The sequence below is a fragment of the Pristiophorus japonicus genome, chromosome 7 (genome assembly GCF_044704955.1).
Source record: "Pristiophorus japonicus isolate sPriJap1 chromosome 7, sPriJap1.hap1, whole genome shotgun sequence".
In the NCBI taxonomy this organism is placed as follows: Eukaryota; Metazoa; Chordata; class Chondrichthyes; family Pristiophoridae; genus Pristiophorus; species Pristiophorus japonicus.
In genome coordinates, this window is record NC_091983.1 from 73,105,230 (window position 1) to 73,393,587 (window position 288,358).

Consider the following 288,358-nt stretch of genomic DNA (forward strand, 5'->3'; position numbering starts at 1 on the left):
CGGGCCCCTTCCTGCGGTCTGGAGGGGGGGCGTGGCCATGGTTGCATAGTCAGCCTGATTGTCTGACCCGAGGTCAGCATCCAGCCCCTCGTCCTCCTCTTCCTCTCTCTCCTGAGGTGGACTATCAGTCCCTTCTTGCAATTCTTGTCCCCTCCTGATAGCCGAGTTGTGCAGTATGGAGCACACGACCATGAATTGAGCTACTTGATCAGGGTTGTATTGTAGCTCCCCTCCTGAGTGCTCCAGGCATCTAAAGCACTGCTTACGCACACTAATTGTTTTCTGGACCGCATTGCGTGTGGCTCTGTGGCTCTCATTGTATCGCTTCTCGGCCTCGGTGTGGGTGTCATGCAGGGAGTCATCAGCCAGGTGGCTAGGCCATATCATTTGTCACCAAGCATCCAGCATTGTCCTTGTGGCTGACTGGTAAACATGTCAGAGACAGCGCTCTCACGCAGAATGTGAGCCTTATCGCAGCTGCCTGGATATTTGGCATTCACTGCCATAATTATCTGGTTGTGGTCGACAACTAGTTGGACCTTCAGGGAGTGAAATCCTTTTCTGTTGCGAAAAACCTCTGGGTCCTGAGAAGGTGCTTGCATGGCAATGTGAGTACACTGTATTGCTTCCTGCACCTTGGGGAACTTAGCAATGCGGTAGAATGCTCCATCCCTGTCAGTCTGAGCCTCCGTGGTCATAGGGAAGCTGGTAAAGTGCATCCAATGCGTGCAGAGGGCCTCTGTGACCAGTCTAATGCAGCAATGTGTGGCATGCTGAGACAGAGGGGAAATGTTGACCGCGGAGTCCTAAAAGGAACCAGATGCGTAGAACAACAGTGCCGCGGTGACCTTGACCTCGACGGACAGTGATGTCCTGAAGGTGCTGGCAGGCTGCACATCTGTTCTGATGAGCTGGCATATCTCAGTGATCTCCACTTAGTGAAAGCTCAGTATCCGAAGGCAGGTGTTCTCGGTTAAGTCGACATAAGACCGCTTCTCCCTGTAAGTGCGGGGGGGGGGGTATATGGTCTGGATCTCCTCCTCAGACTGGCACGTCTTAGATTGGGCACATAATGCTGTGGATTAGACTTGTGCCATTTGCACTCTGCAGCATCTGCGTTGTAATCGATGCAGGTTGCGAAATGGCTGGCCCCATTCCAATAAAAGTATAATGTCAATTGTTCACAAGCAATAAATTTCCACAGTAAGAGACACCTACAGGAAAACCCAATCGTCCACAGTATGAAAAGATGTCTGTTCAGATAGTCACTTCACCTGAGAAGAACTCCAGAGTCAATCCAAACTCCCTCGAAATTGAAGCAGCCTTTTCAATGAAGCGACATGCGATTTGAAAAATGGCATCCACACCGCTGTGATTAGTTCAACTTTTTCAGAGTGGTGTTTTCGACAAGTGATATTGTGGGTGAGATGTGTACGAGGTGCTGAAAGTGACGCTGGCCGATATACTGGGCGCTAGTTTCGGCAAATGTTTACGACAAAAAAAAGTGGGCGGTCGGTATTATTGAATCTTGGCATTAATTACGCGCCGAAAGTAACGCTGGCCGATATTATGGGCGTTGGTTTCACCTATTCTGATTGATGATTCTGCCCAAAAATGTGGGCAGGCGGTATTTATTTTTTCCCGGTGTTAAATACATGCCGAAAGTAACGCTCGCCGATAAGTATCCAAAAAATGGGCATCAGTTTCCATTTTGTGGCTAAATGGGCGATATCTGGCCGTTACATCTCATTTCAACGTTAAAATGGACGTTAAGTGGGCGTTATGCATGCAAAAATAATGGAAAATCTAGCCCATAAAGTTTCCATTAATTTTCATATCTCTCAAGGTGCTAACACTTGGTGTTCTGGTCTGGGATTTATCCATCAATGGGAAGAGCACTGTGATCAGCCCATTTCGAACCACCACTACACAACGATGCAGCAGAATAAACCAGTGAATAAGAAATAAGTACAAATAGAACTGTTTCACGAGCCAGGTTGTCAAAGCACAGGGATGCCAAGTGAACAACCCAATAGTAAGGACTGCTCTTCTGAGAATGGGGAAGAATAAGCAGCTTTACCCTGCATGTCCTTGTGCTACTTCTCAGTTGGTAGAGGAGGATGCCTGAAATGTAAAATGTTCCACTTTCTAACATTGATTCTCTCATTTTGAATAGTACAAAATACTGCACATTCATTAAATACTAATTATTAAGAGATGTATGTGATTATAATCTAAGGCAGATTAATGTTTTTGGAGTTTTCAAAGGCATAAAAATTTCACTATTATTTTATTTCAAATATTGCATAATCTATCTGTTAAAAATTATTCTGCTATGAGTCACGTAACTATGATACTTCATTATCCCTCCAGCTGGCCCACCGAGTCTGCCCCACACAGTTGTGATGACTTAAGCATTATGATTCACAACACCCCCACCCACCAGCTGCCATGTCATCTCCTTACCCATTATAATTAATATTTTTAAACACGAGGAGATGTTCTCCTCTTCAGGGCAGAGTCCCAGTGAGCTCTCCCGATCCCACTGTATCCCTCCCTACCCATTTTCCTTGGTTGGGGCTCATTACATATGCACGCTGAGCTACCGACAGGATTCTCACCATCAAGATGGAGACCAATGCCACCAAGGAAACTCTAGTGGTGCTGCAGCAGGGATGCCACTACAGCACTGGAAGAGGCGGCAAGGGACCTTAATGTAGCAGAAACACCCTGAAGATTGGAAAGATGGCTTCCATTGAAGGTCTCGGGCATATTTGAGACTGAGCCTTTCAGCAGATAAGTATTTGGGGCCAACTAGATGGAAAAAAGACCATCTCCTTCCATTAGGGGTCCTTTACCACAATTTTCGAGGATCTACTATCACCTTCCACGTGGCAGTCCCAGGAAGTGATGGTAAGTTGAGCATATGGGAGATTGGGGATCAAGGATTTGGGTGGCATTGCAGAGGAGAATTCCCCCTGGATATCTCCTGTGCCATACTTAAGGATAGTCTGGGTTTTGGAGTGTACTTTTTCATGTTTAGGTGGTCCAGCTATAGTCCAAGCGTGATAGCATTTCATCCATTGGTGTAATTTCCAAATTTACTAAAGGAACATATTAAATGATTAACATGAGGTAAAAATGTAATAATGAGACATAAACCTCACAGATCCATTTGTAATACCTACTACATTACCAAAATCCTGCTTAAAATGCAAGTAAATTTCTTTGTTTTTACCTTTTCCAAGCTTCTTTTTCTCCATTATTTATATTATAAATTATTTTTTCATTTGCCTCCCTATTTGTCAGAGATACAAATGCATTATTTATTTCTTCCCTTCTCCTTCTCCCAAACCTTTTTTTTACTTGATCATTTGAATGATTTTAAAATATATTTTTTCCTCTTTCCTACTTCCTATAATGGGTTTGTAATTCTAACTGAAGCTGTTATTGGCGTGGCACTGCACAGGGAGTTTTTTTCCACAGCTCAGAGAATAATTTCTACCTGTTGCACTGTAGATGATAGTGCATCACTTCCAACGGCTTCTTTTCTCATGATTTCCCAGTAATTCTCCTATGTATCCCAGTGTTCCATCCTTGTTCTCTCTTCTGCATCATTTACAATCTACTCCTCAGTAATATCCTTCATGCTTAAAGCTCTTCATGGCCTTGCCCCTGCCTATCTCTGCAACATTCTCAGCGCTACAACACCTTTCCAAACTTTCTGTTCATCTGACTTCAGCTTCTGTGCATCTCCCTCCTCCCGCTTCCCCATTATTGACAGCTATACCTTCCGCCATGCTCTGAAATTCCCTCCCTAAATCACTCCAGCTCTCTATCTACCTTGAAGCGCCTCTTTAAAATACACTTCTGACCAAGCTTTTGGTCACCTCTCCTAATATCTCCTCCTTTGGCTCAGTATAAATTTGTTCCTTATACTTCTGCAAAGTACCTTGAAATGCTTTTTAATATTAAAGGTGTTATACAACTTCAAGTTATTAATGTTAACAGACAGTGATCGATTTATTTTCCCTATGAACACTTTTGAGGTGTGATGCCATAATGTGTGATGAACACCTTTGAAATGTGACGCCCTACACTATATTCAAGACATTTTTTATATATATATTATACCTGTGGGTCTCTCATTGTGTTACATAAGAACATAAAAAATAGGAGCAGGAGCAAGCCATAAGACCCCTCGAGCCTGCTTCGATCGTGTTGATGGCGATAGCTGTTTTATGAAGGCAGAAATGCTATACCATGTAACACATAGGGACTGAAATTGGCCTGTTGTGCACTTCCCGTTAGCACCTCTGCGGGGTGTGAAACTGTTTTCACCCAGTGGGCAGTACTGCAAAATTGTGATTACGCACTCCGCTCGCGGGGCAAAGTTAAAGGGGAGGTGCGCTGCGCCGCGCACTGCCATTTTTTTTCCCGACCCACCAGTCGGGCCGTTGTCATGGGGTCCAGGCTGTGATTGTGCAGCCCGGCACTCCGTTTCGGTGCCAGGCTGCGGCCACAGCACCCCGCATTTGTGGTGGTCCAGTGAAGGCTCATCAAAAAGCCTGCAGAGCTCCGAGCATCTCTCCCCTTTAGCGGAAGGGGAAGGGCATTGAGACACCTTAGTGCTGCGCAGAGAGGCCGCGTTGTGCCCCTGAGCCCACCCCGCATTGTGCTCCACTTCCTCTCAGGGGTGGTGACCCCAATTTAGGTCGCAGGGTGAGACTTCCTCGCTAGGCACGGGAAGTCCCGCTTCACGAAGGTTACTGCCCTCCAAAGGGGCGCTCCGCAATTTCCCGGCCATAATGTATTATTTTGCTGCCACGGTGGAGATGTGTTAAAATGGTCAGTCCCTTTAAAACCACAAAATCTAATTGCTGGGAATATACACAGCCTGAGGTGCATCAGTTTAATTATTATTTGATATGGGAAGATTGCAGATGGAAAGATGCTCATAAATTTCTACCTCCAGGTTAAACAGCATTAAAAATAACTGCCTTTTTTAGCCTTTTCCAATACTTCTGACATTTGACGCATGATATCTGAAGTGTGACAGGCGCTATTAAAACTTTTATAAGAGATTGATTTGATTCAAAAGGGCATTCACAATTTTAGCAATTTGAAATTTCATTTTGAACACTATTTTTAAATAAATTATGTTTGTTGCAATATAATTCATCTTCTGGAGACAAATACTTAGAAAATAAGAGCCCAGATTACAAAAGTGAACCGGTAATTAGTTACTGGGTTTGAAGAAAAAAAGATTTGGTGCAAACAGAATGAAAAGCAATGTTTTATTTAACATGTTGTCACTAATGTAGATTACATAAATTATGCTTCATTTTTTGCACCTTAAAACTACATTAGTAACCAACTAAAATAGCAACTTGCAGTACTCTACACAGTACTATCCATACAATTGGTGATTTAAATTCACTAAAACGTGTTTCCATTGGGTTGATTTCTGCCTGAACTGACACATTAACCACATTGCCATTCAGAGTTGTTCGATCAACCCCACTCGATCAACCATCACAGAATGCAAAGGAACTCTGGGTGGCAACATCCCCGAGCTACATGGAAGAGGGTGACGGGTTCCTAACAAGTGCAGTTGGAATGAATTTATTACCAACTTGCCTTGCTAACTCTGGCCAGCCTTCTTTCACCTAGTCATACAAAGCTGCTATGTTGTGCAGGTAACGTAGAGAGGTTCCCACGGTATCCTCAAAGAGCGAACTGCACCATCAAGGTATCTCTTAAAGATGAATGAGTTATAATTAGCATTAATATTCTTTTGTTTTGTTCTGCTTATGCCAATTTTTAAACTATTTTTATTTTAGCAGTGAATGTTAACAACACTATCAATGGTATTAGCTTGGAACGTTTACTGAGCCCAACAGAATGAGGGTACAATTGATGTTGAACTACTTCTGGCTTTATAAACAATGAGATACATTTTTGTCCTCACTGTCTGGGTGGTAATCTGGCAGAATGGACTGCCGTGAAACCTGTCCGAATGGAATGATAACCGGCCGGGTTCTACACAGCTGGGCAATCCACTCCTCCTGATAACGGCCCAGGTGGTGAAGACATTTATCCTAATAGCTCTCTGAATCATTATTCAGCTCTTGGTGCTCTGCTAATCTCCTGCTACCTCTGGGCGTGGGGTTCTGATGTGATGAGCCTGGGAGTAGGTTTATTTTGTGTAGAATACCGGCACAAGTAACATCGTCAATAGTTCTGCTTCAATGAGACCATGAAATGGAGTTGTGGTCTGTAGGCAGATGCATTCATACCTGTTATCACTGGAGTGAAACTTCATAGTATATCATGAGGGGGAAATGTACAGACAATGCCTGCTCATAAATTGCCTCTACACAGCAACTCTAAAGTATAAGAAATGAGCAACAGGGACACCAGCAGTCTACCTAGGAATGCCAAAATTATGGACTGAAATTTGGCCATTCAGGTGATCAAGCACCTTTCCTCCACCGACACCATGCAATTCACCCGACGATTGGGACTCATTTGCTCAATCATGTCAAGAAGATGACCAAATACAGATAGAAGCTGCCTGGAAGATATTGCTTTGCAAAGTATTGTCCCACCCCCAAATGTGAGCAAGGAAAACTCCAGAATATTAGCAGCCCTCCAAGTTCACCCATGTCCCCTTGACTCTGGACTGCGGAATCGGAAACGGAAGGCGGTGCATTTGATTTGTGGTGCTCCTGATTTTCTGGCCATTAAAATCATGGCCAGAAAATCAGGACAACCATAAATCAGGCACACTGATCTCTATGTCCGATTCTTTAATCTGCACTCCCATAAGCAGAGTCTTGTAGTTTTAGTGCTAATAATCACACATCATTCAGCTCTGACCAATTACATTTCACAAATGATATTTCCATATCTATTTCCTTGCTCACCAGCAGCACAGGAACCATTGTGTTCCATACAGTATTTGACCTTCTATATCTGCACCTATCCTTTTAACCTTCAATCCATTGAGGAGAGTTTGAAAGCACTTTTACTTTGCACTTGACCATTGACTCCTCTTTTCGAGAGCACACCCTCTCCGATGCTCTCCCACCTTTGCATTTGGAGTCGGGAGTCAGTCTGTAGGCACACGGGACTCTGCTGTTAATAGGGAGGCCAGGACATCAAATCCAATTTTCATGGATCTACAATGTGTCGCTGCCTGGAACCTGGATTTGTTTACACTATGGAGTGAAACCAATAGAGAGAAACCCAAATGTACAGTAGTGTAAAGACATTTTTAGCTGCAGTAACTCCCTTACCACTTAGTCACTTATGAGCTTATGGTCAGCATCTTGCGTGGAATATAGATTATATCCAATGGCTTCTCATGAGATATATAAGGACTGATTTTAACTTTAGGGGGGGCCGGAAACAGGCAGCAGTGAATCGGCCGCCTGTTATCCTCCTCGACCGATTATTCTTTTTATTGACTTGCGTCCTCTGCTGCCCATGTTCCAAATGCTAATATCAGTCCTATTCGAACAGTCATTCAAATTCGAATAAAAAAGTTAAAAATTCTAAAATGTACCATAGTATCAGTGATGTCATTGTGACGCATTTAATCCAGAAACACTATCTGTTCTCAATCACCACACATCTCCATGAAACATGAGAAATAATTGAATCCAATAACCATTTTCTTTATTAAATGCATGGTTGATTCTGGTCATTCCTTGAAAAAAATGTTTTGGTGAATTTTATCTATGTTAGTGTTGGAAAATGGAATGCTTCGTAATTTTTGATACCAAGTACCAGTATCAACCACTGCAGGTCAACTTTAGAATGGTCAAAGCTCCCTCCACTCAGCAGGAATAATGTGTCTTAACACTGATCTCAGATAAGCACCCCCGACTACCCCAGTGTCTCACCTTCCTTTTCTCATATCAGCCAGCCTGTGGCCTCTCTAATTGCAAATTTTGTGCCAATTACTGCTTCGAGTGCATGCCCATCAGGTACTGGGCTGAGACTTTCTAAGCTCATCATTTCACAATGGACCCATTAAAATGATCAAACAGACTAGGTGGACTTTCATCCTAGGAGCCAAAGGTGATAGGCTTGTGTGCTAATTCATGGCACCATCCAATCACTGATGGCCACATTTTCATTATAACCCCACATCTACTCAAATGCTAAAGATCTTCAACGTTCACTGCCTTATGGAAACATCATATAATAATTAACTTGACTCAGGCCAATATTTTCTTTGTTTACTTCAGTTTGGAAGATGATAGTTATTACCTGCAGTGTGTGTGTATGTATGTATATAAATGATCAAATTATCAAATCACTTCTACATCTCTCAGATTTTTGGAGACTAAAGATAACACTTTATACCAATTCACAGGAATATTGTAGTACCCAACCTTTTAACATTTCAATTTGTCATAATATGTTTTTTGTATTTTATTACTTAACAGAATGAAAGATCTATCTTTACATATTTATAGTTCTTTTAAAAGCCTGGATCATTTCATAAAAAGTATTCATTATGTTAAATATTGGAAAACATGCTGATATTCAATTGTCAAACAGAAAGAAAAATCGCAGAAGAATCATGTTAGCAGCTATGATGCAATAAATTAAATTTCAGAAAAGCTAGTAAATAAAAGGGAATGTATGAATACTATACATTCCTTTACAAAATACTAAATTAATTTTTCACACAGCAGATTACCTGTTCCCTCCATATGAGATAAATTCATTATTTCAGGTTTCCAAAACATCTGCAGAAATTGTATTAAAATATAAATAGTTGCAATATCCATTGCATCCTTTGTGATTAGTGTAATATACACAAGTGTTGCAGCAGTAATGATCCCTACATACTCTGGAATCTGTGGTTGTAATGATTGTCACACTTTGTCCTGCTTTTTGTCACAAAATGTTCCCCATGTCTTTCAGTTGACGATCACAGTTCTGGCTATTATCCCTGTAAAACAGAAAAACACAAGTACTAACTAGATAGAAATTGCAGTTCAAGTTAAATAAAACCAAACAAAATTGCACATTTTTTTAAACAGATTTGAATTTTTCAAATGTTTGAACAATATTCCTTTTTATAATTTTTTTCAGATGTGCCATAAGAACGCTCAGCACTGTGAGTTTATATGAACTGAAAATCCTCCAGCCCACTCCACTGACATCACACTGGTAAGTATGGCACAGCAGGCGTGGCTAACTTCTGCTCAATCTACATCTGGAAAGGCAAGGATTAATTAGGGACAGTTAGCACGGATTTGTTAAGGAAAGATCGTGTTTGACTAAGAAGAGTGGACAAGGGAGAACCAGTGGATGTGGTGTATTTCGACTTTCAAAAGGCTTTTGACAAGGTCCCACACAAGAGATTGTTGTGCAAAGTCAAAGCACATGGTATTGGGGGTAATATACTGACATGGATAGGGAACTAGTTGGCAGACAGGAAGCAGAGAGTCGGGATAAACGGGTCCTTTTCAGAATGGCAGGCAGTGACTAGTGGAGTGCCGCAGGGCTCAGTGCTGGGACCCCAGCTCTTTACAATATATATTAACGATTTGGATGAAGGAATAGAGTGTAATATCTCCAAGTTTGCAGATGACACTAAACTGGGTGGCGGTGTGAGCTGTGAGGAGGACGCTAAGCGGCTGCAGGGTGACTTGGACAGGTTAGGTAAGTGGGAAAATGCATGGCAGGTGCAGTATAATGTGGATAAATGTGAGGTTATCCATTTTGGGGGCAAAAACACAAAGGCAGAATATTATCTGAATGGCGGCAGACTAGGAAAAGGAGAGGTGCAACGAGACCTGGGGGTCATGGTTCATTAGTCACTGAAAGTGGGCATGCAGGTACAGCAGGCGGTGAAGAAGGCAAATGGCATGTTGACCTTCATTGCTGGGGGATTTGAATATAGAAGCAGGGAGGTCTTACTGCAGTTGTACAGGGCCTTAGTGAGGCCTCACCTGGAATATTGTGTTCAGTTTTGGTCTCCTAGTCTGAGGAAGGACGTTCTTGCTATTTAGGGAGTGCAGCGAAGGTTCACCAGACTGATTCCAGGGATGGCTGGGCTGTCATATGAGGAGAGACTGGATCAACTGGGCCTTTATTCACTAGAGTTTAGAAGGATGAGAGGGGATCTGAGAGAAACATATAAGATTCTGACGGGACTGGACAGGTTAGATGCGGGAAGAATGTTCCCGATGTTGGGGAAGTCCAGAACCATGGGACACAGTCTTAGGATAAGGGGCAGGCCATTTAGGACTGAGATGAGAAGAAACTTCTTCACTCAGAGAGTTGTTAACCTGTGGAATTCCCTGCCGCAGAGAGTTGTTGATGCCAGTTCACTGGATATATTCAAGAGGGAGTTAGATATGGCTCTTACGGTTAAGGGGATTAAGGGGTATGGAGAGAAAGCAGGAAAGGGGTACTGAAGGAATGATCAGCCATGATTAGCGCTCTCTGAGTGGTCGTGAATTCGGGGCCATGATCGTGCATTGACCAAATATGCCTATGTAGTGCATGATGCTGCCTTAAGGTGTGACAAGTCCATGTTTCTTTCACATGATGCTCAGCACAGAAGCCAGCTGACTTCCTGCCCTCCCTGACTGGCGAGCTGCAGTGGGCTGCCAATTTGATGCCCGCAGCTTACTGTCTACATTTAAATGAGACCTGAAGCCAAAGTAGACTCGGGCCTCAGGCCGCCACAGGGAGTCATCGCTCTGTTAACTTTGCAAGTCGAATTTCTGCAGCCTTAGGTTACACTCTGCACCTCATGTCATTATCAGGAATTGAAACAGCAGGTAAAGTATTGGCAAATGTTAAACCAGCGGCAACTCACAAAGCTCTGGCCTAAGAGTTTTTAAGTTCTGTTTACATTTCTACTTGTCAGTGACGAATGCTTCTGCTTCTGTCTGGTGGTGCTTAATGATAAGTACTGAGGTTGCCCCACTTACATTAGTTCTCATGGTGGGGTAGCTCCTATTACATAGAAAATATAGAAACATAGAAAATAGGTGCAGGAGTAGACCATTCGGCCCTTCGAGCCTGAACCACCATTATTTATGATCATGGCTGATTATGCAACTTCAGTACCCCATTCCTGCTTTCTCTCCATACCCCTTGATCCCCTTAGCCGTAAGGGCCACATCTAACTCCCTTTTGAATATATGTAATGAACTGGCCTGGACAACTTTCTGTGGTAGAGAATTCCACAGGTTCACAATTACATGAACGAGCCATGCATACCCATCATTTTAACAGCCGGTGGGGCACCATTCAGAGGGACTGCTATTGCCACCTCCGTTACCATCTCTGTTGCCAGGCAACTGCACGCCCTAGCGGTCTAGATATTCCAGAGTTACCTGAGACAGCCATTTTCTCTGTATTTGATTCATGACATTGTACTGTGGTAGCACTTCCATTGGTGAATGTAGGTCAAATTTATTACAGAATAAAAGCATTGTAATTACATTATTATTGAAAAAAAGGCCCATCTTTTAGAACAACAAACCTTTTGTATGTATAGCTAAAATTGAACTCGTCCCACTTCCAGGACCACACAGTGCATAATATTATAATTATCGTCTGCCACGTAACCATGACTGTGTATGTCTAACAACAATAGAGCATTGGGGTAGAAATTTGACTTGAGCGGTACCTCATTGGCTGCCCATTATACTCTCTTCCCCCCCCACCCCACCCCCCCATGCTCCCGCCCACTCAACCCCCCGATATTCAGTTTAATTGACTTCAATGGAACTGACTATTGGGCGGGGAGTATAATGGGCGGCCGATCGGATACCACCCGCTTAATGCTGCTACTCAAGCTGAATTTCTACCTCTAGAAGTTCACCGCACAGAAGCGGCCCATTCGGCCCATTGTGCTGCACTGGCTCTTTGCTCTGAAAAAACAATACAGCAGACCATTATGTAAATAAATATGTACCGTAGCTCTTGGAGCGCCAATTTGTTTCTCATTCGGACTTCTTCTGTGATTGGGTAAAACCGGAATATTAATAACCCAATGACTATCAGGCCTGTAGGTGCTGCTCCCACCAACAGTTTTAGGGTGAAAGCCACAGGAGGAGGCTGGGAGCATGCTCCGGTTTCATAGCCTGCAAAACTAGTACACAAACAGGTCTCATCATCAAGCTTTTCTGACACCTTTTCTTCAGCATACATTTCTCATGTTATGTTACCCCAGTATTGTTATGACTCCAAATGTTCTAATTGCAGACAATTTGAACTGGAAATGACATGTCAAAGTTCTTATACAAGATAGATGGATGAAGTTACAGTCAAAACAACCATTAAATCTCAAGGCTGAATATTCTGCAGGATTTAGTGTCAGCCAATGTAATGAAACCATCAGAATCCTAGGTAATGTAATACCCTATGAACTTCCCCAAATTACTCAGTTTTATGGAAAACCAGAAGGAGAACATCCAGTGTCTCTCCTGTGCCTCCGAGCAGTTAGTTTCAGAGTGGCATTTTAACAGATCATCCACTAGCCAGTCCTCTCAATCATGTTGCATGGTGCATCAATAGATAGAGAATGAGAAGAAACTATTATCAAAAGAGGGAATCAACGTTGGCTGATACGGCACTGATGTAGGGGAGGGATGTTTCTCCAAGGGTGTGGTTGAGGTACTTTGATGAGTCAGAGTATAGAGCGCTTACTCTGCGTCCAGCCATGCTAAATCTGATTCTGGACTGTTTAATCAATTCTTCAATTGCCTATCACTGACATTCTTCACCAAAATTGAGAAAGAAAAGTTTTTAAAAGAACTTGCATCCTTTAAACAGGTGACAACATTCACATGCTATACAGCGTGTTAGTGAATTAGTGCAAATGTTTGTTTTAAGGAGGGAAATTATATGAGCTTAAAAAACATGTTTGAAACACTTACTCAAGGCTAAGAGTAGAGAATCCCAGAGAAACTCCAGCTGCAAACTTGGTGAAGAAAACATAGAATGAGCAGAATATAGGTTCCAGTCCTTTTATGTATGGGTTTTGAAGTCTAAAATCATCAACAACATCGGGCAGCATAGACCTGCATTGAGAAACAAGTAGGTCTTAGCACAGGGTAATACTCCTGAGGTCAGTAATGTCAATCTTAATGTATATCACGTCAGAAATACAAACAGAATCTTCGTTCTAAACATTCTAGTGCAGATGTCAACTGAGGTGTATGAATGTTCAAATACTTTGACCTCATGACCAATAAAGTCCACAAGTTGTTTATGTTGCTTAGGATCTCAGGTGGTGGAATTGTGCTGTGTGTGAGGATCTGCCCAGTTTCAGATCAGAACAATCTCTAACTGTGCCTGGTAAAATAACAACTTAAAAATGGTGACCACTTTCTGGGAGAGATTTCTGTTGTCTTTATGAAGGAGAGAACACACAAATCATCAGGGCTTAAGAATGAAGTGGGTCGAGGGGCTGTTTATCTGCCTCTTTTTTTTTTACATAATTTTCTGTAAGCAATCCATCATGACTCCAGATTGGTTAGCCAGACACATCAATATGTTAATATATGCACAATATATATATTGTGAGGAACAATACTGTTGATATCCCTAATGGAAAAAAAAACAAAATCAAAAAATAGCACTGCACAAAGGTGCACGGCGGCACCATACTCACCCATGACCCCCTTCATATGCTAATAAAGGGAGTCACAGCAAGTAAGGAGGTTCTCTTCCCTTCCAATGGGCGGAAGAGACCTCCCCAGGAGACCAATGCAGCCTGGATGTACATTGCACAGAAGGGCACAAGCAGTGATGTTATCAAGAGGACCAGGCTGCAATGGCGCAAACCTTTCAAAGATCTCAGTGGATCACGAAACGTTACTGCAAAGTCGCACTCAACCTCATCCTGCTGTGCCACTCATCACATTCCCATTACTCTGCCTTCCCAACCCTGCTCCCGCACATCTTTTCTCACATCAACTTACCTTGCACCTCCACCTATCCCTCTCTCTCTATCTACATTATAGAAACATAGAAACATAGAAAATAGGTGCAGGAGTAGGCCATTCGGCCCTTCTAGCCTGCACTGCCATTCAATGAGTTCATGGCTGAACATTCAACTTCAGTACCCCATTCCTGCTTTCTCGCCATACCCCTTGATCCCCCTAGTAGTAAGGACCTCATCTAACTCCTTTTTGAATATATTTAGTGAATTGGCCTCAACAACTTTCTGTGGTAGAGAATTCCACAGGTTCACCACTCTCTGGGTGAAGAAGTTCCTCCGCATCTCGGTCCTAAATGGCTTACCCCTTATCCTTAGACTGTGACCTCTGGTTCTGGACTTCCCCAACATTGGGAACATTCTTCCTGCATCTAACCTGTCTAACCCCGTCAGAATTTTAAATGTTTCTATGAGGTCTCCTCTCATTCTTCTGAACTCCAGTGAATACAAGCCCAGTTGATCCAGTCTTTCTTGATAGGTCAGTCCCGCCATCCCGGGAATCAGTCTGGTGAACCTTCGCTGCACTCCCTCAATAGCAAGAATGTCCTTCCTCAGGTTAGGAGACCAAAACTGTACACAATACTCCAGGTGTGGCCTCACCAATGCCCTGTACAACTGTAGCAACACCTCCCTGCCCCTGTACTCAAATCCCCTTGCTATGAAGGCCAACATGCCATTTGCTTTCTTAACCGCCTGCTGCACCTGCATGCCAACCTTCAATGACTGATGTACCATGACACCCAGGTCTCTTTGCACCTCCCCTTTTCCTAATCTGTCACCATTCAGATAATAGTCTGTCTCTCTGTTCTTACCACCAAAGTGGATAACCTCACATTTATCCACATTATACTTCATCTGCCATGCATTTGCCCACTCACCTAACCTATCCAAGTCGCTCTGCAGCCTCACAGCATTCTCCTCGCAGCTCACACTGCCACCCAACTTAGTGTCATCCGCAAATTTGGAGATACTACATTTAATCCCCTCATCTAAATCATTAATGTACAGTGTAAACAGCTGGGGCCCCAGCACAGAACCTTGCGGTACCCCACTAGTCACTGCCTGCCATTCTGAAAAGTACCCATTTACTCCTACTCTTTGCTTCCTGTCTGACAACCAGTTCTCAATCCATGTCAGTACACTACCCCCAATCCCATGTGCTCTAACTTTGCACATCAATCTCTTGTGTGGGACCTTGTCGAACGCCTTCTGAAAGTCCAAATATACCACATCAACTGGTTCTCCCTTATCCACTCTACTGGAAACATCCTCAAAAAATTCCAGAAGATTTGTCAAGCATGATTTCCCTTTCACAAATCCATGCTGAATTGGACCTATCATGTCACCTCTTTCCAAATGCACTGCTATGACATCCTTAATAATTGATTCCATCATTTTACCCACTACCGATGTCAGGCTGACCGGTCTATAATTCCCTGTTTTCTCTCTCCCTCCTTTTTTAAAAAGTGGGGTTACATTGGCTACCCTCCACTCCATAGGAACTGATCCAGAGTCAATGGAATGTTGGAAAATGACTGTCAACGCATCCACTATTTCCAAGGCCACCTCCTTAAGTACTCTGGGATGCAGTCCATCAGGCCCTGGGGATTTATCGGCCTTCAATCCCATCAATTTCCCCAACACAATTTCCCGGCTAATAAGGATTTCCCTCAGTTCCTCCTCCTTACTAGACCCCCCGACCCCTTTTAGAACCGGAAGGTTGTTCGTGTCCTCCTTCGTGAATACTGAACCAAAGTACTTGTTCAATTGGTCCGCCATTTCTTTGTTCCCCGTTATGACTTCCCCTGATTCTGACTGCAGGGGACCTACGTTTGTCTTTACTAACCTTTTTCTCTTTACATATCTATTGAAACTTTTGCAATCCGTCTTAATGTTCCCTGCAAGCTTCTTCTCATACTCCATTTTCCCTGCCCTAATCAAACCCTTTGTCCTCCTCTGCTGAGTTCTAAATTTCTCCCAGTCCCCAGGTTCGCTGCTATTTCTGGCCAATTTGTATGCCACTTCCTTGGCTTTAATACTATCCCTGATTTCCCTTGATAGCCACGGTTGAGCCATCTTCCCTTTTTTATTTCTATGCCAGACAGGAATGTACAATTGTTGTAGTTCATCCATGCGGTCTCTAAATGTCTGCCATTGCCCATCCACAGTCAACCCCTTAAGTATCATTCGCCAATCCATCGCAGCCAATTCACGCCTCATACCTTCAAAGTTAGCCTTCTTTAAGTTCTGGACCATGGTCTCTGAATTAACTGTTTCATTCTCCATCCCAATGCAGAATTCCACCATATTATGGTCACTCTTCCCCAAGGGGCCTCGCACAACGAGATTGCTAATTAATCCTCTCTCATTACATAACACCCAGTCTAAGATGGCCTCCCCCCTAGTTGGTTCCTCGACATATTGGTCTAAAAAACCATCCCTTATGCACTCCAGAAAATCCTCCTCCACCGTATTGCTTCCAGTTTGGTTAGCCCAATCTATGTGCATATTAAAGTCACCCATTATAACTGCTGCACCTTTATTGCACGCACCCCTAATTTCCTGTTTGATGCCCTCCCCAACATCACTACTACTGTTTGGAGGTCTGTACACAACTCCCACTAACGTTTTTTGCCCTTTGGTGTTCTGCAGCTCTACCCATATAGATTCCACATCATCCAAGCTAATGTCCTTCCTAACTATTGCCTTAATCTCCTCCTTAACCAGCAATGCTACCCCACCTCCTTTTCCTTTTATTCTATCCTTCCTGAATGTTGAATACCCCTGGATGTTGAGTTCCCAGCCCTGCTCATCCTGGAGCCACGTCTCCGTAATCCCAATCACATCATATTTGTTAACATCTATTTGCACAGTTAATTCATCCATCTTATTGCGGATACTCCTTGCATTAAGACACAAAGCCTTTAGGCTTGTTTTTTTAACACCCTCTGTCCTTTTAGAATTTTGCTGTACAATGGCCCTTTTTGTTCTTTGCCTTGGGTTTCTCTGCCCTCCACTTTTCCTCATCTCCTTTCTGTCTTTTGTTTTTGCCTCCTTTTTGTTTCCCTCTATCTCCCTGCATTGGTTCCCATCCCCCTGCCATATTAGTTTAACTCCTCCCCAACAGCACTAGCAAACACTCCCCCGAGGACATTGGTTCCGATTCTGCCCAGGTGCAGACCGTCCGGATTGTACTGGTCCCACCTCCCCCAGAACCAGTTCCAATGCCCCAGGAATTTGAATCCCTCCCTGCTGCACCATTGCTCAAGCCACGTATTCATCTGAGCTATCCTGCGATTCCTACTCTGACTAGCACGTGGCACTGGTAGCAATCCCGAGATTACTACTTTTGAGGTCCTACTTTTTAATTTAGCTCCTAGCTCCTTAAATTCATTTCGTAGGAACTCATCCCTTTTTTTACCTATGTCATTGGTACCAACGTGCACCACGACAACTGGCTGTTCTCCCTCCCTTTTTAGAATGTCCTGCACCCGCTCCGAGACATCCTTGACCCTTGCACCAGGGAGGCAACATACCATCCTGAAGTCTCGGTTGCGGCCGCAGAAACGCCTATCTATTCCCCTTACAATTGAATCCCCTATCACTATCGCTCGCCCACTCTTTTTCCTGCCCTCCTGTGCAACAGAGCCAGCCACGGTGCCATGAACTTGGCTGCTGCTGCCCACTCCTGATGAGTCATCCCCCTCAACAGCACTCAAAGCAGTGTATCTGTTTTGCAGTGGGATGACCACAGGGGACCCCTGCACTACCTTCCTTGCACTACTCTTCCTGCTGGTCTTCCATTCCCTCGCTGGCTGTGGACCCTTCTCCTGCGGTAAGACCAACTCGCTACACGTGATACTCACGTCATTCTCAGCATCGTGGATGCTCCAGAGTGAATCCACCTTCAGCTCCAACTCCGCAACGCGGACCGTCAGTAGCCGGAGGTGGACACACTTCCCGCACATGTAGTCGTCAGGGACACTGGTGTTGTCCCCGTGTTCCCACATGGTACAGGAGGAGCATATCACATGACCGAGCTGTCCTGCCATGACTTAACCCTTAGATACACTTAAATTGCCGACAACAATGTTAAAAGTTACTGACTAATAAAGAAAAAGAAAAACTACTCACCAATCAGCAGCCAATCACTTACCACGTTGGCTGTGACGTCACCTTTTGATTTCTTTCTACTTCTTTTTTGACTTCTCTCACACCCGATCTCACTAGCCACCCCTCAGTCTCATCCTCATCCTAGTCCAATCATACCAACTAACAACACACAAGGGTAGGGACTTGGGGGCCAAAATTGCCCCTTCCCTTAAGGTCTGTTACCGCCGGAAATCAGTGGCCACGCAGCGGAGTGCAATGGTCGCTGATTTTTCGTGTAATAGCCACCTTTTTAAAAATTCTGCTCCTGCAGTATCCCACTCCCCCCTGTCTCCCACCACTCCGCTGCTGCAGATTCATCCTAAGTGCATCCTAAGAGCGCGCACCACTGATGTTCCCCTTGATGATGAAATTCCGCTGAAAAAATCTTGCTCTGGCTGAGCAGTGCCAAAAGCTGCTTTTTTCTGGTGTCCAGTGAGGCTGTAGTCCTTGTAAAATGGTGGTGCGGCTCCCATTAAAGGGGGGGACCTCCTGCCGCTGCTGCCATGTTTTTCTTTGTCGGCCGGCTGCCATATTGGGCCATCAATTATACCCCCGGGTTCAGCCGGGTCGCCAACAGGCAGCCTGGTACCCCCTCTTGGGTGCCAGGCTGCTGGCTCGGCCGAAACCCTCCCTGGTGGCCCAGTGGACCGAACGTAAACAATCGTGCAGGCTCTCGCCTTTAAGTGAAGGGGAGATCCATGTTGACGCGGTATTGTGACGACGTCATCAGCGCTACGCTGATGACTGATAGCGGCGGCCACTCCGCCCACCCCCAACTTCCACCCCTCTAGAGTGCAAACTTCCGCTCACCACCGCATATCCGCCCTCCATTATGACCGACTTGCGGTCTGCCGGGAAAAAAAAACAGCCAAAGAGCGGCAAAAACACGAGAAACAAAGTAGGTGCGCCCCGTTTCCAGCGGTGGTCAATTTTGGCCCTTTGGTCTTTTAGCCAATGCTCATGTAAAGTTTCTGTTAATGTGTTGTCAAACATTGAAATCTTTATTTTAAAGACTTTGGCGGCGAAATTCCCCGATGTCAATCTTTATATTTTGACAGTGGACCCACCTCCGAACCCGCCCTTTGAGTGGCGGCAAAATTCCGACCTTGCTTAAAATGGGGTTCCTCTAAAGTTATGGCAGCGGAACGGGAGGAGCCCAAAGGAAGTTCACCCCCATTATTTCTGGTGCATACCACACTGGTAGATTGGTGCGTTGGGCTGGATTTCTGACTTTTACGATTTTGGGGTGGTAATGGCAGCGGGGCGGTCCTGATGGTGCCTGGAAAAAGTTTGTGCCCTCAACTGTAAAATTTGGCAAAAAATGAGGTTCCATGATCGAGGACACAAAATCAGGCGATACACAAGGACATTTTTGTGTCCCAGCTGAAAATCACTGCGTTGAAAAAGTTTGGTTGATTTAAGGGACTTCATTGTTGCTCAGTGGTCTGCAATATAACATTGTATATTGTATGATTTTCTTTTGGTGGGTTGAGCTTTTGTTGCTTTGGCATTGGTGTCTTGTGTATCATTCATCAGAGATGTGCCTTTATGGGGGCACCTAGCGTGTCCAGTATTAGTTCCATCCCTCAGTTTCCTCCATTTAGGAGAACCAGTCCATTATGAGCTGGCGACGTGCGACTCTTGGTCCGGCAGCATCTCCATGCTGTCTCCCCCGTGGATGGTGTGGCTATCCAATGGGGACCTTGCCAGGCTCCTCCTGAGGTGGGTATTCAATCCCCACTGGCAATGCTCGGCCCTTCATGATAGCCAAGTTGTGCAACATGCAGCACACCACAATGAATTTGGATACCTGTTGAGGGGAGTATTGAAGGCTGCCTCCGGAGCGGTCTAGGCATTGGTCTTCCTGTAGGAGATGGCATATCTCTGTCAGCACTTCCCTTCTCACACATTGCTCATCAGAGAGTTGGAGATATAAATGTTGGTGCCTGTTAACCCGTGAGGGTTAAGCCCTCTTCCCCAGACGTCTTCGGCCTCTCTTCATCCGTGGGCTGACATGGCCAAGAGCCTTTATTCTAGCTTGACGTCGCCTGGCAATAGCATGGAGCATGATACGCTGGCAAACTAGTACTGCCCCCATTACATTTTCTCACTTACCTTGTAAGGGCACTATAATGGCAGATAAAAGTGCCGTTTGCAAGTCGGAGCTTCACGCAGCGTGATGTGCGCAACCGTTACAGTCAATGTGACTTGCAATGTAGGAGCCTCATCCCTCCATTTAAATACATTGCCAATTCTGCCTGCTGCACCTTGGGATCACCTGGTTTTTCTGACGTTTCCTGGGACAGGCATTAAATGAGGTGTTAGGGCCGAATTTTGCATCCGGGATGGTAAAGGAGCATTGCACGACAATTGATCTCAGTGAAACTAGAGGGCACGGCAGTAAGGTTTTGTGCCACCACAAACCATGAGCCAAATTTGCCGGCTGGGCGGTAAAAGCTGGACGCCCGCCGTAATGCCTAGAATCACTGTTTACCGCCCCTCCCGGGTGTTAAATGAAGTGCAGGCAAGCCAAAAATCCAGTCCCAAATCTTCCCTGCAACAACACTATCCCAGCTATTTTGCACATATGGTCAAGTGCAGGGTGCAAGAGCAGAAGGACCTGGGGGTGCATATTCACAAATCTTTGAAAGTGGTGGGGCAAGTTGATAAGGTGGTTAAGAAAGTGTATGGGATACTTGGCTTTGTAAATTGGGGCATTGAATACAAAAGCAAGGACGTCATGCTAAACATTTATAAATCACTAGTTAGGCCTCAGCTGGAGTATTGTGTACAATTCCGGGCACCACAATTTAGGAAGGATGTCAAAGTCTTAGAGAGGGTACAGAGGAGGTTTACCAGCATTTACCGGGGATGAAAGACTTCAGTTATGTAGAGCGATTGGAGAAGCTGGGATTGTTCTCCTTAGAGCAGAGGTTAAGGGGAGACCAAGGTAATCAATATTATGAAGGGCTTTGATAGAGCAAGTAGGGAGAAACCGTTTCCTCTAGCAAGTGGGTTGGAAACCAGAGGTCATAGAATTAAAATAATTGGAAAAAGAACTAAAGGGGAAATGAGGAGAAATATTTCACAGAGTGTTGTTAAGATCTGGAATGCACTATCTGAAAGGGTGGTGGAATTAGATTCCATAGGAACTATCAGAAAGCAATTGAATATGTACTTGAAGAGTATTCATTTGAATGGTTTGGGGGAGGGACTAAATTGGATAGCTTTTTAAAAAGCTGGCACAGGCAGAATAGGCCAAATATCGATGTTGGTGGTGGGAATGGGCTCTTTGTAGCGGTGTGGGGACGGACTGAAACTCTTTTAGAGTCTACCTGCAAAACATAAACATTAAACCGTGCCACCCGACCTGGGTGACACACCAGACATTTACAAGGCCCTTTTTTCCTTTTTTTGGTTTTTTTTTTGTGTTTTTCTTTTTTTTTTGGGCACTAAAATCACAATTTTCCCCCAGTGCCCCCTATAAAAGGGAAAGGGGACACTAAAAGCACCGGCAATTAAAACAAATTAAACTTAAAAAACGTAAAATCAAATTAAAATTTGGTTGCCGGGCGTGATGATGCACTCCAGTCCCTCCGGTGCCCACCTCTCGCGGAAGGCCACGAGCGTACCGGTGGACACCGCGTGCTCCATCTCCAAGGACACCCTGGACCGGATGTAAGAGCGGAAGAGAGGCAGGCAGTCAGGTTGAACGACTCCCTCGACCGCCCGCTGCCTGGACCGGCTGATGGCACCCTTGGCCGTGCCCAGGAGCAGTCCTACGAGGAGGCCTTCGGACCTACCTGCTCCCCTCCGCACAGGGTGCCCAAAGATCAGGAGAGTGGGACTGGAGTGCAGCCAGAATTTCAGGAGCAGCCCCTTCAAATAATGGAACAGGGGCTGCAACCTCGTGCACTCAATAAAAACATGGAACACGGACTCCTCCAGACCGCAGAAATTGCAGGCGGCCTGGGAGTCCGTGAACCGGCTTAAAAATTTATTGCACGGCACTGCTCCGTGCACCACCCTCCAGGCCAAGTCCCCGATGAATAGTGGGAGGACCCCTGCGTAGAGTGCCCTCCATCGGGGACCCCCGCCTCCTCCGGACGGCAAGATGGTACGCCATGGCGTGTCCGGACGGCCGGCGAGGATGGCAAAGTTGAGACTGTGCAGGAGCAGCCCGTACAGGAAACCCCTCCGCGCGGAACTGAAAGGCACGGAGGGGATTTCCCCGAGGCGGCTCAAGTTGTGAGGCGCCGGCGACGGACTGAACAATTAGCTAGAGAAATTCAGCTGATTCCCATTGAGTGATAATGAATCAGCTGCTCCCTGGCCTCCTTAAAGGGCAGATTTTGCAGCTAGGCCCTGAGTATTGGGAGTTTGTCTTTGGTGTTTCTGATGGTACAGAATGGCTAATGCAAAAGCTTCATGGAGGGCCAGCCACTTCTCTGATGCAAAAATTGAAACCCTCACCCAAGCTTTAGAGTGAAGGAGGCGCTTACCCTTTCCAGACTCAGGAAGACCCAGTCACGTGGTGTTTGTGAATGCCTGGAGAGAGGTAACTGTCGAGGTGTCGGGGACCTCAGTTCATGACCGCACCGCCAACCAATGCCGCAAAAGGTTTAACGACATCACTCGAATGGTGAAAGTGAGTACATGTTCCCCCAATTCCTGACCTTCCATCTCTGAGCCTCTCCTTCACCTTCTCTTATTTCCCAACTTCACTTTCTAGTTAGTGAAGCACCAATTGAGTGCTGAGGTATCCATGTCTATGTGCATACTAGCAATGGAGGGTCCCTTTCATTTGAGAGTTACACCTGCATGTAATGGACCCACACTTGCATTAATTGCCAATGCCTCATGACACTGCTACTCACCAACCCTTCTTTGCTTTGCGCATAACCATTTGGAGCAAGAGAGGAATGGTGTGGGCGAGGCTGATATCCAGCAGCTCACTGGCATCGAGGAGCATTGGCTAATGGGCCCACATGTTGCCTGCCCAATGGCCACAGGCAATGTGGATCCCGCTGGGGGCAGCACCGGTAAGTGAAGGCCTTCTTTTAAAGCCATCTGTACATGAATGTCCAAATGCCCATCAGTCAATTGATGATGAATGTGTGCAAGTTGCTTGTTGGATGGTGCAATGCGCTACCTCACCCTCACGGAGCCCTTGTGCCATTTATGCCAAGTGGAGAGATTGGTGGCATGTCCGATGAAGACAATGAAGAGGGGGACAGTGTTGGCAGCACCATATCACTGCTTCCTACACCCCAAGGCTCCAGCTCAGTTACTGGGAGTACGCGGCTGTTGCAGTTAGACTTAAGAGATGGGTCTAGAAACAAAGAAACATAGAAAATAGGTGCAGGAGTAGGCCATTCGGCCCTTCGAGCCTGCACTGCCATTCAATAAGATCATGGCTGATCATTCCCTCAGTACCCCCTTCCTGCTTTCTCTCCATACCCCTTGATCCCCCTCAGCCATATCTAACTCCCTCTTGAATATATCCAATGAACTGGCATCAACAAATCTCTGCGGCAGGAAATTCCATAGGTTAACAACTCTCTGAGTGAAGAAGTTTCTCTGCATCTCAGTCCTAAATGGCCTACCCCTTATCCTAAGACTAAGTTCCCTGGTTCTGGATTTCCCCAACATCGGGAACCTTTTACCCGCATCTAACCCATCCAGTCCCGTCAGAATCTTATACGTTTCTATGAGATCCCCTCTCATCCTTCTAAACTCCAGTGAATAAAGGCATGTTGATCCAGTCTCTCCTCATCTGACAGTCCAGCCATCCCTGGAATCAGTCTGGTGAACCTTCGCTGCACTCGCTCAATAGCAAGAACGTCCTTCCTCAGATTAGGAGACCAAAACTGAACACAATATTCCAGGTGAGGCCTCACTAAGGCCCTGTACAACTGCAGTAAGACCTCCCTGCTCCTATACTCAAATCCCCTAGCTATGAAAGCCAACATACCATTTGCCTTCTTCACCGCCTGCTGTACCTGCATGCCCACTTTTAGTGACTGATGAACCATAACACCCAGGTCTCATTGCACCTCCCCTTTTTCTAATGTGCCGCCATTCAGATAATATTCTGCCTTTGTGTTTTTGCCCCCAAAATGGATAACCTCACATTTATCCACATTATACTGCATCTGCCATGCATTTGCCCACTCACCTAACCTGTCCAAGTCACCCTGCAGCCTCTCAGCATCCTCCTCACAGCTCACACCGCCGCCTAGTTTAGTGTCATTCGCAAACTTGGAGATATTACACTCAATTCCTTCATCTAAATCGTTAATATATATTGTAAAGAGCTGGGGTCCCAGCACTGAGCCCTGTGGCACTCCACTAGTCACTGCCTGCCATTCTGAAAACGACCCGCTTATCCTGACTCTCTGCTTCCTGTCTACCAACCAGTTCTTTATCCACATCAGTACATTACCCCAACACCATGCATTTTGATTTTGCACACCAATCTCTTGTGCGGGACCTTGTCAAAAGCCTTTTGAAAGTCCAAATACATCACATCCACTGGTTCTCCCTTGTCCACTCTACTAGTTACATCCACAAAAAATTCCAGAAGATTCGTCAAGCATGATTTCCCTTTCATAAATCCATGCTGATGTGGACCGATCCTGTCACTGCTTTCAAATGCGCTGCTATTTCATCCTTAATGATTGATACGTGTGCGGGAAGTGTATCCGCTCCAGCTCCTGACGGATCGCATTGCGGCACTGGAGCTGCGGGTGGATTCACTCTGGAGCATGCACGATGCTGAGAATTATGTGAATATCACGTTTAGCGAGTTGGTCTCACCGCAGGTAAAGGGTACACAGCCAGATAGTTGTAAATGGGCGACCAGCAGGAAGAGCAGTGCAAGGAAGGTAATGCAGGGGTCCCCTGCGGTCTCCTACTGCAAAACAGATACACCACTTTGGGTACTGTTGAGGGGGATGACTCATCAGGGGAGGGCAGCAGCATCCAAGTTCATGGCACCGTGGCTGGCTCTGCTGCACAGGAGGGCAAGAAAAAGAGTGGGAGAGCTATAGTGATAGGGGATTCGATTGTAAGGGGAATAGATAGACATTTCTGCGGTCGCAATCGAGACTCCAGGATGGTATGTTGCCTCCCTGGTGCAAGGGTCAAGGATGTCTCGGAGCGGTTGCAGGACATTCTGAAAAGGGAGGGTGAACAGCCAGTTGTCGTGGGGCATATAGGTACCAACGATATAGGTAAAAAAACGGGATGAGGTCCTACGAGACGCATTTAGGGAGCTAGGAGCTAAATTTTAAAAGTAGGACCTCAAAAGTAGTAATCTCAGGATTGCTATCAGTGCCACATGCTAGTCAGAGTAGGAATCGCAGGATAGCTCGAATGAATACGTGGCTTGAGGAGTGGTGCAGAAGGGAGGGATTCAAATTCCTGGGACATTGGAACCGGTTCTGGGGGAGGTGGGATCAGTACAAACCGGACGGTCTGCACCTGGGCAGGACCGGAACCAATGTCCCAGGGGGAATGTTTGCTAGTGCTGTTGGGGAGGAGTTAAACTAACATGGCAGGGGAATGGGAACCTATGCAGGGAAACAGAGGGAAATAAAATGGAGGCAGAAGCAAAAGATAGAAAGGAGAATAGTAAAAATGGAGGGCAGAGAAACCCAAGGCAAAAAACAAAAAGGGCCACATTACAGCAAAATTCTAAAGGGGCAAAGTGTGTTAAAAAGACAAGCCTGAAGGCTCTGTGTCTCAATGCGAGGAGTATTCGGAATAAAGTGGACGAATTAACTGCGCAGACAGCAGTTAACGGATATGATGTAATTGGCATCACAGAGACATGGCTCCAGGGTGACCAAGGCTGGGAACTCAACATCCAGGGTTATTCAACATTTAGGAAGGATAGGCAGAGAGGAAAAGGAGGCGGGATGGCGTTGCTGGTTAAAGAGGAAATTAATGCAATAATAAGGAGGGACATTAGCCTGGATGATGTAGAATCGGTATGGGTGGAGCTGCGGAATTCCAAAGGGCAGAAAACGCTAGTGGGAGTTGTGTACAGACCACCAAACAGTAGTAGTGAGGTTGGGGACAGCATCAAACAAGAAATAAGGGATGTGTCCAAGAAAGGTACAGCAGTTATCATGGGAGACTTTAATCTACATATAGAATGGGCAAACCAAACTGGTAGCAATGCGGTGGAAGAGGATTTCCTGGAGTGTATTAGGGATGGTTTTCTAGACCAATATGTCGAGGAACCAACTAGAGAGCAGGCCATCCTAGACTGGGTGATGTGTAATGAGAAGGGACTAATTAGCAATCTTGTTGTGCGAGGCCCCTTGGGGAAGAGTGACCATAATATGGTAGAATTCTTTCTTAAGATGGAGAGTGACACAGTTAATTTGGAAACTAGGGTCCTGAACTTAAGGAAAGGTAACTTCGACGGTATGAGGCATGAATTGGCTAGAATAGACTGGCAAAGGATACTTAAATGGTTGACGGTGGATAAGCAATGGCAAACATTTAAAGATCACATGGATGAACTTCAGCAATTGTACATCCCTGTCTGGAGTAAAAATAAAACGGGGAAGGTGGCTCAACCATGGCTAACAAGTGAAATTAAGGATAGTGTTAAAGCCAAGGAAGAGGCATATAAATTGGCTAGAAAAAGCAACAAACCTGAGGACTGGGAGAAATTTAGAATTCAACAGAGGAGGATTAAGGGTTGAATTAAGAGGGGGAAAATAGAGTACGAGAGGAAGTTTGCAGGGAACATAAAAAGCTTCTATAAATATGTGAAGAGAAAAAGATTAGTGAAGGCAAACATAGGTCTCTTCTAGTCGGATTCAGGTGAATTTATAATGGAGAACAAAGAAATGGCAGACCAATTGAATCAATTCTTCAGTTCTGTCTTCACGAAGGAAGGCACAAATAATCTTCCGAATGTACTAGGGAACAGTGGGTCTAGTGAGAAGGAGGAACTGAAAGATATCCTTATTAGGCGGGAAATTGTGTTTGGGGAATTGATGGGATTGAAGGCCGATAAATCCCCGGGGCCTGATAGTCTGCATCCCAGAGTACTTAAGGAAGTGGCCCTAGAAATAGTGGATGCATTGCTGATCATTTTCCAATGGTCTATTGACTCTGGATCAATTCCTATGGACTGGAGGGTAGCTAATGTAACACCACTCTTTAAAAAAGGAGGGAGAGAAAACGGGTAATTATAGCCCGGTTAGCCTGACATCAGTAGTGGGGAAAATTTTGGCACTGGGTGATGTACCAGGGCCTAGCGGGCTGCAGCATGGTGAAGGGCAAAGGGAACCTCAGGTGCCAGCTCACCGGGGGATGAGTTCACACGTGACTTCTGCTGCAGAGGACTCAAACAAGCCCCTCGATGTGGCGGCCTTTGAGAAACGGGTGCAGGCCATGCATACGCAGATGTTGGGGACAATGGCAAGGATGCCCGAGAGCCTCTCGTAAGTGGTCAGGAGCATGGAGGAGTCCGCCTCCCACATTGCAGACAGCTCTGCACACACCATGGAGCCCATCATTGTCAGTGTGCAGGCAATGGTGGACACCCAGAGTGACCTTGCGGATCCAGATATGATGAGACATGTCGTAGGCGATGTGGCAGCTGCCACTACAGCACAGGCGTAAGGAACCCAACGTCTCGGTGCTGTATTGGAGAGGTTAGCCGCTGATCTGAAAGCTCAGAATGCCCTCATGTACTCTCAGCAACTGGCCACGGAGCATCCTACTGCTGTCGTGTCAGATGGCATCGAGACTGTGTCTGCTCTTGTGCAGTCTCAGCTGAATGCCACGTGAGCTCTGACTGCTGTCATCGCAGCTGGGTCCATCGGGGATCTTCCGGCATCACCCCACCGCACCCAACTGTGCTCCAGCAGATTGGTGGGATGATGATGTGCTGCCCCGGGGGAGTGGCACCGGGTCATTGGAGCAGGATCCTGATGTGCTCTCTCACGATCACACCAATCCTGAGCCGAGCCTTCCCACTCAGCCATTGCTGACAACCATGGCTTCGCCCCAGCCAATCCAGACTGATGTAATGGATGATGATGCGGCCCAGTCTGCAGCTGGCCCTTCCCGGGCCAGAGCTGCTCGAGGGCATCGTTGAAGGACATCTGTAGCCTCTACAGTTCAAACAGAGCAGCCTTCCCAGCTATGATGCAGCCACAGCGAAGATGCTGCGGCATAGTTCCAGAATAGGCAGGCATAAGAGGAGTTATAAGGAACTGCACAAGAGTGAGAATTGATAATGTTCATGTTTTTTTGCACCATTATTGTATAATAAATCTTTATTTTGGTTTTGAATACCTGTGTATGTCTCTCATTTCAGTGTGGGCAATGATGTGTGAAAGGACTCATTGGTTTGGCCATGGAGTTGCACAGATGAAGGTCAAAGTGTGGATGAACTCAGCAGAGCGAGCAGCAATGAGACGGTCTTGGACTTCCCTTGCAGGGTCCCGGTGGCGACACCGCCTCCTACGTGGATGCCAAGCCGCCTCCTGGTCCTCCTCCTGTGCCTCTTCCTCTTCCTCCTGCGCATCGTGCTCCTGCGCCTCCCCCTCCTGATCATCCTCCTCAGGTGGCACTGCTTCCTCGTCCTCCAATGGTTCTACCCTCATGATTGCCAGATTGTGAAGTATGCAGCAGACAATGACGAATAGGGACACCCACTCAGGTGAGTACAGCAGCACCCCTCCTGAGTGATCCAGGCATCGGAACCTCTGTTTAAGGATTCCGATGGTCTGTTGAGTGATGCACCTGGTGGCTGAATGAGTGTCATTGTACGATTACTGCACAGCAGTCCTGGGATGGCGAAGGGGAGTCAGCAGCCAAATGCAGAGTGGGTAGCCCTTGTCTCCAAGGAGCCAGCCGCAATCTTGGTTTGGAGCAGCAAACACGCCTGGCACATCAGTCTGTCACAGGGTGAATGCATCGTGGCCGCTGCCAGGATACCGGGCATCAACGGCCATGATTTGTTGATTGTGGTCGCACACCAGCTGGACATTGAGGGAGTGGTATCCCTTGCGGTTACGGAACACCTCGGGATTGTTCTGTGGTGCCTTCAATGCGACGTGGGTGCAGTCTATGGTGCCCTGAACCCTGGGGAAGTCCACTATCCTTACCAATCGGTGTGCCGCTCCAACTGGGCATTGGGAAGGATATGTAGTCCCTCCTCCTCTTATAAAGAGCATCTGTGACCTGACGGATGGAACAATGCACGGTAAATTGTGAGATGTTAGAAATGCCTGCTGTTGCAGCGTGAAAAGATCCAGTGGCATAGAAATTGAGGGCGATGGTGACCTTTGAGACTGCAGGTCTGGCTGTGGGAGATTGCACAGCTCCATTACCATGTCTTTGTGGAATCACAGTCTCCGGAAACACTGGTCATCAGTGAGGTCCATATAGGAGAACTGCTGTCTGTACACCCTTTGACGATAGGGCCTTCTGCCAGCACATCTGTAATGGTGCCTTCTGCTGGCAGTTGCCTCATTGCCTTCTCCCTCCTGCTGTTGTTGATCCTCACCCTCTGCAGCCTAGTGCCGCCAAACATGTGGCTCCTGCTGATCTTGCCTCCTCGCCATCGGCCTCACTCTGTAATGCTGGGGGTCTGCATTCCTGACCCTCCTCCTGGTGGCATGCCCTTCTACATTTGCTTACCCATGTCAGCTGTGCCCCTTGGCCGCTGCCTCGCCATCCGCTGGAGCTGGCACCGCCTTCTCCTGCGGCCTCCCTGCCACCAACAATGTGCAGGAGATGTTCCACTGCCAGCACTGAGCCTATTTTTTAAACCTCTTCAAGCACAACCTCCTCAAACAGCGTTCTCTCTTGCTGACTATGAAAAGGCAGATGCACTAATTTACAAATCCGTTCTCAATGACGTTCACTGTTTGTAACTGTCAAAACAAATTTGGCCGACAACAATGGTGGGAGTTGCGGCTCGCCTTTAAATGCCATTGGCTGTCTGCATCCCACAGTGTGCTCCGTTCCAAAAACCCGTCGTTGGCTCCGACAAGTGACCAGAAACCGATTTCAGGGCAATTTTGCTGCCGGGGCGGGTCCGAGGCAGTGTGTGCTTTGATTACGTCGTTACCGACAGATACGCAGGAGCAGGGCAGAAGTGGGGGGAGCGGGGCAGTGACGTACACCGCCGGAAATATCACTGAGGGCAATGTCACGAGTGTCGGTCAATCCCGCCGACTGGACGGTCAGTCCACACCGACCCGTGGCCATCACTTTCAGGCGGCCACCGCTCTTATTAAAAGGGGCAATTTCGGCCCCTCTAATTCTACAATTCCAAGTAGTAATCCATAAAAAGCTTAGGGTTGCCTACGGAAGCTGACATTTATGGTAAGTACAAATAAAGAGTACTGGAAAGTAGTCAGAACACTATTGGTCTGATTATTGGTTTTATTTTATGGGCAAGGAAGATTAAAATCTTTGATCTGTCTGATGTTCTCAGAGTAGCACAGTGTGATCAGCCAGCACCAATGATGCTGGAAAACTGTGCAAGACTCGTTAAGGAATAAGAAAAATTAAAATTAGGGGGCTTCCCCAAAATGCAACTGAAGCATTTGCGCAGCACTCCAGTCATGTGGCGCCATTTTGGAATAGGCACTGAAGGAGCGACTCTGTAAAAAGAAAATTAAGACTTGTCTAGCTGATCCTTTTCCCCCATTTCTCGCTTCTCCTCTTCCCCACTAACAGCTCTCTCTGCCCGGAAAACCTGCTCGTGGTCCATGGGCAGCCAGCAGTCTTTCATTGGCTGGCATCCAAAACTCTACCCAGGATTTACAGTGTGTCATGAGCAAAACACCAGCAGTGCCAGAAAAATATTCAATTCAGCTGACATTGATTTACTGGGCAAGGCCAGCATACTTGTGCACAAATGCACATAGCATCTGTTTCATAGGGACCACGTTACTGGCCCACATGAAAGTAATAAAGAGATTGATAAACAAATTTTAAAAAACAAAATCAACATTCGGAAAAAATAAAGGGCCTCAAATTTCCACAGATTTGCTCCATAAAAATGGGAGTGCTCCAACCCGTCTACCTTGGCCCAGGGCGAAGAGAACCTCCCAAATCCAATAGCTGCGGTGGTCGTATCAGTAACATCTACCTCGAACCACTGAGAGACCAGCAACATGCCACTTCGATGGTGGAGAGAAGGTCCTCTTCTGTTTCTCTGCTTTCAGTGGGTCAAGTGAGCTTCTTTTTGAGAAGGTAATCGATCCCCTCTGGGCTATATTACCTGTCTCTAATAAAGATTCAGGGTCTTTTTGCTGACATTAATGGTACTCACACCAGCTCTCAGCTGGCATGAGTTCCACTGAGGCCCATGGAGGGTCAACCATGAGTAATTCCTGCAGCAGCCCAGGAACTCCCCCAGACACACCCTTTTGATGTGGGAGAAGGAGTAAGCTCTATCCCTGTACCCCTGGAAAATGATAGGAAGGAAAACATGGAGCAGAATCCACTGGGATTCCACGTCTGCTGCGATTGGAAAATCAGAAATTTGTGGCCGAGGTATTTATATGTGTCTTTGCAAAAAAATGAAAATAAATGATTATATGTTGGATATGAGCTGCTAAACTTATTACAGTAAACTTTCTTGACATAACTTATTTTTTCTATGTCTCTCAAGCACAGCTATCAGAGGCCGTCCTATGAAAAAGTAAGTTCTGCAGATAAATTTATTACCAAGATAGCCATAAAATGTGTGTGTTACAGGAAGAAGTCCTGTATTAGTGACTCTGTTATATGTGAGGGAATAGGTACTACGTCAACCATTGGATGTATAAATCCCAAAACAAGTAAATAAATCCAAGCCACTTACCATAGCAACAAGAAATATGAAGCCACACTCAGACCAGAGGAGACCGCCACCACGTAGGATACAATTAGATTGTTTGGAATCGAAACCATCATGATTAAAAATGGAATAATCCACTATAAACAGAAAAGAGTACAAGAAGATAAAAAAAAAAGCTGCACTAGTATTCCATATGCACCATCTGCACCTAGGGCCCAATTTCCATTGTTTAATATAAAGGTCCACATTACAGTTTCTCTGCATCATTTAGTGCAAAAGTACTACCCAGTATTTTCTGTGTATCCGTGACGTAACAACAGATGAAAACGGCAAAAAGAGACGCAATCATAGTGCATTGTCATCTAGCTTCAAGAAACTTTACATAAATGAATGGTGGACACTTCCACTTGTGAACCCTAAGGTTCCAAATTTTCAGGAGCCCTGATTCGCCAGTGGAAGACTCATCCGCCCTCCCCAACCAGATTTTGTGCCCGATCTTACATGGAACAGAAACACAATAGATCCAGGTTCTGCACCAAATTCCAGCACCAAGGGCAGTGCCCTCCACAGCCACCGGTATTTTAGCCCCTAAAGGTTTAACTGAACAAAACTACAAAACAGAATATGAAAGTCGCAGATTCAATCCTTGGTCTACACTGAAATATTTAATCTCAGCTGGGCTGAGCTGAACTGGGCGTTACAATTTTCCTGAGCTGCTGGGTCATAGAGGTAAAAGTATCAACTGGGGATACTGCTGCTGATGACCTCTGCTGGAATGTTGGAGGAGCACAAGGTCATGCTTACTGGGACACGACTGTCCCTTCCCCTACGTATACACACATTGCCTGTTGATGCTCACTGCAGAGGATCACTTTGGTGAGTAACGGGAGGGCTAACAGTACCCATACATCAGCATGAGAACTACCATCAGTTAAGGATGAGACTGAGCTAAAAAATAAAGTACCACTCCCCTGCAAATAACACATCTAACTTACATAGAAACATAGAAAATAGGTGCAGGAGTTGGCCATTCGTCCCTTCGAGCCTGCATCACCATTCAATATCATGGCTGATCATTCCCTCAGTACCCCTTTCCTGCTTTCTCTCCATACCCCTTGATCCCTTTAGACATAAGGGCTATATCTAACTCCCTCTTGAATATGTCCAATGAAGTGACATCAACAACTCTCTGCGGTAGGGAATTACACAGATTAACAACTCTCTGAGTGAAGAAGTTTCTCCTCATCTCAGTCCTAAATGGCCTACTCCTTATCCTAAGACTGTGTCCCTTGGTTCTGGACTTCCCCAACATCGGGAACATTCTTCCCGCATCTAACCTGTCCCGTCCCATCAGAATCTTATATGTTTCTATGAGGTCCCCTCTCATCCTTCTAAACTCCAGTGTATAAAGACCCAGTTGATCCAGTCTCTCCTCATAGGTCAGTCCAGCCATCCCGGGGATCAGTCTGGTGAACCTTCGCTGCACTCCCTCAATAGCAAGAACGTCCTTCCTCAGATTAGGAGACCAAAACTGAACACAATAGTCCAGGTGAGGCCTCACTAAGGTCCTGTACAACTGCAGTAAGACCTCCCTGCTCCTATACTCAAATCCCCTAGCTATGAAGGCCAACATACCATTTGCCTTCTTCACCGCCTGCTGTACCTGCATGCCAACTTTCAATGACTGATGAACCATGACACCCAGGTCTCATTGCACCTCCCCTTTTCTTAATCTGCCGCCATTCAGATAATATTCTGCCTTCATGTTTTTGCCCCCAAAGTGGATAACCTTACATATATCCACATTATACTGCATCTGCCATGCATTTTCCCACTCACCTAACCTGTCCAAGTCACCCTGCAGGCTCTTAGCATCCTCCTCACAGTTCACACAGCCACCCAGTTTAGTGTCATCTGCAAACTTGGAGATATTACACTCAATTCCTTTATCTAAATCATTGATGTATATTGTAAATAGCTGCGGTCCCAGCACTGAGCCCTGCGGCACCCCACTAGTCACTGCCTGCCATTCTGAAAAGGACCCATTTATCCTGACTCTCTGCTTCCTGTCTGCTAACCAGTTCTCTATCCATGTCAGTACATTATCCCCAATACCATGTGCTTTGATTTTGCACACCAATCTCTTGTATGGGACCTTGTCAAAAGCCTTTTGAATATCCAAATACACCACATTCACTGGTTCTCCCTTGTCCACTCTACTAGTTACATCCTCAAAAAATTCCAAAAGATTTGTCAAGCATGATTTCCCTTTCATAAATCCATGCTGACTTGGACCGATCCTGTCACTGCTTTCCAAATGCGCCGCTATTTCATCTTTAATAACTGATACCAACATTTTCCCCACTACTGATGTCAGGCTAAGTGGTCTATAATTACCTGTTTTCTCTCTCCCTCCTTTTTTAAAAAGTGGTGTTACATTAGCTACCCTCCAGTCCATAGGAACTGACCCAGAGTTGATAGACTGTTGGAAAATGATCACCAATGCATCCACTATTTCTATGGCCACTTCCTTAAGTACTCTGAGATGCAGATTATCAGGCCCCAGCGATTTATCGGCCTTCAATCCCATCAATTTCCCCAACACCATTTCCCGCCTAATAAGGATATCCTTCAGTTCCTCCTTCTCACTAGACCCTCGGTCCCCGAGTACTTCTGGAAGTTTATTTGTGTCTTCCTTCGTGAAGACAGAACCAAAGTATTTGTTCAACTGGTCTGCCATTTCTTCGTTTCCCATTATGAATTCTCCTGAATAGACTGCAAGGGACCTACGTTTGTCTTCACAAATCTTTTTCTCGTCACGTATCTATAGAAGCTTTTGCAGTCAGTTTTTATGTTCCCGGCAAGCTTCCTCTCATACTCTATTTTCCCCCTCTTAATTAAACCCTTTGTCCTTGTGATTTCATTATTTGAAACCATATCAGTTTGAGTGTTGCTAATTTTCTTTATGACAGAAAATATGAAGGAGTACAAACTGTAATAGTTTTTTTGCTGCTGCTACAAATATAAATGGGGGCAATTTTGACTTGGGGTGATAATGTAAAATGGGCGACATCGATTGCGCTGCTCATTATGTATCTCACCCAATTTTCATTTCCATTGAAGTCACCACTGCAGCACCTGGAGAGGAAGAGGCCATTTAAAGGGGGCTGCGCAGCCTGTAAATTTGAGGAGGAAATTTTGTTTGTGACCTCATTGAGGCCTGAGGGGAGAGAGACTTGCTCCGCTTCTCCAATGGCATTTACATGTGGCAGGAAAGGAAGAAATGGCCAGTGACCTTGCTGGTTCGGCCTTCCCATCCAATTTTCCCACCATTCTTCTTGCTATCCTGCCCAATTTAGGGCAGGTAGTGGAAGGAAATACAGTCCAATGTCTTTTCGCTGACTTTCATTGAGAAGTAACAATACGTACCAATAAAGGAAATCTATAACATATTCCAAAGTACAATATTGAATCATAGAGGTTTTGATACATACAGTAATACCACAGTAAACAGCAGCTTTCTTGCCAAATCTCTGAAGAAACCACTGCCAGAATGGAATAGTCACCACCGCAGATACCTTCAATGGAAAACAAAATGGTAACTTGACCCATCTTGAATCATTCAGTAATTGACTGTTATTTGATACTTATAGACACTCCAGTAAAATTTACAATTTAAAAATAAAATAGGTGTTAGCATAAACTATCAATTTGGTTAGTAATTAACAACTCAATCCAGAATCTTCAGAATTCAGTAAAATTGGAATCATAAATATTCAAAGGGGCTGAAATTGCCCCTCCTGATAAAGCCTCTGGCCGCTTGAAAGCAGCGGCCATGGGGCGGCACAGAACGGCTGCCAATTCTCTGTGGAGGGGCTGCCATTTTTCAAATTATCCTTCATCAGATTTGGAGTGTTGTAGGGGACCGCTCCGCCTGTTTTTCTGCTGAGGCATGCAGGCGCGACCCCTTACTGACCGGCAGCGACCCCTTCCCGAAATTGCCCCACGGGAAATATCCCTTTTGCGGAATTGCCCCATGGGAGCGGCTCCACTGCCGGCCGGTGCCCCCAACAGCTTTTTGTGTTGGTGAACTTCTTGTTAGTCCTTGTTGGTCGGTGGCATGGCCGCCCTTAAAGGGGAGGTGGCGCTGCCATTTTATTTTTTATTGTTGGCCGACTGCCAGGTCGGCCCGACAATTATGCCCCCTGGTTCGGCCGGGCTGCCAACAGACAGCCTGGCACCCCCTCTTGGGTGCCTGACCGCTGGCCCGGCGAAAACCCGCCCTGGTGGCCCAGTGGACCTAACTTAAAAATATGCAGATCTCACAGTGGCTCTCCCTTTTAACTGAAAGGGGGAGACATTGTGATGCATCAATGTGACGCGGCACATCCGCTTCTTGCTGATGTCATCAGCGATGCGCTGACATCATTAGCGCGACGCTGATGAGTGATCAGGGCGGCCGACCCACTGCAAAGGCACTTCCGCCCCTCAGCCGCAACTACAACCGCCCCAACCAAAAAAGAACTTCCAAGCCCTGAACGTCAATGGTTGCGGCGGAGAAAAACTTCAAAAAACAGAAGGTGTGCCCTGTTTTGGGCGGAGCTGAATTTTTACCCTGAAGTATTTTAAAAACTGGGAACTGAATTTGCTCAGTTTAGATCCAACAATTGTCCCTATACAAACAAACATGTTCCTTATTACACCTCCAGGATCCCCATTACAGTACTGTCAAACTCCGGGATCCCCGTTCTGCCAATTCCTGCCATCCTCCCCCAGTGCAAACAAAGCCAAGGACTCACCAAAACTGCAGACAAACCCTAATACTGCTAAGTTTCAGTTATCTACCTCCAATTGTTGCAGCGTGGAAACCATCCTGCTGTGGATTCTCCACTTTAAAAAGATATGGGATAAAAATTAACCACGGGAATATATAAGCCTACTCGACTACAGTTTGCACAGAATAATGGATAGAGTTATGAAATTCAATCTCCAAATCACTCGGCAAAATCTAAGTGAATATTCTGTCATGATAAATCAATAGCTCTATTTCCTATATCGTATAAACACCTGCGTTGTTGTACAGAATGCTTTAACGTGGCATAAATATCACAGTTATCAAGATCTACTAGTTATCAAGAACAATGATCATTTTCACCAGGCTACTGAAGAGACAATCAGAGTTGCCAAGCTTTTTGTGACAGCAGCCATTTAAAGATTGCTAAAATATTTCAGGATCTGAGTTCATTTTTTATTGTATTGCTAATTCAAGAAACACCATCTTCTTCAAATATTTGAAAACTCTAAGTGTATGTGTGCGCATTAAGAAAAAAATTCAAGATGTTAAAAATAAACGTACCAGAATCGTAAGCACGATGTTTTGAAAATGGTGTCGAAGGTCTACAGCATAGGTGCAAAAGAGAGCAAAATTCCCCTCTACAAGCTGGGTGTGAGAAAATAAATCTGTTATAATAAACACTGTAAAGGCTCATACACAGAGATTCATACTCTTCGAGTTATTACTTTTACAATGAGGCTTCAAAACACTAACTTTTGTGTATTTAAAGTGAAAACTTTAGAATGAGGAATTAAAATATTGGCTCGGATTTTGCAGTCAGCGGTGAACAAATGGTGGCAGCCGTTTATTACACTTACGCTTGTCCACAGATTTTCTGTGGGCTTTTGCATTAGAACTTGCAGTGATAAGAAATTCATTTTGACACAGCGCCCTCTATAGGGAATCTGGGACCTGTGTGAACAAGGCAAATAACTTTGCAGAATGATTATTTGCAATAACATTTTTGTGTCCTTCTGCGTCCTCTTTTGCACATGCGTGCTCGATCCGGTCGAGCATGCGCAGTACGATATATGAGGAAGCCGGAAGTGCGGCTGAACCATGATTCACGTGGAGCTCATCGCCACTGGAGCTGCTTCTAGGGCGTTTGGATTATCTCCAGGACTTTTGCCTAGAATATCGCTGTGATTATTTACACGAACATTTTCACGGCCTTCTGAAAGAGAGAAAAAGTCAGAGGTGGGAGAGAGAAAAACTGGGGCAGAGAGAGAGAGACTGGGGGGAGAGGGGATTGGAGGGGAGAGAGAGAAAGAGAGAGGGAATTCAGGGAAGATGGATCACGTTCTTCCAATCCCACCCCCTTTACACCTGCACCATGTTCTCCCTCTCCTCCCCCTACACCTGGTTGATTTCTCGGAAAGCTCAATGCGTGTGTGATAAGTGACATCATTGGAGTGGATGAAATTCAGAAGTCACGACACTGTCACTATTCACTTCATACCCAATAAACCTGTTATAAATCTGTGATCCACACACAATGCCCCATCTATGGCACGGGGCGGGAGGGAGGGTAAGGTCAGGAACTTGTTAGGAGAGAAGATCATGAATCCATGGGGGAGGAACTTGGGTAGGGGGAGCAGATCATGAACTTGAGGGGGTGGGGGGGAAGAGTGAAGGTCAGGCACTTGGACGGGGGGAGAATGCCAAAAACTTGGGGGGGGGGGAGGTCAGAAACTTTGACTGGGGGTGGGGGGAGGTCAGGCACTTGGGCGGTGGTGGCAGGAACTTGTTTGGGGGGTGGGAGAAGGTCTTAACCCTTGAGAGTAAGCCCTGACTGTTCCAAGTGAGCTCTCTTCTGTCTGGAGTCGACAGTCAGAATGGCTTGAATTATACTTTGCAAAGCTACTGATTACGTAGGCAGGGTGGTTCTAACTACACATTCCAAAGAAACTGCTGCGTGTGTCTTATCCTCCAAGGGGACCAATCAGCAATCAGGTCATGTGATCAAGGGGACTCAATCAGAGCTTTTTGGTGTTACAAATAAGTGCGTCCAGAACTTTGTATCTCCTTAACCAATCAGATTGAAGAATGGTTAATGAGACTTGCAGAGTTTGAACCAGGAAGTGCAAGTTAGAATAGATAATTCAATGACAAATCATGTACAGAAAATGAAATAAAGAGAGGGAAAGAAAGATAGGATTAAGCAGAGAGAGATAAAAGAGACAGAAGGAAAGTTTTTTTAAAAAGTTAATTAAAAAAAAATCTCCAAAATCTGAAAATCTAAAATCTGAAAAATGAGCCTCCACACTTGTAAAATTTCATTTTCAGTGCCATAGATGTTGTTTTGCAGTAATTATGACTTAACATGCCGTTAAAAATCCACTTACACTTGACTGGACAAGCCCTAATCTTTTCTGGCAAGTTTAGTAGGTATCTATCATGTAAGTGCAGCAACTTTGTGCACTCCATGAATTTCAATGCCGGTCTCTCAGCGAGATACTGTTATAACACAGCTTCTGGAGGAGCAGGGCAACTCGGACAGCACTTTCCTGATTTACGCGTTTAACTGCGCACGTGTGGTTGCCGACTTACCACTTAATAATGGTGAGCACTGTTAGCTTCAACGTTATTTTTACTGCAAAATCCGGCCCAATATTATCTTTTCATTATGTCACTTAAGAGCAACATTGGATTTTTTTGTATTGTCTTGGCAAACTCAGTATAGGCCGAATGACAAACAGACTCTCTACACTCACAACTTTCAGTTATCCAATCTACCCTCAGTCTGTCATCAATACACAATGTTTGAGCATATTCTTCAGATATTATAGTATGGACAAAAATTTAAAAATACGTAACATAGAAATCTCTTTCAAATCCAAATTACATGGAATCCCCAGACAAATCATCTGTGGTAATAATTGAATCTTGTGTAAATGAAGAAAGCAAACTATAATGTTTGTGCAAAAATGTAATATTTAGATTTTTTTCCAGGCTAATATGTTATGACCCCACAATAATGTTTACAGATCTTTAATGGCAATATTGACACTACTGCTCTGAAGCAATTTCCAAAACTGGCGAAAAAATAATATGGGCTAGAATTTCCATTGCATTGCCGCCCAGTTTCTCAGTGGTATTGGTTGTTTTGGGTGAGAACTGGGTCAGCGAAAATTTCCACAGCTGAGTTCCACTAACGGTTTCGAAGTATCGCTGGGGAGCGGACCACTGGCGTGCACCGTCCATAGACCACCATTGCCCGATTTTTGATTCAGCGGTGACCCGTAGGTAAGTATAAAGAAAAATGCCACGAGAAGCAGCGGAGCTGGGCAGTAGGTAAGTAGCCCTGCAAAAAAAGGTAAGTAAATGGGTTTTTACTAATTATTTTAAAATTCTCTTACAATGATTTAAGTGAAAAGGATCCTGAGAATGTTTTTCTGATATTTTATTTCACATTTTTTGTGTTTTTCTCCTCCTAGGCCAAACCCGCAGCCTCGGTGTAAATTTTAGTAATTACCGCCCTTTCTTTTAAGAACCACCCAATCGGCCCAAGATTCCATTTTCCACCGAGAACCGGGGTGTAAGGTCCATTTTTTTTTGCTGGGTGGATTTAAAAATTTTTTAATAGAATTTTTCACCGGTGATAATTTGAGAATCTTAGCGGTATTTTGGGCGGCAATCCGGCGATGGCAGATTTTTGGAAATTCTAGCCCTATGTCTTTAATGCTTTCTGTCAACAATTTCCAATGGATACTAAGGTAATTTTTTTCCTCCCAAGCCATCTATTGTAAGATGTAAAATTCAGGCTCTCCTTACATTTTCAATGCAGTGGAATGGTATGGCCCCTTGTGTGATGCAGATTTAAAGGTTCAGGATTACCTGAAGGGCCAAGGATGTGAAGAGAAAAGTTGTAGTCAGCTTCACGTAGGGGCCATGTCTCATCACAAGTTTCATTCCTTTTAGGAAAGGAATTGGTTTGTCTGACTTCACAGTGTAGGGGTCTAACCAAGAAAAGGGAACATCAAACTACTTACCCTTTACATTTCATTAAACAAGTCATGTAATAGTAATAAATTAAAAAAATCCCCATCAAAAGACAGCATTGAGTTAGTTGGTCAGATTTCAAATTGGGCTGGAAGGCTTTCAGAATCACTTTCAACGAAAGAGGCTATACAACGTTGAGGTTATTAAAGTAAATAAATATACATTTTTAAAAAGAAGGAAATGCATTTTTTTCATGTCCTCTCTCTCCCTGTATCTCTGTATTTGTACCTGTTAAGGTTTCTTTAGGTCTTCAAAGTCGTCCATTTAAGAAATGTATTTTGAGATATTTTGGGAAACATGAGGAACTGAGGGAACTGAGGGAAATCCTTATTCGTCAGGAAATGGTGTTAGGGAAATTGATGGGATTGAAGGCCGATAAATCCCCAGGACCTGATAGTCTACATCCCAGAGTACTTAAGGAAGTGGCCCTAGAAATAATAGATGCATTGGTGATTATTTTCCAACATTCTATGGAATCTGGATCAGTTCCTATGGATTGGAGGGTAGTTAACGTAACCCCACTTTTTAAAAAAGGAGGGAGAGAGAAAATAGGGAATTATAGACCGGTTAGCCTGACATCAGTAGTGAGGAAAATGCTGGAATCAATTATTAAAGATGTAATAGCAGCGCATTTGGAAAGCAGTGACAAGATCGGTCCAAGTCAGCATGGATTTATGAAAGGGAAATCATGCTTGACAAATCTTCTAGAATTTTTTGAGGATGTAACTAGTAGAGTGGATAAGGGAGAACCAGTGGATGTGGTGTATTTGGACTTTCAAAAGGCTTTTAACAAGGTCCCACACAAGAGATTAGTGTGCAAAATTAAGGCACATGCTATTGGGGATAATGTATTGACGTGGTTGGCAGATAGGAAGCAAAGGATGGGAATAAATGGCCTTTTCAGAATGGCAGGCAGTGACTAGTGGGGTATTGCAAGGTTCAGTGCTGGGATCTCAGCTATTTACAATATACATTAATGATTTAGATGAAGGAATTGAATGTAATATCCCCAAGTTTTGCAGATGACACTAAGCTGGGTGGCAGTGTGAGCTGTGAGGAGGATGCTAAGAGGCTGCAGAGTGACTTGGACAGGTTTGGTGATGCAGTATAATGTGGATAAATGTGAGGTTATCCACTTTGGTGGCAAAAACAGGAAGGCAGATTATTATCTGAATGGTGACAGATTAGTAAAAGGGGAGGTGCAATGAGACCTGGGTGTCATGGTACATCAGTCACTGAAAGTTAGCATGCAGGTACAGCAGGCAGTAAAGAAAGCAAATGGCATGTTGGCCTTCATAGCGAGAGGATTTGAGTATAGGAGCAGGGAGGTCTTACTGCAGTTGTACAGGGCCTTGGTGAGACCACACCTTGAGTATTATGTGCAGTTTTGGTCTCCTAATCTGAGGAAGGACATTCTTGCTATTGAGGGAGTGCAGCGAAGGTTCACCAGACTGATTCCCGGGATGGCAGGACTGACACATGAAGAAAGATTGGATCGACTAGGCTTATATTCACTGGAATTTAGAAGAATGAGAGGGGATTTCATAGAAGCATATAAAATTCCGACAGGATTGGACAGGTTAGATGCAGGAAGAATGTTCCCAATGTTGGGGAAGTCCAGAACCAGGAGTCACAGTCTAAGGATAAGGGGTAAGCCATATAGGACTGAGATGAGGAGAAACTTCTTCACTCAGAGAGTTATGAGCATGTGGAATTCTCTACCACAGAAAGTTGTTGAGGCCAGTTCGTTAGATATATTCAAGAGGCAGTTAGATGTGGCCCTTACGGCTAAATGGATCAAGGGATATGGAGAGAAAGCAGGAATGGGGTACTGAAGTTGCATGATCAGCCATGATCATATTGAATGATGGTGCAGGCTTGAAGGGCCGAATGGCCTGCTCCTGAATCTATTTTCTATGTTTCTATGTTTCTATGAAGAAATGCTGTATAAATGGCAGCCCTTGGGGATCATTTTAACTGAACTCACCCAGCAGGAAACTGACGGGATCAGACTGGCAGCCTGTTTCACACGTGAGCTCCATTTTACCCTTTGGGTGAGGTGAGTTAAAATGACCTCCTTTATTTTTTAAACTTCTCTCTTACTGAAATTTTAATCATATTCCTATTTTTATTTTGTCTTCTTGAAAAATAACCTGCACCATTCAATTCTTCCTTCACTTACACATTTGAGTTTTATCCCAAGCCCTTTTTTATTTTAAGTTTTTAGTGTAGCTCTCTGTAGTGATATTTAAATTCATCCCTTCAAGTTCTGCTTCTGAACAATGTCTCTCATCACCTTTCTCTCTTTTATTGGGATAATAAGAGAGAACCAGAGCTGCATCAGTTCAAAATGGAGATATCGGTTACATATGTTCTACAAAATGGTGCATTGGATATGCAGCTTTAAATAATCAAGGGTTATCTGAAGTGATCAGAGGGTGAGATAATAATATCTGTCTCATCTGGATTTAAACTAGGACACTGGAATAATTGATGTGTATTACAGCTAGGACACATGTTAATTGTTCATTAAGGGTAGTAATTTTCTGACCTGCCATTAATTAAATGGGCATTAACTTTTGTCCAGTGTCTTAAACTTGATCCTGGAGTAAATGGGTGATAACATATCGGCAGTCTGTTATACACCCTATCTGATTTTTCCTTTCCACTATTCAATACATTTATTGTAATGCACTGCGGTGCTTTCCCCTTGTAACCGTCGTGTGATGCTATCTACATTTGTCTTGGTCAACTGGGTGTCTGACACAGAAGAAAGCCCATGTTTAAAAGTTTCCAAGCTACTGAAAAATCCACACCAATGTGTTTGCCCAATATGGAGCGCACACATCCTCTTCCTGTAGGGACATATCCTATTTACCTAAATCTGGAGACCTTTGGTGCAGCTTGGCAAAGCAGAGGCTCAGGGAATCTACAGGGTACTGCTGAAGTTAAAGCAGCTAAAAGTGTTCAGCATTCCAGTGTAAATCATAGGGTAAGCTTCCCATTACATGTCCAAGTACTTTACCTATTAGAGCTCTGTTATTGTAGCTAGAACATACTCAAAGAGTTCTGGTAACACTATCAACCACAAGAGTAAAGCTCGAGCAGGTTATTCTCCTAAACTGACCCAGTGATAGGTCTACCCCTTCCAGGTTCCATTAGTGAGCCATATACACTTTCTATGTTCCTCGTGGTATTGTTGACCCTATTTTTATCTTATGCCTTCCTTTTAAAAAAAATAACTTGCATTTATATAGCATCCCAAGGTACTTTACAATCAGAAAATGCTGGAAATCTCAGCAGGTCAGGCAGCATCTGTGGAGAGGAAACAGAGTTAACGTTTTGGGTCGATGACCCTTCAATGACTTGAAAAGTTAACTCTGCTTCCTCTCCACAAATACTGCCTGACCTGCTGAGATTTCCAGCATTTTCTGTTTTTATTCCAGATTCCAGCATCCGCAGTATTTTGCTTTTGTACTTTACAATCAATGAATTATTTGTGATGTGTAGACACCATTGTTTTGTAGGCAAGCTCAGCAGCAAATATGCAGAGTAGGGTCCCAGAAACAGCAGTGAGATGAATAATCAATTAATCTTTTTATTAGTGGTGTTGTTGGAGGGAAGAATGTTGGCCAGATCACCAGGAAGAATCGCTAATCTTCAAATAGTGCCCTGGGACATTTTATATCCATATTAACAGGCCTCAGTTTAATACCTCGTCTGAAAGATTCACTTGTGATAAAACAGCACTCCCTCAGTTCTGTACTGAAGCCTCAGCCTAGATTAAGTGCTCAAAACCTGAAGTGGAGTTTGAACCCAAAACCTTCTGAGCCAAGGGCCAGAGTACTACAACTGAGGCAAAACAACAAATTTAAACTTCAATTAAATCTATGAATCCATTGAGCCTTAGCCTTTGATGCACATCATTTTCACCTTACAGGATTATCTATTCTGTGCTCTATCCAATTCATATTTGAAGATATCCTACTGCTGATCTATTGTCCAGTTTGTTACTTTTACTGCCCAGTTAATTTGGGCCAAATCCCCTCCCAGCTCACTGAACTTTGCCTTCTTCCTGTTAAGCAGTCTTAGGTTTGATTCTTCCTTATCCCTTTCTATTTTTACATTGAATCTTGTGGTGGCTATTTCCCAATTGTTCTTCTAAACTTATATTAGTTACTTGCCTCATTTCATTCCTCACAATTAAATCATGGGATTATTTACTTGGTGGAATAGAAAACTATTGAACTAAGAGCAGTCTTGGGGTAATTTAGGGGTAATTTTATGAATTTGCACTCCCAGTGCAGAGTGTTGTCTGTTAGGACATGCTCCACCCCCACACCCCTGTCCACTGTTTTGAATGAACTGTTATTGTGGCTATAATGTACCCAAAGAGTTCCGATAACACTATAAACCACAAGAGGAAAGCTTGAGCAGCTTAATAGTTCTTCAGAATCCTGAGGCTGTGTTCAAAACATCAATATTTGACACTCAGTATCTTTCAATTACTGTTATTCCCACATGTACACGATTGCTGTGACAAATAAAAAGAAAAAAAAACCTGCTGGAACTGTGAAATAAAACAGAGAATGAAATAAAAACATCTGTAAAGAGAAACAACAAATTAGCATTTCAGGTGTCGGTCCTTTGTCAGCACACTGTGGTGCTGGCATTTTCTATTTGTATCCATTGCAAAGTCACTCTTTATTTCCGCTATCCAATCACAGTTATTGAAATAAATGGGAAGTAATAGCTTCAACATAACTCCTATATATAGTTTAGCAAATGATGCGCATCATTGAAGCTCTGAATTTCAGGTTTTTCATGCTGCCACACGTACTTTGTCATGCAAGACTATTCTGTGAATTTCAAATGCTACATTGTGGCATGCATATAATCACTGATCATGCTTTGTCCACGACCAAAATAATGGGACAGCAACAGCAGTTTCAGAGCAGTTTGTTCCGGGCTGCTAAAGGAACTGAGCCTGCCAGATAAACTCCCTTTTGAGGCAACAATGCACATTTTTAAAAAATCCTAGTTTGAAAATAACTAAATTACTTGTGTACTTTAAAGACTCTTTGTCATGTAGTCCATAGGTCTCACTTACCACCAGTGGTGGAGTTACTTACCGTCTCTCTCCTTCACACCAAAGAACAGAACAATTGTACAAAAAATGTAAATGCCTCCTACAACACCAGCAGCAATCATGTACGAGTCTTTCTGTAAAAGGGCAGAGACAATAAAGTTAAGAAATCAGAAATATGGGTCATAAACTGTTTCCATTTTGTAACATCTGTCTAAAAGTCATTGGGGTAATTTTGACTTTGGGTGATAGTGTAACACAAGTAATATTGGATCAGCCACCCACTTTACATCTTTCACAATTTTCATTTCAATTGACTATCACCCAGAGTCAAAATTACCCCCATTGTTTTAAATAAATGGGCAAAGCAGAATAAAACTGATCCAATCATACTTTTGATATAAAAATGTCCAGGGATTAAATGCCCAGGTTACTAAAGGGTTAAATTGAATGCAAGTTGCCAATCATCCCCAGTTACATTTGGGTAGAAACTTGCAAGGGATATCAAGAATAACTAAACATTTTTACAATGATATTGGAAGAAAAAGGGTAGCCAAGGATAATGTGGGCCCTTTAAAAACAGATGTGGGTAATATTGCAAATGAAATGGCAGACTTGTTGAATCATTATTTTGTGTTAGTCTTCACAGTAGAGGAAGAGGATAATGGCCCGGATTTTGCTGACCTCAAAGAAAGCTGCCCACAGAGATCTAGCGATCTATCTCTGTGGCGTGGATTTCACCTTTCCCAGCGTTAATTTCATTCTGGTGCCATGCATAGGTGATCTCCGGCATCCAGCAACAGTGATGTCATCACGCAGGCTAAGCAATCATTGAAGAATTCTCAAGGACAGCAAAACAGGTAATAAACAGCACTGATTATCCTTCACTTTTTAATCATTTCACAGAGAGCGAAACAAAGGTTGGGACATACACATAAGATTATGGTAGAAGCTGAAATATTATAAACAAACTTAAATTTTTTAAAATTATTTTAAAATCTAAGAATTTTTATCATAATGAAGAAATTTGACATCCCACAAATATAAAATTAGTTTTGCCGGGCCAGAGAGGTTGTTCAGCAGTAATTATGACTTAGTTCACCATGAAAAACCCAGTTATACCTCATTCAACGAGGCTTAACTTTTTCGGGGGTTTTGGCAGCTAGATTAGAGCATAAAAAGTGGAAGTTTAAGTGAATTCAAGTGATTTGTAAGATTTCCATCTCCGAGGACTTTACATCCTGTGGAGGAGCAGGGAATCACTGACAGAAACATTTGGATTTCCATGTTTAACTGCGCATGTGCGAGCGGCAGAGGTTGCTGTCAGTTTCACAGATTAATGATGGCGAACGCTGACAGTATCGCTGTCATTATAACTGCAAATTCTGGGCCAATATATCTGACGTAAGCAAGAAAACAGTATTAGAAAATGTAATGGCACTAAAGTCTGACAAATCCCAGTGACCTGATTGTTTCCACCCCAGGGTTTTAAAGGAAGTAGGTAAGGAAATTACAAATGCTTTACCCATAATCTTCCAAAGCTTTCTTGTTACAGGAATTGTTTATTTAGATTGGAAACTTGCAAATGTAACTCCATTACTTGAAAAAGGTGAGAGAGAAATTATAGACCCGTTAGTCTAATATATGTTGTGGGGAAGTTATTAGAGATTGACTTTACAACCTCCCATCCGAACCAAATCCACCCGTTTTGGGGGGTTAAAATTAACCCCTGATTGTCTGAAATGACAAAGCGTTCCATTTCCTTGAACTAACATTCCACACCTCAATGAGCACAAAAGGCACCAAAATAAGTGTTTTTGAAAAGGCACTAATGTCTGTAGTGAAATTTCTGGCATACAGCAATTTGCAATTAATTTTAAGCCTTAATTTAATAGAAGTGACTTGTATAATGATTTGTAAATCAAGTGGAATTATCAGCACAAAACTTGTTCCTTTGAAACAATAATTTTTGGGTGTCGCGAATTACCCTATAACTGCCATGAATTTCGCTAAAGCCACTTGCTTTCAAGTGCAGTAACCTGTAAAATCCAGCACATCAAAGGCCAAAACAAAATCTATATACCAGACAGCTTCACTCTTTTTGAGAAAATCATAGAGCTGGTCTGTATTAGTGAAGTATAAAAACACACTAGCTTCTTTTCAACTTTAAAAATAAGATCATGAATGCACTCTGAGGCTTTTAAAAGTGATTTGGGGTAATTAATGGGTGATTATTGGAGTTAACCAAAGAACAAAAGCAAGTGAGGTCACAGACTAGAGTATATTGACACTGAGGGAAAACTGAATTTTAAGCAAAACACCTTCAACTTCACAGCAATTTAGTGTTAGAATTTAATAGGCAAGAATTTACAATAACCTTGATTGTAACAGAATACATTTTTAGTGCATTACTAGACCTACCAGAGAGAAATAAAACATGTATAGGAGATGGATATGAAATTGTGTGAGTTCCCTATCTCATCCTCACCACTGTGAGGAGGTGCAGAACATAAGCTGGGTACTTTCCCAGAGAGATAGGAAAATGATAGGCATTATTCCAAGTTAGTGAGAGGCCTGAAAGTGGGTTGCAAATCTGCACTCTGAGATAACAATAAATGTAAAATAGTGTAAAATAGATTCACACCAGAGAGAGAGAGAGAGTAAGATAAGATAGCAGGAAGAGTTGCAAAACAATGATTCACTGAGAGAGGAAATATTAAAGGGTTTAGCATCTTTGAAAGTAGATAAATCACCAGGCCCGGATGAAATGTAGCACAGGTTGTTAAGAGAAACAAGGGAGGAAATAGCGGAGGCTCTGACCATCATTTTCCAATCCTCTCTGGCTGCAGGCATAGTGCCAGAGGACAGGAGAACTGTTAACATTGTACCATTTAAAAAGGGAGAAAGAGATAGACTGAGTAATTACAGGCCAGTCAGCCTAAACTTGATGATGAGAAAATTATTGGAAAAATTCTGGAGATAGTATTAATCATCATTTGAAAGGCATGAATTAAATAAGGACAGTCAGCATGGATTTGTTAAGGGGAGGTCGTGTCTGACTAGCTTGATTAAACCTTTTGAGGAGGTAACAAGGAGGGCCGATAAGGGTAATGCATTTGATGTAGTCTACATGGATTTTAGTAAGGCTTTTGACAAGCTCCCACATGGCAGATTGGTCAGAAAAGTAAAAGCCCATGGGATCCAAGGGAAAGTGGCATGTTGGATTCAAAACTGGCTAAGTGGCAGAAAGCAAAGGGTAATGGCCGACAGGAGTTTTTGTGAATGGAAGGCTGTTTCCATTAGGGTTCTGCAGGACTCAGTACTAGGTTCCTTGCTTTTTGTGATACCTATCAATGATTTTGACTTCAATATAGGGGGCATGATTAAGAAGTTTGCAGATGATACAAAAATTTACCGTGTAGTTGAAAGTGAGTAAGAAAGCTGTAGACTATAGGAAATTATCAATGGATTGGTATGGTGGGCAGAAAAGTGGTAAATGGAATTTAATCCAGAGAAATGTGAGTTAATGCATTTGGGGAGGGCTAACAAGGCAAAGGAATACACAATAAATGGTAGGATACTGAGAAGTGTAGTGGAACAGAGGGACCTTGGACTGTATGTCCACAGTACCCTGAAGGTAGCAGGACAGGTAGATAAGGTGGTTATTAATAGCTGAGACATTGAATATAAGAACAGGGAGGTTATGCCAGAACTGCATAAAACATTAGTTAGGCCACAGCTAGAGTACTGCGTACAGTTTTGGTCACCATATTACAGGAAATATGTGATTGCACAAGAGGGAGTACAGAAGAGCTTTACAAGGATTTTACCAGGGCTAGAGAATTTTAGCTATGAGGAAAGATTGGATAGGTGTGAACAAAAGCGGCTGAGGGGAGATTTAATTGAGGTGTATAAAATTATGAGGGGCCTAGCTAGAGTGGATAGGAAGGACCTATTTCCCTTAACAGAGATCAATAATCAGGGGGCATAGATTCAAAGTAATTGGTAGAAGGATTAGAGGGGAGTTGTGGAGAAATGTTTTCACCCAGAGGGTAGTGGGAGTCTGGAACTCACTGCCTGAAAGAGGCAGAAACCCTCATCACACTTAAAAAGCATTTGGATATGCACTTGAAGTGCCATAACCTACAGGGCTATGGACCAAGAGCTGGAAAGTGGGATTAGGCTAGATAGCTCTGTTTTTAGCTGATGCAGACATGATGGCTGAATGGCCTCCTTCTGTGCGTAAATTTCTATGATTCTATGAGGTTCAACTGGGAAGATACAGGGCTGTAAGATACAAAGAGCTCACAAATTTTGGAGATGGGCTCATTAGCAAATAAGAGCAGGAGCTGATATCATTTGTGGTACTGCTGGGACACACACTCCACAGGGCAGCAAAATTCTGCAGCAGCATGTTACCGCTAACGTCTCCCATAAGCTGCACCGCCTCTTGTGCGGCCCGCCTCCCCCACTGTGCAGCCCATTCAAATCTTTGTGCGATGTCTACAATGTAAAATCCGGTGAGTGGCCTGTGTGGGATCTTGCAGATGACTGCGAGGCTGCGCAGCTTAGCAGGACCATTGGTTACTGCTCTATTTGGAAATTTCTGGTCAGTCAAGTCAATGTGTCTGAAGAGAGAACTTCTTGTTGCTGGCTGCTCCTGTAATGATATGGTACTTTCTTAACAGTGATTGATCTCTCTGACACCAATTGCCATTGGGATGTAGCATTGTGTGCCCCACTTACAGCCATTGTAAGGCAAATACACCTGCTTCTTGCAATGGTATTTACTTTTGGCTGTACACTGGTTGGAACTGGCAGGATTTCCAGGAAAGTTGGGCATCCAACCAGTCTCACCTCCAAATGTGATGTCATGAGGAAGGGCAGTGGGAACAGACAGAAGAAGGATCAGATCCCCTCAATAGGAATTTCTGAGGAGGTCAGAAAGGGGCAGAAATCCAGTCCAAAAGATTCTGTCCCAAATTCCCACTCCACCTGTCCAGTGCCACTTCTGCACCCAAAGCGGACTGGAATTTCTAGCCTAAAGTACTTACGGTATGAGAGAGTAAATCTTGTGGCTGCCAAGTGCTGGTGTTGCTATTAGGCGAACTGATTACATCTGTGGAGTTAATATTGGAATCTGTTGATATGTTCTGTAGAAGGCAGTGATTTGAGGCATGGCCCTGTGCTACAATCTGCCCCTGGACAGCAGCTCCAATCATTGTTCCAAATACTTCCATTGTCATACCTGTTGAGGAAAGATATAAAATGCCAGGTTCCATTTCATCATCACATCGAATGAAATGTAATACTGCCTGGTTGTACATGAAAAAGCCAACAGTGTGATATAATAAGTCTATTTTTAATCAATCCTTTCTCCAATAGTTTTGTATTTGTACTGGCAACTACACACTTTACTTTCCCCAACAAATAAACACAGTAACATATAACCTTTTATCATTTTTGTTGTACATTTTGTGCTTTATGAAGGCAAGGGATGTTAGTGCTGGGAAATGGAGCACTAATAGGGTCATGGTAGCAAGGCTACCATGAGTAAAGCTTCATGTTTTCCGTGCTCTTGCTTTTGGTCAATGTCTAAAATCCAAATATGTCATATGCAAAGATAATCTAAATCATTTTATTTCTGTTTTGGTTTTAAATGGAAATATGAAAAAAATAGTAATGAAGCTGTTCCAAACTTATTTACTTTGAATGATGACATCATACTCTCAGAAATCAGCACACTTGAAAACCTAAAACTAAAAATTGAGAGATGCAAAGGGAAACTGTTGTAATAATAGTGGTCCAACAGATTGTGCCAGGGATTGATGGGACAAAACCTCACAACCATGCTTACCAACGTGCTGAGTTCCCATTAGCTGCAATAAGCCTGTCCATTTTGTAACAATCACATACCAACCTTCTCACCACATTCTTTAATCATTTGTCTCTTCAACAATATCTCTTGAACCCAAATGTCTGCTTCAGTGTCCTTCCTAGTGACTTATTACACAACTCTAGTACCATATGAGTATAAAGCTCTGTCAAATTTCCCATCTTGTTCCAAACTTTTAATTTTAACTTGTGTCCCCTGATATTTTAACTCTTCACTATAATAAACAATTTGCCTGGATCAACTTTGTTTATTTTTTTCCTTGAAAACATTGAGTAGGTCATCTCAACGTCTTCCCTTTTCAAGGAGAACAAGCCCAGCTTTCTTAACGTTCCTTCGTAACTGAAATTTCTTGCAATAAAAAGTGTAGTCTTATTATTGATATTGGTGCACACATACAACTGTAGACCTAAAGTCTAACCTGCAGATCAGAATTAATTAAAAAAAATGTTATTATTGGTTTTCTAGAATTTTAGTGCATTTATCAAAAGTCCTAGCCTTAAAGGAACTGTATCTGTCAACATCATGATTGCATTACAATAAAATTGGATCAGAAGCTATACTTTCAGTTCAAATGTGAATCAAATTTAAAATGTTAATTATTTCATTAAAATATTATATGGTAACATGTTTTTGTGACGAATAATTTAGGTACCAATTTTAATCCTGCTGAACAGCCAGTATATTAAAACAAGGGGGCGGCGTGGGTGGGGGGGTTGTCTGTGAGACCTGTAACAGGGATTCTTAAGTATACTCATACAAAAGCAAATTACTGTGAATGCTGAGAATCTGAAATAAAAACAGAAAATGCTGGAAAACACTCAACAGGTCAGGCAGCATATGTGGAGAGAGAAACAGAATTAATGGGGGGACGTTTCCAAAAATGGGTGGGTTTGGTTTGGGTGGGAGATTAAAAAGCCAAAAATCTGAAACAGGAACCTAACCTGCCTCGAACCTGCCCACTTCTGGTTTTAATGGAGATGGAAAAACGAGCGGGTGACCAATCCGCTCACAGAAGGTGGGTTGATCATTTGAGTATTTTAATGAGGCTGTGTGCCTTCATTTTAACAATGGTTGTAACAATTTCTCTCTTCATCTGTTCATTTTTTCTTGTGTAATTATCTCCTTTGAAACAAGACCCCAAGGGCAAGATGCTGGGATCATCAGCACAGTGTGATTGTAATACAATGAGATCAAAATGGAATTTGATAGGCTTATCTTCTGTTAAATACAATGTAAAGCCTCCAGTGTTAGCTTACAGTATCTGTCAAACACAACATTGCTAAATCTTTGTTACAGGATTCATTTTCTGTATTTGAAAAATAAACTTTTAGTCTGAAATTATTTCTGAGGCATCACTAATAGGGTCATAAACAAAGTGCTGATGCTTTATACGAAAATATAACAAACAAGTACAAACCATATTATAGTTTAGTTTGTTAAGCATCTACTGATTGACTGAATACCTCTACTTACCATTGCCAGCAGACGGCCTCAAATGGGCTCAGTGCCAAGTAAATGTTTGTAAAATATATGTCAGTGATTTTACTGGAAATTCTGTCAGAGGAAATTAAACTTACGGTAGGCAGTTGCAGTGTCTCTTTCCTTCTGGTCGCTGCTCAGAAACATAGTGAGAGCTGAGTATGGCACATGGAAACACTGGAAGAAGAGATACAGCTGATCAGGTATAGCAGGGCTCTCCGCGAATATGCCAGTAAATGTTTACTTCAAAGTGATTCACAACAGAAATTCCACTAAAATAGACAAAGCTGTCCTAGATCATGGATTAATCAATAGGTAGTTTTGATCTCCCAATGTTTCCACAGAATATTATTATTATTTGAACGTTTTCACAAAAGCAGACAGACTTTCACCATATATGATCATCCAGACCAGTGTTGTCTTTAATCATTCTGACTGTACATTTTTACTTGTGTAATTGGTCGTTTTGGCTATTCAAAGCACTTTCAGAAGGGAACAGGATATATTTGTTATAAAAACAGAAAATGCTGGAAATGCTCAGCTGGTGAGGCAACATCTGTGGAGAGAGAAATAGAGTTAATGTTTCAGGTGACCTTTCGTCAGAATTGGAAAATGTTAGAGATATAACAGGTTTGAAGCAAATGCAGGGGCAGAGAAAGTGGGGAGGGGAGGAAAGAACAAAAGGGAAGGTCTGTGTTCGGTTTGTACAATCATACCTCTCGTCTTATAATCTCTCCCGCCTTCCGCCCTATCACAGACCTTCCCTTTTGTTCTTTCTCCCTCTCCCCCTTTTCCCTGCCTGCACTTGCTTAAAGCCTGTTATATCTCTAACTTTTTCCAATTCTGATGAAGATTTATGGTGAATGAGACTCTAGTTGGATATAATAGTCTCATATCAATGTAATATCAAACAATTTAGTAGCCAGATTACAATCCTCTGAGGCACATGGGGCTAGAACCTTTGTGCTTATCGCCCAAAAATGGACATTATTTCTGGCGTGGGCAGTAAAAAAGGGTTTTCAGATCGCTGGCTTCTCGCCCATTCTCAAAACACCTAGTTTACATTTTTGAAAATGGGCATTACTGTGAGCGATATCAAATGGGCGGCAGCATTAAATTTTGCTGACCTTCTGCCGTAAAGTGTTGCAGTCCTTAGCAACGGCATGGCAACGCTGGATTCCCACGATTCAGGAGGTCAAGGGTCATCATGACATGCGCAGAAGAGGAGACAGAGAGAGAGGGGGAGCTCAGAGGCACTGAAAGCGTGCGTGGCTGTGGTGTGTGCTTGTCTGGCTGTTGTGGGAGGAACGACGGAGATTCACCAGCAGCAAAAAGTCCACTAAGCACCAAGAACATAGTTGGCACCGAGTTTTTGTCCAACAAATAACATAAAATGGAAGGGATGGAGGAGATCCTGGAGCTGGTAGCCAGGAGCACTGGTGGAAGAGGGCTCCCAGTGGTCTCAGATTGCCGCAATGCACCCCAAGGTGACGCACCCCCATTGCCAACCACACATGAGAGCCAGCAGCAACATCTTGCTTATGGCTCGGAGCACATTCCCACCTCAGGACCGTCCTCTCTCATACGCATCCAAACAGCACTTTGGCCGTCACCGCCCCCCCCACCCCACCAATGAAGCATCGACCTGAGGAGCACCTCGACCAGGCAGCTTGGAGTCAGGAGGGGAAGAGGAGGGGGTAGAGGTGGGGAGGAGAAAGGTGGGGTGGGGGGTGGGTGGAAGGGCTGGTTTGTACAGAAATATTGATGATTTCAGACTAATGTTCGATTTAAATGTTTTTTATTTTACAAAACCTTGCAGCTCGTTGGCTCAGATAGCTGCACCATTAAATACTGATGATTCCTTAATATCAAAGGGTATAATCACACTTAACTTCAATCAAGGTAAACTTTCACTGTCACCAAAGTGATGCCCACCATTGAGGTATGACCTGCACACCCAGCAGTGTGTCAGCCTTGGAAATAACACCAACGTTCTTTCAGGCAAAACGATAATTGATGAGCTCCTGATGTAAGCCTCTTGCAGCTATCATGCCACCATGGGCCCTTTCATGCGGTCTACAGGGGGGGCGGGGGCATGGCTTCAGTGTCAGCCTGATTGTCTGGGCCAATGTCAGCGTCCGCCTCCTCATCCTCCTCTTCCTCTCTCTCGTGAGGTGGACTGTCAGACTCATCAGGCAATTCTTGTACCCTCCTGATAGCCAAGTTGTGTAGCATGGAGCACACCACCACGAATTGAGCTACCTGCTCAGGGTGGTATTGGAGCTCGCCTCCTGAGTGGTCCAGGCATCTGAAGCGTTGCTTCAGCACTTCAATGGTTTTCTCCACGATATTGCGAGTTGCTCTGTGGCTCTCGTTGTATCGCCTCTTGGCCTCGGTGTGGGTGTCGCGCAGAGGGGTCATCAGCCAGGTGGCGAGGCCATATCCTTTATCCCCAAGCATCCAGCATTGACCTCGTGGCTCATTGTTAAACAAGTCAGATACAGTGCTCTCACGCAGGATGTGTGCATCATGGATGCTGCCTGGAAATTGAGCATTCACTGCCAGTATAATTTGCTGGTGATCGACAACCAGCTAGACGTTCAGGGAGTGGAATCCCTTGTGGTTCCTGAAAACCTCAGCATCCTGAAAAGGTGCCCGCATCGCGATGTGAGTACAGTCTATTGCTCCCTGCACCTTGGGGAAGTTTGCAATTCTGGAGAAACCTAGAGCCCCCTCTCTCTGTGCCTTCCTGGTCATAGGGAAGTTCATGAAGTCCCTCCTGCGTGCATACAGGGCTTCAGTGACCTGTCTAATGCAGCGAAGTGTGGCATGTTGAGAAAGTCTGCAAATGTCACCAGCTGTGGCCTGAAAAGAACCCGAGGCATAGAACGACAGTGCCGCGGTGACTTTGACCTCGACAGGCAGTGCAGTTCTGATGGTGCTGGCAGGCTGCATGTCTGCCCTTATCAGCTGGTATACCTCAGTGAGAACCTCTTTGTGGAAGTGCTGTCTCCGAAGGCAGGTGGTATCGAGCAAGTCGAGGTAAGAATGCTTCTCCTTGTACTTGCAGCGGGCTGTAATGTCTGGTCCTTCTCATCTGTCTGTCACTTCGTACATGGGGCACATAATGCAGTGCAGCATTCCTTCGGCGATGTCGACTCTCCTGCATGTATTTGGTCACCAAGAGAGGATGAGAAAGGACAGGCCCCATTGCAGTAGCTCTCTGTCTGCCACTGATTGCACACAAACAAGGGATGTCCCGACAAGCACACCTCTTCAATTCCAATCGGTCACAGTGTGGTCAAGATGTTTTTACAGATGTTCATATCAACTGCAACGACCTGCAGAGTATATCCGAACTCCGCCGAGGTTGAAGCACAGCAGCCTTTTAAAGGACGCGACATGTGATCTACAACATGGCGTCATAACGCTGTGATTTGTCCCGGTTAGTTCCACTTTTTGTGGGTGGTTTTTTGAGCGAGCGATATTGTGGCCGATATGTGTGTGAGGTGGTGAAATTGACGATGGGCGAACTCCATGGCCGCTAGTTTGGGTAAAAATGCTCTTTACGACAAAAAACAGTCGCCAGTCGGTATTACTGAATCTCGCGTTATTTCTGTGTGGAAAGTAACACTGGGCGATATTATGGGTGTAGAATTCGCCCATCCTGCTGATTCCACCCATAAAAAGTGGGCGGGCAGGAATATTTTTTCTCGGTGATAGGACTCCAAAAAAAGCCCGTCAGTTTCCATTTTGTGCCAGATTGGGCGATATATGGTCGTTAGACATCATTTCAGCAGTAAAATGGGCGTTAAGTGGGCATTAAGCAGGCAAAAAAAGTGGAGGTTCTAGCCCATGGATTCAGCAATATGGGATTAGTATTACAAAAGCTTTTGGTGACTATATCTCTAACCTAGCATCGGGGATCTGAGCAGTTCTGCAAGTACAGCTAGAAGGTCATGTAGAGCAGTGACAAGACAGTGTTTGTTTGAAGCCAGTTAGGCTTCTTTCAGTCAGATAAATGGAAAACTTCAGCATCTGTAAATCACAGCAGTAAAACTTGGGAAATTATAGGCAACATGGTGGGCCCCAGGTCTTTGTTTGTCTGTGGTGATCGTTAGCCTAGGCAACGTTTCACTGCAAGCGCTGATAGAGTCATCTAAGGAGATAGGTGAGACATTTCTTGTCCTGATGCATTGGCATCAAGGAGAGCTATTGGTCTCTCCTCTATCCTCACAACCTCAAAAGTCAAGGTACGAGTTTAAGGCTCACAGGAGCAGGAGCGGGAGGATCAAGAGGCCCATAAAAGGGGCCCGAGAGTCGGAGGAGTCACAGGAGCAGGAGTGGGAGGAACGAGAGGCCCATAAAAGGGGCCCGACAGTAAGAGGAGCCAGTTGGTGTTGGGACAAAAAGATTTAAAAAAATCAAAATCGAGTGTGACATCACAGCCAAGTGGGTAAGTGATTGGCTGGTGGATTGGTGAGTATTTTATCTTTTTCTTTTTCTTTTCTTATATGTAGGAAACCTTTGGCATTGTTGCCAAATTAAGTTAATTTAAGGGTTAAGTCATGGCAGGAGAGCCCAGATCTGTGTTATGCTCCTCCTGTGCTATGTGGGAAATCAGGGACGCTTCCAGTGTCCCTGACTACTATATGTGTAGGAACTGTATCCAGCTGCGGCTCCTGATAGACCGCATTGCGGCATGGGAACTGCGCATGAATTCACTCTAGAGCATCCGCGATGCTGAGGACGTCGTGAACAGCATGTTTAGTGAGTTGGTCACACCGCAGGTAAAGGTTATAAAGGCAGATAGGGAATGGGTGACCATCAGGCAGAACAGTGGAAGGAAGGTTGTGCAAGGGTCTCCTGCGGTCATCTCCCTCCAAAACAGATATACCACTTTGGATACTGTTGGCTCATCAAGGGAGGGCAGCAGTAGCCAAGTTCATGGCAACATGGCTGGCTCTGCTGAGCAGGAGGACAGGAAAAAGAGTGGGAGAGCTATAGTCATAGGCAGTCCCTCGGAATCGAGGAAGACTTGCTTCCACTCCCAAAGTGAGTTCTTTGATGGCTGAACAGTCTGATACAAGAGCCATGGACCCTGTTACAGGTGGGACAGACATTCGTCGAGGGAAGGGGTGGGTGGGGCTGGTTTGCCGCACGCTCCTTCCGCTGCCTGTGCTTGACCTCTTCACGCTCTTTGCGTTGAGACTTGAAGAGCTCAATGCCCATCGGATGCACTTTCTCCACCTCGGGCGGTCTTCGGCCAGGGTCTCCCAGGTGTCAATGGTGATGTCGCACTTTACCAGGGAGGCTTTGAGGGCGTCCTTATAACGTTTCCGCTGCCCACCTTTGGCTCGTTTACCATGAAGAAGCTCCGCATAAAGCATTTGCTTAGGAAGTCTCGTATCTGGCATGCGAACTATGTGGCCTACCCAGCGGAGCTGATCGAGTGTGGTCAGTGCTTCAATACTCGGGATGTTAGCCTGGACAAGGACACTGATGTCTATCCTCCCAGGGGATTTGTAGGATCTTGCGGAGACATCGTTGGTGATATATCTCCAGCAACTTGAGGTGCCTTCTATACTTCGTCCATGCCTCAGATCCATACAGGAGGGCGGATATTACTACAGCCCTGTAGATCATGAGCTTGGTGGTAGATTTGAGGGCCTGGTCTTCAAACACTCTTTTCCTCAGACGGCCGAAGGCTGCACTGGTGCACTGGAGGCGATGTTGAATCTCCACATCAATGTCTTCCTTTGTTGATAAGAGGCTCCCGAGATATGGGAAATGGTCCACGTTGTCGAAGGCTGCGCTGTGAATCTTGATGATTGGAGGGTAGTGCTGTGCGGCGGGGACAGGCTGGTGGAGGACCTTTGTCTTACGGATGTTAAGCGTAAGGCCCATGCTTTCATATGCCTCAGTGAATACATTGACTATATCCTGAGTTCAACTCAGAATGTGCGCAGACGCAGGTGTCGTCCGCATACTGCAGTTCAACGACAGAGGTTGGGGTGATCTTGGACCTGGCCTGGAGGCGGTGTAGGTTAAACAGCTTCCCACTGGTTCTGTAGTTTAATTCCACTCCAGTGGGGAGCTTGTTGATTGTGAGGTGGAGCATGGTGGCGAGGAAGATTGAGAAGAGGGTTGGAGAGATGACGCAGCCCTGTTTGACCCCGGTCTGGACATGAATTGGGTCTGTAATGGATCCGTTGGTAAGGATCAAGGCCTGCATGTCATCATGAAGCAGGCGAAGGATGTTGACAAACCTTTGGGGGTGTGATATATTCACAGAGCACAACACACACATTTTCCTAACATGGAAGTCTCCGGAAATCTGCCTAGTTCTGCTTATTATTAACCCTGCACTTGCAGTACACAATACGTCCATATCCACAGTGTGGAGCTACACACATTACAAGCTTACAGACATTACACTTCTCCCTCCTTAATGAAGAAGCATCATAACAACATCATACATAAAATTCATGTTTATACATAACACAGGATATAAACTTATTATTTTTCCATATTTACAAATTTAACTTTACCACTTGTTTTCTGTTTCGAAGAGGATACCTTCACTCTCGAACAGAACCTTCCAAATGTGGTGTTGAATCTAAACTCATTCGAGGCTCATCCTGAGGAATGTTTTCCTCCATGGAATTTCCTTGATTTTCATTTGAACTCACTCTAACTTCAGGCTCTTTGTTTTCCTGACTCGGACTCAGACTTTCATTCTAATTCTCTCCTGGATTTGTTTCCAGTACATTGGATTTAGGATTTGCTACTGGTGTATCAAAACTATCTGATGAGTTAGAAATAATTGAATCATTCCCACCTTCAACTCCTTCCATGTCTGTAGGTAAAATATGATCAATATGAACAAACCTAACCTGTCCATTATCAAACATCTTTACCAAATATGTGCGAGGATCACATATCTTCACCGCTCTTCCTGGTAACCACTTTAACCATTTATGGTGATGGTTCTTTACTCTCGCCTTCTGGTTTAATTTCACACTTCTCTCTTTTACTCTACCTCTATCCTGAATCTCTTTCTGTCTTAATTGTGTCTCTTCTATGTACTGTGCCAAATTTGGCTTTAACAACGAGAATCTGGTTCGTGGCTGCCGTTTGAGAAACAACTCTGCTGGCGTTCTACCAGTAGTTGTATGAGGAGTATTTCGATATGTAAAATTAGCCTATTTGTGATCCAATGACAACTGTCGTTTCCTTGGATTTGGATCTAACATTTGTTTTATGAGGGCACGTTTTACAATTTGTACAGTGCGATCTGCTGCACCATTCGAAGCAAGATGGTATGGTGGAATCTTGGTATGTTTCACACCATTTTTACTCGGGAATTGTGCAAATTCTTCTGAATGAAATTGTCCGAAACAATCTCTTCAGGGAGGCCAAATGAAGAAAATAATTTTCGTAAAATGTCCAATGTTTTACTTGTTGTTATTTTCCACATTGGAAACACCTCAACCCACTTCGAATGGCTATCAATCACAATTAATAATTGTTGTCCTTCTAACTCAGCAAAATCAATATGTAGCCTTTGCCACACCCTGGGAGGCCATTTCCATGGCTGTAATGGTACTGGTGGTGGTTGCCTGCTTACCGATTGACATGTCGTACACTGACTCACGATGTACTCTATATCTTTATCAAGACCTGGCCACCATAAATAACTGCGTGCAAAACTCTTGGTCAAGCACATTCCCAGGTGCTGGTCATGGAGGCCTCCTAATAATTTGGACCTGAATTTATTTGGTATAACCACTCTTGCACCCGACATGATACAATCTTTATCGACTGATAATTCATTCCTACGAATGAAGAATGGATGTGTATCTTTGTCTGTTACCTGGTTTGGCCATCCATTTGCTATATACTCATACACCTTTCACATCACTGGGTCACGTTTGGTTGCTCTACCAATCTCTTCAGCTGTGACTGGCAGTTCATCAATGTATGAAAAATAAAACACTTCTTCCCTATCGGGTGTAACATGTGATAGGGAAGGCAATCTAGACATTGCATCAGCATTACTGTGATCAGCTGATCGTCTGTATTCAATATCATATGCATATGCTGACAAAATCAAAGCCCAACTCTGCATTCGGGCTGCAGCTAAGGTTGGAACTGGGGACTTTGGATGGAGGATTGCTGTTAGGGGCTTATGGTCCATAATGATGGTAAACTTACGGCCATACAAGTATTTGTGAAACTTCTTGACCCCAAAAATTAATGCCAAAGCTTCCCTTTCAATTTGCGCATAGTTACTCTCACTGGCACTGAGAGTGCGTGAAGCAAAAGCAATTGGTCTCTCCTCCCCACTACTTCATACATGAGAGATTACTGTCCCAACTCCATATGGAGAGGCATCACATGCTAGCTTAATCTCCTTAGATATGTCATAGTGAACTAACATGATGCTCTCTACCAATTTGCTTTTATACTCCTTGAATGCAGTATCGCATTCTTTTGTCCACTTCCAATGGACCTGTTTTTTAAAAAATTCATTCAGTGGATGTAATACTGTAGCCAAATTTGGTAGGAACTTCCCATAATAGTTCAAAAGACCCAAGAATGAACGAAGTTCAGTGACATTCCTGGGAGTGGGTGCATTTCCAATTTTTCCATGGTTAGATGTAAACCATCTTTGTCTACTCTGTACCCTAAGTACTCCACTGAGCTTTTAAATAACTCACACTTACGAGCAGACACTCATACTCTGTGCTTCTCTAGCCGTTTGAGGACTTCATTCGATATGTTATTATGAATTTGCCTATTTGGTGCTGAAATTACTATGTCATCCAAATAACATACTACCCCTTCAATGCCTTGCAAAATCTGGTTCATCACCCCTTGGAATATGGCAGGGGCGGAAGACACTCCATACGGTAGCCTATTAAATTGATATAGGCCTAGATGAGTATTTATAGTCAAACATGACGTGGACTCCTCATCTAGTTCAAGCTGTAAGTAGGCATTCGTAAGATCCAGTTTTGAGAAGATCTGACCACATGTCAGTGTTGTGAACAAATCTTCTATATTCGGTAATGTATTGGGGATATTACCCTCTAGAACCTGGTTTACGATTACTTTATAATCACCACACAATCTTACCTTACCATCGGACTTAGGTACAACAACAATGGGTGTAGCCCAATTACATCGATCTATCTTACAAATAATGTTCTCAGTCTCTAGTCTTTTGAGTTCTTGCTCAACTTTTTCCTTGAGTGCATATGGTACGGAATGTGGCTTGTAGTAAACCGATCTAGCATCCTTCTGTAGCCTGACACTCGCCTTGAAGCCTTGGATCGGACTGCTCGTTTCACAGAACACCTTCGGATACTTCTTGATAACCTCATCCGTTGATGAAAATCTCACTTCCACACAGAAAATCTTACTCCAATCCAGCTTCAGTGAGCTCAACCAATTTCTTCCTAGTAAGGCAGACTTGTCTCCTTTCACTACTATTAGAGGCAAGTTCTGAAATTGATCTTTATATTTCACTGGTACGGTGATATGACCTACCACAGGAATTTTCTCTCCCGAGTAGCCTCGCAGCTCTATCTTGGATTTCTCCAGTTGAAAATCACGCAATTTGTCGCGGTATAGTGACTCCGGTACTACACTCACGGATGCACCCATGCCGATTTCCATTGGTATCTTGAATCCCGCAACATCTATGTGGATTTTGATGCTATCCGAATCACTGTCTGTTAACCTCGTGCTCCTGATGACATGTAATTCTAACATCTCCTCGTCCTGTTGTTGTTCTTCCATGCTATGTAGTCTCTTGGGATTTCTACTCATAGCTTTGAACGCTGGCCTCCTAGCTTTGAAAGCTGATTTACCCTTCAGTCAGCATGCCTTCGCAAGATGCCCAGTCTTTCTGCAGAAGAAACACTCTGCCTTCACGTATGGACAACTTTGAGCAATGTGTTGTCCCAGGCATCTATAACACGACTTCGACGCTCTGGTAGAATTTCCAGTTGCTGAGGCTTTCAGCCATGCCTGTCTTTTACTTTGAACCTGCACGTGATTTACCTCGGTTGACTGATGACCGTAATCATTATTTAATTCTCGGGAATATTGTTTGGCCATGCTCATCGACCTCGCTGCCTGACAAGCAATCTGAAAAGTCAAGTCATCCGTCGTCAATAACTTCCTTCTGATCGCATCATTTTTCACCCCACAAACAAAATGATTCCGTAATGCTCGGTTTTGAAAGTTTCCGAAATTACAGTGCATCGATAGCTTTTTTAATGCTACAATGTAATCACTGATACTATCATCAGCCACTTGATTCCGAATCCCGAAACGATAGCTTTCAGCAATTTCTAACGGTTTGGGGTTTTAGTGCTGCTCCAGCTTTGTTAAAATCTTTTTAAGTGTTGTGTCCTTTGGCTCGTCAGGCACAAGCAGATTTACAAGAGTGTCGTATAATGCCGGACCTGCCTCCGATAAGAAGATCGCTTTCTTAAGTTCCAACACAGCCTGGTTCTGGACTGCATTGTCTGGAACTTCGATTATGTTATTTTCAGTGAAATACATTTCTAGCCGATCCACATATGCTTTAAAACGTTCCTGGTCATGTCTATATTCACCCAAATATCCCAATACACCTGCCATTTTAACCTCTAGCTATTCACACCGTGTGCTGTATTTTACCTTGGATTTTTGTAGCTTTTTTCAAAGACAGAAACTTCCAAAGTCTTCTGTTGGCTGGCTGAATCCTTCACCAACAAAATTTCAGCTTTAAATCATTCAAAAAATCCCATCTTCCGTCGCCAAATGTGATATATTCACAGAGCACAGCACACACAGCTTCCTAACATGGCAGGCAGCTCTCTCGGAAATCTCTGGAAATCTGCCTTGTTCTGTTTATTATTAACCTGCACTTGCAGTACACAATACGTCCACATCCACAGTGTGGAGCTACAAACATTACAAGCTTACAGACATTACAGGGGGCATCCGAAACGGAGGAGGATGCTCCATATACCCTTATGGTTGACAGTGTCAAAGGCCTTTGTAAGATCGAAAAAGGCCATGTATAAAGGCTGGCGCTGCTCCCTGCATTTTTCCTGCACCTGTCACGCTGCAAAGATCATGTCCGTTGTGCCCCGTAGGGGACGAAATCCGCATTGTGATTCTGGGAAGAACTCCTCGGCCACAGGGAGAAAACGATCGAGGAGAACTCTAGCGACAACTTTCCCAGTGGCTGATAGCAGGGAGATTCCCCTGTAGTTGTCGCAGTCGGACTTGTTCCCTTTTTAAAAAATGGTCACAATCACTGCATCTCTGAGATCTCCCGGCATGCTCTCCTCCCTCCAGATGAGAGAGATGAGGTCATGTATCTGTGCCAACAGTGCCTCTACGCCATGCTTTAGCACCTCAGCAGGGATTCCATCCACACCCGTGGCCTTGTTATCCTTGATCTGTTTTATGGCTTTGCCTACCTCGTGCGATGTTGGGGTTTCACTGAGGTGGCGGCGGGTCACATGCTGCGGGATGAAGTCGCGAACGTTCGAGTCAAAGGCAGAGCCTCGATTGAAGAGATCTTCAAAGTGCTCCTTCCATTGGGCCCTGACAACTTCGGTGTCCTTGATGAGTGTTTCCCCGTTCTTGGCCAGGAGTGGGGTGGGGCTTTTGGAGTTTGGACCGTAGGTGGCCTTGACTGCCGTGAAGAGTCCTCGCATATCGTAGCTGTCGGCTAGTTGTTGTATCTCCTGTGCTTTCTCCACCTGTTCTTTAGGTTCCAGGATTTTTGTTGAACCTGAGCCTTGAGTCGTCTGTAATGTTGTTTTGCAGCTCCCGAGTTGGGTTGTTGCTTGAGGCTCAGAAATGTTTTGCGCTTGCGATCTATTAGTTCTTCGATCTCCTGATCATTTTCATCAAACCAGTCCTGATGTTTTCTGGTTGAGTGACCAAGTGTCTCTTCATAGGCATTGGTTATAGAGGCCTGGAGGGAAGACCAAGCGCTGTGGGCATTCAGCACCTCAGGGTCATCAAGGCACGCCAGATTGGCTGTGAAGCGCTGGTTGTATAGGGCTCTCTTAGCTGGGTCTCTAAGTGCCCCGGCATTAACTTTTTTGCAGAACTGCTTCTGCTGTCCCCTTTGCTTTGGGGCAATGTTAATGTTTATGATGAATCGGATTAGGCGGTGGTCCGTCCAGCAGTCGTCAGCTCCTATCATGGCGCGGGTGATGGGTACATCCTTGCAATCCCTGGCTCGGACGATGACATAGTCAAGCAGGTGCCAGTGTTTGGAGCGAGGGTGTTGCCACGATGCCTTGTATTTGTCCTTCTGGCGGAATAGGGTGTTGGTGATGAGGAGTTCATGTTCTAGACATTTTGTCAGAAGTAGGGTACCACTGGAATTGGCTTTCCCTACCTCCTCTCTGCCAATCATGCCTCCCCAGAGGCCTGTGTCTTTGCTAACCGTGGCATTAAAGTCACCCAGGAGGATCAATTTGTCGCCCGTGGGGATGCGGGACAAGGATGTCTCAAGGTTGGAATAAAAACCCTCTTTATCCTCATCCGTTGTATCGAGTGTACGGGCGTATGCACTGATGACTGTGGCACATTGGTTCCGTGAGTCACGAGGCATTCGTTAACCACACAGAGAGAGTCTTTGAGGCAATCGACCAGCTCATTCTTGACGGCAAAGCCGACTCCATGAAGGCAGCATTCTGCCTCTGGTTTCCCTTTCCAGAAGAAGATGTAGCCTCCACCATGTTCCTTCAACTGGCCTTCCCCTGCCCGACGGGTCTCGCTTAGGGCGGCAATGTCAATGTCAAAACGTCTGAGTTCCCGGACAACTATGGTGGTGCGGCGCTCCGGCCTGTTGCTGTTGGGATTGTCCATGAGGGTCCTGACATTCCAGGTCCCGAACTTCATACTGACGAAGTGGAAGATGCCTGTGCGTGAGTTCTTTTAACATGGGGTGGCCGCTGCACACCGGCAACCACATGGGCTTAGCTCAACAAGGTCTTGGTCCAGTGGCAAGGGGGTCCAAGACAACTGGAGACCAGGCACTGCTCTATAAGCCTAATTGCCTACGGTGAAGTGTCTAAGATGTAGATCAATAATATGTTATAAAAGTTTCCCCAATTGTTTAACAGTTTAAGGTGCAGGGGTCCCTCCGGGCCGAGGTAGAAATGGACCGGTGCAGGGGTCCTACATCTTAGACTTTTTAACAACTCTCAGAAACATTTTCAACAAATTGGGAATTTTCATCAAATTTAACTTTTAAAATAACTTTGGAAGTGACCTTCCAAATGCCTGCCCCCCAACCAAACCTCGCGTCATCTACCATTAATAAAAATTCACAATTTATTTTAAAAGTTTCTAAAGGTTGTTAAAAAGTCAAAGATGTAGATCAATAATAGGTGTTTATAAAAGTATTTCGATTAAAAGTCTAAAATGTAAGTTTTAAAAGTTCTCCCAAATTGTTTAAAAAGTTTAAAAGTTGATTAAAAGTTTAAAAATGATTAAAAGTTGATAAGAAGTTTAAGATGTTGGGTTCAGCACTGGCCTCCAAGTCCCTTCGGCCGGTTCAGCTATAGAGGTAGGGGATTCTATTGAATGGGGCCGCAATCGAGACTCCAGGATGGTATGTTGCCTCCCTGGTGCAAGGGTCAAGGATGTTGGAGCAGCTGCAGGGCATTCTGGAGGAGAGGGTGAACAGCGAGTTGTCGTGGTGCATATAGGTACCAACGATATAGGTACAAAACGGGATGAGGTCCTACAAGCTGAATTTAGGGAGCTAGGAGTTAAATTAAAAAGTAGGATCTCAAAGGTAGTAATCTCAGGATTGCTACCAGTGCCACATGCTAGTCAGAGTAGAAATAGCAGGATAGTAAAGATGAATACGTGGATTGAGGAATGGTGCAAGAGGGAGGGATTCAAATTCCTGGGACATTGGAACCAGTTCTGGGGGAGGTGGGACCAGTACAAACCGGACGGTCTGCACCTGGGCAGGACTGGAACCGATGTCCTAGGGGGAGTGTTTGCTAGTGCTGTTTGGGAGGGTTTAAACTAATATGGCAGGGGGATGGGAATCTATGCAGGGAGACAGGGGGAAGTAAAATGGGGGCAGAAGCAAAAAGTAGAAAGGAGATAAGGAAAAATGGTGGGCAGAGAAACCAAGGGCAAAAAACAAAAATGGCCACATTACAACATAATTCTAAAAGGACAAAGAGTGTTAAAAAAACAAGCCTGAAGGCTCTGTGTCTCAATACGAGGAGCATTCATAATTAGATGGATGAATTAACTGCGCAGATAGCTGTTAACGGATATGATGTAATTGGGATTACGGAGACATGGCTCCAGGGTGACCAAGGCTGGGAACTCAACATCCATGGGTATTTAATATTAAGGAAGGATAGGCAGAAAAGAAAAGGAGGTGGGGTAGCGTTGCTGGTTAAAGAGGAGATTAATGCAATAGTAAGGAAGGACATTAGCTTAGATGATGTGGAATTTGTATGGGTAGAGCTGCGGAACACCAAAGGGCAGAAAATGCTCGTGGGAGTTGTGTACAGACCACCAAACAGTTGTAGTGAGTTGGGGATGGCATCAAACAGGAAATTAGGGATGCGTGCAATAAAGGTACAGCTGTTATCATGGGTGACTTTAATCTACATATAGATTGGACTAACCAAACTGGTAGCAATACAGTGGAGGAGGATTTCTTGGAGTGTATAAGGAATGGTTTTCTAGACCAATATGTCGAGGAATCAACCAGAGAGCTGGCCATCTTAGACTGGGTGTGTAATGAGAGAGGATTAATTAGCAATCTTGTTGTGCGAGGCCCCCGGGAAAGAGTGACCATAATATGGTAGAATTCTTTATTAAGATGGAGAGTGACACAGTTAATTCAGAGACTAGGGTCCTGAACTTAAAGACAGGTAACTTCGATGGTATGAGGCATGAATTGGCAAGAATAGACTGGTGAATGATACTTAAAGGGTTGATGGTGGATAGGCAATGGCAAAGATTTAAAGATCACATGGATGAACTTCAACAATTGTACATTCCTGTCTGGAGTAAAAAGAAAACGGGGAAGGTGGCTCAACCGTGGCTAACAAGTGAAATTAAGGACAGTGTTAAATCCAAGGAAGAGGCATAATAAATTGGCCAGAAAAAGCAGCAAACCTGAGGACTGGGAGAAATTTAGAATTCAGCAGAGGCGGACAAAGGGTTTATCTAGGAGGGGGAAAATAGAGTATGAGAGGAAGTTTGCCGGGAATATAAAAACTGACTGCAAAAGCTTCTATAGATATGTGAAGAGAAAAAGATTAGTGAAGACAAATGTAGGTCCCTTGCAGTCAGAATCAGGTGAATTTATAATGGGGAACAAAGAAATGGCAGACCAATTGAACAAATACTTTGGTTCTGTCTTCACTAAGGAAGAGGCAAAAAATAAACCTTCTGTAAATACTAGGGGACCGATGGTCCAACGAGAAGGAGGAACTGAAGGAAATCCTTAATAGTCAGGAAATTGTGTTAGGGAAATTGATGTGATTGAAGGCCGATAAATTCCCAGGGCCTGTTAGTCTGCATCCCAGAGTACTTAAGGGAGTGGCCCTAGAAATGAGTGCATTGGTGGGTCATTTTCCAACATTCTATAGACTCTGGATCAGTTCCTATGGATTGGAAGGTAGCTAATGTAACCCCACTTTTTAAAAAACGAGGGAGAGAGAAAACAGTGAATTATAAACCGGTTAGCTTGACATCGGCAGTGGCGAAAATGTTGGAATCAATTATTAAAGATGTAATTTCAGCGCATTTGGAAATCTGTGACAGGATCGGTCCAAGTCAGCATGGATTTATGAAAGGGAAATCATGCTTGATAAATCTTTTAGAATGTTTTGAGGATGTAACTGGTAGAGTGGACAAGGGAGAACCAGTGGGATATGGTGTATTTGGACTTTCAAAAGGCTTTTGACAAGGTCCCACACAAAAAATTGGCGCGCAAAATTAAAGCACATGGTATTGGGGGTAATGTACTGATGTGGATAGAGAACTGGTTGGCAGACAGGAAGCAAAGAGTAGGAATAAACAGGTCCTTTTCAGAATGGCAGGAAGTGACAAGTGGAGTGCCGCAGGGCTCAGTGCTGGGACCCCAGCTATTTACAATATACATTAATGATTTAGACGAAGAAATTGAATGTAATATCTCCAAGTTTGCAGATGACACTAAGCTGGGTGGCAGTGTGAGCTGTGAGGAGGATGCTAAGAGGCTGCAGGGTGACTTGGACAGGTTAGGTGGGCAAATGCATGGCAGATGCAGTATAATGTAGATAAATGTGAGATTATCCACTTTAGTGGCAAAAACAGGAAGGCAGAATATTATCTGAATGGTGACAGATTAGGAAAAGGGGAGGTGCAACGAGACCTGGGTGTCATGGTACATCAGTCATTGAAAGTTGGCATGCAGGTACAGCAGGTGGTGAAGAAGGCAAATGGCATGTTGGCCTTCATAGCGAGAGGATTTGAGTATAGGAGCAGGGAGTTCTTACTGCAGTTGTACAGGGCCTTGGTGAGGCCACATCTTGAATATTGTGTACAGCTTTGGTCTCCCAATCTGAGGAATGACATTTTTGCTATTGAGGGAGTGCAGCGAAGGTTCAGTAACTGATTCCTGGGATGGCAGAACTGACATATGAAGAAAGACTGGATCGACTAGGCTTATATTCACTGGAATTTAGAAGAATGAGAGGGGATTTCATAGAAACATATAATATTCTGACGGGATTGGACAGGTTAGATGCAGGAAGAATGTTCCCGATGTTGGGGATGTCCAGAACCAGGGGTTAAAGTCTAAGGATAAAGGTAAGCCATTTAGGACCAAGATGAGGAGAAACTTCTTCACTCAGAGAGTGGTGAACCTGTGAAATTCTCTGCCACAGAAAGTTTTTGAGGGCAGTTCATTAGATATATTCAAAAGGGAGTTAGATGTGGCCCTTACCGCTAAAGGGATCAAGGGGTATGGAGAGAAAGCAGGAATGGGGTACTGAAGTTGCATGCTCAGCCATTATCATATTGAATGGTGGTGCAGGCTCGAAGGGCCGAATGGCCTACTCCTGCACCTATTTTCTATGTTTCTATGTTTCTAACCCAACTTCTACATCAGATTTGACTCCATGCTCTTCCGATTCTACACCATGGGGGATTCACAAGAGTCACAAATAAAAACAATGTGGCACTTAGTGAGCAACAGTACAAAGGTTTCATAAAGCAAATAGCATTGATGCATTTAAGGGGAAGCTAGATAAATGCATGAGGGAAAAAGGAATAGAAGGAGATGTTGATGTGGTTAGATGAAGAAAAGTGGGAGAAGAGTCATATGGAGTGTAAACACTAGCATGTATATATTCATCCACACTTTTCCAAATATTTTCAAATACTTTTGCTTAGTGTTTACACTTATTGATAACATATGTATTTAATAACAGATTCAGTTCCAACATTTGGTTTGAAACAAATATTATATTTAAACCAAAAGCAGATGTTGCAGATAACTACAGAGATCCATTTGTTATTTCACAAATAAGCTATCAGCAGTTTATCAAAATAACAACAAAACAGATTATCTGGCCATTATCACATTGCTGTTTATGGGAGCTTGCTTGCACGCAAATTGGCTGCTGCGTTTCCTATATTACAACAGTGACTATACTCCAAAAGTACTTCATTGGCTTTAAAGTGCTTTGAGATGTCCAGTGGTCATGAAAGGCACTATATAAATCTAAGTCTTTCTTTTTACATAGTATTTACAGCTCAATAGGTCCATGCTAGTGTTTATGCTCCATACGACCCTTCTCCCACCTTTCTTCATCTAACCACATCAGCATCTCCTTCTATTCCTTTTCCCTCATGCATTTATCTAGCTTCCCCTTAAATGCATCTATGCTAGTTATCTCAACTACTCCTTGTGGTAGCGAGTTCCTCATTCTAACCACTCTCTGGGTAAAGAAGTTTCTCCTGAATTCCCTATTGGATTTATTAGTGACTATCTTATATTTATGGCCCCTAGTTCTGGTCTTCCCCACAAGTGGAAATATCTTTTCTACATCTACCCTATCAAACCTTTTCATAATCTTAAAGACCTCTACCAGGTCACCCGTCAGTCTTCTCTTTTCCAGAGAAAAGAGTCCCAGCCTGTTCAATCTTTTCTGATAGGTATAACCTCTCCGTTCTGGTATCATTCTAGTAAAAAATGTTTACACCTTTTCCAGTGCCTCTATATCCTTTTTATAATGTGGAGACCAAAATTGTGCACAGTACTCCAAGTATGGTCGAGCAGCATCGAGTGGTATCAACAGTGTATATACAGTATGTGCGGTGATTTTTGGAACACAGTTTTTAATGAAAGTAATCGATCTCCCATGCATAGTTCATGGGTAGTTCAGTCTGGAATATAACTGTGATGTTTATTATGATCCCATCTGAGCTGGAGGCAGTGTGAGGAGGATGCTAAGAGGCTGCAGAGTGACTTGGACAGGTTAGGTGAGTGGGCAAATGCACGGCAGATGCAGGATAATGTGGATAAATGTGAGGTTATCCATTTTGGGGGCGAAAACACGAAGGCAGAATATTATCTGAATGGCGGCAGATTAGGAAAAGGGGAGGTGCAACGAGACCTGGGTGTCATGGTTCATCAGTCATTGAAAGTTGGCACGCAGGTACAGCAGGCGGTGAAGAAGGCAAATGGTATGTTGGCCTTCATAGCTAGGGGATTTGAGTATCGGAACAGGGAGGTCTTACTGCAGTTGTACAGGGCCTTGGTGAGGCCTCACCTGGAATATTGTATTCAGTTTTGGTCTCCTAATCTGAGGAAGGACGTTCTTGCTATTGAGGGAGTGCAGCGAAGGTTCACCAGACTGATTCCAGGGATGGCTGGACTGACGTATGAGGAGAGACTGGGCCTTTATTCACTGGAGTTTAGAAGGATGAGAGGGGATCTCATAGAAACTTATAAGATTCTGACGGGACTGGACAGGTTAGATGCAGGAAGAATGTTCCCGATGTTGGGGAAGTCCAGAACCAGGGGACAAAGTCTTAGGATAAGGAATAGGCCATTTAGGATTTAGATGAGGAGAAACTTCTTCACTCAGAGCGTTGTTAACCTATGGAATTCCCTGCCACAGAGAGTTGTTGATGCCAGTTCATTGGATATATTCAAGAGGGAGTTAGATATGGCCCTTACAGCTAAAGAGATCAAGGGGTATGGAGAGAAAGCAGGAAAGGGGAACTGAGGGAATGATCAGCCATGATCTTATTGAATGGCGGTGCAGGCTTGAAGGGCTGAATGGCCGACTTCTGCACCTATTTTTCGATGTTTCTATGTTTCTATGGAACGAAGCCCGAGAGATCAGAGCCGCACCTACTGGCGAGCAGAACATAGCGGGAGGAGGGAACATGGAGAGGAGCACAGTTGGGGAGTGAGGGACTTGGGAATGGAGCACAGATAGGGGGCTTGGAAACAGGCTGCGGAGTTTGAGATTAAAACAACTGGCCCTTGAGTGAAGTGGTGTTAAGCTGTTTAATACCATAAGGGACTTTTCCCACCTGTATAGTGAATGGAAGTAGTTATTGATTGGATCATACTTATTCAGTGGGCTATTTGCATAAATCAGCATTATTAGCTTAACAAGTAACCCAACATCAACTTGCATTTATATGGCACCTTTACCATAGCAAAACATCCCAAGGTGCTTCATAGAAGAGTTATCAAATACAATTTGACATTGAGCCATATACAACTACAACAATAACAACTTGCAAGAGTTGACGTTATAAGGATAAGTGCATGCAGAGATTATCAAATATTCCATTGGATATAATTGTTTCTATGATTTTAGAATGTTGTCTATGGAGAGCAGTCATTCAGGATACTTGACTACATTTGGGAATCAAGGAATATTTTGCAGAACTTCCTCTCAAAACAGATTAAATAAATGAGTAAAAATTTAATTTATGAGCTCATGCTCCTGGCATAGAGCCTCACTTTCATTGAGTGCATATTGGGAATGCAGGTATGTGCCTCCCATGATTTTCCAAGTATTAAGGATGGAAAATTAAACGGGTGCTTGCCAAAATTTCATAATGCACTTCATGCCAACAGTGCAAACTCCTATAATTGTCCATGACAGGCTGGATTGTACATGATTTGATGGTCAAGTCTTTTTTGTTCCCTTTTTTTGCTTTCTCACAAATGGTAACCTTTCCCGTCTGTATCAAACATGGATCTTGTGCAAACAAGGCACAGAAGACCGGCTAAGAATGAAGGAGTGATATGCCATCACAGTAACTTGGAGAAATATATTCCAGCCACACTGGGCCCAAGTTTCGGGCCGTGCCTAGAACGGCGCAGCCCGACCTGGACGCCCGTTTTTCACACCACAAAGTGCGCCTAAAAAAAACTTACCTATTCTCCAGCTCCCTGCAGATCCTCTGGTGCTGGGCGCGGTGCAGCACCAGCTGTGGGGGGCGGAGCCAGGTGCCTGCGCTGAAAACAGTGCCAGGACCTCTGCACAGGCGCGCTACAGTGGGCACGCATGTGCAGTAGCTCCAGGCGCCCAAAACTGTGTGGGAGGGGCCGAAGCACGCAGCTCCTAGCCCTGGCCGAATGGCCTCACTGGGGCTGCGTTGATCAGGCTGCACCTCCCACACCCAGCTTCTGCTTCCTCCCGACCGGGACCCGATCCGACTTGACTCCCGCTCCCACTCCCCCCCCCCCCCCACCGGACCGCCCCCCGGCAACCCGACCTCCTCTTCCTCCGCTCCTGACCTTCCCCCCCGACCTCCGCTCCCCCCCCGACCTCTGCTCCCGCCCCGCCCCCACACCTCGCGACCTCCGCTCCCGACCCCCCCGACATCCACTCCCAACCCCCCCACGACCTCCGCTCCCGACCCCCCACCCGACCTCCACTCCCGACCCCACCCCCGACCTCCGCTCCCGACCCGTGCTCCCGACCCCCCCGGACCCCGGACCCGACCCCACCTACCTGTCAATCCGGTAAATCTAAGCTTGAAGTCTTGGGCCCGGCCGGGCCCGGCCCGTTCAGCCTCCCTCTCCTTTCTTTCTTTCTCTCTCTCTCTCTCTCTTCCTTCTCTCTCTCTCTCTCTTCCTTCTCTCTCTCTCTCTCTTCCCCCCCCCTTCTCTCCCCCCCCTCGCTTCACTCCCCCCCTTCCTTCTCTCCCCCCCTTCTCTCCCCCTCTCCCTTCTCTCCCCCTCCCCCTCCTCCTCCTCCTCACCACCTCCTCCTCCTCCCCACCCCTCTCCTCCCCACCCCTCTCCTCCTCCCCCCCTCCTCTCCACCCCTCTCCACCCCCTCACCCCCCCTCCACCCCCTCACATCTCCCCCTCCACCCCGCTCCTATCCCCCTCCCCTCCCCTCGCTGTCAGAAACACAGACACTGATAGACAGAGAGTGAGAGACACACACACAGACAGACAGAGAGATAGAGACACTGACAGAGACATACAGGAGCCGTCCCAGCACGCTGTTGGAGGACTCCAGGTGCTGCAGTCGGTAAGTAGAAAATGTTTTATTTATTGAATTTTTTTTAAAAAATTTATTTTTTATTAATTTTTTTTGATTGATTTATTGGTTGATTTATTGATGTATTTATCATTTATTATTGATGATGGCTCTTTATTTGTAAAACTGAAGTGTTTAATGTTTGTAAACTTCCCTTTAAACCTCCCCCCTCCCCCCCACCATTCCCTACGCTTGATTTGTAACCTACGCCTGATTTTCTAAATGTAGACAAGGTTTTTCTGAGCGTACAAAAATCTTCACTTACTCCATTCTAAGTTAGTTTGGAGTAAGTTTTCGCTGCCTAAACTTTCAAAATGAGCGTAAGTGGCCGGACACGCCCCTTTTGAAAAAATAAAATCTGTTCCAAACTGAAACTGTTCTAACTGACTAGAACTGGAGCAAACTAAATGACGAGAATTGCAATTTCTAAAATACTCCATTCTAAACCAGTTGCTCCAAAAAAACTGGAGCAACTCAGGCCGAAACTTGGCCCCAATATATCTACTGCAAGTTTACACTAATGGAAGTTCTTATTTTTGCTATGCACTGTGGGAAAGCCCACCATGGCACAGACTTGCTGTTGTGGATCCAATTGTTTCTATGTACTTTGAGAAAAATGAATAAACCTGCAGCCTCCCAGTCACCTCCTGAGGACAGATGAATGTGGTGTAGCTAAAAGAATTCACAGACAATACAACTTGAACAGCAACAAACAAAATAGTTGAAATCACTAATTGCTTAAGTGCCCATTTTTTATATTTTCTGTTACATTGTGCATTACTTTACATTTACCTACATTAAAATTCATCAAACATTCTTTAGATGACCCATTTAATTTGTCCAGATTCCTTTGAATATGATCTCTAGTCCCAATCTATTCATCTAGCCCTAAATATTGGTGTCAGCTGCAAATTACTGCATAATAAATGCTCAAGCTACATTTTAGACATGCTTCATATATGGCTAGATATATTTCAATCTTCTCTCTTGGTGCATTTTGAATTACTTTGGATAATCCTACATTTTTGCACATCATGCCGACTAGCCACAATCTAACTGTTGCACACTTTAATAACTCAATCAGCGTTTTACTGTATTGTTGTTCCAGGTACTTACTGTGAGCAGAGTCTGGAACAGACAGTAGAAGACCAGATACCAAAGAAACTTCCCCGTTTTAAGTGGTGGCACATACCACAGAAGAATGTAGGACACAACTGCAAAAGGTGTCGAACCGATTATCCTGTAAGAGTGCATCAAATTTAAAATATGTTATAATAAAACTATTTTAAGAAAATACATCACAAGCATGGTAGAACCTATCATTCAACATTCCTCTTATATGAGATGACCTGTCGTAGGTGCCCATGATAGTTTGGCTGGAAATCAACCTTCACTGGAAGCCTACCTGCTGAACATGACCAGTACCCAGATGCTTTTTAATTGTCTAATGTAATCAATGGCCACATTGGTCAGTGCAAAGACAATTTGAGTGAATCTTAATAAATCTTATCTGATGAAACAAATCAATATATTTGATCATTTGCACTTAAATGACATGCATTTGACATATCTTTCGCATGGTAAGTGATCTAACAAGTAGGAATGGATATCTCCTGTTTGTATTCAGTGAAGAGATGACCTCAGCCTTGCTGCCAGTAGTTGAAGGGTTAAAACATTTTTAGGTTCCTTAGATGAAAAAGCCCTAACCTTGTGATTCTGGTTCGAAATCCCTGATTGGTTGCTTCTGTTATTCTGAGACAGCAAATTAAACACGCTGGATTTTCGGCTTTGCTCATTTTGGGGCAATAATGGTGGCGGGGCGGTAAAGTTTGCGCCCGGGAAAAGTTTGCGCCTCAGTCAGCAAAATTCAGCAGCTGGGCCCTGAGTGTGGGCCAGAGCGTTAAGGGAGGCGTTCTGTGGATGCTAGTCCGGCTGAGCATGCAGAAATCCCGAGCTAAACAGTTGGCCTTGGAGCGCACTAAAAGAGGCCTGGGGAGAAAAAAAAACTGAAAAAAACCCATCAAAAACATTCCCAATAAATAAATCACCCCAACACAACATAAATCACTAAAAAAATAAACTTAAAAAAACCCACACTTACCTGAGGTCAGCATTGCTTATGTCACTGCAGCCGCTACAGCTTGGACCACCCCCTTTCACAGGCGGTCCCAGCATGGTGCTCTGCTCAGCGCTACGGATCGGGTGGGAGCCAAAAACTGAGCCAGTGTCACAACCAGGGGCGTTACACACCGGCTCGCCTCTTTCGGACGGTAATGCTCCGTGCCCTGCCGAAACCGGCCCCAAAAACCCCGGTGGGGCGCTGGAAGCTGATAGCCCACCCGGAAGAGATTACCGCTGCCATTGCTGCCCCTTTGGAGCGAAAACAGAGACAGCAACGAGCCAAAAATCCACCCCCGAGAGTCAGCAGACATTCACAAAGCATTTGATGCACAGTCTTGTCACTGGGAACTTCTTTTTGTGCAGGTGACTATCCATTCATTCCATTAACCAATGGCACATACCAGAATAAGAATACAAGAAATGAAACACAGTTATAGTACAGGACTCAGACTAATACCTCTAAATGGAGCAACATAGTGTCAGCACACTAGAACTGCAGAGCTGGCACCCACATTACTGTCTGCCCAGGGACAGTACAACTGCATTTATTGACATCCAAATTTATATTCTGTCTGGGTTTCTCTCATGCGTGTCTGTGGTTCAGAATTGATTTCAGTTCAAAAGATGTTACCAAAATATTTATCATGTTCTGTTCATCGGTGTTCCCTTGGCTGGTTTGAAAGATTAGCGATGCCATGTATATTTATGGTATATTTGACTGATCATATTGACTCTACATTTTATGTAGTTTAAAGCAGTTTTCTTATTATAGAGAACACTGGCATCTTACATAATATGGAATTAATTTGTCTTTATTAAATCAAACATTAACTCCAAAACATCTGTATTCATGAGCACTATGCAATGTCAATTCATGCAATGTCCCTCCAATAAGGGGCCACCTGTTTTGCAAGGATGAAATAGCAGCGTATTTGGATAGCAGTGATAGGATTGGTCCAAGTCAGCATGGATTTGTGAAAGGGAAATCATGCTTGACAAATCTTCTGGAATTTTTTGAGGATGTAACTAGTAGAGTGGACAAGGGAGAACCAGTGGATGTGGTGTATTTAGACTTTGAAAAGGCTTTTGACAAGGTCCCACACAGGAGATTGGTGTGCAAAATCAAAGCACATGGTATTGGGGGTAATGTACTGACGTGGATAGAGAACTGGTTGGCAGACAGGGAGCAGAGAGTCGGGATTAACGGGTCCTTTTCAGAATGGCAGGCAGTGACTAGTGGAGTGCCGCAGGGCTCAGTGCTGGGACCCCAGCTCTTTACAATATATATTAATGATTTAGATGATGGAATTGAGTGTAATATCTCCAAGTTTGTAGATAACACTAAACTTGGTGGCGGTGTGAGCTGTGAGGAGGACACTAAGAGGCTGCAGGGTGACTTGGATAGGTTAGGCGAGTGGGCAAATACATGGCAGATGCAGTATAATGTGGATAAATGTGAGGTTATCCACTTTGGGGGCAAAAACGCGAAGGCAGAATATTATCTGAATGGCGGCAGATTAGGAAAAGGGGAGGTGCAGCGAGACCTGGCTGTCATGGTTCATCAGTCATTGAAAGTTGGCATGCAGTTACAGCAGGTGATGAAGAAGGCAAATGGTATGTTGGCCTTCATAGCAAGGGGATTTGAGTATAGGAGCAGGGAAGTCTTGCTGCAGTTGGACAGGGCCTTGGTGAGGCCCCACCTGGAATATTGTGTTCAGTTTTGGTCTCCTCATCTGAGGAAGGACGTTCTTGCTATTGAGGGAGTGCAGCGGAGGTTCACCAGACTGATTCCAGGGATGGCTGGACTGACATATGAGGAGAGACTGGATCAACTGGGCCTTTATACACTGGAGTTTAGAAGGTTGAGAGAGGATCTCATAGAAACATATAAGATTCTGACTGGACTGGACAGGCTAGATGCGGGAAGAATGTTCCCGATGTTGGGGAAGTCCAGAACACAGTCTTAGGATAAGGGGCAGGCTGTTTAGGACTGAGATGACGAGAAACTTCTTCACTCAGAGAGTTGTTAACCTGTGGCATTCCCTGCTGCAGAGAGTTGTTGATGTCAGTTCATTGGATATATTCAAGAGGGAGTTAGATATGGCCCTTACGGCTAAAGGGATCCTGACCTGGATGCCCGTTTTTTGCGCCACAAGGTGCGCCTAAAAAAAACTTCCAGATTCTCCAGCTCCCTGCAGGTCGTTTGCAGCTCGGCGTAGCGCAGCACGAGCTGCAGGGGGCGGAGCCAGGTCCCTGCGCAGAAAACAGTGCCGGGATCTCTGCACATGCATGCTACAGTGGGCGCGCATGTGCAGCAGCTCCAGGCGCCCAAAACTGTGTGGGAGGAGCCGAAGCACGCAGCCCCTAGCCCTGGCACAATGGCCTCACTGGGGCTGCGTGCATAAGGCTCCTCCCACGGCCAGCTCCTGCTTCTTCCCGACCCGACTCGACACCCACTTCCCGCCCCCGGACCGGATCCGACACCGACCCGACTCCCGCTTCCCCCCGCCCCCCCCCCCCACCGCCCCTGGACCGGACCCAACACCGATTCCACCGCCCCCGGACCGGACCCGACCCGACCTGACTCCCACTTCCCCCCCCACCCCCCGCCCCTGGACCGGACCCGACCCGACCCCCCAGACTGGACCCGACCCGACTCCCGCTTACCCCGCCCCCCGCCTCCGGACCGGACCCGACACCGACACCGACCCGACCCGACTCCCGCTTACCCTCGCCACCCCACCCGACTGGACCCGACCTGACCTCCCTCCTCCCGACCTGACCTCCCTCTCCCTCCCCCCGACCCGAACCGAGCCGACCTCCCTCCCACCAGCCCCCCGACCCCGACCCGCGCTCCCGACCCCAACATGCGCTCCCCCCGACCTGACGCCACCTACCTCCCCTCTCCTTTCCCCCCCTCTCCTTTCTCCCCTCCCTCTCCTTTCCCCCCCTTCTCCTTTCCCCCCTTTTCCTCCTCCCCCCTCCCCCTTCTCCCCCATCCTTCCCCCTTCTCCCCATCCCTCCCCCTTCCCTCCCTCTGCTCCCCCCCTCTCTCCCTCTACCCCCCTCCTCCCCCTCCCCTCGCTGTCAGAAACACAGACACTGACAGACAGAGAGTGAGAGACACACACAGACAGACAGACAGAGAGATAGAGACACTGACAGAGACACACTGGGTGGAGGAGGGGGGGGCATCCCAGCATGCTGTTGGAGGGCTCCAGGTGCTGCAGTCGGTAAGTAGAAAATGTTTTACTTATTGATTTAAAAAAAAATTATCTTATAAATTTTTTTTGATTGATTTATTGGTTGATTTATTGATGTTTTTATCATTTATTATTGATGATGGCTCTTTATTTGTAAAACTGAAGTGTTTAATGTTTGTAAACTTCCCTTTAAACCCCCCCCTCCCACCCCCCCATTTTCTATGCCTGATTTTCTATAGTGTAGACAAGATTTTTTCGAGCGTACAAAAATCTTCACTTACTCCATTCTAAGTTAGTTTGGAGTAAGTTTTCACTGACGAAACTTTGAAAGCAGGCGTAAGTGGCCGGACACGCCCCCTTTTGAAAAAAAAATTCTGTTCCAAAGTCAAACTGTTCTAACTGACTAGAACTGGAGCAAACTAAATGTGGAGAATTCCGATTTCTAAGATACTCCTTTCTACACCAGTTGCTCCTAAAAATCAGGAGCAAATCATGTGAAAACTTGGGGCCAAAGTCTCTATGCAAGACCATTTTTGTCTTGACAGGGCAAGTGTTCTATAATGACAGATTCCATTGTGCATTTATAGCAAATTATTTTATCTCCAGACAATTTACTTCCAGAAATCTTTGGATTTGGTTGTAATAGGCTAGTCTTTCAAAATATTTGTTACAGATCAATGAATCAAACAATTCTATTCAATTTTACACACCCTAGTTATGATGTAGTCAATTTGATTGGTAGCTATGTCTGGGGATAAGGGGCTCAAAATTGGCCCAGCCCTTTTTTCGGCGCACTCACTGGTGATGCACTGCTTTTCTGCGTTTAAAAGTGCTCCGAAAAAATCGCTCCCCATTTTGGCCGCTGTCCGGCCTCTCCTGGGTCTTCGCGCAGCGTGGCCAGTCGGGTTGGGGGCGGAGCCAGCATCCCGCGCTGAAAACAGTGCCAGGACGTCTGCACATGTGCATTGGAGCGTGCGCACATGCGCAGTAGCTCCTCGCCCCCAGTCTCTCAGTGTGTTGCTGCGGCGTGGGACACGCTCATCATCATCATCGTCATCATACCGGCTGCTGGTGTGTCCCGCCCCTATCCCAGGCCGAGTGGCCTACCGCACAGGCCGGCTCGCTGCCTTCCCGGGCTGAAGATGAAGGTAGGGTAGGACTTACTTCTATTTTATATTTGGATATTTTAAAAAAATTATGCAAATATGTTTTGTCTCTTGTGAATAGTGGTGACCATTTGTCAAGCCTATTTACTTGGTGTTATTGTGAAAGAAGAACATAAGTGACGGAGGAACACTGAGAGAATATCTTATTTATTGAAGTAGACTTTATTTAGATAATAAGGGCTCAATTTTGGCTCATTATAATCATGGCAAACAAATAGTTGTTTAAATTAGTTGTGAGATTAGGGCAATTTCAGTCAACTATTTTTTGTTTCTTTTATTTTTGTAGTTTAAGCTTCCATGAATGCTTCTGTTGTATAGTAAATTAACTTTATGAAGTTTGTCATATGATGTCCTGTTTGATCCTATTCACAGTCTTTAGTCAAGTCATTAAGTTCTGCTGGCCTCTGATGTACCTACCCGCGCTGATTTCTTAATTCTCCAAAAGGGTTTTCACAAGTGGCCACAAGTGGCCACATACGCTGGCCTAAGTAGATTTGGTCCCAAAAAAATGGAGCAACTCCTGGCCAATTTTGAGCCCCATATGAGGATCAGCTCTATGAGAGGAGAAGGGCCGGTGATTATTTGTAATCCCTTTTATGGACAGTTCTGTGGTTAGGAGTTTCCAATTGGGGGGGTTATATCTGACAGCCTTCCCTCAGTTTAGCATTCAAGCTGAAGCCAGCAGAGAAATTCAGCTAAATCAGTTGCTCTATAATCTTACATTGCATGGTAGCACAAGAGAAACATTTTTGTTGTTTTGACATTTGGAGGAGAATAGTAAAAGTTGTAATTACTGTAAATATGCTGTTGGCACAGAATTGAGTCCATTTACCTATTTAGAGCTGGCTTATAGCCTGCGCCTTGGTTTGATTGACATATATTCATCCACCTAATGAGGATGAGAAGATTGCATTGCAACATGTGATATATCCTCACTACATTTACCTAGATTTTGGGCATCTAAAGACACATACTAGTTTGTAGGAGAGGCAAGGTCTGCTTATGGGAGTGGTGGTTGGTCAAAATAGAATAACTGACAACCCCAAAACACCACAGTTATAAGGGATCCAAAAGAAATACAAGGTGGTTTAGTACCCACCTAATGAGACTTGTAGAACTGCAAACTCATTTAGATTTTTTGGAGAAAAAAAAATGGCAGAAATGCCGGTTTTTCATCATAAATTTACCACCTGCTAAAGAAATTGTGTGAAAGTGTGGTTTTGAAATGTGTGATTCTTGCTAACGTAATTTTGTAGTGAGTAATTGCAGAGAATCCCTTCATTTAACCAATATAAATTTTGAAATATTGTTAACCCCATTGTAGAGTACACCATTTTTGGAGCAAAATGCTTTAATGGCAATTGCAAGAAATCTGTTTTTAGCAACCAAGCCTTGGACATACCGGTAAGATCAGTAAAGGAGAAACTCAAATAAATTTCTGCTGAGGAAGACTGGCCCCCAAATATGCAAAGAAAATAGTGTCACAATAGGTCACCAAAAGAGTGAAAGTGCTGTCAGTGAGAGGACCTGGTGGGAGGTCTGGAAGAAACTGCATGAATTAATGAACAGCACAAGCAAAAAAACAGTTCTTAACTGGGCACCAATTAGCAATCTCACTCAGAGAAGGCATACAATGACTGGTATGAGAAATGACAAAAATGGTGAAGTTGAGAATGCTCTTCTGAAGTTGAGGCAGAGACATGTATATGGGACAATAGGAAGGAGCTGTGCTTTGCTTGACCAAGGAGGGCTTAACAGTGCCACAGGGGCCTGAATTTTCTTCTAAATTACCGCCTGTTTTGAGGTGGATTTGTGGCGGTAAATGGAGTAAAATACATAATAAGAGACTACTGTCTCAAATCTACAACAAAAAATTTGTAAATTATCCCCCCTCCCCCCCCCCCATAAAACACTGGTTCCCTCTTAGGCTCAGTGGGAGTCTGATCTGCCTTATGTAAATGAGGTCAAGGGGCATGGCTAGCCCCTCCAACACATTTCCTCCCAAATTCCATTCCAAATCCACAGAAAATAATTACTGCTATTATAGAAGTAGTGGTTGGAGCTTCAAGAAGGTATTCCTGAGGCAGATACCACACTGAAGAGGCTATTTTGTGTGCTGTAACTGAAGGTTGGTATTATTTTGCTCGAAAATTTCTTTAGAACTTTGGAGGTTCAGTCAGAACCTCTGCTTATAGTTTCACTCATCTCTGCTCAAAGTATTACTTTGTATGAGGACTTCCCAATGGGAACATCTCTATTCTTATGCTTTGAAAAGGAGGAGGAGGAGGACATGGAAGAGGTTAGATTGGCACCCTGTAAGAGTCAGGTTTCACAGAAAATATCTCATCCCCATGTGCTCGTACACACTCATCAGGATGAAGATGGTCTTATTTTTAATTTTCTGACTGCCAGTGTTTCAGAAGGTTGCACAACCCCCTTTCCTGCCTCGGAGGTTATTGCAAAAATATGGCAACTGCTGGATGAAGACCCGGAGCCTACATCCACCAGAAGAACAGCATTGTCTGCACCAATCAAGGTCACCATGCCTTGAGTTTCTTTGTATTAAGATGCTTCTAGCAGCATCAAGTGATATTTGCCACATTGGGCAGACAGCTGCATTAAGCAGGTCACCATTGCTCTTTTCAGGGGGGCTGTACAATTTATATTCTTCCCAATGGAACCAGACAAGCCAAGAGATCAACAGCTATCCGACTTTATAAATTTGCAATTGACGGAATGCATGTGGCATTAAAACCACCTCAATTTTACAAATAATAAAGGGCCTGAGTTTGGTGAAACCTAAGTTCCGCCCAGATACCATCCAAAGGACCACTAAGATTCTGACGGTACTTTGGGCGGAAGTTTTGTGAAAAAATGTGGGAAAGACCACCCTGCGGCAAAAATGGGCCTTGCACGCCAATTCTAGGCGGCAGTGGGCAGTAGGTTCCATTCTGGGTGGCAAATGCAGTCTTCGGTAAAGTACCACCGAGGATAGGGTCAGGCCCAGGGAGAGGGGAACGGATAAAATAAAAACATTTCAAAACAGTAAAAAAAAACATCAGAAATCCTTCAGGGGACCCCATCCACCTAAATCCCTGCAAAAGAAATAAAGAAAAGTGCACTAGCCTTTTTTTGCAGGTCTTCATACTTACCGTTCAGGTAAGACCTGCCTCCACGCGGCGGTGCCTTCCCCTGCTGGAGCGGAGGACCGCCCAGACCAAACTGGGGACTCAGCGGGTTGGAGGACTCTTGTGGGCGTTATACACCGGCGCACGCCAGTGGACGCTCCCCAGCGGTCTTCTCTCCCCGCTGGCGTGAGGACCTGACGAAACTCGCTCGGAGGGGAGAGCGCCTGAAAAACATCGAGACCGCCAAGAAAACTCGGCGGCAGCTGGCAGTGAGTCGACCAAACTCGGGCCCAAAGACATTGATATCCAACTAATGTGCAATGCTAATGACCTTATCCTGCATATCAATGCCAGACATCCAGAAAATTGCCATGATACTTTCATTGTGTAACAATCCACCATCCCAGTCCTCATGATTCAGAGCCAGGACTCCAGATTGTTGGTTGGTGAACAGGGCTATCTCTTGCAGTAATGGCTAATAATTCCAGTTAGGCTTCCACAGATAGATAAGGACAACAGATATCTTGTGGTTCATGCCGCTGCAGAAGTGTAGAGCAAACTATAGGAATTCTCAAGGCCCAATTTAGTGAAAATGGTTCAGGCCTCCTGACTGTGGCCTTGGGCAGGAGCTGTGGTCACACCACCGACTATGTTTTTGGGCTTAAGTTAAAAATCGTTCCCCCCCGCTACCTGCCCTATATCGTTATTTAAGTCTGAACAAAGAATGACACATTAAATCATCATCCCCTTAATTTCTCATGGGGAAAATACCCCATTATAGCCAACAAAAGCCTTTTGATGTGAAGGTTGGGTTGATATTTGATCTGTGGTGATTGGTCTGACAGTCAAATTGATCCTTATTGTATCACATTGTCGGCATTGAATTCTTTCGACCCAGGTTCTAGCCTACTTGATGTCCATAGCACAGAGGTGAAACGTCAGCTGATATCATTTGTACCATTTGAAAATCAGTGAAACGTAATGTAGAAGTGTGAATGTACGTGTAAATTACCAAGACGTGTGAATGATGAATCAGGGGGCGTGCTAATCGAAAAATAGTCTGAACATTTTGTTTATGCCCTTGCATAGATTTCATAGCTAAGAGTTATTTAACTGAATGCTCACTGATTAAATACTTGTGGGGGGGGGGGGGGGGTGAATTGCTGTAGGAGTCTCCCGCTTGTCCTTCATAACTGTGATGTAAAAGCCCAAAATGTTGTCAATGGGGGTTTTGCCTCTTCTATGGGGCTTCTGGCACTCTTCTGGAGAAGTTACAGTGGAAAAGTGGGAGGATCACTGCAGAAATTAAACCCAGAATGTATATGGGATTTTTTTTTGAGTTTGCCATATTTCATTCTTCTGTTCACAGGGCTTTGGAGACAAAACGAAGAAAAATCTTGTTTTTTTACAAACTCATGTTGACGCTAAAAAACAATATACATTTTTTAAGTAAGATTGTCATAGAATGATACAGCACAGAAGGAAGCCATTCGGTCCATCGTGCCTGTATCAACTCTTTGTTAGAGCTATCCAATGAATCCCATTCCCCTGCTCTTCCCATAGCCCTGCAAATTGTTTCTATTAGTGAATTTATCCAATTCTCTTTTGAATGTTACTATTCAGGCAGTACATTCCAGATCACAACAACTCCCTATGTAAAAAAATTTTTCCTATGTCACCTCTGGTTCTTTTACCAGTTACCTTAAATCTGTGCCCTCTGGTTACTGACACTTCTGCTACTGGAAACAGTTTCATCTTACTTACTCTATCAAAACCAGACATGATTTTGAACACCTCTATCAAATTTCCTCTTAACCTTCTCTGCTCTAAAGAGAACAACCCCAGTTTCTCCACATACCTGAAACCCCTTATCCTTGGTGCCATTCTGGTAAATCTCTTCTGCCCCCTCTCTCAGGCTTTGACATCCTTCCTAAAGTGTGGTGCCCAGAATTGAACACAATACTCCAGCTGAGGCCTAACCAATGCTTTATAAAGGTTTAGCAATAACCTCCTTGCTTTTGTACTCTATTCCTCTATTAAAAAGCCCAGGATCCCATGTGCTTTTTTAACAGTTTCCTCAACTTGTCCTGTCGCATTCAAAGATTTGTGTACATACATCCCCAGGTCTCTCTGTCCATGTACCCTCTTTAAAATTTACTTCATATTGCCTCTCCTCATTCTTCCTACCAACATGTATCACTTTACACTTCTCTGCATTAAATTTCATCTGCCATGTGTCCGTCCATTTCACCAGTCAATCTATGTCCCCTTGAAGTCTGTTACTATCTCTTCATTTTTTACCACATTTCCGAGTTTTGTATCATCAGCAAACTTTGAAGTTATGGCTTATGTACCTAATTCCAGGTCAAGACGGGCACTGTGTATAATGGCCAGCATTCACGGATCTCACAAAAAACAGATCAACTGATTACGCATTTCATTTATTATTTATGGGACATTGTTATGTTCAAATTGATTAATGTGTTTACCCACACAACAACAGTGCCTGCACTTCAGAGAAGTAATTCAAAATTGGGAAGTTGTGATGTGATCAGGTGTTTTATAAATGTAAATTCCTTCGTTATTCAAGGTAACTTGCAATAATATCAGTGTCTCATTTCATATTAATTTTACCTAGTGTGTTATGTTCATGCCTATTTTCATTTTAAAGATAAAAGTCCCTATAAACTTAACTGTCTGATTTAAGATACTTTACGGACCAACTTTTCATTATAACCTCAGCTTTTCTCTCATTACTTCTTTTTTAACTGTGTCTCATCATGTAAAAATACCACACTCAAAATGGAAAGTTACACATTCACTGTGAAATATCCTGTCTACTCAGAGCTAGCTTGTCTAGGCGTATTTATGCAAAGGTTTTCTTGATAACACCAATTTCCATACGAATTCCAATCCACCTATCATTCCGATCCTCACCAATCTTCACTGGCTCCCCAGCATATTAATTTCAAAATCTGGTCCTTGTCTAAAAATCTCTCTGTGGCGTTGCACCCTCTACCCTCTGCAACCTCTCGTACTCCAACTGTTGCAATTCCAATGCTCTCTCAGTGAATTTCTCTTTTGCCCATGTCAAAATAAGGTTCCATTTGCAGACCAAGGGGCCAAATTTGCCCCTCTCCTTAAGGCCTGTTACCACTGCAAATCGCTGTGGAGTGCAGTGGCCGCTGACTTTTAGTGGAATGGCCGCTGATAGTCCAATTGCCCTCCCGAGTTTTCCTGGTGGTGCCCCGATTTCCCCCCCCCGCCACCGCTCCGTTGCTGCTGATCCGAGGTAAGCGCGTCATCACCATACACACTGCCGATCTAACCCCTAGACGCCGAAATTCCCTTCCGAAAATCTTCGGCCCGCCCGGCGGTGCCAACACAAACTTTTTCCCGGTGGTCCAGTGAGGCTATGGCCTTTTGCAATGGCGGTGCAGCTTCTCTTAAAGGCGAGGGCCTACTGCCGCTGCCGCCATATTTGGTTTTGTCGGCTGACTGCCAGGTCGGCCCGACAAATAAGCCCCTGGGTTCGGCCAGGTCGCCAGCCAGCAGCCTAGCACCCCCTCTTGGGTGCCAGGCTGCTGGCCCGGCCCAAACCCTCCCTGGTGGCCCAGTGGCCCGAAGTTTAAAAACCACAGAGGCTCTCCCCTTTAAGTGAGGTAGAGAGCCGTGGTGACGTGGCGCCGTGATGATGTCATCGCAGCGGTGACTCTGTCCCGCACCCAACATCCGCCACTCAGTTGCTGTCACCGCCGCTTCCCGCCCCTCAGGTGTTGTCACCGCCCCCATTATGATCGCGTTCTGGATACACGGGGAAAAAAAGCAACAGAGTCGAATGTGGCGCAAGAGTCGACCTGAACCGCAACTGTGGTAAAAACAATCGAAATGGGGTGGGAGTACCCCATTTCTGGCGGGGCAATTTCTACCCCTAAATCTCCTATGAACTAAAATCAGCCCCCTCAGCATACCAGGAATGTGATAGAGTGCTCAAAATTAATTACACATTAATTGTGACATTATACACTGGATTCATTAAACATGTCGGGTGGGCATCATGTTCTCCTGAAAAATGCCAAACATTACAACAGTTACTATGCTTCAAAAAGTACTTCATTGGCAGTAAAGCACTTTGGGACGTCCTGAGGTCATGAAAGGCACTATATAAATGCAAGTCTTTTTCAAACCATCTGATCAATGCTTACAGGCTAAAAATAACGGTCAGATTTATTTACAATTTGAATATCATCATCATCATAGGCAGTCCCTTGGAATTGAGGAAGACTTGCTTCCCCTCTTAGAATGAGTCCTTAGGTGGCTGAACAGTCCAATACGAGAGCCACAGTCCCCGCCACAGACAGTTGTTGAGGGTAAGGGAGGGTGAGACAGGTTTGCCGCACGTTCTTTCCGCTGCCTGCGCTTGTTTTCTGCATGCAGTCGGCGATGAGACTCGAGGCACTCGGCACCCTCCCAGATGCGCTTCTTCCACTTCGGGCAGTCTTTGGCCAGGGACTCCCAGGTGTCGGTGGGGATGTTGCACTTTATCAGGGAAGCTTTGAGGGTGTCCTTGTAATGGTTCCTCTGTCCACCCCAACCTTCGCTGCCTCCGGGCCAGGTCCAAGACGACCCCAACCTCTGCCGTCGAGCTACAGTATGTACACGACGCCTGCGTCTGGGCACATTCAGAGGCTGAACTCCAGGGAGTAGTCGACAAGTTGAATAATAGAAGCAGTGAGACACAGACACAAGAAGATACTGGGCCTGGGTTCAGCAGGCTTCTCCCAATCTCCAATCGTAATTTTAATTGACAGGCACCCCCCCAAAATGGCGTAAATTTTATATTTTTCATTTAATAGACAACAAGAGTGGGTATGAGGCTGGGTATTCTGCGGCGAGTGCTTCACCTCCTGACTCCCCAAAGCCTTTCCACCATCTACAAGGCACAAGTCAAAGATGGAATACTCTCCTGGATGAGCGCAGCTCCAACAACACTCAAGAAACTCGACACCTTCCAGGACAAAGCAGCCCGCCTGATTGGCAGCCCATCCACCACCTTCAACATTCACTTCCTCCGCCACCGGCGCACCGTGGCTGCAGTGCGTACCATCTACAAGGTGCGCTGCAGCAACTTGTCACAGCTTCTTCAGTAGCATCTCCCAAACCGACAACATCTACCACCTAGAAGGACAAGGGCAGCAGGCACATGGGAACACTATCACCTGCAAGTTCCCCTCCCGGTTACACACCATTCTAACTTGGAAATATATTGCCATTCCTTCATCGTCCCTGGGTTAAAATCCTGGAACTCCCTCCCGAACAGCACTGTGGGAGTACCTTCATCACACAGACTGCAGCGGTTCAAGAAGGAGGCTCACCACCACCTTCTCAAGGGCAATTAGGGATGGGCAATAAATGCTGGCCTTGCCAGCGACGCTCCCAATGAATAAAAAAGAACATCCATTTTTAACCACCTATGCTGTTTCTCCAGGGATTTTGCTGGTCTCCAATTAGAGAATACCTGCAAAATTTCCAGGTACAATATGTAACAAGAATAAAAATAGAATCAGTCTAAAAGAGATTAAAATAATTTTGCATTTATACACAGTTTGGCAAGTGTCGAGAATTTTGGATAAAACAGTCTTTTATGCAGCTTCCCGATGTGGTGTCATAATAGAAAGAATTTGTGTTTATATAGTACCTTTCACATCCACAGGTCACCTCAAAGTGCTTCAAGACTAATGGATTACTTTTGGAGTGTAGTCACTGTTGTTATTAGCTAAACAAAGTAGCCAATTTGCACATAAGATCCCAAAACAACAAGGAAATAAATGACCAGTTAATTTGTTTTTAGATTGTAATGACTCAAGAGTCTGGTTACTGTAAACTCACTCAGATGCAACCTGATCCATCTTTATTCCAGCCCAAGAGTGCCAGCGTGACAAAGACACCCCACTTATATACAGGTAGCCAAGCACACATGCCATATGCGTACAGCCCGATCACCTCTGACCGCGGCGTCTGGTGTCTGGTGACCCGCAAGCATCAATACATGACACATTCCCCTTTTAAAATCTTAACAACAGTCTCTTTACAAATTTAGATGGTCTGGCGCTTTCCTCTCATGAGTTGATCGTCTCAGTCCAACTTTTACTCTGGGCGAGCGTTCTGAGTCTGTTGAGACTGAGGGCTGAGTAGCTGATCTGATGGGAGTGGTCATGACCACATCAGAGACTGAAGTTCAGAGTCAGTAATGTCAGCAGAGTCCTCTGATGAGTGAACAATGGTTGGTTGGTCACTGACTGTATCTTCCTCACTCGGTTCCAGTTCATCCGTTTGCCACAGTTTAACCTGGTCAAAGTGTTTCCTGCATGTTTGCCCATTCTTGAGCACAACAATAAACACTCTGTTACCCTCCTTGGCTGTAACAGTGCCGGCGATCCACTTTGGACCTTGACCATAGTTCAGTACATAAACCGGATCGTTGACCAAGATGTCACGTGACACGGCAACACGATCATGACACCATTGCTGACTTTGATGTCTGTTTTCAACACAATCATTCAAAGCAGGGTGAACAAGAGAAAGCTTGGTCTTGAAATTTCTCTTCATCAGTAGTTCAGCAGGAGGAACCCCAGTAGACGTATGAGGTCTTGACCTGTAACTGAGCAATATACATGACAACCGTCTCTGCAGTGAGCCCTGAGTTACACGTTTCATACTTTGCTTGATCATTTGAACGGCAAGCTCTGTTTGACCATTAGAATCAGGTTTGAATGGAGCTGATCTCACATGTCTGATGCCATTGAGTTTCATGAACTCCTGGAACTCAAGACTTGTGAAGCAAGATCCGTTGTCGCTCACAACAATGTCAGGCAAACCATGAGTAGCAAACATGATACGAAGGCTCTCAGTGGTAGCTGTAGACGTGCTGAATGACATAATAACACACTCTATCCACTTAAGAATATGCATCCACTACGACAAAAAACATCTTTGCTAGGAACGGGCCCGCAAACTCAATGTGGATCCTCGACCATGGTTTGAATGGCCACGACCAAAGACTCAACGGAGATTCTGCTGGTACTTTACTTAGCTGCATGCAAGTATTGCACTGATGCACACATGATTCCAGATCAGAGTCAATTCCAGGCCACCATACACGAGACCTAGCAATGGACTTCATCATGACAATACCAGGATGAATGCTATGAAGTTCACGTACAAATTTTTCTCTAACTTTCTTAGGCATGATTACATGATTACCCCACAGTAAGCAGTCTGACTGAATGGACAGCTCATCTTTGCAATGGTTGTAAGGTTTGATCTCATCACACATCTCCATAGGTATGACAGACCAATCACCAGTGAGTACACACTGTTTCACAACCGATAAAATAGGGTCATGGCTGGTCCAGATCCTAACTTGTTGAGCAGTGACAGGGGTTCCTTCACTCTCAAAAGCATCCATTACTAACAGTAGGTCTGCAGGTTGAGGCGTCTCCATCTCAGTTGTGGGTAAGGGCAGACGACTCAGTGCATCGGCACAATTCTCAGTACCAGATCTATGACGGATGACGTAATCATAGGTAGACAATGTCAGCGCCCAACTTTGAATACGGGATGATGCATTGGTATTAATACCTTTGTTTTCTGCAAACAATGAAATATGAGTGGCTTGTGATCCGTTTCTAGTTCAAAACGAAGACCAAACAGGTACTGGTGCATTTTTTTTTACCCCATACACACAGGCAAAGCTTCTTCCTCTTGTTGGAGTATGCAGCCAACCCCATATGATGAAGCATCACAGGCCAATACAAGACGCTTGCATGGATCATAATGAACAAGCAACTTGTTTGAACATAGCAGATTCTTGGCTTTCTCACAGGCTCTATCTTGAGAAGCACCCCAGACCTAGTTGTCACCTTTCTTAGTAACACATGCAGTGGCTCTAGTAATGTGCTCAATCTGGGTAAGAAAGTAATTGAGTAGCCCAAGAAACGAATGCAGCTCCGTCACATTCTGAGACCTGGGTGCATTTTTCGAATCAGTGGGCCTGATGCCATCAGCAGCAATCTTCCTCCCAAGGAATTCGACTTCAGGTGCCATGAATACACACTTCAAGTGTTTCGGCCTGAGTCCCACTTTGTCCAGACGCTATAGGACTTCTTCAAGATTGTTTAGATGTTCAGCAATATCGTGACCTGTGACCAGAATGTCATCTTGAAACACGACAGTTCTAGGAACGGACTTCAGTAAACTCTCCATATTCTTCTGAAATATGGCTGTAGCCGAACGAATCCCAAAAGGACACCTGTTGTAGACAAACAGTCCTTTGTGAGTGTTGAAACATAGAAACATAGAAAATAGGTGCAGGAGTAGGCCATTCAGCCCTTTGAGCCTGCACCACCACTCAATAAGATCATGGCTGATCATTCACCTCAGTACCCCTTTCCTGCTTTCTCTCCATACCACTTGATCCCTTTAGCCATAAGGGCCATATCTAACTCCCTCTTGAATATAGAAACATAATGTTGATGCAGGTAAGTTTCTTCGAAGTGTCGGCAAGCTCCTGTGTCATATAGGCCGACGTCAGATCCAGTTTCGTGAACAACTTTCCACCAGCTAGCATGGCAAACAGGTCATCAGCTCTTGGTAACGGATACTGATCCTGTTTCGAAAATTGGTTAATCGTAACCTTGTAGTCTCCACAAATCCTGACAGTGCCATCACTCTTTAACACAGGGATAATGGGACTAGTCTACTCGTTAAACTCTACCGGTCATATGATCCCTTCATGCTGGAGTCTGTCAAGCTCAATTTCAACCTTCTCCCTCATCATGTACGGAACAGACCGAGCTTTGTGATAGACTGGCTTTGCATTGGAGTCCAGATGAATCTGCACCTTGGCTCCCGTAAAATTTCCAATGCCCGGTTCAAACAAAGCAGGAAACTTTTTCAATACTTGAGTACACGAAGTATCATCCACCGAGGACAACATTTTGACATCATTCCAATTCAGCTTGATTTTCTCGAGCCAATTCCTGCCGAACAGCGTTGGACCATTACCTGGGATAATCCATAATGGTAGCTCGTGAACCATACCGTCATATGACACCTCGATTGCCGTACTGCCGAGCACCGGTATAAGTTCCTTAGTGTAAGTACGCAACCTGACATTGACTGGACTCAGCTTCGGTTTCGCAGCGTTAGTGTCCCACAGCTTGTCGAATGTCCTTTGGCTCATTATCGACTGGCTCGCACCCGTGTCCAGCTCCATTGATACAGGCTCATTATTGACTGGCTCGCACCCGTGTCCAGCTCCATTGATACAGGCTCATTATTGACTGGCTCGCATCTGTGTCCAGCTCCATTGATACAGGCTCATTATTGACTGGCTCGCACCCGTGTCCAGCTCCATTGATACAGGCTCATTATTGACTGGCTCGCACCTGTGTCCAGCTCCATTGATACAGGCTCATTATTGACTGGCTCGCACCTGTGTCCAGCTCCATTGATACAGGCTCATTATTGACCGGCTCGCACCCGTGTCCAGCTCCATTGATACAGGCTCATTATTGACTGGCTCGCACCCGTGTCCAGCTCCATTGATACAGGCTCATTATCGACTGGCTCGCACCCGTGTCCAGCTCCATTGATACAGGCTCGCCGTTCAGTTTCACATTAACGACTATTGCTCAGGAATGAATACAGTCCATTCACTTCCTCCTCGGGTTGCGTATCCGGGCCATCACTGAACTGGTCCTCATCAACCATGTAGTGAGCAGCACCATGCTTGTTCCGTTGTGGACACATCTTGTGAAGATACCCCACTTTCGAACATCCATTGCATGAGTATTGTCTAAACCGAACTGATGAGGCCGATGATTGCCCCCACAACGCAAACTGGGTGAAATCTGGTTCGAACCAGTTGGCAGGCTCTAAGCAGCGCCAAGTTTTGCGTAAGCAGCTCTGCCCGAAGACGGCGCCATCTTGTTTACAGTACTTGCCGTGGAATTCCAACTCATCGATGATATCTGCCTCAAATTATCATCAGTCATCATGCATGCCATGGCAGTCCCAAAGGCCTTTTTCAAATCCAGCGTCTCTGCAGCCAACAGCTTCCTGAGGATCGCACCATAGTTGATGCCTATCAATAACACATCACACAGCATGTCTTCCAGCATATTTCCAAACTTATGCGGCTCAGCAAGACGTCGCAGGTCGGCGACAAATCCCGACACGTCCTGGCCCTCAGCACGAACATGCGTGTAGAAACAGTAGCGCGATATGATGGTCCCCTCTTTTGGCTTCAGATGGTTACCCACCAACGTACACAATTCCTTGTACCCTTTTTCCACCGGACATACAGGCAAGAGGCAAGAGAAGATTCTTCATGAGGCCGCAAATTTTCGGACCACAAACAATGAGGAGAACTGCCCTGCGCTTAACTGCGCAGGCCTCTGCCTCCATGTCGTTGGCCACAAAATACTGATCCAGGCAGTCAACAAAATCCGCCCAATCCTCACCCTCCACGAATCTCTCCAGGATTCCAACAGTGCCCATTGTGCATGCGAAGGTTCTTAAATTACCTTGTTGTCAATTGTAATGACTCAAGAGTCTTGTTACTGTAAACTCACTCAGGTGTACTGAGGTGAATGATCAGCCATGATCTTATTGAATGGTGGTGCAGGCTCGAAGGGCAGAATGGCCTACTCCTGCATCTATTTTCTATGTTTCTATGTGCAACCTGATCCATCTTTATTCCAGCCCAAGAGTGCCAGCGTGACAAAGATACCCCACTTATATACAGGTAACCAAGCACACATGCCACATGCGTACAGCCCGATGACCTCCGACCGCGGCGCTCTCTGGTGTCCGCTGACCCCCAAGCATTAATACATGACAATAGATGGTGTAGATTGAGCGAAGAATATTGATCGAGACATGAAGGGAGGTCCCATGCTCTTCTTCAAATAGTGTTCTGGGATCTTTTACGTCCATCGAGACATGCAGAGATGGCCTGAGTTTGACTTCTCATCCAAAAGACAGTACCTTGAACAATGCAGGGCTCCCTCAGTCTTGCTCTGAAGTGTCAACCTAGATTCTGTGCTCTAATCCTGGAGTGGAGCTTGAATCCACAACCTTCTGACTCAGGGAACAGTGCTACCACTGAGTCAAGCTAAAACTTGTGCATGATTGATGTAAATCTCAGGTCATCTCGGGATTTCAGGAGATAGAAATTGATATGCATTTCATTAATTTTTGGGCTTAAAATGGTGCAACAATGACCAATTTAGCAGTGGGATGACCCATGTCCAAACTGCACACATATTTGAGTTACTGCCAAATTTATTGTGGATGTTTTTGAGGCATCGCTCGCAGCTGTCTAAAACAGGTTAGGCTGCTTACATATGTAAATGCAAGGTCTATTGTCTGAACAAAGCAGGAGCCAGGTCTGCTCCACTTGGGATTTTTCAATTGCTCCTGTGGCCTCCAACAAAAATTGCGTTTTTTTAATTTCAGAGATTGGTGCTGTAAAGCCAGGGATAGCAGGAGTCCGTGATTGTGCCAACCTGTGTCCTGGCTAAAACTGTTAATTTCAGGCCGGCCTCAGGTCCTCTAGGTTGGGATGTACTCGGGCCATAGCAAATTTCCACCTCCAGAACTCTAGTCAGAACTAGACATGAGAGTATTCTCCGGTACTTAATTGAGCCAAGAGGATTTTGAAGTTAGACCTGTCAATCCTTCATAATTAAAACACGATGATGTGAACTATTGCACAGAAAGCTGATGGGCAGGCACCCACATGTCATCTGGTTTCCAAGGACCGGTTAATCCTTTGTTATTACTACCTAGAACAATGCCTTCACGGTGCAGATTAACCAACCTCCCTTAGTCTCAGCAGACAATTTATCTGCATTTGAAATTGGCTAATTTCCTTCACTTGCAGTGGATTAAGAGATTGCATTTCATTTCTCTTTTCTTTGCTCTTTGCAATTTCTTTATTATTCTTTATTAAGTTTCTTCCATTTGATTCTTTTCAAGCTTAACATTTCTTGCTTATGTTTCTTCCTCACCTTTGTTCTATTGTCTTTTCTTAATCTACTGTCATCAATCTCTGATATACAAGTATTTGCTTGAATTATCCTGGTATTATACAATACTTTGTTCCAACGCTTTTTGCTTTTTTAGCAGGCAGTAATTCAGCTATTAAGTTATATTGTCGACGCAAACCATCCCAAGAATTCTCTCTGGGAAATAGAATACAATTAAATGTTAACTCATTGAAACATGTACAATGTGTGACCCCTTTGAGAAAAAAATAAATGAAGGGTATGTATTTTAAAGTGTGGTTATTAACTGGAGCGACCATGCAGACATTGCAAAAACAACTGAAAGCAGATATGGCCTTGGTACGTTTGTATGAACAGGGGAATCTGACAGCTGTGGTGTTCAGAGTCTTCCATCCTGCTGTCACAAATGCTTGTAGTTCTTTCAGATAATCAACAGTCATGTAAGATAGTCAGAAATTCACGTAATGGACAGTTTGTTAATTTAATTCTTCGGCTGAAACATATGTACAGGAATTTTGCGTAAATATATACCAGAATATGACTTAATAGTAACAGGAAAACCTTCATAATGTAATTTTTATACAGCATACAGTACAACTGGTGGCAATTCCTTACTTCCAAAAATGGTATAACTATAGTACCAATCACAGAATGCCATCGCTGTCATCTTTATTTTACCTTCATCTTCACCTTGGTGGGTGGGGATGTGGTTGCATGTGATGGCAACATCTAATCCCCCAATGAGCAGGATGAACATGAATGGGCCTGATTATTTTTTCTCACCTTTCTTTTCATATATTCTTCATTATGCTTGATTTACTGCACTCAGTATGCCCACTACAGTAAGACATCTCAATACTGAACATTGGCCCAGAATTTCCTGGAATGCTATCAATTATGTCATAAATTACACTGTTTCATGCCCAGACATTTTTGTCATGAACTTACACCAACATTTCTGAGAAAAGTAATTTGAATACGCTGTACTGAGCATAATGGCAAATCAGGGAGCTTACTCCAGCTGCATCAATTAGGCAGATCAATATTGGGCATAAGCTATGTCGCAGAAATCTGAATTTCCAATCCGTTCACTATGCTGAACTTTATCACTTGCAGAAATTTATTGTGTTTTGGACATACTTAGCTGCTTATTCAGTTTTCAGGAACATTATAAATTAAAGATTTAGGCCCTGAAATTGCCCTTCATCCCGGTTTGGGGGCGTTAACTTTCCGGGGCCGGGATTTCCTGCTCCCGGCCTGGACGTCTCACCCCCGAAGCAGAATTGGGCCATGCACCCTTCAAAGGAAGCTGAGCACAGTTTCCGGTGCTCCGCTTCATTTGAGGGGCGCTCCCGGGGCCAGTGCCGTGCGGAGGAGGTCAGCGTTAGGCGAATGCTCCGTGCAGTCCTGACTCGCTCTAACGTGCCCCCCACCCCCACCTTCAATTAAAGGGGGGGGGCTCACTATGCACTCTGCAGGCCCTTTGGTGGCTGCCACTGGGCCACCAGGGAGGTGATTGACTGGTCAGCAGCCCGGCACCCAAAATGGTGTGCTGGGCTGCATGATCTATTGTCAGGCCGACGCAAGAGTCGGCTGACAAGTAAAAATGACACCCTCGGACGCTAAAGGCCTCCCCTATAAGGGGCACCTCAGTGGCGGATGTCCGGCAACTTCGTGACCCGTAATTTCCCCCGCGGGGTACAAAAGAGTCAGCACAGCGCAGTGAGGGGTTGGCGCGCACGGCGATGACGTCACCGGTCTAGGGCACAGCCATGCCAAGACATCACCCCCCAAACCTCCGATGCAATTTCCCTCCCGGGCGAAAATGCCATTGCGCCCTGTTAACATCCCTGGAGGTGCTAAAGGCACTATAAAAAGAAGCAATTTTGGCCCCTTAATTTTTAACCATTTATTTAGAAGATGACATTAATAATTTATTTTACCTAAAATGTCTCTGATTAAACAAATGGGATGGGGGGGGGGGAGTGGGTGCGGGTGAAATAGGACCTCATAATCGCCCAGTTCCCAGGCGCAAAAAGGTACAATTTCAAGCGTTATGTCCTGTGCCCAAGGGCACCTGAAATACGTCCAAAATCATACTGCCATAAGCAATATTCAAGAATCTCTGGCAGTCACCTTATACAGGCATTAGATGTCTTGCATATGCTAATGAGAGACGTAATGCCTGTTGAAGGACCCCTCTACAAAAATGGTCAGAAACTGAGTGCATGCTCTGCTCAGTTTTTGCGATTCCTTTTGTGGCCTAACCAGCGGTCCTTAAAATAACTGTTGGAGACTGCCAACATAAAAGATTTATTCTTTTTAACTTACCTTAATATGGAGCCAGGAGTGCTCCTTCTGGCCACACAGCAGTACTTAGATTGATGGCCGGCCCACACTCGACCGCCTCCTGTTTAACTCTCTTGTCTCTCAGGACCTACCTGAGGCCACTGTCAGGGCTACACCCAGCAGATTTATCTAGAGAAAACTGGCGAGCTGCCTCAGGAACCTTGTAAGGCACCAACAGCTCACCGGAATTATTCAGATGATGCCCGAGGCTCGAGGCCCAATTGCGAATAACCCGCGGGAGATTGTATAATGGCTGGCCGATCCGATATCGCCTATTATATACTATTGAAAAAAAGTTAAAATTATCCCAAATAGGTGTTGGGCAGTACTTGGACTCAAATATACACAACTTTAGAGTTAAGAGACACAGTGCTACTGGTCTATGCAGTCTGGGAATTCCTAGCCAGAAAGATGAGTGTACTGTAAGTCTTCACTATGTAATGCATCTCCCTGAGTAATGTTTGTTATTGTTCCAGGAATAGAGAAGTTATGCTGAATTGGTCACTGGATACCAATACCTCATTACAAATGTTGGTTATATAAAGCACCAAAAGAGGATTCGTATTCTATTTATAGTGGCTGTACAAGGGTCCATGAACCAAGATTAATATCAAGAGCAAGTGGTGCTCCCAGTATTACAGCACAAACAAATCTAAATATTATTTTTTTTTCTTCAAAATATAATACTCCTGTCCATGACAGGCCAAGAACCCACTAAAATAATGATCTTCCCACAAAAAGAAATTCACTTAATTTTTTTAAGAACCTTCAACCAAGGCCCTTTAACTTCCACTATGATTAGCTATGTTCCCTGGTATAAAAGACTAGGGTTAGCATCAAGAATTCTTTTCAGCCACATTGAAATGCATTTTTTGTGATGTATAGAGGCAGCTTTGCATTGAAGCATAATAAAATGAACACAAAAATGATTCTCCTGATAATCTAATTTTTCATACGTGAACTATATCCTGATGTAAATGACTGCATTTTTCAGTCATTGAATTACTTTGAGCTTTGCTTATTTTACCCTAAATAAGAGATTTACTAGAATGGTTCCAGGGATGAGGGATTACAGTTACATGGATAGACTCGAGAAGCTGGGGTTGTTCTCCTTGGAGCAGAGAAGGCTAAGAGGAGATTTGATAGAGGTGTTCAAAATCATGAAGGATTTAGATAGAGTAAATAAAGAGAAACTGTTTCCAATGGCTGAAGGGATGAGAACCAGAGGGCACAGATTTAAAGTGATTGGCAAAAGAACCAGAGGCAACGCAACGAGTGGTTAGGATTTGGAATGCATTGCCTGATAGGGTGGTGGATACAGATTCAATAGTAGCCTTCAAAAGGGAATTGGATAAATACTTGAAGGAGAAAAACTGCAGGGGTATGGGGAAAGAGCGGGTGAGTGGGAATAACTGGATTGCTCTTCAAAAGAGCCAGCGCAGATTCGATAGGCCAAATGGCCTCCATCTGTGCTGTAATATGGAGATCGTGGTCTCAGAGTGAGGGGTCTGCCATTTAGAACTGAGATGAGGAAAAACTTCTTCGCTCGGGGGGTGGTGAATCTTTGGTGTTGTCTGCCACAGGGGGTTGCGGAGGCTTAGTCTTTGAGTGTATTTGGGAATGAGATCGCTAGATTTTTGGATATTAGGGAAGTCAGGGGATATAGGGATGGTGCAGGCAAGTGGAGTTGGGGTAGATGGTCAGCTATGGTCCTGTTGAGTGGTGGCGCAGGCTCAAGGGGCCAAATGTCTTGCTCCTGCTCCTAATTCCTATGTTTTTATGTTCTTATGAATCAGAAGGTTGTGGGTTCAAGTCCCACTCCAGAGACTTGAGCACCAAAATCTAGAATGACATTCCAGTGCAGTACTGAGGGAGTGTTGCACTGTCAGAGGTGTAATCTTTCAAATGAGATGTTAAACTGAGGCCCCGTCTCTCGCGTGGATGTAAAAAGATCCTGTGGCACTATTTTCCTACGAAGATCAGGGGAATTACCCTGGTTTACCAGCCAATAGTTATCCCTCAATCAACATCAGTAAAACAGATTACCTGGTCATTATCACATTAGCAAGGTCCAGGTCGGTCCAGGTCGGTGGGCTGATACAGCAGGAGCGGCGAGATCGGGGCGAAGGAGCTGTGAGAAACTGTGGAGGGATGTGATCGGGGCCCAAGGGAGGCGCGAGTTCGGGGCCAGGGGCCCAGGGGCAGCACGGGCCAGCCCACACTGCGATATTTGTGTGCACTAGGTCCTTGCAGCAGAACTGGTCTCCAGTCGTCTTGGGTAATCCTTGCCACTGGACCAAGACCTAGCTCTGTCAAGCCCGTGTGGTGGCTGGTGTGCAATGGCCACGCCACGTTAAAAAAATCCATGCACAGGCATCTTCAGGATGTAGTTCGGGTCCTTCTTTCGAAACATCTGTGAACTCATCCTTTTTTTGGGCGTGGAAGCAAGTCATCCTCATTTCGAGGGACCGCCTATGATGATGACTATTCTTTGAATCTATGATTCTAATGATTATCATATTTATTTTGAAAAAAAATGGCAAATGAAGAGTATTGTTGTATTTGCAAAGGAACAATCTGTTTGCAATGAATATAATGCGATATATTCCCATCGAAAAGAAAACCACATTGATATCCATCTTTGCTTGGAAATGTCTTCTTCTTAGGCAGTCCCTCAGAGTCGAGGATGACTTGCTTCCACACTAAAAATGAGTTCTCATGCGACTGATGAGTCCAATGCAGGACCTACAGTCTCTGTCACAGGTGGGGCAGACGGTGGTTGATGGAACAGGTGGGTGGGGTGCCTGGGTTGCCGTGCGCTCCTTTCGTTCAGCTTGCTCTCGGCGGAGAGACTGGAGGCATTCGGCGCCTTCCCGGATGCTTTTCCTCCACTTTGTGCGGTCTTGGGCCAGGGATTCCCAGGTGTCGGTGGGGATGTTACACTTTTTCAAGGAGGCTTTGAGGGTGTCCTTGAAGCATTTCCTCTGCGTACTTGGGGTCGCTTGCCGTGTCGGAGCTCCGAGTAGAGTGCTTGTTTTGGGAGTCTCGTATCGGGCATGCGGGCGACGTGGCCCAACGGAGCTAGTCGAGCATGGTCAGTGCTTCGATGCTGGGGATGTTGGCCTGAGCGAGAATGCTGACGTTGATGTGCCTATCCTGCCAGTGGATTTGCAGGATCTTGCGGAGGCAGCGTTGGTGGTACTTCTCCAGTGCTTTGAGGTGCTTGCTGTACATAGTCCATGTCTCTGAGGCATATAGGAGGGTGGGTATCACTACTGCTCTGTAGACCATGAGCTTGGTGCTGGGTTTGAGGTCCTGTTCTTCAAACACTCTTCCCCAGGCAACCGGAGGCTGCACTGGCACAGTGAAGGTGTTGGACTTCATCATTGACATCTGCCCTTGTTGACAGTAGGCTCCCAAGCTATGGAAAATGGTCCACGTTGTCCAAGGCCTCGTCGTGGATTTTGATAATTAGGGAGCAGTACTGTGTGGTGGGGGCAGTTGGTACAGGACCTTTGTCTTACAGATGTTTAGTGTAAGGCCCCCTACAAATCCCCTGGGAGGACAGGCGCACCAACATCAGTGTCCTCGTCCAGGCCAACGTCCCCAGCATTGAAGCACTGACCACACTCAATCAGCTCCGCTGCGCAGGCCACATAGTTTGCATGCCAGACACGAGACTCCCAAAGCAAGTGCTCTACTCAGAGCTCCTTCATGGCAAACGAGCCAAAGGTGGGCAGCGGAAACGGTACAGGGACACCCTCAAAGCCTCCCTGATAAAGTGCGACATCCCCACTGACACCTGGAAGTCCCTGGTCAAAGATCGCCCTAAGTGGAGAAAGTGCATCCGGGAGGATGCTGAGCACCTCGAGTCTCAATGCCAAGAGCGTGCAGAAATCAAGCGCAGGCAGCAAGAAGAGCATGCGGCAAACCAGTCCCACCCACCCCTTCCCTCAACGACTATCTGTCCCACCTCTGACAGAGTCTGTGGCTCTCATATTGGACTGTTCAGCCACCAAAGAACTCACTTCAGGAGTGGAAGCAAGTCTTCCTCGATTCCGAGGGACTGCCTATGATGATGATGATGAGTAAGGCCCATGCTCTCGTATGCTTCTGTGAAGGTGTTGACAATGGCTTGGAGTTCGGCCTCCGAGTGTACATAGATGCAGGTGTCGTCTGCATTCTGTAATTCAATGAAAAAGGATGGGACGACCTTGGATCTGACTGGAGGCAATGGAGGTTGAACAGTTTCCCGTTTGTTCTGTAGATTAGCTCCACTCCAGCGGGGAGCTTACTGAGGATGAGATGGAACATTGCAGCAAGGAAGATCGAGAAGAGCGTTGGTGCAATGACACAGCCTTGCTTGACCCCGGTCCGAACTTGAATTGGGTCTGTGGTGGATCCGTTGGTCAGGATCATGGCTTGTATGTTGTCGTGAAGCAGGCGAAGGATGGTGACAAACTTTTGGGGGCATCCGAATTTGAAGAGGACGCTCCATAATCCCTCACGGTTGACACTGTCGAAGGCCTTTGTGAGGTCAAAGAAGGCCATGTATCGGTGTTGGTGCTATTCCCTGCATTTCTCTTGGATTTGCCGCACGGTGAAGATCATGTCCATTGTACTCCTTAGTGGGTGGAAACCGCATTGCGACTATGGGAGGAGCTCTTCAGCCACTGGGAGAAGGCGATTGGAATGTACTGTTTAGATGAAAAGGAATACAGGGTCACTCCAAGTCCCTGTTTACATGCCATTGACTCGAAGGCCACTCTGGGATCTGGTTGAGTTCTCAGCTGCTTCCACCACTTTTTCACACTTCCTAGTTTGATGGCTGTCTCTCATTCCAAGTACACCGTCACTAAAGGAACACAGCATGCAGCATTCCTACAATTCTGCTGTTAATAAACAATGCTGACAGCTGGATGCAAAAACAGAAGAACACGTACTTTTCCTAACACATCCACATTTAGCTATTACTACTGGCCCAATCAGAGTTAAATGGGGGACACACAATTAATTTACGTTTCTTTGCATTGAAAGAATTACACATTTTTTATTTCCCCTGCTGTTAGCTAGTCTTATTCTGATAACCTTTTTTTGCATTACGTTTCTCTTTTTATCTCAATAGCACATTTTGATAATTCTATAAATACCGCACTGGCTGTTGTGCTGGCACAGGTATTTCCATAGAGGCATCTTATGATTGAGATAGTTGATCTGTTATTTTCTGTGCGTGACAAGAACTAGGGTTAGATTTTTCGGTCCCTTGTTTCGCCCCGGAGCAGCATTAAAGGTGACGGTGAAGTCTCCAGTGCCCCTCCACGATCCTCCAGTCGGGTTTTGCAGCGGTTCTAAGTAGCACTGCTGGGAAGAGCTGTGCCAGGCGTGCAACACCCCTTGGTTGCGACACTGGCATGAGTTTTGAGTCTTGCCCGACCCGGAAATGTGCCTGCAATGACCTACTGGGAAATCAGAATGGTCGAACGATCCCGGTGATAGAAAGGAAGGTAAAGTACGACAAAAATAAGTGCGAATGTTTTTTGTTTTAAATTTTTGTGCAATTTGTGTCGCAGTAGTGTGGGCAATTTTTTAGGAATATTTTTGTCTTTTTGTTTTTAGATTTCCCCAGGCTTCTCTCGCAGCGCTCCCTAGCTGGCTGTTTAGCTCGGGAGTTTCCTATCCTTGTGCCAAGAGAGGTGTTCAACGCCTCGCTTAGTGCTGCGCCCTCTGACGCAGGGCACAGATGCCCAAACTTAAATATTAAAGCGCAAACTATCCCCGGCCGCTAACTTTCCCGCCCCACCGCCATTATCGCCCCGAAAACAGAAAAGCCTAAAATCCAGCCCTTACAGGTTGATAGTGCTCTTTGTATGGTGCCATAACCTTGAAGGGGCCTACAGTTCTTATGTCAAAAAATATGTCCTAACTGATCGACAACTGTTACAACCCCAGCCCATTTTCCATAAACCGAATTAGCGCACGTATCGCAATTTCAAAAGCAGAAACTGACAATATATTCACAAGAATGCTACGTGAGATTAGAAACAAAACCTACATGATGGTGACGGTTTTCATAAGGCAGTCATTAATTAAAGGGAGGGCCCACTGGATTGGAAACAAGCCAACCAGCTATTCTCAACAATGGTGACTGCACAAGCCAGATCTACAGATCTGTTCATGTTACAATACCTTGAGAAAACTCAGAATGAATCATTAGGAACAAATTTGGGAATTTCCTCCGTGAAATTAATATAGTATATGGTGGTCTAGATGGTTTCAGAAGGGGGTGATTCAGCGACTTTTTTGAGGAACTAACACCAACATGATAGTGTGAAACCCTACCACATAATAACCTTGGGGTTCGAAATTCGGTACCGCTGTTTTTGAGGTGGTGTCACCGCCTGAGTGCTGATTTTACCGCCAGGCGTTGGGTGCAGGCTCAAACTGACAAATTCAGTATTTATGCCTACAGATGAGAGAGCAGTGCTAAAAGGTGGCGTTGCACAATCATTGGCATGTATGTATGCTTGGGGTTACTAGCCACCAGGTGGCGCCACTGTCGGAGATCATTGGGCTGTACGCACGTGTGTGCGGCCCAGGTATAAAAGGCAAGCCATCACTTTTGGGCCCTAATAAACCAGAACCAGGTTTGTACCTGTATTAGTTTACAGTATTCAGTCTATCGAGTTATTACATACATAACATTTGGCGACGAGGTAACTTAAGAACCTTCACATGCAAAAATGAGCACAATTGGAATTCTGGAGAGATTCGTGGAGGGAGAGGACTGGGCAGATTTTGTAGCTCGCCTGGATCAGTACTTCGTGGCCAACAAAATGGAGGAACCCACTGACGCAGTTAGGCGCAGGGCGGTCTTCCTCACAGTTTGCAGTCCGAAAATCTATGGACTCATAAAGAATCTTCTCTCACCTGCAAGTCCAATGGACTATGAGGAATTGTGCGCTCTGGTATGTGACCATCTCAAACCAGAAGGCAGCATCATCATCTCACAATATCGATTCTACAAGCACGTTCATTCTGAGGGCCAGGATGTGTCAGAATTCGTCGCCGATCTAAGACGTCTAGCTGGACCGTATAAGTTCAAAGACAGGTTGGGAGACATGCTGTGGGCCGTCTTTGTAATCGGCATCAACCACGAGATGATCTTGCGTAAGCTACTGGCGGCGGAGATGCTGGATTTGAGCAGGCCATCACGATTGCCCAGGCATGCATGACGACGGACAAAAACTTAAAGCAGATATCATCGAAAATCGGAACTCGGAAAGTACTGTAAACAAGATTGTATCGTCATTTACCAGAGCTGCATATGGCAGGGCCTACTTGACTGCATATGCGAAACCTGTGGCTGCCCAAAGTCCGCTAACTGGAATGAATCCGATTTCACCATGTTGGCGTTGAGGAGGCAATCATCAACCTCATCAGTGTCAGTTTAAACAGTACATTTGTAAAGGCTGTTTGAGACTGGGTATCTCCAGTGCATGTGTCTGCAACTGAGCAAGCGTACTGTGACACACCACGTGGAGGATGATGACCAGTATAGCACGGATCTGGATATGTGATCCGAGATACCAGAGGAAGAAGTGTATGGGCTGTATTCATTCCTAACAAAGAGCCAACTGATAATGATTAATGTGAAACTTAACGGTGTGCCGGTACCGATGGAATTGGACACGGGTGCGAGTCAATCAATAATGAGCCAGAGGACATTCGACAAGCCGTGGGATACTAAGGCTGTGAGGCCTAAGCTGAGTCCAGTCAATGCCAAGTTGCGTATGTACACTAAAGAACTCATAACGGTGATTGGCAGTGCAGTAGTCAAGGTGTCGTATGACGGTCCAGTTCATGATTTACCATTATGGATTGTTCCAGGCAATGGTCCAACGCTGTTCGGCAGGAATTGACTAGAAAAAATCAAATGAAATTGGAACTATATCAAAGCGTTGTCTTCGGAAGATGATACTCCATGTGCTCAGGTGCTGAGCAAGTTTCCCTCGCTGTTTGAACCAAGAATCGGTAATTTCACAGGAGCCAAGGTGCAGATCTATGTGGACTCGGATGCAAGACCCATCTATCATAAAGCTCGGGCGGTTCCATACATGATGAGGGAGAAGGTCGAAATCGAACTGGACAGACTCTAATGTGAAGGGGTCATATCACAAGTCGAATTGAACGAATGTGCCAGCCCCATTGTTCCTGTGTTGAAGAGTGATGACACTGTCAGGATTTGTGGAGACTACAAGGTTAGGATCAACCGAGTTTCAAAACAGGATCAATACCCGTTACCGAAGGCTGATGACCTGTTTGCAAAGCTAGGCGGGGGAAGTCGTTCACTAAACTGGAGCTGACGTCAGCCTACATGACACAAGAGCTGGTCGAGACGTCGAAGAAACTTATGTGCATCAACACTCATAAAGGACTGTTTATCTACAACAGGTATCCTTTCGGAATTCGCTCGGCTGCAGCCATATTTCAGAGGAACATGGAGAGTCTACTGAAGTCCGTCCCTAGAACCGTCGTGTTTCAAGATGAAATCCTAGTCACAGGTCGTGACACCGCCGAACATCTGAACAACCTGGAAGAGGTTCTACATCGTCTGGACAAAGTGGGACTCAGACTAAAATGTTCGAAGTGCGCCTTCATGGCACCGGAAGTCGAATTCCTGGGGAGGAAGATTGCTGCTGATGTCATCAGACCTATGGATTCAAAAACCAAGGCCATCAAAAATGCACCCAAGCTTCAGGATGTGACGGAGCAGCATTCGTTCCTTGGTCTACTCAACTACTTCAGTAATTTCCTACCTAGATTGAGCACTTCATTAGAGCCACTGCATGTGCTGCTAAGAAAAGGCGACAACTGGCGTGCGTGAATGTCGTTAAAAAGATGCATCAGTACTTGTTTGGTCTTCGGTTTGAACTGGAAACAGATCACAAGCCACTCATTTCATTGTTTTCAGAAAACAAAGGTATAAACACCAATGCATCGTCCCGTATCCAGAGATGGGCACTGACATGATCTGCCTATGATTATGCCATTCGCCATAGACCTGGCACCAAGAATTGTTCCGATGCACTGAGCCATCTGCCGTTGCCCACACCGGAGGTGGAGGTGCCACAACCTGCAGACCTACTGTTAGTTATGCTTCTGAATGTGAAGGAACCCCTGTCACGTCTCAACAAGTTAAGACCTGGACCAGCCAGGACCCGATATTATCGGTTGTGAAACATTGTGTCCTTAGTGGTGATTGGTCTGCCATACCCAAGCAAATGGGTCATGAGACCAAACCTTACAACCGTCACAAAGACAAACTATCGATTCAGTCAGATTTTTTACTGTGGGGTAATCGTGTTGAAAGGCAGAGAGAAATTTGTACATGAACTACATAGCACTCATCCCGGTATTATCATGATGAAAGCCATTGCCAAGTCTCATGTATGGTGGCCTGGAATTGACTCCGATCTGGAATCATGTGGGCATCAATGCAACACTTGCATGCAGCTAAGTAAAACATCAACAGAATCGCCGCTGAGTCTGTGGTCATGGCCATCTAAACCATGGTCCAGGATCCACATCGACTTTGCAGGTCCCTTCTGGGAATTCATATTCCAAGTGGATAGAGTGTATAATCATGTCAACCAGTAGATCCACAGCTACCATTGAGAGCCTTCGTGTTATGTTTGCCACTCATGGTCTGCCCGACATCATTGTAAGCGACAACGGACCTTGCTTCACTAGTCTGGAGTTTCAAGAGTTCATGAAACTCAGTGGTATCAAACATGTGAGGTCAGCACCATTCAAACCCGCATCTAATGGTCAAGCAGAGCGTGCTGTCCAAACCATCAAGCTGAGTATGAAACGTGTAACTCAAGGTTCACTGCAGACTCGCTTGTCATGCATATTGCTGAGTTACAGGACAAGACCCCACACGCTTACCGGGGTCCCCCCTGCTGAACTATTGATGAAGAGAGGTCTGAAGACCAAGCTCTCTCTTGTCCACCCTGACTTGAACAATCATGTTGAATACAGGCGTCAAAGTCAGCAGTGGTATCATGATCGCGCTGCTGTGTCATGCGGCAATTTGGTTAACGATCCTGTGTATGTACTAAATTATGGTCAAGGTCCAAGGAGGGTAACAGAGTGTTTATCGTCAAGCTCAAGAATGGGCAAACATGCAGGAAACATGTTCAGATAAAGCTGCGGCACACGGATGAACCGGAACAGTCTGAGGAAGACACAATCAGTGATCAACCAACCTACCCTCAGTCATCAGAGGACTCCGCTGTCATCAATGAATCTGGACTTTCAATCCCGGACATGGTCATTGCCACTCCCATCAGATCGGCTATCCAGCCCCGAGTCATAACAGACTCAGAACACTTGCCCAAGGCTGGAGTTGAACTGAGATGACCAACTCGGGAGCCGAAAGACCCGGACCGTCTCAATTTGTAAAAAGACTGTTACTACTATCTTAAAGGGGGGGTATTGTCATGTATGTATGCTTGGGGTTACTAGCCACCAGGTGGCGTCACTGTTGGAGGTCATTGGGCTGTACGCACATGTGTGCAGTGCAGGTATAAAAGGCAAGCCATCATGTAATGTAATCACTTTGGGCCCTAATAAAGCAGAGCCAGGTTTGTACCTGTGTTAGTTTACAGTATTCAGTCTATCGAGAGTTATTACATACATAACACTCATCTTTGGGCAGGAGCTCAGGAGGCCTACTGAATTTTGCATCGGGAGGCTGTCGCCATGCTAGCTGGAAAACGGCTTGAAAAGGGAAGAAAGAAAAAAACCTCAAACTGTTCCGACCCACACACAAACTTCCCCACTGTTAAAACTAATAAAAAATGAAGAAATAAAAAAGAAAAAAACTTATCTTGCTCTCTGGCCAATTCCGCCCGAGTTGCGCTGTTTGCTCAGCACTTTTTCCAAGCTATAAGAACGCTTGCCAGGAAGGCCGATGTTCAAACTAAATATCGCGGTAGAGGCACCAAGGAGATGCTGCATGCTGGATGACGTCACCAAGTGGGTGGTGTTGGCCAGTGCCCTGTTAGCTCTTGGTGCCTCTGCCAAAGAGCCAACTGAATTTCTGCGCAGGCGTGGACACTGCTTACCGTCGAAGGTAGGCCTTTGCCGCCCGTTAGCCGCCTCCCGCGCGCAGTAACGGGTGGCGGTAGAAACTGAATTTCGACCCCTTGATTTTTAAGGCTACACTGATAGTGTGGAGCCTCAATACTGGAGGTTGCAGGTCGCAAAATCTGACCTCAACTTCACACACCTGAGTAACTGTGTTTTGCAAAGCACAATTTCCAGGGACCGAATGAAGCCATGCTAAAAAGATACATGAGCCTCATAGCATGTAGGATTTAAATTTAATCCCAAACCCAATTTCACGTCTTTGAGCGAAGCTTCACCTACAACATGCCCCTTGCCCGTGTTAAATGGGTCTTGTGATATGACCTCTCAAGTACGTTAAGAGAGAGTAGAAGAGAAAGAACTGATCCTCATAGTTAATGCCAGGTAGGTGTGCCTGGGCTTGCAGAAATTTTTGGTGGCATTTCAGAGGGCAAGACCAGTCAGGCATTGCCAACTCTTGGTCACCCTGACATACCTTCCTTCATGCAGTACCAAGTAAAGTGAGGTCAATTTACCTCTCTCTGCAAATGGGGTTAAGCAAGTGCCAGCGGAAGGGCATGGAGCACCTCTCAGGCAGGCTGAACTGCCTGGCATCCTCCATGTGTCATCCTCTTCTTCCTAAAATGTCAGGTCAGAAGTTTCTCATTGGAAATAGTGCTGGAGGCAAAATATAATAACAATGGACAACTGGCATAAAGGGTTATGAAGACCTAAGTGCTAGCAGAAAAACAAAACGAAAATAGCATAAAGACACCAAAAGTGGCCTGAAAACATTTATCTTTAACATGCTGTGCTTTTTGAATTATCTCCCACAAGAAGGATGCCATCCTAGCAACCCTGGACAACAGGTTTCATGGGCAGGGGTTGGACTTGGTGTTCAGCACATCAGCACTCCATGAAATAGAGTGGGGGGCTTGCACCTTCCTTTTACAGATAAGTTCATCACTGCTCATCTGAACCTTGACTAGAAACTTGTTCTGCTCCCCCTGTGCCCCACAAAGAAAACTTTAACACTTATCACACAGGGCCTCCCCTTCTTGCCCACCAGGTTTACTGAGCAGGTGCCCGCAGAAGATGCCCCGCTCAGTAGGCCATTAAAATTTCAGATGGGATCCCAATTTCCATAAATCTCTGAAGCTCCCGCCTGAGTCAGCTGCCTGAAAAAACAGCGATGGTAAAGTGGTCACGGGCCAGCAATCAAGTGGTAAGTGTACTGTATCCATTTTAACTCCCAAAAGAGGGAGTTAAAATGTCCTCATTTGTGTGAAGAAGAACTTCCTCATGTCAGTACTAAAGTTGCCTTTTAGCAGTCTGAACCTTTGTCTTCTCATCCAAAACTCACAATTTAATTCTAAGGTCCAGACTTTCGGCTTCATTGTCGGCGATTTTCTCGGCGTTATAGCTGGTTTTTCGCCCAGCGAGAGTTTCCAGGTAAGTTTTTGAGCGTTATCGCCCACATCTGAAGTCGCCCGCCAGGACCAAACCGCCCACGTGCAACGCCAAGAACAACCACCAGGGCATAAGTTTGGGCTCAACCACCGACGTCCAGATCGCCGAGAAAACCACTCTGTAAAAGCTGCTTTTACAGGGTGGTAAGGGGGAACCTTGCAAAGAAAGGTAAGTTAAAGGTTCTTTAATTATTTTTTAAAAATTTTACCACAGTGATTAGAGTTAAAACTGTCTTGGGAATGCTTTGTATGTGTTTTTTTAAATAATGTTTTAAATTTCCCCCCCTCTGTATGCCCAATCGCCAGCCACGGCCTAAATTTTTGTACTTACCGTCCATTCCGGTAACAATTGCCCATTTGGCTAACATTGCACTTACCCACCGAGAAAACCGCTGAGAATGAGTGTGCAATGCCCATTTTCTCACCGGGCGATTAGTCCTATTTACCTTTACCCTCAAAATGGAAATTCTCACCCGCTTTTTTCACTGATTGTTAGCGATCCTTCTTAGCGGGCAATCGGGCGTTGAGGGCCTTTATGGAAAGTCTGGCCCTAAGTAATTTTCCAGATTTATCTTTTCCATACATAGGAACATAGGAACAGGAGTAGGCCATTCAGTCCCTCAAGCCTGTTCTGCCATTCAATGAGATCATGGTTAACCTGCATCCTAAATCCATCTACCTACCTTGGCTCGCTATCCCTTAATTCCCATAGCTAGCAAAAATCTATCGACCTCAAATTTAAAGTTTACCACTTTTTGTGGGAGGGAGTTCCACACTTCTACCACACTTTGTGTGAAGAAGTGTTTCCTTACATCTCTCCTGAATGGCCTGGCTCTGGTTTTAAGGTAATGTTCCCTTGTCCTAGATGCCCCCACCAGTGGAAAATATTTCTCTCTATCTACACTATCACTTTCTTTCAAAATCTTAAAAACTTCAACCACCCCTTGACCTTCTATATTGCAGGGAATACAAGCCTAGTTTATATAATCTCTCCTGATAATCTAACCCTTGAAGCTCTGGTAACATTTTGGTGATTATGTGCTGCACTCCTTCCAAGGCCAATATATCCTTTCTAAGGTGCCATTTACTTTCTTATATACCCTTATACAATAATAACCCTCATCAGTGGAGTTCTCACTGGATGCGGAGCAGGTTGGGACTTCCAGCCCCTGAGGCGATCCCAACGTGATTACATCCCATTTTTCTGAATTTGGTTTAATTATATATTCAGTGTGGGTTCCAATGCTCCCGTATCGAGGTCCCACACAGGCCGCTCGATGGTTTTTAAGTGGATAAAACTGCACATGGGCAATAATTTGCGCAGCCATTAAAAAGGCCGCTTTCAGGGTTTTCTTATTTTTCCTCTGGATGACCCTTTCATCTAATTTTCTCTGAGACTCCACCACCACAGACTACAGTGGGATCTCAGCACTCTTTTAATGGCCCATAAGAACAAGTGTTTGCAGGAAATCTACCCATTCCCAGTGTTTGGCCTCAGAAAATGGAGATCCCCCATGTAGATAGGGGTTCAAAATATCTACAAAGCTTACTCACCATGGCATTAATCTCCCAATCTTTGTCCATTTGCTTTTACTGATTAAATATCCAACAGCTGGATCAGTAATAGCATCCCAAGCTTTTCCGATGAACAATACTAAAGAAGCATGAAATGGAGTTATCTGAAAACAAGAATGAAAAGTATTTTTAAGAGTAAGTAGAATATTGCATGACAGCTAACAGAATATAAACACAGAGACTGGGTGAGGGAGAGCACTCCCTTTTCACTTCTTTGACATGAGTTCAAATAGACTGACAGGATGAATGTCTTCCTTCTCGGATGCCTGAAATCTTAACAATCCCAATGCATTTCCAGTGGTCGTTAGTGCACAGAACAAACCTCTACATAATTAAATAGAAGCTTAGCAGTCCTTCATGGTGACCACAAGTATGGCATTTATGAAAAAATGGAAAAAGGGTGCTCTTCTGAGATTGGGCTTAAGAAACATTGGCCCGGAATATCCTGAAAGCTATTGGCACAGTAATGGCATACATCATTATAATGGCACAGATTTGCCAGGAAATTATGGAGTGAGTGACTCAGGGCATTACTTACGCCATGCCTGGACCCTCTGCGCCACTGTCGCCAAAACAATGAGAGTCCTTTTAACATTGCTCCACCTCCCCAGGTGACCTAGTAGCAGTGTGATTTATTGCTCTGAGATCGCTTTACCTTAAACATAGATGTCGGGTTGGGGGGCGCGGGGAAATTACCCTCCGCCCCATTTGGGGCAGATAATTTGAAAATTATTCCCACCCGGCGGGAGTCGGAGGCAGGAAAATCCAATCTTTAACTTTTTCACCGCCTCCCAGTGCTTTAAGGCAATGTTTGAGGAGCTGCTTGAGGTGCTGTTTGAGGTGGTGTAGGGGCAGGTGTACGTCGGGAGCGGGAGGCAGAAAAGGGATCACCGCCTGTCAGCAAGGGGTCGGCACGTGGCCAACAACGGGTCAGAGCGCCGGGTGGGGCAGAAACACGGGGAGGGGGGGGTGGCGGAAACCCATTTCCTCGCTATCGGCCAGGGGGCAATTGTTGATGGGTCGCACCATCCGCTTGCCCCTGGTCGGAAAAGCCTTACCGCCCCATTACAGCCTCTTAGAGGTGGTAACATGCCTTAAAAAAAGGGGCAATTTCAGCTCCAATGTCTTTTCACTGATGCTTGCTGATTAATTTAGCTCATGCACATATTAGCTGTTCAGAAAGTTTGCTGTTAAATGGAATTGAATTTTTGGAAGCAATTTAAAGTTTGTACCGATTAACTGATCTCAGGTTCTTTAACAGGGTCAATCATTAGTTTTAACATAGAATATCGATCCAAATTTGTGTTTCTTTCAGAATTCATATTGATAAATGCATTCAACTCTACACCAATGGGATACTGCATCAGTAAATATTTTTGTAAGGGAATAAATGCAAATGTATCTATTTAAGGAGTTAAAACAACCTATTGGAGATCATGTAACTGCAACTGCTCTGAATTTAAAGGCAGGGATACCTGAGAAATTAATGATTAAATAATTGCTTCCTACAAACATTGGATTTTTAATATATTTCCCCTGCAAAACACAGGATTCATTCTTTGTAATTAATTTGCCCACCAACATCTGAAAACCATTATAACTTTAAAAGCTTTTAATTAGCTCAGGTAGCTGCAGCCACACATGCAGGTTATTATACCCAATAATTATATTTCCAAAACTTTAGAAAACAAAATCAATAACCTGACTAACAGATTTATGGTAATTTTGCAAAATTGGAATTACAGATCGAATATGCGCTTTTATAAACCAGAATAAAAAATGGATGAATATTGCGAAACTATTCAACTGATTGAAATCGGAATTGACAGCTGATTTCTCAACAGCTATTGGCTGCGCTGCTTCTATATCACCACTATCCTCACTGTGGCGTATTCTAATGAGCGTAAATTCGCCACTGGAGAATCAGAGCAGATAAGTCTAACTTATGGTGTTTAGGACCATATGCGCCATTCCAGCAAATTCTGATGCACTGTTGATTGCATTCAGACCTCCTGGGGGGAACCTGTCCATTACTGACTTATCTCTCAGGAGCTCTGTGGACTCTCCAGTTAGTGGGACCCTGGGAGCAGGCTATATAGTGCCATGCTTCACTGGGCACCTGTACCGCACTCAGTAAACGTGTCACCAGGAAAGTGAGACAGGAGGCTGGGAGCAGCTCCTTTCAAACTCATTTGCATGCTTATAATGGGCTTGTACCTACTGCTCTAGACCCTTCAGAGAAGCCCTGGAAATTCCAGGGCAACATAAAAACAGCAGATACCCAGCCTTCACCTCATTTTCTAGACCAATGAGCAAAGGGAAATGGGTATTCCTGAAGGCAAAGGTCAATAAAATCAGGCCCAATCTGTGTTATGCTGCTGTGATGCAGTGTATGCCTGCGCATGAGTGAGTGAGTGATTTAGTAGGGAGAGTAAAAATAATGACGCTGAGTTTGCGGTCGGTATGATGGCATACTCTCAGAGTACGGTGTCTTGTCGCCTTTGAAACTGACTGCAACTTCACGATTTGGCACATACGCAAGCGGATGCCGAAATCCAAAGTTGTGGTCTGTCAATGGTCGCTCTGAAACTGGCTGCGCAGTAACCTCCCCCCTCCCCACAGAGCTGGTAATCAGTGAAATATCGTAAATCATTGAAACTGATGAAGTAAGTACACTGTTAAATTCCTTACTAAAAGTTAGACCCAAAGGGATTAGTTGTAACTGGAGGAGGTGGCAGAGGTGCGGCGAATTAGTGTACGGGGCCCAGAACAGCCGAGGGCCCGGGGCAGCACGGACCTGCCCACACTGCGATTATGTATGCGCACTAGGTCCGTGCAGCAGAGCAGGTCTCCAGTCATCCTGGTTAATGCTTGCCACTGGATAAAGGCCTAGCTCTGTCAAGCCCGTGCGGTGGATGATGTGCACCGGCCACCACACGTTTAAAAAATTCATGCACAGGCATCTTCCACCCCCTCAACTGGAGTTCAGGACTGGAACATCGGGTCCTTCATTGAAACATCTGTGAACTCTCGTGGAAGCAAGTCATCCTCGTTCGAGGGACCGCCTATGATGATGAAGATGAGTCGTAACTGAAGTTTTAACAATGTTATTACTGCTTAAGAAATGTTAAGGGCCTGGAAACTAATTTCAATTTTGTGCAGCATGAAATTTGTCCATTTTAATAAAAATTAACATTTTAAAGAAAAGTTTCAAAAAAATTATTTTTTTTTAAAGTTTGTCCATCTTTATTTCAGGTTTGCCCCAATCTTTCCTTTGCTCTCTCTAACTATTTTAAAAAGTTAGAATTTTAAGGGTTCACTCACTTCCTTGTTTGCTGTCTGTGAGAATTCTGCCTTTTGATTGGCTCCTTAGACAGCCTGTTAATGTCACAGCACTTTGAACTAGGGGACCCCCATTAAGTTCTGTTGAATTGAATTCAAAGTCGAAAACCTGAAGTTCTCGACACCGGGATTGCGAGATCCCTGCGCGGAGCATACCTCGGGGCCAGCAGCAAACGACTTTGCTTCGCTGCTGACTTCAAATTCAGAGCCATTAAGCAAAGGGTGAAACTGGCTTTGGTTTGGGGGAAGCCTCCAACCTTCCCCTCTTCTCATCCTGCTGTAGCTTTCAGTCCCAGAAGTTGGATGATCCTCTGCTCATAGGGAATCAATGGATGCTAAAAACACAGATAATGTTGGAAATACTCCGCAGGTCAGGCAGCATCTGTGGAGAGACAAATAGAGCTAACATTTCAGGTTATTGACCGTTTGTCAGAACTGAAAAACATTAGAGATATAATGGGTTTTAAGCGAGTACAGAGGCAGGAAAAGGGGGATGGGAGGAAATGAAAGAAGTACAAGTAAATCACTGTTTCACCTGGAAGGAGTGTTTGGGGCCTTGGACCGTGGGAAGGGAGGAGGTAAAAGGGCAGGTGTTGCATCTCCTGCGCTTGCACGGAAAGGTGCCATGGGAAGGGGAAGTGGTATTAGAGGTGATTGTGGAGTGGACCAGGGTGTCGCAGAGGGAACAGTCCTTTTGGAATGCTGAAAGGGGAGGGGAGGGGTTGATGTGTTTGGTCAACCATGGTGGACATCTATTCCATTTTTTCAATTTAGTATACTGTATTCACTACTCATGATGTGGTCTCATCTACATTGGGAGACTAAATGCAGATTAGGTGGCCGCTTTGCAGAACACCTCCGTTCAGTCCGCAAGTGTGACCCTGAGCTTCTGGTCACCTATCACTTTAATTCTCTGCTCCACTCCCACTCTGACCTCTCCGTCCTCGGTCTTCTACATTGTCCTAATGAAGCTCAATATAAACTTGAGAAACAGCACATCATCTTTCGATTAGGCACTTCACAGACTTAATGACTCAACAATGAGTTCAACAATTTCAGATCATAACCTCTGCTCCCATTTTTTTGGAGAGCAGCTGTTGATGATTCTGCTATTCCCTTTTGCACCTCCTCTAGACCCATCTTTTGTTTCTTTACCTGGTCTCATTACCACTCCCTTTGACCTTGTACCGTCATTCCTTTTTTCATTCAATTTCTTCTGCCTGCCACCCTATCACAGACCTTTCCTTTTGTTCTTTCTGAACTTGCTTAAAACCTGTTACATCTCTAACATTTTCAGTTCTGATGAAAGGTCATTGACCTGAAACGTTAACTGTTTCTCTCTTCACAGACGTTGCCTGGCCTGCTGAGTATTTCCAGCATTTTCTGTTTTTTATTTCAGATTTCCAGCATCCACAGTATTTTGTTTTTGTAGTAGTCAATGAATGGTAACTGAAAGAGCCCTATCTGGTCCACATTTGTTCCCATCGGTTATGTGTGACCTTTTCCTCTAATCAGATACAAAATATGTTGGAATTTCAAAGAGCAGAGAGAGTTGTCATCCAAATACTCAAGCTACATACCAGCTTGTGTGAGTCCACAAATATGCAACCGGCAAGTAGCTTGTATTGACAGCGTACTTGATATCCTAACTTGAAAAATGTAAGTGCAACATTCAAAGCATAGTTCTGTGCCTGCAACAAGGTGATATATGCATGTGCATGTGCCAACCAGCTAAAAGGTTGCCATCATGTGTTGCAAGCTGTCTCAATGAAGCAGCACCAAGACAATAGTGAACTCTTGTTAGCATTCACTGTAAGGTGGCATCCTAAAAGTAAGAAAATGTAGATGTTGTACCTGGGTCAGACTCCAGAAACTTTCTTTTGTATCTGCATCCTTAACCTTTGGACATGGGAGATGGCATTGACTCATTCAGCAACCACTGCCCTAATTAAAGAATGGCTCCTTTGCTTCAAACAGGACAATCTTTCTTTGCAGCACCTCCTGAAGTAAAATCTCCTGAGCTGCTTCCACAAAAGGAGCAGTCCTGCTCCTATCCCTTCTTAATGTCATCCTGAACTGTTATCAGAAAAACTTTCAAATTGGGAGTATAACTCACCAGATTCCCTGTGCAGGGAGCATACACGAATAGATTGAGTTGGCCTTATAAAATAATGCTATGTTAACTCTCCACAGAACTTCCATGCCTTATATTGTGATCTTGTCAACACTGTGACAGGACTGCATAATTGGTCCCAATGTTTGTAAGACAAAAATAAAAAGTTCCTAAAAATGTGCAATAACCTGTGTATGTATACGAACTGGAACTATGTAGGTAGATGCTATGTAGGTAGACTTCTGGCCAGCTGGTTGTACAATAGCATACATAAACACACAGGGCCACAAAGGAACATGGCTGTGATTGTTGGAGGCTAATCATCACAGTCCCAGGACATCAGTGATGGAGTTCTTCAGGCAAGCATCTTTGGCCAAACCATCTTCAACTGTTTCACCAATGACCTTCCCTCCATCATAAGGTCTGAAGTTGGGCTGATCACTGATGACTGCACAGTGTTCAGTTATATTCACAACTCCTCAGATGATGAAGCAGATCATGCCAGCCTACAACAGGTCCTGGATAATATCCAGACTTAGACTGACTAATGCCATCACATTAGTACTAGATAACAGCCATCTACAACAAGAATACACGCAACTACCTCCTCATAACCATCAATGGCATCGCCATTACCGAGCTCTCTGCCACCAATATCCAATCATATCAAGTGGACCAATCAGATTAACAGTAGTAAAAGAGCACAGCAGAGGCTGTGTAATCTGTGATGATTGGCACACCTCCTGACCCCGCAAAGCCTCTCCACCATCGACAAGGCTCAAATCAGCTGTATGATGGAATACTCACCACTCAACTGGAGCTGCAGCAAGACTGAAGAAGCTCAGCACTATCCAACAGAGAGAATCCATTTGATTGGCACTTCTGTCACTGGTCTTAATATCCAGCCCCTCCACCAGCAGTGCATGTGGCTACAGTATGTATCAGAATGCACTGCAATAACTCACCAAGGCTACCTCGACACACCTCCAAGCCCCGTAGCCTCTACAAACAAGAAGGACAAGAATAGCAAGAGCATGCGGATACCATCATCTCCAGTTCCCCTCTCCGGTCACACACCATCCTGACTTGAACATTTATCAATGTTCTTGATCATTGCTGGGTCAAAATTCTGGAATTGATTACCTAATACCATTATGGAAGCACCATCAGCACAAGGACTTCAACATTTCCAAGAGCAGGCTCATCACCATCTTCTGAGGACAACCAGGGACGGCCAATTAATGTGGCCGCATCAATGTCACCCCCATAGCAAGAATAAATGTTAAAAAGTGCCTGAAAACCAGTGAGTGCTACTAGAGGTTTATCAAATTATAACTAAAATATGCTTGATACTGAGTACTATGAGACATCAAGAGAGAAGGCAGTCCGGTAGTATGACGTACCAGTGCATCAAAGCTCTGTTCTGTACAGTGTCAAAATGGAGTTTTAAACCTGCAATTCCCCAAATAGCAAATTCACAATTTCATGTTATACCATGGGGAGAATCCAACTGGAGATCAAAGGGTTAATTTTATGAATGTTCACTCATAATGCAGAGCTTGTCCCACTTGGAGAGCATATTGGGAATTTAGGTGCGTGCCCAGTGAACAAAGCGCTATGTCGGGATTGCAGGTTTGTGAACGTGCCCCTCAAGTGTTTTTCTGTGAGGAGAAGGAAAAAAATCAACACTTGAATCACCCTGTATCGTTACCATGTACCTCCCAATAGCCATATGAGTAAGTAACCTGAGCAAACTCTTGTGGTAATATGGTGCAGGACATTCTAAGGGGACTGTTGAAGATAAATTACAGACACAAATAGAGGAATCTGTACTCTACTGTATAGTAAACAATATAATACATCTTTGCAGTGAATACTGCTCAAACAGGCTCCCAATTCAAGACCTTATTTAATATAGCACACCCATGAACTGAATGGAAAATTGTTTCACTAATTTAATACTACTAATTGCAACTGCTATACCTCATATGAGCCCACACACTTCAATGTTTTATCATGCTTTAGATAAGAGCATAAGAACATAAGAAATAGGAGCAGGAGTTGAGCCTGCTCCATTCAGTAAGATCATGGCTGATCTGATCTTGGCCTCAACTCCACTTTCCTGCATGTTCCCCATAACCCTTGACTTCCCTATAGATCAAGAATCTGTCTATCTCAGCCTTGAATATATTCAATGACAACTTCCACAGCTCTCTAGGGTAGAGAATTTCAAAGATTCATGACCCTCTGAGAGAAGAAATTCCTCCACAGCTCTGACTTATATGGGCGACCCCTTATTCTGAAACTATGCCCCCTAGTTTTAGATTCCCCCACAAGGGGAAACATCCTCTCAGCATCTACCCTGTCAAGCCCCCTCAGAATCTTATATATTTCAATACGATCACCTCTCATTCTTCTAAACTCCAATGAGAAATGGCCCAACCTGCTCAACCTTTCCTCAGAAGAAAACCCCTTCATCCCAGGAATCAACCTTTTCTGAAATGCCTCCAATACAAGTATATCCCTCCTTAAATAAGGAGACCAAAACTGTACCCAGTACTCCAGATGTGGTCTCACCAACACCCTGTAAAGTTGTAGCAAGACTTCCCTACTTTTATACTCCATCCTGCTTGTAATAAAGGCCAACATTCCATTTGCCTTCCTAATTACATGCTGTACCTGCAAACTAACTTGTTTGTGTTTCATGTATGAAGACACCCAGTTCCCTCTGTACCACAGAATTCTGTAGTCTCTCTCCATTTAAATAATATTTTGCTTTTCTATTCTTCCTACCCAAGTGAATAACCTCACATTTTCCCACGTTTATACTCCATCTGCCAAATTTTTGCCCATTCACTTAACCTATCTGTATCCCTTTGCAGACACTTTGTGTCCCCCTCACAATTTGCTTTCCCACCTATCTTTGTATTGTCAGCAAATTTAGCTACAATACACTCGGTCCCTTCATCCATGTCACTAATATAGATTGTAAATAGTTGAAGCCCCAGCACTGATCCCTGTGGCACCCCATTTATCTGTTAATCCCGACTCTCTGTTTTCTGTTAGTCAGCCAATCCTCTATCCATGCTAATATATTACCCAACACCATGAGTTCTTGAGGCCAAAATTCAGGATCTGTATAAAATCCGTCACTGCCGTTTTGTGGCGGCCATGCGGCTGAATCGAGAGTCCATTGGCTGCCCCGACCCAATTTCAGCTCGGGGATTTTTCGACCTGTCCCCACTTCTGCCCCACTGCTGCTGACTGCCGCAAGCACACACATCTACCATACCTCATACCGCCCTGGCAGTGTGGCAGCCATTAAAGGCGAGGGTCGAATGCTGCGTCCACCATCTTATTTTTTTTTAGTCGGCCGGACTATTGTGCCCCGGGCTCGGCAGCCTGGCACCCTCTCTTGGGTGCCAGGCCGCTGGCTTGGCTGAAATCCCCCCTGGTGGCCCAGTGGACCGATGCTTATTAATGCCGAACGCTCTCCCCTTTAAGCGAAGGGGAGAGCGTGGTGATGCAAATGCATCATAACGTCATCTCCGCTCCGCCGCTGAGTGACAGCAGCGAAGACTCGATCCCGCTCCAACTTCCGCCCCTCACCAGAACTTACCATCGCACTTCTGCCCCCACTATGACCGACTTCCGGTCCAACGTGAAAAAAAGATTAAAGTGGAGAAAATCACTCAGAAGGCCACCTCATCGCTACCGGCAGTAAAAAAAGATAAAACATTGTGGGTGCGCTAGCTTTCTGGTGTGCCTGAATTTTAGCCCCCTTATCTTGTGAGCAACCATTTATGTGGCATCTTATCGAATGCCTTTTGGAAATCCAAATACATTACGGGGCCGGAATTCAGCCTCCCGATAAGGCCTCTGGCCGCGTGAAAGTGGCGGCCACCACGCGGTACCGAATGGCTGCTAACTTGTGGCGACCTGGCCGATGCTTGTTAAATTCCCCTCAGGGTTTTTGCTGCAGTGTGACGATCCATCCTGCTCCTGCAGATGCGTCTTAAAGATCCGTCACCGCAACGGAGCCGCCCCGGGAGGGAACTTCACCTGCAAAAGTCTCCCGGCCGCCGCTCGGTGCCCACGGCAGCTTTCTCTGTTGGTGAGCTCCTTGTTGGGAATTGTTGGTTGGGGGAGCATCAGCCCTTAAAGGGGAATTGGCACTGCCGGCAATGCCATTTTATTTCTTTTGTCGACTGAGTGCCAGGTCGGGCCGACAATTATTTCCCTGGGTTTGGCCGGGCCGCCAACAGGCAGCCTAGCACCCCCTCTTGAGTACCTGGCCGCTGGCCTGGACGAAACCCTCCCTGGTGGCCCAGTGGACCTAACTGAAAAAGATGCAGAGCTCGCAGCGGCCCTCCCCTTTAACTGAAGGGGAAAGACGTGTTGATATGCCAGCGCTATGACGTCATCAGCGCGGCGCTGATAACTGACAGTAGCAGAGACGATGTCCCATCCCCACTTCTGCCCTGCTAGTGATGCCCACTCCGCTCCGCCCCCACTTCCACCCCCATGATGAGGCCACTTCCGCCCCTCTTGATAAAAAGTTCGAGGAGCTGAATTTCTCCAGATGAGCTGCCGCATGCATTGCGGCGGACAGAAGACTTCTAAAACGGTAGGTGCACCTCGTTTCCGGCATATGTGAATTTCAGCTTCTGATTCCCTTTCATCCACCCTGCTCGTTACATATTCAAAGAACTCTAATAAATTTGTCAAACACGATTTCCCTTTCATAAAACCATGTTGACTCTGCTTAATTGTATTATGATTTTCTAAATGTCCTGCTACTACCTCCTTAATAATGGACATCAGCATTTTTCCATTGACAGACGTTAGGCTAACTGGCCTGTAGTTTACAGCTCTCCGTCCCTCTCCTTCTCCTTTCTTGACGATGGGCGTTACAGTTGCAGTTTTCCAATCCGCTGGGACCTTTCCAGAATCTGGGAAATTTTGGAATATTACTACCAACACATCCACTATCTCTTCAGCCACTTCTTTTAAGACCCTCAGATGCAGGCCATCAGGTCCAGGGGACTTGTCAGCCCTTAGTCCCATTAGTTTGCCTAGTACTTTTACTCAAGTGATTACGATTGTTTTAATTTCTGCCCTTCCTTTTACCCCCTGATTTTCTACTATTATTGTGTCTTCTTCCATGAAGACAGATACAAAATATGTGTTCAACATCTCTGCCATTTCCTTGTTTCTCAGTATTAATTCCCCAGTCTCATCCTCTAAGGGACCACCATTTACTTTAGCTACTCTCTTCCTTTTTATATATTTTAGAAGCTCTTACTGTCTGTTTTTATCTTTCTTACTAGTTTACTCTCAATCTATTTTCTCCCTCTTTATTATTGTTTTGGTCATCCTTTGTTGGTTTCTAAAATGTTCCCAATCTTCTAGCCTACCAATGATCTTTGCAACATTGTATGCCTTTTCTTTAAATTTGATACCATCCTTAACTTTCTTAGTTAGATGGTTCATCCTTCTTGTAGAGTCTTTCTTTCTCAATGGAATATATCTTTGTTAAGAATTATGAAATATCTCCTTAAATGTCTCCCACTGCTTATCTACCGTCTGACTTATTAATCTATTTTCCCAGTCCACTTTAACCAAATTTGTCTTCATGGCCTTTGTAATTGCCTTTATTTAGGTTTAAGACACTAGTTTCAGACCCACATTTCTAACCCTCATTCACTGTCATGGAATACAATATCATACTGTATTCAATTTGGATATACTGCAGCACTCCTCATATGGGTAAAAAGCCTTTTCATTTGAAAACTGTTAGTTCAGTTCTCTATTTTAATGGTAACAGAAGCATCTGTGTTGTATAATTTCCATTTCCAGTAAAACAGCTGTGCTTGTTGCAATTGAATCAGAATCACCGGTTGTATTGCTATTTGTTTGGCTCAATAAATGTTTTCTTTCTAAAAGGATGACAAACAGATCATTGGGCTGAATAGTATATTGCTGACTCTGTAAAGCATGCATTTTTCAATCCATTTGGACATCAGAACCAGGGTTTTGAAACCATGGTTTTACTTACAATGTAAACCTTTGTCAATTTATGTCACACTCCCAATTCAGGGACAGTGAGTGAACTCTCCAGTTAAACTTTTGAACTAAATATAACCCCAATGTGACTACTAGCAACTTCTATCAGTAAAAGTAAGCAACAGTTCTCAAAAAGGATAAAATACATTTATTTCTAACAACTGTTTTATGCAGTTCTCTCCTCTGCTAAATATACCCACCTGCGCTACATCAAGAAGATAGATTTGCAGGAAGAATCCTATTGCACTTCCAACCACCTCATATGGAGCACCTCCAATCGCAAAACATAATTTGCTGCATACAGTCAGTTGTCTTGCTACTTTGGCCTAAAACAGACAAATTTAATTATTATCATTATTGCTGTTACCATCCTTGAAAAACGTAAACAGTACAAATGGTATAAAGGATATAGAGCACTGGCTCAATGTGTAAAATAACTGCATTTTATGGCATTGTCAGAGAGACCAGGTTCAGTCCCCAATCTGTGCTAAAGTAAGCTCAAGTCAGCAGGGTTGATAGTGGGGAGAGAGCTCTAATTGTCCGTAGTATCCCTGGACTACACCTGGAAGTGCATGTGTGCACCAATTGAGGAAAGAATTCAGCCTACTTGTGAACAACCTCCCATGTTAAAATTACCCATCGACATTTGATGACCAGGCATTTTTACATATGAGGAATAGCCTATTGATCTACAAGACAGCTTTAGTCACACCTTCAAAAGAGGGAAGAGGGTGACAGTCAGACGAGAACCAGAAGCAGAGAAAAACACGGGTATTATTTATTCAAAATTGGAAGCATGATTGGTTAACTCCCCCAATCCAAGGCTAGAAGCAATATAATCAATAACATAGTAGGTCTGTTATCAACAATTCCTGTTGATAACCGCGCTGCAGCTGAGCTCAGTAATTCAGCTGACATAAAGGTATTTTCAATTGTTTTATCCGTGAGCAGAAATCACTGGAAGCAGCACAATGATGAAAGGGGAAAAGGATAATAGGAATTGAAGTTATAAATCATTGTGTACTGCAGGATGTCTCAGCTTCTACATTAAATAGGAAGTCTCAACATTAGGACACATTTTTGAAAATATCAATTGATTACTCACACCCTGGCGTTCAGTCACAGAGCAGGAAAATGTAAGGCCTAGAAATGTTGATGGCGTTGTGACCAGTTTACAGGCGTAAAACAGATGCCGAAGAGTCCCCATGTCAATGGAGACATACGCAAGTTGGAGTTGGATGCCTAACACCAGTTTCAGGTCTCTTTGCCAAAGGGGACTGTGAATGATCGCATCATGCATCATGCATGCTGTGGTCAGTTTCTTCAGGCACTCAGTGACCAAACCAGCATCTTAAAGGAGGAGAGAGAGGTAGAGAGGCTTAGGGAGGGTATTCCAGTGCTGACACATGGCTGCCAATGGTGAAACGATGGAAATCGAGGATGTGCAAGAGGGCAGAATTGGAGGAGTGCAGAGATCCCGGAATGTTGTCGGGCTGGAGGAGGTTGCAGCAATAGGGAGGGGCGAGGCCATGGAGCGATTTGAAAAAAGGCTGAGAATTTTGAAATCGAGGCGTTGTCGGACCAGGAGCCAATGTAGGTCAGCGAGCAAAGGGGTAATGGGTGAACGGGACTTGGTGCGAGTTAGGACACTGGGCAGCTGAGTTTTGGATGACCTCAAGCACATCTCTGAGGATTAACATAAATGCTGGGGCGGGAATGACTTCCTATCTTTCCAGCATGACCTGCCATCTGCCAGCTTTCCAAGTTGGCATTTATCTTTTCTGATCAGGGAAGTGATTTATTTAACAGACGATTTATTTAATAGCGTGTGCAGCTATCTCTCAGCTACACTGTACCACTGATGTGCCAGCTGTACAGGGTATATCTGCAGCGCCAAATGCTGGCTGCTCAGTATGCTGCGGTGCGGTGTGTGTACATACTCACTCCGAGCTCTCCACCACTGCCTCACGAAGCTCAACAAGTCACATTTTGCACCACAATATATTAGATCTTAGCACAGGCACCACAGGAATAACATTGAATTATTACATGCTATTCCCAATATTACGTTTGAGGAAATGTCGACTTAATATCTAGATGTTTGGGGATAGACGAACATTTCATCCGCCCCCGCTCACCAAACCCGCTCAGAGAGGAGCACAGTTCCACTGGACAGGTAAGTAATAATAATCAATAACTAAAATATCTCCATTCTGAACCTCACATGTGAAAGTATTTGACACGTCTGCTGTCTTTCATGAGTTAACATAATTATCCTGCTCCCTCAGATTTCCCAAAGTGACGCCCAGAAACGCCTTTCAATGAATTGTTTTCTCAAACATGTGGATACAATAATGACTGACTGAAACTATACACTGTTATAAATGCAAGTCATTGTTGGCAAGCTTAAGGGAGAGTCTATCATCAAAAGAGGCACGCAATGCTTTCTTACACAGGACAGAACAGATCTAAGTCCGATCAATTATTAATATTAGAGATACTTAATATCAGCCCCTGCTACCAGAACAGATTCAGGCTGCGCATTTTACTGACAGATCTCTTGAGGGCTGACCCTTCGGAAAGATAAAAGTATTTACCTTTCCCGATTGCGGATTGGCCTCGCAGTTTATATATTTTATTAATACGTGTTTTGAACCTTCGGACGCGTCTTCCTCTCCGTGAGCCATTTCGCTGGCCATCTATTCCGTGGACTGCAATCGGTGGCGCTGTCCCACTGCCCTACTATGCTCAGCATTCAATGCAACCCTTCTCTCCGTCTGTTCAACTCAGCCTGCAGGCATCCGGCAACATCCAGAACACTGCAGGTAGACACGCACTGTCCGTCTATTATACACACTGTCCATCCAGAATACACACTGTCCGCCTATAATGCACACAGTCCCACACTGTAAGTCTATAACACGCACTTTCAACTACCAGTGTATGTTATAGGAGCTGTGTGTTATAAATGGACATCTAGAAGGTTATGGCTTCAAGTCCCACTCCAGAGACTTGAGCAAATAAATCTACGCTAACATTCCAGTGCAATATGGAGGAGTGCTGCACTGTCCGAGGTGCTATCTTTCGGATGAGACGTTAAACCGAGGCCCGTCTGCTCTCAGGTGGACCTAAAAGATCCTGTACCACTATTTTGAAGAAGAGCAGGAGAGTTATCCCCGGTGTTCTAGCCAATATTTATCCCTCAACCAACACCTACTAAATGAAAAAGTAGGACCTCAAAAGTAGTAATCTCAGGATTGCTAACAGTGCCACATGCTAGTCAGAGTAGGAATTGCAGGACAGCTGAGATGAATACGTGGCTTGAGGAGTGGTGCAAGAGGGAGGGATTCAAATTGCTGGGACATTAGAATCGGTTCTGGGGGAGGTGTGACCAGTACAAATCGGATGGTCTGCACCTGGGCAGGACCGGAACCAATGTCCTAGGGGGAGTGTTTGCTTGTGCTGTTGGGGAGGAGTTAAAATAACATGGCAGGGGGATAGGAACATATGCAGGGAGACAGAGGGAAATAAAATGGACGCAGAAGCAAAAGATAGAAAGGAGAATAGTAAAAGTGGAGGGCAGAGAAACCCAAGGCAAAAAACAAAAAAGGGCCACAATACAGCAAAATTCTAAAGGGGCAAAGTGTATTAAAAAGACAAGCCTGAAGGCTCTGTGCCTCAATGCGAGGAGTATTCGGAATAAGGTGGACAAATTAACTGCGCAGATAGCAGTTAACGGATATGATGTAATTGGTATCACGGAGACATGGCTCCAGGGTGACCAAGGCTGGGAACTCAACATCCAGGGGTATTCAACATTTAGGAAGGATAGACAGAGAGGAAAAGGAGGCGGGGTGGTGTTGCTGGTTAAAGAGGAAATAAATGCAATAGTAAGGAAGAACATTAGCCTGGATGATGTGGCATCGGTATGGGTGGAGCTGCGGAATACCAAAGGGCAGAAAACGCTAGTGGGAGTTGTGTACAGAGCACCAAACAGTAGTAGTGAGGTTGGAGACAGCATCAAACAAGAAATAAGGGATGTGTGCAATAAAGGTACAGCAGTTATCATGGGCGACTTTAATCTACATATTGATTGGGCTAACCAAACTGGTAGCAATGCAGTGGAGGAGGATTTCCTGGAGTGTATTAGGGATGGTTTTCTAGACCAATATGTCGTGGAACCAACTAGAGAGCTGGCCATCCTAGACTGGGTGATGTGTAATGAGAAGAGACTAATTAACAATCTTGTTGTGCGAGGCCCCTTGGGGAAGAGTGACCATAATATGATAGAATTCTTTATTAAGATGGAGAGTGACACAATTAATTCAGAAACTAGGATCCTGAACTTAAGGAAAGGTAATTTCGAAGGTATGAGGCGTGAATTGGCTAGAATAGACTGGCAAAGGATACTTAAAGGGTTGATGGTGGATAAGCAATGGCAAACATATAAAGATCACATGGATGAACTTCAGCAATTGTACATCCCTGTCTGGAATAAAAATAAAACGGAGAAGGTGGCTCAACCGTGGCTAACAAGGGAAATTAGGGATAGTGTTAAAACCAAGGAAGAGGCATATAAATTGGCTAGAAAAAGCAACAAACCTGAGGACTGGGAGAAATTTAGAATTCAACAGAGGAGGACTAAGGGTTTAATTAAGAGGGGGAAAATAGAGTACGAGAGGAAGCTTGCAGGGAACATAAAAACTGACTGCAAAAGCTTCTATAAATATGTGAAGAGAAAAAGATCAGTGAAGACAAATGTAGGTCCCTTGCATTCGGATTCAGGTGAATTTATAATGGGGAACAAAGAAATGGCAGATCAATTGAACAAATACTTCGGTTCTGTCTTCACGAAGGAAGACACAAATAACCTTCCGAATGTACTAGGGGACAGTGGGTCTAGTTAGAAGGAGGAATTGAAGGATATCCTTATAAAGTGGGAAATTGTGTTAGGGGAATTGATGGGATTGAAAGCCGATAAATCCCTGGGGCCGGATAGTCTGCATCCCAGAGTATTTAAGCAAATGGCCCTAGAAATAGTGCATGCATTGGTGATCATTTTCCAACAGTCTATCGACTCTGGATCAGTTCCTATGGATTGGAGGGTAGCTAATGCAACACCACTTTTTAAAAAAGGAGGGAGAGATAAAACGGGGAATTATAGACTGGTTAGCCTGACATCAGTAGTGGGGAAAATGTTGGAATCAATTATTAAGGATGAAATAGCAGCGCATTTGGAAGGCAGTGACAGGATCAGTCCAAGTCAGCCTGGATTTATGAAAGGGAAATCATGCTTGACGAATCTTCTGGAATTTTTTGAGGATGTAACTAGCAGAGTGGACAAGGGAAAACCAGTGGATGTGTATTTGGACTTTCAAAAGGCTTTTGACAAGGTCCCGCACAAGAGATTGGTATGCAAAATCAAAGCATATGGTATTGGGGGTAATGTACTGACGTGGATAGAGAACTGGTTGGCAGACAGGAAGCAGAGAGTCGGGATAAACGGGTCCTTTTCAGAATGGCAGGCAGTGACTAGTGGAGTGCCACAGGGCTCAGTGCACCCCAGCTCTTTACAATATACATTAACGATTTAGATGAAGGAATTGAGTGTAATAACTCCAAGTTTGCAGATGACACTAAACTAGATGGCGGTGTGAGCTGTGAGGAGGACGCTAAGAGGCTGCAGGGTGACTTGGACAGGTTAGGTGAGTGGGCAAATTCATGGCAGATGCAGTATAATGTGGATAAGTGTGAGGTTATCCATTTTGGGGGCAAAAACACGAAGGCAGAATATTATCTGAATGGCGGCAGATTAGGAAAAGGGGAGGTGCAACGAGACCTGGGTGTCATGGTTCATCAGTCATTGAAAGTTGGCATGCTGGAACAGCAGACGGTGAAGAAGCCAAATGGTATGTTGGCCTTCATAGCTAGGGATTTGAGTAGAGGAACAGGGAGGTCTTACCCAAGTTGTACAGGACTTTGGTGAGGCCTCACCTGGAATATTGTGTTCAGTTTTGGTCTCCTAATCTGAGGAAGGACGTTCTTGCTATTGAGGGAGTGCAGCGAAGGTTCACCAGATTGATTCCAGGGATGGCTGGACTGACATATGAGGAGAGACTGGATCAACAGGGCCTTTATTCACTGGAGTTTAAAAAGGATGAGAGGGGATCTCATAGAAACGTATAAGATTCTGACGGGACTGGACAGGTTAGATGCGAGAAGAATGTTCCCGATGTTGGGGAAGTCCAGAACCAGGGGACAAAGTCTTAAGATAAGGAGTAGGCCATTTAGGACTGAGATGAGGAGAAACTTCTTCACTCAGAGAGTTGTTAACCTGTGGAATTCCCTGCCACAGAGAGTTGTTGATGCCAGTTCATTGGATATATTCAAGAGGGAGTTAGATATGGCCCTTACAGCTAAAGAGATCAAGGGGTATGGAGAGAAAGCAGGAAAGGGGTACTGACGGAATGATCAGCCATGATCTTATTGAATGGCGGCGCAGGCTCGAAGGGCCGAATGACCGAGTCCTGCACCTATTTTTCTATGTTTCTACATTTCTACCACTAAAAAACAGATATCTGGTCATTATCACATGTGGGAGCTTGCTGTGCGCAAATTGGCTGCCATATTTGCTGCATCACAACAGTGAATGCACTTCAAAAAATATTTAATTGGCTGTAAAGTGCTTTGGGACATCCAGTGATCATGAAAGGCACTATATAAATGCACGTCTTTCTATAATACACATTGCCCACCTACTCTATCCACCTATAATAAACACTGTTCATTCATAATACACACTGATGGCTTGTTACACACAATGTCCATTTATAACATACTGTCGGTCTATAACACAATCTGTCTGATTATAACACACACTGTCGGCCAAAACACACTCTGTTAGCCTATAACACACTCTGTCTGATTATAACACACTTTGTCTGATTATACCACACTGTCAGCCTATAACACACTCTGCCTACTTATAACACAATCTGTCTGATTATAACACACTCTGTTAGCCTATAACATACTCTGTCTGATTATAACACAATCTGTCTGATTATAACACACTCTGTCTGATTATAACACACTCTGTCTGATTATAACACAATCTATCTGCCTATAACACACTCTGTCTGATTATAACACACTCTACCTGCCAATAAACATTCTGCCTACAACACACACTGTCTGATTATAACACACTCTGTCTGATTATAACACACTTTGTCTGATTATACCACACTCTGTCAGCCTATAACACACTCTCTCTGCTTATAACACACTCTGTCTGCTTATAACACAATCTGTCTGATTATAACACACACTGTCGGCCAAAACACACTCTGTTAGCCTATAACACACTCTGTCTGATTATAACATACTTTGTCTGATTATACCACACTGTCAGCCTATAACACACTCTGCCTACTTATAACGCAATCTGTCTGATTATAACACACTCTGTCTGATTATAACACACTCTGTCTGATTATAACACACTCTATCTGCCTATAACACACTCTGTCTGATTATAACACACTCTACCTGCCTATAACACATTCTGCCTACAACACACACTGTCTGGTTATAACACACTCTGTCTGATTATAACACACTCTGTCTGCCTATAACACACACTGTTGGCCTATAACACACTCTGATTATAACACACTTTGTCTGCCTATAAGATACTCTGTCGGCCTATAACATACTCTGTCTGTTTATAACACACTGTCTGATTATAACACACTCTGTCTGATTATAACACACTCTGTCTGCCTATAACACACTCTGTCTGATTATAACACACTTTGTCTGCCTATAAGATACTCTGTCGGCCTATAACACACTCTGTCTGATTATAACATACTCTGTCAAATTATAACACACTCTGCCTATAACACACTCTGCCTATAACACACTCTATCTGATTATAACACACTGTCTGATTATAACACACTCTGTCTGATTATAACACACTCTGCCTGCCTATTACACATTCTGCCTACAACACACACTGTCTGATTATAACACTCTCTGTCTGATTATAACACACTCTGTCTGATTATAACACAATCTGCCTACAATACACACTGTCTGATTATAACACACTCTGTCTGATTATAACACACTCTGCCTACCTATAACACATTCTGCCTATAACACACTCTGTCTGCCGATAACACACTCTGTCTGATTATAACACACTTTGTCTGAGTATAACACACTCTGTCTGATTATAGCACACTCTGTCTGCCTATAACACACTCTGTCTGCCTATAGCACACTCTGTCTGATTATAGCACATTCTGTCTGCCTATAACACACTCTGTCTGCCTATAGAACACTCTGTCGGCCTACAACACACTCTGTCTGATTATAACACACTCTGCCTGCCTATAACACATTCTGCCTATAACACACACAGTCTGATTATAACACAATCTGCCTGATTATAACACACTGTCTGATTATAACACACTCTGTCTGATTATAACACACTCTGTCTGCCTATAGCACACTCTGTCTGCCGATAACACACTCTGTCTGATTATAACACACGTTGTCTGAGTATAACACACTCTGTCTGCCTATAGCACACTCTGTCTGCTTATAACACACTCTGTCTGATTATAACACACTTTGTCTGAGTATAACACTCTGTCTGATTATAGCACACTCTGTCTGCCTATAACACACTCTGTCTGCCTATAACACACTCTGTCTGATTATAACACACTTTGTCTGAGTATAACACACTCTGTCTGATTATAACACACTCTGTCAGCCTACAACACACTCTGTCTGATTATAACACACTCTGCCTGCCTATAACACATTCTGCCTATAACACACACAGTCTGATTATAACACACTCTGTCTGCTTATAACACACTCTGTCTGCCTATAACACACTCTATTATTATAACACACTTTGTCTGCCTATAAGATACTCTGTCGGCCTATAACACACTCTGTCTGATTATAACATACTCTGTCAAATTATAACACACTCTGCCTATAACACACTCTACCTATAACACACTCTGTCTGATTATAACACACTCTGTCTGCTTATAACACTCTGTCTGATTATAACACACTCTGCTTGCCTATAACACATTCTGCCTACAACACACACTGTCTGATTATAACACACTCTGTCTGATTATAACACACTCTGTCTGCCTATAACACACTCTGTCTGCCTATAGCACACTCTGTCTGCCGATAACACACTCTGTCTGATCATAACACACTTTGTCTGAGTATAACACACTCTGTCTGATTATAGCACACTCTGTCTGCCTATAACACACTCTGCCTGCCTATAGCACACTCTGTCTGCCCATAACACACTCTGTCTGATTATAACACACTTTGTCTGATTATAACACACTTTGTCTGAGTATAACACTCTGTCTGATTATAGCACACTTTGTCTGAGTATAACACACTCTGTCTGCTTATAACACTCTGTCTGATTATAACACACTCTGCTTGCCTATAACACATTCTGCCTACAACACACACTGTCTGATTATAACACACTCTGTCTGATTATAACACACTCTGTCTGCCTATAACACACTCTGTCTGCCTATAGCACACTCTGTCTGCCGATAACACACTCTGTCTGATCATAACACACTTTGTCTGAGTATAACACACTCTGTCTGATTATAGCACACTCTGTCTGCCTATAACACACTCTGCCTGCCTATAGCACACTCTGTCTGCCCATAACACACTCTGTCTGATTATAACACACTTTGTCTGAGTATAACACTCTGTCTGATTATAGCACACTTTGTCTGAGTATAACATACTCTGTCTGATTATAACACACTCTGTCGGCCTACAACACACTCTGTCTGATTATAACACACTCTGTCTGATTATAACACATTCTGCCCATAATACACACAGTCTGATTATAACACACACTGTCTGATTATAACACACACTGTCTGATTATAACACACTCTGTCTGATTATAACACACTCTCTGATTATAACACACTCTGTCTGATTATAACACACTCTGTCTGATTATAACACACTCTGTCTGATTATAACACATTCTGCCTATAACACACACTGTCTGATTATAACACACACTATCTGCTTATAACACACTGTCTGATTATAACACACTCTGTCTGCCTATAACACACTCTGTCTGCCTATAGCACACTCTGTCTGCCGATAACACACTCTGTCTGATTATAACACACTTTGTCTGAGTATAACACACTCTGTCTGATTATAACACACTCTGTTGGCCTACAACACACTCTGTCTGATTATAACACACTATGTCTGATTATAACACACTCTGTCTGATTATAACACACTCTGTCTGATTATAACACACTTTGTCTATAACACACTCTGTCTGATTATAACACACTCTGTCTGATTATAACACACTCAGCCTGCCTATAACACATTCTGCCTATAACACACACAGTCTGATTATAACACACACTGTCTTATTATAACACACTCTGTCTGATTATAACACACTGCCTGCTTATAACACACTGTCTGATCATAACACACTCTGTGTCTGATTATAACACACTCTCTGATTATAACACACTCTGTCTGATTATAACACATTCTGCTATAACACACACTGTCTGATTATAACACACTCTGTCTGCTTATAACACACTGTCTGATTATAGCACGCTCTGTGTCTGATTATAACACACTCTGTCTGATTATAACATGCTCTGTGTCTGATTATAACACACTCTATCTGATTATAACACACTCTGTCTGATTATAACACACTCTGTCTGCCTATAACACACTCTGTCTGCCTATAGCACACTCTGTCTGATTATAACACACTTTGTCTGATTATAACACACTCTGTCCGATAATAACACACTCTGTCTGCCTATAACACACTATGTCTGCCTATAACACACTCTGATTTTGCGCCCTTCCGGGGCGTTAATGCATCGCGAATTGCATACCGCCCAGTCGCGCAGCTTGTCGTGCCCCGCCAGGAAATTTGGTTCAGGTTTACCAGCGGCGCAAAACTCTACAGCCTCGCTGAGTAATTCAGTCAGATCATAACGTCAGTACTCGTGCAAGGACCCACAAGTGGCCCGCTCGCAAAATTAGGTGAAAATACCAGAGAAGCTAGTCGATAACTGGAGGCTATTTAAAGGGAGGAGGAACTGGAGTTATCGGAGGTCACATTAAGTGCACCGTTTCAACGGTGCATGAACCTCTTACGTTGCAGCAGCAGATTTATCTGACCTTACGGGTTCATAGCAACTTGAGTTTAACAATTTAAGGGGGGGATTACTAACTCGCCAGCGTCATCTTCTACATGCTCTTGTTTGGCAGCGTCAAGATAGAAGGGCTGTTGGCAATGTTGGCCCACGAATGAGGAGATCCCATAGACATCGGGACAGGAGGCCTTAACCCCCATGGGTTTACCGGCAGCAACGCTCATACTTCAACATGTCGGAGGAGCAGTGTGTCAGAAAGCTGTGCTTCCGAAAGGACTTTCTGACAGAGATATGCCATCTCACAGGCAGACCTGCAGCCTCACATTGACACCATGACTGCGATGCCCTTCACAGTGAAGGTCAGTGCGGCGCTGGTCTTCTATGCCTCCAGCTCCTTTCAGGCTGCATCAGGGGACATATGCAGTGTCTCTCAATTGCTGCACATCGCTGCATCCGTCAGAGAATGGACTTCATAACATTCCCAGAGAGCAGGGAGGAACTGAATGAGTGGTCATGTGGGTTTGCCAGGATAGCGGGCTTCCCAAGGGTTCAAGGAGCCATTGACTGCGCACATGTGGCTTTGCGAGCGCCATTCCAGAATTCCAAGGTATTCCAAAGCTGAAAGGTCTACCATTCCCTGAATGTGCAGCTGGTGTGCGACCACACACTTCGCACTCTTGCAGTGAATGCCCGCTATCCTGGCAGCGCACATGATGCATTCACCCTGCATGAGAGCACTGTGCCATGAATGTTTAAGCCACCATGGGAAGGGCACAGCTGGCTGCTCGGGGACAAAGGGTACGGCCTAGTCGCCTGGTTAATTACCCCCCTCCGCAATTGTGCTGCATGCTGCACAACTTGGCCACCATGAGAGTCCAGGCATTGCCAGTGGGGATTGCAGCCCCACCTCAGGTAGAGGAAGAGGAACAGCAGGCTGCCGAGGCCCCGAATCGCCAGCCAGACCAAGAGGAGGAGCAGCAGCTATGATCAGCGGTTTATAATGCAGCGGTTCTCTTGAATGGAGGAAGCTGAGGGATGCAGCTAATAATGACTATGTGCTACGATAATGACTCATCTCCGTGAAATTCCACATTCATGCACAAGATGGCAATGCAAATGGTCAAATACACAGTTTATTAACGACATCAAAAGTCTCACCTCAAACATTACAACAAAACCCCACACCACCAACTGATAAAAAATGTCACAAATGACTCTTGAAACAGCATAGCACACAATCAACTTCAACAATATCTGTACAAAAGCTCCTGCCATTTGTCATTCCACACCAGCTTCTATGTATCATATTAGGCCCAGACCCTTACACCAATAGCAGGTGTCAAACAACAGCAACAAGATATTTACAAGCATCTTTACAGGATGAGGACATTTGTCCATGGTGGCCAAAGTCTTTATTGAGACTTGCTCTGGGATTTCCCCCCCCTCCCCCCGTTACCTAACCCCCCTCCTTAATGTGGCCTCAGTGCCTGCAGCAAGACTGCTTGAAGGCTGCTGTGTCTGACACGACAGATGGCATAGCAGGACACACTGGACCAGCTCTGGGCCTGGAAGACCCGGCAGCGGATTTCACCACCTCAGTATCGGCGGCAGCACTCGCAGATGGGTGGGGTGTATGTTATGTATGTAAACTTTACTAGTGTGTAAGACCTGCCACCAGGGGGCGCACCTGTGGGAGACCCAAGGGTCACCTGCACACCCCGAGCAAGCAGGTATAAAAGGCAGTCCACCATGCTGCTTCCTCACTCTCGAGTTACATTAAAGAGACCAAGGTCACAACAGTTTGAGCTTACAGCATACAGTCTTGTGGAGTTATTCTGAACATAACAATTGGTGACGAGTAACAGATCACGAACTTTCACGCGGTTATGGCTGCCGTTGGTATTCTTGAGAGATTTGTTGAGAGTGATGATTTGGAAGCCTTCGTTGAGCGTCTTGACCAGTACTTCGTGGCCAACGAGCTGGATACGGAAGAGACCGCGGTCAAGCGCAGGGCAATTCTCCTCACCATTTGTGGGTCCACGATATATGTTGCCGACACAAGACACCTTGCGGGACCGTGCGTATTTGCTGGATTTTTGGGGGAAATGTTACGGGACTTTTTCGTGCTTGGAATCGGCCACGAGGTCATTCTTCGCAAACTGCTGTCTGCCGAATCCCTAGATCTGAGCAAGGCCATCACGATAGCCCAGGCTTTCATGTCCACGGGCAATAACACTAAACAGATATCTTTGCAGCATCGAAGCTCACTGGCAAGTACTGTGCATAAGATAACACCTTCTTAAGGCAGAACTGTACATGGCAGGGCCTACACGCCTGCAGAGGCCAGACCTAGGATGACTCAGACTCCGCTGTGGGGCGTGAATGCGAATCCATTAACACCATGTTGGCACTGCGGGGGTAATCATCGGGCCCATCAATGTTGATTCAAGCACTGCGTGTGCAAAGGCTGTGGAACAATGGGGCACCTCCAGCGAATGTGCAAGCGTGTTGCGACTCACCACGTGGCAGAGTCGGCAGAAGATGACTGATCCGGCCTGGATCACGCTGAACGAGTAAGAGAGGCAACTCAACCCGAGGCTGAAGAGGAAGTGTATGGGGCACACACTTTCACCACCAAAAGCCCTCCGATAATGTTGGAAGTCAAGTTAAGTGGCATTCCAGTTTCCATGGAATTGGACACAGGGGAGAGTCAGTCAATTATGAGCTAGAAGGTTTTGAGAAACTGTGGGGCAACAAGGCACAAAGGCCAAAACTAAGCCCAATTCACACCAAGCTGCGCACTTACACCAAAAAGCTCATACCAGTCATTGGCAGTGCTGCAGTGAAGGTATTGCACGATGGAATTGTGCATTATTTATCACTATGGATTGTACCAGGCGATGGCCCAACGCTATTCGGCAGAAGCTGGCTAGGAAAGATCTGATGGAACTGGGACGACATCAAAGCACTGTCTTCGGTGGATGATGCCTCGTGCGCCCAAGTGCGAAACAAATTCCCGTCGTTATTTGAGCCAGGCATCGGCAACTTCACAGACGCCAAAGTGCAGATCCATCCAGTCCCTGATGCACGACCCGTTCATCACAAGGCCCGAGCGGTTCCATAAATGATGCGAGAAAGTCAAGATTGAGCTGGACAGACTTCAAAGAGAGATCATATCACCAGTCGAGTTCAACGAGTGGGCCAGTTCAATTGTTCCTGTGTTGAAAAGCGATGGGTCGGTCAGAATCTGCGGGGACTACAAGGTAACGATCAACCGAGTCTCTTTACAGGACCAGTACCCACTACCCAAAGTGGATGACCTGTTCACAACGCTAGCAGGATGGATCTAATATCTGCTTACATGACACAGGAGCTGGCTGAACCTTCGAAAAAATTGATCTGCATCAACACGCACAAAGGACTGTTCATATACCACAGATGCCCTTTTTGGATTTGTTATAGATGTGGACTTGTATTTACTCTGTACAGCCACCAGAAGGCTCATCCCCTGGAGTCCCAAGGGATCCCATAATCCCTTGGGAGCACAGGTATTTAAGGAGGCTTCACAGGTTGGAGAGGCACTCTGGATCCCTGCATTAAAAGACTAAGGTCACACTTTACTTTGAGCTCACAGTGTTCAGTCTGACTCATTCTCCATACACAACAATTGGCGACGAGATACAGATAGCGAACTCAAAGATGCAGAGAACAGTGGGCATCCTGGAGAAATTTTCGGAGTGAGATGATTGGGAAACTTTTGTGGAGTGACTCGACCAATACTTCGTGGCCAACGAGCTAGATGGGGAAGAGAGCATGCCAAACGAAGGCCGATCCTATTCACTGTCTGTGGGGCACCAACGTATGGCCCCATGAAGAATCTGCTCACTCCAGCGAAACCCACGGAGAAATCATACGACGATTTGTGCACACTGATCCGAGAGCATTTGAACCCGAAGGAAAGCGTTCTGATGGCAAGGTATTGGTTCTATACCTACAAAAGGTCTGAAGGCCGGGAAGTGGCGAGTTATGTCGCCGAGCTAAGATGCCTTGCATGACATTGCGAATTTGAAGGAATTTGGAGCACATGCTCAGAGACTTTTTCGTACTTGACATTGGCCACGAAATCATACTTCGCAAACTTTTGACTGTAGAGACCCCAACCTTGAGTAAGGCCATAGGGATAACCCAGGCGTTCATTGCCACCAGTGACAATACGAAGCAAGTCTCTCAGCACACAAGTGCTGCTACACGTCAACAAAGTAATGTTGTTTTCGAATCATAACGTACAGGGCAGGTCACACATACCTGCAGCTGCACGTCCGCAGCTGACCCAGAGTCCACCATCAAGGGTGATGAATGCAAGGCCATTAATACCTTGTTGGCGCTGCGGGGGTGATAATCGTTTCCATTCATGCCGATTCTAAGAGTACATTTGCAAGGGCAGTGGAACAATGGGATACCTCCAACGAGTGTGCAGGCAAGCTGCAAAGCCTGTTAAATCTGCAAACCACCATGTTGCAGAGGAGGACAGATCCACGGAGGATCACGATGAACCAGAGCCTCGGATCGAGAAGGCAGAAGAATATGGGGTGCACACATTCACCATGAATTGTCCCCCGATAATGCTGAATATTGAACTAAATGGACTCCTGGTGTCAATGGAGCTGGACACGGGCACGAGCCAGTCCATCATGGGCAAAAAAACTTTCGAAAGGTTGTGGTGCAACAAGGCCTCAAGGCCAGTCTTAACTCCAGTTCGCACGAAACTAAGAACTTACATAAAATAACTGATTCCTGTAATCGGCAGTGCTACTGTAAAGGTCTCATGCGATGGAACGGTGCACAAGCTACCACTCTGGATGTTACCGGGCGATGGCCCCACGCTGCTTGGCAGGAGCTGGCTGGGAAAGATACGCTGGAACTGGCCCGCTGACGACACTTTGTGTGCCCAGGTCTTAAATAAATTTCCTTCGCTGTCCGAACCAGACATCGGGAAATTCCAAGGAGCAAAAGTGCAGATTCACCTAATTCCGGGGGCGTGACCCATCCATCAGAAGGCGAGAACGGTACCATATATGATGAGAGAAAGGGTAGAGATCGAGCTAGACTGGCTGCAAAGAGAGGGCATCATTTCACCGATCGAGTTCAGCGAGTGGGCCAGTCCTATTGTCCCAGTCCTTAAGGGAGACGGCACTGTCAGAATCTGTGGCGATTACAAAGTAACGATCAATCGTTTATCTCTGCAGGACTAATACCCACTACCAAAGGCCGACGACCTCTTTGCAACACTGGCGGGAGGAAAGACGTTAACGAACTGGATCTGACTTCAGCCTACATGACGCAGGAACTGGAGGAATCATCGAAGGCCCTCACCAGCATCAACACGCACAAAGATCTTTTTGTTTATAACAGATGCGCGTTTGGAATCCGATCAGCGGCGGCGATGTTCCAGAGAAACATGGATAGTTTACTGAAGTCTGTCCCGCACACCGTGATCTTCCAGGGCGACATCTTGGTCACAGGTCGGAACACAGTCGAGCACCTGCAGAACCTGGAGGAGGTTCTTAGTCGACTCAACTGTGTGGGGCTCAGGTTAAAATGCTTGAAGTGCGTTTTCCTGGCACCTCAAGTGGAATTCCTGGGAAGGAGGCTTACGGCGGACGGCATCAGGCCCACCAATGCCAAACGGAGGCAATCGAGAACGCACTCAGGCCACAGAACATGACATAACTGCGGTCGTTTCTTGGACTCTTGAACTACTTTGGTAACTTCTTACCGGGTCTCAGCACACTGCTAGAACCACTGCATGTCTTACTACGAAAAAGGGGTGAATGGGTTTGGGACAAAAGCCAAGAAAATGCCTTTGTAAAAGCGAGAAAATTGTTATGCTCAAACAAATTGTTTGTGTTGTATGATCCATGTAAGCGTTTGGTACTAGCATGTGATGAGTCGTCATATGGCGTCGGGTGTGTATTGCAACAAGCTAATGATTTCGGGAAACTGCAACCGGTTGCTTATGCATCCAGGAGTCTGTCTAAGGCTGAGGGAGCCTACAGCATGATTGAAAAAGAAGCGTTAGCGTGTGTCTATGGGGTAAAGAAAATGCTTCAATACCTGTTTGGGCTAAAATTCGAATTGGAAACTGACCATAAGCAACTTATATCCCTATTTTCCGAGAGTAAAGGGATAAATACCAATGCATCGGCCCACATCCAGAGATGGGCGCTCAAGTTGTCCGCATACAACTACGCCATCCGCCACAGGCCAGGCACGGAAAACTGCGCCAATGCTCTCAGTAGGCTGCCATTGTCCACCACGGGGGTGGAAATGGCACGGCCTGCAGATCTAGCCATGGTTATGGAAGCATTTGAGAGTGAGCAATCACCTGTCACTGCCCGGCAGATCAAAACCTGGACAAGCCAGGACCCCTTATTATCTCTAGTCAAAAGCTGTGCGCTTCACGGGAGCTGGTCCAGTGTCCCAGTGGAAATGCAGGAAGAGATAAAGCCGTTACAGCGGCGCAAAGGTGAAATGTCTATACAGGCAGACTGTCTTCTGTGGGGCAATCGAGTATTGGTCCCCAAGAACGGCAGAGACACCTTCATCAATTACCTCCACAGTACCCACCCAGGCATCGTAATGATGAAAGTGATAGCCAGATCCCACGTGTGGTGGCCCGATATTGATGCGGACTTAGAGTCCTGCGTTCACAGATGTAATACATGCTCGCAGTTAAGCAATGTACCCAGGAAGGCGCCGCTAAGTTTATGGTTTTGGCCCTCCAAACATTGGTCTAGGGTACACGTTGACTATGCAGGCCCGTTCTTGGGTAAAATGTTCCTTGTGGTTGTAGACGTGTATTCCAAGTGGTTTGAATGTGAGATAATGTTGGCTAGCACGTCCGCTGTCACTACTGAAAGCCTGCGGGCCATGTTTGCCACTCACGGCCTACTCGATGTCCTGGTGAGCGACAATGGGCCATGTTTTACCAGTGCTGAGTTCAAAGAATTCATGACTCATAATGGGATCAAACATGTCACATCTGCCCCGTTTAAACCAGCGTCCAATGATCAGGCAGAGAGAGCAGTGCAAACCATCAAGCAAGGCTTGAAGAGGGTAACTGATGACTCACTGCAGACTCGCCTGCTTAGCTACTGCACAAAACCCCACTCACTCACTGGGATCCCAGCTGCTGAACTGCTATGAAAAGAGCACTGAAGACAAGGCTCTCGTTAGTTCACCCTGATCTACATGAACAGGTAGAGAGCAGGCGGCTTCAACAAAGTGCATAGCATGATAGCACAAGTGTGTCACGTGAGATTGAAATCAATGATCCTGTATTTGTATTAAATTATGGACAAGGTCGCAAGTGGCTTCCCGGCACTGTCGTGGCCAAAGAGGGGAGCAGGGTGTTTCGGGTCAAACTTTCAAATGGACTCATTCACCGAGAAACCAGCAAGCAAGTCGTTCAAAGAATTGAGCACACTGGTAAGAGACCACCTGAAGCCAGCGAGCAGCCTACATATGGCCAGCACAGGTTCTACAACTACAGATGCTATGTGGGCCAGAGCATACCCGACTTCATGGCGGAACCTCGGAGGTTGGCTAGTTTATGTGAGTTCTCCGATGAACTGAGGAGAGAAATGCTGAGCGACTTTTTCATTGAAGGAATAGGCCACGCAGGCATATTCCGAAAGCTGATAGAGACCAAGAACATGACCTTAGAGGCAGCAGCACTGGTTGCACAGACATTCTTGGTAGGGGAAGAAGAAACGAGGTTGATTTACAATGCTGGTACGATAACTAACAAAATATCGGAACAAGAAGTTCACAGCACTAAACAAGCTGCTACCCGCACACACAGACAAAACCGGGAGAACAGGCTCTCGACAGCAGGCAGTGGCGCCAGAAGCCATCAAGGGCCACAGGAACGGCCGTTCACACCTCATCAACCCACAATGCGAGAAATCAACTCCAAACTGAGAGAAGCTCAAGAGAGATCAGCCAGATGCAGCTCATTCTTTGGGAACACTTTGAACAATGGAACCGGTCTGTGCTGGAGGTGTGGGGGTGGGCACTCGTCAAGGGGATGTCGATTTCAGCAGGCTGTTTGCAGGAACTGTGAATATACAGGGCATTTGGCCCGCATGTGCAAAAAAACGGCAGCTCGGCTGGTATACGAATCGGATGGGTCGGAAAGCGGACCAGAAGACAGTGGGGACAGTACCCGGGACACCGATGTACAGCAGGTCGACACGATCAATGGCCGCTGCTCCTACAACAGGATGCCTCCTATAATGATGAGGGTCCTACTCAACGGGATATCTGTCAACATGGAGCTGGATACGGGAGCGAGTCAATCTCTCATGGACACTGAACAATTTGAACAACTGTGGCCGCATAAAAGAGACAGACCAAAACTCACAAGGGTCGACACCAAACTAAGGACCTATACCAAAGAAATCGTACCAGTCCTCGGCAGCGCCATGCTCTCTGTCACACACAAAAGGACAGTGAACCGACTTCCCCTGTGGATTGTCCCCGGAGACCCCCCAGCACTGCTGGGGAGAAGCTGGCTGGCAAAACTAAACTGGAAATGGCTTGATGTCCATGCCATGTCATGAGAGGAACAGACCTCCTGCTCAACAGTTATAAAGCGATTTGAACATCTCTTTCAGCCAGGTGTGGGCACTTTCAAAGGGGCCAAAGTCAAAATCTACATCACACAGGATGCTAGACCAGTCCATCACAAGGCCAGAGCTGTACCCGATGTGATGAGGGAAAAGATTGAACACGAACTAGACAGCCTTCTGCTGGAAGGCATTATATCACCTGTGGAATTTAGCGACTGGGCAAGTCCCATCGTCCCAGTCATGAAGCCTGATGGATCCGTACGAATCTGTGGGGACTACAAATCTACCATAAACAGAGTCTCCCTACAGGACCAGTACCCGCTGCCCAGAGTGGAGGATTTATTTGCCACATTGGCTGGAGGTAAACTTTTCTCAAAACTAGACCTCACATCTGCGTATATGACGCAAGAATTGACCGAGGAATCCAAGCTACTCACCACCATCAACACACATCGAGGCCTTTTCATGTACAATCGATGCCCATTTGGCATCAGGTCGGCAGCTGCCATATTCCAGTGCAACATGGAGAGTCTGCTCAAGTCCATCCCGGGGACGGTTGTATTTCAAGACGACATACTTATCACGGGCAGGGACACCGATTCCCATCTCCGTAATTTGGAGGAAGTACTAAAGCGGTTGGATCGGGTAGGCCCACGAGTCAAGAAATCCAAGTGCCTGTTTCTCGCACCCGAGGTTGAATTTTTGGGAAGAAGGATTGCCGCTGATAGAATCCGCTCAACAGAGTCCACAACAGAAGCAATTCGCCTGGCACCCAGGCCCCGGAATGTCTCAGAACTGCGCGCCTTTTTCGGGCTACTTAATTACTTTGGGAACTTTATGCAGAACTTAAGCACACTGCTGGAGCCTCTCCATGTGCTACTCAGGAAGGGGTGCGATTGGTTTTGGGGGGACGCCTAGGAACGCGCTTTCAATAAGGCACACAACCTTCTGTGTTCCAACAGTGTTTTGACTTTCTTTGATCCAGGTAAAAAGCTAGTTCTCACATGTGATGCGTCAGCGTATGGGGTCGGGTGCGTTTTGCAACATGTCAATAGTGCGGGTAAATTACAATCCATAGCTTATGCCTCCAGGTCACTTTCGCGGGTGGAGCGTGGGTACGGAATGGTAGAGAAGGAGTCGCTCGCGTGCGTGTACGGTGTCACAAAGATGTACCAATACCTTTTCGGGGCCAAGTTTGCGTTAGAAACTGACCACAAGCCCCTCACGTCCCTCCTATCCGAGAGCAAGGCAATAAACGCCAACGCCTCGGCGCGAATTCAACGGTGGGCACTCATGCTAGCGTCCTACGATTATACCATAAGGCACAGACCAGGCACAGACAACTGTGCCGACGTGCTCAACCACGGAAGGGTCTGACGAACAGGACTGTGAGATAGTCATGGCAATCAATGCCTTTGAGTCCACAGGTTCGCCCATGACAGCTCGCCAAATCAGAGCCTGGACGGCCAGCGACCCCACGTTATCCTTAGTAAAAAGATGTGTCCTAACCGGTGACTGGGCAGAGGCTCGCGTTACCTGCCCCGAGGAATTAAAACCCTTTCACAGGCGCATGCATGAGCTATCACTACAAGCTGACTGCCTGATGTGGGGCAGCCGAGTAGTCATGCCTCTGCGAGGCAGAGAGGCATTTGTCCGGGAGGTCCACCGCGAGCACCCGGGGATCATTCTCATGAAGGCCATAGCCAGATCCCACGTCTGGTGGCCTGGTATTGACGCGGACTTGGAGCTCTGCGTCCGAAGGTGCACCATTTGTGCCCAACTCAGCAAAGCCCCCAGGGAGGCTCCACTGAGCCCCTGGCCCTGGCCTACCAAACCGTGGTCGCGGGTGCACGTAGACTATGCGGGCCCATTCATGGGCAAAATGTTTCTCGTAGTTGTAGATGCATTTTCAAAGTGGATCAAATGCACCATTTTAAACTCGAGCACAACCTCCACCACTGTGGAGAGCCTCGCAACCATGTTTGCAACGCACGGAATCCCTGACATATTGGTCAGTGACAATGGTCCGTGCTTCACCAGCGCAGAATTCCAAGACTTTATAATTGACCACGGCATAAATCACGTCAAGACGGCATCGTTTAAGCCGGACTCCAATGGCCAGGAGGAGAGAGCAGTGCAAATCATTAAACGAGGCATGCTTAAAATCCAAGGTCCCACACTGCAGGGTCGCCTGTCGCGACAGCTGCTGGCATACAGATCTCGTCCGCACTCATTGACTGGGATCCCCCCCGCGCAACTGTTGATGAAAAGGACTTTAAAAACAAGGCTCTCATTAATCCTCCCAGACATGCACAAAATCGTTGGGGCAAAGCGCCATAAGCTGACTGAGTACCATGACAGAAATTCGAGGGGGAGATGGAATGAGATAGGGGACAAAGTGTTTGTACTAAACTATGGCAGGGGTCCCAAATGGCTTGCAGGGACAGTAACAGGCAAGGAAGGAAACAGGCTACTGGTAGTACAAATGGACAATGGCAAAACCTGCCGGAGGCATGTAGACCAAGTCAAAAGCAGATTTACCAACAACACTGCGGAACGAGAGGCAGACTACAATGTGGAACTCGCACCACACCTGGTGAACAGACAGAGGGAACAACCTGAGGAAAGGGCAATCCCAACAGACAGCCCAGGTGAGTCAACAACAATCACACCAGTCGAAACAGACAGCCCAGGCGAGATACCAGCAACCACACCCAAAGAAAAACAGACACCAAGGCAAACAACTGAACCACAACTCAGACGCTCCACGCGAGAGCGTAGACCACCTGAGAGACTGAACATATAAAGACAATAAGACCTTGGGGGAGGGTGATGTCATGTATCTTACATTATTATATATAACTGTACCCTTACATGCTATACATAACTGTAATAAGATATGACCTGTAACCACCAGCATACCTTACCACCAGGAGTGCACTTGCAAGAGACAGGTATATAAGGACAGGCCTCAGGCAAGTGCAGCATTCCAGAGCTGTGAAATAAAGGTGCAGGTCCAGAGTGACCTTGACTTCACTACATGCCTCGTGTGAATCTGTACTGAGGGGACAGGACTTTACACACCCAGACCACAGAATGTGACGGAGCTGCGTTCGTTCCTGGGACTCCGCAACTATTTTGGTAACTTTCTACCGGGGTTGAACACTTTGCTGGCACCCTTGCATTTATTGCTATGCAAACTGCGATTCACTGACAAGCAAGAACAGTTTGAAAAGGACATTACCATCATTGATCCACCTACACACATCCAACCAGCAATCGACCTCGCGGTCAACCACGAGGATGAACCCACCATGCCCGACAGTCCGATCAGACCAGCCGCGCTGCAGCGCAGCAATGATCTGACCAACTCACCCATGCCAGGATTTCAACTGAGGCAATCAACCCGAGAACGTCGAGCCCCGGATCGCCTCAACTTGTAAATAACTTGTATCTAAGATTTTGGGGGGGGGTGGGGGGGCAGTGGGGGGGGCGGTGGGGGGGGGGGGGGTGTATGTTATGTATGTAAACTTTGCTAGTGTGTAAGACCTGCCATCACGGGGTGCCTTTTATACCTGCACACCCCGGGCAAGCAGGTATAAAAGGCAGTCCACCATAGAAACAGAGAAACATAGAAAATAGGTGCAGGAGTAGGCCATTCGGCCCTTCTAGCCTGCACCGCCATTCAATGAGTTCATGGCTGAACATGCAACTTAGAAACATAGAAACAAAGAAACATAGAAACAGAAAATAGGTGCAGGAGCAGGCCATTCAGCCCTTCTAGCCTGCACCGCCATTCAATGAGTTCATGGCTGAACATGAAACTTCAGTACCCCATTCCTGCTTTCTCGCCATAACCCTTGATCCCCCGAGTAGTAAGGACTTCATCTAACTCCCTTTTGAATATATTTAGTGAATTGGCCTCAACTACTTTCTGTGGTAGAGAATTCCACAGGTTCACCACTCTCTGGGTGAAGAAGTTTCTCCTCATCTCGGTCCTAAATGGCTTACCCCTTATCCTCAGACTGTGACCCCTGGTTCTGGACTTCCCCAACATTGGGAACATTCTTCCTGCATCTAACCTGTCTAAACCCGTCAGAATTTTAAACGTTTCCATGAGGTCCCCTCTCATTCTTCTGAACTCCAGTGAATACAAGCCCAGTTGATCCAGTCTTTCTTGATAGGTCAGTCCCACCATCCCGGGAATCAGTTTGGTGAATCTTCGCTGCACTCCCTCAATAGCAAGAATGTCCTTCCTCAAGTTAGGAGACCAAAACTGTACACAATACTCCAGGTGTGGCCTCACCAAGGCCCTGTACAACTGTAGCAACACCTTCCTGCCCCTGTATTCAAATCCCCTCGCTATGAAGGCCAACATGCCATTTGCTTTCTTAACCGCCTGCTGTACCTGCATGCTAACCTTCAATGATTGATGTACCATGACACCCAGGTCTCGTTGCACCTTCCCTTTTCCTAATCTGTCACCATTCAGATAATAGTCTGTCTCTCTGTTTTTACCACCAAAGTGGATAACCTCACATTTATCCACATTATACTTCATCTGCCAAGCATTTGCCCACTCACCTAACCTATCCAAGTCACTCTGCAGCCTAATAGCATCCTCCTCGCAGCTCACACTGCCACCCAACTTAGTGTCAACTTCAGTACCCCATTCCTGCTTTCTCGCCATACCCCTTGATCCCCCGAGTAGTAAGGACTTCATCTAACTCCTTTTTGAATATATTTAGTGAATTGGCCTCAACAACTTTCTGTGGTAGAGAATTCCACAGGTTCACCACTCTCTGGGTGAAGAAGTTTCTCCTCATCTCGGTCCTAAATGGCTTACCCCTTATCCTTAGACTGTGACCCCTGGTTCTGGATTTCCCCAACATTGGGAACATTCTTCCTGCATCTAACCTGTCTGAACCTATCAGAATTTTAAACATTTCTATGAGGTCCCCTCTCATTCTTCTGAACTCCAGTGAATACAAGCCCAGTTGATCCAGTCTTTCTTGATAGGTCAGTCCCACCATCCCGGGAATCAGTCTGGTGAACCTTCGCTGCACTCCCTCAATAGCAAGAATGTCCTTCCTCAAGTTAGGAGACCAAAACTGTACACAATACTCCAGGTGTGGCCTCACCAAGGCCCTGTACAACTGTAGCAACACCTCCCTACCCCTACACTCAAATCCCCTCGCTCTGAAGGCCAACATGCCATTTGCTTTCTTAACCGCCTGCTGTATCTGCATGCCAACCTTCAATGACTGATGTACCATGACACCCAGGTCTCGTTACACCTCCCCTTTTCCTAATCTGTCACCTTGCTGCTTCCACACTCTGGAGTTACATTAAAGAGACCTAGGTCACAATAGTTTGAGCATACAGCATGCAGTCTTGTGGAGTTATTCTGAACATAACAGTGCAGACAGTGGCAGGTGCAAAGACGAAGTGGCAGTAGTGGGAATTGGAATGCTGTCATCTTGAGCAAGGACAGCACCTTCCATTTCCAGTGGCCCACTGCCAATCCCCCAGGACGGAGCCTCAGTATCTGGAGCTATTTGTGGGAGCAGAGATTGCAGGCCTGCTTCGGCACTGTGAGTTCCCCGTTGGACTGTGGGGAACACAGAGAGGATGGCAGCAGTCAGTGTTTGCATGGCATCACTCTGAGACTGACTCAGAGCAGACTGAGTCTGAAATGCAGCAGTCTGAGAGTTGATGCCAGCAACCAGTGACTGCATCACATCATGAAGGCCTTGCATGACATTCGACTGTGATGTGATAACTGTTGCCACTTGAACCATGACACCTTTGTGACTCCACTGTTTCTGGTTGGGTCCATCTCCCTCTGTAAATGGGCAAGGATGGCTCATTCGACTGCTGAGAGACACGGGCAATGCTTGAGGTGGCCTTCACCAACCTCAGAGCAAGTGCATCCATGCTCTGCGGGACCCATTCCAATGCACCCATAAGCTCACGGTGCATTACCATGGACTCTCTCGACATATCCCCTAATCCAGGTCCACATCAGATTGTCTCTGAGCAGGACTCATGGGCCGACTCGCCCTCCAGGGGGATGGCCCCCTGAGCTTCCCCTCGTGCTGTTCATTGCTGCAGGCCACTGGGGCCAGGAGCCTCAGGCTCTTCAAATTCCAGGACTGCTGGCACTTCCACCGAGGTTGTACTGTCTCAGCACCTTGTTACAAACTCACACGAGGCATGGATATATCAGACACGGTCACTCTGTGACCTTCACTTTATTTCCAGGACTGAAGAGTGCTGATCCTGGGTGGGACCTCCCCTTTTATACCTGGAAGCCCAGGTGAGGAGCTCACTCCCTGTGGTCAGGGTGTGCATTACAAGGGTACAGGTACAGTATGCATGAGTTACAGTTACATACTTATAGTCATTGCAAGATGGTGAAATACATGACATCACCTCCCCCTTAAGTCTTTTAGTTTCAGAGGTTAAGGTCTATCAGGTGGTCGGCGCTCTCTTGTAGAGCGCCGCAGTTGTGGCTCTGGTGGCTGAGCCTCAGCACGCGTCTCTGTCACTTGACGTGATTCCGGCCTGTTCGGGTTGGCCGCAGGGACTGTGCATGCTGAGGGCTGTCTCTGTTGCTCATGCGCTGACAGTGGTGTGGGTGCTATCTCATCATGCTCTTCTTCCGGTTCCTCCGTGTCTGCACTGAACCTTGTCTTTACTTGGTCCAAGTGTTTGCGGCATATCTGCCCATTGTTTAGTCTGACCACCATGATTCTGTTTCCTTCTTTGCCAATTACAGTGCCCTCAAGTCTTTTGGGTCCCAAAGCATGGTTAAGAACACATACCAGGTCATCCATTTCTATAGACCTCCCCCTTGAGCCTCGATCATGGTTCTCGGTTTGGGACTAGCGCATGCCCTCAAAAATGTCTGCCAGGGCTGGGTGAATGAGGAGCAGTCGCGTCTTGAACGTGCGTTTCATGAGGAGTTCCGCTGGCGGGACTCCCGTGAGCGAGTGCGGCTGGGACCTTTAGGCCAGCAGGAGGCGCGATAGGTGGTACTGAAGGGAGGGTCCTTGGATGCGTAGCATGCTCTGCTTTATGACTTGGACTGCCCGTTCCGCCTGGCCATTGGAGGCGCTGTCTGGGCGTGCTTTGATCCCATTGCCCGACATAAACTCCTGGAATTCATGGCTGGTAAATCATGGGCAATTATCGCTGACCAGGATGTCCGACAAGCCGTGGGTCGCGAAAACCGTACGCAGACTCTCCACAGTGATGGATGTCGTGCATGAGTTCAATATAATGCACTCGATCCACTTCGAGTATGCATCGAGAACGATCAGGAACATTTTTCCCATGAACGGGCCTGCATAGTCCACATGAATACGTGACCATGGCCTGGTGGGCTAGGGCCACGGGCTGAGTGGGGCCTGCATAGTCCACGTGAATACGTGACCATGGCCTGGTGGGCTAGGGCCAAGGGCTGAGTGGGGCCTCCCTGGGGGCAGTGCCCAGCTGGGCACATGCCGTGCACCTGCGAACCCAGTGTTCCAGGTCTCAGTCAATCCCCGGCCACCACACGTGTGACCGGGCAATGGCCTTCATTAACACAATGCCAGCGTGCTCACTGTGGAGTTCCCTGATGAACGCTTCCCTTCCTTTCTGGCGCATGACTACCCGGCTGCCCCATAACAGGCAGTCGGCTTGGACGGAGAGTTCATCCATCCGTCTCTGAAACGGCCTGACTTCCTCGGGGCACGCCCTGTGTGCGGGCACCCAGTCCCCAGTCAGGACACATTTCTTTATCATGGATAGGAGGGGGTCCCTGTTGGTCCAGAGTTTGATCTGTCAGGCTGTGATGGGGGAGCCCACAGTGTCAAAAGCCTCAACGGCCATGACCATCTCAGCGCTCTGCTCCGACGCCTCCTCGGTGGTGGCCAGTGGGAGCCTGCTGAGCCTGTCAGCGCAATTTTCGGTGCCTGGCCGGTGCCGTATGGTGTAGTCATACGCAGCCAGCGTGAGGGCCCATCGCTGTATGCGAGCTGACACATTAGCGTTGACAGCCTTGCTGTCAGACAACAGGGATGTTAACGGCTTGTGGTCCATCTCTAGCTCGAACTGTCTACCGAAAAGGTACTGGTGCATCTTTTTCACACCGTACACACACGTGAGTGCTTCCTTCTCAACCATGCCGTATCCACGCTCTGCCTGGGAGAGCGACCTGGAGGCATAAGCCACCGGTTGGAGTTGGCCGTTATTGTTACCCTGCTGCAAAACACACCCAACCCCGTAGGATGACGCATCGCATGTTAAAACCAGTTTTTTACAGGGGTCATACAAAGTCAACAGTTTGTTGGAACACAGCAGGTTCCTCGCCTTATTGAAAGCCTATTCTTGACAATCCCCCCAAGATCATTCACAACCTTTATGGAGGAGCATGTGTAACGGCTCCAACAATGTGCTTAAGTTCGGCAGGAAGTTCCCAAAATAGTTCAAGAGTCCCAGGAATGATCGCAACTCCGACGTGTTGCTGGGCCTGGGCGCCCGGCGGATCGCCTCAGTTTTTGATTCAGTGGGCCGGATCCCGTCTGCAGCAACCCTCCTGCCCAGGAACTCGACCTCTGGGGCCAAACACACGCACTTGGCCTTTTTCAGCCGCAGGCCTACCCGTTCCAATTGGCGTAGCACCTCCTCCAGGATGCGGAGGTGTTCCTCAGTGTCTTGACCCATTATAAGGATGTCGTCTTGGAACACGATCGTTCCATGGATGGACTTGAGCAAGCTTTCCATGTTTCGCTAAAAGATAGCCGCTGCCGAACGAATGCCAAATGGGCACCTATTGTAAACAAATAATCCTTTGTGTGTCGTGATGGTGGTCAGAAACTTGGATTCTTCAGCCAGTCCCTGAGTCACGTAGGCCGAAGTGAGGTCCAGCTTCGTGAACAGCTTACCATCTGCCAGCGTGGCAAAAAGGTCCTCCGTTCTCGGGAGCGGGTATTGGTCTTGCAGCGACACTCGGTTGATGGTGGCTTTGTAGTCGCCACAAATCCTGACCGAGCCATCTGCTTTGAGGACGGGAACAATGGGACTTGCCCAGTCGCTGAATTCAATGGCCGAAATTATGCCCTCTCTGAGCAGCCTGTCCAGTTCACTTTCAATTTTTTCACGCATCACGTACGGCACCGTTCTGGCTTTGTGGTGCACTGGTCTGGCGTCCGGAGTGATGTGCATCACTACTTTGGTACCCTTGAACATTCTGACACCGGGTTGACAGAGTGACACGAATTTTTGCAATACCTGCGAGCATGAACTTCGCTCCACAGATGAAATGGCGTGCACATCCCCCCATTTCCAATCCATCTCAGCTAGCCAACTACTCCCCAAGAGCGCAGGGCCATTTCCTGGAACAATCCAGAGTGGCAGCCGGTTCTGTGATCCATTATGCGTTACCCACCAAGTTTGCACTGCCCAGCACTGGGATGATCTCTTTGGTGTACGTACGTAGCTGCGTCTCAATGCGCTCCAATTTGGGCCTGCTAGCTCTGTGTAGCCATAGTCTCTCAAATTGTTGGGTGCTCATGAGGGACTGGCTAGCTCCGGTATCCAGCTCCATGTGCACCGGGGATGCCATTCAGTAAGACTTTCATCATCATGGGTGGCGTTTTGGTGTATGAGCTGTGGACGTCGGCCACATGAACTCTCTGAACTTCAATATCCATGGTTGTTCCCCAGGCTTCATCCTGCATTTCAGACCCCTCGTCTGGTTTGTCTGTCTCGCAGACTAGCCTCGCAACTGCCTTTTTGCACATCCTGGCCAGATGTCCCTTGACATTACAAATCCTACAGGTGCAAAGTTGGAACCTGCAGATTTTTGCAGTGTGTCTACTCCTACACCTCCAGCATGAGCTGAGATTGCTGTTTACAAAAGGGCTATTCCCAGGCATTCCTCTTTGATGGCTTATTTGGCTGTTTCTAAGCACTCTGATGGGGGATGTTAATTGTCCCATCACAGGATGCATTGTTCCTTGTGATGGCGTGAATTGCCGATCCCCTTTCCATTGTCCCTGTTGCAGGCCCACCCTGGGGCTAGTTGCTGCCTGGGCGGTGTCGAATTGCTCTTGCCTGCCTCTGGGGTTCTGTGTCCTTTTTACAACATTAACTCCCTGGTTCATCGCAACATTGAAACCAGAGCAGTGTGCGTAAATTAGCTTGGTCTCCTCTTCCCCTGCCATGAAGGTCTGAGCTATCAATGCTGCCCCTTCTAAAGTCAAATCCTTAGTCTTTATGAGCTTCCTGAAAATGCCGGCATGATTAATGCCCTCAATGAAAAAGTCCCTTAACATCTCTCCCCTGCAGGCATCAGAGAACTTACAGAGTCTGGCCAAACGCCGCAGTTCCGCCACGAAGTCCGAGATGTTTTGACCCTCCTGACGCCAATGAGAGTAGAACTGGTGCTGGGCCATGTGTACGCTACTTGCCGGCTTGAGATGTTCACCGATCAACTGGCTGAGCTCTTCGAAGGATTTGTCCGCTGGCTTTTGGGGTGGGAGCAGGTCTTTCATCAGCACATACGTCTGTGGTCCACAGCTGGTCAGTAGATGCGCCCTCCGCTTGTCAGTCGCTGTCTCTTCCAGCCAGTCCTTTGTGACAAAGCTCTGCTGGAGTCTTTCCACAAAGTCGTCCCAGTCCTCACCCACACAGTAGCGTTCCTCTGTGCCACCGGTGGCCATCCTCGTGGTTCAGTGATTCCCGATTCACGTCGCCAGATGTGGTGCCTCTGCACCTTACTACAAACTCACACAAAGCATGGATATATCAGACACGGTCACTCTGTGACCTTCACTTTATTTCCAGGACTGACCACAGGGCTGATCCTGGGTGGGACCTCCCCTTTTATACCTGGAAGCCCAGGTGAGGAGCTCACTACCTGTGGTCAGGGTGTGCATTACAAGGGTACAGGTACAGTATGCATGAGTTACAGTTACATACTTATAGTCATTGCAAGATGGTGAAATACATGACAGAGGTGGTGGCCCCACTTGTTGCAACTGATGGGTCCCGCTCTGCCATCACACTTTCGTCACCTTCTCCTCCTTCGTTCGCTGCGGAGGGCTCATGGGCAGGCTGCTGTACTTCTGGCTCATCATCTGTAAGCACAAAGCACTGTGGTTAGCAGCAGGGGAGGGGGCGGGAAGGGAAGATGGGAGGTGGCAATGGACATCTATATGTAAAGGGAGAAAGGCATTCGATAGCAAGAGTCAAGGATGTCACAGAAATCCCAAAGGCCATTAACATCCCGTCACTGTCCACAGGGGCTCTGCTTCACCAGCCGCTACCACACCAACAGGTGAGGTCCTGGATGTTAGGCTCCCCACAAGAACTGAATTTAACTGATGCGCTGCTGCTCTCTCCTGTTGTGTGCCAGTTTCAACTGCAATAAGAAAAACAAGAAGGTGTGAGTGAGTGTGCAGCTCATTGTGTGCCACATCTGCCTTCCATAGTTGAATAGCTGCTACTAAATGTAAGTGTGCAGATGTTCATTTAAATCTGCGAGGCTGAGCAGAGTGGATGTGTGAACCGTGGGATTAGGTGACAACCACCTAGGATTAAGGTTGAGGCTGAAGTATTGCGAACGTATATCAAGAGTGAAACAGTAGTGTGAGGAGGGGTCAGGCTGAGTAGGGAACAAGAAGGTGAGCGACGCTTGGATGGGCAGGGCATGGCTGCTGAACTGACCCTGAACTTTTGTAGTGGCTTCACAAATGGAGACCATGACCTGGAACTCATAGAGAATGAGCAGGTACTGCAAAGACTTTACATTGTGTGAGACAGTGAGGTATGGAATTTTAACATTAATAGAAAGGGTACTCATCCTGATGACCCTAGTGAGGTCGTTGAGCGTCTTGCGACATTGTGTTGCAGTTCTGGCCACCGTGTTCCTGGCGGAGACGTCCTGGGCCGCCTCCCTCCAAAGCCTTCGGAACAGTCACGGAACGGGCCTCCTTCCATCTGGAGGCTGCAGCACATTCCACCTCGTCTCCACAGCGTCTATTAAGGCGTCGACGGTCGTGGGTGAGAAGTGGTGGGCTCGCTGGTGACCTTCTTGCTCCACAATTTTCCCGCTCTGATCAGAGTGAAAAGTTATCTGAGCACATCTTTAAGAGTCGGCTTTCCCCGGGATGTATAGCGGCATTAGGAGCATGCGCATTTCGGGAGGAGGCTAGCATTGTGAGAGGAGCGGCGCGGGAGTACACAGGGCGGCAGCAGCTTGGAGCAGCGGCTGTCGGGAGGAGGCCAGCATGTGCAGAGGCTGAAGGTAAAACAAAGAAGTAGAAAGAAATCGAAGGGTGACGTCACACTCATTCGGGTAAGTGATTGGTGAGTATTTAATTTTTTTTCTTCTTTTATTTCCTTATCAGTAGATAACCTTTGACATTGTTGCCAAATTAAGCTAATTTAAGGGTTAAGTCATGGCAGGAGAGCCAAGACCCGTGTTCTGCTCCTCCTGTACATGTGGGAAGCCAGGGTCACTGATGACTACATGTGCAGGAAGTGCATCCAGCTGCAGCTCCTGACAGACCACATTGCGCACTGGAGCTGCGCATGGATTCACTCTGGAGCATCCGCGATGCTGAGGATGTCGTGAATAGCACATTTAGTGAGTTGGTCACACCGCAGAGAAAGGTTACTCAGGCAGATAGGGAATGGGTGACCATCAGGCAGAGCAGTGGAAGGAAGGTAGTGCAGGGGTCCCCTGCGGTCATCCCCCTCCAAAACAGATACACAGCCTTGGGTGCTGTTGGAGGAATGACTCACCAGGTGAGGGCAGCAGCAGCCAAGTTCATGGCACCATGGGTGGTTCTGCTGCACAGGAGAACAGAAAAAAGAGCGGGAGAGCTATAGTGGTAGGAGATTCTATTGTAAGGGGAATAGATAGGCGTTTCTGCGGCCGCAATCGAAACTCCAGGTTGGTATGTTGCTACCCTGGTGCAAGGGTCAAGGATGTCTCGGAGCTGCTGCAGGACATTTTGGAGGGGGACGGTGAACAGCCAATTGTCGTGGTGCATATAAGTACCAACGATATTGGTAAAAAAACGGGATGAGGTCCGACAAGCTGAATTTAGGGAGCTAGGAGTTAAATTAAAAAGCAGGACCTCAAAGGCAATTAGCTCACCACTTGCTAGTCAGAGTAGGAATTGCAGGTTAGCTAAAATGAATACATGGCTTGAGGAGTAGTGCAGGAGGGAGGGATTCAAATTCCTGGATCATTGGAACCGGTTCTGGGGGAGGTGGGACCAGTACAAACCGAACGGTCTGCACCTGGGCAGGACCGGAACCAATATCCTAGGGGGAGTGTTTGCTAGTGCTGTTGGGGAGGAGTTTAATTAATATGGCAGGGGGATGGGAACCTATGCAGGGAGACAGAGGGAACTAGAATGGGGGCAGAAGCTAAAGATAGAAAGAAGAAAAGTAAAAGTGGAGGGAAGAGAAACCCAAGGCAAAAATCAAAAAGAGCCACATTACAGCAAAAGTCTCAAGGGACAAAGTGTGTTAAAAAGACAAGTCTGAAGGCTCTGTGTCTCAATGCGAGGAGTATTCATAATAAGGTGGACGAATTAACTGCGCAGGCAACTATTAATGAATATGATATAATTGGGATTACGGAGACATGGCTCCAGGGTGACCAAGGCTGGGAACTCAACATCTAGGGATATTCAACATTCAGGAAGGATAGATAGAAAGGAAAAGGAGGTGGGGTAGCGTTGCTGGTTAAAGAGGAAATTAACACAATAGTAAGGAAGGACATTAGCTTGGATGATGTGGAATCTGTATGGGTGGAGCTGCGGAATACCAAAGGGCAGAAAACGCTAGTGGGAGCTGTGTACAGACCATCAAACAGTAGTAGTGAGGTTGGGGACAGCATCAAACAAGAAATTAGGGATGTGTGCAATAAAGGTACAGCAGTTATCATGGGCGACTTTAATCTACATATAGATTGGGCTAACCAAACTGGTAGCAGTACGGTAGAGGAGGATTTCCTGGAGTGTATGAGGGATGGTTTTCTAGACCAATATGTCGAGGAACCAACTAGAGGGCTAGCCATCCTAGACTGGGTGATGTGTAATGAGAAAGAATTAATTAGCAATCTTGTTGTGCGAGGCCCCTTGGGGAAGAGTGACCATAATATGATAGAATTCTTTATTAAGATGGAGCGTGACACAGTTAATTCAGAGACTAGGGTCCTGAACTTAAGGAAAGGTAACTTCGATGGTATGAGACGTGAATTGGCTAGAATAGACTGGCAGAGGATACTTAAAGGGTTGATGGTGGATAGGCAATGGCAAACATTTAAAGATTACATGGATGAACTTCAACAATTGTACATCCCTGTCTGGAGTAAAAATAAAACGGGGAAGGTGGCTCAACCTGGCTTAACAAAGGAAATTAAGGATCGTGTTAAATCCAAGGAAGAGGCAGAAAAAGCAGCAAACTTGAGGACTGGGAGAAATTTAGAATTCAGCAGAGGAGGAGAAAGGGTTTAATTAGGAGGGGGAAAATAGAGTATGAGAGGAAGCTTGCTGGGAACATAAAAACTGACTGCAAAAGCTTCTATAGATATGTGAAGAGAAAAAGATTAGTGAAGACAAATGTAGGTTCCTTGCAGTCAGAATCAGGTGAATTTATAATGGGGAGCAAAGAAATGGCAGACCAATTGAACAAATACTTCGGTTCTGTCTTCACAAAGGAAGACACAAATAACCTTCCGGAAATATTAGTGAGAAGGAGGAACTGAAGGAAATCCTTATTAGTCAGGAAATTTTGTTCGGGAAATTAATTGAATTGAAGGCCGATAAATCCCCAGGACCTGATAGTCTGCATCCCAGAGTACTTAAGGAAGTGGCCCTAGAAATAGTGGATGCATTGTTGATCATTTTACAACAGTCTATCGACTCTGGATCAGTTCTTATGGACTGGAGGGTAGCTAATGTAACACCACTTTTTAAAAAAGGAGGGAGAGAAAAAACAGGGAATTATAGACCGGTTAGCCTGACATCAGTAGTGGGGAAAATGTTGGAATCAATTATTAAAGATGAAATAGCAGCGCATTTGGAAAGCAATGATAGGATTGGTCCAAGTCAGCATGGATTTATGAAAGGGAAATCATGCTTGACAAATCTTCTAGAATTTTTAGAAGATGTAACTAGTAGAGTGGATAAGGGAGACCAATGGATGTGGTGTATTTGGACTTTCAAAAGGCTTTTGACAAGGTCCCGCACAAGAGATTGGTGTGCAAAATTAAAGCACATGGTATTGGGGGTAATTATTGACGTGGATAGAGAACTGGTTGGCAGACAGGAAGCAGAGAGTCGGGATAAACGGGTCTTTTTCCGAATGGCAGGCAGTGACTAGTGGAGTGCCACAGGGCTCAGTGCTGGGACCCCAGCTCCTTACAATATACATTAATGATTTGGATGAAGGAATTGAGAGTAATATCTCCAAGTGTGCAGATAACACTAAACTGGGTGGCGGTGTGAGCTGTGAGGAGGATGCTAAGAGGCTGAAGAGTGACATGGACAGGTTAGGTGAGTGGGCAAATGCATGGCAGATGCAGCATAATGTGGCTAAATGTGAGGTTATCCACTTTGATGGCAAAAACATGGGGGCAGAATATTATCTGAATGGCGACAGATTAGGAAAAGGGGAGGTGCAACGAGACCTGGGTGTCATGGTACATCAGTCATTGAAGGTTGGCATGTAGGTGCAGCAGGCAGTGAAGCTGGCAAATGGCATGTTGGCCTTCATAGCTAGGGGATTTGAGTATAGGAGCAGGGAGGTCTTACTGCAGTTGTACAGGGCCTTGGTGAGGCCTCACCTAGAATATTGTGTTCAGTTTTGGTCTCCTAATCTGAGGAAGGACATTCTTGCTATTGAGGGAGTGCAGCGAAGTTTCACCAGACTGATTCCCGGGATGGCTGGACTGACATATGAGGAGAGACTGGATCGACTGGGCCTGTATTCACTGGAGTTTAGAAGAATGAAAGGGGATCTCATAGAAACATATAAAATTCTGACGGACTGGACAGGTTAGATGCAGGAAGAATGTTCCCGATGTTGGGGGAGTCCAGAACCAGGGGTCACAGACTAAGGATAAGGGGTAAGCCATTTAGGACCGAGATGAGGAGAAACTTCTTCACTCCGAGTTTTGTTAACCTATGGAATTCTCTACCGCAGAGAGTTGTTGATGCTAGTTCGTTAGATATATTCAAGAGGGAGTTAGATATGGCCCTTATGGCTAAAGGGATCAAGGGGTATGGAGAGAAAGCAGGAAAGGGGTACTGAGGTGAATGATCAGCCATGATCTTATTGAATGGTGGTGCAGGCTCGAAGGGCCGAATGGCCTACTCCTGCACCTATTTTCTATGTTTCTATGTTTCTTCAAATTTAGCGTTGAGATTTTTGGTTCCACCACCCAAGGAGAATCATGGAACGATTGATTTAGCGCTCGCTTTCCCTCTTGCTGCGTTGCAACCTAATATCCCAGTAGGCAGCGCAAATCTTTCGAGGGCGCTACAGTTACTGCCGCGATACGGTTAACGCCTCAAAATGGGTGATTCCGAATTTCCAGCCTGTCTATAACACACTCTGTCTGCCTATAATAAACACTGTCCATTTATAATACACACGGTTGGCCTGTAACACACACTATCTGTCGATCATACATTCTGGCCGCCGATAGTACACATTGATCCTGTCCACAACAACTACACACGTCAGGCAAACCAGGCTGCACTGATTTTTGGCCACGCTGCTTTATGTTTCAGTCTCATTTAAAAATCCTCTAAATAATTTATATATTATTCTCTGCTTTACTGGTGGCCTTGGATAATCCGTTTTATCTCCGACATGTTGTAATTGATTTTTTTTTGTTGAAACTTAGGCACAGAAAGCACCCTCAGGGCTTTGTGTTGTAAATGCTGCACTAGCCTGGTGCTGAGACTTCCAAACCAGTTAGGTCCCATCCATCCTAAGTTCGGGTTGCCAACCCTCCAAGACTGATCTGAAGTCTCAAGGAATTAAAGATGATTTTCTGGGCATTGCTGCGAGCCACCTAGCAGAAAATTAAAGCGGCATTAAAGAAATTGATTTTTTTTTTCATTTTCTTTGATCACTTTAGAAACATAGAAACTTGGAAAATAGGTGCAGGAGTAGGCCATTCAGCCCTTCGAGCCTGCACCACCATTCAATAAGATCATGGCTGATTTAGTTTATTAATTATAAAAATATTGGCGATGGGGTGGTTGGGGGGTGGTGGGGGGGCGCAGGCTGGGGAGGGAAAGGATGTTTGACTGGGCAGGGCAATTGGAGACAGGAGGTCCTGCAACTCTATGTTTGAACCCCACCAATCAGGTTTCTGCCCCTGCCACAGCACTGAAACAGTTCTTGTCAAAGTCACAAATGACATCCTATGTGACTGTGGCGGTGGTAAACTATGCCTCCTCCTCCTTCTCCACCTATCTGCGGTCTTTGACATGGTTTACCACACCATCCTCCTCAAATGCCTCACCTCCGTTGTCTAGCTGGGTGGGACTGCACTCGCCTGGTTCCATTCCTATCTATTCAGTCATAACCAGAGAATCACCTCTTCCTGCTCCCTCACCGTTACTTCTGGAATCCCGAAACATCAATCCTTGGCCCGCTCCAATTTCTCATCTACATGCTGTTCCTTCGCCGCATCATCTGAAAACACAACATCGGGTTCCACATGTACGTTGATGACACCCAGTTCTACCTCATCACCACCTCTCCCAAACCCCTCCATTGGCTTTTATTTGTTACGCTGCTTGTCCAACTTCCAATATTGGGATGAGCAGAAATTTCCTCTCACTAAATACAGGGAAGGCTGGAGCTATTGGGTCAGGTACTTGACAGATCGCAAGATTTTTCAGAAATGGATCTCCGTTGGCGGGGAGTTGGGCTATTTACCCAACTCCTGTCCAGCGAATGCCCTTGAAATTCATACAACTGATAAAAGCAGGCATACGGCCTGCTGTTATCAGCGTAAGGCTTTTAGGGCTGGAAATTACCCAACCTTGCGCCAGGTTTTTCGGTGGTATTTTGCTGTTTTGAGTGGTGGGAAATTCCCTGAAGTCTTGCGTCGGCGGCTTTTAAATACCGCCAGGGAGCGGACCGCTGGCGTGCAAGACTGGAAAAAGGACCTTCGCTCGATATTGGCTCAGCGGTCACGCGTAGATAGGACCAAAAAAAAACGCAGCCCTTGGAACGGCGGTATGTATGAAACCCTGCAAAAGAGGTAAGTTAAAGTTTTTATTTTTAAATTCATTTGCAGCGATTTGCTAGAAAAGGGTCATGCGAATGTTTTGTGATTTTTGTTTTGGAAAAACATTTTTTGTGAATTCCCCCTCCCTCAGTCCAACTAGCAGCAGTATCGGTCTCAGAGAAGTTACAGAAAATTCGCAATTTGCGCCGCGAATCCTTGTGCAACGCCGAGTTTTCCTGCCAGGGGCATTTTTTACTATTTTTTCCCCGACTGTTAGGCCTTGAAATCATAGCAGAGTCATAGCGTTTTTTGGGGGGAAAAAACCGCCATGACCAAAAACCGAATTTCTAACTCTTAAAGTACAGAAAAATACATTAATAAAAATAATTTAAACATTTTAAATCCTGTTAAATAGGTAAGATGATTTTTAGACCCTTTAAAATATGTACATTGACTAAATATGAACATTTATTTTTTACAAAATAAAATTTTTCTTTTAAATAATTAATTAAATTTCATTTTGATTAATTTGAAATATGTGATGTTTTTAAAATTTATTTTCAGTGTTTGTGTGTTTTTGGGGTATTCCAATTGATACTTATGGTGGTTCCAATCACTATAAGTATGAATGGAAATACCCCTACTCTGGTAGGTTGGGCCGGCCCACGTGATCCCAAGAATGCATACGAAGCACCTACGCCCCTGGGATACATGGGCATCTAGGCAGGCCCTCGCATAGAGGTCCAGGGCCGCAAGTCGCCGAAACTCCGGAAACAACAGGTACTTCCGTAAAATCTTTTGAGGTCGGAGGTGTTATGTATGTAAACCTGTAATTACCATGCCTAACCACCAGAGGGCGTATCCCCTGGAGTCCCAAGGGATCCCATAATTCCTTGGGACCACCTGTATATAAGGAGGCCTCGTAGGCTGGAGAGGCACTCTGAGATCTGTAATAAAGGACTACTTTGAGCTTGCAGTAACTAGTCTGACTCTTTATTCAAGACATAACAACTGGCGACGAGATACAGATGACGAACCCCAACACAGCAATGCAGAGAACTGTGGGTATCCTGGAGAAATGTTCGGAGGGAGATGATTGGGAAACCTTCGTGCAGTGACTTGACCAATACTTCGTGGCCAACGAGCTGGAAGGAGAAGGGAATACAGCCAAACGAAGGGCGATCCTCCTCACCGTTTGCGGGGCACCAACGTATGGCCTCATGAAAAACCTGCTCACTCCAGCAAAACCCACAGACAAGTCGTACGATGAGTTGTGCACACTGGTCCGGGAGCATCTAAACCCGAAGGAAAGCGTTCGGATGGTGAGCTATCGGTTCTACACGTATAAGAGGCCTGAAGGCCAGGAAGTGGCGAGCTACGTCGCCAAGCTAAGACGCCTTGCAGGGTATTACGAATTTGAAGGACACTTGGAGCATATGCTCAGGGACTTCTTTGTACTTGTCATTGGCTATGAAGTAATACTTCGCAAACATTTGACTGTAGAGACCCCAACTTTGAGTAAAGCCATAGCGATAGCCCAGGCGTTTATCTCCACCAGTGACAATACCAAACAAATTTCCCAGCACACTAGTGCTGCTGCAAGTACTGTGAACAAAGTAACATTGTTTTCGAATCGAAAGGCACTTGGCAGGACTTACACGCGTGTAGCTGCACGTCCGCAGATGACTCAGAGTTCACCAGCAAGGGTGGTGAATACAAGGCAATTAACACCTTTTTGGCGCTGCGGGGGTGATCATCGTTTCCATTCATGCCACTTCAAAGGATACGTTTGCAAGGGCTTTGGAACAATGGGACACCTCCAATGTATGTGCAGGCGAGCTGCAAATCCTGCTAATCCTGCAAACCACCATGTTGCAGAGGAGGACAGATCCACGGTGGATCATGATGAACCAGAGCCTCAGACCAAGGAGGCAGAGGTATATGGGGTGCACAAATTTAACACAAAGTGTCCCCCGATAATGCTGAAGGTTGAATTAAATGGACTCCGGTGTCTATGGAGCTGGACATGGGCGCAAGCCAGTCCATAATGAGCAAAAAGACTTTCGATAAGTTGTGGTGCAACAAGGCTTCAAGGCCAGTCCTGACTCCCATTCGTACCAAACTTAGAACATACACAAAGGAACTGATTCCCGTAATTGGCAGTGCTACCGTTAAGGTCTCCTACAATGGAGCGGTGTACGATTTACCACTCTGGGTGGTAGTGAGAGATTGCACAATGCTGTTCATCAGGATCTGGCTGGGAAAGATACGCTGGAACTGGGACGACGTCCAAGCGCTTTCGTCCTTCGACGACACCTCATATGCCCTGGTCCTAAGCAAGTTCCCCGCGCTGTTCGAACCGGGTAACACGAAGTTCAAAGGAGCAAAAGTGCAGATCCATTTGATTCCGGGGGCGTGACCCATCCATCACAAGGCAAGAGTGGTACTTTTCATGATGAGAGAGAGGGTGGAGATCGAGCTGGACAGGCTGCAATGAGAGGGCATCATTTCGCTGATTGAATTCAATGAGTGGGCCAGTCCGATTGTTCCAGTCCTCAGGGGAGATGGCACCATCAGAATCTGTGGTGATTACAAAGTAACTATCAATCGTTTCTCACTGCAGGATCAATACCCGCTACCAAAGGCAGATGACCTTTTTGCGACGCTGGCGGGAGGGAAAACGTTCCGAAGCTGGACTTGACCTCAGCCTACATGATGCAGGAGCTGGAGGAATCTTCGAAAGGCCTCACCTGCATCAACACGCACAAAGGTCTTTTTGTTTACAACAGATGCCCGTTTGGGATTTGATTGGCCGCGGCGATATTCCAGAGGAACATGGAAAGCTTGCTGAAATTGGTCCCGCGCACTGTGGACTTCCAGGACGACATCTTGGTTACAGATCGGGACACCGTCGAGCACCTGCAGAACCTGGAGGAGGTTTTTAGTCGGCTTAATCGTGTGGGGCTCAGGCTAAAACGCTCGAAATGCGTTTTCCTGGCACCTGAAGTGGAGTTCCTGGGGAGAAGAATCGCGGCGGATGGCATCAGGCCCACCGATTCGAAGACAGAGGCAAGCAAAAACGTTCCAAGACCACAGAACGTGATGGAGCTGCGGTCGTTTCTCCTGAACTCCTTTGGTAACTTCTTACCCGGTCTTAGCACATTGTTAGAACCCCTGCACTTTTTACTGCTTAAAGGAAATGAATGGGTATGGGGTAAAAGCCAAGAAAATGCCTTTGAGAAAGCTAGGAAGCTGTTATGTTCAAACAAATTGCTTGTGTTGTACGATCCATGTAAACATTTGGTATTAGCATGTGATGCGTCATCATACGGGGTCAGGTGTGTATTGCAACAAGCTAATGAATTTTGGAAATTGCGACCGGTTGCTTATGCATCCAGAAGTCTGTCTAAGGCCGAGAGGGCCTACAGAATGATCAAAAAAGAAGCGTTAGCATGTGTTTACGGGGTAAAGAAAATGCATCAATATCTGTTCGGGCTCAAATTTGAATTGGAAACTGACCATAAGCTGCTTATATCCCTCTTTTCTGAAAATAAGGGGATAAATATGAATGCATCGGCCCACATCCAGAGATGGGCACTTACGTTGTCCGCATACAACTATGCCATCCACCACAGGCCAGGCACAGAAAACTGTGCCGATGCTCTCAGTAGGCTGCCATTGCCCACCACAGGGGTGGAGCTGGCATAGCCTGCAGAGTTAGTTATGGTAATGGAAGCATTCGAGAATGAGCAATCACCTGTTACTGCCCAACAGATTAGAACCTGGACGAGACAGGATCCCTTACTGTCCTTAGTAAAAAACGATGTGCTTCACGGGAGCTGGTCCAGTGTCCCATTAGAGATGCAGGAAGAAATAAATCCTTACCAGCAGCGCAAAGATGAAATGTCTATACAGGCAGACTGCCTCCAATGGGGTAATCGGGTAGTGGTGCCAAAAAAGGGCAGGGACACTTTCATTAGTGATCTCCACAGTACCCTCCCAGGCATTGTAATGATGAAAGCGATAACCAAATCCCACGTGTGATGGCCCGGTATCGATGCAGACTTAGTCCTGCGTGCACAAATGTAATACATGTTCCCAGTTAAGCAATGCACCCAGGGAGGCGCCACTAAGTTTATGGTCTTGGCCCTCCAAACCGTAGTCTGGGGTTCATGTTGACTATGCAGGCCCATTCTTGGGAAAAATGTTTTTAGTGGTTGTAGATGCGTATTCCAAGTGGATTGAATGTGTGATAATGTCGGCAAGCACGTCTGCTGCCACCATTGAAAGCCTACGGGCCATGTTTGCTACGCACGGCCTGCCTGATGTCCTTGTAAGTGACAATGGGCCGTGCTTTACCAGTGCCGAATTCAAGGAATTCATGACCCGCAATGGGGTCAAACATGTCACGTCTGCCCCGTTTAAGCCAGCGTCCAACGGTCAGGCAGAACGAGCAGTTCAAACAATCAAGCAGAGCTTGAAAAGGGTAACTGAAGGCTCACTGCAGACTCGCTTATCCCGGGTCCTGCTCAGTTACCGCACAAGACCCCACTCGCTCACTGGGGTCACTCCCGCTGAATTGCTCATGAAAAGGGCACTTAAGACAAGGCTCTCGTTAGTCCATCCTGATCTACACGAACAGGTAGAGAGCAGGTGGCTTCAACAGAATACATATCATGATCGTGCAAATGTGTCACACAAAATTGAAGTAAATGATCCTGTATTTGTGTTGAACTATGGACAAGGTCCCAAGTGGAATGCTGGCACTGTTTTGGCCAAAGAGGGGAGTAGTGTGTTTGTGGTCAAACTTGCAAATGGACTCACCTGCAGAAAACACTTGGACCAAACCAAACTCAGATTTTCGGACTGTCCAGAACCCACAATAGACTCTACCTTTTTCAACCCTCCAACACACACACCAGTTGCAACCGATCCAGTGGTTGACCACGAAGCAGAACCCATCACCCCCAGCAGTCCAGCAAGGCCAGCTGCACAGCAGCCCAGTGAAAGCCCAATAAATGACTCAGCAACACCAGCATTTGCACCGAGACGATCAACCAGGGAAAGGAAGGCCCCAGATCGACTCACATTGTAAATAGTTACACTATTGATTTTGGGGGGGGGGGGGGGGGGGGTAGTGTTGTTATATATGTAAACCTGTAATTACAATGTCTAACCACCAGAGGGCTTATCCCCTGGAGTCCCAAGGGATCCCACAATCCCTCTGAGATCTGTAATAAAGGACTATGGTCACACTTACTTTGAGCTTTCAGTATCTATTCTGACTCTTTATTCAAGACATAACAGGAGGCCTCACCCACGGGAAGCCTCTGACCTCAAATTCTGGGCCATTGTCTTTGGTCCCCAGCACAAGCCATCGACTCCATCCTTCTCCCTGGCCACTGTCTGAGGCTGAACCAGACTGTTCACAAGCTTAGTGTCCTATTTAACCCTGAGTTGAGCTCCAAATCCAATATCCCGTCACCAAGACCACTTATTTCCACCTCCATAAAATTGCCCGTCTCTGCCCCTGCCTCAGCTCATCTGCTGTTGAAACCCTCATCCATGCTTTTGTTACTTCTAGACTTCACTGTTCCAATGCTCTCCTGGCTGGTCTCCCACCCTGCACTCTCCGTAACCTAGAGCTCATCCAAACCTCTGCTGCCCATATCCTAACTCACACCAAGTCCTGTTCACCCATCACCCTAAGCTTCTTACCCTGCATTAGCTCCCGGTCTGTCAAAGCCTCAATTTAAAAATTCTCATCCTTGTTTTCAAATCGTTCCATTGTCTTGCCCTTTCCTGTCTCTATACCTTCCTCCAGCCCGACAATGCGCGAGATATCTGCGCTCCTCCAATTCTGGCCTCTTGCGCATCCCCAATTTTCATCGCTCCACCATTGCCGGCTGTGGCTTCAGCTGTCTAGACCCTAAGTTCTGGAATTCGCTCCCTAAACCTTTCCACTTCTCTACCTCTCTGCCTCTCAACCTCTCCCCTCCTTTAAAACTCTCCTTAAAACCTACCTCTTTGACCAAGCTTTTGATCACCTGTCTTAATTTCTCCTTATGTGGCTCAGTGTCAAATTTCATTTAATCATGCTCCTGTGAAGCGCCTGGGGATGTTTTACTACTTTAAAGGCACTATTTAAATGCAAGTTATTGTTGTTGTTGTTATCATGTTATGAAACCTCCAGGAATAAGTCCAACCAGAGTTGGCAACCCTATAGTGTATATCTCTGGTCAGTGCTAATCTAGATCAAAAAAACAGCTGGCCCTTTAGAGTTGGTCTCAGTGTCCTCAGGCTGGGTGAAAAACACAGTCAGGCTTCCCATTTCTGATCACCTTACTTTCTTGATGGAAATTGCACTTGTGGACATCAGGTGAGGATGGGTCTGGGCTCCAGTGTGATACCTCCTTCCCTCTCCATAGAAACGTAGCCTGCCAATCCGCACTGTCTTGCCTCACACATGAAGAATTACACCTTGGACAAGGCACTGGAGAGCAGCCAGTGCCTATGAGACATTAGCCGAGCATGAATTACCATCTTCAGAAAAAATTAAAAGAATAATGAACTGCTGAAATCGTCCACCAAAACATGTAAACAATAAACTCAAAGATCGCAAATAAAAAGACAAAGTGCTGGATTTTCGGTTGAGTTCATTTCACGGCGTTAATCGTGGCAGGGTGGTAATCATAGCGCTCGAGAACAGTTTGCGTCTCAGTCAGCAAAATTCATCAGCCGGGCTCCAAGTATGGGGCAGTACACGAAGGGAGGCGTTAAACACCTCTTTCATGGCCCAAGGCCGGCTGAGCAAATAAAAATCCGGTGCTAAAGAGCCGGCCTTGGAGCACTCTAACAGAGGCTTCCGTGGCAGAAAAAAAATCGCAACTAAAAACACAGCAAACATTCCCAATATATTAAACACCCCACAATAAGCTAAATTGCAAATATAAAACTAAACAAAACAATCAAACTTACCTCATTCACCAATTCCATCACTAACTGCCGCCGGGACAGCTCTGGTTTTCCAGGCGGTCCCACCACGGCGCGCTACGGGGCACTGTTGGATCAGCGCACAACAAATTTCATTGCGCAGTCGAAACGGGTGGCGCTGCACGTCAGCTGGACACTCCCGGGCGGTGCTGCTCTGTGCCCCTGCAAAACCAGCAACAAATTTATCAGCTGTAAGCTGGCCGCCCGCCCGGAAAGCATTTCCCCCGCCATTACCATCCCTCCGGGGCATGAACAGAGGCGGCAACATAACGAAAACCCAGCCCAAAATGCAAGCTGATTAATTTTGTGCATGTTATAAAACAAATGGTAAGTGCAGTGTTTCTTTTAGTCTCAAATTTTCAAAATCAAGACGTTGCCAATGCTGTTCTCTGGCAAAGGGCCAAAGTAGCAGGAAAAGAATAAAAGCCAGCCATAAAAAAGATCAGCCATTTGTTTTCATCCATAGAATCGTAGGTAGGTAGAATAATTTACCAATGAATGTAATTGATGCAGACAGTATAAATAAGGCTAAGAGGCAATTAGATGCATTTCTGGTCAAGAGATAAAATTGAGGGCAGTGGTGAAATATGGATGGGACTATTTTGAAATGGAACATTGGAAAGTCACTGGGATTACCCAATGGCAGTGGGATGAAATATCACTACACATTTCCCACTTTAGGAGGGCAGCACTAACAAACCACTAACACAAATGATGCACCCAAACTAACGTGCTACAAATAAAAATAAAATTAAATGGTGATTTGGTCCTTTACGTTGATAATACAGTTGATGCCTTGTGGTGCTCTCGGTCACTTACCAGTGGACACCGCACAAACCCTCTCCAGGGCCCCCTGGGCATGCACAGGCCCAGAAGAACAGCAAGCAGTTGGAGCCACTCCCCACCTCCCCGCTCCCCCCCACCCATCCCTCACGGATCTTACGCATCCTGGATCTAGGAATGGTGGTTTTAGCCAGGCCCAGGAGTAGCCTCTAAAGGAGGCCCTCCAATCTTCTCGCTCTTCCACAAGAGAAGTGATTAAAGATAAGGGGCTGCAAATTCGGTACCGCCTATTTTGAGGCGTTAATCCTGTCGGGGCGGTAACTATAGCGCCCTCGAAAAGTTTGCGCCGCCTACCGAAAAATTTGATTGAATCGCACCAAGAGGGAAAGGGAGCACTAAAGCAGTCGCTCTACAAGTCTGCTCGGGCGGTGGAACCGAAAATCTCCACGCTAAATTGGAAAATCTCTGCGCTAAATTGGAAGAACACTATATCGGGCCAAGCGATTCTTAAAGGCGTGGTACAATAAGTATGCGCATGCGCAATTTCAACTTTTCACTGAGCAGAGAGGAAAAATGGAGGAACAAGAAGGTCCAGTGTGTCCACCACTTCTCAGCCACGGCTATTGAGAGGAAGTGGAGTGTGCTGCATCCTGCAGGTGGAAGGAGGCCTGTTCCATGACTGTTCTGAAGGCTTTGGAAGGAGGCGGCCCAGCACGTTTCTGCCAGGAACACGCTGACCAGATCTGCGACACAATGTTGCAAGAAGTTCAACGACCTCGTCAGGGTGAGTACCCTTTCTAATAACATTGCAACATCATAATGTGAACCTCGCTGTCTCACACAATGTAAAGTTTTTGCAGTACTGTTCCTTCTCGATGTGTACCAGGCCATGGTCATCGTTGGTGAAAACACCATAAAAGTTCAGGGTCAGTTCAGCAGCCATGCCCTGCCCATCCAAGCGTCGCTCACCTTCTTGGTCCCTACTCTGCATGACCCCCTCCTCACACTACTGTTTAACTCTTGATATGCGTTCGTAATACTTCAGCCTCATCTCTAATCTTAGGCGGTTGTCACATAATCCCAGCACTCACACAGCCACTTTACGCAGCCCAGCAGATTTAAATGAACATCTGCACATTTCCAGAGTAGCAACTATTCAACCATGGAAGGCACATGTGGAACACGACGAGCTGTACACTCACTCGCACCTTCTTGTGTTTCATTGCAGGCGAAACTGGCTCACAACAGGAGAGAGCAGCAGCGCACCAGAGGAGGGGAGCCTGACATACAGGACCTCACTGACATGGAAGAGCGAGTGTCCGCCCTCATGGGTACACCAGTTGGTGTGGTAGCGGCCGGCGAAGCAGAGCCCCCCGTGGACAGTGACGGTATGTGAATAGCCTTTGGTCTACAGGGCTGTAGTATTACCCCTTCCTGTATTGCGCAGAAATATGAACCATGTACAGTAGACACCTCAAGTTGCTGGAGAAATACCACCAGCGATGTCTCCGCAAGATCCTACAAATCCCCTGGGAGGACAGATGCACCAACGTTAGCGTCCTCGACCAAGCCAACATCCCCAGCATTGAAGCACTGACCACACTTGATCAGCTCCGCTGGGCAAGCCATATAGTTCGCATGCCAGACACGAGACTCCCAAAGCAAGCACTCTACTCGGAACTTCTTCACGGCAAACAAGCCAAAGGAGGGCAGCGGAAAGGTTACAAGGACACCCTCAAAGCCTCCCTGATAAAGTGCAACATCCCCACTGACACTTGGGAGTCCCTGGCCAGAGACTGCCCTAATTGGAGGAAGTGCATCTGGGAGGGCGCTGAGCACCTTGAGTCTCGTTGTCGAGAGCGTGCAGAAATCAAGTGCAGGCAGCAGAAAGGACGCACAGCAAACCAGTCCCACCCACCCCTTCCCTCGACGACTGTTTGTCCCACATGTGGCAGAGACTGTGGTTCTCGTATTGGACTGTACAGCTATCTAAGAACTCATGCTAAGAGTGGAAGCAAGTCTTTCTCGATTCCGAGGGACTGCCTCTGATGATGATGATGATGACCAAGGATGAGCGGCTTTAGTTCTGAGGAAAGCCTCAACAGTTCAGAGGAGATTTATTAGAGTCTTTTTTAAAGTATGCAAGGTAAAGGGAGACAAACTATTTTCACTGGTCATTGAATCAGTACCTCGAGGACTTGACCAAAAGAACAAAGAGTACAATTAAGAGGGTTTTTTAACACTGAGGGTTAATATATGGAATCCACTGTCAGAAACAGCAGTGGATACATAATCCATAATATTTTGAAAAAGAGAAGTGGATGAACATTTGAAAAATAAACATTTAAAGGGGTATGAGTAAAGGCAAATGAATGGGACTAAATAGATAACTTTTGGAGCAAATCAGCACAGGCACAATGGGCTGAATGTTTTAAAATTCGGAGTGGGGGGAAATTGCATAGGATGAAAACACTCTACCTAAATGCACGCAGCATTAGAAATAAAGTAAATGAGTTGACGGCACAAATCATTACAAATGGGTATAATTTGGTGGCCATTACAGAGACATGGTTGCAAGGTGGCCAGGACTGGGAATTAAACGTGCAGGGGTATCTGACGATTCGGAAAGATAGGCAGGAAGGGAAGGGAGGTGGGGTAGCTCTGTTAATAAGGGATGATATCAGGGCAGTTGTGAGGGATGATATTGGCTCGAATGAACAAAATGTTGAATCATTGTGGGTGGAGATTAGAGATAGTAAGGGGAAAAAGTCACTGGTCGGCGTAGTTTATAGGCCCCCAAATAATAACTTCATGGTGGGGCGGGCAATAATCAAGGGAATAATGGAGGCATGTGAAAAAGGAACAGCAGTAGTTATGGGGGATTTTAACCTACATATCGATTGGTCAAATCAAATCGCAGGGGGTAGCTTGGAGGAGGAATTCATAGAATGCATACGGGATTGTTTCTTAGAACAGTATGTAACAGAGCCTACAAGGGAGCAAGCCATTTTGGATCTGGTCCTGTGTAACGAGACAGGAAAAATAAACGATCTCCTCGTAAAAGATCCTCTCGGAATGAGTGATCACAATATGGTTGAATTTGTAATACAGATTGAGGATGAGGAAGTTGTGTCAGAAACGAGCGTACTATGCTTAAACAAAGGGGACTACAGTGGGATGAGGGCAGAGTTGGCTAAAGTAGACTGGAAACAAGGACTAAACGGTGGCACAATTGAGGAACAGTGGAGGACTTTTAAGGAGCTCTTTCATAATGCGCAACAAAAATATATTCCAGTGAAAAAGAAGGGCGGCAAGAGAAGAGATAACCAGCCGTGGATAACCAAGGAAATAAAGGAAAGTATCAAATCAAAGGCCAAGGTTAGTGGGAAACTAGAGGATTGGGAAGATTTTAAGCAACAGCAAAGAATGACTAAACAAGCAATAAAGAAAGGGAAAATAGATTACGAAGGTAAACTTGCGCAAAACATAAAAACAGATAGTAAAAGCTTTTACAGATATATAAAACGGAAAAGAGTGACTAAAGTAAATGTTGGTCCCTTAGAAGATGAAAAGGGGGATTTAATAATGGGAAATGTGGAAATGGCTGAGACCTTAAACAATTATTTTGCTTCCGTCTTCACAGTGGAAGACACAAAAACCATGCCAAAAATTGCTGGTCATAGGAATGTGGGAAGGGAGGACCTTGAGATGATCACTATCACTAGGGAGGTAGTGCTGGACAGACTAATGGGACTGAAGGTAGACAAGTCCCCTGGTCCTGATGAAATGCATCCCAGGGTATTAAAAGAGATGGCAGAAGTTATAGCAGATGCATTTGTTATAATCTACCAAAATTCTCTGGACTCTGGGGAGGTACCAGCGGATTGGAAAGCAGCTAATGTAACGCCTCTGTTTAAAAAAGGGGGCAGGCAAAAGGCAGGTAACTATAGGCCCGTTAGTTTAACATCTGTAGTGGGGAAAATGCTTGAAACTATCATTAAGGAAGAAATAGCGGGACATCTAGATAGGAATAGTGCAATCAAGCAGACGCAGCATGGATTCATGAAGGGGAAATCATGTTTAACTAATTTACTGGAATTCTTTGAGGATATAACGAGCATGGTGGATAGAGGTGTACCGATGGATGTGGTGTATTTAGATTTCCAAAAGGCATTCGATAAGGTGCCATACAAAAGATTACTGCAGAAGATAAAGGTACGCGGAATCAGAGGAAATGTATTAGCACGGATCGAGAATTGGCTGGCTAACAGAAAGCAGAGAGTCGGGATAAATGGGTCCTTTTCCGGTTGGAAATCAGTGGTTAGTGGTGTGCCACAGGGTTCAGTGCTGGGACCACAACTGTTTACAATATACATAGATGACCTAGAGGAGGGGACAGAGTGTAGTGCAACAAAATTTGCAGATGACACTAAGATTAGTGGGAAAGTGGGTTGTGTAGAGGACTCAGAGAGGCTGCAAGGAGATTTGGATAGGTTAAGCGAATGGGCTAAGGTTTGGCAGATGGAATACAATGTCGGAAAGTGTGAGGTCATCCACCTTGGGAAAAAAAACAGTAAAAGGGAATATTATTTGAATGGGGAGAAATTACAACATGCTGTGGTGCAGAGGGACCTGGGGGTCCTTGTGCATGAATCCCAAAAGGTTAGTTTGCAGTTGCAGCAGGTAATCAGGAAGGCAAATGGAATGTTGGCCTTCATTGCGAGAGGGATGGAGTACAAAAGCAGGGAGGTCCTGCTGCAACTGTATAAGGTATTGGTAAGGCCGCACCTGGAGTACTGCGTGCAGTTTTGGTCACCTTACTTAAGGAAGGATATACTAGCTTTGGAAGGGGTACAGAGACGATTCACTAAGCTGATTCGAGAAATGAGGGGGTTACCTTATGATGATAGATTGAGTAGATTGGGTCTTTACTCCTTGGAGTTCAGAAGGATGAGGGGTGATCTTATAGAAACATTTAAAATCATGAAAGGGATAGACAAGATAGAGGCAGAGAGGTTGTTTCCATTGGTGGGGGAGACTAGAACTAGGGGGCACAGCCTCAAAATACGGGGGAGCCAATTTAAAACCGAGTTGAGAAAGAATTTCTTCTCCCAGAGGGTTGTGAATCTGTGGAATTCTCTGCCCAAGGAAGCAGTTGAGGCTGGCTCATTGAATGTTTTCAAGTCAAAGATAGATAGATTTTTAAGCAATAAGGGAATTAAGGGTTACGGGGAGAGGGCGGGTAAATGGAGCTGAGTCCACGACCAGATCAGCCATGATCTTATTGAATGGCGGAGCAGGCTCGAGGGGCTAGATGGCCTACTCCTGTTCCTAATTCTTATGTTCTTATGTTCTTATGTTCTTATGCCCCGTTTGGGGGCGGTAACAGCCGCGAGGCAAGAGTTCTCCACCAGGTGCGGAAGCCCCACCTTGCAAACTAAATTTGGGTTCCCGCCCCCGAGAGCAAGTGGAGCGCAAAATAACATGCTCCACTTGCTCTGTGCAGCACGAGCAGGACAGAAGGAATCAGAGAGAGGCGCAGCGCTACGCGGTGGGTCGCGTAGTGCTGCTATGTAGGAAGGGACCATCCCTTCATTAAAGGGGAGGGCCAAGCTGATGACTCTGCGGATCCCTACCAGGACAACTGGGGAAAGGGGTCTGTGCCGCGGTGCCGGGCCACAAGATTGCAGCACGGACCACGCGATCCAACATGCAGCAGGCTGATTCGTTTTTTAAAAGCACCAGCTCCCCATTAAATTTCACCCCGCTAGCGGCCTACAGCTCCCAGAAGCTGTCGATGGCATCACCTGGTGCAACTTCAGGGCACGACTGAATTTTTGCTCCGGGGCAAAAACGGGTCTCTGAGCATGATGTCGTCATCGACGGCGCAGTGGAGTGGGGTGCTACCGGTTACCGCCGCTGCTAAATTCCCGCGGAAATTCGTGGGATTCGTTAGCGGCACCGCGCCCAGGTGAAACTTCATTTGCGCAAACATCCCAAATTTCTCCCCCTCACAATCTAAGGGGCCGAAATGCTGCGCCGCCTGCACTGAGGCGGCAACAGCTAACTTAGCGGCAGGCGGTGTCTACCGTCTCAAAGTACCATATTCAGTTGTTTCGCCCCCAAGCAGAGAGTGGAGCGCAAAGGGAAGTGTAGTGGAGTGGTAGCGCAGGAGGCCTACTCAATTTTTTGCCACTAGGATGCCGATATCCTAGCGCCTGAAGATGAATAAAAACATCTTGCCGAAAATGTCAATGACCCACACTTCCCCACTGCTGCCACAAATAAATAGAAGTTAAACAAATTAAGTTTCCCCACTTACCTTGCTCTTCGGACGATACTGCTCCAGGATCATCGCTGTACCAACTGCTTTCCCTGTCAGAAGTAGCGGCAGGCGCTATGGCAGGCAAAAGCAGTCAGGTTCACAACCGCATCACAACAGGGGCGCTGCAGTCGGTGATGTCATCGAGTGAGTGGCACTGGTGAACGCAGCACAAACTATCAGTGCCGCCGCTAAACCTTCACTAAACCTTCGCGGCAGGCGCTGACAGTGTGTTGCTTGGGCAGGAGGTGCTTAACGCCTCGTTAGCACCCCTCTGGGGCGGTTGGCATTAACCCACCGAATTTCATCTCCTATGATTATGATGTGACGTACACATTCTGGTTGGCCCCCAAATCTATCTTGCGGACAGTAGTTTGAAAGGTCATGAAGACTATGTCCAGCATTATTTCCTTAGGGACTCAGCCCCACACCTGCTGAGTTTCCCAAATGGAGAATCAGGATGCTCGGCAAAATGCAGCCTAATATAGTTGGCAGTGTCAAAGTAGGAAGATGACACTTCCTGCTGTGGCAATGTGGAATATATGTTAGATTGTCAAAGTCTCCACCAATTTGCCAAGAAAATTGGGTGGATTCGTTATCGCCTGTTTTTCCCTACCGCTTAAGATGAATTTCTACCCCAAAATGTGCTAAAATCTCATTCATGAGATAAAAGAATTAAATGCTTTATTGATATTACTCAAAAATTATACAATAAAACAATTATACATTAAAATATAAGGTGTACAATAAAATACTACACAGGAAATGGTGCACAACATTTTGAAGTACAAACATATAGGTTAGGGGAAAAAAAAATCAGTGTACAAAAAAACATCCAGAAAAATGGCATGGCAGCACTTCGAATTTGCTCCCGGCCCGTCGGAGGGGGTGCTGCTGATGCACCTTTGATGTGAGGCACCAAGGTAGCAGCCCTATTGGAATTTGGAGCCCAAAATACTTTCATTTTCATGTTAGAAATTTAAGATTACAAAAGCATCAAGTCAAATATTAGTCAAATCTTGAAAATTAAAGGGTAAAATCTTATCAAATAGCTCCTCCAACTGTTCATTCCTGGTATTTTAAATACAGATCAGTGTGGACAGACAAATCTGAACCAGTTATTTTATCATCCTTATCCCAGGCATGACTATAATGTATGTTCGGAAATAGATTATATTTCCAATTCAGTTTAAATACTTTAACATCGGATCACAACCTATGTATCTCATTTTCACTATAAAATAAAATATTACAGATATTAATTAACTTAGTGCTCTTATTCATCATCATAGGCAGTCCCTCGAAATCGAGGAAGACTTGCTTCCACTCTAAAAGTGAGTTTTCAGGTGACTCTATAGTCCATTACGGGAATTACAGTCTTTGTCACAGGTGGGACAGACAGTGGTTGAAGGAAAGGGTGGGTGGGGAGTCTGGTTTGCCGCACACTCCTTCCGCTGTCTGCTCTTGATTTCTGCATGCTCCCGGATGCTCTTTCTCTACTTAGGGTGATCTTGGACCAGGGATTCCCAGGTGCCGGTGGGGAAGTTGCACTTTATCAAGGAGGCTTTGAGAGTGTCCTTGAAATGTTTCCTCTGGCCACCTGGGGCTTGCTTGCCGTGCAGGAGTTCCGATTAGAGCGCTTGCTTTGGGAGTCTCATGTTGGACATGCGGACGATGTGGCCCGCCCAACGGAGCTGGTCAAGTGTGGTCAGTGCTTCGATGCTGGGGATGTTGGCCTGATCGAGAACATTGACTTTGGTGCGTCTATCCTCCCACTGGATTTGCAGGATCTTGCGGAGACAGCACAGGTGTACTTCTCCAGCGCTTTGAGGTGTCTACTGTATATGGCCCACGTCTCTGAGCTATATAGAAGGGCGGGTATCACTACTACCCTGTAGACCATAAGCTTAGTGCCAGATTTGAGGCCCTCTTCAAACGCCCTCTTCCTTAGGCGACCGAAGGCTGCACTGGCACACTGGAGGCGGTGTTGGACCTCGTGTTGATGTGTGCCCTTGCTGATAGTAGGCTCCTGAGGTATGGAAAATGGTCCACGTTGTCTATTATTACTCACCTACCAACTACTGTTATGACTAGGTCCTAGCCCTTCACATCCCAATATTTCATAAGTGTTTCCTTCCTCAGCTTTCGAGCTCCTACCTGGAATGTGCGACTGCCCAACTGAGAAGTTTGCCAAGTGACGAGTTCCTAGTAAAGTTCTAATAAAGGCCATAATTTTAATCGGGAGGTGAGTTGGGAACAGGGTCGTGGGGGGAGGGTGGAGCCGGGGCGGGGGGGTGGGTGCGAGAATGCCGTTAAGAAACCCTGGGGAATGGGTTTCCCGCAAGCCCTGCCGAATTTAACGGCAGAGCCTGATTTGGATTTTAAACCTCTGTTTCCCACCTGCAGCCAGCCAGATGGAGGGGCTGGCTGGCTGCGGGAGGGTAGGCCTGTGGAACTGGGCCACAGAGAGGAGGGAGGGAGGGATTGGGTGCAAGCCAGGGTGTGCTCGGAGGCTGAAGGAAAATTGGGAGTGGGGGGTGGGGGGGCGGATGGAAGGATCGGCGCCAGAGGATCGGGGGGTGGGGAGGGGAAGATACGGGGAGGGTATGGGGGGGGGCGGGGAGAGGAGAGAATTGAGGCTGGATAATTGGAGGAGGAGAGGATCAGGCCGAAGTATTGGGGGCTGAGTGAGGCAGGGATGCTGGATCCAGTGTAAAGGCACTTAGCTCCTTGGTCCAGCAGTCCTTGCCATCCATTAGCTGTCGGGTTTCCCGAGGCCTGCCAAACCCGACGAGTCAGAGGTCAATTTGAAATGCAGGTTAAATCTGAGGCATTCCAGCTTCATTATAATATTTAAATGAGCGACCCTCCTCCTGGGAGATGGTTGGCCACCCCGGCCCCGTCCCCACCCCCACCGTCCCACCTCCGTTAAAACCGGAAGTGAACGGGTTGGAGGTAGGTGGGGGTCAGGATTCAGTTTTTTAACACTTTAACCTCCCACCTGACCCCGACCCCAACTCACCCGCTTTTTGTGGTTAAAATTCCACCCCCAATGTGTAAAAGTCCTTGAAGGAGATGCGCAAATAATGAACTGAGTTCATTCACTTCCTTTTTGTACTCCACCTTCTTCCCAAATCTTTCAACCCTTCCTGCTCCAGAAATAAAGCTAATTGACTCTTGAACCTGTTTGTGCTACCTGTTTCAACAGCCTTTCCCAAGAATTTGTTCTGCACCTCTATTACCCTTAGGGTGAAAAAGTTGGATCTGACCTTCCTGTTTATTCCCAAGTTCCTCATTTGTAATTGCACTCCCTGCTATTTGAATCTGTCACCACAGTGAACAATTTGCCTGGATAAACGATATCAGACCCTTCAAAATCTTGCAAAATTCATTAAGTCACTTTGATGTCTATTTTTCTAAAAAGAAAACAAGCCCAACTTCCTTTATGCTGCTGTGTCAGTACTTCTTGAGAGAGTAGTCAAAGCCGTGCACTGTGAGAAAGAGTGTCAACATTTTATTAACTAACTAAAACATGTTAAAACTTATATGAGTTGCAGGAGCCAGTGCTGAACTCCATGAGTCTGTAGCCCAAACTATGTACACACCAGGAGAGAGAGATAGTCACATGCGAGATACGTGACCATGATGCAGATGCCACACACGTACAGCACGTCCTGTGTCACATCTTTCACCTCACAGGAAAGGTGTAGGCCCAGAAATTGGAGAACGTTGGAACCTGCCGGTAATATTGGCAGCCCAGGATATGGTCGCCGGCTGAGAGAGCGCAGACAGTACCGGCATTTTGGTACTGCCTGCTCATTATCATTAGCGTGGCCGTGATTTGTTAGTGCAACGCATTCTTTGCAGTGTTACTCCTATATAGCTCAGAAATGTGGACTATGTACAGCAGACACCTCAAAATACTGGAGAAGTACCACCAACGCTGCCTCCACAAGATCCTGCAAATCCATTGGCAGGATAGTTGCACCAACATCAGTGTTCTCGTTCAGGCCAACATTCCCAGCATTGAAGCATTGACCATGCTCGATTAGCTCCATTGGGCCGGCCACATCGTCCACATGCCCCCAGCGTGGAAGTCCTGCTCCCACCGCAGAATTGGCCTTACCACCCCTCAATGGAAGCGGAATGCAATTTCCCACACTCCACTTCCTTTGGGGGCAGCTACCGGGGCACGACTGGATGCTCCTGTGACAGTTTGAACTGCTGCTCTCCACTCTCCCGTCCTGTGACATTTGGAACTGGTGCTCTCTACTCTCCCCTCCTGTGACAGTTTGAACTGGTGCTCTCCACTCTCCCGTCCTGTGACAGTTTGAACTGGTGCTCTCCACTCTCCCGTCCTGTGACATTTGGAACTGGTGCTCTCTACTCTCCCATCCTGTGACAGTTTGAACTGGTGCTCTCCTGCCCTAATTTCTCCTTATGTGGCTCGGTGTCAATATTTTGTCTCATAATACTCCTGTGAAGCGCCTTGGGACATTTCACTAGATTAAAGGTGCTATATAAATACAATTTGTTGTTGTTGTAAGTTTGTTGACAGCAATGTTACTGGAGATAGTTCAGAGAAGGTTCACGAGGTTGATTCCTGAGATGGAGGGTTTGTCATATGAAGAAAGGTTGAGCAGGTTGGAGTTTAGAAGACTTAGAGTTGGTCTTATTGAAACATATAAGATTCTGAGGGAGCTGGACAGGGTAGATGCAGAGAGGCTATTTCCCCTCATGGGGAATCTAGAACTAGGGGGCATAGTTTCAGAATAAGGGGTTGCCCATTTAAAATGGAAATGAAGAGGAATTTCTTCTCTCAAAGGGCTGTGAATGTTTGGAATTCTCTACCTCAGAGAGCTGTGGAGGCTAGGCCATTGAATGTATTTAAGGTGGAGATAGACAGATTTTTGAAAGATAAGGGAGTCAAGGCTTATGGGGAGCAGGCAGGGGAGTTGAGGCCAGGATCAAATCAGCCATGATCTTATTGAATGGCGGAGCAGACTCGAGGGGCCAAATGGCCTACTCCCGCTCCTATTTCTTATGGTATGAACTGTACACACTGATCAGAAAGAACACAAAGAAATTTTCTGAAGACATTTTTCTTCATTCTGAGGTTACTTTTCAGCCAATTTGACTGTACTATATGGTTATTAATTGTACAGTATAATATTTTGACAGCTTTTGCTTATTTGTTTGCTATTTTCCTAAAATTTAAAATTTTATATCTCAAGAGTACCAAACTTCAGATAACCTGTTCCTGGATCGGAAATGACCTTTATAAAGTTTAAAAGAACAAGAAAGGAAAGAATTGCAATTTTTTTCAGGAAAAATTAGGCATGATAAGTCAAATCCAATTAATCTGACATAATGATGTTATTTTAACTTTCATGGTTGGAAAATGATTTTTTTATTATCAGAAGGTCATTATTTTAACAGTACAGACCAAAAGAAAACCATTGTAGGGTATTGCAGCTTTAAATATATTTCCTGTTACACAATTAATATTACATAAGGCACTTCCCTCCTATCCAATGGCACTAATGAGCCATGACATTGGGTTTCTCTTTATTAACTTCCAAGAACCGTTTGTTTTTAAGTCCTTCATAGTTTCTCAATTGCCCATTATAAATCCATCCTCCCACAATTTTACAGTAAAATCTACCTTTAAAATCAACACCAAAATGTTACTCTAGTGAAAACCTAGTGCAAAACTAAAAGCTACTGAGCAACGTTTCCTGAAAGAGCTGCCATATGACAATGTTACGCAGACAGGTTTTCTGTGAGCAAATTTGCTTTGAAGTCAATTTCTTTAAGCGTTGAAAACAAAACTATGTTGCATTCTTTATTTTGACATTGAGAGTATACTGACTGGATAATTCACATAAATGTATCTGAACATTTCTAAGTTGAAATATTCAACTTAAAAACACATCTATGTCGATACACTTAAAAAAATTCCCCCATCACTAAAATGCACACTGGATTTTTTTCAACCGTACACGCTCACGCTCACTTTCAAAGCACATCTAATCCAAAAGATGGCACCTCCCACAGTACTGTAGTGCCAGCCTAAATTATGTGCTCAAGTCTTGAACCCACAACCTTCTGACTCATAGGCGAGAGCATTACTAAGGCTGAGAACATATGGTAGTCTACGCAATTTCTAGAGGTGTTGGTTGAAGCGAACTATTGATTTGAAACTTAAAAATACAGATCATTTACAAACTTTCATGTTCGCTTTGACTGCTGTGGGATCAATAAATGACAAGTAAATGTTCCAAGATTTCGTTATTTGACATGCTCAGGAGCATAATTTACTTTTTTTGCATCAAGTGTAAGAAATTTGAGAAACAGCAAAAAAAGGCTAGAACAAAAAGGACTCTGTTCAATAAATCAGACATGCATCTCATTTTTCCTTTACACATCCTTATGTTAAAACTGTGCTGTTGCAATCCATCTGTGAGTTATAAAAAAACCCCCGACTATATAGATCAATGACAGTGCCACTAATTATAGGGCATTCATCTATCTGCTTTTGTTCAGTAGAGGGTGTTGTAGAAATAATTTATGTTTTCCCATTTCCCCAAAACTTCCATTGAGTTGCTCAGTGGGTTTGTCCATTACAAACCCTGCAAGAAAGTATGGTTCAGTTTGCAGTTGTGAGCCAGTGTTATATTTGTACAGCACCTGCAGTCAGCATTTATAGTCTAAGTATTTCTATCTATAGCCTTGTAAGAAAGGCCCAACAAGAAAGCACCGCGTTACAATCATTTTATGAACACATGCAAAATGGGGTGTATAAAGACCACCAAGCAGTCAAGTCCACCCCGTCAAACAATGGCAAAACCACGTACACTATTAATCTATGAAAGAGCACTGAGATCGCTACCCTGACAAGAATATTCAACAAGGGAAGGAGATGAATCCTAAACCCCTCATCAAGACACTGCCTGAAGTTTACAATGCAGTCTATGCCTAGAAGTTAATGATCCCCAATGGAAATGAATATCAGGCGGTTACTATAATAATTTACTTGCACAATATTCCATTACTGTAATTTGCGAGTGGATTGTGTTACATTTTTGACACGAGAAATAGTAAAAAGCCAATATACAAAGTGTTCATTTGATAAAAATAAATACTGAGCTTTACAATATCATATGAATACTATACATATTTGCTGTAATTAAATAGTATTATTTCCATCACTTCCCATTATTGATTTCAATCTTCAATTAATTTAAAATAACAAATGCTATTTGAATCAATTATATAATGTAATACATTTGAGTGTGTAAACCAATAATGGTGCTTTCCCAAGATATAGATGAAGTCTATGATTAACCGCATAGAACCTCTTTGAGCCATACTGGATTTAGTGGTTTCTCCATCAATAGGTTTCACCTCTACCCAAATCTTCAGCCTATAGTGAGCACAAATGGCACAGTTTTAGTCAGCTTTAGCACGCAAAGCAGTATATAACAAGGATATCCTTATCTCTAATTCACTCTATCATAAAACCTTCAGCAATACACACATAATAGTAACACAAAGTCTCATTCTATGCAGACGATTTGTAACTGTTTATTTCTAATCTACAGGTCTTTTTGCCTGTGTTATGGCAACTGTTCAACAGCCTGATCTTCTGCCTAGGTATAAGGTTAATTATACCAAATCCGAGGCTATGGTGATTTACCCAGGATTGTGGCTAGCAGTTTCAAGCTTGTATGCACATCAGCTGATCCATTCTCATTTGTCTATGTTTGGTATCTATGCTCAGCATCAGTGCTACTTGACACAAACATTGTACACCCCTCAGTATGTGTTACTTCCTATCCTCTGCATCTGTATAGAAAAACAAAATAGTGTTACCAGGATGGAAATGAGCAATGCTCTGAATTCCACCAATTGATTTCCCAACTGCAAGGGAGACAACACTGAAATAAATTTATACGTAAATGAGTACAACGTGTGCATTTTCCTTCACCCATGGGATGGTTCCATACTCATCCTTAGCCGCTAGGATTCCTTTCCTTTCAAATGAATCACTATCATATAAATTACGGTTAGTGATATTAGATATATTAACACTTAATGCATTTATACGACATTCTTTTATCCTCTATTTCAAGAGTGGTACTAACCCAATTTATAGTAAACTGGTTAATGTTTGTATTAAAATAGCAGAAGAATGCTACAGAAAATCAGTAATGCTCCTCTGCTAATATTACCAATGGCAATTTCTAGGTTTTGGTATGCAGATTACTCTTAACCTACAGTAGGTTAATCTTAAACTTTACAAAAGGTCAATTATCTCATCCCATGCCATGTACACCCATCACTGAATAAAATTAGAATGAATCAGCATTCTTGTTACTAGGCACAGTCAACATTCTTGTTATAAACATCATTCCTTGGTTATCTAGTCCACATCAGATGCCCAAATTTAAGTGCAATTTAATCGACCAAACATCAATATTAATATCTTCAACTCAACTGCCCAAAAAGTTCAATTAATAAAAGCAGTGTGTAGATGGGTTTACAGACTAGGAAGATCCCATGCCTTTTGGCCCCATAAGAAAGTAAAATCACATTTAAACTTCCGTTTTTAGGTGATCTGATTCCTCGTTGGGTAGGCTTGGCAGGAAATTCACTGGCATTTCCCATTCAGACCTACTGGTAGAAATTGTAGTCGGTTCCCAATGACATCATCGGGACCCGACATCCAAGTGCTAAACAGGACCCTACTGACTTTGGGTAGGTGTTCCTTCCGCCTGTGATGAAATTACAGCAGGTCAACTCCTGACAACTCCAGGGCAGGTAAAGTACTTGTGGAATTTTAACTGAACACCCAGTTTCCACCAGGCGGGGAGAGCTAAAACCATCCCCTTTATCTTTGTTCCATCTCCTCTTCAATTTTATATGAAACCGAATTATGTAATTGTGTTTCAAAATTAAAGTCCACAATGAAATACAAGGTGGATCAAACAACAAGTTGCATTATATAGCACCCCAAATGTAGAAAAATATACAAGGTGCTTTACAGAGGTGTAATCAGACAAAAACGGATGCCGAGCCAAAGGGGGGAGACTTTCACCTTCATTTTCGGTGGTTTTCTCAGCGGTACAGCTGTTTTTGTGAGAGAAACCGCCCGGCGAAAGTTTCCCTCTTACTTTTTAAATGGAACAGGCCACATCTCGGAACAATCGGCAGAAGCAAATTGCCGACGTGCACCGCCGAGAGAATTGGCAGGGCGTAAGTTTGGACTCAACGGAAGCCCGTCCAGATCGCCGAGGGAACCGCCCTGTGGAAGTAACTTAACCAGGGCAGTAGGTGAGTACTCTGCAAAGAAAGGTTAAGTTAAAGGTTCTTTATTTATTTTTTAATTGTAAAATGGCGATTAGCTGTAAAACTATCTTGGGAATGTTTTTTAACTTTTTTTTTGTGAAAATTTTTTTTGTAAGTTTTCCCCCTTCCCTAGGCCCAACCGCAGCCTTGGAGTAAATTTTTAAAAAATTTTAAGAACCGCCCGTTTCACCTAGTTTTGCCTTTAACCGCCGAGAAACCGCCGAGAATACTGGTGCAAGATCCATTTTCTCGTTGGCCGATATTTTTTACCTTAATTATGGACATTTTTGCCAGCGTTAGTTGCAGAACGTTAACGATTTTTCTGGGCGGTAATCGGGCGGTGAGGGGCTTTAGGGAAAGTCTAGCCCCAGGAAAGAGATATTATAAAAACCTCGATCAATGAGGTAGTTCTTAAAGAGGGTCTTAAAGGAGATGGGGAAAGTAGAAAGGTGGAGGGGTTAATGACGAGAATTCCAGAGTGTGGGGCATAGCCAACAATGGTGGGGTGAAGTGAGGGGATAGATGCACAAGAGTCCAGAGGAACAGCAAATTAAGAGTTTTAGGGCTGGAGGAAGTTAGAATCATAGAATGGTTACAGCACAGAAGGAGGCTATGTGGCCTGTCGAGCCAGTGCCGGCTTTCTGCAAGAGCACTTCAGCTAGTCCCACTCCCCCGTCCTTTCTCTGTAGTCCTGCAATTTTTTTTTCCTTCAGGTGCTTATCCGATTCCCTTTTGAAAGCCACGATTGAATCTGCCTCCACCACCCTCTCAGGCAGTCCATTCCCGATCCTAACCACTTGCTGCATAAAAACCTTTTTCCTCATGTCGCCTTTGGTTCTTCTGCCAGTCGCCTTAAATCTGTGAACTCTGATTCTCAACCCTTCTGCCAATGGGAATAAATTTGCTTTATCTACTCTGTCTAGACACCTCATGATTTTAAACACCTCTAACAAATCTCCTCTCAACCTTCTCTGCTCTAAGGAGAACAACGTTCTCCAGTATATCCACGTAGCTGAAGTCCCTCATCCCTGGAACCATTCTTGTAAATCTTTTCTGCACCCTCTCTAAGGCCTTCACATCCTTCCTAGAGTGTGGTGCCCAGAATTGGACACAATACTCTAGTTGAGGCCAAACCAGTGTTTTATAAAGGTTCTACATAACTTCCTTGCTTTTATACTCTATGCCTCTATTTATGAAACCCAGGATTCCGTATGCTTTCTCAACCACCTTCAACGATTTGTGCACATATACCCCCAGGTCTCTCTGTTCATAAACCCCTTTTAGAATTGTACCCTTTAGCTTATATTGCCTCTCCTCGTTCTTCCTACCAGAATGTATCACTTTGCACTTTTGTGCGTTAAATTTCATCTGCCATGTGTCCGCCCATTCCACTAACTTGGCTATGTGTTCTTGAAGTCTATCACTATCCTCCTCACTGTTCACTATACTTCCACATTTTGTGCCATCTTCAAATTTTGAAATTGTGCCCTGTACACCCAAGTCTAAGTCATTAATATATTGGACGTGCTTATTTATACTGCAAAAATGGCCGCCATGCTCCACCCTTTGTCTATGACTGGACCCTTGGAGGATAAGCCACACCCTGAAGTTTCACTGGAATGTGTAACTGGAACCGCCCATCCCAAGGTCTCATTGACTTTGCAAATTGTAACTCGATTCACTTTGACTTCCTGAAGCGACAGAGGACAGAGCTCCCCAGACAGCAAGGGCCAGCCAAAGTGCCTTACCCCAGTCCAAGTGTATCCCTCCCCCAGCCAAAGTGCCTTACCCCAGTCCAAGTGCATCCTTCCTCCCCACCCCGCCACCCCCCCCATAGATGGGGCAGGCATTGTGTACGGATTGTTAACAGGTTTATTGGGTGTGAAGTGAATAGTGAGTGTCGTGACTTCTGGATTTCATCCACTCCAACGATGTCCCTTGTAGGGGGTTGGAAGAACATGATCCGTCTTCCTTGAGTTCCCTCTCTCCCCTCCGATCCCCCAACTGCCCCCCCCCAACCATGTCTCTCCCCCCCACCCGTGTCTCTCTTTGTCCTCCCCCAGCCTCTCTCTCTCCCCACAGCCTTTCACTCTTCCTCAGCCTCTCTCTCCTCCCAGCCTCTCTCTCCCCCAGCCTCTCACTCTCTCTCTCCCTCAGCCTCTCTCCCTCCCTCCCCCAGCCTCTCTCTCTCTCCCCCTCAGCTTCTCTCTCTCCCCCCTCAGCCTCTCTCATTCTTCCCCAGCCTCTCTCACTGTCCCCCCAGGCTCTCCCTCTCTTCCCCCAGACTCTCTCTCTCCCTCTCTCTCCCCCAGACTCTCTTTCTCTCTCCCCCCAGACTCTCACTCTCTCTCTCTCTCTCTCTTTCCCCAGACTCTCACTCTCTCTCCCTCAGTCTCTCACTCTCTCTCCCTCAGCCTCTCTCCCTCCCTCCCCCAGCCTCTCTCTCCCCCTCAGCTTCTCTCTCTCCCCCCTCAACCTCTCTCATTCTTCCCCAGCCTCTCTCACTGTCCCCCAGGCTCTCCCTCTCTCCCCCCAGACTCTCTCTTTCTCTCCCCCCAGACTCTCTCTCTCTCTCTCTCTCTCTCTCTCTCCCCCAGACTCTCTCTTTCGCTCTCTCTCTCCCCCCAGACTCTCTCTCTCTCTCCCACCAGACTATCTCTCTCTCCCCCCAGCTTCTCTCACTCTCCCCCCCCAGTCTCTCTCTCTCTCTCTCCCCCCACCCAGGCACTCCCTCTATCTCTCCCCCCAGGCTCTCCCTCTCTATCCCCAGCCTCTCTCACTCTCTCCCCAGCCTCTTTTACTCTCGTCCCCACGCCAGCCGGGGGAAAGAGAGTCAGGGCCTCAGGGCCTCCTGTTTCTCAGCACCATGTGGAGGTGAAGGGGGAGCTTGACAGGAGGCGGGGCTTGCTGCATGTCTGTTAAAAACAGTGCAGTATAGGAATGGGGGGCGGGGTTGACAGACACCGGTTTGTCAAAAAAAGTGCAGTACAAATAATTACACCGTAATATATTTCAAGAAAAGCAGTGGTCTAATTACCGACCCCTGGGGAGCACCACTGTATACCTTCCTCCAGTCCAAAAAATAAACATTCACCATTAATCTCTGTTTCCTGTCACTTAGCCAATTTCATATCCATGCTGCCACTGTCTCTTTTATTCCATGGGCTTCAACTATGCTGGCAAGCCTATTCTGTGGCACTTTATCAAACACCTTTTGGAAGTTCATGTGCACCACATCAACTGCATTGCCCTCATCAACCCTCACTGTTACCATCAAAAAACTTACAGAGCTAGAGAAGGGCAAGGCCATGAAGGGATTTAAATACAAGGATGTGAGTTTTAAAATTTGAAGCAAGTGAAGGACCAAGAGCCAATGTAGGTCAGCACGGATAGGGTGATATATTAACAGCACCTGGTGCGGAATCATCATCATAGGCAGTCCCTCGAAATCGAGGAAGATTTGTTTCCACTCTAAAACTGAGTTCTCAGGTGACAGTACAGTCCAATACGGGAATTACAGTCTCTGTCACAGGTGGGGCAAACAGTGGTTGAAGGAAAGGGTGGGCGGGGAGTCTGGTTTGCCGTATGCTCCTTCCGCTGTCTGCGCTTGATTTCCACATATTCTTGATGACGAGACTCGAGGTGCTCAGCACCCTCCCGGATGCTCTTTCTCCACTTTGGGCGGTCTTGGGCCAGGAATTCCCAGGTGCCGGCGGGGATGGTGCACTTTATAAGGAGACTTTGAGGGTGTCCTTGAAATGTTTCCTCTGCCACCTGGGGCTCGCTTGCCGTGTCGGAGCTCCGAGTAGAGCATTTGCTTAGGGAGTCCCCTGTCGGACATGCAGACGATGTGGCCCGCCCAACAGAGCTGGTCGAGTGTGGTCAGTGCTTCAATGCTGGAGATGTTGGCCTGAGCGAGAACACTGATGTTGGTGCGTCTATCCTCCCAGTGGATTTGCAGGATCTTGTGGAGGGAGCGCTGGTGGTACTTCTCCAGAGTTTTGAGATGTCTGCTGTACATAGTCCACGTCTCTGAGTCATATAGGTAGGCGGGTATCAATACTGCCCTGTAGACCATAAGCTTGGTGCCAGATTTGAGGTCCTGGTCTTCAAATACTCTCTTCCTCAGGCGACCGACGGCTGTGCTGGCACACTGGAGGTGGTGTTGGACCTCGTCATCGATGTCTGCCCTTGCTGATAGTAAGCTCCCGAGGTATGGAAAATGGTCCACGTTGTTCAAGGCCGCGCCAAGGATTTTGATGACCGGGGGGCAGTTCTGTGTGGCAGGATCAGGTTGGTGGAGGACCTTTGTCTTATGGATGTTTAGTGTGAGGCTGATGCTTTCGTATGCCTCGGTGAAGGTGTTGACGATGACTTGGAGTTCGGCCTCTGAGTGTGCGCAGACGCAAGCATCGTCCGCATACTGTAGCTCAATGACAGAGGATGAGACGACTTTGGATCTAGCCTGGAAGTGACATAGGTTGAACAGGTTCCCATTGGTTCTATAGTTTAGTTCCACTCCAGTGGAGCTTATTGAGAGTAAGATGAAGCATTGCAGCAAGGAAGATCGAAAAAAGCGTTGGTGCGCATAGGATACCAGCAGCAGAGTTTTGAAGGAGTACAAGGAGAGCTGCACTAAGAACTCAAGGGGCCCTGGGTACCAAGATCATTTGGGCCCCCTCTCCCTTCCCCTTAACCCCAACTCCTTCCATACCCTCCCAGTATGAAGAAGCAATAATACAATGCAATTTTTCTGTTTAACCTTGAACTTATGCAGTTCTGATTGTACTCTGGGATGTTTTGATTGATATCATGCTAATTCATGATATAAAAACACAAATGACCAGAACTAAGAAACCTCGTGGCTTATTCTGCACAGCCTCAAATGCTTGGATGCCTCCAAATTTCACTGGCCTACCAGAGAACCTGCAAAAACTCTGGAAGAAGTATGATGCAAAACCTGGGAATTATTCCGGGATGCAGATACACCAGGTTCAGGCCTCCAATCCAACTATCTGCCTGGCTTTATTTGGGGCAGAACCTTTGTCAAACTCAGATAAGGTCAGCTGCATCAGAGGGGGTTGGCTGAAGGGAGGGGGGGAATTACGAGGCCAGAAGTTTCCTTGTCACCAGTATGGTATGCTTGAAGGAAAGCATACCAGTCACCGCAGGGGCGCGTGGGGCCCACCTAATGGTCCAGGCCTGGGTCATGATCTGGACTCCACAAAGAGATTTGTTTAAGGGGCTAATGAGCAATGTTGGGGCATGTTAAAGGAGAACATCTGGGCATCCCTCCCCCAAGCAGATTGCCTCCACTGCATTTTGCAGCCTCACCTGCCTGGTGGGTATCTGAGATGCATCACTCGTAGTGTACGTGCCTTCTGGCAATATGTTAAAAAAAGGCGACCTCCTTCTGACCCAGAATACTTTAGTTGGGTCAGGAGTGGACGTCACCTGAAGGCACATTCAGGCACTTACCCCAGGAGGTAAGCGCCACGGGTTATTAGCCCCATGTTAATGAAAAGTGAAAATAATTGTAAATGCAAAATAGTACAATTACATTTTTACTTTCAAATTACACATAAATTAAATGCAATATGCAGATGCAGTTTCAAACAGACTGAAACAGAAGCAAACTTCTATCCAGCTCCCTAATGCAAAGCCAATATCTAGAGGAACCCAGTCAATTGTGATGGAGGAGATCCACAAACATGAAAAACATTTAAAATGAGAAGACGACAGTTACCATACGGACTAAAAAACAAGAGGTAACAGTTTGATATCTAGGTTAATTCTGGGTCCACAGTGCAAAAGGACTTTTATCGATAAAATCATAAAATCATAGAATGATACAGCACAGAAGGAGGCCATTCGGCTGTTCATTCCTGTGCCTGCTCTTTGGTAGAGCTATTCAATTAATCCCACTCCCCTGCTCTTTGTCCCACCATTTTTTCCCTTCAACTATTTATCCAATTCTCCTGTGAAAGTTATTATTGAATCTGCTTACATCCTCTTTCAGGCAGTGCATTCCAGATCACAACAACTGGCTGCGTAATAAAATGTTTTCTCATGTTGCCTCTGGTTTAAATCTGCATCCTATGGTTACAGGCTCTTTGGTCACTGGAAACAGTTTCTCCTTATTTACTTTATCCACTTTATCAAAACCCTTCATGATTTTGAACACCTCTATCGAATCTCCTCTTAACCTTCTTTGCTCTAAGGAGAATAACCCCAGCTTCTCCAGGCTCTCTGCGTAATTGAAGTACCTCATTCATGGGACCATTCTAGTAAATCACTTCTGCACTCTCTCCAAGGCCTTGACATCCTTCCTAAAGTGTGGTGAGAAGAATTGAACACAATACTCCAGCTGGGTCCTAACTGGTGTTTTAGAAAGGTTTAACATAACTTCCTTGCTTTTGTGCTCTATTCCACTAGTAATAAAGTTAAGGACTCCATATGCATTTTTAACAGCCTTCTCAACTTGCCCTGCCATATTCAAAGACTTATGTACATATACTCCCAGGTCTCTCTGCACCCCCTTTAAAATTATGCCATGTTGTTCACGTTGCCTCTCCTCATGCTTCCTGCCAAAATGTATCACTTCACACTTAACTGCATTAAATTTCATCTGCCACGTGTCTGCCCATTTCACCAGTCAGTCTATGTCCTCCTGAAGTCTGTTACTATCTTCCTCATTGTTTACTATATTTCCGAGTTTCATCTCATCTGCAAACTTTGAAATTATGCCCTGTTTCTACAGGTCCAGGTCATTAATATATATCAAAAAGAACAGTGGACCCAACACCAACTCCTGCGGAATATCATTGTATACTTCTCTCCAGTCTGAAAAACAACCGTTCGCCACTACTCTCTGTTTTCTGCCCCTTAGCCAATTTTGTAATCATGCTGCCACTGTCCCTCTAATCCCATGGGCATTAATTTTGCTAATAAGTCTATTATGTAGTATTTTGTAAAATGTTCATCTCCACAACTTCATCAACCCTCTCAATTACTTCATCAAAGAACTCAATCAAGTTCGTCAAACACAAACACAATCCTTGCTGATTTACATTTATTAGCCCATACTTTTGAAAATGCTAGTTAACATTGCCCAGATTATTGGCTCCAATATTGAATGGTTGGGTTGTATAAACAGGGAGAGGAGATTTGGTCACTGTGGAGTTTTAACTCTACAGTGGAACCTTTTTTTTCAAAAACAGAATCGCTGCCCGAAAGACAGCCTGATTGACATCCTGTTCAGGTGGGGAACAGTCTGGAGGAACCCACAGCTAGAGGAACAGGTAGGGAGCCTGCTATTGCATTGCATTAGTGGAAGCGTTGGGATGGGGGGGGGGGCAAATTCCAGGGCAGTACGATCCCTGATCCTGGGGGTGGGTCGATCCCGATCTCATGGGAGTGGCGTTTATGGAAGATGGGGAGAGTTCTGATAGCGGGAAAGAATGTAAGCTTGGTGGGCTGGGAGGAAGCATATCTGCTCTTCCTGGCCGATAAACAGTCCTGTAAAGGCACATACCTTTTCCTCCCTTTAGCTGTCAGGTTTCCCGGGACTTGGAAAACCTGGCTGGCCAGGGTTAAACCTGAATACAGGTTAAATATGAGGAACAATGCCTCATTATAATATTTAATAACCAACCCACTTCTTGGTCACCTGCATCTGTCCTGCCTCCTTTAAACCCAAATTTCAGCAAGTTGGAGGCGGGTTGGTCTCAGGTTTGCGATTTAAAATTTTTTTACTTCTCACCTGACCCCAACCCATCCATTTTTGGGAGTTAAAATTACCCCCATTGTCTCTAAAAGTTCCCCCACCATCGACATTAGGCTTTCTGGTTCCAAATCAGCCCCACGCTTCCTTTGGCTTCCCTTTTAGTATTTTTATGTTTATAAAAGACTTTTGGGTTCCCTTTTGTGCTAGCCACTGATCAATTCTCATAGGCTCTCTTTGCCCCATTTTATTCCTGTCCTTCGATCTCTTCTGTACTTTCTGCATTCAGCTTGATTCTCAAATGAACCTTACATTTGTCATAGCCTCTTTTTTCTGTTTCATTTTAATCTTTTGCAGACAGAACGAAAATTAACCAGAAAAACAATGCCAAGGAAATGATGACCAAATATAGTAGCTATGCATAAGAGAGCCCTGGAGGCTTTTGGCATAAAAAACACACTGACAAGTTAAAAGTACATGATCCATACACAGACTTAATAATGTGATGCACAGCTGCATTAAAAAATGCATGACATAGGCCCAGGAGCAGCTGCATATTTATAGAGTGATAATTCACTATTTCATCTTCACTTTTACAGTGTATGCTGAGTTTTAGTGAAAGGCATCTTATTTTGGGGAAAAAATAAATAATAAGATCAAGGCTCCCTTCCTTAAGCTGCTAAATTCACTCTATAATATCAAACTGAGCCATGTGTGCCTTAACATTCTCAAGTTTGATAACTAGTCTATGCTAAGCTAAGCATCCTGGGTAGCACAGGGGTAGTACAGTTGACTTCAGCATCCCTGGGGTGTGGTGGGGGGGAAACTAAGCCAAGATTCTTGCTTCTGATGTTATTTAGTGGTTTGTGCTGGAAAGTGTGAATGCAGCAAGGACAGGATGAGGCTGAACAATGATCTCCCTTATGGTTGAACAGTCTGCCAACACTCACTGTCTACACCCTCTCATGGAAAATTGCCTCCTGGATGAAGTACCAGAGTGCGACTACTACCCATGTAACCTTAGCCCAGCCTTCAGGAAAGGAGGGGAGAAATTTGGAATGAAAGAAAAAAAGTGTTAGAACATAGGAAAATGTTAGATGGCTGTGGAATACTCATTAAATATTTTCTTCATTGTCAATAGCAATTATAAGATCAGGTCATGAAACAACACCAATTTGCATTTCTATAGTGCCTTTAACATAGTAAAATGTTCTAAGGTGCTTCACAAGAGCGTTATCAAACAAAATTGGATACTGGGCCACATAAAGAGATGTTAGGACAGGTGACCAAAAGCTTGGTCAAAGAGGCAGATTTTAAGGAGTTTCTTAAAGGAAGTGAGAGGTACAGAGGCGGATAGTTTAGGGAGGGAATTCCAGAGCTTCAGGCCTAAGCAGCTGAAGACACGACTGCCAATGGGAGAGCAATTAAAATCAGGAATGATTTTAAGAGGCCAGAATTAGAGGAGCGCAGACATCACAAAGGTTTGCAGGGCTGGAGAATGTTACAGAGATAGGGAGGGGGCGATGCCATAGAGGGATTTGAAAACAATGATGAGAATTTTAAAAGTGAGGCATTGCCGGACCAGGAGCCAATGTACGTCAGCGATCACAGGGGCGATGGGTGAACGGGACTTGGCGCAAGTTAGGATATGGGCAGCAGAGCTTTGAATGAGCTCAAGTTAATGAAGGATGGCAGATGGGAGGCTAGCCAGGAATGCATTGGAAGTCTAGAGACAACAAGGGCATAGATGAGGGTTGCAGCAGCAGATGAGCTGAGGCAAATAAATGATAGATATCTACGTAAACAAACCTTGGCTTAGCAATCTCAGGGAACAAAATGCTTTATTGCCCAAGAGATGCGTGGCACACAACAATTTTGAGAGAGATATAAACAGTCACAATCTCAATGCAAATTAAATGTTAAGGCAAGCCCAGAGATATATGGAAGTAGGCAACGCATTATTAGCCTCTAGGACATCTGAAAGCTGAGCAGGATTAAGTACATTAAATAATAATTTTTGTGACTTCCCTCTTATTAACAACAGAGGAGCACACTGGCCAACTTCTTGTCTGACCTTTGATGAAGTAACAGAGAAGGTTGATGAGGGTAGTATGACTGATGTTGTGTGTTATATATGTGGACTTGTATTTACTCTGTACAACCACCAGAGGCCTCATTCCCCGGAGTCTGAAGGGATTCCATAATCCCTTAATCCCTTGGAAGCACAGGTATTTAAGAAGGCTTCACAAGTTGGAGAGGCATTCTGGAGACCTACAATAAAAGAGTAACGTCACACTTTACTTTGAGCTCACAGTGTTCAATCTGACTCATTCTCCATACACAATATCTGGCGACGAGATACAGATAACAAACCCAAAGATGCAGAGAACAGTGGGCACCCTGGAGAAATTTTCGGAGGGAGATGATCGACCAATACTTCGTGGCCAACGAGCTAGATGGGGAAGAGAGCACTGCAAAACGTAGCGTGATCCTCCTCACCATCTGTGGGGCACCAACGTATGGCCTCATGAAGAATCTGCTCACTCCAGCGAAACCCACAGAGAAATCGTACGATAATTTGTGCACACTGGTCCGAGAGCATTTGAACCCGAAGGAAAGCGTTCTGATGGCGAAGTACCAGTTCTACACCTACAAAAGGTCTGAAGGCCAGGAAGTGGTGAGTTATGTCGCTGAGCTGAGACGCCTTGCAGGATATTGCAAATTTGAAGGACATTTGGAGCACATGCTTAGATACTTTTTCAAACTTGGCACTGGCCACAAAACCATACTTCGCAAGCTTTTGACTGTAAAGATCCCAACCTTGAGTAAGGCCATAGTGATAGCCCAGGTGTTCCTTGCCACCAGTGGCAATACGAAGCAAATCTCTCAGCACACAAGTGCTGCTACAAGTACTGTGAACAAAGTGATGTTGTTTTCAAATCATAACATACAGGGCAGGTCACACATACCTGCAGCTACACGTCCGCAGACGTCTCAGAGTCCACTATCAAGGGTGATGAATGCAAGGCCATTAACACCTTGTTTGCGCTGCGGGGTGATCATCGTTCCCATTCATGCCGATTCAAAGGATACGTTTGCAAGGGCTGTGGAACAATGGGACACCTCCAACGAGTGTGCAGGCGGGCTGTTAAGCCTGTTAAACCTGCAAACCACCATGTTGCAGAGGAGGACAGATCCATGGAGGATCACTACGAAACAGAGCCTCAGATAGAGGAGGCAGAGGTACATGGGGTGCACACATTCACCACGAATTGTCCCCCGATAATGCTGTATGTTGATCTAAATGGACTCCCGGTGTCAAAGGAGCTGGACACGGGCGTGAGCCAGTCCATCATAGGCAAAAAGGTTGTGGTGCAACAAGGCCTCAAGGCCAGTCTTAACTCCAGTTCGCACGAGACTAAGAACTTACACTAAAGAACTGATTCCTGTAATCGGCAGTGCTACCGTAAAGGTCTCCTGCGATGGAGTGGTGCACAAGGTACCAGTCTGGGTGGTACCGGGCGATGGTCCCATGCTGCTCGGCAGGAGCTGGCTGGGAAAGATACGCTGGAACTGGGACGACATCCGAGCGCTATCACCCGCTGACGACACTTCGTGTGCCCAGGTCTTAAACAAATTTCCTTCGCTGTTCGAACCAGGCATCGGGAAATTCCAAGGAGCAAAAGTGCAGATCCACCTAATTCCGGGGGCGCGACCCATCCATCACAAGGCGAGAGCAGTACCATACATGATGAGAGAAAGAGTAGAGATCGAGCTAGGTCAGCTGCAATGAGAGGGCATCATTTCACCGATCGAGTTCAGCGAGTGGGCCAGTCCTATTGTTCCAGTCCTCAAGGGAGACGGTACCGTCAGAATCTGTAGCGATTACGAAGTAACTATCAATCGTTTCTCCCTGCAGGACCAATACACATTACCAAAAGCCGGCAACCTCTTTGCAACGCTGGTGGGAGGAAAGATGTTCATGAAGCTGGATCTGATTTCAGCCTACATGACGCAGGAACTGGAGGAATCATCGAAGACCCTCACCTGCATCAACACGCACAAAGGACTTTTTGTTTATAACAGATGCCCTTTTGGAATCCAATCAGCGGCGGCGATATTCCAGAGAAACATGGAAAGTTTACTGAAGTCTGTCCCGCACACCGTGGTATTCCAGGACGACATCTTGGTCACGGGTCGGAACACAGTCGAGCATCTGCAGAACATGGAGGAGGTTCTTAGTCGACTCGGCCACGTGGGGTTCAGATTAAAATGCTTGAAGTGAGTTTTCCTGGCGCCTGAAGTGGAGTTCCTGGGAAGGAGGATTGCGGCGGACGACATCAAAGTGAAGACGGAGGCAATCGAGAACGCACTGAGGCCACAGAACATGACGGAGCTGCGGTCATTTCTGGGACTCTTGAACTACTTTGGTAACTTCTTACCGGGTCTCAGTGTTTGGGGCAAAAGCCAAGAAAATGCCTTTGTAAAAGCGAGAAAATTGTGATGCTCAAACAAATTGCTGGTGTTGAATGATCCATGTAAGCGTTTAGTACCAGCATGTGATGCATCGCCATATGGCGTTGGGTGTGTATTGCAACAAGCTAATGATTTCGGGAAATTGCAACCGGTTGCTTATTCATCCAGGAGTCTGTCGAAGGCCAAGAGAGCCTACAGCATGATTGAAAAAGGAGCATTACTGTGTGTCTATGAGGTAAAGAAATGCATCAATACCTGTTTGGGCTAAAATTCGAATTGGAAACTGACCATAAGCCACTTATATCCCTGTTTTCCGAGAGTAAAGGGATAAATACCAACACATCGGCCCGCATCCAGAGATGGGCGCTCATGTTGTCTGCATACAACTACGCCATCCGCTACAAGCCAGGCACATAAAACTGCGCTGATGCTCTCAGTAGGCTGCCATTGCCCACCACGGGGGTAGAAATGGCACAGCCCGCAGATCTAGCTATGGTTATGAAAGCATTTGAGAGTGAGCAATCACCCGTCACTGCCTGGCAGATCAAAACCTGGACAAACCAGGACCCCTTATTATCTCTAGTCAAAAGCTGTGCGCTTCACAGGAGCTGGTCCAGTGTCCCAGTGGAAATGCAGGAAGAGATAAAGCCGTTCCAGCGGCGCAAAGGTGAAATGTCTATACAGGCAGACTGCCTTCTGTGGGGCAATTGAGTAGTGATCCCCAAGAAGGGCAGAGACACCTTCATCAATGACCTCCACAGTATCCACCAGGCATCGTAATGATGAAAGCGATAGCCAGATCCCACGTGTGGTGGCCCGGTATCGATGCGGACTTAGAGTCCTGCGTTCACAGATGTTCGCAGATGCTCGCAGTTAAGCAATGTGCCCAGGGAGGCGCCGCTAAGTTTATCGTCTTGGCCCTCCAAACCTTGGTCTAGGGTATACGTCGATTATGCAGGCCCGTTCTTGGGCAAAATGTTCCTTGTGGTTGTAGACGCATACTCCAAGTGGATTGAATGTGAGATAATGTCGGCTAGCACATCCGCTGCCACCACTGAAAGCCTGTGGGCCATGTTTTCCCGATGTCCTAGTGAGCGACAACGGGCCATGTTTTACCAGTGCTGAGTTCAAAGAATTCATGACCCGTAACGGGATCAAACATGTCATATCTACCCCATTTAAACCAGCATCCAATGGTCAGGCAGAGACAGCAGTGCAAACCATCAAGCAAGGCTTGAAGAGGGTAACTGAAGGCTCACTGCTGACTCGCTTATCCCGAGTCCTGCTTAGCTACCGCATGAGACCCCACTCACTCACTGGGATCCCACCTGCTGAACTGCTCATGAAAAGAGCACATAAGACAAGGCTCTCATTAGTTCACCCTGGTCTACATGTAACCCATGTATAACCTAACTTGTACATCTTGAGAACATTGACCACAAGGGGGTGAACTTGTGGGAGACACTCCTAACCTGGACTTTCGGATATAAAAGGGGAAGCTCCACCCATCTTCATCACTTGAGGGCTTGGTAATAAAGGTAACTGGTCACAGAGTGACCTTCTCTGAAGTATGGGCCTCATGTGCATTTATACTGTATAGTAAGTACTTATCATTGGCGACGAGAAACTGGGATTTAAACCATGCAAGCATGGCCACTAGCAGCACAGAAGAGAGGTACTGTGTTGGTGATGATTAGGACGACTTTATTGAGAGACCACAGAAAAGTTTTGTCACTAAGGAATGGCTGGGACAGGATTCGGCCGACAAACGCAGGGCTCATCTGACGGTTTGTGGATCCAGAATGTACTCCCTGATGAAGGACCTTCTAGCGCCAGGGAAGCTGGCAGACAGACGTTCGAAGAGCTCAGTAAGTTGATCGGGGAACACCTTAAATCGGCGAGCAGCATGCACATGGCGAGACACCGGATTTACACGCACCGGCGGCGAGAAGGGCAAAGCGTTCCAGACTTTGTGGCAGATCTCCGGCGACTGGCGAGCCTATGTAAGTTCCCAGGTGCATGCAGAGCAGAGATGCTGCAAGACTTTTTTATTGATGGCATCGGGCACGCTAGGGTTTTCAGGAAACTGATTGAGACCAAAGACTTGACCTTGGAAGCGGCGGCTCTGATAGTCCAGACATTTATTTCAGGAGAGGAAGAGACCAGAATGATGTATGACAAAAATCTTGGCTTAAATGCGGCAAACGACCAGGGAGTCAACATTATTAATGCGACACACAGTTCTCTAGGCAGACAAGGGCAATTGGACATGCCCCAGCATGTAGTCGAACCCAAAGGGGGAATTCAACAGAGACAATGGCTAGCTGAACGGCGATTCATGCCATCGCAATGGACAATGCGGCCTGTAATGGGGCCATCAACACCTGTTAAAGGTGCACTTAAGGACAATTACAGAGACAGTCATATACGATCGACTGGTAATGGTCCTTTTGTTTCCAACAACAGGGCCTCCAGCTCATACTGGAGGTGTGGAGGCAAACACCCAGCCAGAGCAGGTATCAGCAATATACTTGGTGCGTATGTGCAGGAAGCCTGCAGCCAGGTTAATGTAGGAGAAGGACAGGCCCAATGTAAGCCCTATGAGGCCAAATAAATACTGGGGGAAATTGCTGGAAGCTGAAGTTCAGCGAGTTCATGTGGAGCACATATACAGTTCATATACCAGGACGCCACCGATAATGATGAAAGTGCTCCTCAATGGCATCCCAGTATTAATGGAGCTAGACACGGGGGCTAGCCAGTTCCTGATGAGTATCAAACAGTTCGAAAGGTTGTGGGTGTCCAAGGCCAGGAGGCCAAAATTATTGGTGATTGACGCACAGCTACGGACATATACAAAGGAGATCATTCTGGTGCTAGGCAGCGCCACGGTAGTCGTGACCCACAAAGATTCGGAGAACAGTTTGCCACTCTGGATTGTCCTGGGGGACGGTCCTGCACTACTGGGGAGGAGTTGGCTTGCTGTCATGAACTGGAAATGGGGCGATGTCAATGCAATTTCTTCTGTGGAGCGAGTATCATGCTCACAGGTCCTTGACAAATTTGACTCATTATTTCAACCCGGCATCAGCACTTTCATGGGGGCCAAGGTAGTGATTCACATAAACCCGGACGCCACGCCAGCACACCACAAGGCCAGGGCGGTGCCGTACGTGATGTGGGAAAAGATAGAATGCGAATTGGACCGCCTGCTGAGGGAAGGCATCATCTCGCCAGTCGAATTCAGTGACTGGGCGAGCCCGATTGTGCCGGTGCTCAAGACGGATGGGTCGGTCAGGATCCGTGGCGATTACAAGGCCACCATCAATCGGGTGTCACTCCAAGACCAGTACACGCTACCGAGAGCGGAGGATCTCTTTGCGACGCTATCCAGTGGCAAACTTTTTTCAAAATTGGACCTGACCTCAGCTTACATGACCCAGGAGCTGGCGAGTGAGTCGAAGAAGCTGACCACCATCACGACACACAAGGGATTGTTTGAGTACAACAGATGTCTGTTCTGGATTCGTTCGGCCGCCGCGATCTTTCAGCGAAATATGGAAAGCCTCCTCAAGTCGATTCCAAGGACGGTGATTTTTCAAGACGACATCCTCATCACGGGTCGCGATACTGAAGAACACCTCCACAACCTGGAGGAGGTGCTACGCAGACTGGACCGGGTAGGGCTGCGACTGAAAAAGGCGAAGTGCATCTTCTTAGCTCCAAGGTAGAATTCCTGGGGAGAAGGGTAACAGCAGACAGGATCAGACCTATTGCGTCCAAAATGGGAAGCAATCCAGAGAGCACTCATATCCCGTAACACGATGGAGCTGCGTTTGTTCCTGGGGCTCCTGAACTATTTTGGTAACTTTCTTCCCAAATTGAGCATGCTGTTGGAGCTGCTACACATGCTCCTACGCAAAGGTCATGATTGCGTCTGGGGGGGCAGCCAGGAAAGGGCTTTTGATAGAGCACGCAATTTGTTATGCTCCAACAAACTGTTAACGTTATATGACCTGTGTAAGAAACTTGTTTTAATGTGCAATGCATTGTCCTATAGGGTCGGGTGTGTGTTGCAGCATGTGAATGCCAATGGTCAATTACAGCTGGTAGCTTATGCTTCCAGAAGTCTGTTCCAGGCAGAAAGGGGCTACGAGATGGTAGAAAAGGAAGCGCTAGCATGTGTATATGCAGTAAAAAAAAATGCACCAGTACCTGTTTGGCAGGAAATTTGAGCTGGAGACAGATCACAAACCCCTAACATACCTTTTGGCCGACAACAAGGCCATAAATGCGAATGCATTGGCCCGCATACAGAGGTGGGCACTTACGTTAGCCGCCTATGACTACACAATTCGGCACAGACTGGGCACTGAAAACTGCGCCGATGCGCTCAGCAGGCTCCCACTAGCCACCACTGAGGGGGCAACTGAGCATGATGCTGAGATGGTCATGGCTGTTGAATCTTTCGAAAGCGAAGGCTCACCTATGACAGCCCGTCAGATTAAAGTCTGGACAACTAAAGACCCGCTACTGTCTTTAGTTAAGAAATGTGTCCTGAATGGGGTCTGGGCAGCCCCGTACGGGGCATGCCCTGAGGAATTTAAACCGTTTCATAGGCGCAAGGATGAACTCTCGATTCAGGCCGATTGCCTACTGTGGGGAAACCGAGTAGTCATGCCCCAGATGGACAGAGAGGTGTTTATCAGAAAACTTCACAATGAGCACCCGGGCATTGTCATGATGAAGGCAATTGCCAGGTCACATGTTTGGTGGCCAGGGATAGATGCAGACCTGGAACTTCGCAGGTGCAACACGTGTGCTCAACTGGGCAACGCACCCAGGGAAGCCCCCCTTAGCCCCTGGTCCTGGCCCACCAAGCCATGGTCATGCATCCATGTGGACTATGCAGGTCCTTTCATGGGAAAATTGTTTTTGATTGTGTTAGACGCTTACTCCAAATGGATTGAGTGTGCCATTTAAAATTCAAGTACATCCTCTGCCACGGTAGAAAGTCTATGGGCAATGTTCGCCACCCATGGTCTGCCAGATGTCTTGGTCAGCGACAATGACCCGTGCTTCACAAGCACTGAATTCCAGGACTTCATGGCAGGCAATGGAATCAACCATGTCAGAACGGCACCGTTCAAGCCGGCCTCAAACGGCCAGGCGGAACGAGCAGTGCAGCTAATCAACAGGGGATGCTCAGAATCCAAGGGGGTTCCCTACAAAGCTGTTTATCCCGCCTCCTGTTGGCCAATAGATCCCGACCACACTCGCTCATAGGGGTTCCACCCACAGAGCTGCTAATGAAAAGGACGCTCAAAACCAGGTTATCCCCCTTACTATGAAAGAAATTATTGAGAGCAGGCATCAGTCACAATGTGACTACCATGACAGGAATGCGAGGGCGCGATGTATTGATGTCAATGCCCCTGTTTTTGTCCTTAATTACGCTGCAGGGACCAAATGGCTTGCAGGCACTGTGATTGCCAAAGAGGGGAATAGGATTCTGGTAGTTAAACTTACCAATGAACAAATCTGCCGCAAACACGTGGATCAAACTAAAAGGAGGTTCAGCAACCCCATAGAAGAAGCAGAGGAAGAACACGACTTAGAGTTTACTCCACCACAGGTGACCGAACACAGGAACCAAGTGGAGGAGAGCCCAGTCACTGTGGGCAGTCCGGACAGGTCTGAGGCACCGCAAACAGCAGACACTCAGGCCAGCGCCCAACAACCAGAGCCCCAACTCAGGCGCTCTACAAGGGAGCATAAACCACCAGAGAGACTTAACCTGTGATCCCAATCAGACTTTGGGGGGGACGTGATGTCATGTATTCAACTATCATTGTAATCCATGTATAAGCTGACCTAAGTTGTACATCTTGAGAACATTGACCACAAGGGGGTGAACTTGTGGGAGACACTCCTAACCTGGACTTTCAGGTATAAAAGGGGAAGCTCCACCCACCTTCATCACTTGAGGTCTTGGTAATAAAGGTAATTGGTCACAGAGTGACCTTCTCTCAAGTATGGGCCTCGTGTGCATTTATACTTTATAGTAAGGACTTATCAGGTAGAGAGCAGGCGGCTTCAACAAAGTGCATATACCATGATAGCGCAAATGTGTCACGCATGATTGAAGTCAATGATTCTGTATTTGTATTAAATTATGGAAAAGGTCCCAAGTGGCTTCCCGGCACTGTCGTGGCCAAAGAGGGGAGCAGGGTGTTTCAGGTCAAACTTTCGGGACTCATTCACTGGAAACACTTGGACCAAATCAAACTCAGATTCACCGACTACCCTGAGCAACGCACCTTGGACCCTACCTTTTTTGACCCCCCAACACATACACCAATGGCAACCGACACCATGGTTGACCACGAAGCAGAACCCATCATCTACAGCAGCCCTGCAGGGCCCAACACACCAGGCAGCCCAGCAAAGGCCCAACAAACGATTCAACAACACCAGCTTTCACACCGAGACGATCAACCAGGGTAAGACGGGCCCCAGATCGACTCACATTGTAAATAGTTACACTATTGACTTTGCGGGAGAATGTTGTTATATATGTGGACTTGTATTTACTCTGTATAGCCACCAGAGGGCTCATTGTCCGGGATCCCAAGGAATCCCATAATCCCTTAGGAGCACAAGTATTTAAGAAGGCTTCACAGGTTGGAGAGGCACTCTGGAGACCTGCAATAAAGTCACACTTTACTTTTGAGCTCAGTGTTCAGTCTGACTCTTTCTCCATGCACAACATTGGACTTTCAAAAGGCATTTAATAAAGTAGCACAAAATACACTTGTTAGCAAAATTGAAGCCTATGGAACTAAAGAGGCAGTGGCTGTGTGGATATAAAATTGGTTAAGGGACAGAAATCAGAGAGTAGTGTTGAATGATTGTTTTTCAGACAGGAGGAAAGTGTGTAGTGGTGTCTCCCAGGGGTCGGTGTTGGGATTAATATATATCTTTTTGATATATATTAATGACCTGAACTTGGGTATACAGGGTATAATTTCAAAATTTGCAGATTACACAAAACTTGGAAATGTAGTAAACAGTGAGGAGAATAGTACCAGATTTCAGGAGGACATAGTCAGACTGGTGAAATGGGCAGGCACATGGCAGATGAAATTTAACGCAGAGAAGTGTGAAGTGATTTTAACGGGGGCACAGGAACAGATATACCGGAGGGTGTATGTACACAAGTCTTTGAATGTAGCAGGACAAGTTGAGAAGGCTGTTAAAAAGGCATATGGGATCCTTGGCTTTATTAATACAGGAATAGAGTACAAAAATAAAATAGTTATGCTAAACCTTTATAAACCACAGGTTAGGCCCCAATGGGAGTATTGTGTTCAATTCTGGTCACTGTCCTTTAGGAAGGATTTCAAGGCCTTGGAGAGGGTGCAGAGTAGATTTACTCGAATGCTATCAGACATGAAAGACTTCAGTTACATGGAGAGGCTAGAGAAACTGGGGTTGTTCTCCTTGGAACAGAGAAGGTTAAGGGGAGATTTGATAGAGGTATTGAAAATCACAAAGGGTTTTGTTAGCGTAAATAGGGGAAACAGTTTCCAGTGGCAGATTTAAGGTAACTGGCAAAAGAACCAGGAGCAACATGAGGAAAAAAATCTGCAGCAAGTTGTAATGATCTGGAATGCACTGCCTGAAAGGATGGTGGAAGCAGATTTAGCAATAACTTTCAATAGGGAATTGGATAAATACTGGATGTGGAAAAATTGATGGGCTATGGGGAAAGAGCAGGGGAATGGGACGAATTGGCTAGCTCTTTCAAAGGCCCAACACAAGCATGATGGGTCAAATGGCCTCCTTCTATAATGTATCATTCCATGATTCTATGACCTTTGCTGTACTCAAAGTTCCTCAAATGGGATTTGAGCAGTTTACTTGTGCAATAATTAAATATTGTTTTTCACTGGCAATACTAATGTTCCTCAGAAACAGAAACTAGAAGCAATAGACAGGCTAGTTTCTGAGAAAATTCTGAAAGAAACCAGAGGCACGATAGAGCATTATAATAAGAACATAAGAAATAGGAGCAGGAGTAGGCCATTTGGCTGTGGAAATGTATTTTTTTAAGTTGCATTACACTCCTTTTTGCCATAAAACAAAATGGAGTCCAGGACCTGCTAGAAACTTCTGCAACAGACAGTCAGTTTGCATAAACATGCTAACCCTGACTGGAACTGCTGATAGCTGATTAATAGCCACCAGACAACATTAAAACTGTCTTGCTGAGATAAGTACCACCCATTGTGCTCCCCGGTATAGTCTGTCGCTATACCAGACCTTAGAAGGACTGGATAAAGATTGTAAAGATGCAACACCACTTCACCCCCTAAGAGATACTCAAATTACCAGCCATTATCTCTTGTACAGAACTCATCCATAATATACAAGAAGCCAAGAACCCAATCAACCATTATGGAAATCATGGGCCCAAATAACTGGCCAGGAAACTGGATAATCCTAAAACAATGAAAAGTCGGTAATAGCACATTATCACACCCTAATCGACTCATTGCTGTATGGCCCACCAAAATCACTCACAAAAGAGACATTTTAGAAAAATCACTCACAAAAGAGACATTTGAGAAAAATGTAAAGGCAAGGATGTGGTAATCATTAACTCTTTATCTGTTTTCACTGACTGCAAAGGCAGAACCAATACACAGGATGGAACCATAACTTGTTTTTTACTGTATAAATACTTTGTGAAACTGTATCATTTTGGGAGTTGTCGCTTAACCTTTGACTGACTGAGACTGACTGAGACTCTTCCTTGCTGCAAGTAAAAATCAAAGGAACATCTACCAGAGCTGATTGTGTTAGAGTCGTATATTGAGAGTCGAGATTTCGACATGGCCCCTCAAGCCTGCTCCGCCATTCAATAAGATCATGGCCGATCTGATCATGGACTTAGCTCCACTTCCCTGCCCGCTCCCCATAACCCTTTACTCCCTTATCACTCAAAAATCTGTCTATCTCCGCCTTAAATATATTCAATGACCCAGCCTCTACTGCTCTCTGGTACAGAGAATTCCATAGATTTACAAGCCTCTGAGAGAAAATATTTCTCCTCATCTCAGTTTTAAATGGGTGGCCCCTTATTCTAAGACTCTGTCACCGAGCTTTAGTTTCCCCTATGAGTGGAAATATCTTCTCTGCATCCAGCTTGTCGAGCCCTCTCATTATTTTCAATAAGATCAGTTCTGTTAGTTAGCCAATCCTCTATCCATGCTAATATATTACCTCCAAACCCATGAACTTTTATCTTGTGCAGTAACCTTTTGTGTGGCATCTTGTCAAATGCCTTCTGGAAGTCCAAATACACCACATCCACTGGTTCCCCCTTATCCACCTTACTCGTTACATCCTCAAAGCACTCCAGCAAATTTGTCAAACGTGATTTTCCTTTCATAAAACCATGCTGAAGCTGCTTGATTGAATCATGCTTTTCCAAATGTCCCGCTACTGCTTCCTTAATAATGGGAAAGTGGTAAATCAATTAAATACATAGGGGCTGAAATTCAGTTGCTAACGCCAGCTGATAACGTCGGCGTTAGGCGTTGACGCCTGATGCAAAATTCTGTTCTGTTTTTTCAAGGGCATAAAGAATTGCCGCCCGACTACCACCATGGAAAACATGACGTCAATTCGCATGCGATGCCTCATTGGTGCCGGTCTTGCCAAATTCACTTATGCTGCCTCAGTTACCGGCTGGCCGCCAACATGCCACAAAAAGTTGGCATTCGCAAGGCGCCATAAGGATTCTGGAGCGGCATTTAAACGGAGTTGCAGCCAGGGCACAGAGGTCGCGGGCAGAACAGTGTTTGGTCCTCGCACAGTGCGTAGGTGTTGGCGTGCTATGTCTGCTGACTACTCAGCTTGACTACTAGGATTTCTCAAACATTGGTGGGCTTCAGGTCGTTGACATTGGCAACTCGTATCTCACTGTTACCTCTGCAACTTAATGGGGGCAGTGATGGCACACCACGTCGTCCTGCAGTGAAGACTTCAATGGCGCTGACTACAGAGAAGGCTTATGGTGAATGTGGGTCCTCGTCAGAGGAGAGGCCCCAGACATCGGGGCAGGGGGCCGTACACACGCAGAGTTTACCGAGCGCATTACTCTTACATTGATATGTCCGAGGAACAATGCATAAGACAGCTCCGGTTTGGCAAGGAGTTGTTGACGGAGCCTGACACAACTGCGGCTGAAAGGGCTGCTCGTCAGAGACTCATCGCACGTCGATTCCAGTGAAAGACGCTATAAAGCTGAATGGCCACCCTATACACCTTGGCATCTGCTGAACACGTCACTCCTCACCCTGCAAGCCTCCCTGTATATAACTCTCAACACAATAATGTCAAAAATCCAAAATTAATTTATTTTACAGAAAAACCATAATGTGCTGTAAAATAACGCAACACAACGCCATAATCCTCAGCAAATAATCAAACCCACAAGACTCCTTCAAACATTCTTAGCGACATCCAAGTGCAACTATTTACATGAGTTCATTTTCCAACAAGGTAGCCATCTCTGGCGACTACCAAACAATTGTTTGCTGATTCAACCAAGTGAAACTATTTGCATGAGTTCAGTTTTAAATAAGATTTAACACAGCCATCATCTGTGGCACCATCCCCCAGTAGTTTAATAGGTTTTCCCACCCTTTCCCTTCTCCCCCCCCGCCCCCCACGCCTACTGCTCCTCCTCAATGGGGTCTCAGGGCCTGCAGCAAGGCTGGTATCGGTTGCTCACTTTGAGCCGATGCCACACATGATGGCTTAGCAAGACGTCCCCGACCAGCTCGGCTGCAGACTGCATCACCTCAGCATGGGCGGCAGCACTCTGGTGTGGATGGGTTGCAGAGAGCGGCAGGTACAAAGGCAGAATGATGTCATTGTGAGAGAGGACATCAGGTTCCAACAGGCCCGACATGCTACTACTCCCCCGGGGTAGAGCCTCAGCTTCTGGAGCAATCTGGGTGAGCACAGATTGCTGCCCTGCTCCGGAAACGTTAGGTCCCCGTTTATCTGATAGGGTCCCAGACACGATGGCAGCAATCGGTGCATCCGTGCATCAATTTGTCTCTGCATTAACACAGACTGCGAGTGCAGCACAGTACAGAGCTGATTGATGCCACCATGCGCTGACGACATTACATTATGCAGGCCTCCAATAGCATCGGCCTGGTGCTCAAATGGCTATTGCAACATCAGCCATAGCCCATGCCACCATGTCTGAGACCCCATGGTCACTTGTTGCATCCAATATCTGTTGGGCTCTACCAAGGATGGGCTCGGTGGGCTGCTAAAAGGCAGGTCCAAACATTGAGGTGGACTCCTCCATCCTCACAGCTAGTGCATCGATACTCTTGAGCACCCTTGCCAGTGAACCCAGCAGATCGCTGTGCAACTGCAGGGATTGTCTTGCGACAACCTGTAATTCGGCCTCAATATCAGAGTGCTGCTGAGTATCGCTCAGGCACATACTCTCCCTCCGGGGAGCTGGCCCCCGGGCTGCCCCTCCCCCATGGCATTGCTGCAGGCCACTGATTCCCGGAGCATCACCTAGCTCCACCTCTCCGACCACACCTTCCTCCTGAAAGCTGCTGGCCCCGCTCTCTGAGGCTGCCGTCTCCTGTGTGATGTCTATAAAGGTGCCCTCCTTCTCCTCCTGTGCAATATCTCCCGCAGTCGAAGGCTGACGTGTAGGGTCCAGTCCGTCTGGTTGATCATCTGAAAACACAAAGCCAGAGAAGAGTGGTTACCCGCAAAAGAGAAGGCCAGGACCAAGAAAGGCATTTGGAAATGCCAGTCTCATGGAAAGAGCTGAAGCATTGTGGTGTCAAGGGTAAATGGCCTGTTAAACGTTGCAAAGGAACTCAATATACCATCACTGTCCCGAGGGGGTTCGGCCTCACCCATTGCCACCGCACCCACTTGAGCGCCCATTAGGACCGAGTTGCGTTCCTCCAACACAGATCAGGGTCCCCTCCTCTGGTCCTCATCTGCTCCCTTCAATTGTGGGCGAGCTTGGCCTGTCCCAAGTGCCTTACATAGTTGAGTACATGTTACTGTATGAGAGTCTTCACAGATCGAGGAAACTTAGATTAGCTGCGTGTCTTTGGTTTGTCAATGCTTGAATGAGGGGACCAGGACCTGACAGTAATGGTGAGGCTACCGTCTTCCACAAGCAGATGAAGAGTGAGGAGGTAAGAAGATGAGGGGTGAGGAACAGATGAAGAAGGTTATCAGTGCTTGCAGGCCCTTGGGGTGGGTGAGGCTGCAAATGCGAACGTTGCAACTTGCCTCAGCCACATAGCGCATAGGGCCCGACACATTCACATTGAGGACTGACTGCACATTGAGCTGACAGTGTGGCATAGTCAGGTTAATGTTAATGATACTCGCCCTCAGCAGCCACGTCATGTCATTACACTCCTTGTGGCATTGAGTGGCTGTCCTGTGCACCGTGTCACTCGCTGACACTCTTTGAGCCACTTCCCTCCATAGTCATCGAAAGACCTGTGAATGTGGCCTCCTCCCAGCCTCCGTCCTCAGTAGTTCCCGACACCTCTCCAGGGCATGAAGGAGTGCAGCGATGGGGGCGTCCAAGAAGCAGTGACCGCGCTGGCGTGCTGCTGCTGCATCTGTCATCTTCACCGTCTTACTGAGTGCATAGGAAGTGAATATAACCACGAGGTAGTGAGGCGCTCAATCATCGCTTCAATTGATTGCAGGCGGTGCAACTCTAAATCTTGCTTAAAGCATTGGCCAAAAATGGCAAGTCATTAAGCGAGAAACGTGGCAAACGTGGCAATTTAGCAAAAATGCTGCTGTTGCCACTACACATAACGACCCACTTCACGTCGTTTACGGCATCCAGAGTAGCGTGCATTTAATGTTGCAATCCACTTTCCAGGTGGAAAAACTGAATTTTGCGGTTCCAGGGGGTAAATGGTTTCCATATTTAGGAAAGGATATAGTTGCTTAGGAGGCAGTCCAGAGAAGGTTCACTAGGTTGATTCTGGAGATGAGGGGGTTGACTTATGAGGAAACATTGAGTCGGTTGGGCCTCTACTCATTGGAATTCAGAAGAATGACAGGTGATCTTATCGAAACATACAAGATTATGAAGGGGCTTGACAAGGTGGATGCAGAGAGGATGTTTCCACTGATAGGGGAGACTAGAACTAGGGGACATAATCTTAGAATAAGGGGCCGCCCATTTAAAACTGAGATGAGGAGGGATTTCTTCTCTCAGAAGGTTGTTCACTGCCTCAGAGAGCTGTGGAAGCTGGGGCGTTAAATAAATTTAAGACAGAGATAGACAGTTTCTTAACCGATAATGGAATAAGGGGTTATGGAGAGCGGGCAGGGAAGTGGACCTGAGTCCATGATTGGATCAGCCATGATCATACTAAATGGCGGAGCAGGCTCAAAGGGCCAAATGGCCTACTCCTGCTCTTTCTTTTATTCTTAAGTTCTAAATGCCACCTGCCATTAAAATCTGCACTCAGCCGCCTCAAAATCAACGATATCGAATTTCGACCTCATAATCATTCACTTTAGGATTGTTGCACATTTGTGAATATACAAAAGGTTCTGTCACCTCATCCACCAGACATAGGAAAGGAGTGGACACAGGTGCTGTACATGTCCCAGATGTTTCACTGGGTCCTTATTAAATGAGTATCTATACTCTGCTGTAAGATCTTTGAAGGAGTCATTAATCAGATCGCATCAGACTTTAGACTGGGAAACAGACAGTATTGTCCTCTATCACTCCTGTTTGAGTCTACGTAGAAACTACAGAGCAGTGTCCCGCTAAGCTGCGCGGCCGCACAGCGGTCTGGAGCTCCCGCGTAGGCCGCTCCCGGCATTTCAATGGAAGAAACCACGCAGACGCAAACATTTGAATAGACCATGCGGCCAGTTAAAGGGACCACGCACCAAAAAAAATTATTAGAGGGAACATTGTCACAGAGGCAATTCAGTTAGGCCAAGGTATCATCTGAATCATGTTGAGCACAAAATTGCATTGGCATTGACAACATAATGCTTCTACAAAGCCAGAGTTCCTTCTCCCAGCTCTCCAGCCATTGATTGGACGCTTTTCAGTACTGCAGGTTTGAGATCAACTGGAAGTGAAAAAATTGCAATAAATTCTTTTGGATACTGCACACCAGATAAGATCAGTCTAGTAGCTTCATTTCTGATGGGTTGGAGCAAAACTATGATATCTGTGCATTTACCGTACAGCATTGAGGTCAGGAGGCAGCCCCAATTGTGGCACTAACGCTGTAAGCTAATTGAAGCAGAGTGGCCAAGATGCATCTTAAGTGTTGGTTTTCCATGGTGTCATCAGAGGCAAGAGGGCCAGAACAGCAATATCAGCTGCTATTCTTTCTGGCTCTGGGTAGGCTGCACCTTCCATCTGTCCACCCAGGCTAGCAATAGGGATTTCTCATTGTTGATCTGTACAGACCTTTTCCAAGCAATTGGTGCAGGCATCAGAAAATAAAGTGGCAAATTGTAGCTTTCCAGCACCTGGGCATGTGATGTGTACTGTGGAATCCACCCTGAAGTATAACAGGATAGGTTGCACAATACTGACAGCCGAGACCCAAAGTTATTACATAGACACTTCTGCCTGGTGGTGGGTAATCTGGATAGGTGTGACAGGAATTATTGAGATCAATCAAACATTCACATTATAAGAACATAAGATGTTAAGAAATAGAAGCAGAAGTAGGCTATTTGGCCCCTCGAGCCTGCACTGCCATTCAATAAGATCACGGCTGATCTGATCGTGGACTCAGCCCCCCATAACCCTTTACTCCCTTATCGCTCAAAAATCTGTCTATCTCCACCTTAAATATATTCAATGGCCCAGCCGCCACAACTCTCTGATGCAGAGAATTCCACAGATTTACTGTAATTACTGGGATTACCTACCACCAGGGGGAGCGACCATCGGAGGTCATTGGGCCACAGACACATATGTGCAGCCCTTGTATATAAAGAAAGCCTCCATGTTTAATCCTCACTTTGAGAGCTAATTAAGTAGAATCAGGTCACACCTGATTGAGTTCAAGGTACTCAGCCTATTGAGTTATTGCATACGCAACATTTGGCGACGAGGCACAATACAAACTTTCACGCCCCAAAAAAATGAGCACCATTGGAATCCTGGAGTGATTCGTGGAGGGAGAAGACTGGGAGGATATTACAGATCACCTCGACCAGTACTTCGTGGCCAACAAGATGGATGAAGACGCTAACGCAGTTAGGCGCAGGGCGGTTTTCCTCACGGTTTGTGGTCCAAAAATCTATGGCCTCATAAAGAATCTGCTCTCACTGCACGTCCAATGGAAAAGACCTATGAGGAATTGTGTGCTCTGATTCGGGACCATATCAAACCTAAAGAAGTCATCATTATCTCGAGTTATCGCTTTTACAAGCATGTTCGTTCTGAGGGCCAGGACGTAGCGGAATTTATTGTCGACCTGAGATGTCTCACTGGGGCGTTTAAGTTTGGAAGACATGCTGCGCGATGTTCTTCTAATAGGCATAAACCACAAGGTGATTCTGCGGAAGTTGCTGGCTGTGGAGACGCTGGATCTGAGCCGAGCCACCATGATCGCCCAGGCTTGCCTGACCACGGTCGATAGTGCAATGCAGATGTCTTCGCAGAGTCGGAACTCCATGGCAAGTACTATGCACCAGATTGTGTTGTCGGTTGGCAGAGCTGCACCTGGCAGGGCCTACCTGACTGTGTTTGCGAAACCTGTAGCTCCTCGAAGTCCACCATTGGGCACGAATCCGATTTCACCCTATTGGCGTGCAGGCAATCATCGGCCTCATCAGTGCCATTTCAGGCAATATATTTGTAGAGGTTGTGCGAAAATGGGGCACCTTCAGCGGATGTGTCCGCAGCTCAGCAAGTGTGCTGCGACACACCACGTGGATGATGATGACCGATCCAAAGCGGATCCGGCAATGCAACCCAAGGTACCCGAGGAGGAAGTGTATAGTGTACATTCGTTCCTGACAAAGAGCCAACCGATAATGATTGAAGTAAAATTGAACGGCATGTCGGTATCTATGGAATTAGACACGGGTACGAGTCAGTCAATTATGAGCCAGAGGACTTTCAAAAAACTGTGGGACACCAAGGCCGTGAAAGCCAAGCTGAGTCCAGGAAATGCAAAATTGCGTACCGACACCAAAGAGCTCATACCAGTGATTGGCAGTGCAGCAGTCAAGGTGTTGTACAATGGGGCGTTTCATGATCTATTGCTGTGGATCGTTCCAGGCTATGGTCCAATGCTGTTCGGCAGGAGTTGGCTCAAAAAAATAAATGCTGAGCAAATTTCCCTCGCTGTTTGAACCAGACATCGGCAACATCATGGGAGCCAAGGTACAGACCCATCTCGACTTGGATGCAAGACCCGTCCATCACAAAGCCCGGGTGGTCCTGTACATGATGAGGGAGAAGGTCGAAATCGAACTGGACAGATTCCAATGTGAAGGGATCATTTCGCCGGTTGAATTTAATGAATGGGCTAGTCCCATTGTTCCTGTGCTGAAGAATGATAGCACTGTCAGGATTTCTGGAGACTACAAGGTTACGATCAACCGAGTTTCGAAACAGGATCAGTACCCATTACCAAAGGCTGAAGACCTGGTTTGCAACGCTAGCCAGGGGAAAGTCATTCACCAAATTGGATCTGACGTCAGCCTATATGACACAGGAGCTTGTCGAATCATCGAAGAAACTTACGTGCATCAATACGCATAAAGGGCTGTTCATTTACAACAGGTGTCCTTTCGGAATCCGCTCGGTTGCAGCCATATTTCAGAGAAACATGGAGAGTTTACTGAAGTCCATCCCTAGAACCGTGGTGTTCCAAGATGACATTCTGGTCACAGGTCGTGACACGACTGAACATCTGCACAACCTGCAAGAGGTTCTATGGTGTTTCTGCGGCCGCAACCGAGACTATAGGATGGTAAGTTGCCTCCCTGGTGCAAGGGTCAAGGATGTCTCAGAGCGGGTTCTGAAAAGGGAGGGTGAACAGCCAGTTGTCGTGGTGCATATAGGTACCAACGATATAGGTAAAAAACGGGATGAGATCCTACAAGACGAATTTAGGGAGCTAGGAGCTAAATTAAAAAGTAGGACCTCAAAAGTAGTAATCTCAGGATTGCTACCAGTGCCACATGCTAGTCAGAGTAGGAATCGCAGGATAGCTCAGATTAATACGTGGCTTGAGGAGTGGTTCAAAAGGGAGGGATTTAAATTCCTGGGACATTGGAACCAGTTCTGGGGGAGGTGGGACCAGTACAAATCTGGGCAGGACCGGAACCAATGTCCTCGGGGAAGTGTTTGCTAGTGCTATTGGGGAGGAGTTAAACTAACATGGCGGGCGATGGGAACCTATGCAGGGAAACAGAGGGAAATAAAATGGAGGCAGAAGCAAAAGATAGAAAGGAGAATAATAAAAATGGAGGGCAGAGAAACCCAAGGCAAAAAACAAAAAGGGCCACATTACAGAAAAATTCTAAAGGAGCAAAGTGTGTTAAAAAGACAAGCCTGAAGGCTCTGTACCTCAATGCGAGGAGCATTCGGAATTAGGTGGATGAATCAACTGCGCAGATAGCAGTTAACGGATATGATGTAATTGGCATCACGGAGACATGGCTCCAGGGTGACCAAGGCTGGGAACTCAACATCCAGGGGTATTCAGCATTTAGGAAGGATAGGCAGAGAAGAAAAGGAGGCGGGGTGGCGTTGCTAGTTAAAGAGGAAATTAATGCAATAGTAAGGAGGGACATTAGCCTGGATGATGTGGAATCGGTATGGGAGGAGCTGCGGAATACCAAAGGGCAGAAAACGCTAGTGGGAGTTGTGTACAGACCACCAAACAGTAGTAGTGAGGTTGGGGACAGCATCAAACAAGAAATAAGGGATGTGTGAAATAAAGGTACAGCACTTATCATGGGCGACTTTAATCTACATATTGATTGTGCTAACCAAACTGGTAGCAATGCGGTGGAGGAGGATTTTCTGGAGTGTATTAGGGATGGTTTTCTAGACCAATATGTCGAGGAACCAACTAGAGAGCTGGCCATCCTAGTCTGGGTGATGTGTACTGAGAAGGGCCGAATTAGCAATCTTGTTGTGCGAGGCCCCTTGGGGAAGAGTGACCATAATATGGTAGAATTCTTTCTTAAGATGGAGAGTGACACAGTTAATTTGGAAACTAGGGTCCTGAACTTAAGGAAAGGTAACTTCGACGGTATGAGGCGTGAATTGGCTAGAATAGACTGGCAAAGGATACTTAAAGGGTTCACAGTGGGTAAGCAATGGCAAACATTTAAAGATCACATGGATGAACTTCAGCAATTGTACATCCCTGTCTGGAGTAAAAATAAAATGGGGAAGATGGCTCAACCATGCCTAACAAGGGAGATTAAGGATAGTGTTAAAGCCAAAGAAGAGGCATATAATTTGGCTAGAAAAAGCAACAAACCTGAGGACTGGGAGAAATTTAGAATTCAACAGAGGAAGACTAAGAGTTTAATTAAGAGGGGGAAAATAGAGTTCGAGAGGAAGCATGCAGGGAACATAAAAACTGACTGCAAAAGCTTCGATAAATATGTGAAGAGAAAAAGATTAGTGAAGACAAATGTAAGTCCCTTGCTGTCGGATTCAGGTGAATTTATAATGGGGAACAAAGAAATGGCAGATCAACTGAACAAAGGCTTCGCTCTGTCTTCACGAAGGAAGACACAAATAACTTTCCGAATGTACTAGGGGACAATGGGTCTCGTGAGAAGGAGGAACTGAAGGATATCCTTATTAGGCGGGAAATTGTGTTAGGGAAATTGATGGGATTGAAGACCGATAAATCCCCGGGGCCTGATAGTCTGCATCCCAGAGTACTTAAGGAAATGGTCCTAGAAATAGTGGATGCATTGGTGATCATTTTCCAACATTCTATCGACTCTGGATCAGTTCCTATAGACTGGAGGGTAGTTAATGTAACACCACTTTTTAAAAAAGGAGGGAGAGTGAAAACTGGTAATTACAGACTGGTTAGTCTGCATCAGTAGTGGGGAAAATGTTGGAATCAATCATTACGGATGAAATAGCAGCGCATTTGGAAAGCAGTGACAGGATCGGTCCAAGTCAGCATGGATTTATGAAAGGGAAATCTTGCTTGACGAATCTTCTAGAATTTTTTGAGGATGTAACTAGCAGAGTGGACAAGGGAGAACCAGTGGATGAGGTGTATTTGGACTTTCAAAAGGCTTTTGACAAGATCCCGGACAAGAGATTGGTGTGCAAATCAAAGCACAGGGTATTGGGGTAATGTACTGACGTGGATAGAGAACTGGTTGGCAGACAGGAAGCAGAGAGTCAGGATAAACGGGTCCTTTTCAGAATGGCAGGCAGTGACGAGTGGGGTGCCGCAGGGCTCAGTGCTGGGACCCCAGCTCTTTACAATATACATTAACAATTTAGATGAAAGAATTGAGTGTAATATCCCCAAGTTTGCGGATGACACTAAACTGAGTGGCGGTGTGAGCTGTGAGGAGGACACTAAGAGGCTGCAGGGTTACTTGGACAGGTTAGGTGAGTGGGCAAATGCAGTATAAACATAGAAACATAGAAAATAGGTGCAGGAGTAGGCCATTCGGCCCTTCGAGCCTGCACCGCCATTCAATGAGGTCATGGCTGAACATGCAACTCCAGTACGCCATTCCTGCTTTCTCGCCATATCTATTGACCCCCTAGTAGTAAGGACTACATCTAACTCCTTTTTGAATATATTTAATGAATTGGCCGCAACAACATTCTGTGGTAGAGATTTCCACAGGTTCACCACTCACTGGGTGAAAAAGTTTCTCCTCATCTCGGTCCTAAATGGCTTACCCCTTATCCTTAGACTGTGACCCCTGGTTCTGGACTTCCCCAACATTGGGAACATTCTTCCTGCATCTAACCTGTCTAAACCCATCAGAATTTTAAACGTTTCTGTGAGATCCCCTCTCATTCTTCTGAACTCCAGTGAATACAAGCCCAGTTGATCCAGTCTTTCTTGATATGTCAGTCCCGTCATCCCGGGAATCAGTCTGGTGAACCTTCGCTGCACTCCCTCAATAGCAAGAATGTCCTTCCTCAAGTTAGGAGACCAAAACTGTACACAATACTCCAGGTGTGGCCTCACCAAGGCCCTGTACAACTGTATTAACACCTCCCTGCCCCTGTACTCAAATCCCCTCGCTATGAAGGCCAACATGCCATTTGCTTTCCTAACCGCCTGCTGTACCTGCATGCCAACCTTCAATGACTGACATGACACCCAGGTCTCGTTGCAACTCCCCTTTTCCTAATCTGTCACCATTCAGATAATAGGCTGTCTCTCTGTTTTTATCCACATTATACTTCATCTGCCATGCATTTGCCCACTCACCTAACCTATCCAAGTCACTCTGCAGCCTCATAGCATCCTCCTCGCAGCTCACACTGCCACCCAACTTAGTGTCATCCACAAATGTGGAGATACTACATTTAATCCCCTCGTCTAAATCATTAATGTACAATGTAAACAGCTGGGGCCCCAGCACAGAACCTTGCGGTACCCCACTAGTCACTGCCTGCCATTCTGAAAAGACCCCATTTACTCCTTCTCTCTGCTTCCTATCTGCCAACCAGTTCTCAGTCCACGTCAGCACACTAACCCCAATCCCATGTGCTTTAACTTTGCACATTAATCTCTTGTGTGGGACCTTGTCGAAAGCCTTCTGAAAGTCCAAATACACCACATCAACTGGTGCTTCCTTGTCCACTCTACTGGAAACATCCTCAAAAAATTCCAGAAGATTTGTCAAGCATGATTTCCCTTTCACAAACCCATGCTGACTTGGACCTATCATGTCACCTCTTTCCAAATGCGCTGCTATGACATCCTTAATAATTGATTCCATCATTTTACCCATGCCGATTTCAGGCTGACCGGTCTATAATTCCCTGTTTTCTCCCTCCCTCCTTTTATAAAAAGTGGGGTTACATTAGCTACCCTCCACTCCATAGGAACTGATCCAGAGTCTATGGAATGTTGGAAAATGACTGTCAATGCATCCGCTATTTCCAAGGCCACCTCCTTAAGTACTCTGGGATGCAGACCATCAGGCCCTGGGGATTTATCGGCCTTCAATCCCATCAATTTCCCCAACACAATTTCCCGACTAATAACGATTTCCCTCAGTTCCACCTTCTTACGAGACCCTCTGACCCCTTTTATATCCAGAAGGTTGTTTGTGTCCGCCTTAGTGAATACCGAACCAAAGTACTTGTTCAATTGGTCTGCCATTTCTTTGTTCCCCATTATGACTTCCCCTGATTCTGACTGCAGGGGACCTACGTTTGTCTTTACTAACCTTTTTCTCTTTACATATCTATAGAAGCTTTTGCAGTCCGTCTTAATGTTCCCTGCAAGCTTCCTCTCGTACTCTCTTTTCCCTGTTCAAATCAAACCCTTTGTCCTTCTCTGTTGAGTTCTAAATTTCTCCCAGTCCCCGGGTTCACTGCAATTTCTGGCCAATTTGTATGCCACTTCCTTGGCTTTAATACTATCCCTGATTTCCCTTGATAGCCACGGTTGAACCACCTTCCCTTTTTTATTTTTATGCCAGACAGGGATGTACAATTGCTTTCTAGACCAACATGTCGAGGAACCAAGTAGGGGGGAGGCCATCTTAGACTGGGTGTTGTGTAATGAGAGAGGATTAATTAGCAATCTCGTTGTGTGAGGCCCCTTGGGGAAGAGTGACCATAATATTGTGGAATTCTACATTAGGATGGAGAATGAAACAGTTAATTCAGAGACCATGGTCCAGAACTTAAAGAAGGATAACTTTGAAGGTATGAGGCATGAATTGGCTAAGATAGATTGGCGAATGATACTTAAGGGGTTAAATGTGGATGGGCAATGGCAGACATTTAGAGACCACATGGATGAACTACAACAATTGTACATCCCTGTCTGGCGTAAAAATAAAAAAAGGAAGGTGGCTCAACCGTGGCTATCAAGGGAAATAATGTGGATAATGTGAGGTTATCCATTTTGGGGGCAAAAACACAAAGGCAGAATATTATCAGAATGGCGGCAGATTAGGAAAAGGGGAGGTGCTACGAGACCTGGGTGTCATGGTTCATCAGTCACTGAAAGTGGGCATGCTGGTACAGCAGGCATTGAAGAAGGTAAATGGTATGTTGGCCTTCATAGCTAGGGGATTTGAGTATAGGAGCAGGGAGGTCTTACTTCAGTTACACAGGGCCTCAGTGAGGCCTCATCTGGAATATTGTGTTCAGTTTTGGTCTCCTAATCTGAGGAAGGACGTTCTTGCCATTGAGGGAGTGCAGCGAAGGTTCACCAGACTGATTCCAAGGATGGCTGGACTGTCATATGAGGAGAGACTGGATCAACTGGGCCTTTATTCACTGGAATTTAGAAGGATGAGAGGGGATCTCATAGAAACGTATAAGATTCTGATGGGACTGGACAGGTTAGATGCGGGAAGAATGTTCCCGATGTTGTGGAAGTCCAGAACCAGGGGACATAGTCTTAGGATAAGACCATTTAGGACTGAGATGAGGAGAAACTTCTTCGCTCAGAGAGTTGTTAGCCTATGGAATTCCCTGACGCAGAGAATTGTTGATGCCAGTTCATTGGATATATTCAAGAGGGAGTTAGATATGGCCCTTATGGCTAAGGGGATCAAGGGGTATGGAGAGAAAGCAGGAAAGGGGTACTGAGGAAATGATCGGCAATGATCTTATTGAATGGCGGTACAGGCTCGAAGGGCCGAATGGCCTACTCCTGCACCTAATTTCTATGTTTCTATGTTTCTATGTTTCTACGTTGCCTGGACAAAGTGGGGCTCAGGCTGAAACGTTCAATGTGCATCTTTATTGAACTGGAAGTCGAATTTCTGGGAAGGAAGATTGCTGCAGATGGCATCAGGCCTACGGACTCGAAAACAGAGGCCGTCAAAAATGCACCCAGACCCCAGAATGTGACGGAGCTGCGTTCGTTCCTTGGTCTTCTCAACTACTTTGGTAATTTCTTACCTAAATTGAGCACATTATTAGAGCCACTGCACATGCTGCTCAGAAAAGGCGACAACTGGGTTTGGGGTGTATCTCAAACAGGGCCTTCAAGAAGGCTAGAAATCTGCTTTGTTCCAATAAATTGCTGGTACATTATGACCCGTGCAAGCATTTAGTATTGGCCTGTGATGCTTCATCACATGGAGTTGGTTGCATGCTTCAACAATCCAATGAGTCGGGCAAACTACAGCCCATTGCGTACGCATCGAGAAGCATGTCGAAAGCGGAAAGAGCCTACAACATGGTGAAGAAAGAAGCTTTAGCCTGCATATATGGGGTTAAAAAGATGCACCAGTATCTGTTTGGGCTTCGTTTCAGGCTTGAAACTGATCACAAGCCGCTCATATCTTTGTTTTCAGAGCATTGAGGTATCAATACCACATCCAGAGGTCGGCGCCAACATTATCTGCCTATGATTATGTCATTCGCCATAGACCTGGCACCGAGAATTATGCCGATGCATTGAGCCATTTACTGTTGCCCATGCTGGAGCTGGAAACGCCACAGATCGCTGGTCATGGATGTCTTTGAGAGTGAAGGGTCGCCTGTCACTGCTCAACAAGTTCGGACCTGGACCAGCCAGGATCCGATCTTAACGGTTGTAAAACGTTGTGTCCTTAGTGGTGATTGGTCCGCCATTCCCAGGGAAGTTTGTGATGAGACCAAACCTTACAACCATCGCAAAGACGAACTAAGCATTCAATCTGATTGTTTGCTATGGGATAATCGTGTTGTTATGCTCAAGAAAGGCAGGGAGAGATTTGTATGGGATTTACACAGTATCAATGCCGGTATTGTCGTGATGAAGGCCATTGCCAGGTCTCACGTTTGGTGGCCTGGCATTGACTCTGATTTGGAGTCATGTGTGCATCAGTGCAACAATTGCATGCAGTTAAGCAATGCACCAGTGGAATCTCCGCTAAGTCTGTGGTCATGGCCATCCAAACCATGGTCGAGGATCCACATCAACTATGCAGGTCCTTTCATGGGCAAAATGTTTTTTGGTGGTGGTGGATGCGTATTCCAAATGGATAGAATGTGTAATCATGTCATCCAGCACATCCACAGCCACCATTGAGAGCCTTCGTGCCATGTTTGCCACTCATGGTCTGCCCGACATCGTTGTGAGCGACAACGGATCGTGCTTCACGAGTTTGGAGTTTCAAGAGTTTATGAGACTCGAACAGTCTATCGACTCTGGATCAGTTCCTATGGACTGGAGGGTAGCTAATGTAACTCCACTTTTTAAAAAAGGAGGGAGAGAGAAAACGGGTAATTATAGACTGGTTAGCCTGACATCAGTAGTGGGGAAAATGTTGGAATCTATTATTAAGGATGAAATAGCAGCGCATTTGGAAAGCGGTGACAGGATCGGTCCAAGTCAGCAAGGATTTATGAAAGGGAAATCATGCTTGACCAATCTACTGGAATTTTTTGAGGATGTAACTAGTAGAGTGGACAAAGGAGAACCAGTGGATGTGGTGTATTTGGCTTTCAAAAGGCCTTTGACAAGGTGCCACATAAGAGATTGGTGTACAAGATCAAGGCACATGGTATTGGGGGTAATTTACTGGCTTGGATAGAGAATTGGTTGGCAGGGAGGAAGCAGAGAGTCGGGATAAACGGGTCTTTTTCGGAATGGGAAGCAGTAACTAGTGGAGTACCGCAGGGCTCAGTGCTGGGACCCCAGCTCTCCACAATAATGATTTAGATGAAGGAATTGAGGATAATATCTCCAAGTTTGCAGGTGACACTAAATCGGGTGGTGGTGTGAGCTGTGAGGAGGACACTAAGAGGCTGCAGGGTGATTTGGACAGGTTAGGAGAGTGGACAAATGCATGGCAGATGCAGTATAATGTGGATAAATGTGAGGTTATCCACTTTGGTGGCAAAAACACGAAGGCAGAATATTATCTGAATGGCGGCAGATTAGGAAAAGGGGAGGTGCAACGAGACCTGGGTGTCATGGTTCATCAGTCATTGAAAGTTGGCATGCAGGTACAGCAGGTGGTGAAAAAGGCAAATGGTATGTTGGCCTTCATAGCTCGGGGATTTGAGTATAGGAGCAGGGAGGTCTTACTATAGTTGTACAGGGCCTTGGTGAGGCCTCACCTGGAATATTGTGTTCAGTTTTGGTCTCCTAATCTGAGGAAGGACGTTCTTGCTATTGAGGGAGTGCAGCAAAGGTTCACCAGACTGATTCCAGGGATGGCTGGACTGACATATGAGGAGAGACTGGATCAACTGGGCCTTTATACACTGGAGTTGAGAAGGATGAGAGGGGATCTCATAGCAAAGTATAAGATTCTGATGGGACGGGACAGGTTAGATGCGGGAAGAATGTTCCCAATGTTGGGGAAGTCCAGAACCAGGGGACACAGTCTTAGGATTGAGATGAGGAGGAACTTCTTCACTCAGAGAGTTGTTAACCTGTGGAATTCCCTGCTGCAGAGAGTCGTTGATGCCAGTTCATTGGATATATTCAAGAGGGAGTTAGATATGGCCCTTACGGCTAAAGGGATCAAGGGGTATGGAGAGAAAGCGGGAAAGGGGTACTGAGGTGAATGATCAGCCATGATCATATTTAATGGTGGTGCAGGCTCAAAGGGCCAAATGGCCTACTCCTGCACCTATTTTCTATGTTTCTATGTTTCTATGTATCAAGCACGTAAGGTCAGCACCATTCAAACCCACGTCCAATGGTCAAGCGGAGCGGGCCGTCCAAACCATCAAGCAGAGCCTGAAATGTGAAACTCACGGTTCTTTGCAGACTCGCTTGTCATGCATACTGCTTAGTTATAGGACGATACCCCACACGCTTACCGGGGTCCCCCCTGCTGAACTGTTGATGAAGAGAGGTCTCTAGACCAGGCTCTTGCTTGTCCACCCTGATCTTAACGATCACATCGAAAACAGACATCAACATCAGCAGTGGTATCATGATCGCACTGCCGTGTCTCGCAACATCTCTATTAATGATCCTGTGTATGTGCTAAATTATGGTCAAGGCCCCAAGTGGGTCACTGGCACTGTTACGGCCAAGGAGGGTAACAAGGTGCTTATTGTCAGGCTCACTAATGGGCAAACATGCAGGAGGTACATTGATCAGATGAAATTGCGGCACACAAACGAACCGGAACAGCTTGAAGAAGACACCATCAATGACCAACCAATTTATATTCAGCCATCAGAAGACCCTGCTGTTTTCAATGAATCTGGACCTTCAATCCCCGACATGGACACTGCCACTCCCATTAGATCGGCTACCCAGCCTCAAGTCATGAATGACTCGGAGAGCTCACCCAGATCTGGAATTGAACTGAGACAATCAACTAGGAAGCGAACGCCCACGACCGTCTCAATTTGTAAATAGGACTGATACCAAGATCTTGGGGGGGAATGATGTAATGTATGTATGCCTGGGTTTACCTGCCACCAGGGGGAGTGACCGTCAGAGGTCATTGGGCCACAGACACACACGTGCAGTCCTTGAAAATAAAGAAAGCCTCCATGTTTAATCCTCACTTTGAGAGCTAATAAAATAGTCAGGTCGCACCTGATTGAGTTCATGGTATTAAGCCTATTGAGTGATTGCATACTCAACATTTACAACTCTCTGAGAGAAGAAATTCCTCCTCATCTTAGTTTTAAATGGGCGACCCCTTATTGTAAAACTCTGCCCCCTATTTCTAGATTCCCCTATGAGTGGAAACATCCTCTCTGCATCCATCTTGTCGAGCCCCGTCATTATCTCAATGAAATCACCTCTCATTCTTCTGAACTCCAATGAGTACAGGCCCAATCTACCCAACCTATCCTCATAAGTCAACCCCCTCATCTTCGAAATCAACCTAGTGAACCTTCTCTGAACAGCCTCCAATGCAAGTATATCATTCCTTAAATACGGAGACCAAAACTGTACGCAGTACTCTAGGTGTGGCCTCACCAATACCCTGTACAGTTGTAGCAGGACTTCTCTGCTTTTATACTCTATCCTCCAACATTTCATTTGCCTTCCTGATTACTTGCTGTACCTGCATTTTGTGTTTCATGCACAAGGACCCCCAGGTCCCTCTGTACTGCAGCATTTTGTAATCTCTCTACATTTAATAATAATTTGCTTTTTTATTTTTTCTGTCAAAGTGCATAAACACTGAGTGTCATGCAAAAACACTGAGCTGCAATTTATATTTCAAGTATATTGCCTCTGTCAGCATTAACTTATTTTGACAGTCTCCAAAATCTGTTGAACTCACACTGGAGTGCTTTTTCACCCCATGAAACAGAATTTTAATTTGATTTGTTAAGTTTGCTTTAAAATTTTTTTGTTTAAGTTACAGTTTTATTGGTCATGCCCCTTTAAAAGGGAGCACTTGCTTCCATTTTTATTGGTGATGACACCAGCCATCAAATCACTGATATGAAACAACTCTTTTGGAATAAGCAAAATTAAACATTAAATCAAGTGCCCCCCAATCTGGGGGACACTCCAAACACTTTTCACGTGCCCTTTTTTTTGGTGATTTTTGTGGGGTTTTTTGGGCAGTAAAACCATAATTTACAAGTGCCCCCTATAACAGGGGAGGGGGACACTAAAACCCGGCAATTAAAACAAATTAAACTTTAAAACATATAAAATCAAATTAAAATTTGGTTGCCGGGGATAATAATGCACTCCAGTCCCTCCGGCGCCCACCTCTCGCAGAAGGCCGCGAGCGTACCGGTGGACTGCTATGAAACAACTTTTTGGGGAAAACCAAAATTAAATATTTAAATCAAATGCCCCCTGATTTGGGGGACACACCAAAAACTTTTCACATACCCTTTTTTTTTTGGGTGATTTTTATGTTTTTTTGGGGGGTTTTTTTGGGCAGTAAAACCAGAGATATATATACAAGTGCCCCCTATAAAAGGGGAGGGGGACACTAAAAACCCAGCAATTAAAACAAATTAAACTTTAAAACATATAAAATCAAATTAAAATTTGGTTGCCGGGGGTAACGATGCACTCCAGTCCCTCCGGCGCCCACCTCTCGCGGAAGGCCGCGAGCGTACCGGTGGACTGATATGAAATAAAGAGAGATTGCCTGCACACCTGACCTTTCTTGTCTTAGCTCTGATTGAGGGCAGTTGACCATTTTGTCAATTATTCTTCTCATTAATGAGTAAGTAGTTGCCCACTGATTTTATCTAGACCCATAACCACACCTGGGGTTCCTCCCATGATTGAAAGCAGAGAGTGAGCTGCATGATTCAGCTGCACTTACTTGTTTCTTCCACACAAGATTAACCACTGTGTCGGTGAAAAATAATCCAATTTTAGAGAAACTCCTTTTGGGTCCCCTGTTGTTGTTGTAAATGAACCCAAATGCTATAAAAAGGAGCAGCTGTTTCTACCACCCAGCCAGCTCATGCCTGCGTTGTGTTCACTCGGCTTGAAGAATATTGGGAGGGGCTTAAAGAAGTAATTTCCAGCGGATAGAGATGACTTTTGGAAATGGTACCTGTTGTGTATGAATAAAGAGTCTGACTGGATACTGTGAGCTCAAAGTAAAGTGTTACCTTAGTCTTTTATTGCAGGTCTCCAGAGTGCCTCTCCAGCCTGTGAGGCCACCCGAAGTACCTGTGCTCCCAAAGGATTGTGGGATCCCTTGGGACTCCAGGGGATGAGCCCTCTGGTGGCTACACAAGGTATATACAGGTTTACATATGAAACAACACTCCCCCCTCCACCCCAAAGTCAACAGTGTAACTATTTACAAGGTGAGTCGATCTGGGGCCTTTCTTTTCCTGGTTGATCGTCTCAGTGCAAATGCTGGTTTTGGTGAGTCGTTTGTTGGGCCCTCGCTGGGCTGCTGTGCAGCTGACCTTGCTGGGGCTGCCTGGTGTGGTGAGTCCTGCTGGGCTGCTGCGGGTGATGGGTTCTGCTTCGTGGCCAACCGCGGTGTCGGTTGCCATTAGTGTGTATGTTAGGGGGTCAAAGAAGGTAGGATCCAAAGTGGGTTGCTCAGGATAGTCCGTGAATCTGATTTTGATTTGGTCCAAGGGTTTCCGGTGAATGAGTCCATTTGAAAGTTTGACCCGAAACACCCTGCTCCCCTCTTTGGCCACAATAGTGCCGGGAAGCAACTTGGAGCCTTGTCTTAAGTGCCCTTTTCATGAGCAGTTCAGCGGGTGGAATCCCAGTGAGCGAGTGGGGTCTCGTGTGGTAGCTAAGCAGGGCTTGGGATAGGCGAGTCTGCAGTGAGAATTCAGTTACCCTCTTCAAGCCCTGCTTGATAGTTTGTACTGCTCTCTCTGCCTGACCATTGGATGCTGGTTTGAATGGGGTAGATGTAACATATTCGATCCCATTATGAGTCATGAACTCTTTCAACTCGGCACTGGTGAAACATGGCCTGTTATTGCTCACAAGGACATCAGGCAGTCCGTGCGTGGCAAACATGGCCCGCAGGCTTTCAGTGGTGGCAGCGGACATACTTCCCGACATTATCTCACATTCAATCCATTTGGAGTATGCATCTACAACCATAAGGAACATTTAACCCAAAAATGGGCCTGCATAGTCGACATGGACCCTGAACCACGGTTTGGAGGGCCAAGACCATAAACTTAGTGGCGCCTCCCTGGGTACATTGCTTAACTGCGAGCATGTGTTACGTTTGTGCGTGCAGGACTCTAAGTCCACATCGATACCGGGCCACCACACATGGGATCTGGCTATCGCTTTCATCATTACGATGTCTGGGTGAGTACTGTGGAGGTCACTGATGAAAGTGTCCTTGCCCTTCTTGGGGACCACTACCCGAATATGCCACATAAGGCAATCTGCCTGTATAGACATTTCATCTTTGCGCCACTGGTACGACTTTATCTCTTCCTGCATTTCCACTGGGACACTGGATCAGCTCCCGTGAAGCACACAATTTTTTACTAGGGACAGTAAGTGGTCCTGGCTTGTCCAGGTTCTAATCTGTCGGGCTGTGAAGGGTGCTGCTCACTCTCGAATGCTTCCATAACCATGACTAAATCTGTGGGCTGTGCCATTTCCATCCCCGTGGTGGGCAATGGCAGCCTACTGAGAGCATCAGCACAGTTTTCTGTGCCTGTCCTGTGGCAGGTGGCGTAGTTGTATGCGGACATCTGTTGTAGATGAAGAGATCTTTGTGTGTGTTGATGCAGGTGAGGCCCTTCGATGATTCCTCCAGCTCCTGTGTCATGTAGGCCGAGGTTAAGTCCAGCTTCGTGAATGTCTTTCCTCCCGCCAGCATAGCAAAAAGGCTGTCAGCCTTTGGTAGTGGGTATTGATCTTGCAGGGAGAAACGATTGATTATTACTTTGTAATCACCACAGATTGTGACGGTGCCATCTCCCTTGAGGACTGGAACAATTGGACTGGCCCACTCGTTGAATTCAATCGGCGAAATGATGCCCTCTCGTTGCAGCCGGTCTAGTTCGATCTCTACCCTTTCTCTCATCATGTACGGTTCTGCTCTCGCCTTGTGATAGATGGTACGCGCCCCCGGAATTAGGTGGATCTGCACTTTTGCTCCTTGGAACTTCCCGATGCCTGGTTCAAACAGCGAAGGGAACTTATTTAAGACCTGGGCACACGAAGTGTCGTCAACGGACGAGAGCGCTTGGACGTCATCCCAGTTCCAGCTTATCTTTCCCAGCCAACTCCTGCCGAGCAGCGTGGGACCATCGCCTGGTACCACCCCGAGTGATAGCTTGTGCACCGCTCCACCGTAGGAGACCTTTACAGTAGCACTGCCGATTACGGGAATCAGTTCCTTTGTGTAAGTTATCAGTTTCGTGCGAATGGGAGTCATGACTGGCCTTGAGGCCTTGCTGCACCACAATTTATCAAAAGTCTTTTTGCTCATAATGGACTGGCTCACGCCCGTGTCCAGCTCCATTGACACCAGGAGTCAATTTAATTCAACCTTCAGCATTATCGGGGGACACTTTGTGGTAAATGTGTGCACCCCATATACCTCTGCCTCCTCGGTCTGAGGCTCTGGTTCGTTGTGATCCGCCATGGATCTGTTCTCCTCTGCAACATGGTGGTTTGGAGGATTAATAGGGTTTGCAGCTCGCCTGCACATACGTTGGAGGTGTCCCATTGATCCACAGCCCTTACAAATGTACCCTTTGAAGCGGCATGAATGGAAATGATGATCACCCCGCAGCGCCAACAAGGTGTTAATGGCCTTGCATTCATCACCCTTGATGGTGGACTCTGAGACATCTGTGGACGTGCAGCTGCAGGTATGTGGGACCTGCCCTGTACGTTACGATTTGAAAACAACATCACTTTGTTCACAATACTTGTAGCAGCACTCATGTGCTGAGAGATTTGCTTAGTATTGTCACTGGTGGCTTTACTCAAGGTTGGGGTCTCTACAGTCAAAAGTTTGCGAAGTATCACTTCATGGCCAATACCAAGTATGAAAAAGTCTCGGAGCATGTACTCCAAATGTCCTTCAAATTCACAATGTCCTGCAAGGTGTCTTAGCTCGGCGACATAACTCGCCGCTTCCTGGCCCTCACACCTTTTGTAGGTGTAGAATTGGTACCTCGTCATCAGAACGCTTTCCTTTGGGTTCAGATGCTCCCGGTCCAGTGTGCACAAATCATCGTACGATTTCTCTGTGGGCTTCGCTGGAGCAAGCAGATTTTTCATGAGCCCATACTTTGGTGCCCCGCAGATGGTGAGAAGAATCGCTCTCCGCTTGGCAGCATTCGCTTCTCTTTCCAGCTCGTTGGCCACAAAGTATTGGTTGAGTTGCTCCATGAAGGTTTTTCAATCATCTCCCTCCGAGAATTTCTCCAGGATGCCCACTGTTCTCTGCATCGTTGGATTCATCATCTGTATCTCATCGCCAGCTGTTGTGTATGAATAAAGAGTCTGACTGGATACTGTGAGCTCAAAGTAAAGTGTGACCGTAGTCTTTTATTGCAGGTCTCCAGAGTGCCTCTCCAGCCTGTGAGGCCTCCTTAAGTACCTGTGCTCCCAAGGGCTTGTGGGATCCCTTGGGACTCCAGGGGATGAGCCCTCTGGTGGCCACACAAGGTATATACAGGTTTACATATATAACAGTACCAGCCAGTGGAAAAACAGTCAGAGATCTGAGGGCAGGAGAGAGAGACAGACCAGGAAGATAGGCAAGGCTGGACTATAAGAGGATGAATGGGAACTGGGGGAAAGGGATTGGGGATTTGTGCTGGGAGGGTAGAGAGAGAGTGAGAGAGAGAGTGATGGGACTGGGGTTAGAAGTATTGGGGTTCGAGATGGAGGGAGAGAGTAATGGGACTTGGGGTTGAGGGATTGGCACTCGGGGGGAGATTGGAAGAAGGAGACCGGGGATTGGGGCTCAGGGTAAGGGAGAGGAAGAGAAAGAGGGAGACTGGGGTTCAGGGCGAGGAAGAGGGAGACTGGAGCTTAGGCGGGAACAGAGGAAAACTGGGGAATGTGGGATGGGGCTCAGAAGGGAGAAAGTGGAAAAGGGTGAGCAGGTACTGGGGGCAGAAAAACTGTTTTAGAATCCCCCCCACCCCTCCCCACCAATCATTACCATCGCAAGTAAAAAGCAAAACTGATTAAGTACAGAGACAGGCAAATGTTAATTAATCAATGAACGTAAAATTATTCAAATTTCCATATGACTTATTACATTAAACATAACATTTGCCTTTTGGCATTTTATAGCAAATAAAACTTGATCGAATCTTTATAAAGATCACTTCCCCATCACATCATTTCACAATGACTGAAGGGATGTTGTGTAAGATTTAAGGCAATCTTATTTCATTCCTTCAAAACAGCTAGAAAAGCATGAGCATGAGGCAATAACAAATCATCACTGTAAAGCCAGGAACACTCTGCAAATAAGACAAACCACAGAAAGTACAGCCTGTACCCTAAATGTTCAACTGAGAAAAGAAACTGTTACAGTGTTAAATGTTTTTGTCTGTAGTGGCCAGCATTTTACTTTAATCACTTGAGCATTTTATGATTTGTGCTTATATGTACATGGACAAGAAGAACTAGTTATTTAATTTTTAAAAGAAATCGCAAGTTTGAAAAGAGGTTGTTGAGTGGGAAGTGGACCTGGGTGTAATAGTACATGAATCATTGAAGATTGACAACCAGTGCTCAGAGGCTATTGTAAAAGAAAATAGAGTGCTTGGCTGTAATGCCAAGACAATTGAATATAAAACAATAAATACTATTCTTTCTCTATACGAGGCCTTGGTCAGGCCTCATCTAGAATACTGTATTCAGTTTTGGTCCCCTCACACGATTGGAGATATAAAGGACCTGGGAAAAGTTACGAGAAGGGCAACTAGATTGATACTTAGTTTAAAGTCCCTCAGTTACTACAATAGGCTTAGAGAGATTGGAGAGCAGCATAGATTTTGAGGAGGTCCAGAAGTGCCATGAATTTTTGGTTCCTTTATGTAAGTATAAAAAAAAGTGTATACCAAAATGTTGGAAAGTGTACCAAATTAAATGTCAAAATCAAATTTTTGGGGGTAAGCATGACCCCAGACCTTTTAAAGAGAAATTCTTACCATACTGTACAGGAGACCCACTTCTAAAGTTGCCCCTATACCATTGTTCAGGCACAAAAAGAAAGATTTGCATTTATATAGCACCTTTCACGACCACCAGACGTCTCAAAGCTCTTTACAGCCAATGAAATACTTTTGGAGTGTAGTCACTGTTGTAATGTGGGAAGGACAAGACATACTGGCCCCGAAATTCACGGTCCCGGAAAGGACCGTTACTGTCCGTTTGTGGCGGCCATTCGTCAAAATCGAATGGCCGCCGTTTTGGGCTCAACTGGCCACCCCGACATATATTCAGGTCGGGAGGTCTTGCAGCGGTGTGAGCCACCGCCGACTCTCGTGACGGTGTAGGCCTTGCGGCAGGAGTGACGCGCTAAAAGTGCGCACCACTGCCGCTCTGCCCCCGGACCCATTTTCAGCGTAAAAAACCCAGCCCTTTAGGTGACACTGTCCCCGCCAGCTTTAAGCGCCAGTGCACAGTGGCAGAGATCTCGGAGCCGTGGGAGCAGAGAGAGACAAGAAGGTAAGATCCAAATCTGAGGATGTTCAGCACAGAATCCGCACTCAAGGGGAGAGAGAGGAAGAGGGAAAGAGAGAGGGAGGGAAAGAGAGAGGGTGAGAGAGAGGGTGCGAGAGAGGGAGAGGGAAAGAGAAAGAGAGAGGTTGAGAGGGAGAGGGAAGGGAGCAAAAGAGAAAGGAGAAAGAGATAGAGGTGAGGAAAGGGAATGAGAAACAGAATGAGAAAATTTGATTGGGAGAGAGAGAAATAGAGAAATAGGAATAGAGAAAGAGAAAAGGGGAAAAAACTAGAGAGAGAGAGAAATAGAGATCCTGGGATTCATGGAGAGAAAATTGAAATCTCAATCCAGGGGTTCAGACTGGAAACATCACCCCAGCTCAGCATTCTGAGCGGTAACAAATGGGAATCTGTTCCACCTCCGCCACCTCCAGGCTAGATACAAGGTCGTCCCATCCTCTGTCATCGAACTACAGTACGCAGACGATGCTTGCGTCTGCGCCCACTCTGATACCAAACTCCAAGCCTCGACACAGCAAGCAAGCCCCAGGTGGGCAGAGGAAATGCTTCAAGGACACCCTCAAAGCCTCCTTGATAAAGTGCAACATCCCCACCGTTACCTGGGAATCCCTGGCCCAAGACTGCCCAAAGTGGAGGAAGAGCATCCGGGAGGGCGCTGAGCACCTCGAGTCTCGTTGCCGAGACCACGCAGAAACAAAGCACAGACAGCGGAAGGAGCATGCGGCAACCCAGGCTCCCCACTCACCCTTTCCTTCAACCATTGTTTGCCCCACCTGTGACAGATACTGTAGGTCCCACATTGGACTGTTCAGCCACCTGAGAACTCCCTTGTAGAGTGGAAGCAAGTCATCCACGATTTTGTGGGACTGCCTGTGATGATCTTATGTGTGCCTAACCTGTGACTTCGCCTCAGTGTCTCCCCTGTGGCTGCCTCATGGGTCTGGGAAGGCTGCTGTGTTTCCTGTGTGGAAGCTGCAGATGTCCTTCTAGGACGCCCTTGAGCAGCTTTGGGCCAGGAAGGGCCAGCTGGAGACTGGTCAACACCCTCCTGGGAGGGTTCAGTCTGACTTGGCTCGGGTGAGGCCATTCATGGAGGCACTGGCGGAGTGACAGGTCTGGGGCCAGGAATGCTGCAAGCCGGAGGGAGCGTATCATCCGTATCCTGGCCCGAGGAGCCTGAATAACTCACCAGGGGTGGCACAATACCACCACCACCAATCTGAGGGAGCCCAGGTCGGTATTGTGGTGCCACACCGGAAGGTCTTCCGTGGCCCATGGTGGACCCAGCCGCAAAAGCAACACTGAGGTCTCAGGGGGAGGGGGGGCATCCAGTTGAGACTGCATGCGAGCAGCCACAGTCTGAAAGTCCCAGATATGACAGCACTTAGACGCTCCGTCGTGTCTTGCAGAGCCGCGGCTATCCTCTCCAAAGCAGCACCGATACGTCGTTGTCTCGCACCTGGGCTGCAATGGCAGCTGCCATGTCACCCTCAGGGTGAATTTCCCGTGGGAATAATGCCCCAATTAAGACTGCAAACTTTCGGGTTTGAAGGGTTAATAAGACTGGAACACTTTTTTGTGGTCAAAAAGCTGATTTTGGATCCAATGGCCGCTGCAAACTTTGCGGCCCTAATCGGGGAAAAAAGGCCTTAACACCACCAACTTTCTGACTGCACTGAATTTCGGCCCCACTGCATCTTGACACAAGGATCAACAGAGGGTTCTGCCTTGTTTGTTGAAATGCCAGGGCAATTTTTCTATCAATTTCTCCCCCTCCTGAAGGTTTGCTAGGGTACGATTCCAGGAACACCCTACGGGTAGCATTCACCTTTCCAACCCTGTGCACTTTTACCATACATCCAGTCTACTCCACAAAAAACATGGAGGACAGCAACTCAACTCACCCATAGAGGATTTGGAAAAAATATAATTTGGGCTATTTACCATATTCATTTTTTTTTAAAGTTTTTTGTACTCTTGAAAGAAAAATAGTTGATTCCAATCATACAACTTTTACCCAAATCATTAATAATGAAAGGATTGAAGGTGGTTTATTGTCATATATGTGTCGCCGCTTACACATACACTTCCAGCAATTGCTGGAGAGAGATCTACGTGCACCCTCTGCAACCATGGGCCCTAAATTGATTCAATGTATTGGGGGTAATATTTTCACATGGATTGAGGATTGGTTAACGGGCAGATAGCAGAGAGTAGGAAGAAACGGGACTTTCTCAGGTTCTATATTAATGAATTATATGAAGGTACTGAACGTATCCAAGTTTGCTGATAATACGAAGTTAAGTGGAAAAGTAAGCTGTGAGGAGAACGCAGAGAAGCTGTAGAGAGATATAGACAGGTAGACTGAGTGGGCAAGAACATGGCAAATGGAATACAACATGGGGAAGTGTGAAGTTATCCATTTTGGTAGAAAAAATAAAAAGCAAAATATTTTTGGGATGGTGAGAGACTAGGGAATGTTTGCACTTAGAGGGGCCTGGGTGTCCTTGTACATGAACATAAGAAATAGGAACAGAAGTGGGCCATTTAGCCCCTCGAGCCTGCTCCACCACTTAACAAGATCATGGCTGATCTGGTCATGGACTCAGCTCCACTTCCCTGCTCGCTCCCCATAATCCTTTATTCCCTTATCGCTCAAAAATCTGTCTATCTCCGCCTTAAATATATTCAATGACCCAGCCTCCATAGCTCTCTGGGGTAGAGAATTCCATAGATTTACAACCCTCAGAGAAGAAATTCCTCCTCATCTTAGTTTTACATGGGCGGCCCTTATTCTGAGACTAGATTTAGTTTCTCCTATGAGTGGAAATATCCTCTCTGCATCCACCTTGTTGCCCCCTCATTACCTTATATGTTTCGATAAGATGACCTCTTATTCTTCTGAACTCCAATGAGTTCAGGCCCAACCTACTCAACCTATCCTCATAAGTCAACCCGCTCATCTCTGGAATCAACCTAGTAAACATTCTCTGAACAGTTTCCAATATAAGTATGTCCTTTCTTAAATACGGAAACCAAAACTGTACACAGTACTCTAGGTGTGGCCTCACCAATACCCTGTACAGTTGTAGCAGGACTTCTCTGCTTTTATACTCTATCCCCGTTGCAATAAAGGCCAACATTCCATTTGCCTTCCTGATTACTTGCTGTACCCACATACTCACTTTTTGGGCCTGAATTTGGTGGACTTACCATCCACTACCGCCGAGTTTTCTCAGCGGTCTCCCTGGTTTTGGGGCGGTCTCCCCTCTGAGCGAGTTTGGTGGAGGCCTCCCGCCGGTGGGGGGAGAAGATCGCTGGGTACTGCACAGAAGAGTCCTCCTGCCCGCCGAGCTGCCAGTTTGGTCCAGGTGGTCCTCCGCTGCAGCAGGCGAAAAGACTGCCGCGTGGAGGTAGGTCTAACCTCAACGGTAAGTATGAAGACCTGCAAAAAAAGGTCAGTCTACTTCTTTTCTTTATTTTTTTTTCAGGGATTCAGGTGGATGGGGTCCCCTGAAGGATATTGAGTGGGGTTTTTTCATGGTTTGAATTTTTTTTATTTCATCAGTTGCCCCCTCCCTGGGCCTGATTCAATCCTCGGCGGTACTTTGCCGAGGATTGCATTTGCAGCCGAGAATGGGAGCTACCGCCCGCTGCCACCCAGAATCGCCGCATAAGTCCCATTTTTGCCACCGGGCGGTCTTTCTCATATTTTTCTATGAAACTTCTGCCCAAAGTACCCTCTGGATCTCAGTGGTTCTTTGGACGGTACTTGGGCGGAACTTAGCTTTCACCAATTTCGGGCCCTTTGTGTTTCATGCACAAGGACCCCCAGGTCCCTCTGTACTGCAACACTTTGCAATTTTTCCCAATTTAAATTATAATTTGCTTTTCTATTTTTTCTGCCAAAGTGAATAACCTCACATTTTCCCACATTATACTCCATCTGCCAAATTTTTGCCCACTCGCAGATTTTTTGTGTCTTCCTCACAATTTTCTTTCCCATCCATCTTTGTATCATCAGCAAATTAGCTACATTACACTCGGTCCCTTCATCGAAGTCATTAATATAGATTGTAAATAGTTGAAGCCCCAGTACTGATCCCTGCGGCACCCCACTAGTTACAGTTTGCCAACTGTAAAATGACCCATTTATCCCGACTCTTTGTTTTCTGTTAATTATTCAATCCTTTGCCCATGCTAATATATTACCCTCAACCCCATGAACCTTTATCTTGTGCAGCAACCTTTTATCGAATGCCTTCTGGAAATCCAAATGCACCACATCCACTGGTTCCCCTTTATCCACCCTGCTCGTTACATCCTCAAAGGACTCCAGCAAATTTGTCAAACATGATTTCCCTTTCATAAACCCCCCATGCTGACTCTGCTTAATTGAATTATGCTTTTCCAAATGTCCCGTTACTGCTTCTTTAATAATGGACTCCTGTATTTTCCCAATGACAGATGTTAGGCTAACTGGTCTATAGTTTCCTGTTTTATGTCTGTCTCCTTTTTTAAAAAAGAGCGTTACATTTGCAGTTTTCCAATCTGCTGAGACGCCCCAGAATCCGGGGAATTTTGGTAGATCACAACCAATGCAACCACTATCTCCGCAGCCACTTCTTTTAAGACCCTAGAATGTAAGCCATCAGGTCCAGGGACTTGTCCGCTTTTCGTCCCATTATTTTACGTAGTACTACTTCTTTACTGATAGTGATTATATTAAACTCCCCCCTCCCTCTCGCCCCTTGATTATCCACTATTGGGATGTTTTTAGTGTCTTCTACCGTGAAGACTGATACTAAATATTTGCTCAACGTCTCTGTCATTTCCCTGTTCTCCATTATTAATTCCCCAGTCTCATCCTCTAGGGGACTAACATTTACTTTAGCCATTCTTTTCCTTTTTATGTACCTGTAGAAACTCTTACTGTTATGTGTGCAATCCTATGTAACCAGTATTATACCGCCACCAGAGGGCGTACCTGTTGGAGTCCCAAGGGATCCCAGCATTCCTTGGGAGTACTGTATATAAGCAGGCCTCGCATGTTATACCAGCACTCTGGAGTTAGAATAAAGAACTAAGGTCACACTTATGTCTACAGTACTCAATCACTTTACTTTATTATGGACGTAACACTTACTATCTGTTTTTATATTTTGTGCTAGTTTACCTTCATAATCTATCTTCCCTCTCTTTATCATTTTTTTCATTGTTCTTTGCTTGCTTTTAAAAGTTTCCCAATTCTCTGGCCTCCCACTAGTCTTGGCCACATTGTATGCTCTTGTTTTCAATTTGATATCATTCCTTATTTCCTTAGTTAGCCACGGATGGTTGTCCCTTCTCTTACAGTCTTTCCTTCTCATTGGGATATATTTTTGTTGCGAGTTATGAAATATCTTCTTAAATGTCTGCCACTGCTCATCAACCGTCCCATACTTTAATCTATTTTCCCAGTCCACTTTAACCAACTCTGCCCTCATAACTTTGTAGTCTCCTTTAATTAAGCTTCAGACACTGGTTTGGGACCCAACTTTCTCACCCTCCAACTGAATTTGAAATTCAATCATATTATGGTCATTTATTCCTAGAGGATCCTTTACTAGGAGATCATTTATTAATCCTGTCTCATTACACAGTACCAGATCTAAGATAGCCTGCTCCCTTGTTGGTTCCGTAACATACTGTTCAAGGAAACTATCTTGGATACACTCTATGAACTCTTCCTCAAGGCTACCCTGGGCAATTTTCTTTGTCCAATCAATATGAAGGTTAAAATTGCCCATGATTATCGCCGTTCCTTTTTTACAAGCCCCCATTATTTCTTGATTTATACTCCATCCAATAGTGTATCTACTGTTAGGGGCCTATAGACTACACCAACCAGTGACTTTTCCCCTTATTATTCCTTATCTCCACCCAACTGATTCAACATCTTGATCTTCTGAGCCAATATCATGATCTCATCCTTTATTAATGGTACTACCCCACCTCCTTTTCCTTTCTGTGTGTCCTTCCGAATTGTCAAATACCCCTGAATATTTAGTTCCCAGTCCAGATCACCTTGCAACCACGTCTCTGTAATGGCTGTCAGATCATACCCATTTATATCTATTTGTGCTGTCAACTCATCTACTTTGTTACGAATGCTGCGTGCATTCAGATAAAGAGCTTTTAAATTTTTTTTTTACCATTTTTCCTGCTTTGACCCCACTTTCTGATTCACCCTTATGTTTATACATTCTGTCCCTTCCTGGACACAGAAAAGTAACATGCAGGTACTGCAAGCAATTAGGAAAGCAAATGGTATGTTAGCTTTTGTTACAAATGGATTAGAATACAAGAGTAAAGAAGTATTACTACAATTATACAGGGCGTTGGTGAGGCCACACCTGGAGTACTGTGTACAGTTCTGGTCTCCCTACCTAAGGAAAGACATACTTGTCATAGAGGGAGTGCAGCAAAGGTTCACTAAACTGGTTCCTGGGATGAGGGGATTGCCCTATGAGGAGAAATTGAGTAAACTAAGCCTATATTCCTTAGAGTTTAGAAGAATGAGAAGAATCTCATTGAAATATATAACATATTTAAGGGGCTTGACAGGGTTAATGCTGGGAAAATGTTCTCCCTGGCTGGGGAATCTAGAACATGAGGTCACAACCACAGAATAATGGGCAGGGAGAAATGTCTTTACTCAAAAGTTTGTGAATTTTTGGAATTCTCTACCCCAGAGAGCTGTGGCTGCTCAGACATTGAGTATATTCAAGAGAGAGGTCGATATATTTTTGGGAACAAAGGGAATTAAGGGATATGGGGATAGTGCGGATAGATGGAATTGAGGTAGAAGATCAGCCATGATCTTGATGAGTGGCGGAGCAGGCTCGAGGGGCCAAATGGCCTACTCCAGCTCCTATTTATTATGTGCTTATGTTCTAATATCAGGGATGGGGGGCGGGGGGAGATGTTGGAACAGCAATGATGGGGCAGGGGCTGATGGTGAGTACTGTGGAGTTGGGGAGAGCTCCTTCTGGCTCCATAGCAACATTTTTTCTCTTTTAAAATGGAAACATTGCCTTCTGCATACAAAGTTTTCAGCTAATGATTTGTTTGAATACACAAGAGCGAGCAGGAATGTTTAAGATTGTATCAAAGACTGTTCACATACGTAGAAGATACATTGGTCTGCACTCAGTTGAAACTATTGGATAATTCAGTTTTTAGCTCAAAAAACTTCAAATTATCAGGAATAGAAATATGAGGTAATGGGTGGGTTGAACACATACCACCCGTGTTTTTACAACTGATAACAGATATCAGAGCTATTAGTTTGGCTCAGAATTTGTTTTTCACTACATCCAAAGACAATAGAAATGTTTCCATTGCATCCTTTAATATTATGTCTGTTTAGCTAAGTTAGGAACTTTTTTTGCCTCTAGGTCTGAAGTTTGTTGGTTCAAGCCCCATTCCAGGCCTTGAGCTCATAACCGGGGCTGAAACTTCAGTTTACTGTTGAGGGAGTACTGCACTGTTGGAGCTGTAGGTCCTGAAATTCTGTGGGAGATGGAGTAAGTTCTAGAGAAGTTATGGCGGGAGATTGGGAGACACATATGGAATTTCAATGCCGTTGTCTTTTAGACATTAAACTGAGTCCCTGTATGCCTATTCAGGTGGATGTAAATGATCCCATGGCACTCAACCAACACTATCAAAATGCATTAACTGGTTATTTACATCATTGAGATTGGTGCAATTTTGCCGTGTGCAAGTTGGCTGCTGTTTGTTTACATAACGACAGTAACTACACTTGAAAAAAGTAATTCATTGGCTGTGAAGCATTTTGTGACAACCTGAGGATGTGAAATGTGCTATATGCAACAACCACCCAGCATTTATTGCCCAACCCTAATTGCCCCGAGAAGGTGGTGGTGAATTACCTTGTACAACTGAGTGTATAAGATGATTCACCACCATGACCTTGCTAGGCCATTTCAGAGGGCAGCTAAGAGTCAACCACATTGCTGTGAGTCTGGAGTCACATACAGGCCAGACCGTCGCTGTCACAGATTTCCTTCCCATTGGTGAACCAAATCGGTCTTTACGACAATCCAGTAGTTTCATGGATACCATTACTGGCATTAGCTTTTTATTCCAGAATGATTTAATTGACTGAATTTGAACTCCTGTCACCGGATCATTAGACCAGACCCTTGCTTGTTTCAGTCCATGAGCTGGTGTGCAAAGGGCAGTGGGAGAAGGTTGTGGAGCAACATGTGGAGGAGTGGCGGAAGGCGGTTCTGCCGACACAGATAACAGAAGAGTACGTTGATGGGTTTGTGGCTGTCTACAGAAAGAAGTAATGATGCTGTTACCAATTCCGGGTTATTCTGGGAGTTTCATATTTGCAAATTGTCAATTGAATTAATTTAGTATGACAATAAATTAGTCCGAACTCACCTGGTGAAAATAAACCAGAGATAACGTGTCCTTTGAGTGCTGCTGACATTGCATTGTGTGTACATTTAAAGGGTGTGCTCACATATATTGGGGCAGAAATTGTAACAACGACTGACTCCATTCTCTACTTTGCAACAGTTTGAGGCTGCGCCAGACCATCTGCAACATTGGTGTTGTATTTGACCTCGAGATGAGCTTCTGACTACCTATCCGCACCATCACCAACACCGCCTAGTTCCATTCTGTAACATCACCTGTCTCCACCCCTGCCTCAGATCATCTGCTGCTGAAAATTTTAGTGCAAACTGACCCAAGAAACTGACAAAAAAGGTGAGCCTAAAAATGCTGCAAAATTCCTGATGCTCAGCAAACTGGAAGAAGGAAGAATCCCAATGTTCAACCTAGGTCCGATCTACCATCTCAGATGGACGTAAAAGGTTCCATGGCACTATTCGAGGAAGGATTAGGGAGTTCCACTGGTGTCCTGCCAACATTTATCCCTCAACTAATATCTAAAAGAGAATATCTGGTTGTTTTTTATCATTGCTGTTTCTGGGACCTTGCTGTGCACACATTGGCTTCTGTGCTTGCATACATTATGACCACACATCAAAAAATTCATTGGCTGTGAAGCACTTCAGGAAATCCTAGTCATGTGAAAGCACTTTATCAATGCATGTTCTTTCTTAGTTTTATCCGATGTTTCCTTTTTATGCTTCAGTTGAGTTTTAGTCCATTGATCCATTGCATCCTGTCCATTCATACAGCACTTATTCATGTAAATAAGTAGCCCCCGACTGCGAGAGAACAGCTCCGCAGGTCGGGCTATAAAAGAGCTGGAGGGGCATACCACTTCAACCTCCAATGCGAGCTGCTCCAAATAGGAGACAATTTTGAGATGGGTGACTGGGAGATGTCATCAAAACCCTGGTCGCCATTTTGGAGCGTGGGCAGCAACATCGGCGGGGCCCAGGTACAGAGGAGAGGGCGGATGAGCGGCGAGTGTTTGTGGTGAGATGCGGTGAATGTTTATGGCGGAGGAGCGGTGAGAGATTATGGCAGAGATGTGGCAGATGAGGGTATGGGGCTCAGAAGAGCCGAGGGCTCAGGGGCAACACGGGCCAGCCCACACTGCGACATGTGTGCGCACTGGGTCGTGCAGCAGAGCAGGTCTCCAGTTATCTTGGTTAATCCTTGCCATTGGATAAAGGCCTAGCTCTGTCAAGCCCGTGTGGTGGCTGGTGTGCAACAATCACCACACGTTAAACAAATTCACGCACAGGCATCTTCCACTCCCTCACTTGGAGTTCAGGACTGGAACATCGGGTCCTTCATCGAAACACCTGTGAACTCGTGGAAGCAAGTCATCCTTGTTCGAGAGACTGCCTATGATGATGACTGACTAACCTAGTTTAACATACAGGTCACTCTCTATGCATTTGCATTCACTTTAGTTTCTACCAAACAAAAACTGCTGTTATCATATTTCCCTGTACACGGATCTAATAATGGATCTCCTACCATAGCTGCTTGACCTTTATTTGCCTTTCTTGTATGGTTATTCTATGTCCTCCTTTCTCAAATGTCAGTCATTCCTTCCACTTTTACATTATGTAAGAGTTTAAATGGATTAACTATTTCAGTCCTTTAAATTGCTTCTTATTTTTGCTCCCCTCTGTCTTGTTGGCTTGGCCTATAGTAGATGTCAAAGACTCCTAGTTATTACTTCATTTCCATCCAAGAGAAGCAGAACATATTTTTTTAAAGGGGCATTATGTTAATAAAAAAATGTTTGGCACACGTTTCTTTCATTTGCTTACAAACATAAGCCACAGCAGCATAAATAATATATAAAAGCATTTCTGTGCCATTTGCTCCTGGTCTCTTTATTTTTATTTGTTCTTGGTATGTAGGCAAAACTAGCAAGGCAGTACTAATTATCCTTCCCTAGCTGCCTATTTATGAGTACCTGTTATCTACATTGGAACAGAGTAGGCCATTCAATCCCTTGAGCCTTTCCACCATTCAATTAGATCATGGCTGATCTGAACCTCAACTCCATTTATCGACCTTTGTTCGATATCCCTCGATACTCTTATCTAACAGCAATCTATCGATCTCAGTTTTAAACATTTCAATTGACTCCATCTGCACTACCCACTGTCTTTCCTCCCAGTTAGAATCAGAGATATTTGTAGCAAAGAAATTGATTCTGAAAAACAATTCATAGAACTCAATGTGGATTAGTCACTTAGATATACAAATTGAACCAGAAAACTGGAGGTGAGCCAATGTACCAACTCTGTTCAAGAAGGAAAAGAAGGATGAATTGGATAACTATGGACCAGCTAGTCTAACGTTAGTCATGGGCAATGGATTTATTGATTGTATAGGTAAAGAAAAATCAGTAGATATAGTTATATGGATTTTCAATCTCATAGAGGCTTGTTATAAAAATGTAGGCATGTGGTACAAGAGGAAATATAGCAACAAAAATAGAAAGTTGTTTGTCTGACAGGAAACAAAGAGTTAGGATTAATATTATATATATATATATATATAAGAAAGAAAGACTTGTATTTATATATTATCATCATCATCACAGGCAGTCCCTCGAAATCGAGGAAGACTTGCTTCCACTCTAAAAGTGAGTTCTTAGGTGACTGAACAGTCCAATGCGGGAATTACAGTTTCTGTCACAGGTCGGACAGACAGTCGTTGAAGGAAAGGATGAGTGGGGAGTCTGATTTGCCGCACGCTCCTTCCACCGTTCATGACCATCAGACGTCTCAAAGCGCTTTACAGCCAATTAAGTACTTTTTGAGTGTAATCACCATTGTAATGTGGAAAACATGGCAGCCAATGTGCTCACAACAAACTCCCACAAACAGCAACGTGATAATGACCAGATAATCTGTTTTTGCTATGTTGATTGAGGGATAAATATTGTCCAGGACACCAGGGATAACTCCCCTGCTCTTCTTCGAAATAGTGCCATCGGATCTTTTACGTCCACCTGAGAGGGAAGACGGGGCCTTGGTTTAACATCTCATCCGAAAGAAGGCACCTCTGACAGTGCAGCACTCCCTCAGCACTGCACTGGAGTGTCAACCTAGATTTATGTGCTCAGGTTCCTGGAGTAGGACTTAAATCCACAACTTCAAACTCAGAGGCGACACACAGCTGACACACACACACACATATAGTAGAAATATGCAGGCTATGGCAACAGAAGATGGGAAGACCTAAGAGTCAGGTTAGGGTGCTTTGAACATAGAAATGAATTATCAATTGAAACTGAAGTTTAGTCAATCCTTCCTTAGCATAGTCAGTACCAATTATAAACTAATCATGGAAAATAAAGTTTAGAATAACCTAATCATCAGGGCAGACGAATGCTAATCAAAGGAGATGGGGCAGACTATAGAATAGTATAAACCGGGAGGGGGAACCCCACCTAGGCAGCGAGAACCTAGGAACCACTCTCAAGAGAAGCTGGACCATAAGCTGGGAGCTTAAAGCAAGACACCAGTGGCGGAGATTGATCACCTCTGTTAATGGGTAATATGAGCACAAGTAGTGAGGCTTATGTGCTATTTTATACATTGTTTGTACTTTAATTCTACTTTGGGAAATAAAGTTTATTTGGCTTCAACGCAACGTTTGTCGATGACTTTCTTTCAATACTCGAAGTCCCCCCAAATTGTTGCGACTGTATTGACTAAATACCCACCGAGTAAACTGTCCACAAACCTACAGTGAGTTTTTGGCAACATATATATATATTTATGATTTGGATAGACACAGTAACATGACATTGAAATTTGCTGATGACAAATTAGGGCTGTAAATGGGCTAATGGGTGGCAGATACAATTTAATTGGCTTAAGTGTGAGGAAATACATTTTGGTAGAAAAAACAAGGAATGGATTTATATATTAAATGGAAAGATGCTGAAGGGTATGGAGTAACAGGAAGATCTAAGAGTTCAAATATAAAGTTACTTTAATTGCAGGTAGATAAATCTTAAAAAAAAGGCAATAGCATTTTGGAAATAATAAATAGGGGTATATAGAAGAATAAAGAAGTAATTTGTACAAGGCAATGGTGCAGCCACACAATGGGGTGGAAATTCGATCTGTTGCCACCTCTGCTGACGGGTGGTAATGGCGATGGTTATGATTTCCGCTGGGACATTTGGTGCTGGTTTTGCAGGCAGCGGAGCAAGTACCACCTGGGAGAGTTGAGCTGGTGTGCAACACCCCTGATTGTGACACTGTTCTGAAATTTGCCCGAGTGCAACCGCCTGGGAAAGCTGTTCCAGCCATGGTAAGGGAAGGAATGAATATCTGAGGTAAGTGTGATTGTTTTTTTTCTGTTGTTTTTTTTGTGATTTATGCTTATGTGGGTGAGCAAGGTATTGGGAATGTTTTTGTGTTTTTTTGCCCTTTGTGTTCTTTCTCTCTTAGGGCGCTCCGAGGCCGGCTCTTTAGCTCGGGATTTTCAGTTGCTCAGCTGGCTTAGTGTGCTAAGAGAGGTGTGGAATACCTCACTTAAAGTTCCGCTCCACACTCAGGGCCCAGCTGATGAACTTTGTGGCTGCAGACACAAACCATTTCCCGGTGCAAAATTTACCGCTCTGTTGGCATTATTGCCCTCATTAGCCTCCAACTGAATTTCCACCTCACTGAGTCCTGTGTGCAGTTTTGCACACCCCAATATAGAAAGAACATTTAAGACATAGGGGCCAAAATTGGTGAAGGCCCCCGCCCGCTCAAGTGCTGTTCAAAGGACCGCGATGGCCTCCGAGGTGATGGTACTATGGGCGGGGTTTTTGTCAAAAAGGTCCTTGAAAGGGCGGCGGGTGGCAAAAGAGGGACTTACACCGCCAATCTGGGTGGCAGCTGGCGGGCGCTTGCCGCCCAAGTGCCGCCAAGGATGGAGTCAGGCCCATGGAGGGTCGAAGACCTGAAAAGGAAAATCATCAAAAAAAACCCATCGGAACACCTTCAGAGGACCCCATCCAGGTAAGTCGCTGCAAAGAAAATTAAAAAAAAATGTTTATAACTTTTTTTTTCAGCTCTTCATACTCACCGTTCTGGTGTCGATTCCCACCGACTCCCGCCCACATCAATATGGCATCTCGGTGGGCGGGAGGTCACTTGTGCCACTCAGCCGTCCGCTGATGTCAGCAGGCAGTTCCCGGTGGTTCTCCCCTCCCGCCCGCTCCACACCAAATGGAAAGTGGCACTGGGCGCAACTTCAAGAGGAATGTCGGCGGCAGTCAGCGGCAGTGGCCGGTAAGACCATCAATTTTGGGTCCATAGAAAGTGTTCAGTGTAGATCAGCCAAAATGATTCAAGGGACAAGAAACTATGCTTATGAGAAGAGACTTGGGATTCTGGGATTATTTCCACTGGAGCAGAGAAGGTTATGGGATGGTTTACTAGAGGCTTTGGAAACTTACGAAGGGCTTTAATTGAATGAATAGGGAAAGACTATTTCCTTTGATTGAAACTTCAGTGATGAGGTGGTCACCAATTTAATATTACATAGAAACATAGAAACATAGAAAATAGGTGCAGGAGTAGGCCATTCAATGAGTTCATGGCTGAACATGCAACTTCAGTACCCCATTCCTGCTTTCTCGCCATACCCCTTGATCCCCCTAGTAGTAAGGACTACATCTAACTCCTTCTTGAATATAGTTAGTGAATTGGCCTCAACAACTTTCTGTGGTAGAGAATTCCACAGGTTCACCACTCTCTGGGTGAAGAAGTTTCTTTTCATCTCGGTCCTAAATGGCTTACTCCTTATCCTTAGACTGTGACCCCTGGTTCTGGACTTCCCCAACATTGGGAACATTCTTCCTGCATCTACCCTGTCTAAGCCCGTCAGAATTTTAAACGTTTCTATGAGATCCCCTCTCATTCGTCTGAACTCCAGTGAATACAAGCCCAGTTGATCCAGTCTTTCTTGATATGTCAGTCCCACCATTCCGGGAATCAGTCTGGTGAACCTTCGCTGCACTCCCTCAATAGCAAGAATGTCCTTCCTCAAGTTAGGAGACCAAAACTGTACACAATGCTCCAGGTGTGGCCTCATCAAGGCCCTGTACAACTGTAGTAACATCTCCCTGCCCCTGTACTCAAATCCCCTCGCTATGAAGGCCAACATGCCATTTGCTTTCTTATCCGCCTGCTGTACCTGCATGCCAACCTTCAATGACTGATGTACCATGACACCCAGGTCTCGTTGCACCTCCCCTTTTCCTAATCTGTCACCATTCAGATAATAGTCTGTCTCTCTGTTTTTACCACCAAAGTGGATAACCTCACATTTATCCACATTATACTTCATCTGCCATGCATTTGCCCACTCACCTAACCTATCCAAGTCACTCTGCAGCCTCATAGCATCCTCCTCGCAGCTCACACTGCCACCCAACTTAGTGTCATCCGCAAATTTAGAGATACTACATTTAATCCCCTCGTCTAATTCATTAATGTACAATGTAAACAGCTGGGGCCCCAGCACAGAACCTTGCGGTACCCCACTAGTCACTGCCTGCCATTCTGAAAAGTCCCCATTTACTCCTACTCTTTGCTTCCTGTCTGCCAACCAGTTCTCAATCCACGTCAGCACATTACCCCCAATCCCATGTGCTTTAACTTTGCACATTAATCTCTTGTGTGGGACCTTGTCAAAAGCCTTCTGAAAGTCCAAATACACCACATCAACTGGTTCTCTCTTGTCCACTCTACTGGAAACATTCTCAAAAAATTCTAGAAGATTTGTCAAGCATGATTTCCCTTTCACAAATCCATGCTTACTTGGACCTATCATGTCACCTCTTTCCAAATGCGCTGCTATAACATCCTTAATAATTGATTCCATCATTTTACCCACTACCGATGTCAGGCTGACCGGTCTATAATTCCTTGTTTTCTCTCTCCCTCCTTTTTTAAAAAGTGGGGTTACATTGGCTACCCTCCACTCCATAGGAACTGATCCAGAGTCTATGGAATGTTGGAAAATGACTGTCAATACATCCGCTATTTCCAAGGCCACCTCCTTAAGTACTCTGACACTATGGCTGCGATTTTGCCAACGGGTGCAAGTTCGGTGCAGGTGGCATCGGTGGTGTGTGGGAAACGCGCTCCAGGCACCATCCCACCCTCTGACAGAAATCTTCCATGGCTGGGGCTTGTTAAGCCTGCCCTGCAGGGTTTCCAGCCAATTAACAGGAAGTCGGTCTGATTACGTCATCTGATGACGCGTCATCAGCCGGTTTCCTTAAAGGGTCAATGGCCAACTTTTTTCTGACAATTTGTTTGTCAGTGTTCTGCAGCACTGAGTTGCTGCACTGACAAACACTGCACAAAGGTACACAGCTGCACCCATGCTCTCCCATAACTCCCTCTGAATGCTTATGGAGAGAGTCACAGCACACAGGGGAGGATCTCTTCCCTTCCAATGGACGGAAGAGACCTTCATAGGACACCAAAGCAGCCTGAGTGCACATTGCACAGCAGGGCACAGAAGGGATATCGTCAGGAGGACCTTGCTGCAGTGGTACAACCCTTTCAATGATCTCAATAGATCATGAAACATTACTGCAAAGCCACACTCAACCTCATCTTGCTGTGCCACTCATCGCATCCCCATCGCTCTGCATTCCCTACCCTATTCCTGCACATCATTACTCAACTTACCTTGCACCCCCACCCATCTCTCTCTCTCTCTATCTACATTATCATTTCCCCATCTCACTAGCCACCCCTCACACTCACCCTCATCCTTGTCCAATCACTCCAACTAACAACACACAAGGGTAGTCACTTGAGTATTTTAGCCAATGCTCATGTAGACTTTCTACTAATGTGTTGTCAACATTGAAATCTTTATTCTGTGTTGTGTTCTTGGACAGATTTGTGTGTACCTTTGGAAGTGACTTAGTGAATTGTAGTGAGAAAGAAAGACCCTCTGAATAATCAAAACATTGCAATAAGTAACTAGGACATTCAGTAACTGGAGCAAATTACAAAGTAGCTTCTAAATGAATAGTCAGCACAGCTTCTTTCCCAACTGAAGTTAACAGTACTCTCTGACATTGAAGGCTACATACTCCTAATATTGTAGCAATTTCTGGTACATCAGTGGGGGAAGACACTTCAATATATACAGCTTCAATGATCAAGACAAATTTCTGCACAAAATGTGCTAGATTTTTTAAAGTTTGAAAACAATACCCCCAAAAATATAACAAACTATTTTTAGATCAGATATATGTTTTGGAGAAACTTGTCCAGTCTTATGTATGACATGCGTTTAAAATTCAGACGCCCTATAGATAGACAAAGTTACACAGTGACATAGCAATAGATTAACTGTTAGTGTATAGCACCTCTCTGAGTTTTTCCATCCCTCAAAGAAGGAGGAAAATCATGAGTGATTTTTTTTAAGAAAGCTCATTTATCTTGTTAAGGCCTTCTTAAAGGTCACTGTTGAGAAACTTGTACAGCAATTCCACACCTGCAGAGCCACACTAAAAGGTAACAATTTAATTCCAAAACTGGGGCCCGAATTTGATGAAGGACCCCACCTGCCTAACTGCTGCCCAAAGGACCGCCGATGGCCGCTGAAGTCCCTGACGGTTCTTTGGGTGGGGTTTTCATCACCCAGGTCCCTCGAAGGTCGGCTGGCGGCAAATCTGTGATGTACGACGCCAATCTGGGTGGTCGGCGGGAGCTCTCATTCTCAGCAGCAGGGGCGCTTACTGCCCAAGTGCCGCTGAGGATGGAGTCGGCCCCACGGAGGGTCGAAGAGCTGAAAATTAAAACCATCAGCAAAAAGAAAAATCCATCGGAAGACCTTTAGGAGACACCATTGAGGTAAGTGGCTGTGAAAAAATATTTTTTTTGGAGTTTACTAACCTTTTTTTCAGGATCTTCATAACTACCATCGGGGACAGACTAGCCTCCTCGCAGCAGTCCACCCTCGTTTTGGCACCGACTCCCGCCGACTCCTGCCCGCATGAATACGGCATCTCGGTGGGCAGGAGTCCACTTTCGCCACTCGGTCGTCCGCTGACGTCAGCGGACGGTTCCTGGCTGCTCTCCCCTCCTGCCTGCTCCAGCCCAAATGGAAAGTGGTACTGGGCGGAACCCGAAGAGGAATGTCGGTAGCAGTGGGCAGCAGTCTGCAGCAGTGGGCGGTGAGTCCATCAAATTCGGGCCCCTGATGTTCGTGAGGATAAGAAAGATAAAGAGTTTTGAATAGCAGAAGAACAGTTCAGGCAGCAATACTACAAATGTTTTCTGACTAACAGCTTGAGTTTCATGGCCATTATCTGTCATATTGAGGTGGAGAAGAAAAGGGAAGCCCAAGAAAGCAGAGGACATTGGAAACTTGCAGGTCTCAGCAAGTACCACATCCATTGCAGTGGAATCAAATAATTGGGCTTAATAGAGGACCAGTCCCAGAGGAAGCGCAAGGTAACCAAGGGCTTAATGTGGCCTCCTAGTCCACGAACTCCTGTAGGTACATCTATAGAGTCACTGCTGCCACAGATTTTTACCCACAGAAACCTTCCAGACAAACACAGGAGACATCTCAGGAGTCAGTTGCTTTCACTAACTAGTAGGACTGCCTACCCACCCGGATTCCCCGGAGTCTCCCAGAATGGGGCATGAATATCCCAGACATTGCTGCTAGGAGTCCGGGAGAATTTCCCATTACAGCAACGACCGTCTCACCTCTGTTCTGCCAGAGAGAAGCCTCCGACTTGGTGATCATCCCCCAACCATCCTCCACCCGCAACCTCCCCCCCTTCCCCCGCCCTCCACCGAAGAGTGCCAGCCCCCACTAGGGATGACCAGAAAAGCAATCGGCAAAGGAAGAAATAGCTGGCAGTCTGGGGGTAGAGAGAGATGGAGCAGGGAGACGTGAAGGCTAAAGTGAATAGGGACTAGATTGGCGCTCAGAGTGGGGAACATAAGAACATAAGAACATAAGAAATAGGAACAGGAGTAGGCCATACGGCTCCTCGAGCCTGCTTCACCATTCAACATGATCATGGCTGATCTGATCATGGACTCAGCTCCACTTCCCCGCCCACTCCCCATAACCCCTTATCCCCTTATCGTTTAAGAAACTGTCTATTTCTGTCAAATTTATTCAATGTCCCAGCTTCCACAGCTCTCTGAGGCAGCAAATTCCACAGATTTACAACCCTCTGAGAGAAGAAATTTCTCCTCATCTCTGTTTTAAATGGTCGGCCCCTTATTCTAAGATCATGCCCTCTAGTTCTAGTCTCCATTATCAGTGGAAACATCCTCTCTGCATCGACCTTGTCAAGCCCCCTCATAATCTTATACATTTCGATAAGATCACCTCTCATCCTTTTGAACTTCAATGAGTAGAGGCCCAACCTACTCAACCTTTCCTCATAAGTCACCCCTCATCCCCGGAATCAATCTAGTCAACCTTCTCTGAACTGCCTCCAAAGCAAGTATATCCTTTTGTAAATATGGAAACCAAAACTGCACGCAGTATTCCAGGTGTGGCCTCACTAAAACCTAGTATTGCTGTAGCAAATCTTCCCTGCATTTATACTCCATTCCCTTTGCAATAAAGTCCAAGATACCATTGGCCTTCCTGATCACTTGCTGTACCTGCATACTATCCTTTTGTGTTTCATGCACAAGTACCCCCAGGTCCTGCTGTATTGCGGCACTTTGCAATCTTTCTCCATTTAAATAATAACTTGCTCTTTGATTTTTTTTCCTGCCAAAGTGCATGACCTCACACTTTCCAACATTATACTCCGTCTGCCAGATTTTTGCCCACTCACTTAGCCTTTTGAAGATTTTTTGTGTCTTCCTCACACATTGCTTTTCCTCCCATCTTTGTATCGTCAGCAAACTTGGCTACGTTACATCCAGTCCCTTCTTCCAAGTCGTTAATATAGATTGTAAATAGTTGGGGTCCCAGCACTGATCCCTGCGGCACCCTACTAGTTACTGGTTGCCAACCAGAGAATGAACCATTTATCCCAACTCTCTGTTTTCTGTTAGTTAGCCAATCCTCTATCCATGCTAATATATTACCCCCAACCCTGTGAACTTTTATCTTGCGCAGTAACCTTTTATGTGGCACCTTGTCAAATGCCTTCTGGAAGTCCAAATACACCACATCCACTGGTTCCCCTTTATCCACCCTGTTCGTTACATCCTCAAAGGACTCCAGCAAATTTGTCAAACATGACATCCCCTTCATAAATCCATGCTGACTCTGCCTGACTGAATTATCCAAATGTCCTGCTACTGCTTCTTTAATAATGGACTCCAACATTTTCCCAACCACAGATGTTAGGCTAACTGGCCTATAGTTTCCTGCTTTTTGTCTGCCTCCTTTTTTAAATAGGGACGTTACATTTGCAGTTTTCCAATCTGCGAGGACCTCCCCAGAATCCAGGGAATTTTGGTAAATTACAACCAATGCATCCACAATCCCTGCCGCTACTTCTCTTAAGACCCTAGGATGCAAGTCATCAGGTCCAGGAAATTTATCTGCTTTTACCTCCTATTATCTTACTACGTACCACCTCCTTAGTGATTGTGATTATATTAAGTTCCTCTCCCTCGATAGCCCCTTGACTATCAGAATATTGTTAGTGTCCTCTACCGTAAAGACTGATGCAAAATATTTGTTCAGAGTTTCTGCCTCTCCATGTTCCCCATTTCTAGTTCCCCGGTCTCGTCCTCTAAGGGACCAACATTTACTATAGCCACTCTTTTCCTTTTTATATACCTATAGAAACTCTTGCTATCTGTTTTTATATTTTGTGCTAGTTTACTTTCATAGTCTATCTTCCCTTTCTTAATCATTTTTTTAGCCGTTCTTTGCTGGCTTTTAAAAGCTTCCCAGTCTTCTGTCCTCCCATTAGTTTTGGCCACTTTGTATGCCCTTGCTTTTAGTTGGATACCATCCTTTATTTCTTTAGTTAGCCATTGGAAGAGTGGGTGACGGGGATTGGAAGATTCTGGGAAATTAGTCTTGGGTCAAGGGGAGAGAGTGACAGAGGACTGGGGGTCTAGGGAGAAAGGGAGTCTGGGGAATGGGGGTTAAGGTTGGGTAGACTGGGGAATGGGGTTGGGGTTGGGGAGACTGGGGTTTGGGGTTGGGGAGAAAGGGAGACTTGGGAATGGGGTTGGGGTTGGGGAGAAAGGGAGACTGGGGGTTGGGGAGAAAGGGAGACTTGGGAATGGGGTTGGGGTTGGGGAGAAAGGGAGACTGGGGGTTGGGGAGAAAGGAAGACTGGGGAATGTGGTTGGGGTTGGGGAGAAAGGGAGACTGGAGAATGGGGTTGGGGTTGGGGAGACTGGGGTTTGGGGTTGGGGAGAAAGGGAGACTTGGGAATGGGGTTGGGGTTGGGGAGAAAGGGAGACTGGGGAATGGGGTTGTGGAACAAGGCTCAGGGGATAGAGGAAGCCTGCAGAATGGGAGTTGAGGGATGGGTCTGGGAGAAAAACCCTGAGGAATGGCAGTTAGGAGGCTGGGGCTCAGGCGGGGGGAGATTGGGAGACTGAGGGCTAGGGATCAAGAAAATTATGACAGAAGGGACAGAGAAAGACTAGGATATGGTGTGGGTGTAGAGCCCAGGAATTGCTGCAGAACCAGGAGCAGCAGCAGCAACAACATGGTAAGTGGGAAGGGAGAAGAAGGTTTTGAAATGTGGGCTATTGGATACTGAGATGGTTCACTTCCTGTGCTATAATTTCAATTATTCTATGAAAATTCTTCTTTATTTAGTCCGACTCCAGGGCATGGTTTAGAAATGTTGGTGCCTGACTGAGGTTAGGAAAATTTGCCCTGTGAGAAGTGCCTTAAATAACAAGCCCGCTGCCCCATGTGTAATTTGGTTCTCGGTGTAGTTCAGGTTGGCCTGTGTGGCCCGGTTTTGATGTGGGAAGTCCAAGTACAGATTGGTTCTGACTGAGGCTCCTCGCTCAGAATTGTCACTTTCACACAGAATCTAAATCTAAACCAGAGTCCAAAGAAGAGAGATGGGGCCTGTTAAATGTGGCATCAACTGGGGATTATGGGAATGCCCTATTTCCCTGCCATGGAAGGACTGTCATGAAAGTAGTGGCATACAAGGCTTGGCAAAAGTCCATCAATAGCAGTAGCTGAAAGAAGTTTCATAACCTCATCAGGAGAGGGAAAGTAAATGTGAACCTTTACAAAGATTTAAAACTGTGAGCTATGTAGCAACTCCATGGTATTACCTATCACGCAGCTAGTTAAAAATAGATTCATGTAAGACATGTACAGTCTCATACATAATAAGGATTGACAAATCAGACTTACCCCACACAAGTATCTGCAAGGATCTAATGCTTGAAAGATCAGGAAAGCAGCACCACCTCTGAATGCAGACTGGAAGGCTGTTTCCAGTGGGATTCCACAGTACTCAGTACTCAGCCCCTTGCTTTTTGTATATATATTCATGATTTAGACTTAAATGTAGCGGGCGTGATAAAGAAATTTGCAGATGATACAAAAATTGTCCGTGTGGTTGACAGTGAGGAGGAAAGCTTTCCTTCTTCTTAGGCAGTCCCTCATATTGAGGATGACTTGCTTCCACATCAAAAAGGGATGAGTTCACAGATGTTACAATGAAGGACCAGATATTCTAGATCCTGAACTACATAATGAAAGGTGGAAGATGCCTGTGCGTGGATTTTTTAACGTGTGGTGGCCGTTGCACACCAACCTCCACACAGGCTTGACAGAGCTGGGTCTTGGTCCAGTGGCAAGGATTAACCTTGTGTGTGGAGATCAGCTCTGCGCACGGACCTAGTGCGCACACATATTGCAGTGTGGGCTGGCCCGTGCTGCCCCTGGGCCCACGCCTCCTCTGGGCCCTGAACTCACGCCTCCCCTGGGCCCCGATCACGTCGCTCTACAATCTCTCGCCGCTCCTTCGCCCCGACCTCGCTGCTCCTGCTGTACCTGCCCACGCTCATCAGCGACCTGGATTATGGTGACATCAAATCCAGTCGCCCTCTTCACAGCCGTCACCCTCCCAGACCGGCTCGCATTGTATGTTGCAGTGGCATGCCACCACGTTGCTCCAGGGCCACCGCACGCCGCTCCTTTTATAGTGCCGACCTGCCGCTGATGGTCTCTCGCAGGAAAGCTTTAGACTGCAGGAAGATTTCGATGAACTGGTCAGTTGGGCAGAAAAGTGGAAAATGGAATTCAATCTGGAAAAGTGTGAGGTAATGACATTTTGGGAGAGGCAACAAGGCAAGGGAATACACAATAAATGGGAGGATACTGAGAAGTGTGGAGGAACAGAGGGACCTTGATCCACAGATCCTTAAAGTTCACAGGACAGGTCAATAAGGTAGTTAAAAAGACATATAAAATGCTTTCCTTTATTAGCCGAGGCACAGAATATAAGAGCAGCAAAGTTATGCTAGAACTGTATACAACACTAGTTAGGCCACAGCTTGAGTACTGCGTACAGTTCTGGTCACCACATTACAGGAAAGATGTGATTGCATTAGAGAGGGTGCAGAGAAGATTTATGAGGATGTTGCCAGGACTGGAACATTTTAGCTATGAGGAAAGATTGGATAGGCTGAGGTTGTTTTCTTTGGAACAGAGGAGGCTGAGGAGAAATTTAATTGAGGTGTACAAAATTATGAGGGGCTTAGATAGAGTGGATAGGAAGGATCTGTTTCCGTCAGCAGAGGGGTCAATAACCAGGGGACATAGATTTAAAGTAGTTGGTAGAATAATTAGAGGGGATTTGAGGAAAGAAAATTCACCCAGAGGGTGGTGGGGATCTGGAACTCACTGCCTGAAAGGGTGGTAGAGGCAGAAACCCTCATGACATTTAAAAAATACTTAGATGTGCACTTAAAGAGCCGTGACCTACAGGGCTACGGACTTAGTGCTGTAAGGTGGGATTAGGCTCAGTAGCTCTTTTTCGACCGGAAGGGACAGAATGGACTGAATAGCCTCCTTCTGTGATTCAGAGGGAAAAGGTACTGTTAATATAGTAGGGAGTTATTATGCTGTAGTTCATAGAAATGTTGTTTTACAGTAATTTACAGCACAGAAGGAGATCATTCGGCCCATCGTATCTGTGCCGGAAAGTTAGTCATGGAAGTAGTTAGTCATAGAAGTCTTGTCTGTCTCTGCAAGAGATGTTGACATTTAACAAGAGGCAGGCCATAGCTACTAGAGGAGGAGTTCCTTTTACCGTTCAGACCCCATTTGAGGAAAGGGCAATAGAGCTCCAGCAATGCAACTTGAGAGAAGTGGCAGGAGATGGTGAAGTGGGTGGGCATGTCCCCTCTGGGGCTTTGTTGTTCTCTTTCTTTCTAGTCCTGGTTAATGTGTCTGAAAATGTTAACTTTCAGGAATTTCTTGTGCAAATGAGAATGATGATGTCGTTCAGAAGTACATGTTTACCTTTTAATGTGCCTTAGTGTTTGTCACTTTTTATGTCTTCACAGGAATGCAGAGCAATCAGAAGCTGAACCCCCCATGGAACCTGGAAGAAGTACCTTAATAGGCACCTTGTCACAATTTAAGGCTTGGCATGCAGCAGCTCAATTACATCCACTCAAGAGGATGTAGATAAGAGTATGAAGGGAGGACTGAAGTGGAATCACTGAGAACTGGCGGGTAGGAACAAAAAAAGTTGGAGGGGGAAGAAGAGATGACCCATCATTTGAAAACAAGTGAGCTGCACAGGCAATTGACCCAGATTTCCATGGCCCTGCATTCAAAGTAGGATGCTTTCAGAGTATGGTGGATGTTGCAGCCATTGGGAGGTGTACCTAGCAGTTTACACGTCATGGTGACAAATGTGAAAGCTTTGTCATCCCGCATCTGTTGATGTTCATTAACGAGAGGGCTGGATGGGGTTATAGTGAAAGTGACAGCCATATCTTGTGAATCATAATTACCCTCGACCTCCTCGAAATAGCACAAGTACAGAGAGATTCCAAAGGGGATCGCCATCATGCAGTTTCAATGGTAATTCTTACTGCAGCCAAAATTTTGAGAGACACTATTCCTTTAAGGTTTAGAATAGGACAAAGCGGCTAAGTTGACTCAGTGACTAAAGTTTCAATACCATAGAATTCTTGCTAACAGGCTTCACAGTGCTCAAAAGCTACTTGTTTTTTTACCAGCACTCTTTTTATGTGGGCAGCTATCACATGATGTATAATTGGTGTTGGGACAAGAAATTGGGTCACAGGTCATTCTGATGTTACAAATGTGAAAAAAAATGATTGATTTCAATACCTGCACCAACCTCAGGTACAGCAGAAGCCCAAATGCTGCTTCCTGTTGTCACTCACCTCCTCTCATTCTCTAGCCCGTCACCTCCCCTCCCTCCACCTTTTCTCTCTTTCTCGCTCCGTTTCCTGCCTTTCCACCCATTTCGGCCTTTTGCCACAGTAACATAGGTTTGCTGGCTGCTTTCTGACAGTTGGAAACAGACTGCCTACCTTTTAAAGCACTTGTAGAGCTTATAATGGCACAGAAATTCTGCTTTCTCCTTCCTGCGGGCGTTCAATTAGATTTTCGAGAAAAAAATGTGCACCTACCAGAAGCTGCTGCGCCCGCTCGAGTTCCCAATCCACAGGCCTCCTCTCCCTGTGCATCGCAGCATGTGCACGTCGGGACATGCGCAGGCCTGGAGTTGGAGTCACATGGCTCTGGGCAGCCAATCAGATATAGTATATTCTCATTCATAGTAATAGGAGTTTCGTAAGTCCGAAACTCCTATTACTATGAATGAGAAACCCCCCCAAATACCCAAAACACCAATAAAAAATAGAAAATATACACTACATATTTAAGATTCATTTAAATTAAAGTTATTAATGTCCTATAAAAAATATATATTTTCCCGATTAAAAAATTATTTTTTTTAATTATGCCTTAAAATAAACTTACCGTAGTGGGGAGAGTTTTTAACAATAAAATATGTTTTCATAACATTATTTTAATATGTTTTTCTGTGTTTTAAAACACTTGCACCTATAAAAGTAAGCTATGCGCCTGCTTTTTCAGGCACAAGATTTTTGAGGACATTTGCTGGGCAAGACATGCGTAATATCACAATCTCGCCCGTACAAATGTCCTCGCTCCCGACCTGGCTATGATCTGTCAAGCTCCAGCTTGACAGATCGGAAAAGCCGGTTTTCAGTGCATGCTGAAAACTGGCTTTTCCGATGCCTTCCCGGGTCCGTAGAAACTTCATATGGGCCCGGGGACGTCGGAATTTCTACCCCAATATATCAAATTGGGAATTTTTATTGAGCAGATATATTATAAGTACTCTGAGCACTTTTATAGGTAAGCAGCCAGTTTCGAACCAGAATAAGCCCATGAGTGTCGAAGGATTGGGGCTGGTAATATTTCCACTACTTTGAGGTCAAAAGCCGGTGAACCAGCAAAGATTGCCAGTTGGGCCAGGAGTGGCAGAAGTCTGAGGTAGGCAGTGCAGGCTTTAGTGAAGCAGTTAGCTTTTTATGACAATCGGTAGCTTCATGGCCACTTTACCTTACAATTTAGATTACATTTCAAATATCCCCTCCCAATCAACCCAAGATCAATAAAGGGCTTTATTGTAATTTATCCGTTTCAAAAGACGTTTCCTGAATTCTCATTGAGAGGTTGTCGCCTGTCTTGTATTTTAAACGGTGGAAATGAATAGTATCTATTTTAAACGACATTACCAATTTTTTTTTAATGAGTATAAATGCAAACTACCAAGATAAACTTTCTGTTATGTCACATCACTCCAACTCCTTGGTCAGATGGTTACTCATAGGAAATGCTCACAAGTGTTTTGTAGTTTGTTAGACTTGACCAGAGAATCCACTTGCATTCTGATTTGTGAACTCCTGTGATGTCGGATTGCCTATACAACTATAGTGCAATTCTTCGTCATTATAAACGTGTTCTTGTCACGTGTTGAATTCAACCAATCGAAAGCATTCTAGTCACAGAACAGAGTAAACTGCATACCATAGACCAATGACTATGCAATTTTTTCAATCTTAGGCAGTTCCAAAAGTTCACAGGTGTTATAATGAGGGACCTGAAATTCCAGGTCTCGAACTATATAATGAAGGGTGAAAGATGCCTGTGCGTGGATTTTTTTAACCTGTGGTGGCTTGACAGAGCTAGGTCTTGGTCCAGTGGCAAGGATTAACCAAAATGACTGGAGACCAGCTCTTCTGCACAGACCTAGTTCACACACATAATGCAGTGTGGGCTGGCCCATGCTGCCCCTGGGCCCTCGCCTCTTCTGGGCCCCGAACTCACATCTCTCCTGGGCCCCGATCACGTCGTTCCACAATCTCTCACCGCTCCTGCGCCCCGACCTTGCTGCTCAGTAACCAGTCTGTTCATTGAAAATTATTGAAAGCTGTGCGGTTCCAAGCAGTGATTCCGACACACACCGCCTTGCTCGCAGTGTCACACAATCTCGGGAAGACTGGCAGCTCCCAGGACTCTGAGCGGCCACGACTTAAACCGAGTGAACCCGACTGTTGCCGAATTTACCCGAGCGCCTCTGGCTCAGGCAGGGCCGCTGCCGAGTGAACCTGACTGTTGCCAAATTCACCCAAATTTTTCAATACCCTTACTATGTCAGCACATTCTTTTTCTTGTGGCTGTAACTTAAGTTCAGGTAGAACAGTGTCATCTACTACATTAGACATTAGCCACATGTAGCTAATTGGGAATTCAAATGTGGCTAATTGCATTTTGATTAGTAAATAAAAAATGAGTATTAGACTTCATCACTGGGCATGTGATCTCAATACTCATATATAGTGTATGCATGTGTACTTTAATAGTTATGGTCCTAAAATTCATCAGGACATAAGGTCCGCCCATTTCTCGGCATTATTCCGGAAGTATGTCATTTAAAACCGCTGGAATACTGCCGAGAACGAAGACCGCTAGTTTGGTGAAATTTTTTTCGGCAGTATGTGAGCGGTGTCCAGTGGGCGGTATGAGCATTATATTCAATCAAGATCAACTTTCTTGTCGATGAACGGTACAGCACTGTACTGCGCATGCGCATTTTTTTTTGCTTTTTTTTTCCACAGATGCTTTTTCCCCGCGATTTCAGGGGTCAGGGGTCACCTGCGCATGCGCAAAGAGTTGAAGTCGAGGGAGAGAGAGTGAGAAGGAGCAGCAAGGTATTCGAGGGTCAGTTGGTTTAATCAGAGATTTCGGAGTCAAATAATATTAATAACAAATAATAATTATACAATATCAACAATAACAATACATATTTTATAAATAAAAAATCATATAATAAATATAATAATTATAATGGAAATGCTGAAAAAATGTCGAAGTGCAGGAACATCGAAAAGGATGGGAGGTTGAGGGCACCCCCCTTCGATGAGACGGAGTTACCTGCCCTGCTGGAGAATATAACTGAGAGATACTCAGATTTAAAGAATGGTGGTCGTGGAAAGCCCCCCCCCCCCCGCCCCCTGCCAAAGGAATAAAACAGAATATGGGACAAGATCGGGGAGGCTGTGTCCTCCACAAGTACAATGGTACGTACTGGAGAAAGGTGTCGTAAGAGATGGAACAACCTGGTGAGGGTAGCAAGAGTAAGTAATGATTTTATTTATGCACCTCCCCATGTGCCATGTACCATGTAAATGTAGGTTCAGTGTCACATGGATGATATTATTTATCTTAAGGTTACGGCGATGTATTTGTGCTTTCAGGCAATGACAAGAGGATTAGCGCAGTGTTTTGATGTGTGTGTGTGTGTGTGTGTGTGTGTGTGGCGTGTGTGTGTGTATGTGTATGTGTATGTATGTGTGTGTGTGTGTGTGTGTGAGTGAACCTGTGTGTCTGCAGTGTTAAATGATTGAAGATTTTTACTTTCATTTACTTCACTTTCTGCAGAAGAAGACACCTGCAATAGCAACGGATCAGCAGCGTACGGGGGGGGAGGACCCACAATGCAAGAACCATTGACGGAGATTGAGATCCGTGCCCTGTCGCTGGTCGGGGATTGCAACCGGCATTGGAGCTGACCCACCCACACAGGATGGTCGGTTCAATACAATCCCCGGTCTGTGTTGCAGTCCTGTAATGTCATGTAATGTAACTGTAACTGTAATGTTGGCCTCATGTAATGTAATGTAAGTTTATTGCACTGTAATGTTGGGCTCATGTAATGTAATGTAAGTTTATTGCACTGTTATTTTGGGCTCATGTGATGTACTGCAATGTTCAGGGCATGTAACGCAATGCATATGTATATGTATATATGTATTGTCTGTCTGCGATATGTAATGTAGTAATGCAATAGTGGTGGACATTTAAGTATGACTGCGCTACGTCACTGTACTCATGTAGTCATGTAACCCTGACCCCTCCCCTGGTGCCAAGCATTTTTAAATGTTGTTTTGCACTTCCAGACTCGGAGGATTCAGATCAGACCTCTGCAGAGAGACCAGATGACAGACCCACTGCCTCCACCTCTGGCGTCACCCAGCCTTCTCCTGACTTCACATCTGCCAGGGATGATGAAGAGGACGAGGAAGAGCAACTCATCCTGGAGCCAGTGGAGGTGGAGGTGGAGGTGGAGACGGAGGAGGATATAACAGTTCCATGTGGGTCAGCTGGAACATTCTCCACAATTGATTCTATATTCATGTGATTCCCCCATGCCGCCTCTGATTCTGCGGGACCAAGCAGTGCGCAGCAACGTACCCCCAGCGTTGCAGCACCTTTGCTGCAGTGACGGAGGTTGGTGCTGAAAAGGTCCATTGCTGCAAGACAGATAGGCGCGTACCAGGACATGGTGTGTCTGTCACAGGCCACCATCGACATAGGTCGAGAGCTGCTCAAGGCCATGACTACGATAGCTGGAAATATCGTGGCTCTATCAGAATGGCAGTCAGAGGATATGTCGCGTCTGATCACCGCGATGGAGCGAACCGCCGACTCTGTCGATGCTATGCGGCAATCGACGGGGTCGGGACATGGTGCGGAATCCCCGCAGGCCATAGCAGTCGGATCGACAGCACCTGAGGGTGGGGAGCAGCCAGCAGCTTCCAGCCCTGAAGCCGTGCCTTCCACATCATGAGCTTCTCCTGAGATCCCATTCATTGCGCCTGCAATGTCTGACCCCCAACGACAGCAACAGCACTCGGAGTGCATAGCTGCACGCCGGCTTGGTACCACCATGGGGAAGTCCGGGCCCAGGGGCAGTGGGAAAGGGAAGGGCGGGAGTAAGAAAGGGGGCTGAATCCAAAGGGTGAGGGAGTACACGGTTGAGGTCGATGTCGAGGACAGTCAAGGGTGTTTTGTTCTAGTCAAGTGTTCATTGCTAATTTAAAATAGTTTGTTTGATTTTTTTAAGTTTTCAAGTTGTTAATGTTTTTAAGTTTCTAAAGTTGTTACAGTTGTTCAAAGTTATAGTTCAAAGTTTTATAATTGTTGTGTATTTTTTACATTTTTACGTAAACGTTTCAATTGAATTTAAGTACTCTCTTGTACAGTGTCAAACTTTTGGGGTAACAGTCATCAGGGTCCCAAAACGCAGCTCTCCACATTCAAGCAAAGCATTCATTTATGAGCTGCTGACGTAACAATTTTGCAGTGGTATATGCTCCGCGTGCTCTCTGCTGTGGTGTTGGGGGGGCGGGGGGGGGGGGGGTGTTGGGGGTGCTATGGGTTCATTTGGAAGCTCCTCCTCATCCTCTTCCCCCTCATTTTCTTCTTCTTCCTCCTCCATCTCCTGCACTCTCTTCTCAAGTGGTCCCGTAGTCCCCATTGGTAATTCCTGTCCCTGCATGAAGGGTGGCAGTATAGCCTGCCTCCCGAGTGGTCCAAGCATCGAAAGCATTGCTTCAGCACTCCAATTGTCTTTTCGATAATATTACGTGTGGCCATATGGCTCATTATATTATTGCTCAGCTTCTGTGTGAGGGTTCCACAGGGGGTCAAGAGCCAGGTGGCAAGGCCGCACCCTTTGTCCCCCAGCATCCAGCAATTACCTTGTGGCTCAGATTTCAACAGGTCAGACACAGTGCTCTCACACAAGATGTGCGCATCATGGAAAATAGACATTCATTGCCATTATGGGCTGTGTATGTTCGCAGACGAGCTTCACACTGAGAGAGTGCAATCCCTTACAGTTTCTGTACACCTTCGCCTCCTGTAATGGTGCTCGCAGGACAATATGGGTACAGTCAACAGCACCCTGCAACTTGGGGAAGCTGGCAATGCGTGCAAAACCCAAAACCCTCTCCCTCTGTGCCTCCCTGGTCATTGGGAAATTTATAAATTCCATCCAGCGTGCATACAGTGCTTTGGTTACCTGTCAAATGCAGCGATGAGTAGCATGCTGAGAAATGCAGCATATGTCCCCGGCTGAAAAGAGCCGCATGCATAAAAGGAAAGTGCCGCAGTCACCTTCATCTCGACAGAGAGTGCAGTAAATGTTGGTGCTACTGCAGGTCTGCCTTAGCGAGCTGGCAAATCTCATTGATCACCTCTTTTTGGAAGCGTAGCCTTCAAACGCACTTTTGATCGGTCAGGTCCAAGTATGAACGCTTCTCCCTGAAAATCTTTTGCGGGTAAGGCCTCCTCTTCCACTTCCTCCATTACCCTGATAATTCTGCTCAATAAACCTTCTCCCATCTGGATCCTGCATTAGACAGGTAGTCAGCAACACAGGCTGAGATAGTACAGGCCCCATTCTTTTTAATCTCCAGAATTTCCTCAAAGATCCTGAGTTAAACTCAAATGATTTTTCAATGAAAAAAATATTAACTCAAATGCCTTCTATCTTAATCATGTACTCAGTACCAATAAAAATACCTTTCCCACTGTAAATTGCACTGTAAAGTCACTGTTCACCTCAGAAATAATGAGATACTGCTTTTGCTGACTGTTCCTATAGTGTATGGAGAAAGAGTGAGACTGAACACTGTGAGCTCAAAGTAAAGTGTGACCTTAGTCTTTTAATGCAAGTCTCCAGAGTGCCTCTCCAACCTGTGAAGCCTCCATAAATATCTGTGCTCCCAAGGGATTATGGGATTCCTTGGGCCTCAGAGGGGATGAGCACTCCGGTGGCTCACAGAGTAAATAATATACATATATACATATAGAACAACACTCCCCCCCGCCAAAGTCAATAGTGTAACTATTTACAATGTGAGTCGATCTGGGGCCCTTCTTGCCCTGGTTGATCGTCTCGGTGTGAAAGCTGGTGTTGTTGAATCATTTGTTGGGCCCTCGCTGGGCTGCTGTACAGCTGGTCTTGCTGGGTTGCCTGGTGTGTTGGGCCCTGCTGGGCTGCTGTGGATAATGGGTTCTGCTTCGTGGTCAACCCTGGTGCCGGTTGCCACTGGTGTGTATGGTAGGGGATCAAAAAAGGTAGGGTCCAAGGTGGGTTGCTCAGGATAGTCCGTGAATCTGAGTTTGATTTGGTCCAAGTGTTTCCGGTGAATGAGTCCATTTGAAAGTTTGACCCGAAACACCCTGCTCCCCTCATTGGCCACGACAGTGCCGGGAAGCCACTTGGGACCTTGTCCATAATTTAATACAAATACTGGATCATTGATTTCAATCTCGCGTGACACATTTGCGCTATCATGGTATGCACTTTGTTGAGGCCGCCTGTTCTCTACCTATTCATGTAGATCAGGGTGAACTAACGAGAGCCTTGTCTTAAGTGCTCTTTTCATGAGCAGTTCAGCAGGTGGGATCCCAGTGAGTGAGTGGGGTCTCGTGCGGTAGCTAAACAGGACTCGGGATAGGCGAGTCTGCAGTGAGCCTTCAGTTACCCTCTTCAAGCCTTGCTTGATGGTTTGCACTGCTCTCTACCTGACCATTGGACGCTGATTTAAACGGGGCAGATGTGACATGTTTGATCCCGTTGCGGGTCATGAATTCTCTGAACTCAGCACTGGTAAAACATGGCCCGTTGTCGCTCACCAGGTCATTGGGTAGGCCGTGTTTGGCAAACATGGCCCGCAGGCTTTCAGTAGTGGCAGCGGACATGCTAACCGACATTATCTCACATTCAATCCACTTGGAGTATGCATTTACAACCACAAGGAACATTTTATCCAAGAATGGGCCTGCATAGTCGACATGTACTCTCGACCACGGTTTGGAGGGCCAAGACCATAAACGTAGCGGCGTCTCCCTGGGTACATTGTTTAACTGCGAGCATGTATTACATCTGTGAACGCAGGACTCTAAGTCCGCATCAATACCGGGCCACCACACGTGGGATCTGGCTATCGCTTTCATCATTACGATGCCTGGGTGGGTACTGTGGAGGTGATTGATAAAGGTGTCTCTGCCCTTCTTAGAGACCACTACTCGATTGCCCCACAGAAGGCAGTCCGCCTGTATAGACATTTCATCTTTGCGCCGCTGGAATGGCTTTATCTCTTCCTGCATTTCAACTGGGACACTGGACCAGGTCCCGTGAAGCACACAGCTTTTGACTAGAGATAATAAGGGGTCCTGGCTTGTCCAGGTTTTGATCTGCCGGGCAGTGACGGGCGATTGCTCACTCTCAAATGCTTCCATAACCATGGCTAGATCTGCGGGCTGTGCCATTTCCATCCCCGTGGTGGGCAATGACAGCCTATTGAGAGCATCGGCGCAGTTTTATGTGCCTGGCCTGTGGCGGATGGCGTAGTTGTATGCAGACAACGTGAGCGCCCATCTCTGGATGCGGGCCGATGCATTGGTATTTATCCCTTTACTCTCGGAGAACAGGGATATAAGTGGCTTATGGTCAGTTTCCAATTCGAATTTTAGCCCAAACAGGTATTGATGAATTTTCTTTACCCCATAGACACATGCTAACGTTTCTTTCTCAATCATGCTGTAGGCTCTCTCAGCCTTAGACAGACTCCTGGATGCATAAGCAAACGGTTGAAATTTCCCAGATTCATTAGCTTGTTATAATACACACCCGATGCCAAAAGACGACGCATCACATGCTAGTACCAAATGCTTACATGGATCAAACAACACAAGCAATTTGTTTGAGCGTAACAATTTTCTCGCTTTTACAAAGGCATTTTCTTGGCTTTGTCCCAAACCCATTCGCCCCTTTTTTGTAGTAAGACATGCAGTGGTTCTAACAGTGTGCTGAAACCCAGTAAGAAGTTACCAAAGTAGTTCATGAGTCCCAGAAACAACGGCAGCTCCGTCATGTTCTGTGGCCTCGGTGGGTTCTTGATTGCCTCCGGCTTCGCATTGGTGGGCCTGATGCCATCCGCCGCAATCCTCCTTCCCAGGAACTCCACTTCAGGCACCAGGAAAACGCACTTCGAGCATTTTAACCTGAGCCCCACATGGTTGAGTCGACTAAGAACCTACTCCAGGTTCTGCAGATACTTGGCTGTGTTCCGACCTGTAACTAAGATGTCGTCCTGGAAGACCACAGTGTGCGGGACCGACTTCAGTAAGCTTTCCATGTTTCTCTGGAATATGACCACTGCCGATCGGATTCCAAATGGGCATCTGTTATAAACAAAAATACCTTTGTGTGTGTTGATGCTGGTGAGGGCTTTAGATGATTCCTCCAGTAGGTTGAAGTCAGATTGAGCTTCGTGAACGTCTTTCCTCCTGCCAGCGTTGCAAAGAGGTCGTCGGCCTTTGGTAGTGGGTATTGGTCCTGCAGGGAGAAACGATTGATCGTTACTTTGCAATCGCCATAGATTCTCCCTTGAGGACGGGGATGATAGGACTGGCCCAATTGTTGAACTCGATCAGGGAAATGATGCCCTCTCTTTGCAGCCGGTCTAGCTCAATCTCTACCCTTTCTCTCATCATATATGGTACTGCTCTCACCTTTTGATGGATGGGTCGCGCCCCCGGAATTAGGTGGATCTACACTTTTGCTCCTTGCAATTTCCCGATGCCTTGTTCGAACAGCGAAGGAAATTTGTTTAAGACCTGTGCACACGAAGTGTCATCAGCGGGCGATAGCGCTCAGATGTTGTCCCAGTTCCAGCATATCTTTCCCAGCCAGCTCCTGCCGAGCAGCGTGGGACCATTGCCCAGTACCACCCAGAGTGGTAGCTTGTGCACCACTCTATCGCAGGAGTCCTTTATGGTAGCACTGCCGATTACAGGAATCAATTCTTTTGTGTAAGTTCTTAGTGTCGTGCAAACTGGAATTAAGACTGGCCTTGAGGCCTTGTTGCACCACAACCTTTCGAAAATCTTTTTGCCCATGATGGACTGGCTCGCGCCCGTGTCCAGCTCCATTGACACCGGGAGTCCATTTAGTTCAACATTCAGCATTATCGGGGGACAATTCATGATGAATGTGTGCAACCCATATACCTCTGTCTCCACGATCTGAGGCTCTGGTTCATCATGATCCTCCATGGATCTGTCCTCCTCTGCAACATGGTGGTTTGCAGGTTTAACAAGCTTTGCAGCTCGCCTGCACACTCGTTGGAGGTGTCCCATTGTTCCACAGCCCTTGCAAACGTACTCTTTGAATCGGCATGAATGGAAATGATGATCACCCCTGCAGCACCAACAAGGTGTTAATGGCCTTGCATTCATCACCCTTGATGGTGGACTCTGAGACATCTGCGGATGTGTAGCTGCAGGTATGTGTGACCTGCCCTGTACATTACGATTTAAAAACAACATCACTTTGTTCACAGTATTTGTAGCAGAACTTGTGTGCTGAGAGATTTGCTTCATATTGTCACTGGTGGCAATGAATGCCTGGGCTATCGCTATTGCCTTCCTCAAGGTTGGGGTCTCTACAGTCAAAAGTTTGCGGAAGTTTAGTTTCGTGGCCAATGCCAAGTACGAAAAAGTCTCTGAGCACGTGCTCCAAATGTCCTTCAAATTCGCAATGTCCTGCAAGGCATCTTAGCTCGGCAACATAATTCGCCACTTCCTGGCCTTCAGACCTTTTGTAGGTGTAGAACCGGTACCTCGCCATCAGAACGCTTTCCTTCGGGTTCAAATGCTCTCAGACCAGTGCGCACAAATCGCCGTACGATTTCTCCGTGGGTTTCGCTGGAGTGAGCAGATTCTTCATGAGGCCATACGTTGGTGCCATACAGACGGAGGATCTCCCTTCATTTGGCAGCGCTCTCTTCCCCATCTAGCTCGTTGGCCATGAAGTATTGGTCAAGTCGCTCCACAAAAGTTTCCCAATCATCTCCCTCCAAGAATTTCTCCAGGATGCCCACTGTTCTCTGCATCTTTGGGTTTGCTATCTGTATCTCATCACCAGTTGTGGTGTGTGGAGAAAGAGTCAGACTGAACACTGTGAGCTCAAAGTAAAGTGTGACCTTAGTCTTTTATTGCAGGTCTCCAGAATGCCTCTCCAACTTGTGAAGCCTCCTTAAATACCTGTGCTCTCAAGGGATTATGGGATCCCTTGGGACTCCAGGGAATGTGCCCTCTGGTGGCTGTACAGAGTAAATACAAGTATATATATATATAAAACAGTTCCCAATTTCAAAATGGCGGCACCGAGCACTACCACCCATTCCCGCCCACTTAAGATCGAGTAAAACCACCTTCTCCAGGATGGTATGCAGCTCCGGTGGTATGTTGGCGGTATGTCCTGAAACTTGCATTTTTTGGGTGGTATGTGGGCAGTTCTACATGGCGGACGGTATGCATACCGCTCCGTGGTATGTCAATGATGAATCTTCCGCCGAGCGTTATGCCGGCGGTATGTACCTGTTTTTTGACGAAACTTGTATTTTTGGGCGGTAAGCGGGCAGTAGTGGGCGGTATGTCGATGAATTTCGGGCCCCTATATGTGCTCATTTGTAAAAAGTTAAAATGAAAAGCAGAGCATGCAAGTGCTTTTTAATTGTTGGGAGTACTTTACTTCCTTGATTTACTAAAATGATGTGTCACAGATAGAAATGCCAGACTTCAGCACCATGGAAACACCAGCAACACTGTATGGAGAGGGGAGCTGTCACTGTGGTCATGGGATGGAAGTCTCTCTGGCTGTTGCAGTATGGAGAGATGTATATGTGTCAAGCTGTACATCACAAGTTACATACAGATTAAAGCTCCTTCTACACTGTCCCATCAAACACTCCCACGACAACTACAGCATGGGGTGATTTACAGAGTAAAGGTCCCTCTACATAGTCCCAGGTTCAGAGCCCTGTCCGGATCTTAACATGGAGTTTATGTAATACATGTATGAATAACAAACTTAAATTCGCATCAGTACAATATAAAATGCAACTTACTCTTGCTGTAGCTACCAAGCTGTTCCAGCGTTTCCAGCACTGGTCCGACCCCTTCACCTCACGGGATGCCGAGGACACCACATCAGCGATCTCCGCCCACATTTTCCGATATACACGGGGTGGGGGTTTCCCGTGTGCACCCAAGTCAATTGTCCCCACCAAGAATGAACCTCATCGATGAGGGCCTCATTGGCCTCGTCACTAAAGGGTTTCGCCCTCTTCCTCTCCCCCCTCAGCATCATGATGCATATGCATTTCAGACATAAGTTTAAACTGTATATTATAATGTTTTATAAAGTGTAAAATATCTTTTAAGCCTGCTCTGTTCTTTTCTCTCCTCCATTGCCTTTTTAGTATCTCCTCTCTCTCTCTCTCTCTCGCTCTCTCTGCCCCTCGCTGTGCCTTCTACGCTTGTGTGGATGACCCCTGACCTCCCGAAACGCAGGAAAACCAGTCACCAAGAAAAAGAAAATCGCATGTGCAGAAGCCCGTTGCTAGGAAAGCTTTTGCCTTCCACATTGTTGGCCATTCGTTGGGCACACGTCACCTTTCGCATCGCCCATTTCACATCACTGGGCCATCACCGAGTGGAAAATCGTGATCCAAAAAATGACCATCGGTAAGGCTGAGACATCGTACATCACTGGAACATCGCCCATTTTTTTGGCAACAGCCAGCAACATGGAATGTCTAGCCCAATTTGTTTTCTAACAATAAGCTAAGAATCCTAAACTTGTGCCATGGGTGACACGATGGCTGGGAATATCCTCAGAGCTGCCCTTGATCCACCACCATGTCTTTGTTGGAAGTGTTGTGGAAGAAACTTTTAAAAGCTGGGTTGACACGGAGCACTCTACCTATAAGCAATGCAAAGAGAAAAGAAAATGCCAAAAAAACTTCCGGTTCAACTGGGCTGCTGTTCTTATTGTACTTGAAGGTCTCTGGGCAAAAGTGGGCCAGAAACAGGATAGAACAGAGAAACGTCTGTCAGCAATCAAAAGGAATAGAGATCAACCAGAGAGAAGATGAAGAAGCAGAGAGAAAGAGAGAGATTAACTATAGGGTTCAGCCAGGCAGAGGAGTTGGCAAGATACAAGAACTCCAAAACATACACAATAAATTGGGAATTAGATATTGTTAATCATGATTTTTTTTTGACTCAAAGCTGATGTATTAATATGCAGCACACTTACTAGCTCTGACACATGGATCCAGCCCACTAAACCAAAAGGTCTAGTAAGAAGTAGGAACTGAGGGAAATCCTTATTAGTCGGGAAATTGTGTTGGGGAAATTGATGGGACTGAAGGCCGATAAATCCCCAGGGCCTGATGATCTGCATCCCAGAGTACTTAAGGAGTTGGCCTTGGAAATAGCGGATGCATTGACAGTCATTTTCCAACATTCCATAGACTCTGGATCAGTTCCTATGGAGTGGAGGGTAGCCAATGTAACCTCACTTTTTAAAAAAGGAGGAAGAGAGAAAACAGGGAATTATAGACCGGTCAGCCTGACATCGGTAGTAGGTAAAATTATGGAATCAATTATTAAGGGTGTCATAACAGCGCATTTGCAAAGAGGTGACATAAGTCCAAGTCAGCATGGATTTGTGAAAGGGAAATCATGCTTGACAAATCTTCTGGAATTTTTTGAGGATGTTTCCAGTAGAGTGGACAAGGGAGAACCAGTTGATGTGGTATATTTGGACTTACAGAAGGCTTTCGACAAGGTCCCACACAAGAGATTAATGTGCAAAGTTAAAATACATGGGATTGGGGGTAGTGTGCTGACGTGGATTGAGAACTGATTGGCAGACAGGAAGCAAAGAGTAGGAGTAAATGGGGACTTTTCAGAATGGCAGGCAGTGACTAGTGGGGTACCGCAAGGTTCTGTGCTGGGGCCCCAGCTGTTTACATTGTAGGGTAAGCCATTTAGGACCGAGATGAGGAGAAACTTCTTCACCTAGAGAGTGGTAATCCTGTGGAATTCTCTACCACAGAAAGTTGTTGAGGCCAATTCACTAAATATATTCAAAAAGGAGTTAGATGTAGTCCTTACTACTAGGGGGATCAAGGGGTATGGCGAGAAAGCAGGAATGGGGTACTGAAGTTGCATGTTCAGCCATGAACTCATTAAATGGCGGTGCGGGCTCGAGAGGCTGAATGGCCTACCCCCAGGACTGGAATGCTTGTCTTTATCTCTTGTGGATAATCAGATTTGTCTGAGAACAGTGACTGAAAAATATATAATAGTTCTCCAGCTTGCTGTTTCCACGTAGGAAATAGCTGACCTGCTGAAGCAATCTTATTCACCTTGGAGTTCTTTCTTCTTTCATGAGAAAAATACTTTCCTCGGGTTGCTAATCTCACTTCATGCCCAAGATAAGATTTCAGCTTGTTAACATGGTAAACACTACATTCGTACCAACCTCGAACACTGTCAAAAGCTGACTGACAGCTTAAGAAAAGTTGTCACCACTCCAATGAAGCTGACAGATCAAAAGTAGTCCTAAATAGAAGCGAAGGAGAGAAGTTAAACTGAAAGTACAGTAAGGCATGGGTTAGTCAACATTCAATCACTTTTATTACAGGAGAAAACTGATAAGCTCAGAATAAAGGATGAAACTGAGTACTGTGAGCAATGAGCAAGTGTGACCTTAGCACCTTTAATAAGACTCCAGAGTGCAGGTGCCGCGTGGGTGGCCTGCTTACATACAGCGCTCCCAAGGGATGCTGGGATCCCTTGGGACTCCAATAGGTAGGCCCTCTGGTGGTGTGATACAGGTTGCCAAGGGTTAAGAACATAACATCACTCCCTCGTAAAGTCAATAGTACACTTATTTACAAGATGAGACGATTTGGGGCTTTTCGCTCCCTTGTCGATCGTCTCGGTACAAATGCAGGTGTGGGTGAGTTGGTTAGTTCTTCACTGGGCTGCTGGACAGCCAGCCTTGCCGGGCTGCTGGGTGTTGTGTATGCATGCCTGTTTACTGTGTGATGTCTGTAACACTGTTATGCCACATTGAATGTACCCTTGTACTGTACACACCTCACCGGTATACCAGAGGGTGCAGCTGCTGGAGACCCAGGGGTTGCCTGCACACGGCAGGTAACCCAGTATAAAAGGGAACTCACAGCTTGTTGTCATCACTCAGGAGCTGCAAATAAAGGACTACAGGTCTACACAGTTTAAATATCATACCCTGCCTCGTGGAGTCATTACTAAAGGTGCCTACATACACTACACTGGGGATGGTGAGTTCGGCTTCATGGTCAACCGTGATGTCGGTTGCCACTTTGTGTGTTGGAGGGTCAAAGTTGGTGGTGTCTTCTTCGGGTTGCTCGTAGCTGTTAGTGAACCATAATTTGATTTGGTCCAAATGCTTTTTGCACGTTAGTCCATTGGCCAATTTGACCTGAAACCCCCTACTTCCTTCTTTGGCTATGACCATGCCAGTGAACCATTTAGGACCATATCCATAATTGAGTACAAACGCAGGGTCATTGACCTCAGTATCGCGTGACAAATTTGCGCGGTCATGGTACATACTTTGTTGATGCCGCCTGCTCTCTACGTGATCGTGGAGATTAGGGTGGACAAGACAGAGCCTTGTTTTGAGTGCCCTTTTCATGAGCAACTCGGCTGAGGGAACCCCGGTGAGCGAGTGGGGTCAGGTGCGGTAGCTGAGCAGCACTCAGGACAGCCGGATCTGCAGGGAGCCTTCCAACACGTGTTTCAAACTTTGCTTCATGGTCTGAACTGCCCGTTCTGCCTGGCTGTTGGATGTGGGCTTGAATGGGGCAGATGTGACGTGCTTGATCCCATTGCGGGTCCTGAACTCCTTGAATTCAGCATTGGTGAAACACGGACCATTGTCGCTGACTAGGACATCAGGCAGGTCGTGTGTGGCAAATATGGCTTGTAGGTTTTCGATAGTGGCAGTGGACGTGCTTACAGACATTATTACACATTCAATCCATTTTGAATAAGCATCCACGAAAACCAAGAATATTTTGCCTAGAAATGGGCCCGCATAGTCAACGTGGATCCTTGACCACAGTTTGGAGGGCCACGACCACAAACTTAGCGGTGCCTTTCTGGGTGCATTGCTCAGTTGAGAGCAAGTGTTGCACTGGCGCACGCATGACTCTAAATCTGAGTCGATGCTGTGCTACCACACATGGGATCTGGCTATGGCTTTCATCATTACAATGCCTGGGTGGGTGCTGTGTAGGTCAAGAATGAATATTTCTCTGCCTTTCTTTGGCAAGACCACGCGATTACCCCACAAAAGACAGTCCGCCTGCAAGGACATTTCGTCTTCGCGCCTGTGGAACAGCTTAATCGCCTCCTGCATCTCCGCTGGGATGTTGGACCAGCTCCCATGGAAGACGCAGTTTATTACCAGGGACAGTAAAGGATCCTGGCTGGTCCAGGTCCTGATCTGGCAGGCCGTAACGGGTGACTTTTCGTTTTTGAATGCATCCATCACCATGAGCAAGTCTGCAGGCTTTGCCATTTCCATCCCAGTGATGGGCAATGGTAGCCGACTGAGAGCTTCAGCGCAGTTCTCCGTGCCCAGTCTGTGGTGGATTATATAGTTGTATGCCGACAGCGTGAGCGCCATCTTTGGATGCGGGCAGAGGCATTGGTGTTAATCCCTTTGCTCTCTGAGAATAGCAATATAAGCGGCTTATGGTCAGTTTCAAGCTCAAACTTGAGGCCAAACAAATACTGGTGCATTTTTTTCACCCCATAAACGCATGCCAGAGCTTCTTTTTCAATCATGCTGTAGGCCCTTTCGGCCTTGGACAGACTCCTGGATGCATAGGCGACGGCTGTAAAATCCCCGATTCATTAGCCTGTTGTAACACACACCCAACCCCGTAAGACAACGCATCACAAGCTAGCACTAATCTTTTATATGGGTTATACAGAATAAGCAGTTTGTTTGAACATAACAGATTTCTGACTTTCTCAAAGGCAGCCTCTTGTGAATTCCCCATATCCAGTCGTCTCCCTTGCGCAGTAGCACATGTCGGGGTTCTAGCAAGGTGCTTAACTCGGGTAGGAAATTACCGAAATAGTTGAGGAGTCCCAGGAATGACCGCAGCTCCGTCACGTTCTGTGGTCTCGGCATGTTCTTGATGGCCTCCATCTTGGCGTCAGTGCGTCTGATGCCGTCTGCTGCAATTCTTCATCCCAAGAACTCGACCTCCGGCGCCAGGAAAGCACACTTCGAACGTTTCAACCTGAGTCCCACGTGATCCAACCGACTAAGAACCTCTTCCAGATTCTTCAAGTGTTCGCCCCCGAAAAGCTTCCAATGCCTGGCTCGAACAACGATGGAAATTTGCTCAGAACCTGGGCACATGAGGCGTCATTGACGGACGAAAGCGCTCGGATGTCATCCCAGTTCCAGTGGATTTTTCTCAGCCAGCTTCTGTCAAACAGTGTGGGGCCATCCCTTGGCACAATCCATAGTGGGAGTTCGTGCACTGCTCCATAATAGGAGACTTTGACTTCTGCAATGCCAATTACAGGGATCAGTTCTTGGCGTAAGTTCTTAGCTTGGTGTGAATGGGGCTGAGCTTGGGCCTGTGTACCTTGTTGCACCACAGCCTGTCAAAAGCCTTTTTGCTCATTATGGACTGACTCACACCTGTGTCCAATTCCATGGATACTGAAATTCCATTTCGTTCAACTTTTAACATTATTGGAGGACATTTCGTGGTGAAGATGTGTACCCCATACACTTCTGCCTCCTCGGTTTGAATCTTCAATTCAGCCTGATCCACCATGGATCGATCTTCCTCTGTAACGTGGTGGTTTTCAGGGTTTGCAGGGTTTGCAGCTCGCCTGCATATTCGCTGGAGGTGTCCCATTGTTCTGCAGCCATTGCACGCATAGTGCTTGAAGTGGCATTGATAGGCCCGATGATCACCTCCACAACGCCAACAGGATGTTAACTGACTCGCATTATAGATTGGTGGTGGACTCTGGGTCATCTGAGGTTATGCAACAGCTGGCGTATACGTTCTGCCATGTATATTCCTGCTCGAAAACGATGTTACTTTGTGCACAGTACTGGCCGAAACCTCTTTATGCTGTGAAATTTGTTTGGTGTTGTTGCTGGTGGACATAAATGCCTGGGCTATCGTTATGGCTTTGCTCAGATTCGGTGTTTTAACAGTCAATAGTTTGCGAAGGATTGTCTCATGGCCAATGCCAAGCACAAAAAAGTCTCAGCATTTGTTCTAGGCATCCATCAAATCCGCAATGTCCTGCGAGGTGCCTTAGTTCGGCGACGTAGCTCGCCACTTCCTGGCCCTCCGACCGTTGACACGTGTAGAACCGATACCTTACCATCAAAATGCTTTCCTTAGGATTTAGGTGCTCCCAGACCAGCGTACACAATTCTTCATATGATTTAGTTGTTGGTTTTACTGGAGCTAGAAGATTCTTCATGAGGCCATAGGTTGTTGCCCCACATACAGTAAGGAGGATCGCTTTTCGTTTGGCAGCGTTCTCGTCCACTTCCAGCTCGTTGGCCACGAAGTATTGGTAGAGTCTCTTCATGAAGGCCTCCCAATCGTCCCCTTCTGAGAACTTCTACAGAATACCAACTGTTCTTTGCATTTTCGCGCGGTTGTTCGTTATCTTGTCACCAATTGATAAGCTCATAATAAAGGATGAAACTGAGTACTGTGAGCAATGAGTAAGTGTGACCTTAGCTCCTTTAATGAGACTCCAGAGTGCAGGTACCACGTGGGTGGCCTGCTTATATACAGTGCTCCCAAGGGATGCTGGGATCCCTTGGGACTCCAACAGGTAGGCCCTCTGGTGGTGGTGTGAAACAGGTTGCCAAGGGTTAAATAGATAACAAAAATGTCTTGTGTTCCTGCAGCGCTTTGCTGTCTGATCAACTGTGCAGTCCTTGTTTCCAAAAGCCAAAATGTCTTTGTAAATTGTTTAAATTCTGTTTTATTCCTGACTTTTCACAGCCAGAACAAGATGTAAAAAAACTCCCAACACAAGCCACACAAGGAGTTTATTCCTTATGGAGGCTTATTTTCTTGTACTGGAAATAGGAACCACTGCACGTTACAATCATAGAAAAACTAAAATGTACAAAAACATGGTTTGCAGGAATGGCGGCTGAAATTTGTGTTCTCTGTTGGACCTGACTAACTGCCCTAGTCTGGGGTTTGTAATGTATTATATTTTTATTGATTATTGATAGCACTCCTCACATTTCCCCATGGTCTGGCCGACTGCTTTAATATGTAAGGTGAAAACTTTCTCCCTGATTACTGCATGGGAATGAACTAAAAACTGACTTCAAATATATCTGAGCATTACATTCCACCTACAAACAAGCCAACAGTCTGCCACTTACATCACAGTCGTACATTGTACTAAAACCTTAAATATGGAGTTCTCAGTGTAATTCTTTTAATTAAGTAAAACTCATCATTATTCCAGCCTCACACCCCAGTTTAAATCTAAAACCATGGCAATTTTTTAAATGCAGTGACAGAAATGATGAAATAAATCCAATTAAGGTATTCACAGCAGAAACAACCTTGCTATCTCAAAAAAATTTCTGCAACTAATCTTGAAGAAAATACATCTTCACATTAGACAACTGTTGGGCATGCTTCAGAAATTTCCTTTGAGGGATTTAAAAAAAAACTTTTTAGACGCTTACCTATTATATGTAACATTTTCCAAAACATGCAATAATGGAGTACTGCATTTAATTTTGAGCACCAAACCTCAGGAGAGTTATATTGGCCTTGGAAGGGGTCTAACGCAGATTAATGTTCCCTTTAATTTATTTTTGGCCCATTCAAAATACCGCGCATGCAGAGTTTTTCCTCTTTAAAAGCCAGTGAGCCAGCTGCGCGTGCGTATTGGCGCAGATTCACCCAAATTATACCAAGAATTAAATTATGAGGACAGGTTGCATAAACTTGGCTTGTTTTACCTTGAATTTACATGGTTGAGGGATGATCTAATTCAGGTATATAAAATGATAAAGGGATTCGATAGGGTAGATACAAGGGGCTCAATTTTTGGCGCATTTCAAGAGTTACGCCCATTTTTTTTGGCTCCGACTACTCCAAAAAAAAACTTGAAATTTTCCCCATTCTAATTTTTGAAATTGACGCCGCACAGCCTGTCCTTTAGCTTCGGGGGTGGGGGGGGGGGCGGAGGGTGTAGAGCCTAATGTCTGTGCCAAAAAAGGAATGCTCCCCCTTCTGCGCATGTGCGAAAATAAAATTGACTTTTTTTATGTGACTGCTATGGGCGTACATGTCCAGTACATCTCCCGGTCTGCATTCAACCATCTTTGAAGAGCCAATTGTGTGTCAGAACTGTGTGAGAACTTTAATTCTCAGTGGCAAAAATCGGAGCTGCAATATGCAAGGCAGCTCAAGGACCAAGAATTTCTCACAAGAGGAAGTGGAGGCACTAGTTACTGTAATTGAGGCCAGATGGCACGAGCTGCACACCAGCAGAGGTCACATAAAAGTTTCACCAAATGAAGTGAAGAAACACTGGAACCAACTTTCACAAGATTACCGTGCAATGGTGACCACTGTAACAATGACAAAATTGATTCTGTATATATATATACATGTTAAAAGTGTAGATTATATGGAAAGGCTGCAGTGTTGAAACAAAATGGATGACTTCCCCAAGTTCACGTTTCCATGGCTTTGAAACTCACCAAACTAGAAAAGGTGTTAATTGGAAAGCCATTAACCTAGTCAAGGAGTGGCGCCGGCCCTCCAGACACATCCATGCGTGAGGAGAGCCAATAAGGAACTGCCCTGGAACCAAGACCCAATCCTGGGGCTTTCTGAGAAACAATGGATTTAAGGGATATAAAAACGCAAGCGCAAAGCTTGCTTTCTCTCTTCTTCCCTCCTCTCAGTACTGCCCCTCCGACAGTGCAGGGCTCCCTTAGTACTGCCCCTCCGACAGTGTGGCGCTCCCTCAGTACTGCCCCTCCGACAGTGCAGGGCTCCCTCAGTATTGCCGCTCCGACAGTGCACGCTCCCTCAGTACTGCCCCTCTGACAGTGCAGCACTCCCTCAGCACTGCACTGGGAGTGCCAGCCTGGATTTATGTGCTCACAACCCTGGAGTGGGACTTGAACCCATTGTAAAGAAGTTTCACCTGAATTCCCCATTGGATTTATTATAAATAATTAAGCTAGTAAAGTATTGCGTGCTACTCAAAATGTGCGATCAACATTTGTGGCTACAATACCACATCACACATCATGGGATGAATGAATGTTGTCAAACACGTGGGATTAGCTCTAGCAATCAATTCATAGATAAATGTACTTCCTAATTGGATACTGAGTGATACAGACTCAAAGGTCCCTGTGTAAGCTGATCGGAGGTCAGGCAGAAACCAGAACACAATCGGTAACATCGTCCGTCTCCCACCTGCCTCAGCTCATCCGCTGCTGAAACCCTCATCCATGCCTTTGTTACCTCTCGACTTGACTATTCCAATGCACTCCTGGCTGGCCTCCCACATTCTACCCTCTGTAAATTTCAGCTCATTCAAAGCTCTGCTGCCCCGTGTCCTAACTCGCACCGAGTCCCGCTCACCTATCACCCCCTGTGCTCGCTGCCCCGTGTCCTAACTTGCACCGAGTCCCGCTCACCCATCACCCCCTGTGCTCGCTGCCCCGTGTCCTAACTCGCACCCAGTCCCGCTCACCCATCACCCCCTGTGCTCGCTGACCTACTTTGGCCCCCGGTCCGGCAACGCCTCGATTTTAAAATTCTCATCCTTGTTTACAAATCCCTCCATGGCCTCGCCCCCTCCCTATCTCTGTAATCTCCTCCAGCCCTAAACCCTGCACCACCACCCCCCCACCCCACAACCCCCCGAGATCTCTGCCTTCCTCTAATTCTGGCCTCTTGCGCATCCCTGATTATAATCACTCAACCATCGGTGGCCGTGCCTTCAGCTGCCTGAGCCCCAAGCTCTGGAACTCCCTACCTAAACTTCTCCACCTCTCTACCTCTGTCTCCTCCTTTAAGACACTCCTTAAAACGTACCTTAAAATCTACAACAGTGACTGCACTCCACAAGCACTTCATTGGCTGTAACACGCTTTGAGACATCTGACGGTCGTGAAAGGCGCTATATAAATGTAAGTCTTTATTTCCATTACCTCTTTGACCAAGCTTTTGGTCACCTGCCGTAATATCTCCTTCTGTGGCTCGGTGTAAAGTTTGGTTTGATATTCGCTCCTGTGAAGCGCCTTGGGACATTTCACTACCGTCCTCTCAAGACCAGCCGAAACAGCAGGCCGTGTACTCAGCCAGCCAGAGGAAAGTGACATATACCTTTTTACGCCTTTTTTCAATCATTATTGTAACATTGTATCTGTTGTAACTAAGTAGATCCATAGGATAGCTGACGACTGCCGATAGATGTACATGTGTGTGTGTTTAATAAACTATTCCAAATTGTTTTAAAAGATTCAGTCTTGCTGTCAATTTAATGCCCGAGATTTAGAAATCTCACACCACCTCGAGGTCCGGAGGCCAGTGCAAAAAGAAATAGCAGGACCTTAGTCAAGTAGTAATATTCTCATTTATTCACTGGAATTGCAATTGTAAATGTGACCATCTGTATGTCCCACCCAGCAGAAAGACACCCTCTCTAAAAAGTTATATTTTCATCTTTGCAGAGGAAGGTGGCTCACAACAAAAGAGAGAGAACTCGAACAGGAGGAGACCCGGCAAAACTGCACCCGCTGACACCCTTGGAAGAGAGGGTCGCTGCTTTGATGGGTCCTGCCTGGAGAAAAGCAAACACCACTGCACAAGCTGGGCCCACACTCGAGGGAGAGGGTAAGTCCTGCAAGTTAAGTACTGCCTGGACTAGCCATGCTTCGGTTCGTGGGGATGTCTCCGTCAGCTACGCGTCGGTTGATGCAATGTGCTATCATTCATCGTGGTCCTTCAAATGAACCTGCTGCCTGTGCTGTGTGAGCCTACTCATGCCACCCACCCAGCCCCCTCCTCTGCTGCTAACCATTTGTCTGTTCTGTTATATTTTGCAGAACTTGAGGCCAACCCTGACGAGGCTGAAGCCGATATAGAAGAAGATTCAGACCCGGACGAGCCGGAAGAGGAGAACTTCTTCCAATCCCATCTTCCAGACCAAGAGCATGGGGGTGAGGGGAAGGGGGAGGGGAGGGGGAGGATGAAGCCCTCACTGTTGTACTCACTCTGGAGGAGGTGCAGGTGCTGCCCATTGAGGTGCCAGCCCCTTTCCTGAGCAGTACGAGTGTTGGGACATTCCATGGTTTCCCACAGTCCGAGGCTATGGGTTCCAGTGGGATGCAGCGAGCTACACCCAGGGTGAGGAGAGGAAGGAGAGCTCGACAGCGCTCTCTTGAGGTGCAGGATTTAACAGATGTGGTTAAGATGATGGGGGGAGAGCAGTGACCTTACAGGATCACTCCTGGACACCATCAGTGGGGTGGGTGATGAGGTATCGGGACTGTTGAAAGAAGTAACAACACTCTCGCAACAAATGGGAACACTGTCCGGTCACATTAGGGATGGAATGCCACAGGTAGCTGATACACTGTCGGTGAACATGAGGGAGGGTATGTTGCAGGTAGTTAAGACACTATCAGGGCACATGAGGTAGGGAATGTCGGTGGTAGCTGCTGCAATAAGGGAACACACGCAGACCCCATGGCCATTGACGGAATCAACTGCCACTCTCACTCCGATCCCCAGACCAACCTCTGAAGAGGCCCAAGCCGGGCCTTCTACATTAGTGCCTGCCCAGGCCACCCATCAAGAAGTGATGCTCGAAAGAATAAGCTTGGTACCAACCCAAGAAACGCTGCGCCACTGCCTGCAGGCAGACGTGGAGACACCAAGACCAAGCACAGCAGGCGGTCTTAGAAGAAGGTGGAGGAGAGATGGGTGCAGCGTTCCTTTGCTGCTGTCATTGTTGTTATTATTATTGTTGTTACTGTTGTAACTGTTCTCAAATTAAACGTTTTTTGTAAGTGATGTAAATTTACAAGTTTAAAAGTTTGTAAGTGATCTTAAAGTTTGTAAGTGACCTTAACGTTTATAAGTGATCTTAAAGTTTGTAAGTGATCTTAACTGAAAACTTTAAAGTTTGATTAAAGAATATTTTTATTAAAGTTAAGTTAAGTACAAACAAATGTAAACGTTTGAATAAAATATATTTTAATTTATAACTGAATCATTTACATTATTTTTTCCATTATTAACACAACTTTTTGAACTAAAGAAGAATAATTTCCATTATTTGTCCCATTAACACAACACAACATTACGGAACAGATCCAAACAGTAAACATGGTCCATTTGGAATAGTTGCCGTCAGGCAGCAAAGCCTTCACGGATGAGCTGCTGGCGCAAGGTTCCCGGAATCGTTAAAGGGACACGACGGCCCGCCCTCCTCCGCCGTCGTGCTCCAGATTCAGGTAGTTGCATGGTTTCCTTGTCCTCCTCCTCTTCCTCATCTTCTGCATCTTCCTCCTCATCATCAGCCACTCTCACCTCAGGTGGGTCTTCCATTACCAGCTGCTGCTGCCTCATGATGGCAAAGTTGTGCAGCCTGCAGCAGACAACAGTGAACTGAGCGACAATCTCAGCGAGTATAGCAAGTACTCTCCAGAATGGTCCAGGCATCAGCAGCGCTGCCAATGGTCCTCGCTATTATGCTGTGTGTCGCAATGTGAGACATGTTGTATTCCCACTCAGCTTCCATCCGGGTTACACGTAGGGGCGTCATGAGCCAGGTGGCAAGGCCGTACCCTTTGCCCCCCTTCTGGCTGCTGCTGAAACATGGCAGGTATAGTGCTCTCGCATAGAATGAATGCATCATGGGTGTTCCCAGGGTATCTCGCATCAACTGACATGATGCGATGCATGTCGTCACAGATGACATTCATGGAGTGGACGCCTTTTCTGTTCCTGTACATCTTGGAATCCTCCAAAGGTGCTCACAAGACGATGTGGGTACAATCAATGCAGTCCTGTACTTTTGGGAAGCCATCAATCCTGGAGAAGTCCACAGCCCTGCCATGCATTGCCTGGGCGGTCATGGGGAACTTTATGTAGTCATTCCTCCGGGCATATAGTGCAGCAGTCACCTGCCCAATGTAAGGTTTACACACTTTCACAAAAGGCACAGGAAGAGGCCACAAACTAAAAATGGTTTTAAACAAGATTTTGGGGCTAACTGAGCAAAGAAGAAAAAGGTGCCAGCCTGGGGCAGGTGGTGACTCATCACCAATTAAAAACAATCTCTGCGGTCAAGAGTCAGACCTGTTTTTGCATCAAAACAAAGGGATTGATACAATCCCACCGAGGAGCCCCTAGATTGATTGGCCAGAGGGGGGAAGCAGTTCCCTCTAGAGACTACAAGTCTGCAAGAAAGCAGGACAACAAAGGATCCCACAAGGCGTGCATTTTTGGAGAATGGGGCACTTAAGATAAGGAGTTATCTTTTGCCCTGTCAACTCCGTGTGCAAATTGTGGAAATCCAGACCCATCACCGCAGCCAGGAAAACAAATTGCCACAAACAATGAAACCGATCCAGACACATTAACGGAAACCTCTGCTCAGCGGGACATTTATTCATAAAATGGATATATATACACACGAGCTGGAAGCAACTCAGGAGAGAAGAGGGAATGAAAAGGAACAGATGAAACTGGGAGAAATGGAAGAGAAGAGAACGACCAGAAGAGGAAACATCGAAGAGGAATAACCGGTCGCGGAACCAACGACCACGAACCTACAATCTATGACAACAGTAACTAACTGGACAGTTGATTATACGTCTTCGGTCAATTCTCTCAGAAGTCTTGTTCTGTAATTTTTAGTTAGTTTTTGCATAATAAAACTGACAGTTGGGTTGAGCCTAAACTTTGCATCACGTGTATCCTGTAGTAAAACAAAACACCCTACAGAAAATAGCGACCGCGGCAGGACCTCAGAATTTGGAATAGAATCACGGACTCAAGGGCACAAACGCCTATGCACACACTGGGAGTTGGCCAGGGTAGTCAGGGTCAAATTCGACCAAGTACTCCAGACAAACCGAGGGTAAACTTGGGGAGGTGTCAGTGTCCCGCCCAAGGGTAAACATCACAACCAGAAAGGGACGGGTGAGAGAGGGTAGACGAGTTTGTCTGGAATATAAAGGAAGTACCCTCATAGTGGTGGTTACGGAAGACAGACAGGGGAAAAATTAATGCATCGAAAGAATGGGAAAAATTGGGTAATAGCTCAAACGGACCACAGGAACAAAAGAAGGGGCGAAATTGTGTTGGGAGAAGTGGTGGAAGGAGGAATAAGGGATTTATGTCTGTGTGGTTGGATCTAGCCACAAGTGCAGCGAGGTGTGGCGATCGATTTTAAACAACAGTGGCAGGATTCCGGGTCGGGAATGAATTGGACGCAGGGTTTTGATTCCTGTGTGACCTTGAACCCTCCAAAAACAGTCACTGCAACCGAGCTGATCGCGAGCAGATTAAAACCTCTCCCTAAAATACTGGAGGTCCCAAACCAAGAAATTCCATGTCCTGTCCTAACACTCGGGCCTAAGAACGGGCTGGCATTAATCCTAACAGGGAAAAGTATCATACTGTGTATTATGAAATAGCGTCGGTTATTCTGAATTTAACAGAGTTACAATTACCCCGGTTGTGCCCACCAGAAACGGAAAAGAAATGTTTAAACAATTCTATCAGAAGAATTATGGGGACAAAAGTCAGGGGGAAGTGTATAAACCAAGATGAAAAAGGGGACGAATGAGTGATGTAGCTACAGCGTTTAATACAGGGACATCACTGGTAAATAGTGCAGACAACACGCAGTTGCAAGTCCAAGTGAATACCTTAAGGGACCAGTTAAAGAAAATACTGGAGGAGGGTAGTGAAGTAGAGGGCCTCAAACTACAGGAGGACCAGATAATGACAATTTATTTGAAAGAGATGGCAGCTGAGGTGGAAAAACATACTCAGACCATTGATGCTTTAATAAAGGAGGGTAGAAACGCGTCAGATAAAGCTGCTCAGAATGACGTGTGTGTCATGTACAGAGCTTAGTTGTTAAATGAAGGACGCAGTACTTTAGAGGATTTAAAACAAGGCCATATACCATCGTGAGTCAGTAACAAGCACCTAAAAACTTTGAGTGTCTACAACAATCTGCTGAATTCGTGACAGCTACAGTCAGCCTCCGAAGCGTACCCAGTCCCGGTCAACTGTGGTCAGAGTAAACAAGCTATAATGGAGATAGCGTTTAGAATACCGGTGATGGATCAGTCGCAACGACCCGTACCGGGTGGAAAACATTGGGGTAATTCGGAACGGGATACATGTGAAGCATCATAAAACTCCTCAGTATGTCATAAAATTGGGAGACTCAATAACTGGTGCTTGTCTGGAGGGATGTCAGAGAGGAGGTACACATGTGGTATTGTGCCCCTACCATCTGAATCCTTTCGACCGGCCGGTATGTGGGTTCAAGTACAAGGACAGGCAGTCTATAAGCTGTATCATGGAAGTGACGGCTCACGACCATGTCCCGCCACAGGTTGCGTACAAGGGAAGCGGGACAGACTGCGTCACCGCCAGCGAGAGTCGGTATAGAATACACCAGGACACTTGGTGTCCAGTGACAGATTCTACCTTTTGTTTCAAACCCCAGGTAGAGACACTAATAGCACAAGAAAGGATAATTCCTATCTCAGACTACAAACAAGTAAGTATCACAGTCAATGGTACTTTATCGAACCTCCAGGAATACATATCGTGTTTTGGATACGATATCCCGCCGTTATCCGAACATTTGACCAAGCTATTAAATGACATTGAGCTATCCCACAAACATTATTACACGTTACACCAAAAGAACAAAAAAGTAAGGGAGGAAATTGAGGAAATGGTTGCCCCTCCACGATGGGACTTGGGACTCAATATTGAGATCCCCCCCTGGGTTCAGATCATATCACACACACTAGTAATTGTACAGTTGGTAATAGTGTTGTATCTATTGTCTTATCCTGTAAGTTAAAACAAAAGATGAAGGAAGGGAATCATGAAGGGTTATTAAAATGAACCAAGGCCAAATTGTTTGTAAATATAAAACTGTAGTCAGATGGATCAAGGCTGCACATTGTGTTGTTGTCAAAAGCGTTGGTTTGTCGGAAAAGGTACTGTTTTGTTGTAAAAAAGGGATGTAATCTGAAGTTTTGACTGAAGGTTGCAATGCACCCACAAAGGCTCATGGAAAGGAAGAAGTCACGGAGAGTAATGTCTCTGAGTTTATAACAAGAGACATTAAAGGGGGAAGTGTAAGTTTACACACTTTCACAAAAGGAACAGGAAGAGGCCACGAACTAAAAATGGTTTAAAACAAGCTTTTGGGGCTATCTGAGCAAGGGAGGAAAAGGTGCCAGCCTGGGGCAGATGATGACTTATCACCAATTAAAAACAATCTTTGCAGTCAAGAGCCAGACCTGTTTATGCATCAAAACAAAGGGATCGATGCAATCCCACTGAGGAGCCGCTAGATTGATTGGCCAGAGGGGGAAAACAGTTCCCCCTAGAGACAACAAGTCTGCAAGAAACCAGGACAACAAAGGATCCCACAAGGCGTGCATTTTTGGAGAACAGGGCACTTAAGATAAGGAGTTATCTTTTGCCCTGTCAACTCCATGTGCAAATTGTGGAGATCCAGACCCACCACCGCAGCCAGGCACACAAAGATCTTAAGGGTCCTAGGGTCTTAAGAGAAGTAGCGGCAGGGATTATGGATGCATTGGTTGTAATTTACCAAAATTCCCTGGATTCTGGGGAGGTCCCAGCAGATTGGAAAACTGCAAATGTAACGCCCCTATTCAAAAAAGGAGGCAGACAAAAAGCAGGAAACTATAAATCAGTTAGCCTAACATCTGTGGTTGGGAAAATGTTGGAGTCCATTATTAAAGAAGCAGTAACAGAACATTTGGAAAAGCAAAATTTGGTCAGACAAAGTCAGCATGGATTTATGAAGGGGAAGTCATGTTTGACAAATTTGCTGGAATTCTTTGAGGATGTAATGAACAGGATGGATAAAGGGGAACCAGTGAATGTGGTGTATTTGGACTTCCAGAAGGCATTTGACAAGATGCCACACAAAAGGTTACTGCACAAGATAAAAGTTCATGGGATTGGAGGTAATATATTAGCATGGATAGAAGATTGATTGACAAATAGAAAACAGAGAGTGGGGATAAATGGTTCATTCTCTGGTTGGCAATCAGTAATGAGTGGTATACCGCAGGGATCAGTGCTGGGACCCCAACTACTTACAATCTATATTAACGATTTGGAAGAGGGGACTGAGTGTAATGTAGCCAAGTTTGCTGATGATACAAAAATGGGAGGAAGGGTAATGTGTGAGGAGGACATAAAGAGACTGCAGGAGGACATAGACAGGCTAAGTGAGTGGTCAAGAATTTGGCAGATGGAGTATAATGTTGGAAAATGTGAGGTCATGCACTTTGGCAGAAAAAATCAAAGAGCAAGTTATTATTTAAATGGAGATTGCAAAGTGCTGCACTACAGCGGGACCTGGGGGTACTTGTGCATGAAACACAAAAGGATAGTATGCAGGTACAGCAAGTGACCAATGGAATCTTGGCCTTTATTGCAAAGGGGATGGAGCATAAAAGCAGGGATGTCTTGTTACAGCTGTACAGGGTATTGGTGAGGCCACACCTGGAATACTGCGTGCAGTTTTGGTTTCCATATTTACGAAAGGATATACTTGCTTTGGAAGCAGTTCAGAGAAGGTTCATTCGGTTGATCCCGGGGATGAGTGGGTTGACTTATGAGGAAAGGTTGAGTAGGTTGGGCCTCTACTCATTGGAATTCAGAAGAATGAGAGGTGATCTTGTAGAAACGTGTAAGATTATGAGGAGGCTGGACAAGGTGGATGCAGAGAGGATGTTTCCACTGATGGGGGAGACTAGAACTAGAGGGCATGATCTTAGAATAAGGGGCCGCCCATTTAGAAATGAGATTAGGAGAAATTTCTTCTCTCAGAGGGTTGTAAATCTGTGGAATTTGCTGCCTCAGAGAGCTGTGAAAGCTGGGACATTAAATAAATTTAAGACAGAAATAAACAATTTCTTAAACAATAAGAGGATAAGGGGTTATGGGTAGCCGGCAAGGAAATGGAACTGAGTCCATGATCGGATCAGCCATGGTCTTATTGAATGGCGGAGCATGCTCAAGGTGCTTTATGGCCTACCCCTGCTCCTATTTCTTATATTCTTATGTTCTTATGTAAATCGCCACAAACAACAAGACCGATCCAGACACATTAACGGAAACCTCAGCTCAGCGGGACATTTATTCAGAAAATGGATATATATACACGAGCTGGAAGAAGCTCGGGAGAGAAAAGGGAATGAAAAGAAACAGACAAACATGGAAGAAATGGAAGAGAAGAGAACAACCAGAAGAGGGAACATTGAAGAGGAACAACCGGTCACGGAACCAACGACCACGAACAAATTGGACGGGTGATTGTATGTCTTCGGTCAATTCTCTCAGAAGTCTTGTTCTGTAATTTTTAGTTAATTTTTGCGTTAGAAAACTGACAGTTGGGTTAAGCCTAAATTTTGTGTCACATGTAGTCCTTTCCTTGTAATTCCCGAGGTCCACGAATCAAGGTAGAATGTAAAACAAAACACTCTACACCAATGCAGATATGTGTTGCATGTTGAGAAATGGCACACACATCCCCAGTTGTGGCCTGGAATGAT

General features: G+C 45.6%; 1 protein-coding gene across 1 annotated transcript; it reads right to left on the bottom strand.

Annotated features, from left to right (window-relative positions):
- Positions 1 to 3,487: 3,487 nt before the first annotated feature.
- mfsd2b (MFSD2 lysolipid transporter B, sphingolipid) lies at positions 3,488 to 127,280 on the bottom strand. The gene is made up of 14 exons (XM_070884186.1): positions 127,179 to 127,280; positions 124,782 to 124,907; positions 113,040 to 113,164; positions 75,962 to 76,085; positions 53,366 to 53,444; positions 50,947 to 51,140; positions 45,939 to 46,029; positions 40,642 to 40,763; positions 37,327 to 37,410; positions 35,465 to 35,548; positions 31,995 to 32,107; positions 12,924 to 13,067; positions 11,960 to 12,136; positions 3,488 to 3,551 (listed from the first exon to the last, which is right to left on the bottom strand). The coding sequence occupies exons 1-14, from the start codon at positions 127,278 to 127,280 to the stop codon at positions 3,488 to 3,490; spliced, it is 1,629 nt and encodes a 542-aa protein (XP_070740287.1).
- Between the last annotated feature and the right edge of the window lie 161,078 nt (positions 127,281 to 288,358).

Coding starts and splice junctions, on each gene's coding strand:
- mfsd2b (XM_070884186.1), bottom strand. CDS start 127,280: ATGGCCAGCGAAATGGCTCACGGAGAGGAAGACGCGTCCGAAGGTTCA. Junction 51,141..53,365: donor AGACACTGCAACTGCCTACC/GTAAGTTTAATT, acceptor TTTCCTCAACAG/GTATGACAATGGAAGTATTT. Junction 40,764..45,938: donor TGGTGTGAAGGAGAGAGACG/GTAAGTAACTCC, acceptor TTTCTTGGTTAG/ACCCCTACACTGTGAAGTCA.